At 39.9% G+C, this 288358-nt stretch overlaps 1 pseudogene; it reads right to left on the bottom strand.

Annotated features, from left to right (window-relative positions):
* Positions 1-67503: 67503 nt before the first annotated feature.
* LOC123943650 lies at positions 67504-229933 on the bottom strand (annotated as a pseudogene).
* Positions 229934-288358: the final 58425 nt, after the last annotated feature.

Raw genomic sequence — 288358 nt, 5'->3', positions numbered from 1 at the left:
AAAAAAAGAATGCTAAAAACAAAAAAAGAAAAAAAAAGAAAAGTGTCAGGCTGAAGGTGATTCTTATGTAATTCCTAAAAGTTTTAAACTGTGGCAGGACCACTGTTGAAACAAATAAATTATAATTGTGCTGTGAGCAGAGATTTGCCCCTTGGAGGGGGCCTAAGATGTATAGGTTGCTTAAATATAAACACACTGATGTGTTTGTTAAGGAAGTGTTTCATTCCTTTAGTCTCATTTGTTAGAGAGATTCCACATTGGAGGGAAGATGCTAAAGACAAAACTGTCATCTTTAGACCTTGAGGACTCCTCAAGAGTGGGGACCACACATGTTATTCACATGTAAGCCTAGAACGGTGCCTGAATCTCAGAGTTCTTGGCTGCAAGCGATGTAAACCAACTCTAGCTAATTTAGGTAGGAAAAGAGATTATAAAAAGAATGTTAGATAGCTCACAGAATTCTGGGAGGGAGTAGAGAACCAGGCTTAACAGTAGGTAGTGAGGACAATGCCCCAATCACTCTGAAATTCACTCTAGAGTGAGAAACACTCAAGATGCCTGAGTTGGGACTACTGACACACTCACACTGGACCCTAGATAAAGCTAAAGGCACGTATCACTTTGTTTCCATCCTATTGGCCAGAAATTAGTCACATGATTAACAGGGACCTTACACTGAATGGTCATGTGCCTAACTAAAACTTTGATGCTCTGTTACAATAAGATATGAGGGGAGAATGGATACTGTGGGACAATTAATGGTCTGTCCCACAGAAAAATGATGCAATGCTGAACTCAAATAGAAACTGGCAAAAGACAGATAAACGCCATCTGCATTTGGATACTTGAAGTCTAGTTATTTGGCTTGAGTCAACTTGGATCTATGTTCCTAAGAAGTTTTTTTTTTTTTTTCTGAAAAAAACACAAAGCTATCAAAAAATAAGAAAACCATTATTATTTGTATGTTTTTGAGGTTGATTATTTTCTTGTGGTTTTTGCTAAACTGCCGAGGATGGATCCATGCATAGGCATGTGTGAGTCTGCTGGCAGTTGGAATAAAGGAAGTGATATTATAGTTTTGTTATACGTTTGACAGTTGATTAGATTTGAGCATGGGAGTTTTCCTTTTCGGAGAGCATCAGAACCCATCAGAGAGAATTTCCCAAACTGCAAGACTACCATACTGTTGGTAGGTTAGAAGGGCCCAATTGTCAAGCTCCTTGACCTGTGAAGGTTGCTTTTTTTTTTTTTGAAAGAAGATGGAAGGGGCAGAGGGAGAGTGAGAGAGAGAGCAAGAGAGCAAGAGAGAGAGAGAGAGAGAGAGAGAGAGGCTCTTAAGCAGGCTCCATGCCCAGTGCAGAGCCTGACATCATGACCTGAGCCCTGAATCATGACCTGAGCTGAAATCAGGAGTCCCATGCTTAACCGCCTGAGCCACCCAGGCATCCTCATTGCTGTTTTTCATTAACAAGGAATTGCTGTCTTCTGGGCTATGATAAATCTTCAGGTGATATTCTGGTTCATGTGAGACTCCAAATAGCGGTGTGAATGTGTTTTTCTCTTCCAAGTAATTGTGTTTCCCCCTTTTATTTTCCACTGAAGAAAATGACTGCTGGATAATCTTCAGGTTGTCCAAGAATTTAATAATACATATATATATATTACTTAAGGATTTATTCATTTGAGTCTTCAAGCAGACTCCCCACTGAGCATGGAGCTAATGTTGGACTTGATCCCAGGACTCAGAGATCAAATCCTGAGCTGAAACCATGAGCTGAATGCCCAACCAACTGGGCCACCCAGATGCCCCAAGAATATAATTATATTTTTATTGTTTGAATGTGAGAATTTTTTTGTGGGTGAAATTCTGTGTAATTTGAGAAAAGGGAGTAGTGAATCCAAGAGGATGCTTGAACCCCAGTAGATACTCAGGTCTTTCTGATGCTGAACAGTTTAGTGGTAGAAGCAGTCTGTGCCTGAAGGATGGACATAGATCTATCAAGGATCAAGTTGGAGCATGCCTTTAAATTAGGTAGTTAATCTCCAGAAGAAATTAAAAATGAAGGTTGTAACTTCTCTCAAATTCAGTGGCATGCTTGTTTTGTTTGGTTTAAAAAAGTTCAAACATTTATGCAAATCTAAAAGAGAGGGGGTCTCAAAAATTCCCGTAAGAATAGAACTAAGAAATTAAGCCAATAGTTTTAATACTTTAATGTACTAGCCCTTTAAGAGACATTAGTATTTCCAATGAGAGCTAAACTGTAAATTGTATTCTTAAGCTTCTCAATTTATATCAAATAGGCTAAACAAAAGGGTCTGTTTGATAATATCTAGTGGCTTCTGAGATTTGAATGTTCATGTTCTAAGTATTCACATCCCAAAGGGTGTTGACTCATACTTGTTTTATTTCTTAATTTTTCCCAAAGTACTAAGAAAAATTCTGGTTTTCATAAGTTACCATTCAAAGAACAGTATTAGCCACTGGGTTTTCCTTCTTTGCCATTTTGTCTTATCATCATTCTCCCCTTTGTTTGTTTATTGGGAATGCTGTCTCATGTCTTTCCAAAAAGACTTCTTTCTTGCCATTTCTTTTGCTTATTCCCTGAGCCTGCGGGTGCTTAAGGAATTTGCTTCTGTATCCTGTCATCCAGTCTCTCTTTCCATGGGTGTCACTATGATGATAATTGTGTTGCCTGGTTTGGGTAAATGGATTTTTCTTTGTTTTGGAGGGTAGGCATTGCAATTACTCTTTCAATCTCCTTGCTTGTGTATATCTTTGTGTAGAGAACTGTGATTAAAACAATGGAATATGTACAGTAATTGAACTTCTTTTGGTAAAAGTGACCTTGTGTAGTTCCTACAATTAGCTATAGCAAGGATACAAGTGTGTCTGTAAATGACCAAGCTGAAGGTTAATTAATACAAAGCAGCTGAAAATGGACCAGTTTGTCTTTTAGCCAAGCTAAGACATTTTATGATTCATAGATGGTTCTAAAAATAAAGATGCATAGGGGCACCTGGGTGGCTTAGTGGTTTAGGCCTCTGCCTTCGGCTTGGGTCATGGTCTTGGGTTCCTGGGATTGAGACCCACATCGGGTTCTCTGCTCAGCAGGGAGCCTGCTCCCCTCCCCCCTCCGCCGCCTGCCTCTCTGCCTACTTGTGATCGCCCTCTCTCTGCCAAATAAATAAATAAAATCTTTAAAAAAATAAAGATGCACAGTAGGTAGATAGCAACTGCAAAACCAACCCTTCTCTGTATGTCATTTGACACTTGGCAATACTCTGGACAAGCTTGTCACCTGTCCATATTCACATGTGCGTTTTTCATTTAGAAAAATTTGTAAATAACCCTACAAACATCCAGCTTACCTAGACTTAAGATTTCTAAGTCACTTTGGATCCTCTATTGTTTGTCCTATAATTCTGGTCACTTGTCAGGTCTTGTCCATCTTTCCATTTAAGATCTATCTCATCTTGGCAGGGGACCTGTGCTTTTCTTTCTGTCAAGGCCCAATGGACTATTGCAATAATCTTCTGCTCATCTCCTTGCTTTGGTCCCCATTGCTTCAATCTATTTTGTGCTTGACATTATTAATCGGCTCAGTCCTTCCAACATATTGTTCTCTTCAGAATCTATAAACCCAGCTAAAAAAAGAAAACAAAACCAAAACCCTCCCTGGGTTTTCTCAGAGGAAAAGTTCCAAACTTCTTGACCCAGTTTTTAAGATTTCCTTTAACCTAACTCCAGTTTGTGTCTTTTTACTCCTCTTTTTACTTCTTTCACTTCTGTTTACATTGCCTCCCCAGTGCCCACCTTTCTGCCTCATCCTCTGTGCTGTTATTCAAATTCTACCTGTTCTTCAAGGCAGAACTCAGGTCTTGTCCCTTGATGAAGACTTCCTTGTCCTTTCAGCCCATACTGACCGGGCTCTTCTCTGAGCTCAGAGGATGTGGAATGTTGGATGTTGGAACTGTCAGAGGCCAGAGTGGTTACTGTGTCTATTGGCTCTCTCCCTCTAGTCATGTGGTTCATGTCCCTATTAATGGTCTCCTCTGGTCTCATGGGGCCAGTATTACGATTTCTGTTCTTAGCATGGTGCTGAGCCCATAGTGCTTGGCATAATGATGAAATGAAAATGAGGTCCAGATCATTGGCAACGGACCTAGACCAAGGTTTCAGGAGTTACCCAGTTCATGTTGTTTTTCTCAGTATAGCTCTTGTCTACAGGACTAGGCGAATCTCTCCCTTGTCTGGTTCTTGTTTAATCCCTCAGCGATCTTGAAATACCTCTTAAATGTCCCTTCCTCTTTAAATGTTTGGTAGAATTCCCCTGGGAAGCCGTCTGGCCCTGGGCTTTTGTTTGTTTGGAGATTTTTGATGACTGTTTCAATCTCCTTACTGGTTATGGGCCTGTTCAGGTTTTCTATTTCTTCCTGGTTCAGTTGTGGTAGTTTATATGTCTCTAGGAATGCATCCATTTCTTCCAGATTGGCCAATTTGTTGGCGTAGAGTTGCTCATAGTATGTTCTTATAATTGTCTGTATTTCTTTGGTGTTAGTTGTGATCTCTCCTCTTTCATTCATGATTTTATTGATTTGGGTCCTTTCTCTTTTCTTTTTGATGAGTCTGGCCAGGGGTTTATCAATCCTATTGATTCTTTCAAAGAACCAGCTCCTAGTTTCATTGATTTTTTCTATTGTTTTTTTGGTTTCTATTTCATTGATTTCTGCTCTGATCTTTATGATTTCTCTTCTCCTGCTGGGTTTAGGGTTTCTTTCTTGTTCTTTCTCCAGCTCCTTTACGCGTAGGGTTAGGTTGTGTACTTGAGACCTTTCTTGTTTCTTGAGAAAGGCTTGTACCGCTATATATTTTCCTCTCAGGACTGCCTTTGCTGTGTCCCACAGATTTTGAACTGTTGTGTTTTCATTATCATTTGTTTCCATGAATTTTTTCAATTCTTCTTTAATTTCCTGGTTGACCCATTCATTCTTTAGAAGGATGCTGTTTAGTCTCCATGTATTTGGGTTCTTTCCAGCTTTCGTCTTGTGATTGAGTTCTAGCTTCAGAGCATTGTGGTCTGAAAATATGCAGGGAATAATCCTAATCTTTTGATACCGGTTGAGACCTGATTTGTGACCCAGGATGTGATCTATTCTGGAGAAGGTTCCATGTGCACTAGAGAAGAATGTGTATTCTGTTGCTTTGGGATGAAATGTTCTGAATATATCTGTGATGTCCATCTGGTCCAGTGTGTCATTTAAGGCCTTTATTTCCTTGTTGATCTTTTGCTTGGATGATCTGTCCATTTCAGTGAGGGGAGTGTTAAAGTCCCCTACTATTATGTCTACAATAGCCAGACTATGGAAAGAACCTAGATGTCCATCAACAGATGAATGGATAAAGAAGATGTGGTATATATACACAATGGAATACTATGCAGCCATCAAAAGAAATGAAATCTTGCCATTTGCGACGACGTGGATGGAACTAGAGCGTATCATGCTTAGTGAAATAAGTCAATCGGAGAAAGACAACTATCATATGATCTCCCTGATATGAGGACATGGAGAAGCAACATGGGGGGGTAGGGGGATAGGAGAAGAATCAATGAAACAAGATGGGATTGGGAGGGAGACAAACCATAAATGACTCTTAATCTCACAAAACAAACTGGGGGTTGCTGGGGGGAGGTGGGATTGGGAGAGGGGGAGGGGGCTATGGACATTGGGGAGGGGAGGCGAACCATAAGAGACTATGGACTCTGAAAAACAACCTGAGGGTTTTGAAGGGTCAGGGGTGGGAGGTTGGGGGAACAGGTGGTGGGTGATGGGGAGGGCACGTTTTGCATGGAGCACTGGGTGTTGTGCAAAAAGAATGAATACTGTTATGCTGAAAAAATAAATAAATAAATAAAAAAAAAAAGGATCCAGATATACCATTTAAAAAAAAAAAAAATGTCCCTTCCTCTCCATTTCAACTCTTCAAAGATAAGACTCACCTTTCCCTTTTCATTTGTATCCCCTCAAATCCTAAATCATAATAGACCAACTGTTGTGAACTAAATTAATGGAAAAAATTCTGGAGGCATCTGTACTTAACGTGTTATCTCTCCATGAGAGCACAATCTTGGGGGAGCAAACCTATACTGAATGCACATCATAGCTGAGTGCTGGCATAGGTTTTTTTCCTTCCACTTCTCATTTATAGTACACTTTAATCTCAAGTTTTCAGTTAAAACTGATTTTTTTTCAAGTTTTTATTTAAATTCTAGTTAGTTAACATATGGTTAATATTGGTTTTAGGAGTAGAACTTAGTGATTTTTGAGTCTTGTCTGATTTATGCACTTCTGTTGATAAGATTGACACTCTTCTTTCTCCTCCCCCCAAAAGTGGTTAAATTTCCCTGATTTCTGCTTTGGATAAATATTCAAGGTGGTAATAAGACTCCTCATTCTGACATTTGAACTTCTGGAATTAAAAGTTACCTAAGATTTTGGAAATGTGTCATGTTTCAGGTGGCATGGCTTAGAGTATGTATTTTATATATTTTCCTATAGAAAAGTCATTTTTTCCCCCTGTTGAGCCAGGAGGCAAATCTGTGGGACTCAAGTGTAAAACTTTTAATAGGCAATCACTATCATTCCATATTCAATGCACGACCACAGAGTGCCTGGCGCTGCCAGTGCTGCTGTAAATAATGGGCCCTTTACAATTGTACCTAAAATATACTTAGCTAATTTGCTGGAGTGACAACTCCCATCTGTGTGATATTAGAGCACTGTTAAGTGGCCAAAGTTCTGATTTGTTTGACTTATTAAAAAGGACAGAACAGTTTTCACCCCAAGGAGGTGAAGGGGGCAGGATTTGAATCACTCACAAATCATTTCAAGAATCCATTTCAGAAGGGAGGCAAGTTTTGATCTCATATCCTAAATTAGCACTCTGAGACCTGTAGTTTCCACAGTCACCTTAGAAATGTTTCTTAAATGCCTCTTTCTTTCTGTTCTCACTGCTTTCCCCCTTCCAAACCTCCTAACCAACATGGCTACAAAATCCCTCTGGCTGCCTTTTCTGACACTAGCTCCCCACCCTCCATTTTGTGTAACATCTCCTGGCCACATTCATTGCTCTTAAACACCTCATTCATCATGTCAGTGACACTTCTTTCTTACAGAAAGTCAGAGTTTTCGGCCTGCAAATATGGACAAATTTGGCTGCTCTCCCCACCCTCAGAATCAGGTCTTTGTGAACGTGGTGGGTCTTGTTTCCTACCCAACATCCTTTGCAGCCCGGGGCAAAAAAAAAAAGCAAGAGATTGAGTCGATGACCTTTCCCTAAAATCTATTATACCTCTATGCATTGCCTCCATAAGAGAATTAGAAATCTCCGGTTATTGCATTCTATACCCACATCTTTCTATTTCATAAATGAGTGAACTCAACTCCGGAGTCTGTAGACAATTGCCCAAGTTCACCTAGCTATTAATGGCAAGATGTCTTGACCCCAATCTGTCATTTCTCCTCTTATAACTCTTCGGGGCTGTAAAGGCCCTTCATGATCTGATCTCTCCTGCTAATCTTGAGTTCTTCAACTCTCTAACTCAGGCTGCTGGTCTGATTAGGGCAGATATTTACTGTCATGTGAAAATGAAAATTCTGCCTCTGTAACTATGTTCTTAGCTTTTCTCTTGCCTATAATATTATCCCCTCTTCCTTCCAACTGTCTTAAGTTTTACTCATTTGTGCCATGTATTGGAAAGAATGTAGATTTTAGAATTAGGTGTTTAATCAACTATAGCTTGAATGATGATAGGCAAGTTATTGAATTTATTTCCTCAGAGATTGGTTGGGTTAACTGAGGCAATATGAGAGGCAGAGTTCATTTCCTGGCACATGGTAGACATCAAACTGGGTCTGTTTCCTTTCTTTGTTCCCACTTCAGTGTCCACACAGTCCATGGTGCTTTTCTTGACCATCCTATCACACACTTTCTCAGGATTTCCAAGTGTTTCAGTTCAGGCCATAAATATAGTATGTTTTCTGATGTTTGATCTCTGTGGTGATTATTGGTATGGTCTTCCATTTTCTCCCCCTTCCCTCTCTATCTCACTGATGTTGGGTTTGATCAAACGACTTGCTCCAGCCAATGAAATGTGAACAAATGTGACATAGACTGTGTGCTTCTTAGACAAATTGTGTTTCTGTCGGCTCATTCTCTCATCCCTTCTGCTACAAAAATGGTTTGTTGAGCACAGAATGAATTCAGCATGAATCCTAGAATGAGCAAACATGTGGTGCTGTAGTAGTTGAGCCAAAACACAAGCATGAAATAAATGTTTCTTGTAAGTCTCTGAGATTGTGGGGATTGTTACCCCTGAAGATTCACAAATCAATGCCTGTTTTCTCTCTTTTTATCTTGTTTCCCAAAGTAGAGTTAAGCTTTTTTAGTTCATTAGTTCAGGTGTTCAAAAAATTTAACAGGTTTTATTTCTATAACAACTCTGCCTCAAGCCTCTATTCTGCTGGGTAAGTAAAAACAGAAATAACTTCAGCCTTTCTTGGAATTCCCCTCCCCCAAAATAACTCCCTAGGATTCAGCTACGGTTATTATAAGAGCCCAATACCCCAGGGTCATGGGTTTTTTCAGATGGCTACCATCCCTGTGGACATGACATCTTCAGGTCTGGTGGCTGGCTCTCTATGGCCATGCCCAGGGCACAGGAGTCATCAGCAAGGCAGCTCATGATCCAGATGTGATCCATGACCACTCCTCACTTTCTGACTTCCTGAGAGTGTTGCCAGTAAGCAAGGACTCTGTACTTGGGACACACAGACCCTCTTCCTCTCTTCTCTTTTCTCCTAGTCCAGAAGCACTTGGAGAAATCCTTCCTCTTTCAACTTTCTACCAGGAATCCCATCTTTGCTCTTAAATAATCTTCCCATAAAAATTGGAAAGCCTTGTAAGCTTCTGTTTTTCTGCCCTGCACCTCCTATTTGCCCTGAGGCAAAGTGCAGAGAGCCATCTGTTTAAAACTTAAAAAAACTATTATTATTATTATTTTCAGAGAGATAGAGGGAGAGAGAGAGAGATTGCATGTGAGTAGGAGCAGGGAGGAGGGGCTAAGGAAGAAGGAGAGAAAGAATCCTAAGCGGGCTTGTGGAGCCCAAGGTGGGGCTTGATCCCACAACTGTGAGATCATGACCTGAGCTGAAATTAAGAGATGGATGTTTAACTGACTGAACGAACTGGACACCCTTATACCTATTTAATTTTGGTGGAAGAGAAAGGAAAAAATCAGGGAACAAAAGTAAGTTAGGATTTCAAATTATTATCTAAGGAGCTTTCCAATTTAGTGTAGGGTTTCTCAACCTCAGCACTATTGGTATTTGGAACTGAATAAATTTTTGTTGTGGGGAGTCGTATGTGCATTGTAGGATGTTTAGCAAAATCCCTGGATTCTACCCAATAGATGGGTAATAACCCCTGTCTCTACACCCTCTCCCTCATAAGCCCCCCAGCAGTGACAACCCAAAATGTTTCCAGACATTGCCAAATATCCAGAGGGAGTATACCCAGTTGAGAACCAGTGATTTGGTGCATGAACTGAGTTACATATAACCTTTGCTCTCCCCAAGACTTAGCCGAGTATTTAATCCATAAGGAGGCACTTAATAGATATTTTCTGATAGAAGGAATTAAAGTAGAAAATTTTACTTATATTTTGACTGGGGAGCTACAGTTCCTCTTAAATAGGGATGTAAAGGGTAACAAATGAGTTTGTCTTAAAAATATTTCTTTCCTGCCTTTTTGCAGGTATGCAATCTATATGGGTGAATGCTCAAAGTAATTATTGTTACTGAGGAATTTTAATGAAATTCTGAATTCAGTCACTCAACCAGTGTGGTAATTAACAAAGAGTTGGTTGGGGAAGAACCTTTCTGAAAAGGAACAACAAAATAAATAATTTACATGCCAAAGAATATAATTCCTGGGAGGGCCTGAGTCACTTGTTGAGGTTTGCCAAAGCCACAGTCCCAGAGTTGGCTGTGTGAGGGATATGAGAGAGTGAAGGATGAAAAAATGAATTGAAATCCCATATGCTAATAAAGCTGCATATGTCGTAGTGGTTCCAGTGCCTCAGAAGACCTTTCTACAATAAAAACAGATTTTCCTTTGAATGGTGAAGGCTTTTGACACGCAGTTTCCTTGGCAGGGTGAGGATTCCACAATGGGCAAGAGAAGAGATAACATATTCTTTGAGCAGGAGAGGTGAGTCTTGTATGTGTGTATGTTAGGGTTGAGGAAGGCATTATAGAAAAATTGTTATTTATGTTTTATAGGAAATTAATCTTATCTGCTTTCCAGGACACAACAGTGACCCAATTATGAAGGCAAAAAGACCAGCGAGGGATAAGCGTCACTCGTGTTCCATGCTGTTTATCGCCTGGTGATAACGAACCAGGTGCTTTTATCTTCAGACACACAACAGATAGTCTGTCATCTCGGGCTTTTAGAAATTGATATATGCAAACACTTGGCAGAGCAGGTATCTTTGCAACCTTTCTTAATAATAACAGATGGCTTTTCAGTGCCTGGGGTACAATTTAGTGGGTACATCTCATTTTGGCATATGTGTGAAAAGGAAAACCTTGTGTGGTAGGATTACCTTACAAATATGATATTTCAGAAATAGCTGAGATTTAAATTACCGTGGGGCTGTATTATTAAAGTGAGAGATTTATTTAGTTTACACTACAAATCCCTGGAGAGATAAATGTGCTTATATTACAGGTACAATCAGAAAGGTAAATAACAAGTCTGGACACCATTTTCTTTCAAGTAGTATTTTAGTTGTGTGATGGTTTTTTTAAGGATGAAAGCAGGTAGAGGGGTGTTTAATCAGAATGTGAAATATTAAGCTTTGAGGGAACCAAGAATGGAAAAAAAGCTTATTTTTTAGATGATAAGGTGTAACTACTGATCTTAGAATAGTCTATTTTCCAGCCTGAAACATTAAAAGAACCTCATACCAGATATGGCATATTGCTCATTGGGTGACTTACTTATTCCTCTCCTTCCTGGTCATTTCCACGGAAGTCGTTTCTCAATCCTGAGAGTATTTACCTCATAAATGTTCTCATCCACACAATATGTCTCACACTGTTTCTTCCTTTCTAATTTTTACTGCCAGCTCTAAGAGGTTTCAAACTTACCTTCCCTAGAACTCACTATTGTGGAAGTGCCCGATGCTTTTTCTTTCTCAGTTGTACCCATTACTTACCCCCCCCTTTTTTTTTAAAGATTTATTTGTTTATTTGTGAGAACAAGAGAGCAGGGAGAAGGGCAGAGAGAGAAGGAGAGGAAGAGTTTCTTAAGTAGACTCCCTGCTGAGTAGAGAGCCCAATGTGGGGCACAATGTCATAACCCTGAGATCACGACTGAGCTGAAATCAAGAGCTAGTTGCTTAGTGCACTGAGCCATCCAGGCGCCTCTGTACCTACTGCTTTCTTGAGATTAAGCTGCAGACCCCTCCTTGTTCCCAAAGTCTTCTTTAACTTATACTGATCAGTCTACTGATCACTTCCTTGTTGGTTTTGGCCTCCATACTTCATTTCAAAATTTGCTCCCACAAAGGGTTATATCGATTTATTAAAAAATACATTGCAGGGAACCAGGCTCTATGGGATGTTAACAGACATCACATGACAAAAGGCGCCTATGTTGAAATAAATTTGAAAATCCTGTATAGATGAAATTTTGCCCCCTTCAACCCCTCACCAGAACTTCTCAATGATGTGACTTTTTAACACTTTGCTCACAGAATTTTTTTCTTATAACACTTATTGACATCTCACAGAATTAGCATTACATAGACCAGGACAGATGTTGAGAATGTTAAATTAGACAGCACAACTAGATAGTCTATACGACTAGCTGGCTGTACACATGCTGGGAACAAAGAGGATAACTAAGTTCTGTGGTGGAGAATAAAAGCTTTAAGGGGAAGTCGGTGAGGGAGCTTTCCACAAAAGTTCCAGTCACTGGAGATGAAGACCAAATGGGCAGTAAATCTGATCCAGTTCCAGGTAGGCATTGAGAGTCTAGTGGATAGTTTGACAGATCCAAGGGCTTTGGAATAGAGAAATGGCTTTGAAAGTGCTGTGCTAAAGTTGTCAGAAAACCAAAATTGGAAAAAGATAGAAGCAGTATAATTATTAATAAATTTAACAGTTATACTTATCAGTCATGGATTGCATCTAGATCATGGGCAGCCCTGCTGAAGACTCCTAAGCCCTGAGCATGTTCACAGAGAGCCACCCGATCTGAAGAGGTCATGTCCATAGGGATGGTAGCCGTCTGAAAAAAAACCCATGACCCCAGAGTGTTGGGCCCTCATAATTGTAGCCAAATCATAGGAAGTTATTTTGGGGGAGGGGATTCCAAGAAAGGCTGAAGTTGTTTCTTTTTTTACTTATCCAACGGAATAGAGGCTTGGAAGCAGAGTTATTATAGAAATAAAATCCGTTAAAATTTTTGAACACCTGAACTTATGAACTAAAAAAAGTTAAATGAGGTCACCAAGTATGACCAAGACAGCTAGCTCAAGTTCAGAGTTTGGGGTGGAGAGGAAGAGGAAAGGAGACAACCAGATACTCAAGACATTTATGCAGATGCTGAAAAGCCTGGATGGGGGTGAACTTCCAGAGCGGTATTGCTCAGGAGCATTCTGGGGCCAGGGATTTTCTCTAGATTTCCAAACCCAGTGGCTAAGAGCAGGATGTGGGCTATTGATATACAGCCTGGTGACTTAGTAAGAACAGAAAGAGCTGGGTTGGCTAGGGGCTGACATTGTCCAGACCATAATGGAAACAGAACAAACGCCTTCCTGCTTAATGACTTCTTGGGTTTCAAGAACAGAGAGCCCCATTGTAGTAGATGAACTCTGCTTCCAATTTCTTTTCGTTTGAGGTACACCTATCACATTTCTACAACCATTTGTCTCCTTTATCTCCTTCTTGAATTAACTCCCACTCACATTCTTTCATTTCCAATCACTGTTCAAAGACAGGCAAATTGAAGTAGTTAAAAAAAAAAAAAATAAGGCAACTTGAGCCCTCTGGAACAGTTCCTTATTCTTCCTGCCAAGAATGTCCTATGTCCACAGCAGGAAGTTCAATTAGCAAATCCATGAATCAGGATTTTAATTATACATTTATCTGAAAGGAAAATGCTAGCTTTACTTCTACCTTATACCTTACTTGTGGGAATCACAGCATGACATGGACTGAACCTGAGTCCTTATGGTGAAATGTGAGATGGTGAAATACAAACATGTTGGTGGAAATTCATTCACGTTAGTTCATGGGTGTTTCTGTATTTATCAAGTAGCAGAATTCTTGGTTGTGTGAAAAAAATTAAAATTGACTCTAGAAGGTTAAGAAATATCCTAATTAAGAGATTTGCTAACTGTTATTCCCTGCTGTGTCTATAGACTGTATTTAGTTTTAAGTCATGACTAAGCATCTGAGTGGTATCTTTTACTTCAACATGATCTCTGCTATTATCCTGCCTGGATGATACTCTCATTAGCGCTATGGAATTCCTCCTCCTCTTCTTTCTTTCTCTTTCCCCTTCTTTCTCCTCCCCCCTCCCTGCTGCTGCTTCTTTCCACTGCAGCTTTTAAAACTAGAGGCCCCCAAAGGCTCATTTAGTATCTTCTATAGTATTTTTAAGGGAAAACTGCTTTCAGTGCCTCTAACCCAAACCGAAGGGAAGGACTGGTAAAAGGATTGGCTATTAGGGTAACCAGTTCCATCCTCTCTGTGGCCCACACTGTCCTAGGCGAGGAAAGAGAAACACCATTTGTCTGCCGGTACCTTAGGAGATTTTGTTGACTACACGAGCTCAACCAACTCTCAGACGCTGGAGGTAGTTTAGAGAGAGAGAGTCTTTGAGAAAGATCTAACCACCAGACTTATAATAATTCCTCAAGTCCCCTCCACAAGCCAACAGGTCCATCCTTCTCATGCAATCACTGCCCACATCTCTGTGATTGTATATATGGCGATCTTGACCTCTGGTCCTTTGAGGTCTAATCTTGTTTTGAGTTTGAAACCATAACCAGACTCCTGGGCCTTTGAAACCCATAAAGTACAAAATCATTGATTTTATGTATCAGATGGGGGAAATTGACTTTCTTCTCCTTTCCTTCTTATGCCTGTTTGCAGAGAGAATTTAATTGGGCTCAAGGTTTATATGCATATTTGTTTGACCCAGGGAAGAAAAGAAGGAAAGGAAAGCCATGGAAAGATGTCTGGTCACTCTAAACCACCCTGCCTTGTGTTGTTCCCAGGAGTGAGGAGGGGAGAGGACCTATGAGTGAATGTTTTCTGCTCCCTCTGGATTTACTGCTAATTTTATCTTAATATGACATAAAACATCATACTTCCACACTGGTTAAGCATCTCTGTGATAGTAAAGAACTTGTGGGCCAAGGAGAAATTAGAACTAGCTCTTAAAAAGTATCCATCCGAGATGTTTAAACAGAAAGTAAAGAAAGACGGGAATCACAAAGTAATTCTCCTAGGTGCAGCTCTGGGTGAGGAGTTAATCAAGCCATTGTATGAATTTTTAGGATGTTTGTACTAAAGACAATTCAATTTGGGCTGTAACAATAAATACTAAGAAGAATAAAAAGGGTTTTGGAGTTGGTTCATGGACATCACCTTCTAATTTTTCCCCATGTATTCCCCTAAAGAATTTTGAAAGATGAAATATTTCTTCCCACATTTTTAAGGTAACTTCTGAAGTTTTTAATGTAAATTTAAGTAAATATAAAGATGTAATTTATCACATGGAAATATGGACATTTCACAATAAAACTATTGCATTCCTCTTATTTTATTGCATTTCTGTTAAGTGTATTCAATACATTAAAGAGTCTAAAGACCACAGGGAGTTACATTGAAGTTGGATTTATCTTCATGTATTTCTTTCCCCATAGGTCTCAAAGCATTAATATTTTTTTTCTGTGTAGAGTTATTATGACAAGTTGGGGGTGCTTATTAAATATAAAAAGTTAAACTCATTAGAAATGTATCCCATAATGAGGAAGAAGTTTTGAAAGTTCTTATATTTGTGGATTAATTTTGCTAGAATGAAATATTAAATCTATTTCCCCCCATTTTTGGTATTTGAAAACATGTTCATAAATGAATAAATGGAAAGTTGGTTATTGCAGTGTCAGTCAGTTCTTTGGACTACTGTCAAGTTAAATGCCAAAAAATCAACTAATGCTCTTCCATTAGAATGGGGAATTCTTTTTTTTTTTTTAATCAGTGAATTGTTTCATTTAGTCTTTATTTAACTAGATTGAAAGCAGTGAATTGGAAGCCATCTGAATTAGGAAGGATAGGTAGCCCAGTAGAGAGTCGCTCTTTCTCAGCGGCACTTGGAACTGTTTCTTTGTAGCCTATGGTTTCTCCATTGCAGGGTCATGCCCTGAAGGGAGATCTGGCTTGGGTGAGGTCTGCCTTTCACAGAACAGGAAAAAGGAAAGGGGCTTCTGTGAAAGGGAAGGAGGGAACAGAGAATCGGCTTGGTGCCCTGAGTGTATTTGTTCTCAGGACTTTTAGGAAAGAGAACCTATAGTATTTGAGGATCTTGAAATTGACTCCATCTGGACTGCCTGAGAGCCTAAGAGAAAGTTTTTTTGTATATACACACCCACTTAGAAGAACCACACATTTAGGATTGATGTGGAAATATGCGTATGCTATTGGAAATGGGTCCTTCAAATAAAATCTCAAGCATTTGGAGTTATTTAACCTGTGGGAAAAGCAGGAGAAAGGAAAGAATTATAAAAGGATATAGACTGGGTGGTGGAGTGCTATGCAGTTATTGTGTATTTCATTGAAAACATAGTAAGAATCAATGTAATGAATTTAGACCAGCGTCCAAAAGGGTTCTGCCATTGGAAGGTGACATCAGTTATTTTTTAAGAAAACTGTAACCTGGTTTAATGATAACATTTTCAAACTTTGGGAGAATACTAGTAATATATTTTCTCTGCTTGATCAGGGCAGGGCAAGGAAAAAAAGCACAAATAGAGTGAAAATTATTTTCAATACATTTTACTTGATTTGACTATTTGAGGGAGAAATCACTAATTGATTGCAGTATAGTGAGCTTTATTTGTAGATAAAATTCTGCTTTGGTCACTTACTGACTGTGTAACCCCAAGAGATTATTAATGGCCTCTGAGCCTCAGTTTCTTTATCTGTAAAGCAGGAACCATTTCAAAGGAAAATGAGGATTAAATGAGATAATATGAAGTAATTAAATGTAAACTGTTTTGTATGTTGCTGGTACACACTAATTGCTTAATAAATAATAACTATGAGCCCCAAACTGGATGGTTTAGTGAAAGAGATTCACTCATTAGAGCTTATAAAGTAGTCTGACTTTTGACAGTCTTTGCTAACCTCTAAATTTTCTACTTTTTATTCAGCTGTCAACTATCTGATAACTTTGTGTGTCAGGGTGGATATCAGGGTCCCTGATATGAGAGGCAGTGCTGAAATGCATGGTAACAATTCCGTGACTCTTTCAGTTTTTAACTGTGGCAAATGATAGAGTATAGTGGAGACAATAGTGGATTGGTGGTTGAGAGTCTCTGAATCTAGTCCTTGGTACTGCCAATAAATGGCAAAGGGTCATGGGTAGATTATTGGCCTTCAACACTAATTTGTTAAGAAATGAAGTTATCGAGGAGGAGTCAAGATGGTGGGGAAGTAGGAGGAGGCACCATTTCAACCTGTACCCTAAAGTGAGCTGATTACCTACCAAAGAACTCCGACCACCCATGAAATCAGCCTGAGATCAGAATTATACACGTCTGGATCTCTACAGGAGCAGAAGACGCCAGTGGCAGGTAAAGCAGACTGGGAACGTCCGACTGATATCGGAAGATAAACAAAAGGGGGAGGGAGCCACCAGAGGTGACCGATCGGAAAGTAACACCCCAACACGAGAGTGCTCTGCATCTGGGGACCAGCATTAACTTGGAGTCTGGTTGAAAGCACTCAAAAAACAAACAGCAAAGGATCGCGGGGGGTAATAGTGGGAACCTGGGCGGTTAGGGTCAGGGACCTAAGTCCCCGGACCCAGGACAGCCTCCCCTGGTGCGGAGCCAGAGAGAGTGCGGTGGAGAAATCAGGTCTCCATCCCTGAGCCGCCAGTGCACCTGAATGCCAGCGTGCCCGAGAACGAGTGGGGTCTGGCTCCCGTGAGGGGCTGGGAGCCTGGCCAGACGGCAATCCTGAAACGCGCGCGTCCCACACCCTCCCTTGGGAGAGGTGCTCATAAGTGCTAGCCTGGAACTCTGGCAGCCGGAAAAACCAGACATTCCCAGCCCGGGACAGCGGGAAAATCTCAGTGTGCGATCTCTGCTCGGAACCTCTCTGGCGGTGTGGAGCTACCTAGACAGCCACCGCTGCCCTGGTTTTGGGTACAACGAGGAGCTCCTGCATCCCCAGGGACAGTGACTCAGAACCGACTCTGCCAGCAGCTTTTGCAAAACAGTCTGAGGCTTCTCTCTGAGAGGGAGGTTGGGGTGCTGTTTGCTCTCCTCTAAACCTCCAAAAACCATCAAAAGCTGTCAAGGCGAGAGAAAGCAGATGAAAGAACATAAAAACCCCCAGAGTACAAAAGGCTGAAAAAAACAGTTTCCTGAAAAAAAAAGAGCTCACCCCCTTGAGGGGAGCGGGAGGACCTAACTCAGGGAACATCATTGTCTGAAAACCCACTTGGCAGGCCCCTCCCCCAGAAAACCAACCAGGAAGGAAGGAAAAAAAAAAAAAAGGACTACAAGAGAACAATCACCACTACTTCATAAATACAACTTTTATTTTTAACTCTTTACCAATATTCTGGTTCTTTTTTTTTATACATACAGATAATTTTTTAACCTATTTACCATCATACTGAGATGTCCAGTACATCAAATTCTTTAATAACCTTCTAACCTGAACTTTTTGATACATACATCCGTGTTTTTCTTTTGTTTTTCTATTTTTTAAATTCTTTTTTAATTTTAACTTAGTTTAGTCTAGTTTATTCTTTTTTAATTTTTATTTTCTACTATACATATAGAGTTAAACTTCAAGGTAATCCCCTTTCCCCAATCAATGCTACCCCTATAGGCAAACCAGTTTCTAATCCCCCTGTAACTTAGGAAAGTTGAGTCCCTTAACAAAAACATCAAGATACCTTCAGGAAGAATCAAAATAACCTTCCTCACCCACATTGAGAATCTATAACCATTCTCCCAATTTTTCCTTCTGTCAGTGTTTCTGTGAATTTGTGTTTGTCCTGATAATATATAAACCTTATACTTGGGGTTCTTTCTGATGAGGTTCTTCCCTTTTTTTTTGCTTATATATACATATTTTTTTCTCTTGTCATATACTTTTATCACTCTTTTTGTCTGTCTGTTTTTGTTTGTATACTCCACAAATCTTACCTTGTGGCCCATTTGGGCTGAGCCTTCTCTTTTATCTTCCCTTTTTTTCCTATCTCTCTCTCTCTTTTTTTTTTCCTTTTTTCTTTCCCCCCCTTTTTTTCTTTCTTCTTCTCTATTTCTTTTTCTTTTCTGTTTTCTCTCATTTGGGTGGGGAATCCTGATTGCACAGAAGCGTTCCAGGGTGCACATTGACTGCACCACAATTGATAAGTCCAGCTGCATCTGTTTAGTCATCTCTTACCAAAATGACTAGGAGGAGGAATACCCAACAGAAGAAAAATACAGAGGATGGGCCTTCTGCAACAGAGCTAATGGCTATCGACATAGACAATATGTCATAAAAGGAATTCAGACTAACAATTTTCCAGGCAATAGCTAGGTTGGAGAAAGCCATGGATGACCAAACAGAATTGATTAGGGCAGAACTGAAAGCCACCAGGGATGATGTTCACAATGTTAGGGCAGAACTGAAAGCCACCAGGGATGATGTTCAAAATGCTCTCAATGAGTTCCAATCCAATCTAAATTCTCTAAAAGCTAGGGTAACTGAGACAGAAGATAGAATTAGTGATCTGGAGGACAAACAGATAGAAAGAAAGGATCAGGAGGAAGCCTGGAACAAACAGCTCAGAAGCCACGAAAACAGAATCAGGGAAATAAACGATGCCATGAAATGTTCCAACGTCAGAATTATTGGAATCCCTGAAGGGGAAGAAAAAGAAAGAAGTCTAGAAGATATAGTGGAAGAAGTTGTCTATGAAAATTTTCCCAATCTCACGAATGGAAACAACGTTCATGTACTAGAGGCAGAAAGATTTCCTCCCAAGATTTTAGATTCTCGAAAGTCCTCACGGCACTTTATCATTAGAATGGGGAATTATGTTTCAAGAGAGACCCTCTTAAAAGCAGCTAGGACAAAGAAGCTTCTTACATACAGAGGAAAGCCCATTAGAATAACGTCAGACCTTTCCACAGAGACCTGGAAAGCCAGGAAGGGCTGGCAAAATATATTCAGAGTACTAAATGAGAAGAACATGCAACCAAGAATACTCTATCCAGCAAGACTGACATTTAAAATGGATGGAGAGATAAAGAGTTTCCAAGACCGGCAAGGCTTAAAAGACTATGCAACCACCAAGCCGACACTGCAGGAAATATTAAGGGGGGTCCTATAAAAGAGAAAAAATCCTAAGAATATCATTGAACAGAAATATAGAAACAATCTATAGACAGAAAGACTTCAAAGGCAACACGATGTCAATAAAAACCTATCTCTCAATAATCACTCTCAATGTGAATGGCCTAAATGTGCCCATAAAACGACACAGGGTTGCAGATTGGATAAAACGACAGGACCCATCCATATGTTGTCTACAAGAGACCCATTTTGAACCTAAGGATACACCCAGACTGAAAGTGAAGGGATGGAGAAGCATCTTTCATGCCAATGGGCCTCAAAAGAAGGCCGGAGTAGCGATTCTCATATCAGATAAATTAGATTTTAAACTAAAGACTGTAGTCAGAGATACAGAAGGACACTACATAATTCTTTTTTTTTTAAGATTTTATTTATTTATTTGACAGAGAGAGATCACAAGTAGGCAGAGAGGCAAGCAGAGAGAGTGAGAGGGAAGCAGGCTCCCTGCCGAGCAGAGAGCCTGATGCGGGACTTGATCCCAGGACCCTGAGATCATGACCTGAGCCGAAGGCAGTGGCCTAGACCACTGAGCCACCCAGGCGCCCCGACACTACATAATTCTTAAAGGGACTATCTGCCAAGACGATCTAACAATTGTGAATATCTATGCCCCCAATATGGGAGCACCCAATTACATAAGAAAACTATTAATCAAGATAAAGAGTCATATTGATATGAATACAATAATAGTAGATCTTAATACGCCTCTCTCAGAAATAGACAGATCATCGAAGCAGAAAATTAATAAAGAAATAAGAGCATTGAATGAAACATTGGACCAGATGGACCTCATCGACGTATACAGAACATTCCACCCTAAAACAACAGAATACTCATTCTTCTCAAGTGCACATGGAACCTTCTCCAGAATAGACCACATACTGGGTCACAAAGCAGGACTCAACCGATACCAAAAGACTGACATTATTCCCTGCCTATTCTCCGATCACAATGCTTTGAAACTGGAGCTCAATCACAAGGAAAAGTTCAGAAGGAACTCAAACACCTGGAAGCTAAAGACCACCTTGCTTAAGAATGCTTGGATCAACCAGGAGATCAAAGACGAACTTAAACAATTCATGGAAACCAATGAGAATGAAGACACCTCGGTCCAAAACCTATGGGATACAGCAAAGGCGGTTCTAAGGGGGAAATACATAGCCATCCAAGCCTCCCTCAAAAACATTGAAAAATCCAGAATACACCAGCTGTCTCTACACCTTAAAGAACTGGAGAATCAACAACAAATCAAACCAACTCCACATGCAAGAAGGGAAATAATCAAGATTAGAGCAGAGATCAATGAGGTAGAAACGAGAGATACAGTAGAACGTATCAATGAAACTAGAAGCTGGTTTTTTGAAAGAATCAATAAGATCGATAAACCATTGGCCACACTAATCCAAAAGAAAAGAGAGAAAGCCCAAATTAATAAAATTATGAATGAAAAGGGAGAGATCACAACTAACACCAAGGAAATAGAAACAATCATCAGAAATTATTACCAACAGTTATATGCCAATAAGCTAAGCAACCTAGATGAAATGGATGCATTCCTGGAAAGCTACAAGCTCCCAAAATTGAACCAGGAAGAAATTGACAACCTGAATAGACCGATATCTAGTAATGAGATTGAAGCAGTGATCAAAAACCTCCCAACAAGAGCCCAGGACCTGACGGATTCCCTGGGGAATTCTACCAAACTTTGACAGAAGAAATAACACCAATTCTCCTGAAGCTGTTCCAAAAAATTGAAGCAGAAGAAAAACTTCCAGACTCTTTTTATGAAGCCAGCATTACCCTGATCCCCAAACTAGGCAAAGACCCTACCAAAAAGGAGAATTTCAGACCAATATCACTGATGAATATGGATGCAAAGATTCTCAACAAGATCCTAGCAAACAGGATCCAGCAGCACATTAAAAAGATTATCCACCATGACCAGGTGGGATTCATCCCTGGGTTGCAAGGTTGGTTCAACATTCGCAAATCAATCAGTGTGATAGAACACATCAATAAGAGAAGAGAGAAGAACCACATGGTCCTCTCAATTGATGCAGAAAAAGCATTTGACAAAATCCAGCATCCGTTCCTGATGAAAACGCTTCAAACTATAGGGATAGAGGGAACATTCCTGAACTTCATAAAATCTATCTATGAAAGACCCACAGCAAATATCATCTTCAATGGGAAAAAGCTTGCAGCCTTCCCGTTGAGATCAGGAACACGACAAGGATGCCCACTCTCACCACTCTTGTTCAACATAGTATTAGAAGTTCTAGCAACGGCAATCAGACAACAAAGAGAAATAAAAGGTATCCAAATTGGCAAGGAAGAAGTCAAACTCTCTCTCTTCGCAGATGACATGATTCTTTATATGGAAAACCCCAAAGACTCCACCCCCAAACTACTAGAACTCATACAGCAATTCAGTAACGTGGCAGGATACAAAGTCAATGTACAGAAATCAGTGGCTTTCTTATACACTAACAATGAAAATACAGAAAGGGAAATTAGAGAATCGATTCCATTTACTATAGCACCAAGAACCATAAGATACCTGGGCATAAACCTAACCAAAGAAGTAAAGGACCTGTACTCGAGGAACTACAGAACACTCATGAAAGAAATTGAAGAAGACACAAAAAGATGGAAGACCATTCCATGCTCTTGGATCAGAAGAATAAACATTGTTAAAATGTCTATACTGCCTAGAGCAATCTATACTTTTAATGCCATTCCGATCAAAATTCCACCGATATTTTTCAAAGAGCTGGAGCAAATAATCCTAAAATTTGTATGGAGCCAGAAGAGACCCCGAATTGCTAAGGAAATGTTGAAAAACAAAAACAAAACTGGCGGCATCACGTTACCCGATTTCAAGCTTTACTACAAAGCTGTGATCACCAAGACAGCATGGTACTGGCATAAAAACAGACACATAGACCAGTGGAACAGAGTGGAGAGCCCAGATATGGACCCTCAACTCTATGGTCAAATAATCTTCGACAAAACAGGAAAAAATATTCAATGGAAAAAAGACAGTCTCTTCAATAAATGGTGCTGGGAAAACTGGACAGCGATATGTAGAAGAATGAAACTCGACCATTCTCTTACACCGTACACAAAGATAAACTCGAAATGGATAAAAGACCTCAACGTGAGACAGGAATCTATCAGAATCCTAGAGGAGAACATAGGCAGTAACCTCTTCGATATCAGCCACAGCAACTTCTTTCAAGATATGTCTCCAAAGGCCAAGGAAACAAAAGCAAAAATGAACTTTTGGGACTTCATCAAGATCAAAAGCTTCTGCACAGCAAAGGAAACAGTCAACAAAACAAAGAGGCAACCCACGGAATGGGAGAAGATATTTGCAAATGACAGTACAGACAAAAGGTTGATATCCAGGATCTATAAAGAACTTCTCAAACTCAACACACACAAAACAGATAATCATATCAAAAAATGGGCAGAAGATATGAACAGACACTTCCCCAATGAAGACATACAAATGGCTATCAGACACATGAAAAAGTGTTCATCATCACTAGCCATCAGGGCGATTCAAATTAAAACAACATTGAGATACCACCTAACACCAGTTAGAATGGCCAAAATTAGCAAGCCAGGAAACAACGTGTGTTGGAGAGGATGTGGAGAAAGGGGAACCCTCTTACACTGTTGGTGGGAATGCAAGTTAGTGCAGCCACTTTGGAGAACAGTGTGGAGATTCCTGAAGAAATTAAAAATAGAGCTTCCCTATGACCCTGCAATTGCACTGCTGGGTATTTACCCCAAAGATACAGATGTAGTGAAAAGAAGAGCCATTTGTACCCCAATGTTTATTGCAGCAATGGCTACGGTCGCAAACTGTGGAAAGAACCCAGATGCCCTTCAACGGATGAATGGATAAGGAAGATGTGGTCCATATACACAATGGAGTATTATGCCTCCATCAGAAAGGACGAATACCCAACTTTTGTAGCAACATGGATGGGACTGGAAGAAATTATGCTGAGCGAAATAAGTCAAGCAGAGAGAGTCAAGTACCATATGGTCTCACTTATTTGTGGAGCATAACAAATAACATGGAGGAGATGGGGAGATGGAGAGGAGAGGGAGTTGAGGGAAACTGGAAGGGGAGATGAACCATGAGAGACTATGCACTCTGAAAAACAACCAGAGGGTTATGAAGGGGCGGCGGGGGGGTGGGGGGGGTGGGAGGTTGAGGAACCAGGTGGTGGGTAATAGGGAGGGCACGTACTGCATGGAGCACTGGGTGTGATGCCAAAACAATGAACACTGTTATGCTGTAAATAAACAAATAAAAAAAAAAGAAATGAAGTTATCGATAAAGGGGTAATATCCAAATATATAAAGAACTTAGAAAGCACAACACAAAAAGTCAAATAATCCAATTTAAAAATGGGCAGAAGACACGAACAGATATTTCTCCAAAGATGACATCCAGATGGCTGACAGACACAGGAAAAGATGCTCAACATCACTGATGATCAGGGAAATGCAAATCAAAACACAATGCGATATCAGCTCACACCTGTCAGAATGGCTAAAATCAAAAACACAAGAAACAGCAAGTGTTGATGAAGATACTGCTGGCAGGAATGTAAACTGGTTCAGCCACTGTGGAAAAGAGTATGGCGTTTCCTCAAAAAATTAAAAATAGAGGTGCTTGGGTGGCTCAGTCATTAAGCGTCTTCCTTCGGCTCAGATGTGATCCCAGCGTTCTGTGATCAAACCCCACATCTGGCTCAGCAGGGAGCCAGTTTCTTCCTCTGCCTCTTTCTCTCTCTGTCCCTCTCTCTGTCAAATAATAAATAAATAAATAAATGAATGAATGAATGAATGAATGAATGAATATCTATTTTAAAAACCCCAGAATTACCGCTGAGTCCTGTAATTCCACTATTGGGTATTAATCCAAAAAAATGAAAACACTAATTTGAAAAGATATAGGCACCTCTCTGTTTATTGCAGCATTATTTTTAATAGCCAAATTGTGGAAGCATCCCAAACGTCTTTGCAGAGTGACCAAACAACAGTTCCAGTGAGAGATCCATACTGAGCAGGACTTCCAATATGAACTCTCAGATTAGAAAAATCTCAAAGTTCCCTTTCAGCTCTATAAATCTTATTCCTTGGATATATTTCATCCTTTAAAAAAATAAAGCCAATTGAATTCATTGTCCTCTTGAATTTTATGTTAGTACTTGAAAGAAGACCCTTTCATATAATAGACCAAATAATGCAAAAAAGAAAAATGCAAATATAAGACATAAAAAGACGTGTCAGAGAAAGAATTAAAATTATGTTGACAGCTTTCTTTTTCCTTTTAAGAACAGATAAAACTTTCCCAAAAGATGAAAATGGTTGGTGATATGAAGTCAACATTTAATAAAATGAATATAGGCAGCGGGTGCTTGCAGGATCGTCAGAGTCTGATGAAAATATATTGAAGAATAGATGTGGTTTTTCAGCCTGCAAATTTACATTTGTCAGAGAAGTCCTTCTATAAGGATTCCAGAAGTACTGTGGTCCTGTTGGCCTCCTTTGTCTTTTTATAGCACAGTCCCTCCAATGGAAGTAGGAACTGCTAATTAGCTCAGACACAAATCTTCACCTTGTAACTCTGCTAAAATCTTCTGAAGAATAAACTGGAGTTTGTGAAGTCTGCAGAGCAAAGGTAATTGCCCATTTTTCTTAAATTAAAAAAAAAATGAAAAGTCACTTAAGGTTAACATTCTGTTTCCTGGGAAAACCCTCAGTAGGAGTCTTGAAGCAGGCACATTCCCCTTGAACTGAGAGTTGGAGAAGATTGATGGTCCAGTCATTATCAGGATGTTCCAGTCAATAATTTAGAACACTGAAAAGCATCATTGCTCATCTAAATACCGCTTTAGAAATTTCCAGTTTCCCTCATGAGGGCAAGAGAGGCAAAGATGTGCTCATTATCACTACACATGGCTTCTGAAAATTAGCCATATTCCAGAAGGATCACCAGAAGTCAGGGTAAGCCTTTCTGCAGGGTGAGTCGGAGGTTCCCCATGCCTAATTAGCCAGGATTAAATTATTCAGCATCACATGGGAAACCAGTCAGGACTTCCAATTATAATTCAAAAATGTTTTCTGTTTTACACTGCAATAAAAATAACACTCTGGAGTGAAAGAATCAGATAAGGCATAGTTACAGGAAATGCTGGGGGAACAATTACCAAGAAGTGAAATTAGAAAGCTTTAAACGGATGGCTGAAACCTGACTGGAATAAACATGGCCTTCCTTTCAATAAATTGCTGGGGAAATGGTCCTCATGAAGACCATGGCGTCTTTAGCCTTCTAGGTCGTGAACATTCCTGGAATGATCCAGCTTTTATAAGATCGGTTATAATCGTGAATGGGGCAGGGTTGGGCATTAAATTCTCACTTGATATTACAGTTTGGATCTCCAGTGAAACTTCGCCAGGTAACGTAGGGTAGAATGCTGTTTCTGGCAAAGTGTATTGTATTTTAATGAATGACAGTGATGAGTTTATTAAACTAAGAGGATTTTAGTTTAAGCCAACTAATGATGTAGTTGATAATGAAAATATATCCTTCCTTAATTGGTAAAAATATTAATGAATTTCTTTGCATTCACTCAGGTTATTCATTAATGACAGAAATGCTTAACAATGAATATAAAAATCCTTCCTTTCTAGGGGATGGGAAGGAGGAGGTAAGGAATCCCATGACAATTGAGTTTCAGAACTGGCTTCTGGGATTACTGGATTCTGATCTTCAGAGTCAATTCAGTTGTTTCCTATCCAGATAAAGTACCTTGGGGAAAGAGAAATGATACAGGGACTTAGAAAATGTTTAAGATTGTTGTCTATATCCTAAGCCATAATGTCTAAAACTATATTGACAGCTTGTATTTACAAGATTATATTTGAATATATTCTTTGTAATTTATGTAATCACATAATGAAGTAGTGCTATCCTGAGTGGACTCTGCAGCCAAGGACATTAAACTAGTCAGGCTTCCTTCTCCAACAGGATGTTAGAAAACATATATGAGCAAGTCTGTGTCAAGAACATTCTTAGACACACTGACTCATTTAATCTTCATACTACCTGTATAGGATATTAGTGCATTACTTTTGTTATTTCTGCTATAACAAATTTAGTGACCTAAAATAACATTTATTATTTTATGTCTTTTATTATCTTAGAGTTCTGGACGTTATAAGTCCAAAATGGGTCTACAGGGGTTAAAAACCATGGTGTTGGCAGGGCTGTAGTCTTCCGGAGGCTCTCGCGGAGAATCTCGTTCCTTGCTTTTTCCAGTTTCTAGAGCCGGTCTGCATTCCTCGGCTCATGACCCTTTTCTGATTCTATTTATTTAAAGAGATTTTTTTTATTTACTTGAGAGAGAGAGAGAGAGCGCGATAGCACAGTGCAAAGGCATGTGTGTGAAGGAGCAGATGGGGTGGGGCGGGGAGGGAGGCAAAGGAGAGAATCTCAAGCAGACTCTCCACTCAGCACAGAGCCAGATGCAGGGCTTGATCTCGTGACCCTGAGATTATGACCTGAGCCCAAACCAAGAGCTGGAGGCTTAACTAATTGAGCCACCTGCACGCCGCCCTTTTCTGTTTTTAAAGCCATCAGTTCGTAGAGTCTTTTTTGTACTGTATGGCTTGGAGAATGACTCTTCTACCTCTCTTTCCCAAGTTTGAGGACTCTTTTGATTAGCAAGGGCCCACACAGATACTCCAGGATAATCTCCCTATTTTAAAGTCAGCTGATTAGCCACCTTAATTTCATCTGCAGCCTTAATTCCCCCTTGCCATGTAAGACAGTGTGTTTACAGGTTGCAAGGATTAGGATGTGAGGACATTTGGAAGTCCATTATTCTGCCTTCTTACAGTCAATATTATTATTACTCATTTTACAGTGATAAAACACAGAGATGTTAAGTAATTTGCACAAGGGCGCACAGGTAGGAGGGATCACTGGTAGGATCCTGACACTAAAGTCCATTCTTTTGAACAGCATACCATACTACCTCTTCTGAAATGTTGGCAGCAGGGGATTGGAGGAGCATCCACGATTAACAGTATCAACATACTCCTTAGCTAGAATCTACCATGCTCCCCATAGTTGTCCTGAGGCCCTAGAAGGGTAAGTAGGATGACTCTGTCTCTCTCAAAATGATACTTGCTGGCTTTGTTCTTTCACAATCCTCCCGGTTAAGACCACACAGAACAGACAGTATATCCCTCCAGAGGTGGTTGCATCTTTTTGACCTCATTTACATGTAATTGTCAAATCCTTATTGAGAATTTGTCAGATGATATGGTTGGCTGTGAGGAAGCACAGATTAGTGAAATAGTCAAAAAAGCTCATAGTCATTGGCAGAAAGAGACAAAGGAAGAATTATAGGAAAATGTGATAAGTGCTATCACCAAATTGCGTAGAAGGTTGACTTCTATTAATTCTGCCTCCAAAGCATACCTTGACTCTATTTTTTCTCCATGGCCATCCCATATGTAGCTCAAGCCACCACTGTCTCTGTTACCTGGACCATAGTTTCCTCATTTGTCTTCTCCTCTTGAATCCCTACACTCTTCTCTCCTAAGATCAATTCAAGTGATTTTTTTAAAAGAATATGCAAATTAGATCTTATTGCTCCTGCTTAAAACCCTTCAGGAGCTTCCACTGTACTTAATATACACCCAAAACCTGTAACAAGTTCTGAAACTTCCTATGGGGTCTGGCTCTTACTCATCTCTACAAACTTTTCTCATGTTCCCCTCCCTACTGCTCACTGTTCTCTCACCAACTAAAATGTTTCAAACTGCAAATATACCGAGTTTCTTCCAGCCTTGGGCCCTTGCCCTGGCTGTGTCTTTTGCTTCGTGTGTTCCTCCTTCTGGCTGTTCTTGTGGCTGGTTCCTTCTCATCTTTCAGACCTTAGCTGACCTGGCCACTGAAATAGATTTTCCCTCCTTCATTTCTACCATAGCCCTTTGCTTCTTTTCCCTCCATAATTTGTACTGTCTGTAAGGGTCCTGAAGGCAACAGCCATACCTAGAGCCCAGCACAGTGCCTGGTGTACAGAAGGTACACAAGGAGTATTAAAAAAAAAAATCCCAAGAAGGAGAAAAGGAGCCAGTTGATTCAGTCAAAAGAGATAATACTAGTACTTTCCTCTAGGGCTGTAGTGGGGACTTCAGGGAAACTAGACTGAAGGAGAGATTTTTTTTTTTTTTAAAGATTTTATTTATTTATTCGACAGACAGAAATCACAAGCAGGCAGAGAGGCAGGCAGAGAGAGAGGAGGAAGCAGGCTCCCCGCTGAGCAGAGAGCCCGATGCGGGGCTCGATCTCAGGACCCTGAGATCATGACCTGAGCTGAAGGCAGAGGCTTAACCCACTGAGCCACCCAGGCGCCCCTGAAGGAGAGAATTTATAACACACTTTGTGTTAACTATGGTTACTTTCCTAGTTAAATGTCAAATTTCCTACTTATTCATCTCTTTCCAATACATTTTAATCTTGTATAAGGGAGAGCCCATGGAGAGGTTGTCTCAAAGCTGCCTCTAATCTCTCTTTCAGGCCTTTGTGTTGAAGAGCTCTGTCAAAGGACCTTCTCGCCCTCCGTGCTTCCAGGGCAGTTCTCACGCTGGTTCACGGTTGTCTTTCCCCTGAGAGTTTTCCCCCTAATTGGACACAGACCACTGCTTACTTAGCTTTAATAACAGTTCTGCCCTTCAATAAACAGAATTAATCTTGATTAAGCCAATTTATTCAAATAATATTCTATTCTGATTCCTTGGCTGTCTGTTTCCTTAGGCCTTTAGTCTTCTGTTCTAAATTCATGTTTTTTCCCTCCCTCTCAGAGGGCATTTCCTTTCTTACTTCATCTTCAAAGTAAACATGTTTAAAGTATAAGAGAGAGCTTATGGATGGAAATAAATGGGAGGCAAAATTTTTTCCCTTGAATCTAGCCAGTTGTATTTCTTTTTCCTTGTTGTTTTAACTAAAAGTGTATTAATGACAAAGGCGACTTGTTTCCTTAGTTGGAGATGGTTTGTCAGGTCAGAACAGGCCCAGTTGGTTTGATTTTACTGCCAGATGGCCCTGGATCACCAATGTACAGTCAAAATAGGGCTTGTAAGTCATCATTTCCTGGCTAGAGTCAATGGGGATCAATTTCCCAGCCTCTAGAAACATCCTCCACAAATCTCTGAAAGTACTTTGCAGGATAAAACTCTCTAGCCTGTTTCAATCAGCCTGTTTCCAAAGTTTATCATCTGTGTTGACACCTGAAGTTACTCTTGTTCATAGACTGAGCTGTTCTGTTGGCCCACTGCCTGGAGAACATTCTCCAGAGATGTTCTCTCACTTGGGAGGCTGGAAGGTGGTAATATGTTCACATTCTGTTCCCTGGTTCTCATATAATAAAACACGAGGGTTCCACAGGTACATAGTCTGAGGTTAGTAGTAGATTTTTCTTTTGCCAGACTAATAGATATAGGACTTACACTTAAGGCATTTCTCCATTAAGTATGACCCCTCAGCGGAATCTTTTATTCAGGTCTGTTATTGTGTTTTAACACGTAAGAGGAGATACGTATTTCAGGTGGAGTCTGTTGTACATAGCAGATCTAATGAAAACTCTCTTATCCTCATTTATTTCCTTTTAACCAAGATCCTATAAGGCTTTTAAGTCTTTAAGGCATCCAGAGAATATAATGAATTAACTTCTTGCTTCTGCATCTAGAAGAGTCCTAGCTTTGTACCATACTGGGAAGAATTGAGGAAGAAGTCACACCAATCATTTTCTGTAGGATTCAGTGCTTCAGTGGAACCCTGACTGAGAAAGACTATAGGGCATCTAGTGGCTACTTTAGAATCAGGGTTTTATGGTATTAACTGTTTGTGAAGTACTCAAAGGCTTGTGTTTGAGATAAAGCTTTCAAAGCTTGTACTCAAGGTGATTCCTAATCTGTTAAGAGGCCCATCTATCACACGAACCAGGTGAGGTTGGCTGCTTTCCTTCCGTTTGCTTCTCTTAGGTTCAGGCCTCCCTCTTCTTAGTGTCAATACAGTACACTCATCTGTAAATCTTTGTTCTAGTCTCTGTTCTGGTAGACACTACCTCTCTGACCTTTTCTAGTCTTTCCTCGTCCACATTAGGAATAATAAAATAAGTCCTCCTTTTTCACTGGAGGATAAAATGAGAAAATGTTCTTGAAAGAACTTTAGAAAATACAAAGCCACATATCTGTTGTAATGGTTCAGGTGATTATAATTGTAGGAGCAGACAATGGATCTAGACAGATCCACATAGGAATGGGGTTCAAGTTCAGATGGACACAGCAGATCACTCACCCAATTCAGGCAGCCAGGAAAGTTGGCATGAGGTGTCGGTGATCAGGGTGCTTGGTACCAAAGAATGAGACTACATCAGCCACCTCAGAGGGAGAGTGTCAGAGCTGAGGGACTGCGTCTGAAAGAAGGAGGGTACCAGCACCCAGCAGGAAAGAAGGGGTGGAGAGCTAAAGTGGGGGGAGATTCTATCAGCCTGGGAAAAACAACCTCCTGACCATTATGTGTTTTGTTAGTAAAAATCACTAGTGAAGCAAATGCAAAAGGAGAAAATTGAAAGTATTTAAATTCCCATATGCCTAAGTATATACCAGGAGCCAATGAATCAAGCTATGCACTCAATTTAACTTGCATTTATGGGATGTTTGTGGAAAGCACCCCAAAGACATGACCCCATCTTGTATTAGGGCATATAGGCATTTACTGTCAAGGAGGACAAATGTACATAAAAACTACATATTATAAGTTGGAAATACTAATAGTAATAATAATGATGATAGTAATAATTGTGACTTATTATTGCACATATCTTATGTGCCAGGCAACATTGTAGACACTTTCCTTATTTAACCCCACACCAACTCCATAAGGGAGATACTACTATTATCTTCACATTACGGAAAGTGTAAGTGACTTGCCCAAGGTAACTGCGTGCAGTGATTGGCATGGCCAAGTTTTGACTCCAGAGTGAAACACCCTATCCTCCACTAGGCTGCTTTAAGGCGGATACTGCTAAAGTGCTTATCAGTAAAATGACCTTAAAAGCTGGGATGGCAAAGCCAGATAAGGTCATGAGAAATCATCAGAATTTAATTGAATATCATTTTAATATATTTATGAGTTATAAGGTTCTATCAGATATGAAGAATATGAAAAAATGCAGGATTCTGTCATATTCATAGATATTAGAGTGAGATGAAAGGATATTTAAAATCTTAAGAGCCAAAGAAATTCAAAATTCAAACAGGTAATGTAGCAGCCTGAGTGAACTTAAAATTCACTTCTCTTTTGCTATGAAGCTCCCATTATGGATTGTAAATAGGACTCAGTAGGCCTCATCAGGAATTCAATAGGAACTGGAAAAAAAAGAAATTGAAGATAAAGGGGAAAGAAGGAGATGGAAAACTAGAGATGAGTTGAATAAATGTTGAAAAGATTATGAGTTGGAGATATCTGCTGACATTTTATTTCAGGGAACAGAGTGTAATTAAACTAAATACTTTGAGGGATATGAATAGTCTTTGCTAATCTTAATGTAACTGCATATGCCTTCTGGATGATAATAGGGACTAAAGTGTACATTAATGATTGTATTAAATTCAATAGATTAAATGTATGTTAAATATTCAGGCCAGATGATATTAACAGAAACTACTATTTATGAACCCACACACGACATGTTTTTGTGAGTAGTTGCTGTGTATTTCTCATTCAATACTATTTAATGCTATTATACTAATACTATTAATACTATGTCCTACTGGTACTTCTATCTGACACGTAACAAAATGGGGCTTACAGAAGTTAAGTCATTTATGTAAACTTACATGCCACTTGCTAGTAAGTGACAGATTGTGGGTTGAACCAAAGTCCATCTGATGTCAAAGCCATCCTGGGTATGTCTAACATTTTTAGTAGTGGCATAGCAAGGTGGGTTGCCTATGGGAGTGGTTTGCCCCAACAAGGAGGAGCATTTTTGCTCTGAAATTGTTTAAAATTTTCAATGGTATTAAGCAGACTGACTTTAAGCTGGTTTTGTTATTGTTTTAAAATTCTCTGCATACAACACATCCTTTTATTGTCTGCACCCAGGACAGCAAGAATGTGGGAAAAATGAAAAAAGGAAGAGAGAGAAGCCAATACTTAGTTACTAGTCTGGGCGAGTGGGGTTATTCCTACTGAGGGCATTCTGAGAAATTGCATGGGGCCACCTCAGAACTGTCCCAGAGGGGGACAGGGAGGCTGAGATGGTTATCTACCAATTCCTGTTCTCTATTGGTTGGGGATTTGAGGGTCTATTCCATTTATTTCCAGGGTGAACCTGCTTGATGTCAAACAAGTTCCCCTCTGGAGAAATCCCCCAGGTGGAGAGGTGGAGGCATACAGGTGCATGGGGTCGGAAGCGGTCAGCATATTGTGAGCCACTAACTTCATTAACTTATGGAGGACAAGGGAATCTGGGGTTAGGCATAACAATATTCATCCCACCATAAGTTGCTTTAAGGAACATGCTGTGGATATCTGCCCACCCAAGGTATCATACTGAACGGTTAAGTAGCTTGGTTGTATTTTAATTAGGGGAGCAGGCTGCCTGGATTCACCTTGGTATCCTGGTGTAGCCATTTTGAAACTGATTTAAGCAGGTTAGTCTTTTGCGTTTGGGTTATTGATGGAAAAGAAGATATATTTTCTGAGCAGTGCTCTTTATCTCTTCTGAAATTGTTTCAAAGAACGGCAGTGAATTCCTAATTATTAGTGTCAGTGGCATTTTCTCAGTTCTTAATCTCATTTACCTCCTTATGGATGCTGGCAATGTTGCCCATGCCATCACTTTCTCTTCCTCTTTGTCCTCCTTCAACAACATTTACTGTGTTGTTTCTGTATAAAGGATGTTGTTTGAAATTTGAAATGAGATGGAATTTCAGCCAGAACACAGGCTGCTAGGTGAATCTTTTTATTTCAAGTTTTTATTTAAATTCCCATTAGTTAACATGTATGGCAAAATAAGTTTTAGGTGTAGAATTTGGTCCTTCATCACTTACATATAACACCCAGGTCTCATCACACAGGTGCCCTCCTTAATATCCATCACCCATTTAGCCCATCCCTTGCCCACCTCTCTCCATTAACCCTCAGTTTGTTCTCTGTAGTTGAGTCTCTTATGATTTGTTTCCTTCTCTCTCTTTTCCTCCCTTCCCATATGTTCATCTCTTTTGTTTCTTAAATTCCACATATAAGTGAAATCATATTGATTTGTCTTCCTTTGACTGACTTATTTTGCTTAACATAATAAACTCTAGTCCATCTGTGTTGTAGCAAATGGCAAGATTTTATTCTTTTTGATGGGTGAGTAGTACTTTCTTTACCCATTCATCAGTTGATGGACATTTAGACTCTGTCCATAGTTTGACTATTGTTGATAATGCAACTATAAACACTGGGGTGCATGTATCCCTTTGAATCATCATTTTTCTCTCCTTTCGGTAAATACCTAGTAGTGCAATTGCTAGGACATAGAGTAGTTCTATTTTTAACTTTTTGAGGAATCTCCACACTGTTTGCCTGAGTGGCTGCTCCTGTTTGCATTCCCACCAATAGTGTAAGAGGGTTTCCTTTTGTCCACATCCTTGCCAACATCTGTTGTTTCCTGTGTTGTTAATTTTAGCCATTCTGACAGGTGTGAGGTGATATCTCTTTGTGACTTTGATTTGTATTTTGCTGATGTTGAGTGATATTGAACATCTTTTCATATGTCTGTTAGCCATCTATATGTCTTCTTGGGAAAAATGTCTGTTCATGTCTTCTGCCTATTTCTTAGCTGGATTATTCATTTTTGGGGTGTTGAAATTGATAAGTTCTTTATAGATTTTTGATTCTAACCCTTTATCAGATATGCTGTTTGCAAACATCTTCTCCCACTTAAAGGCTGTCTTTTAGTTTTGTTGATTGTTTCCTTCACTGTGCAGAAGCCTTTTTTCTTGGTGAAGTCCTAATAATTTGTTTTTGTTTTTGTTTTCCTTGCCACTGGAGACATGTCTAGTAAAAAGTTGCTCCAGCTGAGGTTAAAGAGGTTGCTGCCTGTGTTCTCTTCTAAGATTTTGATGGTTTCTTGTCTCATACTTAGGTCTTTAAACCATTTTGAGTTTATTTTTGTGTATGGTATAAGAAAGTGGCCCAGTTTCATTCTTTTGCATGTTGCTGTCCAGTTTTCCCAATACCATTTGTTGAAGAGAATGTCTTTTATCCATTGGATATTCTTTCTTACTTTGTCGAAGAATAGTTGACCATATAGTTGTGGGTCCATTTCTGGGTTTTCTATTCTGTACCATTGTAATATGTGTCTGTTTTTGTACCACTACCATACTGTCTTCATGACTATACCTTTGTAATAAGGCTCAAAGTCAGAATTGTGATGCCTCTGGCTTTGATTTTCTTTTTCAACATTGCTTTGGCTATTTGGGGTCTTTGTGGTTCCATACAAACTTTGTGATTGTTTGTTCTAGTTCTGTGAAAAATGCTGGTGGTATAGGAATTTTATAGGAATTGCATTAAATGTGCAGATTGCTTTGGGTAGTATAGACATTTTAGGACTATTTTTCTTCCAATCCATGAACATGGGATGCTTTTCCATTTCTTTGTGTCTTCTTCAGTTTCTTTCATAAGTGTTTCATAAGAAATGTTTCCATTTCTTTGTGTATTTTTCAATTTCTTTCATAAATGTTCTATAGTTTTAGAGATCTTTAACCTCTCTGGCTAGGTTTACTCCTATGTATCTTATCGTTTTTGGTGCAATTGTAAATGGGATCCATTCCTTGATTTTTCTTTCTGCTGCTTCATTATTGGTATATAGAAATCCAACATATATCTGCATGTTAATTTTATATTCTTTGACTTTGCTGAATTTGTGTGTCAGTTCTAGTAATTTTTTGGTGGAGTTTTTTGGGTTTTCTACATAGAATATCATGTTATCTGTGAATAGGGAAACTTTAACTTCTTCCTTGAGAATTTGGATGCCTTTTATTTTCTTTTGTTGTCTGATTGCTGAGGCTGGGACTTCCAGTACTATGTTAAATAAAAATGGTGAGAGTGGACATCCCTGTCTTGTTGCTATCTGCAGAGGAAAAGCACTCAGTTTTTCCTCGTCGAGGTTGATATTAGCTGTAGGTCTTTTGAATATGACCTTTAAGATGTTGAGCTATGTTCCCTTTGTCCTTACTTTGTTGAGAGTTTTTATCAAGAATAGATGCTGGGGATGCCTGGGTGGCTCAGTGGGTTAAGCCTCTGCCTTCAGCTCAGGTCATGATCTCAGAGTCCTGGGATCGAGCCCCGCATTGGGCTCTCTGCTCAGTGGAGAGCCTGCTTCCCCTCCTTCTCTCTCTGCCTGCCTCTCTGCCTGCTTGTGATCTCTGTCTGTTGAATAAATAAATAAAAATATAAAAAAAAGAATAGATGCTGGTTTTGTCAAATGCTTTTTCTGTGTCTGTTAAGAGGATCATATAGTTCTTATCCTTTCTTTTATAATATGGTGTATTACATTGATTGATTTGTGAATTTTGAACCACCTCTGCAGCCCAGGAATGAATCCCACTTGATTGTGGTGAATAATTCTTTTAATGTACTGTTGGACTTGATTTGTTAGTATCTTGTTGAGAATTTTTGCATCCATGTTTATCAGGGAATAGGATCTTGTAATCTATCTTGAGTTCATTTTGGTTAGTACATATGACAAACCTGGGACAACTTTAGACAGAAAGAAGGGTTATTTTTATTACCATCTGACTCTTTTCCCTGAGAAAACACATTACAGATAATGCAGGTTGGATGAACATTGCTTTCACAGGACCAGAATGGAATTTTACCTGCTTCTGCAGCTCATCAGAGCCTGACCTCAGAAGCAGTGTAATATCATTTGGCAGCAATGAGCAGACACTAGCTGAATGAAGCAGTCTTGCATGGCTATTTTGGAAAGATCATAGGTATATGAAGGAATGGCTACATCCAAAAGAGTAGAAGCTTTTATACAGAAACTTAGCAAGGGATTTGACTATCAAATCAGATGCTTTAAAAATCTTATTAGAGGAAATCTGAATTTGCAAGAAATCCTATTTCCCAAGAAAAGAAACTTTTAAAAGGAAACTTGAACTTTATAGTTCAACAGGCTATTTGCTACCAGAAGTTCTGTAGAATTTTAGCAGCAGCATTAATTTTAGCTGATTATCTTTTCTTTTTCACACTGAGCTTTGATAGTTAGTCTGTCTGCTTTCTGAAAAAAGAATACAGAATACTATGAAAAAAAAAAACAACCCAACATTTTAGGTCTATATTATAGTAGACGGGCTGCTTGGTGGAACAGACCACACACCCAGATGCCTACTGAAATTTCTGATTTATTTAGCCAAGGGTTCATAAAATTCATGGAAGCTTCATGGGCACGCTGAGTAGAGCAGATGCCATTTATTCTGGGCAGCATTCCTGGGACTCTAAAGTCCCAAAGTGAGAGATAATGGTTAGTTGGCCTGGGGTGGCAGCAGCAGGGGAGGAGAGAAAAATAGCTTGGGGATATAATTTGGAGGCAAAATAAGTAGAAGTTGTGGATAGATTAGATGTGAAGATAGAGGGAATGAGAAATCAAGGAGGGCTTTTGGTTTTTGACTTGGGCAACAAAGATAGGGCAGATTAGGGAAGGAGTTTCCCTATTCCTGCCTAATCAGTATTGTATCTGGACATTCAATTCCATGGTATATTCTCAACCTGTTTTCAAGGCTGAATGCCTAGTCCCAGACAAACAGGGTTTTTTTTCTGTTTGTAGAACATGCTTTCAGCATACTTCAGTATACCCCTTCCTCAGCTTAGAATACTTTTTTTCTTCTCATTATCACAAAAATCCTACCTGTACTTTGAATGATGTGTCATACACCAAATACTTTTTGTAAGCAGGAAAGGGTCCTACAAATCTTAACTATTATTGCAGGTAATTTAGTTCATAGACAAATTTTCTTTATTCAGCCATCTCTTATTATACTTGGCTGGAATACTTTATCCCCGTTTTAAAGCACTGAACACTTTGTTAGGATCATGTATCTGATAGTTATTTTAGAGACATTGCTATCTGTGTACATAGTCTTACTCTGTTATTATAAGTTCCTTGAAGATGAGACTTCATGTCTCTAAAAAAAAAATAAAAAAAAGATAAGATATTACAAAAAGGTGTATACAATATAAATGTGTGGCTTAAATTGTTGTAAAATGAACAGCTGTGTAAGTCCCAAACAGGTCAAGAAATAGATGAGTGCAGTTGATAATATAATCAGGTGGCTTTATACAAATAATTTGAATCAGTGTATTTCCTCAAACCTTTAAATTGTTATTTAAATTCCTTTATTTAAATTTTATTCCTTTATTTAAATCCATTTACTTAATTCTCTATGTTTTATATCCTAAAGGTGTTCCTTCTATACTGAATCTGTGTTCTTCAAAAATTTTCTACTGAATAATTTTATCGTACAATTTAATAAAAAAAATTTGATTATAGTTAAGTTAAAGTTAAATTCTGCTTCTGACCAAGATAGAGTTATAGGAATTAGATATATTTACCAGCCAAGACAACTAAAATCAAACTCCAAAAAGATTTCGTGGGAGAAAGATAACGGTTATCATAACTGTACTTCATATGTTCAAGAAGTTAGAGGTAAGATTGAGTATGTTAAGTAGAGACATGGAAGATACTAAAAAAATACCTAAATTGGACTTAAAGGGATAAAAACTTGATAAGACTTACAGCAGAATGAACACTGTAGAAGAAAAGATTAGTGAATTTGAAGACAAAGTAATGTAAATGATCCAAAATGAAATCTAAAAAAGTCTAGAAAAATTAGAGTATTAGTGAACTAGTGGGACAACTTCAGTTGGCCAAATATATGTGTAACTGAAGTTCTTGCAAACAGACAGAAAAATATTTGAAGACCTAAAGAAAAAATGTCAAATTTATGAAGGCCATAAACCTACAAGTCTAAGAAGCTCAATAAACTCCAAACACAAAGAAAACTATATCACAGTATATCAAAACAGATGTCTTAAAACCAGTAATAAAGAGAAAAATCATAAAAGTAGTCAGAGGGGAAAACCTGCATTTCATAAAAATAAATAAATATGAGAGTGGCAGTTGATTCCCTGTAGGAAACAGGACAAGACAGAAAACAGAGGAGCAACATCTTCAAACTGTAGAAAGACAAGCAATAAGAACAAGAAAAAAAAAAGTAAAACAAGACACATTCAAATTAGAAATCCATAATAGCAAAATATCTTTTAAAAATGAAGATGAAATAAAGATTTTTCAGACATACAGCAGTGAATGAAGGAATGATTCGCCAGTGGACCTGCCCTAAGAGACGTTAAAGGAAGTTCTTCAGACAGAAGGAAAATGATTCCAGATGGAAACAGGATCTACATAAAGATATGAAGAACACCATAAATTGTTAACTATGTGATTAGAAATAAAAGACATTTACAAATATTTAATTCTTTTTAAAAGATAATTGTTTAAAGCAAAACATAATGATGTATTCTGGGAATTATAATGTAAATGTGTGATATCAATAACAAAATCTTTCCTCATCTGCTGGTTTCTGCATTTGTTCATGGAATTTAGAGAAATACAACATGACTATTTTGACCCTTTGGAAATATTTTTGAATAACTGAACACTATATGACATTTTACGAAACTGAAAAATGCCATTTACTTATGAAAGGATTTGCTATAAGCAGTAACAGATAACAGGCAAAAATTTTATCATCATGAAATATGTTATATTTGAAAACAGCAAGAAATGGAAATAGCATGGGTTTTATTTTATTTTTTCAATTTTTTTTAGCATGGGTTTTAGAATTAGCCTGGAATGGGAGTCTTAAATGCCACTGTTGATTGTGCATTTTTTGTCAGTAGTTTAAGAAGCTATGTTCTGACCTAAAGACTTGTTTGACATATTATATAATTATATATTTATTTCCTCTAAAATAGAGTTTTCCTTGAGGGCAAGCAGGGGCTTGGTTTTGTTCACTGATATTCTCAAACTTTGAAATTATATTTGGCATGTGGTAGGGACTCAAATATTTGGTGAGTAAATGAATAAATGTAGGTGAATATATAATGACAGGAGAATTTTATTCTAAGCAGTCTTAAACTACTTTTGTGTCAGAAATCTTTTTTTTAAAGATTTGCTTTTATTTATTTATTTGACAGAGAGAGAGAGAGAGAGAGAGAGAGATAGATCACAAGTAGACAGAGAGGGGGAAGCAGGCTCCCTGCAGAGCAGAGAGCCCAATGTGGGGCTCGATCCCAGGACCCTGAGATTATGACCCGAGCCGAAGGCAGAGGCCTAACCCACTGAGCCACCCAGGTGCCCTGATTAATTTGTTTTTTAGAGAGAGAGAGAGGGAAAGAGGGAGAAGGAGAGAGAGATTGCAGGCAGGGAGGAAAGGAAGAGAGAAAGGGAGAGAGAGAATCTGAAGCAGACTCCCTTCTGAGCAGGGAGCTCTACATGGGGCTTGATCTCATGAACCTGACATCACAACCTGAGCTGAAACCAAGAGTCAGAGGCTTAACTGGCTGGGCCACCCAGGAGACCCTGAGTCAGAAATCATTTTGCTTAAAAATGATCTATTTATTTATTTGAGAGAGAGAGAGAGAGAGAGAGAGAGAACAAGAATGCAAGTGATAGGGAGAGGCAGAGAGAGGGAGAGTGAAAATCTCAAGCAGACTCCCCACTGAGCTTGCGTGGAGGCAGGGTTCCACCCCATAACCCGGGAGATCATGACCTGATCAGAAATTATGAGTCAGAGGCTTAACTGACTGAGCCAGCCAGGAAGATTTTTAAAGAAATGATGAAAGATCTAATGGATCCTCTTCTCTACACTTTGAAGAGTTTTGATCAGGATGGGATGCTGTACTTTGTCAAATGCTTTTTCAGCATCTATTTAGAGTATCATATGGTTCTTGGTCTTTCTTTTATTTTTTATTATTTTTTAAAGATTTTATTTATTTATTTGACAGAGAGAGATCATAAGTAGGCAGAGAGGCAGGCAGAGAGAGTGAGAGGGAAGCAGGCTCCCTGCCAAGCAGAGACCCCTGATGTGGGACTCGATCCCAGGACTCTGAGATCATGACCTGAGCTGAAGGCAGCGGCTTAAACCACTGAGCCACCCAGGCCTGCAGGTCTTTCTTTTATTAATGTATTGTATCACATTGATTGATTCGTGGATGTTGAACCAACCTTGCAGCCCTGGAATAAATCCCACTTGATCGTGGTGAATAATCCTTTTAATGTACTGTTGGATCCTATTGGCTAGTATTTTGGTGAGAATTTTCGCATCTGCGTTCATCAGGGATATTGGTCTGTAATTCTCTTTTTTGATGGGATCCTTGTCTGGTTTTGGGATCAAGGTGATGCTGGCCTCATAAAATGAGTTTGGAAGTTTTCCTTCCATTTCTATGTTTTGGAACAGTTTCAGGAGAATAGGAATTAATTCTACTTTAAATGTTTGGTAGAATTCCCCTGGGAAGCCGTCTGGCTCTGGGCTTTTGTTTGTTTGGAGATTTTTGATGACTGTTTCAGTCTCCTTACTGGTTATGGGTCTGTTCAGGGTTTCTATTTCTTCCTGGTTCAGTTGTGGTAGTTTATATGTCTCTAGGAATGCATCCATTTCTTCCAGATTGTCAAATTTGTTGGCGTAGAGTTGCTCATAGTATGTTCTTATAATTGTTTGTATTTCTTTGGTGTTGGTTGTGATCTCTCCTCTCTCATTCATGATTTTATTAATTTGGGTCCTTTCTCTTTTCTTTTTGATAAGTCTGGCCAGGAGTTTATCAATCTTATTAATTCTTTCAAAGAACCAGCTCCTAGCTTTGTTGATTTGTTCTATTGTTTTTTGGGTTACTATTTCATTGATTTCTGCTCTGATCTTTATGATTGCTCTTCTCCTGCTGGGTTTAGGTATCTTTTTTGTTCTTTCTCCAGCTCCTTTAGGTGCAGGGTTAGATTGTGTACTTGAGACCTTTCTTGTTTCTTGAGAAAGGCTTGTATCGCTGTATACTTACCTCTCAGGACTGCCTTTGCTGTGTCCCACAGATTTTGAACAGTTTTGCTTTCATCATCATTTGTTTCCATGAATTTTTTCAATTCTTCTTGAATTTCCTGGTTGACCCATTCATTCTTTAGTAGGATGCTGTTTAGTCTCCATGTATTTGGGTTCTTTCCAAATTTCCTCTTGTGATTGAGTTCTAGCTTCAGAGCATTGTGGTCTGAAAGTATGCAGGGAATGATCCCAATCTTTTGATACTGGTAGAGACCTGATTTAGGACACAGGATGTGATCTATTCTGGAGAATGTTCCATATGCATTAGAGAAGAATGTGTATTCTGTTGCTTTAGGATGAAATGTTCTGAATATATCTGTGATGCCCATCTGGTCCAATGTGTCATTTAAGGCCTTTATTTCCTTGTTGATCTTTTGCTTGGATGATCTGTCCATTTCAGTGAGGGGAGTGTTAAAGTCCCCTACTATTATTGTATTATTGTTGATGTGTTTCTTTGATTTTGTTATTAATTGGTTTATATAGTTGGTTGCTCCCATGTTAGGGGCATAGATATTTAAAATTGTTAGATCTTGTTGTACAGACACTTTGAGTAGGATATAGTGTCCTTCCTCATCTCTTATTATAGTCTTTGGCTTAAAATCTAATTGATCTGATATAAGGTTTGCCACCCCAGCTTTCTTCTGATGTCCATTAGCATGGTAAGTTATTTTCCACCCCCTCACTTTAAATCTGGAGGTGTCTTCGCGTCTAAAATGAGTTTCTTGTAGGCAGTGTATTGATGGGTTTTGTTTTTTTTATCCATTCTGATACCCTGTGTCTTTTGATTGGGGCATTTAGCCCATGAACATTCAGGGTAACTATTGAGAGATATGAATTTAGTGCCATTGTATTGTCTGTAAGGTGACTGTTACTGTATATTGTCTCTGTTCCTTTCTGATCTACTACTTTTAGGCTCTCTCTTTGCTTAGAGGACCCCTTTCAATATTTCCTGTAGAGCTGGTTTGGAGTTTATAAATTCTTTCAGTTTTTGTTTGTCCTGGAAGCTTTTTATCTCTCCTTCTATTTTCAATGATGGCCTAGCTGGATAGAGTATTCTTGGCTGCATGTTTTTCTTGTTTAATGCTTTGAATATATCATGCCAGTTCTTTCTGGCCTGCCAGGTCTCTATGGATAAGTCTGCTGCCAATCTAATATTTTTAACATTGTATGTTACAGACTTCTTTTCCAGGCTACTTTCAGGATTTTCTCTTTGTAGCTAAGGCTTGTAAATTTTACTATTAGGTGATGGGATGTGGACCTATTTTTGTTGATTTTGAGGGGGGTTCTCTGCACCTCCTGGATTTTGATGCTTGTTCCCTTTGCCATATTAGGGAAATTCTCTAAAATAATTCTCTCCAATATACCTTCTGCTCCCCTTTCTCTTTCTTCTTCTGGAATCCCAAGTATTCTAATGTTGTTTCATCTTATGGGGTCACTTATCTCTCGAATTCTCCCCTCTTGGTCCAGTAGCTGTTTGTCTCTCTTTTGTTCAGCTTCTTTATTCTCTGTCATTTGGTCTTCTATATCACTAATTCTTTCTTCTGCCTCATTTATCCTAGCAGTAAGAGCCTCCGTTTTTTATTGCACCTCATTAATAGCTTTTTTGATTTCAACTTGGTTAGATTTTAGTTCTTTTATTTCTGTAGAAAGGGCTTTTATCTCTCCAGAGAGGGTTTCTCTAATATCTTCCATGCCTTTTTCGAGCCCAGCTAGAACCTTGAGAACCGTCATTCTGAACTCTAGATCTGACATATTATCAATGTCCATATTGATCAGGTCCCTAGCCTTTGGTACTGCCTCTTATTCGTTTTTTTGTGGTGAGTTTTTCTGCCTTGTCATTTTGTCCAGATAAGAATATATGAAGGAGCAAATAAAATACTAAAAGGGTGGAAAAAATCCAAGGAAAATGCGCTTTAACCAAATCAGAAGAGATCCCAAATCATGGGGGAGAAAGGGGATAAAAAGAAATTCAGAAAAAAAATTTAAAAAAGAAAAGAAATAAAGAAAAAATATAAAAAAGAAAAAAATATATATTAGACTGGTGACTAGAACAGTATTTTGGTCTGGGAGTATTTTGGTCTCTTAGAAGAAACTACCTCCCAAAATTTTAAAGAATGAAAAACATATATAAGGGTAAACACAGTGAAGGGATGGAATATGCTTATAAAGATGAAAAATTTTTTTTTAATTTCTAAAAAAGGAGTTGATAAAGTAAGTTGGTTGGGAGAATAAAGAAAAAGAAAGTGGAGAGAATTTGCTCAGGCTGGAGACTAGAACAAGCCCGGAGCTGGATTTAAGGTATATTTTGATCTGTTAGAAGAAGTTGTACCTCAACTTTTTTAGAAGAAAATACAAAAAATAAAGTTAGATACAATGTGAAGGATAAAATGTGACTATAATAATGAAGGTTCAAAAAAGATTATTTTTTTTAATGAAAAGTATTGTTAAGATAAACTAGTTAAAAATGTTAAAAAAGGAAAGGGTAAAAGTAATGAAGGTTCAAAAAAGATTATTTTTTTTAATGAAAAGTATTGTTAAGATAAACTAGTTAAAAATGTTAAAAAAGGAAAGGGTAAAAGTTAAAAAAATATTAGCAGAAGAAAAAGAAAAAAAATAAAATTAAAAAAAATTAAATTAACTGGAAGACTAAAGAATCATGGGGAGAAAGCCATGAGTTCCATGCTTTGATTTCTCCTCCTCTGGAATTCTGCTGTTCTCCTTGGTAAGTGAACTTGGTCTTGGCTGGATTTCTTGTTGATCTTCTGGGGGAAGGGCCTGTTGTAGTGATTCTCAAGTGTCTTTGCCCAAGGTAGAATTGCACCGCCCTTACCAGGGGCCAGGCTAAGTAATCTGCTCAGGTTTGCTTTCGGGAGTTTTTGTTCCCTGAGTGCTTTCCCTACAGTTCTGGAGGACGGGAATAAAAATGGCGGCCTCCCAATCTCTAGCCTGGAGGAGCTGAGAGCTTGGGGCCCCACTCCTCAGTTTGCCTTCGGAGAAAAGTGCTCAATCACTCCCATCTCCCTGGCCTCTGACTGCACTTGGAGAAAGCGCTCAATCTCTCCCATCTCTCCAGCCTCCCCCTGTGCTCCGAGCTCACCCAGCCTGTGACCGGTTCAAAGTAACCCCCCAAGCTGAGAGCTCACTCCTCGGCTCTGTCTCTGTAGCCAGCTTCCCCGCTCTAATACCTGCGAGCTCCGTGACACTCAGACGACCCGATCCTTCTGTGACCCTGCGAGACCTGGGGCCACGCTGACCCCGTGTGGGCTTCACCCTGGTTTAGCCTCTGGAGCAATGTCCCTCAGTGGAGCAGACTTTTAGAAGTCCTGATTTGGTGCTCCATTGTTCGGCCGCTTGCTGGGAGCCTGCCGCTCCTCCGTGGTCTATCTTCCCATCACTTTGGATTCACTTCTCCGCTGGTCCTACCTTTCAGAAAGTGGTTGATTTTCTGTTTGTAGAATTGCTGCTCTTCTTCTCTTCTATTTCCCATTGGATTTGTAGGTGTTTGCAATGGTTTGATAAGCTATCGAGCTAATCTCCTGCTACCTGATATAGTCTCAGCCTGCTACTTCTCTGCCATCTTGACTCCTCTATTTTATTTATTTTTTAAAAAAGATTTTTATTTATTTATTTATTTGAGAGAGAGAGAGAGAGAGTGAGCTTGAGAGGGAGAAGCAGACTCCCCCATGGAGCTGGGAGCCCGATGTGGGACTTGATCCCTGGACGCTGGGATCATGACCTGGGCCAAAGGCAGTCGCTTAACCAACTGAGACACCCAGGTGCCCAGAGATTTTATTTTTTAAGATCCATCTCTACTATGACCATTGATGAGTCATTCTGCTTGTATTTGGACCTTTAATTTCAAGGAGACAATAGATAGACATGTTGACAAGATGCTCTAAAAGTTAGCAGAGAGTGATACATTGGGTGTTTAGAAAGCAAGGGCCTATAAGGAAATGTGTAGACATTTAAATTATTTAAGATTAAAACTAGTCTGTTACCTCTTTTCTAAGTCTATAACAAAATTTCCACAAGAGAAATTTAGGGTAGTCATAAGAAGAAACTTCTGATAGCTTTAAAACTCTTGGTTAATATTTAAGAGTAGATTAGGTAAGGTTCACTTACTTTGCCAGTAGAATAAAACTAGTGTCCTCCACAGCCAAAGGTTTTCATTTTGCTTTAGACAGATTAAAATTCCCCTGTGAGGTTCTGAGGTGGGTAGGTGAAGCTATTTGGCTGACTGCTTATTTTACAGGTAGAGGGAGAAGAGTTTTGGCTTGTAATCTTCCCATGTCAGAGCTGGTGACAGGGCCTGCCTTCAAAGATCAGAGTTGCTGTGTGTGAGCACTTAGTCTCCTAGTGAGGCTATCTTAGCTATAATTGAAGTGCTTATGTTATACTGGCCATATATGATTGTAGGAAGGGAAGATGTCCCTAATGTTTTATTCAGAGGGTCATGCTTTGAATAAACCACTTAGAAAAATAATTTAAGTGGATATACATTCCTCAACTCAGCTTAGAAATTCTGCTGTTTCTTAATTAAATATTTAATGTGTTCTATTTTTATTAGTTAGGAAAAAATACAATATCAACTGTGAGATGGTAGAGCATGAATTTTATTTTTTGCAGAATCAATTCAGTATGGTGGTTTCTAGATTGCGTTCCCTGGAAGCAGAACTTGAGATGGGGCCTTAGTGAATCAAATGATTCATTGGGTTGAAGGTGTTCTCTATAGAAAGGGAGGGAAGAAAGTAGGGTAAGGCAGGGGAGAAAAGATAAGCAAAAATGTGATCTCAGGTAGATACTATTGCATTCTGAATCCACAGGGAACCCTGGTATGTCAGTTGTGCTGTATTGTTGATCTCACATTGAGGCACATTCTATCCAGTCATTGGCCAAGATTTGCCTCTTGGTGGTGGTGGGTGAGGTCTCCTGGGGGAGGCATTCTCATTTGAAGGAGGGCTATTCTCCCAGAAGGGAGCAGAATTATTATCGCTCAACACTCCCAGCGTGGGTCAGGTGTGCCGGTTTATAAAGGGCTTTGGGGAGAATTACCAATAGCATCCATTCAACTATCCCCCTTGCACGGCTCAAATCATTTTGCTTCTCATACTAAGTTTGCTGCAGTCACAGTTCAAGATTTTGGGTATTCACAATTTCTGGGATAGCTTACAAGAGGAAAATAGTGGGATGAAGAGCCCTCCACTGCTTGTAAAGGGTGTTTTTGTCTAAAGGGTAGTTTATCCCAATGTCATAACTGATTCTCACAATTTTCCTTCCCTTTCACTCTTACCAGACTCCCCTTCTCTTTGGTGAACACTTCTGCTGGTCCAAGTGGCTTGCTTGGTGAATTAACCCAAACCCCATTCCTTGAGAATCTAAACCCTTGACTCCATGTCCTTATCAGTCTATGGTTGCTGGGATCTGTTCATTTACAGTTTTTTTTTTTTTAAGATTTTATTTATTTGAGGTAGTAAGAGAGCAAGAGAGAGCATAAGCAGGGGGAAGGAGAGGGATAAGCAGACTCCCCACTGAGCAGTGAGCCCAGTGCAGGCTCGATTCCAAGACTCCAGGATCATGACCTGAGCTGAAGACAGATGCTTAATCAACTGAGCCACCCAGGTGCCCCTCCATTTACAGTTCTGACTGGGCATGGGAATAGCCAGATATGTCCACTGGACTAACTCTAATGCCTAGCACACTTTTTTTTTAAAGCCCTTAGTATATTGTTGCCACAGCCCTGCCTCCTGATGAGGGCTATAATAATCTCTCTGCAAGTATAACTCTTCTCCTTGCTGATGGTCTATTGTCTCTGAGTAACATCAAGTGATCAGGCATCAGCTGTAGCTTTCAGTTTAGTGGGACTCTCTCTTTTTCCCCTGGTGGAAGGGTTATAAACCTCTAAAAACCAGGACCTCTTGACTCCCAAAGCCTAAGTCATGTGGGTAGAGAAACAAACATTCCCTCAGTGGGACACTAGGAATGTTCATGAGCAGTCTCTCCTCTGTTCTTTTACTAGGTTACTGAACCTACATATTTTAGCTTCTTTTTTTTTTTTTTAAGATTTCATTTATTTATTTGACAGGCAGAGATCACAAGTAGGCAGAGAGGCAGGCAGATAGAGAGGTGGAAGCAGGCTCCCCGCTGAACAGAGAGCCCGATGTGGGGCTCGATCCCAGGACCCTGGGATCACTACCTTAGCCAAAGGCAGAGACTTTAACCCACTGAGCCACCCAGGTGCCCCCATATTTTAGCTTCTGAGACACAACATGCACAACATGTTAAGGCATGCTGTGTCTTGAGGAATAATGCTCCATCTCTCCAGGGTGTTATCTCCAAGCCGGCACATCAACCTAAAGGCTGAACTACGCTACAAATTTGCTGAGGTGATAAAGGCAGGTGACTGGGTGTCTATAGCGTGCTATCATATCTCATACTATTCAGGAGTTACCAACCTGATGGAGTGATGAAATAGCCTTTTGAGGGCCTAGCTCGTGTGCAAGCTTATTGGTATCCCAAGACACATTATGGGTCGTTGAAGAGCCATGCTGGCTGAGGAACAGTGAACAGTAAAGACCAATCCATCCCTAGAGTTTGTATCACTTCCACTCAGCATGAAACATGGCGGCTTCCAGGATGGAAGGGGTCTGATGTAATCATTTTGCCACCAAGTGACTCACGGAGAAGAATGGTACCATCTTAGGGGCTCAGTGATGGTTTCTATGACTGGTAGGTCAGATGTTTCTCAGCAGCAGTAGCTAGATCAACTTTGGTGAGAGAGTTCCCCACCTGTGGGTCCAAGAGTAGCCTCCAAAGTGATTACTGGTCACATGAGAACCTTGTATACATGTTAGGGTGGTTGAAGACAGAATCTGGCTGACATCCATTGGGTGAGCCATCCTGTCTACTTGGTTGTTTGGTACATTTTCTGAAGTGTGTTCTCTGGTGAGCATTAATGTGTGATTTAGAGAGCCTCACGTTTGTCCCCATTCCTGTGGGTCCATTAACTCACCTCTTCCCCAGACCTCCTTGTCCCCTCTTCCACTCTTACAAGTCCAGAGCCCTGACTAACCATCTGTGTGTCTATGTAGATACTTACCTCAGGCCCCTTCTCTCTCCACACAAAGTAGGCAGCTGGGTGTTGTACCCACTGGGAGAATGTCCCCTTCCCCATCTTTGAGGTCTACCTGAGTGGGGCTGCAGTGTGATGCAGTCCCTGTTTGCTTATGCTCACCTACTGAGCTGACCTGCCTATGATTCAAGTGTGGGAATTTTCATCCTTCATCAGCTGGTCATTGGGGAACCGCACCCCCCCCCCCCCCCAGGAGGTGAGGACAAGACATCAGAACAACCGGTGGTAGGTGACATGGGGTTCTGGGACCCTTAGTGGTGCAGCTTCCTTGTGACCTATGGGTCAGCTTGAGCCCGATCTTCAATGGACCACTTCCCATTATTATGTATTGTTGCTGTGCCCACTGGAACATATGTTAAGTGAATGAAAGTTTGAAAGAAGTGATGGAGGAAGCCGTGTGGATATCTAGGAGAGAATAATTGTACTGTGAAACTCTTTATTCTGATAAGGGAAAGATCCACAAGACAGTTAAGTAACTGCTTAAACGTAAGCAAGGAATAAATAGAAAGTATTTAAAACTGATAAATGAGGAAATAGGCATAATTTACCATTTAGATATGGCTGATAACCACCAAAGGAACTAAAAGCAGAAACTGATAAAAGTAAGTTTATCTGAGAAGAGGGATTTGTAGGTCAGAAAAGGGCCAGGAGCTGCTACTTTTCATTTTGTAAGTTTCTGTCTTATTTTGGTTTTAGTCTCCTCTCTTTTCTTTTTACTGTAGGCATGAGGCAAGAAAAAAGTGTAACATGGACAGAGGGAGAGAGCAGCAGGAAATGAGATAGTTTTGGAGAATGTTCCAGGTCAGAAGCCTATTGGGGTTTTCTGATGCTCATGCTGGATTTCCTGGCCTTGACCCTTGATTTCAGACTGGCTATTCATCCAACTGTCCTGTGATGGCAGTTAGAATCCTTGGTGGCCCCTTGTGTCTCCTTCCCAAATCCAGGCCCCACACAGGAGCGTGGATGTTAGCAGATGCACATCTCAGTGCACACGCTTCCATTGATGTGCTCTGTTGGGGAAAACGTGATCATGTGTTTACGAATGCTTTTGTGGTACCTGGGGAAGTGCAGAAGTATTGCTCACTATAGTAGTCTCCAGGAATGTGGAAGAGGCACCCCAGTTATTCAGATGTAAAGCATTGTCCACATGAAGGTATTTGAGCCTTCTTCTGGCCAGGATGCGTTTTCCTCCAGCTTCCTAGGCTGGCTTCCTCTGAGGCTTCCTTTAGGCCTCAGCCTTCCAGGATACTAAGCAAACATTGGCTGGCCATTTCTCTTCCTTCTGCTTGCTAGGCTCTCTCAGCAACTTACCACCTTCATTACATCTCCATTCATACTTTTTATTTCTTATTTTTTGTCCATGTCCCCCAGTAGAATCTAAGCTTCACTTCACATTTTTCATTTACCGAAACTCTGTTGAACGTTGAACGGGAACTTGAACAAATGGCTTATTTTTTTGGTTCTTCCTTTACTCATCAGTGAAATGCAAGAATTTAAAAGCATTGGAAACATTTGTATTAAATAATTAACTGCTGGACTCTTTCTGCATTACCTGCATGTATATTTGATAAAATTCATCTGTGACAGCTAAAGCTTCAAACAATCCACAATAAATGTGTTCTAAGATGATGTGAAAGAGTGAAACTCAAGCAAATTTAAAGAGTTGGTAGAAGGAACAAATTTCATGTGTGGTTGAAAACATATACATGGACACACTCAGATCAGGTCTGACTGAGAATGAGCGTAAACCCCAGATAACAGCTTGAACAAGATGCAGATTTATTTAATTTTCCTGTGCAAATCTAAAGGTCAGGGCTTCAGGGCCTTTGTTGCGTGGTTTCAGATGTCCAAGCTTCTTACGTCTTGTTTCTTTGCTGTGTCTCTGGCCTCTCTTCTGAAGGCCATCTCATGCTCCAAGACAGAGCTCCTGTTCCAGCCATCACGTTTGTCCTCTGCCAGCAGGAAGGAGGAAGGGTGAGTGGAAAGTCACCTTCATTTCTTTAAGGATACTTCCTGGGAGTTGCATCTAACATTTTCCCTTACATTTTGTCGTTCAGAATTAAAAGGTATTGAAACCCCTTTCTTCCATGGTGTCTGGGAAATGAGGTCCTTATTCTGGACTGCTGGGTATGCAATTAAAAATGATGGTCATTGTTACTATAAAAGAAGTGAGAGTGGTTTTTGAAGGACGACTTGTTGTATGTGCTCTGTGGATGCCTACAGTTATCTTTTTAGCAGTGTCCTTTGCTTTTTAAATTTCCATATGTACCTTGTGGTGTTGCTTTCCTACAAGCCCTGTGGTTTTATTTTACTTTTGTGATTTTATTTTATGGCTTGTTTTACACTGTGTTTGACAATACACACTATAGATGTAATATCCATCAAAGTACAGTTGAAACATTTTTAGCCTTGGCATTTAACATTCTGTAAAAGATTGTTTTTCTGCATATTTGCAAGGTTAGGAATGCTAATCAGGGCAGGCTTACAGTTCCTCCTCAACAATTGTTTTGTTTTTATTATAAAAATCGTATTACTACTTCACTTTCTATAGAAACCTACAGTTGCTATGTTACCTCAAACTCACTCTTCTTGTGCTATTAAAATAAGAATAAAAATAACTTACTTTAATTGTATTTCTCTACAAATTGCTTTATTGTAGCAAGTTAACTATGGCTTCTCACAGTGCACTTCACTATCACTGAAAAAATTTAAACAGTCTGAAGTAATTACAGTGTGCCTTTTAAGGAGAAATGAATGATGTCTTGGTTACTGAGAGCAGCTTACACTTTTTATAATGGTAATCTAAGATAGTCAGTAATTCCCAACTCAAGGTACATGATTCCCAAGGGGCTGTGGCCTAAGGATTCTAAAATGAGGAGTGGAGTTTGTAAAAGTGTATTTATGGGGCACTTGGGTGGTGCAATAGATTAAGCCCTGACTCTTGGTTTCAGCTCAGGTTGTGATCCCAGGGTTATGATTTCAGGGTCGTGAGATCAAGCCCCACATCGGGCTCAGTGCTCAGCATGGAGTCTGCTAAAGTTTGTCTCCCCCTCTCCCTTTGCCTTTCATTCTGTGCTCTCTTTCTCTCTCTCAAATAAGTAAATTAAAAAAAAAAAGCATATTTACCAGGATATAGTTTTCCAGGTATCTATGTGGTTACCCTATTTTTAAAAATATGAACAATGAGAAACAAAACACAGAAAAATATTTCTTTGGTTGGTAAGGATACCTGAGAAGTAGTATCTTTTCTTCCTATTAGTGATTCTCATGGGGAAGTTTGAGCTTTCATATTTGTTAAGGAGTTATGACCTAAGGGCTTAAAAAGGGACTAAACTAGTCTTTGGTTATCTTGGTATTGATTAAAAACTACTCATCCCTGTTTGAGTTTTTCTGTACTATCCAAAAAACCTTTTTTTCCCCTCAAGTTTTAATCTTACCTATATCTTCTAGAGTGGTATTCTTTGTGGTTGCTTACTTATATGTCATTAGCTTTTGGAGTTGACAGTGATAATGATGTAAGTTATGCACTGTCTGTGAAAGAGGGCTCCCCTGTATGAAGAGCTTTTCCTCAGGATGGGGCTTCTAAAACATGCCTTACCTGCCATTTTCATGACCTTCCTGTCACCTGTACTATTATTCACTAACCATTTTCTTTAAATACACTCCCTTTTAAAAAACTTTAAATTCATTTAAAAAAGAAACATTGTATTTTTTTAAAGATTTTTATTTATTTATCTGACACAGAGAGATCACAAGTAGGCAGAGAGGCAGGCAGAGAGAGAGGGGAAAGCAGGCACCCTGCTGAGCAGAGAGCCCGATGCGGGGCTCGATCCCAGGACCCTGAGATCATGACCTGAGCTGAAGGCAGAGGCTTAAGCCACTGAGCCATCCAGGTGCCCCACCATTGCATTTTTACTACAAGTAAAAGCCAGTTTCAAGTGTGTGTCACAAATAAGAGATAATTATAATAATAAATAAAATGGAAAAAATATTCTTTACCCTACACTGTCATTAAATAAAAAAGGAGGACAAACAATAACATCAAGTTAAAATATGGAATTGATTTACAAAACACAATACAAGTTCCTTGAGAAGAATGGAATTTTTTGAGCACTCAATAGTAAGGGAATAGTAGGTTTAACGTCATCTCATTTAAAACAAAGTTGAAGCTTAGTTTACTATTTTTGATTTTGGTGTCACTTATTACTGAGATTATCACTCACAGGTGTATATGGTTAGAAAGAGCCAAGGATAATTAATTTCATTTTCTGAGAAAATTGTGTATGCTAATATGTACAAGAGCTCATGTATGAAAATGTATGGAAATACGGTTCTGTGAGAATCCATGTTAGAGATATAGACCATCATCATCAGAGATGCTTCTGAGCAGTTATGAAATTCAGTTATTAAAGATTTGAAACACTCATGCAAATGCCAGGGCATAGTGCCTTGTTCATTTTGCATAAGACAGATGATTGCAGTCATAACAACTATTTTCTCTTCCTAAGCCACAAGGTCCTTGGGTATGTTGCACAAGTTACATTTTTCTCCTAAGGTACATAAACATAAATACACAACTATAAAAAAATGTCAGGTGTAACTCATCATGTGACAGGTGCCCACCTCATCATATCACCCATGAGGGAAGAGGTCCATGTACATTTAGCTCAGGCAGCGATCTGTTTGTAGAAGGGAGGTAAGGAACTGTTAAAAAAATTTCATTTGCACCAATGTCTTAACTCCCATTTTTTTGCATGAGAAATTGCAGAGAATGGTGTATGTTTTAGAGTATTTCAGGAAAAAAGTGCTGGACCTTTCCCTAATATATTTCTTCTACACCTTATTGATCCTAAATGCAGAGTCAGATATCACATTGATAACTTGATAAGGCAGTGGAAGTAATTCCTGGGAGTATCTGGGAGCATCTATCATTGGCTATTGATTTTTATACAAATTAGTCATTAGTAACCTACAATTAAGAACCTAGCAGATTTCCTAGGGTGCTATCAGTCTTCTGAGGGTACAAAAAAGACTTTGAACCTCTCCAATATTCAGTTCATAGTAGCTCTTAGTATAAAAACAGGAGTTTTGAAACTCTAAAGGTTAGAAATGAGAAACCCTTCCTGAACTCTCTTAACATCTTTTAAGAAATCACTTGGCTTTGTTATTTCTATCAATAAATAACTTTTCAGTGAGCTTGCTTAAAATAGAGAATCAAAATCTTAAAAGTTGGAAGACATTGGCTTAATAGATTTCATGTTTGGAAGTATTTTTGTCTAGAAAGAGTCTCTCTCTCTCTCTCTCTTTTTCAACCAGCAAAATATATACTGGAACCAGTCTCCAAAGATTTCTTTGAGGTCTATAATTCTTAAAATGTTAAGACTTGGAGATGTAATCTATTTCTACTGCCAGTTCCTCCAGTGGATGAGGGACAGAAATGATTAAAGATGCTTGCCTTATACTTACCAGTTAGGGATTTAAAAATGCTTTCTCAAGTGAATTCAACTATTATTTATAGGGGTGATATGTACTAGTAGCACCTGGGCTTTGCTCTGGGATGTTCACTGCCAGGCGGTGAGGCATTTATGTAACGAAAACCAAATTATGGTGAGTGATCTATAGCTATTTTAAATAGGAAATGTGGGAAAGAGAAGGGGGAGATTAATTCTTGGTGAGGGGACAGATTTAGAGAAGTAATACTTAAGAGGAATTTTTAAAAATAAAGAGTTTACCTGATGGAAATTGAGAGTCACTTTGGGTAGAAGGACCTGCTCAAGCAAAAACATGGTGGCTTGATATGTGATGGGTGAGTCATCCTTTGGGGTTGGAGGTGGGTGGTGTTAGAAGTGAGGGTAAGAGGAATCCTGTGTGTCTTGGAATCACTTGGGAAGACTTTTGAATTCCACCCTGGGGACTTTGGATATCATTTCGTAGAAGGTGATAAGCCATCAGGAATTTGAGTGGTGGAATGATACTATTTAAAAAAGAGTATCTGGGAGAAATTTGGAGGGTAGTGAGATTGGAAGCAGAAAAAAATACTAAGGAGCTTCTGCAAATTTTTGAGTGAGAGCTGATAATGACCTAGTGTGGGGAAATGAGAAGGAGACAGACATGAGAGACAAATTGATTACAGGTCAATAGGTTAGCTATTGATGGACATGTGAAGAAGTAATTATAGTTCAATGCTATTAGTCTTATAATAAAGGCGCATACAAGGTACTGTAAAAGGTCAGAGAAAACGTCACAGATCTGAGGACTTTTAAGAAAGTAGAGGTTCAGGGTTCCCTGGTGGCTCATTCGGTTGGGTGTCTGACTTGATTTTGGCTTGGGTCATGATCTCAGGGCTGTGGGATTAAGCCCTGCAACAGGCTCCATGCTCAGCATGGAGTTGGCTTGAGACTCTCTCTCTCCCTCTCTCTTTGTCCCTCCCCCTGTTTATATTCTCTTTCTCAACAAATAAAGAAATAAAATAAATCTTAAAAAAAAAAAGAAAACTAGGGGTTCATTAGGCATTAAGACCTTACAAGCAGAAGAAACAAAATAACTTGATATGGTTGATCTGGCGACGTCAGGGGTTCTCAGTTGGGTTCTACATTAGAGTTACTTAGGAGGCTTTTAAAAATCTATGAATGTTTAAGGGACACCTCCAGAGAGTCAAATTTCATATTTATTTAGTCTGTTATTAAGCCTCACCATATATGGTGATTTTAATGTAGAGCCAACATTGTCATCCACTGGCATAAGCAGTTTGTTGTGATGGGAGTGTAGTGTGTGTAGAGGAGTGGAGGTAGATGAAGTCAGAGGTTGGCTCTCAAATTTCATACTAAGGTGTCATTGTTTTCTAAACTGCGACTCTTGTGATATTAAAGGAAGTGGTTAGCAATAATTACTCTGGGACAATAAGCATATACCAGGACTATCTCAGGGAAATGTGGATATGAGGATGTTTAAGTCGAAACTCCAGAAATGGACCCTTAACTCTGTGGTTAACTAACCTTTGACAAATCAAGAAAAAATATCCAGTGGAAAAAAGACAGTCTCTTTAATAAGTGGTTCTGGGAAAACTGGACAGCTACATATAGAAGAACGAAACTAGACCATTCTCTTACACCATACACAAAGATAAACTCAACTGGATGAAAGACGTCAATGTGAGAGAAGATTCCATCAAAATCCTAGAGAAGAACATAAGCAGTAACCACTTTGAGATTGGCCACAGCAACTTCTCTCAAGACACATCTCCAGAGGCAAGAAAAGCAAAAATGAATTTTTGGGACTTCATTAAGATAAAAAGCTTCTGTACAGCAAAAGACGCAGTCAACAAAACTAAGAGGCAACCCTCACAATGAGAGAAGGTATTTGCAAATGATATTATAAATAAAGGGCTGGTATCCAAGATGTATAAAAAAATTCTCAAATTCAGCACCCAAAAAACAAATAATCAAGTCAAAAAATGGGCAGAAGACATTGACAGATACTTCTCCAAAGAAGACATACACAAATGGCTAACAGGCACATGACAAAATGTTCAATATCACTAGCCATAATGGAAATACAAATCAAAACCACAGTGAGATATCACCTTACACCAGTTAGAATGGCAAAAATTAACAAAACAGGAAACAACAAATGTTGATGAGATGTGGAGAAATGGGAACCCTCTTACACTATTGGTGGGAATGCAAGCTGTTACAACCACTCTGGAAAACAGTATGAAGGTTCCTCAAGATGTTAAAAATAGAGCTACCTGATGACCCAGCATTGCGCTACTGGGTACTTACCCAAAGATACAGATGTAGTGAAAAGAAGGGGCTCATGCACCCCAATGTTCATAGCAGCAATGTCCACAATAGCCAAATTGTGGAAGGAGCTGAGATGCCCTTCAACAGATGAATGGATAAAGAAGATGTAGTGTATATATAAACAATGGAATATTACTTGGCCCTCAGAAAGGATGACTACCCACCATTTGCATCAGTATGGATGGAACTGGAGGGGATTATGTTAAGTGAAATAAGTCAAGCAGAGAAAGAAAATTATCACATGGCTTCACATATATGTGGAACATAAGGAATAGCACAGAGGACCATAGGGGAAAGGAGGGAAAACTGAATGGGAAGTAATGAGAGAGTAATGAGAGACTATGGACTCTGGGAAACAAACTGAGGGTTTCAGAGGGGAGGGGAGGGCATTGGGTAACTGGGTGATGTGTATTAAGGAGGGCACAGATTGTGATAAGCACTGGGTGTTATACACAACTAATGAATTGAACACTACATTAAAAACTAATGATGTAGTATACAGTGGCTAACTGAACATAATAAAAAAAAAATTTAAAAGAAAAGGGAAGAAGCCTGGTTAGTCCAACAGAGGGGAGTGTTAAGGTGGTTCTAGCCATAGATGGGAAGGGAAGAGCTTAGGATGATTCTTTGGTTTCTGGTTTTGGTCCTGGGTGGATGTGGATGACATTTACTACTATAGAGAATAGAGGAAGAATAGAAGTTGGTAAAAAAGATAAATTAAGCTTTGGAGAAACTGAGTTTGTGGTGCTTGTAGGATATCCAAGCTGAATCAGATGTTTGGGTCTTTGACCCAGGAAAGGTGTGGATTGGAAGGTAGGTTTGAGAGTGGTGGACATACAGGACAAGTGGCAGCTTTTTTCTTGGGTCAAAACTCACACTGCACTTCCCTACCCCCAGCTGAGGGAGAATCTATGTGGATTAAATGAAATTTTTGTGATACAGTAAGATGTTCCTACTCAGTATGCTTGGTTAGTTCAATTATGGTAGTCAGCAGGAAGCTAATGTAAGTCGGAATAGGAGAATCAAATGGTCAACCAGTGAGAATTACTATAAAACTTTAATTGTTATTGGGTGGCTGTGACTTCTTAAGGACAAGAGATTATTTACTAGAAATTCAATCAGCAAACAAACAAACAAAAACAAATAAAAAAAAAAGCAAAGACTTAGAGTTCTCCAGACTTCACTTTCTGGTTTTTTGCAACATAGTATTGCAGTCAGTAGAGGATTCAGAATCTCCCTGAGAGCAAGCGGAAAGAAAATCCTCAAGTAAAACCCAAATCCAAAGCTGTTTGTTTTTGGACTTAATAGTGAAAAATGGAAAATCACACCATTCAGTCTGTTCCTTTTGACCCAATTCCTACCTATGTCTCCTAGAGCTTAAAGGTCTGTTTCTTTGTGTGTGTGTGTGTGTGTGTGTGTGTGTGTGTGTGTGTGCGTGTTTAAGTAGGCTCCATGCCCAATGTGGGGCTTGAGCTCATGACCAAGAAGTCAAGAGTCCATGCGCCACTGACTGAGTAAGCCAGGCATCCCAGGGTCTGTTTCTTTGATGGGAAAATATTTAATGATGTAAATGGCGAAAAGGATGCAAGCCTTGATGACATCTTCCCCTGGGTGTTCACCGAGCTCAGCAAGCATGCAGGGAAACTGGAACTGTGACTTCATGGCAGGAATTTCTTTGGAAGATGGAGACCATGGATAGCTTTCCACTTCTTGTGTGATGATTAGACAAGAATAGTAGAGAACTGGCTTTCGCTGTGACAGTCTACTGGTCTCCTTGTTCCAGAAGTAGCTGTTTCTGACATTTAAATGGTAAGGGATGGAAGTGTGTGCATGGTCAAACTCTAACTTGCCCTTGATGGACTTCAGGGGTCAATGATGATGAGGGCATGAATTCTTACTATCTGGAATTTGGCACTGGAATTTGTTTACAGCTAATTAAACTTTCCTGTTATTAAAACTCACGTTGAGATTGGTGTTCCAAGAATTCTCCAAAGGCTGTTCCCATGCATTTTGAAGAGCTCTTTCAACATCAAATGGTTCTCACAAAAGAAGGCTTTTATCACCTGAATGAGAAGGAGAACATGATTCAAAGGGGAAAAAAAAATCCCACTGTAGACTTTTTCTAAGGTAAACCATGGAGAGAGCTCTAGGTTGGAAAATTGCTTTCACTTAAGCTTATTATGGGACAAAGACTGTAGGGTTCTTATCTTCCTTGTATATGTACTGGGGTCCTTGAAAAAGGTATTTTTTTTCCTCCCCGGCTCTGAAAAATTCTTGATGTCCTTTGGATTTTCAGTATATTTTAGTTGCTGTGCCCTTTCTGAAACAAGTGGTTACTGACCAGAAGTTTGTTTTCTTTAGAATCAGTGAACAAACAAATAAAAGCAAAGAGGCAGAATTCTCCAGGGGCCATTTTCTGAATGCTGCAAGCCAATGGTGGATCAGCCAGGAATAGTGTTCTGGAATACACTATTCCAGAACAGGAAAAAACCAAAAATAAAATCCCCAGGAAAGAAAAATGTTTTCCCTGTGGAAGATGCTGACCAATTTCAGTAGGAGAGGAATAACAGCTGGCTTTTAACTGAGGGGGAAAGCAGGTTGAGCTTCATCTCTGTTTGGGGAGAGGCAGTCTGTTAGACTGTCAGATACCAACATGGTGTATGATCCTTTGCAGACAAAACAATACATTTTAAATAAACAATAATCAGTGTGAAGATTCCATATTTTAAGTTGACACATGTAAGCACAAACCTAACAAATAGTTCAGTTGGCCATGCTCCCTGTCTCAGGTGATGATAGAAACCACCAGAATACAGACAAGGGGAGGGAGAAGGGGCGAGGAATGGGGGCATAGGGGAGGGGAGAGAGGCATCGAAGAGATGGTGTTGCTGTTTGATCCCACTACGAGCTCTCCAGGCAGCTGTGGTAGGTGAAGAAACTAATAGTCAAATATCAGGACTTTTTGGAACATAGAGGCTGTTTTAAAACAGTTGACTCAAAGGGGATGGCTTTGATGTTGAGCTAGAGTGTCTGAGCCTGACTTGGAGCTTCAATAGTTGTTTTCTTTTTTCTTTTTTTTTTTTTTTAAAGATTTTATTTATTTATTTGACAGAGAGAGAGATCACAAGTAGATAGAGAGGCAGGCAGAGAGAGGAGGCAGCAGGCTCCCTGCGGAGCAGAGAGCCCGATGCGGGGCTCGATCCCAGGACCCTGAGATCATGACCTGAGCCGAAGGCAGCGGCTTAATCCACTGAGCCACCCAGGCGCCCCCAATAGTTGTTTTCTTCTAAAAGAAAACGATGCAGCTTATTTTATCATCATGCTGAGTAGAAGTCCTGTTAACCGAGGTCTAAGTAAAATTGCTCAAAAAAGGAAAGTCATAAAAAAAAAGAAAAAGAAAAAATGGAAAGCCATTTCCAGGCAGTCTTTCATTTTGCCCCACAGCTGACCCCCATTGATTTTGAGTTCAGTATCATTTTGTTATTAGACTCCAAAATCTGACCTCAAGGGACCCTTTAATGTGTGGGTTTTCTAGATACACCTTACCTCGAGTGGTTGGGTCAATCTCTTCAGAGCCAAGTCTTTGTTCCTTGAGTTTCTAAATACCAGAAATCTGTATACCTCTTTAAGAAAGGTTGACTATATAATTTGGAAGTTCACTGAAAATGATCAATTATACAGAATGGATTCCTAGGGACCTTCCCCCGCCCCCACCTCCCGGTTCTTGACTCATCATTTATTTTCTAATTTGTGTCTTAAGGAATACTAGTATGTGTGGGATAGCAATAGATGTTCCATAAAAGAGAGTTCTATAGACAAATCAGTTTGAGACTGTCTGGCTAAACAAAGCCACATGGTTGTGTGTGTGTGTGTGTACATGTGTGCGTGCACACACGCTTAAACTACAGGACAGGTCAGAGCTTTGTCTTGTCAATATGCGTTGGACTCTTGAGGGACATAGATATGCGGTACTTTCCAATTTGATTTGTCCATGGAACTTCCGAGGAACCCAGTTTGGAAAATTGTATTTTGGATAGATGGATCTATTTTTCTTATGGTTTTTACAGAAAAATTACTATAATAGAACTTCCCATAACCTTAGGTTGTTTGTATTTGTAACATTGCCAATGTTTTGAACAGAAGGAAAGGAATCTGCAAAAATGTTAGAGATTCTTTTTTTCCCAGATAGCTCCAAGGACAGGAAGGAAGTAGACTACTTTTCTAACACTTTATATAAATGTTATGCCTCATATTGCCACTATATAGGTTGGTTTATACTTTATCATTTCCAGACTAAGTTCTTAAATTTGAAATTTCCTCTTATTCTCAGTGGCAATGATAACAACTGCACTGTTAAAAGTTCAATCAAGATGTATTTTTTCATTAAAAAGATTTATTTTTCATTGCAGAAAATATGGAAAAAATGTAAAAAACAAACAAAAAAAGAAATAAAACTTACCTGATTTTGCCACTGTTGACATTGTGTTTAAGTCAGAGCCTCTAATGATGGTTTTATTTCTATTTTTTTGATTACCGCTTCTACATAAAAAAATTAGGCGATTTCTTACAAACACACATATTTCTAGCTTCTTCTGCAGTCTGGAACATTGGCATCATGCGACCTGCATTCTGGCATGTCAGGGCTCAGGGCTGAGAAGGCACTGCTCTCTTTAGGAAAGAAAACCCTGCTTGGTTTATCCACCTGTACCTGAGATATTTGGGTTTGAAACCCCAGTTATAAGGCCTTCTCATCTTTTCCCTCTTGGATAATGTTTAATTTTAGAAAGGGAGTTATCATTTTGTACTCAAGTATAAGCTTTTTCTTCTTAAAATTTCATTAACATTTTCCCATGTCATTAAATGTTATCATTGCTTTTGTCTGCATGATAGTCAATTACGTGGATAGGCCATACTTTGGTTTTTAAAAGATCTTATTTATTTGAGAGAGAGAGAGAGATAGAGAGAGAGAGGGCACAACTGGGGGGGGGTGTGCAGAGGTGCAGGGAGAAGTGGAGGCAGAGGGAGAAGCAGACTCCCTGTTGAGCAGGGCACTGGAGCTGGGGGCTCAATCCCAGGACCCCTGCAGAGTCCTAACCATCTGAGCTGCTCAGGCATCCCTGATATGATATGGGGGTATGACACACCATGCTTTATATAACCAATCCCCTAGTCTACTGGGCTTTTATGCAATTCCTGGTTTATTCTATTAAATAGAATCTCTGTTAGCAAAATCTGTGTGCATTATTTCTTTAGGATAAAGTCCTACACTTGGAATTGCTGAATCAAAAAATATAAGTATTTTAAACACTCTTGAGTCTCATAGCTAAATATGCTCAACTAGCCTTTCACTTCCTTGGCAATGAAGTGATCTCTGCAGAGCTCTAAGAGATTAGTATGTGTTTCCAGGGGTGTGACTCTGGGCAGTGTTTCCCACACTTTAGCATAGACCCTTTTATCATGTACCTACTAATAGCTCATGACAAGGTAGTGTTCCTGAGAGATTCAAGTCGAGTTGTCGGTTGTGAGGAAGCGCTAGAAGGTGAAGGGCTTGGTAACACAAGCTGTGTTTCTCTCGCCGTTCTGTTCAGCTGTCAGCTAGGTTTCATGCTTAACTCTCTTATATTAGGAATCCCTATCCAAAGAATTGTCTTTTAGAAAAGCCTCTGAATTTTGCAGAGTCGGGACTATTCTTACCCACTCTCCTAAGTATCAGCATCCTCTGTCCTTCTTTCTTTCCCAGCGCCCCCCACCCCAGTGTTGCCCTGATCACCCCTGATTGTTTTTCTGCTGATGTGGGAAGAAAAAAGTAGCCACTTCATTTCTTTTTAGAACAAATGGAAACAAACTGACAAACAAATGGACTCCCTACAGAGATTTGAGTGAATTGTGGAGCTAGAAGTAGTGTAGTGTCTGGAGAGCATTGAGGGTGAAGTTGGAGAGGAAGTTAGAAGGTCATTTGAGAAGCTTCAGAAGGGGGCTGACCTATGGCCTTGTGGAGAAGAGATGTAGGAGGATGAGCCTGAAGAAGAGAGGAAGGACTTAGGGCTTCCAGAGTGGCTCGGGTGGAAGACAACGTGACTCTGAGTGGTGAGGTCTTGAACTTGAGCTGCGGTGGTAGAGATGGAGACGGACTTGTGGTAAATTTGGAGATGGAGAGAGCCCTCAGAATGACTTTTCAAGGAGCTTGGTCATTGGCAGGGCGGTGTGAATTTATGTCTGTGTAAAATTTTCTAGACACTTTATATCCAAATACATTTTATATGAAGAGTCAAACAATTCGAAGTAAACGTATTTAGAGTTGAGGGTCTTCAAATTTTTTTCTAAGTTAAAATAGCCTCATTTTAAAAATTGAGGTGTATTTGACATACATTATATTAGTTTTGTACAACATAATGATTCAATGTATATTTTGGGAAATAATCATTACAAAATCTAGTTCAACCCTGTCCCTGTACGTGGCTACAGAATGTTTTTTCTGGTAGTGAGAACTTCTAAGATCTACTCTCTTAACAACTCTCAAACATGTGATACAGTGTTAATAACTATAACTGCCACCCTGAACATTACATCCCTAGGACTTAACTTATTTTGTAACTTAAAATTTGTAGCTTTGACCTCCTTCACCCATTTTATCCACCCCCACCCCCTTCCTCCGGCAACCACCCATCTAAAACAGCTTCGTTGTTAATTAAAAATTTAGCCAGTATTGAAAAAACACAAATAAAAATACTTAAAAAAATCAGCTTTAGTCTCAGCATGTAAGTTATTTTCTACATTTGCGTATATTCTTTCGGGACTTCTGAGCTAATTTCTCGTTAAACTTTGAAGGAGTCCAGGAGTCATCACTTTGGCAGTCATGCCCTGTGATCTCCTTATTTGTTGCAAATAAAGTTTCCTTTGTGTGACAACTGCCCCCCTGACACACACACACACACACACACACACACACAAACCCTATTAATGAGTTCTTTAATTCTTGGTTTTATTTGCTTCATTTATACAATTAGAAATTTCTTTGCATTCTCACTCTTTTTTCTTGAGCTTTAAGGTTCTTTCTATACCTGGAAGAAGATGAGTGGTAAACTCTTGCTTTTGAATGTTATATCCATGCTGCTAACTGGGGCCCTCTCTGCTTTTAACCAGGATGGCTGCTAACCTAGTCACTAAGAACAAATGCAGTAACACTGTCTCTTTCTTCATGTTTTCATCTTATTTTTATTTTTTTAATAGGACTCACTTTTTTTTTAAAGATTTTATTTATTTATTTGACAGAGAGATAGAGAGCACAAGTAAGCAGAGCAGCAGGCAGAGGGAGAGAAAGAAGCAGGCTCTCTGCTAAGCAGGGAACCCGATGCAGGGCTCGATCTCAGGACCCTGGAATCATGACCTGAGCCAAAGGCAGCCGCTTAACCAACTGAGCCACCCAGGCGCCCTCACTTTTTTTTTTTTTTTTAACATTTTACTTATTTATTTGACAGAGAGAGAGATCACAAGTAGGCAGAGAGGCAGCGGAGAGAGGGCAGGGAGCAGGCTTCCTGCTGAGCAGAGAGCTCCATGTGGGGCTTGATCCCAAGACCCTGAGATCATGACCTGAGCTGAAGGCAGAGGCTTAACCATTTGAGCCATCCAGGCACCCCTTTCTTATTTTTTTTAAACAATTTTATTTATTTATTTGAGAGAGAGAGCATGTGGGATGGAGGAGCAGAGGGAGAGGGACAAGGCAGACTCCCCGCTGAGTGCAGAGCTGATTAGTGGGGCTTGAGCCCAGGACCCCGAGATCTTGACCTGAGCCTCAATCAAGAATTGGCTGCTTACCTGACTGAGCCACCCCAGTGTCCCATTTTAGTCTTATTTAAAGTCATCGGAGATGATTGCCATTTCTTCCTCTAGTTTATTCATTGCTACCTATGTGCGAGAGTTACATTTTGCAACTTTGAACCTGAAGATGTGAGTTGGTTTTTCTTGAGAGGAGGGGAGAGGAGGGAAATGAGGAGAGTGGGGAAGGAAGGGGGTGGAGGGTTCTCTAGGAAATTAACCTTAAAATGGAGATTTGCAAATGTTAGGTCCGTGATCAAAGGAGCAAGACTGATACAAAGTGAAGGTCAAGCAAAGCTTTATTTCGCGCCAAGAATCCAGAATCAAACCGACCGTTCGGGGCCCCCTCTTACACAGAGAGCGAGTGACTCCCAGCCTCACAGACTAACTTTCATAGAGCAATGGCCATGGGGTTGAGCCTGGCCACACACAGGTGGCCAATGAGATTGCAACACACAGAGAAAGCTGCACAGTCATGCTAGGTCACACACGGGTAGCCAATTGAATTACAATTCACCCCACAGTAGCTATTTGAACTAGCCTATCACCTTGGTCAGAATTGGTGCCCAAAAGGCGCCCAAAAGGCGGGCCCACACTCCTTGGTAGCCAGGGAGACAGTATGCGCACTCCACTGATTGGATGTCTCCACCTGGCCCGACTCATCCCTTCATTTGGGCTCTGTTATCTCCATCTGACCTGACCCGCCCTTGTATTTGGGCTCTGTTATCAGGGACTGGTCTACCGCATTTTACTGGTTTCCTAGACTTGCTTTTAACTCCCTGGGGGTGGGGGGCGGGGTCAGTTTAAGTTTTACTGCATAAACAACAAAATCACTGTTTAAGTGAGATGAAATTGCTCTGGCTGAATAGGCCCTTACAGCAAACAGATCTGTTTATTGAGGAGTGAGCCTGGGGCTAGCCCCAGTGAAAGAGTAAAAAAAAAAAAAAAAAAAAAAAAGCTTGGGCAGAAGGAGAAGTTGAAATAGCCCCTGCAATGAAAGCCTAAGGGGAAGTAACCGGGGATCTAGGCATCTCCCTTTAGCAGTGGGCAGTTCCTGAAGCCTCAGCCCCCAGCAGCCAGAATGCCTGCCCCCTGGACCAAAATGAGCCTTTTGGTCCAGAACGGGAGATCTGGGTGGTGCGCCAGATTGCCCATTGTTATGCCCGAGTTTTCGCGTCTGAGAGACCACCAAGGAGCTAAGCACCGATGCAATCACACGAGGGTTTATTCAGCAAGCTTAAGCTTGGGCCCAAGTATACTCGATACAGCGGAGTGGGGACTTGGACCCTGAGCTTAGTTAAGGCAGGGGTATTTATGGGTTCCTGTTACTAAAGCAGGGTGGGGGTCTCTGGAACTAAAGCAGGGTGGGGCTTACTAAAGCAAAGTAAGGGAAAGTTCAGCCGTTGGGCACAGGGGTCCGAGATGACTGCTGGAGCTAAGATGGCTGTACTTATGCTAAGGCTAAACCTGAGGTGGGATGGCCTTAATTTCTCCACCTCCACATTTCCCCCTCTCAGAGGAACCTAAGGAAGGACCCAATCATGGGTCCAGGCTGGTCTCAGCAACAAGGTCTGGTGGTTGGTATTACTGTCTGAGCACCATGAGCTGAACTGTACTGACTCCGTCTTTGACAAAAGCAAGCAACATTACTGGGGTAAAGGAAAACGGCACAGTCTTAGCTTTGGGGGATTGTTCTTGTCTGGCTGACTTTTCCATTCTGGGATGAAGTCCTTGAGAACGGCGTGTGGGTCAGCTGGCCGGACGTGGCTGTAGTGGACCCAGGGAGTAATCCCGTCGACCTTGAGAGTGGTGGGAGTGGTCAGGATCACGAGGTAGGGTCCCTTCCAGTGTGGTTGAAGTGTCTGGTGTTGGTATCTCCAGACGTACACCCAGTCACCCGGCTCATATCGATGGGGGTGCAGGGGTGGCCCAGTCTCGTAGAGGGCCCTCAGCTTAGGCCACACCTGTTCATGGGTTTGTTGTAACATTAGGAGGGAGAAAAGGAGTTGGTGATCATCAAACTCAGCAAGTACCTCAGGTTTTAAATTGGGAGTAATAGGTGGAAGAATACCGAACATGATCTTGTAGGGAGTAAGTCCCGTCTTATATGGGGAGTTTTGCACCCTATATAGGGCGAAGGGGAGGAGAGTCACCCAATCCCCACCAGTCTCCTAGGCTAATTTAGTCAAGGTCTCTTTTGATGTTCTGTTCATCCTCTCTATCTGTCCTGAGCTTTGGGGCCGATATGCACAATGTAATTTCCAGTCTGCCCCACGTATCAGTGCCACTCCCCGTGCTACCTTAGAGACGAGTCCTGGTCCGTCTTCTGATCCAGTCCTAACAGGAAAACCATACCTCGGTAAGATGTCTTCCAGTAGCTTCTTGGTCACAGTCTGCGCTATTTCATATTTGGTGGGAATTGCCTCTGTCTATCCTGAGAAAGTATCTACAAACACTAGCAAATACCTGTATCTGTATTTTCCACGTTTTACCTCTGTGAAGTCCACTTCCCAGTAGGCTCCTGAGCGGTCCTCCCAGAGCCAGGTGCCCAGGGTTAGATTCATGGGTGGTGGCATTAGTTAACTGACGTGCATGGCAGCTTGCCACAATCTGTTTGATTTTTGATCGGGAGTCTTTGATGGTGATCTTTGCATGTCGCACCAAGTCTTCCATTTTCTTTGTTCCCACGTGGGTACTTTTATGCATTTTGGACAGGACTCACAGTCCCTTTTCCCATTGCAGATTATGCGCAATCTGCAGCTCTCCACCAGCCATGTAAGCATTGTGTCATGGGCAGACACCTAATCCATTGTAAGTCTGCGTCAGTGTAGTTGGGGCTGTCTGGCACGTCGGTGCTCCCGGATCAGGCAGTGTGGTCACTAAGACATGGTCCACCAAGAGGGCTGCCTCTTTTGCCTTTAAGTTGGCCAGTTGGTTTCCCCTGGCCACTGGCGTGTCTGTTTTTTGGGGTCCCGGAAAATGGAAAATGGCCAGTGCCTTAGGCGGCCAGAGGGCCCTTAGGAGCTCAAGGATTTCTGCCTTGTTTTTAATAGTCTTTCCTTCTGCTGTTAAGAGCCCTCTTTCTCTATAAATGGCTCCGTGGATGTGGGCTGTGGCAAAGGCCAACGTGCTATCAGTATAGACGTTTATCCGCTTGCCTGCTCCCATTGTTAGTGCCTTGGTCAGCGCAATCAGTTCTGCACGTTGGGCAGATGTCCCAGCCACTAGCGGTTCCGCCCAGATGGTCTCTGTCTCTGTGGTTACAGCTGTCCCCGCATACCTGATTCCTTCCCGGATAAAGCTGCTGCCATCTGTATACCAGTTGTCATCTGCATTCGGCAGTGGTCGGTCCTGGGGATCGGCTCTGACTCTGTGCACCTGAGCCAGGATTTCTTGACAATCATGAGGGGGGATTCCCAGTCAGGGTTAGGGAGCAGTGTCACCGGATTTAGGGCTGTTGGTGCCTGGAACAAAATTCTGGTAGAGTTTAAAAGCAAGCCCTGGTAATGGGTCAAGCGGGCATTGCTGATCCATCTGTCCGGGGGTTGTTTGAGTACCCCTTCAATGGCATACGGGGTTGTGATGTATAGTTCCTGCCCCATAGCCAGCTTATCTGCATCCTTGACCATGGTGGCCACTGTAGCAATAATTTTCAAGCATGGAGGCCATCCAGCGACCACGGCATCTAATTTCTTTGAGAGGTATGCCACCAGTCTCTTCCAGGGGCCCATGTATTGAATTAGGACTCCCTTCACCACCCCTTCCTTTTCATCCACGTAAAGGTGGAAGGACTTAGTCAGATCAGACAGCCCAATGCCGGGGCTGAAAGCAAGGCTTGTTTAAGATCATTAAAGGCTTTGTTCATGGCCTCAGTCCATACAAAGTCCTGTTTTTGTTTCGTGGCCTCGTAAAGAGGCCTAGCCATTTCAGCAAAACCAGGGATCCACAATTGGCAGAACCCTGCCGACCCTAGGAATTCACGTACCTGGCGGATGTTTTGAGGCTGTGGGATTCTCACAACGGTCTCCTTCCGTGCATCCGTTAACCATCTTTGTCCATCTCTTAATTTGTACCCCAGGTAGCTCACCTCTGTTCTGCAGATCTGGGCCTTTTTAGCTGAAGCCCGGTATCCCAGAGTTGCTATCACTTGGAGCAGATCCTTGGTGCCTTGTAGGCATGTTTCCTGGTCTTCTGCTGCCAACAGGATATCATCTACATATTGTAATAGAGTCAGATTAGGGTGCTTGGGACGGAACTCACCTAAGTCTTCCTGCAGTGCCTCGTTGAACATGGTGGGTGAATTCTTTTTCTTTTTTTAATTTAAGATTTTGTTTATTTATTTGACAGAGAGAGATCACAAGTAGGCAGATAGGCAGGCAGAGAGAGAGAGGAGAAAGCAGGCTCCCTGCCAAGCAGAGAGCCGGATGCAGGACTTGATTCCAGGATCCTGAGATCATGACCTGAGCCGAAGGCAAAGGCTTAACCCACTGAGCCACCCAGGTGCCTGGTGGGTGAATTCTTGAATCCTTGCGGCAGTCGAGTCCAGGTGAGTTGGTCATTGATGCCCTTCTCCGGGTCTGTCCATTCAAAAGCGAAGAGATCTTGGCTCTTTGGGGTCAAGGGCCCTCCAAAAGGCATCTTTTAGGTCTAGCACTGTGTACCAAGGTTTGTCTGGGGGCAAGGTGGAGAGGAGAGTGTAGGTGTTTGGGACCATAGGGTGCATGTCTGTCACCTGTCGGTTAACTTCCCTCAAGTCCTGGACCGGTCTATAGTCATTAGAGTGTGGCTTTCGCACCGGTAGCAGGGAAGTGTTCTATGCTGACTGACAAGGCCACAGTATGCCTGAGTCTAGCAGCCATCAGATATGTGATCCCCTTCTGAGCTGTGAGAGGCATGGGATATTGGCAGACTCTGATCGGATCTGCTCCTGGCTTTAGTTCAATGTATATAGTTGGCTGATGTTGGGCTAGTCCCATTCCCCCAGTTTCTGCCCATGCTTGGGAAAACTCCTGCAACCAGTGGTCAATATCGATCATTGGTGCTGGGGGCAATTGGTGAAGACGATATTCGTCCTCGAGATTCAAGACAAGCACCTGGATCGGGTGCCCCTCTTTATCCAGCACCTCTGCTGCTTTAGGGTGGAAACAAATTTGGGCTCCCATCTTAGTGAGTAGGTCTCCGCCTAACAAGGGGTATGGGCACTCATGAAAGAATGGGATACCCGGCCCACGCCGAGATCCACTGTTCTTCGGGTAGTCCATGAATATTGTTTAGTGCCCGTAACCCCCTGCACCCATGAGGTCTTATTTGCCAACTTCCCTTGAGGTTGTAGTACGACAGAGTGTTGTGCCCTGGTGTCTACTAGGAATTTAATTAGTTGCCCCTCCACTTGAAGGGTTGGTTACCCTGGGCTCAGGGAGGGGTGCCGCACCCCAACCCCCCTAATCTTCTAAATCTTCAACCTCCAAGGTGGTAGTGGAGGCCTTTGGTTTTTTGTTGGGGCACTCCTTTACCCAGTGGCCTTTTCCCCTGCAATAGGCACACTGGTTTTTATTAGGGCACTCCTTCACCCAGTGGCCTTTTTCCTTGCAAAAAGCACACTGGTCTATATTCAGTTTGGGGCGTTCTCGGTGGGGGCCATCCTCCTTACCTGCTCCTGAAGCCAACTTCTTGAGACGTCTTTGTTTCTCATGTGGGTCATCCATGGTTGCAGTCAGTAGGATCTTAGTCAGGTTCTGGGTCTGATGGTCACTTATCTTAGCCTGTTGCTCCTCCTGAGTCTCTCTGTTATTGTAGACTCTTTCTATCAGATCCTGTAGGCTCTTCTCTCCCAGTCTTTCTATCCTCTGCAGTTTTCTTTTAATGTCCAGAGTGGCTTGATTAACAAAGGCCATAACAAGGGCAGCTTTGGTCTCTGGGGCCTCTGGATTCATAGGGGTATATTGTCTGAATGCCTCTATGATCCTTTCTAGAAATGCCGCCGGACTCTCATCTTTACCCTGTCTTACATCATATACCTTGGCCAGATTGGTAGGCTTGCGTGCTGCAGCCTTGAGACCTGCCATTAGAGTCTGGCGGTAGACCTGGAGCCTCTCCTTACCTTTTGCTGAGTTGTAGTCCCAGGTGGGGTGAGACAAGGGGAAAGCTGCATTTATGAGGTCGGGGGTTCTGGGTTGGCTGTCTGTCGTTACCCAGGATGGACTTTAGGGCTTCCACCTGGATTCACTCTCTTTCCTCCATGGTAAAGAGAACCTGCAAGAGCTGCTGACAGTCATCCCAGGTGGGCTGATGGGTGAAAAGAACAGTATCCAAAAGATCGATAAGATCTTTTGGATTATTGGAGAACTTTGCATTTGGGTTTTCCAGTTGTATAAATCACTGGTAGAAAATGGCCAATATAACTTTGGCTGTCCCCCTGTTTCATCAGGGGGTCCCATGGTGCGGAGAGGAAGGACAGTGGAATCGGCTGGTCCCAGGTTTGGGGCTGGGGCTGCCCGATGGGTCCGTCCACGTGTCCCTGCCGCTGGCCCATGCATGGGGGCCCCTCCATCTGGGAGGGAGGGGCACACTCCCTTGGCAGCCCCTGATGCTTCCGCTGGGGGGGCAGACGAGGGGGAAAGGGGGACCTGGTAGGGTGGTGGAAAAATCAGGTCCTCCGTGGAGGTGTCCTGAAGGACAGGGTAAAGCAGAGTCTTTGGTTCAACCTCCGTCTTTTTGTCGGACCTAGGAGTTGGGTTCCGTAGGGCTAAAGCCTTGGATGTGGGTCCTGCTTTGGGAGGAAGAAAAGGTTTAAGCCGGGAGGGAGGATTTTCGATCCTGTCTTGACAGACCAGGATGTAAGGTATTTGGTCAGGGTGGCCGTGTGGTTTTTCTCTGAAAATGATGGCCTTAACCTCTAAGATAATAGGTAGTTGAAAAGTTCCCTCCCGGGGCCACCCAATATTAAGGGATGGCCATAGATATCAACAGACATTCAGAAAGTCCAAAACTTTCCCTTTCAAACATCAGTGCTCAGGTTATGAGCTCTTTCCCTGACATCCAAGAAGTGGTCAATCATCAGAGACAGAGGAGTTGTCTGCGTCTGTCCCATCGCGTCCTCAGTCCGAGGGAGAATCTGGCCATACCGGCAGCCAGCTCTCTTCACAGATGAGGACCTTGTCCTCTGGGCCCGACCGCAATGCAGCCAAGCCTCCTGATATGGGCCTGACAGCACCAGGAGCCGAGCCTCCAGATGAGGACCTTATCTTCCAGGCCCGACCACAACAGCAGCTGAGCCTCCAGATATGAGCCCAACAGCACCAGCAGCCGAGCCTCCAGATGGGGACCTTGTCCTCTGGGCCTGACCGCAACAGCAGCCCAGCATCCAGATATGGGCCCGACCGCAACAGCAGCCCAGCCTCCAGATGGGGACCTTGTCCTCTGGGCCTGACGGCAACAGCAGCCCAGTCTCCAGATATGGGCCTGACCGCAACAGCGGCTGAGCCTCCAGACAGGGGCAGAGCAATGTCTCCCAAGACACCCTGGTCAACGGCCTGCCATGCATCCGCTTGAGCCAATGTCGACTCCAGATACTCAGATTGGAATTCCTACAGGTTAAAAAAAAAAAAAAATGCAGCATGGAGCTCCCAAAGTATGCGCACAAATGGATAAAAAAACGAGTGCTCTCACCAGCCGGCGCAGGATCCTCCGGGTTGGAGTCCTAGGGGTCTCTCAGATCTTGGTGGGACCTCCAAATGTTATGCCCAAGTTTTCGTGTCCGAGAGACCACCAAGGAGCCAAGCACCGATGCAATCACACAAGGGTTTATTCAGCAAGCTTAAGCTTGGGCCCAAGTATACCCAACACAGCGGAGTAGGGACTTGGACCCTGAGCTTAGTTAAGGCAGGGGTATTTATGTTACCAAAGCAGGGTGGGGATTTCTGGAACCAAAGCAGGGTGGAGGTCTCTGGAATTAAAGCAGGGTGGGGCTTACTAAAGCAAAGTAGGGGAAAGTTCAGCCGTTGGGCACAGGGGTCTGAGATGGCTGCTGGAGCTAAGATGGCTGTACTTATGCTAAAGCTAAACCTCAGGTGGGATGTCCTTAATTTCTTGGCCTCCACACCCATCAGATTCCACATCCCATGCCACTTGCATCCTCTTGCTTCATATAATACATTTTCTCCTTCTAAGCTCAGTTCTTTTGAGATTCTCTGTAGTTTCTTTGGGAAACTGACAAATGAAAGGCCAGTGACATAAGCTACAACCTCTCTTGCTGCCCTGGGTCTCAGGGCGGCTACTGGTACCATCATCTCTGTCTAGCTTCCTCTCATGCTCAATGTTTTTGCTGGTGTAGATGGCTGACCTGGTGGGATGACCCAGACCCAGACCCCTAGGGGGTCTGAGCCCCTGGTCACCAGCCCTTCTCAGGTCATGGTGGCTGTATTTGTTCATTTCCTGTCAAAAATGATTAAGAGAGGACCCAAACACCTCACTGGACCACCTAGGTGCTAAACAAATTTTTCCCTGTCCCTGTTGTCCTCCAGCACCCAGACCTCACTCTGCTCATCTGGTCAAACAAGGGTCAATCACCCCTGTTGGAATGACTGATTCCTTTCCTTGCCTGCTAGTTTTTCAGCAGGAGGAACCTAAAGAAACCGAGTGGCAGCTGTAGCTTACAGGTTAATGTAACTTTTGCTGTGTCCTCTGGTGGAACTATTCTCCCTCAAATCTATGGAAGTCCGAGTTCCTGGCCTGGGAGGCACAATTCACAAAAGGTTCCTGGAAGTTATGGTGAGAGAGTCACTCCTACTTCTTCCCTTTGAGTCTCATACTTTTTACTTTCTACCTCTTGGGGAAATAGCATCATATAATTGTGGTTGATTTGAGTGCTCCTTGAGGATGGCACCCCATGTTATCTCAAAGCTGATACTTCAGCTGTATTTTCTTTTTTTTTTAATTTTTTTTTATTTTTTCTTTAAAGATTTTATTTACTTATTTGACAGAGATCACAAGTAGGCAGAGAGGCAGGCAGAGAGAGTGAGAGGGAAGCAGGCTCCCTGCCGAGCAGAGAGCCTGATGCGGGGCTCGATCCCAGGACCCTGAGATCATGACCTGAGCCGAAGGCAGCGGCTTAAACCACTGAGCCACCCGGGCGCCCTCAGCTGTATTTTCAATGGCCAATTTAATTGTTCTGTAATGCTGGCAGCTTCTAAGACAGCAATATATGAGATACTGTGAAGTAGGCTCTTTGGCTCAATGAGATAGAGTGTGGGATCTCGTCATGTCAGTGACTCACTCTGTGTGTCCCTTATACATGTTACATATGCTCAAACAGGGGTGCTGGTTAAGGTCCTGCTGGTGGCAGTGGGAAACCCATACTTAGATTAATTCCAGTCATGATGGTTCCTTGCCCCCTCTAGGATGGATGGATCCAATGTCATAGACCACTCACTTGTTGCTCATCTGGTAAAATTAACATGCTAGCACTGAATAGTGGACTAATGGGATGTTTTGAACATTGTGCCTAGATGGGAAAGACTCTTTGAGTCTATCATGACCGAGAGTGGGAATTAGCTTAGCTGTGAGGCAAGATGGTAAAGGTATACTATTGTCCACCCCATTTAAATACAAAATGTTTCTGATCCTTCTCAGTAGGGATGGAAAAAATTTGCATTGGCTTGATTCCTGCATACAAGGTACTTGAGGTCTTGTTGATCTGCTCTAATAATGATACTGTGTCTGATGCAACAAGTTGCAACTAGGGCCACAGCTAACTTTGGTTGAGTTTATAGTAGTCCACTATCATCCTCCATGATTCATTCAGTTCTTATAAAGGCTGACTAATGAGTACCTGGGCACGTGAAAGTGATGACTCCTGCTTCTTTTAGGGTACACTAGATCTTCACCATTCTTTCCATACTATGCTACTTATTTTCATTTTACTATCTTAACCAATTTGGGGAGTGTAGCTCAGAAGGTCTCACTTGACCTCCCACATTATGACAGCTCTTACGCCAGAGGCCCCTCTCCCCCAAATAAAAAACAATGTATCTGGGGGTTCTGTCAACCATTATGTTTATGTGTTGGGGGGGACCAGAGAAATGACCACTGGGTAGTTTCCTGCATCCAATGAATTCATTGTGAGGTGGACCTGGAATAAAACCATTGATGATCTGACCCCTTTTCATTGCTGTTCTAACAGTAAGGCCATTATGAAATTTCTAGTCTCTAAGTGTCAATGTCAACTTTGGGCTTGTGTCCAGTAGTCCTCAAAATGTCTTGGTATTTCCTTTTACCCAATGTATGGTTACCCAAGTAAATGATCATTGGTCTATTTGGCAAAAGACTGGGGTAATTATCGCCATATTCATTCACAATAGTGTTTCAGGGTCTTTCCTCCTGGGGACTTAATCTCTCCTTCAGTCAGTGGGTTCTGGGATTGAAAAACAGGCTCATGTCCAGAAATTGGACAAGGAATAGTAACTTTTGAATAGGGAAGTTTCTGTCATCCTCTGTTCTTGATTTAGAAAAAAATTCATAGATGAGAAATACCCTCATTGTCTGTTATCTGCTTTGTGCCTGTGGACACTGTGTTCTATCAGCCATCGTTCTCTGTTCATCTTAATAGTATATCCACTCCTCTGAGTCTTTTGATCCCTTTCCTATCATCTACTATAACAATTATGGCATTTCTGTGTCACTTAGTTTGAGCCATCAATTTTTCCAGCATCCAAGAGCTAGATCAGCAGCAGTCTTGTCCCATCTCCTGGGGCCCTTACAAGGGTGTTAAATCCTATATCCCATTTACAAATTTATGTTTCATCCTCCAATCTCTCCCAGTCAAGTTCCATCTGGATCTGGCCCCATACATGTGCTCCTGGCTCTTGCTGGTAAGTGTTGACTAGTTCCTGTAGCTTCTTCAGGATATGGTGATTTTCATTCTGATAGGCCCAGTATTTTCTGGCTAGGTTATATTTTGACTCGTTCTTAGTTACTGGTCTTAGTTACTGATGAGGAAGGGAGGTGCTACATGTAGATTATGGAGCATGGGCTCATGCTCTCTTGCAAGGTAGAGGTCTCTGCATTGATTACAAGCAAGGGAGAAGTTCTAATCTCCAATACAGGGAAATGGGACACTTGTGTAGGGGATGGTTTGGGTTTTAAGGTTTTAAAGTACATTAGCCTAGCTGTCTACATCCCAGTTTTTATGAATCTTCCCAGCCAGATCTCTAATCTTGACAACTAGACTTGATATGGTTGAGACTTCAACTTGACCTCTTCTCTCCTTATAATTATGTCCTGAGACTAATTCTTAGATTTTTATATCTTTTGGCTCCAGGAGATGAAAATATTTTTATATGCTATCACCCAGGACCTTTGATTTTCATAATTCACATTGAATTAGTGATTGATCATCCTCAGCTTTTCACTGTCTTCCTCTGTTATATTAGTAGCACCCAGCAATAACCATATGATTCAATTGCCCTTAAAATTACTGCTTCTCAAATGAAATGTTACACCTGTCAGTGCATTTCCTTCCACCAGCATCCCATCCTCATTCACTACCAGCGAAGATTTTAACAATTGCTCTCCTACCGAATGCCAGGGGCAGAGATGGAATCTTTATTGGCAGTCAGTCTGCAGGTGGACAAGCTTCAAAGTCCCGTTTTTAGATTTTTGCTTTCTCAGTTGCTCCTGGCACCAAGTGTCTTTGGTCAGGTTTCCTGGGAAACAGATTCTGAGAAAGAGATTTATATGCAGAAAGTTCACTGGGAAGTGGTCTTAGAAACACTACCTGTGAGGGAAGAGAAGGAAGCAAGTCTGGGCGGAGAGAGAAGACAAGCTACAAAGGGCTTGGCCAATCTCAGAGGGGACATCTGGTACAGAATGGCCCTTTGAAATTGTTACAAATGGAGGCAAGGGAGCCAAGTCATTGCACCCCTGTGTCAACCAATCGTTGGATGTGGGCCACTCAAGGAGAAGGTATAAGCTTAGAGGGGACTATTTCCTTGGGCCATGGGCAATGTCCAGAGAGGAACTCAGAACTATGAGCTACCAGCAGCCATCACTCCTGGCAGGTCAGGGAATTCATACCTTGATCTTGACAAGGGAAAAAGGCAGCACACCACAGCGTCCACCTCAGTGTGGTCTGGGATGGCTACTTGGATGTCTAATAGATAGCTTAGCTAAAGCACAGCCTTGCTTTTTTTTTTTTTTTTCTCTCTGAGCCTGTTTCTCAGTCTCTTCTTTATAAATGCTTTTATAATGGATCTGTGAGGTTCAGACTATAGCTTTTGGTTTATTTCTTTCCTGCCTTGACCCCCATCTGTATGCCAGCAAGTCGTCCCAGCAAAAGTTCCAAAAATATGTTTTGAGTCCATTCACCTCTCTGCATCTTTACTGCTGCTATTCTAGTTAAGCTAGTATCATCTCTTCCCTGTTCTACTGCAAGTAAACTGTCCTTGTTGATATTCTTGGCTTCTGTAATTCATTTTCCACGTGGCAACCATAATCCTTTCTTAAAGATATAAATAAGATCATGTCACACTTTTACTTATATATTTCAGGACTTAAAGTTGCAATTAGAAACAATCTAGGCTTTTGCCATGGTTTATAAGACCCAGTGTTATTTGACCCCTTCCAATGACAGTCATTATTATGGCCTACCTAATTTTCCTTTCCTCTCCTTCTTACCAACAGAATTTTTTGATTTTTTTGGGGGTGTCAATATCCCCAGATGATGAAACAAGACTAATCCAAGCCAATTATGACAAGTCCCTCCTTTCCCAGCCTACTTCACTGCTAGATGGATGGGTAGATGGTGTTTATGAGTTACTTCAGGCCAATAATAGTAAATTGAATTTTGTTAGAGAAGGTTTTTTTTTTTTTTCTTTTTTCTTCCCTATTTCTTGTTAAAAGTTGATTGAGGGCACTCACCCTTTCCCATTCTTTCTGCCATGACTGTGGACCCAATGTCTGGAACCACCACAGCCATCTTGTGATCATGAAGAAAAGACCTACAGAATCACAGAAGGTGTCAATTTTTTATTTATTGGTTCCTGAACCAGTTTCTTCTTGCTATCACTCAAATACTAAGCTCTTTCCCACCTCCTGGCCAGGCCTATACACTTGTTCTCCCCATGCATGCAATTCTTTTCTCCCATATCTCCACATGGCTGGCTCATCTTCATCTGAGTCTCAGCTCACCACGTCTGTGAGGTCTTCTCTGACTACCCAATCTCAAGTAGCACCATCCTTGCAACTCCTGCCCATGCAGTCTACCATGGTATATCTATTTAAAAATAGTACTAAGAATGAGAAAATATCTTGTCTATGAATTGACTACTCTTAAATAATGTGTCTGTCTCCACTAGAATGTACGTGTCCTGAGAGGTGGGATGTTTTTTTAGCTCGTTCAATGCTATATATAGAGCTCTTAGACTAGGGCCTGGCATACAGTAGGCATTAATGAATTGTTTGTTGAATAAATGTGTCTGAATGTGAGCTGTATTTGGCCATTCTCTTAACCTTTCTGAGCTTCATAGGTTTTTTTTTTCTTATTTTTAAATATAGATCATGAATAGTATCATTTAGATGTACCGCACACTGCCATGAAAGTCAAATGAGATAATGTGTATGGAGGTCCGTGGAAACAGAAGGCACCAGACAGCACACACTGTGGAACTGTTGAGTGATACCTGCCCATGCTCATTCTTGAGTGTCTTTGCCATAGGCATTGCAAATTTTCCTCTTTTATTAGACTCTTGTATATGCAGAGGAGAGTTATGAGCTTAGGAACCTGGGAAAGTAAAATCAAATGGCTTGATTGCAGTGTTTACTGCAGAGACACCTGGGAGCACTCTGGTTGCTGTGTTTGAATGTGGCATTACTTGGTCTGGGGACTACAGAGTGAATGAATTTGAATTTAGTGTACCAAGGGTAAAGTGAACACACAGGCAGTTGCTGGCAGAGTGGAATGATAAAGGTGTGATTATCTGAGGAAAGGAACTGGGGATTTAAAAATTAGACTAATCATGATAATAAAGTCAGAAATTGGGCTTTATCGAAAGATGGGGAAAAACCAGAAAGAGGCATTAGGGAAAGATGTCATTGACCTGGAAGAACTAGTATATAGAGGTATTTTTGGTGGCTGTTTACAGAGGTGAGGATAGGGGAAAATTAAGAAAACAAGAGAGATTATTTGTTGATAATTTAAAAGTGAAAGTAGACTGGGCAACATCTCTCTCACCATTTTTTGCAACAAAATACAAAAGCTTAATAAGGAGGACAAAAATTTAATTATTAGCCAGAGATGAGCTGATAGAAATTCTAAGATGAAAGAAGGAAACAGAAGAAAAAATGTTCTCTGATAATAGTCCTCACTTATTAGAGAGGTGACATATTGCAGTGGAAGGAATCAGAACTGCATTTGAGTAATGATTAGCTAATTCACTACATTACATTGATTGGTTATCTTTTGCATCTAGACATTACTGCGTGCCAAAAGTACAACATGGTCACTACCATAGGGTGGTTGCCAGAGGAGGCGCTGGGCAAGTCAGCAAACCATTGGGCTAGAGTGTGATGATGCTGAAGTAAGGGAGGACAGGGAGCTTTGACACACATACAGTGTGCTGGGAGTATGTGCTGGAAGAAGCGAAGTCTAGGCTGAGACAGCATAGGTGTCATGTTGGTTTGTGCCACAGGACCTTTGTATCACCTGTTTCCTCTGCCTGGAATGCTATCCCCTCACCTCAGCGTAGTTGACTCCTTGATATTCAGTTAAAAGATCACTTCTTCAGAGAAGTCTTCCTTGACCAGCTAATTTAAAGAAGTCTCACAGATAATTTCTACCCAATCATTCTTTTATTTCATTCAGAGCTTTTGTTATTATATGGTGTTTTCTGGTATTTTTATTGTTTGTCTCCCTATTAGAATATTTGCTCCATGAGAGCCTGAACCTTCTCTGCCTTGTTCATCACTGTATTCTCAGTGCTTAGGATAGGGCCTCCTGCAGAAGAGGTGCTTAACAAATGTTTGTTGAATAAATAATTAAGTGACAGTAACAACTGGAGGAGAGAAGGGGGGTGGGACAAAGAGAGAGGAAGGAATGCTCCAGTAGAGGACTCATAACTCTGGTTCTTGATTCCTAAGTGAGTTCTTGATTCCTAAGTCCCTACCAGAGTTTGTTGAAGAAATTGACTCATTTCTCCTCAGGGGGCCTCCTTTGTCTGTGGAAGGGGTTGGCTCTTCTGTACTGATGGACTTACATCTCAGTCTGATCTATTCTGCTGCATATTCCATTTTACCTCTTTGTCAGCAGACTTCCCTGTGTTCCAGCTCTGCTACAGGGGTTTTAGTTTTCAGATTTCCTTGGCCCCTTTAATGGAATTTAGGGAATGAGAGGTCCATCTGTGAACTCAAGTCACTATCTTGAATTTGGAAGTCTGAAAGTCAACTTTTTTTTCCATATTTAAAATTAAAATTTAGTTAATTAACATATAGTATATTATTGGTTTTAGAGGTAGAGGTCAGTGATAACACTCAGTGTTCATTGTATCATGTGCCTTTCTTAAACTCCATCACCCAGTAACCCCATCCCCCCAACTTCCTCCCCTCAAGCAACTCTCAGTTTGTTTCCTATGATTGAGAATCTTTTATGGTTGGTTTGTCTCCCTCTTTGGTTTTGTCTTGTTTTATTTTTTCCTCTCTTCCCCTGTGATCCTCTGTTTTGTTTCTTAAACAAATACATATCAATGAGATCCTATGATAATTTTCTGTCTCTGATTGACTTATTTCACTTAGCATAATACTCTGTAGTTCCATCCATGTCATTGCAAATGGCAAGATTTCATTCTTTTTGATGACTGAATACTATTCCATTTTGTGTGTGTGTATATATATATATATATATATATATATACACACACACCACATCTTTATCCATTCATCTGTTGATGGACCTCTGAGCTCTTTCCATAGTTTGGCTATTGTGGACATTGCTCCTATAAACATTGGGATGCAGGTGCCCCTTCAGATCATTACATTTGTGTCTTTGGGGTAAATAACCAGTAGTGCAATTGCTGGGTCAGAGGGTAGCCCTATTTTCAACTTTTTGAGGAACCTCCACACTGTTTTCCAGAGTAGTTGCACCAGCTTGCATTCCCACCAACAGTGTAGGAGGGTTCCCATTTCTCCATATCCTTGCCAACATCTGTTGTTTCTTGACCTGTTGATTTTAGCTTTTCTGACTGAGCCATTGTGGTTTTGATTTATATTTCCCCGATGGTGAGTAGGGTTGAGCATTTTTTTCATGTGTCTGTTAGCCATTGTATGTCTTCCTTGGAGAAATGTCTGTTCATGTTTTTTGCCCATTTCTTGATTGGATTAATTGTTCCTTGGGTGTTGAGTTTGATAAGTTCTTTATAGGGTTTGGACACTAGCCCTGAAGGGCAATTTTACTCTTAGATTTGAACTCAGGTAATTTTTCCCCGTGGACTTCCTGGCATGTGTTTGGAAAAGGAAACATACTTTAAACCCCCTTGAGAAATACAGAATTAGGAGGAAAAAAATTGCTCTAAGAGCAGTTAAAATTCATCTCACACATGTTGCATCTAACATACCCAAACGTTTGGGATTAAGCCCATTAATACTGCCTTCTATGATGGTGGGTAATCAAGTCCAAAATATGTGTTGCCACCACGGAGTTGGCCTGATGGGGACTTGGTATTAAGCTCTATTTCAGACCCCATGGTCCCTGATTTCAAAATTTTAGGAACTGCAGTAAAATTAGGCAAGGGGAAAGCTGTTCGTGATTGATTTCTTGGAGCAGCTGCATGTTGGTGGACTCACCAAGCTCTAGAATTGGATTTTCAGGTTCATAAAAGTAATTCTATTGCTTCTTTTTTGGGAGGTAGCCAAGCTTTCATGGTTCTGATTTAACCACCTGAATTTTCTGCTCAGGGTATTATTCCCTTCTGGAAAAAAGGTTTACTTAGGAGATCACATGCTTCATAGAGGAATAGAGCATAATGTAACCTCAATTTTAGAATAAATTTATATGGAAGAATGAATAAAAGTCCAAGAAAAGCAAGGTCTACTTTGAAAAGGAGGAAAATTGGAGAGGGATTCACCCAATTAGAAATGAAAACATATTGCAAAGCCAGAATAATAAAAACAGTAAGATTTTGGTGCATGAACAGAGAATTAGACCTAATGGAACAGGACAGAAAATTTCAAGAAGATCCCGATTTAGATGGAGGCTAGGTTTTTGATGAAGATGTCACTACAAATAAGTGGCAGAAAGAAGGTGTGAAGAGGTTTAAAGTTCTTTCTTCCTTTTTTCTTCTGTTCACTTTCTTTTTTTCTCTTTGCTATTTTCATTCTGCCCTCTGATGAAGTAAGAAGGGTGAGCCTCTGCTCTGGAAGAGGAGCCTCACCCACTTTCCTATGTTAGGAGGCCAGTGGAGAAGCAAAGGAGATAGTATTCAGATGACTGGGATCTATTTCTGATCTAATCCAGAGTTACAGGAGACTAGAGAAGGACTTATGGGTAAAATCCTAATTGGAATAACCCAAATGTAACTGAGCCTCTTTGGGGGAGCCCATGCCTTGCTCTATATCCTTTCTGAGGCATTTCAACAACAGAAACAATCCAAATCAATACTCAGAAGATCAGGCAGTAAGGTGGGTTTACTGAAGGCTTTAGGGGGACAGGGAAGAGGATTTTCCCGGCCTTGAAATTCCTCATTAACATCTATGGTTCTCAGTTTTTGCCTTGTTTCACCTCTCTTCTGATTCCTACTCCATCTCCTGAATCTTTTTATCCCTGTAACTACTTTGGCTCCCCTTTTTGCTTGCACACTTTTCTCAGAAAATCCAAAGAAAGCTCCCTCCTTGGAGGGCAAAAGGGAATAACCCGTAGCTAGTAATTTATTTTCCCTTTGCCTAGTATTTACTCAGTGGGTATTCCATCCTTTCTTTCTTTAGGAAAATTATAGGTGGCTGTCCCAGATTAATGGCTAGCACTTTCGGGGGGCTGGGGCACAGCTACAATTAATTTGGTTATCAAGACTGGTGTGGGTCCCTTCCTAGATGTTATAGTATGGCTCCTATCTTGGGCTTTTAATTTTACCATGCACACTCCTCAAGGACTATTTCTGGCGTTAATGATCTTCACTAGAGGGTCTTCTGTTACTTTTTCGGAGAACAGGCTTATTCAAAACCCAGGTAGGAGAAGAGAATAGAATTATGACTTTTTCTTGCTTCATCTGCTTTTAAATATTCACTTCGTATTTGTTTGATGGAGATGGCAGGTACTCTCCCTTTTGTGAGCTTAAGATAGAAACAAAGTTTCAGCAGAAGACAGAAAAAAACTTTATGTGGGAGGTACAGGAATGGGTAGGAGTGTATTTTTGATTCCAAGTCTTATTACCCAGCAAAAACAATGCCTATGTCGCTTATGGACATCAAGTGGGTATTCTATACAGGAAGTCTCCATTCTAGTCCTGTTCTTTATCTGACTGTCACTGACATGGGAGTCATTGTCAATACATTAGTGCTTGAAAATAATCTGTGGATGGAGAACTAGGTTTTGAGATGGGGAAGAAGGAGCAGTGGAGGGGAAGTGGCCAACTGTTCCCCAACCCAGGCTAGTTCCCAGGCAGGAATTTTCTAGTTAATGTTAGTTATCCTTCACCCCCATTGTTTTACCTGGTAATTCAGCCTGAAATCCTACCAGTCAGAACTCATCTGGGTAAATAAACACCTTAAAAACATGCAATATCTGGGGAATGCAAGCTGGTGCAACCACTCTGGAAAGCAGCACGGAGGTTCCTCAAAATGTTGAAAATAGAACTACCCTATTACCCAGCAATTGCACTACTGGGTATATACCCTAAAGATACAAACGTAGTGATCCAAAGGGGCACGTACACCTGCATGTTTATAGCAGCAATGTCTACAATAGCCAAACTATGGAAAGAACCTAGATGTCCATCAACAGATGAATGGGTAAAGAAGATGTGGTATATATACACAATGGAATACTATGCAGCCATCAAAAGAAATGAAATCTTGCCATTTGCGGTGACGTGGATGGAACTAGAGGGTATCATGCTTAGTGAAATAAGTCAATCGGAGAAAGACAGCTATCATATGATCTCCCTGGTATGAGGACATAGAGATGCAACATGGGGGGTTAGGGGATAGGAGAAGAATAAATGAAATGAGATGGGATTGGGAAGGAGACAAACCATAAGTGACTCTTAATCTCACAAAACAAACTGAGGGTTGCTGGGGGGAGGGAGGGTTGGGAGAGGGGGAATGGGCTTATGGACATTGGGGAGGGTATGTGCTATGGTGAGTGCTGTGAAGTGTGTAAACCTGGCGATTCACAGACCTGTACCCCTGGGGATAAAAATACATTATATGTTTATAAAAAAATAAGAAATAAATAAAAAATTAAAAAAAAAACATGCAATATCTGTGGAAAGCATAAGTAATGTTCTCACAGGTGGAATTAACCTCTTTTTGCTCTATAGTTCTGTATTAGTTAGTTCTACTGTGTAACAAAATACCCTGAATTTAGTGGTTTAAGAGCACCAGTCATTTTAATTGCTCATGATTCTATGTGCTAGTAATTTGGGCTGGTACCAGATGGTTGGTTCTCCTGCTTGTCTGTCTTGCAGTCACCCGGGTCTCTGTGGTTATCTGGGGGTTTCAGTTGGAATGACTCATCTCTGCTGTATGTAGATGTACCTTCCAGCAGGCTAGTCTGAGCTTCCTTGCAGGGTAACACTGCCTTCTAAGACACTAGAGCTGAATCTTCAAGGTCTCTTGACACAATGGCTCAGATATCACACCATGTCATTTCTGTTGCATTCTTTTGGTCAGAGGAAGTCACAGGTCAGCCAACATCCAAGGGGTGGAATCATAGACTCCACCTCTTGATGAGAGGATCTATAAGGTCTCATTCCAAAGGAGGCATACCTACAGGAAGGGGAAAAATCGTTGCAGCCATCTTTGCAAAGAATCTATCACAGCTTCTATGGCATACTGACTTTGTCTCTTAAGTTTCCAGAAGCAGGAATTCTTGCTTAATCATTTGGCACTATAGGAACTTGGGTCTTTAGTCATTGGTTGAATTGAATTCACATGTAGAGGGAAGCCAAAAGCTGTGTGTCTGGGCATAAGGCCCAGTCAGGGCACTTGAAGGGTAGGTTCAGAGGCCAGAAGCCTAAATCTTACTGGGACATCTGCTGAGACAAGAGTGCCTGGATGTCCATGAGTGGAGTTCAGTGGCGAAGCCTGGGATCAGTAGTGCCATCTGGGAGTGCCTATGGAGCTCAGGACTGTGGACCCCAGGGGTCTTCAGCAGTGGTTTGAAGAGGGGTGGGCAGATAAAAGCCTGGTTGCATTTACAATTCCCAGAATGGGGCAGGGTTCTGCTGACCTTTACAGTGGAAGTGAGGTCCTTGAAAGAGCCCTGAAGCTCTGCTACTCCCCTGCTTTGTAAATCCCTTCACTCTTCACCTCCGTAGTTCTGGCTCAAACAGTTAAAACCCACCTCCTCTAAAAAATCTCCCTGACCTCACTTCTGCAGGCAGTGACTACACACTCCCTTCTCTCTCTCTCTCTTTTTTAAAGCATCCAGTGTCTATTCAACTGGTAACATGCTTCTCTTTTTACCATGTATTGTTAATTTTCTTTCAGATATTTTTTCTAAATGTGAATGGCTAGTTTTTTGAGAATAGAGATTACCTCTGTCGTTTCCTTAAAACCATGACCTCCATAGAGTAAAGGCTCGATAAGCATTGCTTGTTTGGTGAATGAATTCGTATCTGTTGCACAATAACTCTTCAAAATTATTGGTCTAGTAACCCATATTTGTTAGCTCACAATGCAGTGGATGGACACAAGGACTGAGCTCAGTCAGGCAGTTCTTTTGCAATCAGCTGTTGGAGGAGCTGGTGGCTGGGTATTCTAAGTTAGCTCCACTCATGTGTCTGTCAGTTGTCAGGTTTTCAGCTGGTCTGACTAGCTGTACTTCTCTGCCATGTGGCTCCTAATCCTCTAGAAGGCTTTCGTGGGTTTATTCACATGCCGGACTCAGGATTCAAAGTGCGGCAAGCAAAAGGAAAACCCCAGTGAGCAATGCTTTTTGTCTCTGTTGTGTCATGTTTGTTAATGTCCTATGTGCCCTGGCGAGTCACATGGCCAAGCCCAGGTTTGCAGAGTGGACAAGAAGAGTCGGTCTCTTAATGGGAATACCCATACAGTTACATTGCAAAGCAACATACTGAGCTGGATAGAATTCGTGGCCACTGTTACAATCAGTCCATAGCCTGCCTTTTGGCTATCAGTTATTCACATTTCTCTTAAATGGAAAATATTCCCAACTCAGGACCCCGGAAGTCTCATGGTAATTAGGGCACCAAGCTTGAAGTCTAGGGTCTTGTGATCTATGTCAAGTCCCGATGAGGGTTCTTGTGTGGGGAGCTTCTTGGTCTAAGGACCTATGAACTGAAAAGACAAGGTTATCTAGCCCCTTGTGAGACAGAGCCAGGAAAGCCGCATTAAAATGTCAGTTCAAAAAGGCAAAAACCAGGCATCATAGAGAACTTGCTAGTGCACAGCAGTTCTGACATCCAGCTAAACACATGTGCCATACATGATTCTCTTTGGGATCAGGGGATGGTCCATGATAAGTGCTGAGCTCTGCCCCCCAAGAGTGGCTCCCTAGTCCACAAGGTAGTCTAGTCTATAAGGAATGACTGGCATTTGCAGGTGAGTAAATTTTCCACCTTGCTTTTTTCTTCTAGGAAGCTGGAGGCCCAGAGACTTCCCTTCATTTTTACGTGTCTCAGTCTATTTTAGTCCAAGCTGGCATTACTTTTATCAGATACCAACTATCTGTGAGTTTTTTTTTTAAGAATCTGATTCAGATCTACTCCATTCAATAGACATCTCACTTACGTACTGAGCTAAGCCTTTTTCTTCTAAGGGAGACTTGCCAGGCTGCAGTGGGACAATAACTTTAATGAAAGCACTTGGCATAGCTGAGAGAGCCCACTAGTCACTGCCTGCAGTCTTTCTGAGATATTAACAAGTGGGCTTGCAAGGTCTTCTTAGTTTGATCCTTGTCCTGAGGTTATGTCTTACTTTGAGAATCTTTGAGGGTCTGGAAATGCATCGTCGAGTCCAGCAAGTTTTGGCTTCTTTCTGTAGCTCTGAATTCTGCTTGCAAATGGCACAGCTCTTCCTTTAGTTCTGCTCTTTTTTCTCATATCTTATCATAATCAGATAAAATGAGTCAGTTGGCACTTAAAAAAAGTATTTATTTTAGAGAGGTGGGGAAGGACAGAGGGAGAGGAAGAAATTCCCAAGCAAACTCTGTGCTGAGCAGACAGAGCCTGACAGAGCCACCCAGGTGCCCCCACCCCGCCCTGCCCATGAACACTTTTGACATTTTGCCTGGAAATCATTGTGCTAAGTTCTACACTTTCATTATGTTTATTTCCTATCTTCTAAGTTACCATATGTGATAGTTTTGCCAATTGTTTCTTTATGAAATAACATGGGGTGCCATTTTTCCAGCCTGTGATACAGCAGGTTCTCCATTGCTTTGTTCTGCTGTTTGCTTGCTATTTTTTAGAGTTGCCTGAACTTTTTTTTTTTTTTTTTTTTGGTTGCTTTTCTAGGCTCTGCTTGCTACCTGGCTGAAAAGGCAATGCTACCTATTTTAGATTTCGTTATTTTAGCACTCTAATTCTGGGATCATTTCTCTTTCAGTTGGCTTTTGTTTTGTAACAAGTCACCCACAAACTTAGGGGCGTAAAACAAGAAACATTGATCATTTCCCACAATCTGTGGGTAAGTTGGGTGGTTCTGATTTGGGCTAGTCAGGCTAGGCTGGAAGCCCTAGGATGGCCTCACTCACATGTCTGACAGTTGCCTAGATATCTGTGGGGTGAGGGGAGCTGACTTGGCTAAGTGTCTTTCATCATCCACAGACTGGCCTGAGCGTCTTGTATTGTGGTGGTTGCAGTTTCCTAAAAGTAGCCAAGAAAGGAAACTCATTTTGATTCTCTGCTTGTACCATGTTTGCTATTATCCTGTTGATGAAAGCATGTCAAATGGCCAAGCCACATCAGTGTGGAATGGGAATCCCCAGGGCATAGGTAGGGAGGGGAGCTATTGCAGCCACATTTGCAAACAATCTATTGTATTTGGTATGGAGGGTATCTCTTTGAGGATTTTAATTTTTGTTCTTGGGTGTTCCATTCCACAGAAGGAAGTTCCCAAGAAACAGCATATGGTGTTTTAGATTTATATTTTCTAGTCAATGTGTGCATACAGTATTCATGGACAATAGAGAGAAATTTCTTATCTACACAGGTCATGAGATAAACTATGAGATTAAATAAATATTTCTTTCCCCAAATTTCATAAAGATCTTACTAGTGAGGAATTGTACATATTTAAAAAGGTATTTATTTATTTTTAAAATTCAAGTATAGTTAACATAGTGTTACTAGTTTCAGGTGTACAGTATAGCAATTCAACAATTGTAAACAGTACTCTGCTCTTTGTGATAAGTATACTTAGTGCCCTTCTTTCACCTATCCTCCTACTTCCTGTTTTGTAACCATCAGTTGTTTCTCTATATTTAAATATGTTTTTTTTTTCTTTTTTGGGGGAGTCTCTTTTCTCTTTGTTCATTTGTTTCTTGATTTCCACATGAGTGAAATCATATGATATTTGTCTTTATCTGACTGACTTATTTCAGTTAGTATTATACTCTCTAGCTCTATCCATATTGTTGCAAATAGCAAGATTTCATTCTCTTTTATGGCTGAGTAATATCCCATTTGTGTATATCTATCTATCTCACATCTTCTTTATCCATTCCTTTATTAATGGGCTCTTAGGCTACTTCCATATCTTGGCTATGCTGCAATAATTATAGAGGTCCCTATACCTTTTTGAATTAGTGTTTTCATTTTCTTTGGATAAATATCCAGTAGTGGAATTACAGGATCTTATGGTAATTCTATTTTTAATTTCTTGGGGAACCTCTATACTGTTTTCCACAGTGGCCGTACTAGCTTACATTCCCATCAACTGTGTATAGGATTCCTTTTTCTCCACTTCCTCACCAACACTTGTTGTTTCTTGTGTTTTTGATTTTGGCCATTTTGACAAGTATAAGGTGAAATCTCATTGTGGTTTTGATTTGCATTTCTCTGATGATTAATGATGTTGAGCATCTTTTCATTGTCTGTTGGCCATGTGTATGCCTTCTTTGGAAAAATGTCTATTCATGTCTTTTCATTTTTAATGGGTCTTTTTTTTTTTTTTTGGTGTTGAGTTAGAGAAGTTCTTTATGTAAAAGTTCTTTATACTTTTTGGATATTAACCACTTATCTGATATATCACTTGCAAATATCTTCTCCCATTTAGTGGGAGGCAACCCATTTAGTGGGTTGTCTTTTTGTTTTGTGTTGGTTTCCTTCATTGGAATTATACACAATTCTTTGAAAACACCAATGATATTTAGTTAACATGAACATTTTCTTTTTTTTTTTTTGGTTTAATACCAAAAAAATTTAAAATATGCTTTCACATCTACTGCTTTGTGGTATTAACAATTATAGCCCTGACTAGTTACAAAACCAAAAGAACTTGAGGTCTTCCAAGTTATATATTGACAGTGCCCCATTAAGAATCTGCAAAGAAGAAACTCCTAATGGTGACATCTAAATGGAAAACAGAAAACCAACAGCTTAAGGTGGCTGAAGAGAAATGGAAAACAATATGAAAGCAATTATGTAAAAAATATAGTCTAGTAAGGAGAAAGTAAATCAAAAGAGTTACTTAAAAAAAAAAATCAGCCTTGGGCAATGTGGTGGATCATTTTATGTGTCAAGTTGATAGGGCCAGAGGTACTCAGACATTGGTCATGCATGATTTTGGGTGTGTCTGAGACGTGTTTCTGGATGAGATTAACATTTGACTCAGTAAAGGTAGTAAAGCTTAGTGCCCTCTTTAAGTGGGTGGGCCTCATCCACTCAAAGGTCTGAAGAGAAGAGCAGGCTGTGGTGGAGCCCAGGGGATGACGGTGGGGAGGTGGCTGCAGGGCAAACATACATTATATTCAGGATCAGCTTCTGTGTAAATGGGAGTTGGCAGGATGGTAAAAACCCCTAAATTTTTCAAACACAATATTAACTACTCTGGAAGCCAGGCTAATACTTGGGCTTGAAGAAATTAGTAGATAAGGCAAGAGTAGAATTAGGAGTTCTCTTTTAAAGGTGCTTTAGGGGTGTATATTAGCTCAAAAATAGTAGCTTAAATGTTTCAGTGTCACTAATGTTCAAATTAGAAAGTGCCTTGAAAAATAGGAAATAATTACAAAGCCCATTAGAGTTTTACAGTGGTTGTGGGAAAAATAGTAGAAATAACCTTTCCAGATTTAATGAGGGAGTCCATTTAAAGGCAAGTTTTGATACAGTGAGCATGCATTTATGGCAAAGGGATATTTTGCTTAATTATCCTGTTCATGGAGAGTATTTGTGCTTCATATATAAGATGAATACAGGCGGGCTATATGGATTACTTCCTTTTATAAGATGTTCAAATAAAAAACTTGGAGCACAAAGATAATGAGAATTTTAAAAGAATTTATAAAGCAGAATGGAGCTTGGGATTCTTATAACTAAAAATTACATAAGACATTCATAAATATTATAGAAGACTTGGAAATTAAGGGAAAAAAATCACTGATAGTCTCAAAACCTCAACCACAATCGCTGTTACTGTTTTGGTGTGTTTTCTTTCTTGTGTTAAAATGTATTTTAAACATAGTTTTAGTTGTAGTCAATGAACATTTTTCAACTGGATCTTGTCATTCAACATTCTATTATAAAGATGTAACAAAAACTGTAATTTAAAAATGTTTAGCATCCTTTTTTCTTTTTTGCTTTCATGGGTACCTAACTTTTGTCCCTAACTTCCCCAGACCCATAGAAGTCTGAGGTTACTACAGAATAAATGGCAAGCTCCAAGCCAGAGGCCAGATGCTTGCTGGCTGCTTGTTCTGTATCTGTTTCACTGGTCTCCTTTGCTAACAGAATCCTGATTTTATCCCAGCGTTTTCATCCCCTACATGGTTTGGGAGAATGGCCCAATCTATGCTTTAGAGTCAGTCATTGGTCTGGCTGATAAGATGTGAGGATGGAGATTTCCCTGCTCTTAAGAAAACACCAGAAGAGATGGTTCTTTTACACCATATCCAGGCTTGTGCCTGTGGATGGAAGAACCAAGTTATGAAAGGAACCTAGGATAATATTGATGAGCCACTAACTCAACTAAGTCTGAAACCTCTGGGCTTCTCTACTCTTTTGAGCGCATTTGAGTTGTTTTTTTTTCTATTTAAGGATAAGGGATGCTAACTGAAAGACCAAGGTCTTATTTTGTTTTGACATTCAAAATAGGATCATGCAATGAGGTCAGGAATGTTACAAGTCAGACTGAGAGATTTCATAAGTCTCCACGTCCCCTCCCTCTCTCTGTTGTCCCCCTTCTCTTCCCCTCCCCCGCCAGCGTATTCACCACTGATTCTGGAAGCTGTAACTCAACGGTGTTCTCCAGTTGTGTAGTGGAGATTCCCTGCCAATCCTGAAGATGTACGATGTACCTGGGAATTAGAGAAAGAAGGTATATTCTAGGGACAGTAAAACAAAATCCCAGCCTTTCTGGGCTCAGGGGATTGTGGGGTAGTGGGAGGGCTGAGCAAGGGAGAAGAGGGGTCTAAAGGCTAAAGAGAGAGAGCAGGGGGAGAGAGAGAGAGAAAGGGCGTGTGAGAACAGAGCACTCAGATATGAATTCCCTGAACTTCTTTTTCTAGTCTAAACTCAGGGGTGAGTTTATTCTTCAGGGTAATTCTGAACAGAAAGAAAGGGATGATTGCCTCATTTCTCGTTGACCGCAGCTAGAGAGAAAAGTAATTCAAGATGTGCCAGCCAAAGGAAGGGAGCTGAGATTCATTTTTTTGGGTGAGCATTTCCTGTGCAGCACAGATGCTACAACAGGAGCTAGTGGGCTTGCTCCAGCCCCACTCAAGGCAGAGGTGGGGACGGATGGGGGCCAGTGGTCTGGGTGGGGACCTGGCTGAGGCTCAGAGTTCATTAGGAGTGACCTCCAAAATGAGGCCTGGTTATCTAGGGAGCCTAACAAACCTGAACAAAAGACCAGACCATATGTTACAGCAGCTGTGGTTCTCATCTGTGAATGCAAATGGGGCCCTCTGTAGATCAGAGGATGCTAACCAGAAAATAGTTAAGATCCAGCCAAGGCTAGGGGCCCCATTCTCTCCCCTCAATATACCTTATAGCCTGTTCATTCTCTTATAAAGAGAAACATTCTCTTATAAAGAGAAACAGACTTGCCAGTGACTAAGCGATTTTATCCAAGGAAGCCTGAATAAAGCCCAAAGGGAATATTATTACTATTATTAAAGTATTAGGTTGGACAAAATCTCAAATTGGGCAGAACTGAGTTATCTTTTCCCCCCATTTAACCTATGAAGGGGCTCAGCAGGATGGCCAGATTCATGACACACAATAAGGATGTTGCATTTTCTTTGTATTTCAAAACCAAAGTGTGAGTTAAATTATAAATTTTTTTGTGTTTCAGTGTAGTCTTTATAATTACAGCTTATAACAGTGGACAATTGCTCATTGATAAACAGTTTATGATTTAGTTTAATGATTCCCAAGCATTGTACATTTAGCTTAATATAAATAATACCGTGACAAACATCTCTGAGCATAGAGAATCCTCTGCATTTTGGATTATTTCTTGAATTAGATTTCTGCATTGGGCTTACTAGTTCCAATAAAATGACCATTTAATTTTAATGCCAAATTATTCTCCAAAAAAGCATTTTTTTTTTCAGAGAATGAGAGAAAGAAAGAGAGTGCACGTGTGTGCGTGTACAAGTAGGGGAGGGGTGGGGGAGGGGCAGAGGGCGAGGAAGAGCGAATCCCAAGCAGGCTCTTCGCCCATAGTCGAACCCCACGAGGGGCTCAGTCGCATGACCCTGAGATCATGACCTAAGCTGAAATCAGGAGTCAGATACTTAACAGACTGAGCCCCCCAGGCACCCTCAAAAAAGCAATTCTGATTTTCATGGCCACTAGCACCAACATCAGCTACAATTTCACTTTGGCATTTAATATTATTAACTATTTTTTCCTACAGCAGTAAGTGAAAAACATTTGTATTGTTTTCAATTTGTATTTCTTCGGTTATTAGGTCAATGGTGTAATTTTTAAAAAAAATTCATTTTTAGCCATAATGATTATGTACTGGTTATAATTTATTTCCTTATATACAGTATCAAAAATTTCTTACCTTTGGAAAGCCAAAAAGAAAAAAAAAGTCCACTACTAAGTAAGCAGTTTGGTAGATTCACACTCAGTACTCTGTGCTAGTTAGAGGACATTAAGAATGGCAAATGGACGGAGCTGTCCTGAAGCTCATGGCATAGCTGTTTCAGCAGCGCTCACTTGGTGCTAAACCCAACCACAAACTTTAGAACCTTTCTGCCTTGTGCTATGCTCATAGCCTGCCACCATATTCTCATGTACAAGTTTCTGGCTACAACCTAGACCAAGGAAGTTTCATAAAACAAACAAACAGTATAGCCTCCCACTCTTGAAAATCATCCAACAGCCAATATTGTAAAGTTTCATGGCTTTGATCTCTTTTCCTTTGCCCGTTTGCCCTCCTTGAATGTGTCCCAGCAGGCGTGTGCTGCTTAATCTGACCTGCTTGGTGGGTGTGCGGCTTCCTGCTCCTCTCATCACGCTGCCCCATGCTGCGTGTGAGGTTGCTTTTTGCCATCTTCCAGAGTCTCACCGCCCTGCTTTGGAAGTCAGCATCTGAGGAGACTGCAGAAGGGTCAGAAGGATGACAGAGACCTTACCCCACCATCCTTCTCAGCTTTCCACAAAATAGTGTAACGTGACCTGTCCCTGCTTATCTCGGTGAGCCTTAGTTCACTCTCATTGGACATTTTGGAAGAAAGGAAAATTGCCATCAGTGCTCCCCATCTGAAGAGCCTGCCTCCAGTCTCTCCTGGACCAGACCTGCCTTGGGGAGGGGCATCTGTTTCCCCAGGTAGTTGGTTCTGAAAGCTGAGATTAGAGGTCAAAGTTTCTGTCTAATCAAGCTGAGCTATGTATATGAATATGAAAGTTCATCTGATATTTTTTTAAATTGAGGTATAGCTGACAATAACATTATATTAGTTTTAGGTATACAATATAATGGTTTGACAGTTGCATGCATTGTGAAATGATCACCACAATAAATCTAGTTACCATATGTCGTTAGAAATTTTTATCTTGTGATGCGAAATTGTAAGATCTACTCTCTTAGCAGTTTTCAAATTTGCCAGGCAATATTATTAATGATAATTTCTACAGTGTATATTATATCCCTATGATATATTTATTTTATGACTGGAAGTTTGTACTTTTTGACCCCTTCACCCATTTTTGCCCCCCCCCCGGCCATGCCTCACCTCTGAGCAACCATCAATCTGTTCTCTATATCTATGAGCTTGGTTTTTTGTTGTTGTTGTTGTTGTAGAATTCCACATATAAGCAAGATTATATGGCATTTGTCTTTCTTTGTCTGACTTATTTCATTTAACAAAGTACATCTAATTTTTTAAAAAATTATAATACAATCTTACAATATTAAGGAAGAATTCAACAACAGAGGAAAAACAGCTCTTATCCCACTGAACAAAGCTATTTTATTTTATTTTTTAAGATTTTATTTATATATTTGAGAGAGAGCATGAAAGAGTGAGCACACGAGGAATGGGGTGGGGCAGAGGGAGAAGCAGACTCCCTACTGAGCAGGGAGCCCAACTCAGGGCTCAATCCCAGGACGCTGAGATCATGACCTGAGCCAAAGGAAGACACTTAACCAATTAAGCTACTCAGGTGCCCCTTTGACCAACTTTTAAGAAGTTGAATTACAATGTACACACAAACTTGCAGTTTGCATTTTCCCTTAGATGTCTCTAGAAATAAGCTTCTGGATTGTTACATAGTGTCACATAGATGTTGACTTAAGGAAATAAGAATGGTGACTCCGTGTGCCTTGCCAGTGATTGGCCTGGAGGTGCTCAGGTGACCCAGCTGTGGCCAATGTGTTGTGAGAGGGAGCTTCTGGTTGTTCTTCCAGGGAAGATGAGATGCAGAGGAAGAACCAGCCCTTCGGCTGCACACTGTTGTGTTGAAAGTGTTATGACCAAGAGCCCAATTATAAAACTGGAGAAAAATGCACTGAGGATGGCAGATATTTATTAAGCACTGCTATGTGCAAGATTTCTTGTTGTGAGTAAAATGAGCACCCCATAGTCCCTGCTTTCCAGAATGCTATGATCCCTGGGGAAGACAAAGAGACCCCAATAATTATAATATAAAGCCATTGTGATGCTTCCTCTAGCACTGTAATTATTGACCCATGTATGTAAACAAAATCTCCAATGCTTTACCAGTTGGCAGTTCTAGGTTTGAGCCACCTTTCCATGACCTGATCTAGTTACCACAATGAGGAGCTTGGACTATGTGGGTTCTAAAGCTCTTCTAATTATTAATAAAATTATATTTTATCTCTCTCCCAGACTGAGTAAAATAACCTGCCATTTGAACAATTGAATGAACGGCTCCCTAAAGGCTCCTTGTTGTTGTTGTTGTTTGTATTTTGGAGGTGTCAAAAAATCATGTGAATGTAAAACAACATGAAAAGAGAAAAACAACACGCATAGATATAGGGTAGGCAGGAGAAAGGTGGAAGTGAATAGCAGGGAATTAGATATACTTTGCAAACTGGTAAAACAAAAACAAGCCAGTTTTATTTTGGATTGTAAAAAGAAAATGGAAAAATTACAGGACAGAAAAATTATGTATCCAGGAATAGATATGAATGGGAGGGTGGCCTGACTGACAACGTTAGGCCTCTGAAATGCACAGACCTAATTGATCATTTTCTTCTTCGTGTTGTGTTTGTTCCCTGCCTTCCGTTTAGCAGGTCATTGGCACTGATTGGGTGGTGAGTCAGAACAAATAAAAGGAAATCTCTTTTTACTCTGTGTTCTCAGCACATAGATTTATTGCCCCTGTATTTCAGCGACAATATAGAACCCAGACTGAAAATGACAAGTTTACAAGCAAAGCAGGATCTGCAGTTGAATACGTACTCCAGAATAATGAAATTTCCTCCTTGGAAACCAGCTGTTACCCTGGAGGTTAAGACAGAGAACTCTTCCTGGGCACCATGTTTGGCTGGCCAGATCCACACTTTAGATGTATAAACACGGTTATATTGATGTTGACATGCTGGGATTTCAGATCTTTTGATGTGTTCCTTGTTGAAAGATGACCACAAGTTGCCTGACCTTGCTTGGAAAACATGGCGTTCCTCTAATTAGTTATTGGTAATTTATGAGAAGAAACTAAGCTAATCAGACTCTCGCTATAAAAGTAGACACAGAAGGAAGATAATTTAAACTTATGTTGGAAGACAGTCTCCCATCTGTGGCACTTCTCAAGTCAGATACTACTCTGTGCTAAACTGTATTTCTTCCGTGGAAAGTTTGGAAGTTGATGTCTGACTTTTGGAAGCTTTCCCTTCGAGGATGTTTTATGATGAGCCCTAAGCACAACCCTGCTGTTGGTCTCTGGCAAATTGGAGGCTCTTTCCCTCTGCAGAGCTGTGGGAATGTTTAAGCCCTCCCAGGAAACATTTTATGGACCAGTTATATCGGGGTTTCTGCTATCATGGGGGTACGGGCAAGTCTGAGCACTCATCTGGACTGGGAACACGAAGACAGACTGAATTTAAGTCATTGCAAGTGTTGCAATGGACGTGTATTTTCAAACTGCCCTGAAAAAGTTATTCTTTTTTTCATTTAAAGAAAGAAAATGCAAAAGTATGTGAAGTAAAACAAAAAAAGCCAAAAAAATGGCTACTCAGAAAAATAATGCTTCAAGGCCTCCCAAAAAATAGCCCTCTAAATTGTGGCTGCTTTTTGTGACACAATATTTTGTTTGGTCCTTGTGTTCACTAAAAACCAAAACAATGCAAACCAAAACGTATTTTTCTCTAACTATAAAAACAATTCATGCCTGTATAAAATTTGTGTGATACAAGTACATAATGGAAGAAAGAAAAAGCTTCACAATAGATAATCACTATTATTCTGCTGTGTATTCCTTCATGACTTACTATTATGTGTTCCTTTAACACATTGTTTTTCAACATATATGTTTATTTACTTAGTTTCATCTTTTCAGCCTTTAACTTATTTCCATTTTACTATTCTTTTTAATGGTTGAAACTATTTCATTGTAGGTGGTCTGCAAATTTTTGTAACACCTGAAAATGTGTGTGTGTGTGTTTCTGTGGCTGTGTGTATATCAGGATTGTGTGTGTGTGTTTTAGAATAAAACAGATGAGAGAATTTATAGAAATAATGAAGGTAAATTAATATTTCTTGAAAGAGCAATATTCATTTTCTTACCGCCCTTTATGTTCCATTCTGGGTTCTTGCTGGCTTTGCCTGCCAAGGACTGTTGGCAAAGCCAATAAAAAGTTTTTCTGTCTTCTTACTTGCCCTCCACGTAAGTTGCTTGCACCTTCTTTCTTGTAACATTCTCCTCTATTGGTTTCTCTGACACCATCATCCTCTCCTGATTCTCTTCTTTCCTAATTAGGCTCTCTCTCTAGACAACCTCTATGGGAGTTCCTCAGGGCTGAATCCTGGACCCTCTTCACGTCTGTACTCTCTCCCTCCATTGATCTGATCCTTCCCATGATTTTAAGTACTATCTCTATACTGATGATTCTAAGTTTTTATCTGTCATTAGACATTTCTTCTGGGTTCAGTACTCCTATCTAACTGCCTTCTGAACATCTCCCATTGGGTGTTTCACATGCATCTTAAACTTAGCATCACAATTGAGCTCTTGAGTGTTCTCTTCAAACTTGGCCCTCTTCAGTCTTCTCCATTCTGGCAGCTGGTTCGTCTATCCACCTAGTCACTAGAGAAGGAAGCTAGTGGTCAGTTTTGACTCCTCCCTCAACAAAAAAAAGTGTCTCAGATCCCTCCAGTTCTCTCTTCCTGTGCCAACTCCACCCTGGTGCCAGCCACCATCATCTCTCTCCTGGAATGTTGCTATGACACTCTTTTTGTCCTTTATGTTCCACTTGGACTCTATTCTATTCAAACTGCAGCAGTCAGAGTTAAAGCATGAATCAAGTCATTGTGCTGCCAACAGTCCATCAGAAGCTTCTCAATGTTATGACGAATACAGTCAAGGTCTTTACCATGAGCTGGGGTATACAGGTGCTGGGGCATATATTCTTTCACACTTGAATTGTGGTGTTGGCGTCATAAATCTACGTTGTGAAAACACACTTCTTTAGCCTAAACTGTGATGTCAAGAGGTAACCTATTTCCATGTTAGCGTTCTGTGCTCATGTATACATATATCATAATGGCTAGTGGTTTTGGCTTGTGCATTTTTAAGAAGTTTGCATTGGGGAGAGGTGCATTTTCTACTCATCTTCAAAGGGACGTCTTGATCCTGGGCTTCACAGTCATCAACTTATCATTATCATGCTGGAAAAGGAAATGAACCATGGCATAAAGAGCAGGTCAAAATCATATGGAAAATGATGATATTTTACAATGTAGAATTTTGGTATACTATAAATACAATAATTATATATTTAAGTCTTATCAGTTGCCGACATGTCATCTAATAATGTCCAACAATTGGTTCCCAGCAGGTGCTCTCCAAAGGTAATAATGTTCTTGAAGCTTTCTTTATAGAAAAATTTCTTAAATGGGTACAAATTGCCTTGTGCAGATATGGAGAGTTCTTTTAACAACTCGACTCAGGTTTCAGAGGAAGACTCGTTAGATTATGATCTTTTCGGAAAAATTCCCTTGCTGACAGGGAAAACTGCTGACACAGCTGAGATGATATTAAAGTTCAAACCTTGAGAATGAATTTGTATGCATGTGTGTGTGTGGGGGAGGGAGGGGGGGAGAGAGACAGAGATGTAGAGAGATAGAGAGAGAGAGATCCCTTTGAAGCCAAAAGCTTCATTCCCAAATTTATAATGTTTCACTTTTGTTGATGTTGTGTCTGTGTCTCCAACCAGATTGAAAAAATCTTGAGGACAGGTTAATATCAGAGTGTATTATTTTTTCTTCTTCCCTCTCTTCCTCCCTCCCTGATCTACTTCACCCACTGTCCTCCTTGAGATCCACCTTCAGATCAGGAGAACTCAAAGGATGTGGATGGGGAAACCTTCTTGACCACATGTTGAAATGGCAGGATGCAGAAATATGCAGATGGGGTTCATTTTAATGAGGCACTGTTATATAACAATCACATACACAAGAAAGAATCATAAAGTTGATGTATGATTCCTATGGACATAGGACTTATTTTGTATGTTATTTCCATTCTGTAAAGCTATTTGCGACACTGAAGAAATGCACTCTGTCATAGTTCACACATTCTAGATAAATAATGTATTATTCACCCTTATATTGGGGGCGATAGGGCAGTATTTCACTCACCTTCAGAAGATGAAACAGATTGATAGTAGTGAGATAATTTTTGAGTGAGAAGAACTTCATATGTAAGGATCACAGCCATGAATCTCTTCGGTTGAAGGACCATACGGTTGCCCAAATCCTCACGCCAACTTTCCTTTTGTCCTGGAACATGGACAAGAAGCTGTTACTATGATAGTGCGGAAACGGGAGAGAATTCTAACTCTAAGTGTCATTGACTTCTCATGCACTTAACATTTTCATAACAATTTCTCCAAAGTCCACAGAAAAAAATGCTGAAATGTGAATACTCTGAATGAGTCATGCTGTACTCAAGAGAATGAAGTTATCTTACTTTTGTGGGCTATTGAATCCAGCACTTGATTTATTTCCTGTCATCTGTTTCGTAGACTGTATATTGGAGTGAGTGAATTTTCATAACACCCCAGAGTTGGGAAGAACATTAGGAATTGTCTCCAATACCAGAAACCCCAGGATACTATTCCTGACAGGTGAACTTGAGTTGCATTTTGCACAGTTTCAGCAATGAATCGACTCATCACTTTGGCCTATCAGTTTTCAAAGAGTTTGAACTCTTAGAGGTTCTTTTCCTTCTTTTGCTCCTTCTCTTTCTCGGTCTCTTCCTCTTCCTGTTGTAAATGAAAATCCGACTTATACTTTCACCCTCTATTCCTCCAAAGCTATATGGAATGATCCAGATCTTTCTTCCACACATTAGCCCTTTTTGTGATTGACACCAGCTCTCTTGCTAGCCTCAGGGAGCCTGGCGCCAGGGCTGATAACTCCAGTTTCATCACTTTGAACCTTCAATCTCTTGGGAGCCCCTCTCTGAATAAGCTTTGGTTTCTAACTGTTAGTCATAACTCTTGGAATCCAACCACAAGGCAGTGCTGTAGACAGTGGGCTATGCCTTCCAGATCCTAAGCACTATCTTCTACTAACTAGTAACTGAGCTATTCGATGTTCTACTTCCACCGAATTTACATTTGCATCACTCACACCATATTATGCATTCATATTGTGAAGGTAACTGAAACCCATTGGTCTTTTTCTTAAAAATAACTCTATCCTTACAGTAGATATAGACTAATGTTATTGCAGGGACTTAAAAAAATACAGAGAAGGAATCAGAAAAAAAAAAATCACCGAAGTAAATCCTTCTTATTTAAAAAATGTATGTATTTAAGTACATGCACACACACAAATTTGTACGTTTTCTAAAAGTGAATACTAGACATATCACTTTATAATCTGCTTTTTCAACTTTTTTGTATCTTAAAAAATCTTAACATGCTAGTATACATGAAATTACTTGATTATATTTAGTACCTTTATAGTGCTCCATTGTGCAGATAGACCATGGTTTATTGAACAATTTCCCCACTGATGGTTATTTAAGTTGTTAATTTTTCCATAACAAACAATGCTGTGACGAATACTCTTACATACATATTTGCATATTTATTTGATAGATTCCTGGCCAGGGAATTGCAAAATCAGAATATGCACCTCTCCAGAAAATGTTGCCAATCTGTCATCCTCTAGCAGCACCCAGATCCGGCTCCTTCTGATTGATTCTGATGATAATGTGGGTGGCTGGGAGCCAAATGTACTATAGGAACTTGGAAATATGGAAATTGAGAGACTATGCTGGACAAATGCCTAGGTAAGTTTTTGTTGTTGTTGTTGTGTGTGTATATGTCTGGCAGATTTCCAAGCACATGGAAATAGGCAAACACCCACTTACACAATTGCAACTGAGGGAAGGTTATGTACCAGAGTTTAGGGGAGGATGGAGAAAGAGGACAGAATTGGTGATGCTGTGTGAGCTACATGGATAGAAATCACTTTGAGGGGATTCTTTTAGGTGCGGGCAAGAGTCCTGTGGGATCTAGTTCGTGCACCCGGAGTCCTTGGTCAGTTTTGCACTACAGGGAAAAAGAGCATTTCTGGTGCTGACATCTCTGCTCGCTTCCTTGTGTTGTTCCCATGGCTTTGACACCGCAGCTACTGGAGATCCACTTGCCACGCCCTGCAAGAACACTTACTGGCCTGCCTCGCGGGACTTCCTGCTGAAACCTGGTATCCTATTTTCCCGTTTACCCTCCTGGAGTTCTGTAGGTGACCTTACTGTCTTTGTGTGAAGTTTCACTCCCATGTCCTTTTTAAACTTAGATTTATGTCTCTGGGAATAAGAACCATCTTTCTATTGTCATTTTCCAGAAATTAACATGGTGTCTGCCTCACAGATTTCCTGGGATAGCCCTAACGGTTTGAGAAACAAACAGATGTGACTTACTAAATTTCTTCTTTTTGTAAATATTTTTGTGTCAGTTGATTAAAAAAAAAAAAAGAGGAAACACCCTTTATCAAGTTTTCTAGAAGGCAGTCATTTGTCAGATGGAGGAAAACACAATCAGAGCTTGTCCTTCTTTAGTCCGACAGCCTCAGTAACATCCCATCACTCTCAGGGCCAAGTGTACACTGCTCAGTGCACTTCAGTCCCCCATTCCAGCAAAGCCTGCCTTGCTCCTTATGCCCAGTCAGCCCACACCCTCTTTATCTCAGATATGCACCTTGTCATTCTTCTCTCTGCACCTCTGCTCCTTTCCTTTGTCTGGAATCTCTGCTCCTCTTTCTTTACCTGTGAACAATTACTTGACTTTCAAGATTGGGTTCAAGCATCACCTCCTCCAGGAAGGCTTTCCTGGTTTTTCCCTTACTGCATGGACAAATGGACCTAATGGACCAGGGCATTTGGTGAGATGGAAATGAGCACACACTACTCTGGTTTGCTTTGTCTATAAGGTCTCTCTCTCTCCACCATAATAATAAAACCGTGGTCTGAAAAACCACCAGTAGGTAAAGTGAATATTAATTAGAAGAAGAGCCACCCATGATTTCGTGAGCTCCATTCAGAAGTAAGGTCTGGGAAGGAATTTTGGAGGGGCTGGAGTAGTGGACAAATGAAATCCTGAGGTAAGGAGTTTGGTTTGATGTATAAAAACGGATAAAACGACCCTGCTGGATTTAGTTGTGGTCAGTGTAGCCAATAAGCTGAATATGTGTCTGTCCTGTTGCCTCCCCTGTCCTGTCTGCTGCCCCTGAGCCTGGTGGGGAAACCTGAGGGAGAGGGGCAGTGGGTCAGCAACACTGAGGCTGCCAGTGGGGGGTATACCAGACCCTCCCAGAGGACTGGGGATCCTGGAGGGCCAGCTCAGAACAGAATGGAAACCACGTCATGTGGATTCCCAATATCTCTGTTCCTACATATGTCACTATCACTGGCCATACAGGCATTCTTTCTCAGGACTCCTTCCCTGGGCTCTACCAGTTTGCTGGACCCCATGCCCATTTTCTCTCCTTTTATTCTCTACATCTGGACATACACCTGTCAACTAATAGAACACGGTATGTTAAGTATACTGGAATTTTAAAAAAATCAAAAAAATTAAAAATTTTAAAAAAGCCTCAAAATTCCTTGCAGTTGTTACTTCAGACTAGAGGCCTACCTTTGCATCACCAGAAGAGTTCATTAAAAAGCTTTCCCAAATGAAAGAGTTTTTTTCCTGTTAACCTATGTAGCCACTTCAGAAGCAATTATAGTAATTTATTTCTGAAAGCAAACTTTTTTATTGGGCCTGCTTTGTATGGAGAGAAATGGAAGAGGACCCTGGAGAAAGAAACTTGGTCCCTGAGTCAGAAGATGGGTTTAAAAATGCCCATTTAGGGCACCTGGTTGGCTCAGTTGGTTAAGCATCTGCCTTTGGCTCAGGTCACGATCCCAGGGTCCTGGGATCAAGCCCCAGGTTGGCCTCTCTGCTCAGTGGGGAGCCTGCTTCTCCTTCTCTCTCTGCCTGCCTCTCCTCCCTCCCCCCGACGCCGTGTCAAATAAATAAATAAATCTTAAAAAAAAATGCCTATTTAAATGTTTACACCTGGGAACTGAGGCGTGCCTCTGAATTGTTCTAAGCTCTAGTTTCCTTGTGCTGGTTATAAAATAAGGGTATTAATAACTAGTGTTACAAAGACTAAAGAAGAGAATATATGTTAAGGTGACCTTGACAGGAACTGGCTCAGAACAGGTGTTCAAAACTATAGTCTGTCTGTCTTTCTTGCTTGCTTTCTTTCTTTCTTTCTTTTCTAAGACACTTCTAATTTCTATGATATTGCCACTGTTGTGGCAATGGCCTCATTTAACTTTCTCCTCCTTAGGGACTCATGTGTTACACCCCAGCCAACACTTGGCATTATCCAACTTTCTAAATTTTGGCAGCTTAACTATTGTAAAGCTACATTTCATTTTGCTTAAGTTTTCATTTCTTTGCTTATTCATGGATTTGAATGCCTTTTCATGTGGTTGCTAGTCAGCTGAGGTTTCCTTTAATGTAGATTGCATTTTGTAATCTTTTGCCCGTTTTCCCCTTGAGATTGTTGTCTTCTTATTTTGGATTTAGGAGTTATTAATCCAAAACTGGTAAGGCTTTGTAAATATTTTCTCCCACTCTGCCAGTGCTCTGTTAATCTTGTTTGGAGTATCTGTTGTTGAAGTATCTGTTGATCAAGTTGAAAAGCTTGATTTTGAGGAAGCCTAGTTAGTCAATATTTTGCCTGTTCGTTTGTACTTTTGTAGTTTGTTGAAGAAGTCCTTTCCCATCCTTAGATCATGAAGTTAGTCTATATTTTCTTCTACTAGTGTTTTTAAAGCATTATTTATTTATTTGAGAGAGAAAGAGAGAAAGAGCACAAGCAGGGGAAGGAGCAGAGGGGGAGGGAGAAAAAGGCTCCTCACTGAGCAGAGAGCCCAACTTGGGGCATGATCCCAGGACCCTGAGATCATGACCTGAGCTTACTGAGCCACCCAGATGCCTCCTCTACTAGCCTTTATAATATTTAGGTAATTGTTATGGAATGAATATTTGTGTTCTCCTCTCCCCCATTTATAAATTGAAATCCTCACCCCTAATGTGATTATATTTGGAAGTGAGGCCTTTGGGAGGTAATTAGGCCATGAGGCTGGAGTCCTGATTAATGGGATGGGCGCCTTTGTAAGAAGAGACCAGAGAGAGTTTGCTCTCTCTCTTCTTTACCCCTTGAGAATACAACAAAAAGATGGCCTTCTGCAAACCAGGAGACAAGTCCTTACCAAACACTGGATCCACCACCATTTTGGTCTTAGACTTCCCAGCCTCCAGAAATGTGAGAAATACATGTTTGTTGCTTAAGTCACCAAGTCTGTGGCACTCTGTTATAGCAGCTTGAACTAAGACAATAATCCATTAAGGTAGACTTCATTTCGGGCTTTGTATATAGTACTGGGCTGGGATCCAGTTTTATTTTCCTCCTTATTATCTTTGTTTTTCTAGAACTTAATTGGTACTCAGCAGTGTTCAGTAAAATGTTGAATGAAGAAGTGGGGTTTTTCTCAGGAAAAAGAAGTGTGTGTTGTGAGGTATGTGTGTAGTGCATGAGTTATGTGGGCACACATGTGCGCACATGTGTGTGTGTGTGTGTGTGTAAATCTTGTGAAGGATATTTCTCTTCTACTAAGGGAAAGCATGGTTAGAACTGATGGCAGAATCCTTCCTCCCACACATCAAGTGTTGACCTATGGTGTGTGTGTGGGAGGGTGGAGAGAAATAGGAGAATAGATTTAAGAAAACACTGATCCATTGATTGCGACTTACTCAAAAATTTCTCTTTTCAATTTAGTTTAATCTGAATCAGGGTGTGACAGAGTTGAGGGTGGTTTTAAAAATATCTAACAGCTGGTGTGGTACAGTCGCTGACCGATCAGAATGAATGCTTTTAGTGTGTCATACTGGGGTGTTCTGGCTGAATATTAACCACGGAAACAGTAGCTGGTAGATATTATTAAATGATAACATATATGAAAGTGCTTTGTGAGCTAAAGATTTCCAAAATGCTAGGCAATGCTATTATTAGCTCTACTTAGCCCCTTAGAAATGCAATTTAAAAATCCTTATTTTTCTATATAATATAGATTCTGATTGCTACATGTCTGTGAACCAGTAGTATAAAGAAGTCAGTTAATTAAAAAAAAAAGTCCCTTTGACTTTCCTGAAAAATTCTCTGCCTTTAAGAGTGACCTGACATCAGGGTCAATCAGTGCCAAAGAATGTTACCTGTTTTTTTGACCTTCTTGAAGTTTTAGTTTTGGAAAGTTTGAGGGCACCTCTGTGGTTTTCCAGGGTGATTTATGAATGTTTTTCCTGTTTGCAGCTAGATTTAGGGAAACCAATTCCAGTAGATGGAGCTCTTTCTCAATGTTTGTTCCTTTTTTACCAAGGTGGGGACATGCTTTTTACCTTTCCTTTCTGCAGTGGCTTAGTCTTAACTTAGTACAGATACTTACAATAGCGTCTGAAATCGGCATGAAATGTAGGTTATGTGTTTCTGTAAAATGAGCTTTGTCATAAGATGTTTACTGGAACATGGTTTACTGGAACACGGTTAATTTCTTTCTGAGATCTGATCAAACACTATAGTTCCCCCACTTTGATTATCTTCATCAAAGACCTCAAATACCCACCTTTTTATTGTGAAGCTGTGTCCAGTTCCAAGATCAAATACTACATCTTTTGATGTGAATTTCCAGTCATGCATATCAATGACCTGGCTTTTGCATTGTATGATCTTCGTGGCTGCACACCTTCTGTATATTAACAATTTTGAATGTAGGCCTTGAAAGCTACAGACGTATTTAATCATAAATATGCAGAGAGCAAGAGAGTTCTTTCTGGTCTGGATAATCCATTTAGTGTCATGTTTACAGGTCTCTCTATCAACTTGGAATTATGCATGGGAAACAATTAAAAAGAAGTGTCTAGAGATCGTCTCTTTAGAGGCAATAGTCTGAGTTGTAAAATGGACATCCTTGAAATAATGAGTCAATTCCAGAGCTTAGCAGGATTTTAAGTTTTTGAAAAAGTTAGCAATGTATTTACTTTGGGGAATAGCATCCGATTCCTATATTATGGAGTATAGATAGCTTGGACTAATTCATTAGTAAACACTGAAGAAATTCTAAGCCTCCATATGGAAATCTGTAGAAAAGCTATGGCACTGTTCCTTCAGTGAGGTTGCAGGGGTTTTATGCAAGAATAAAATAAAAATGTAGCTGGAGTGTTCAGCAGCTGTGCCCATCGGTGTGAAAGCGGAAAACACAAGACATTCTTTTTTCTTTTTTTTTTTTCAACAAATTTAATTAATTTATTTTTTTCAGCGTAACAGTATTCATTGTTTTTGCACAACACCCAGTGCTCCATGCAAAACGTGCCCTCCCTATTACCCACCACCTGTTCCCCCCAACCTCCCACCCCTGACCCTTCAAAACCCTCAGGTTGTTTTTCAGAGTCCATAGTCTCTTATGGTTCGCCTCCCCTTCCAATTTTTTTTTTTATAAACATATAATGTATTTTTATCCCCAGGGGTACAGGTCTGTGAATCGCCAGGTTTACACACTTCACAGCACTCACCATAGCACATACCCTCCCCAATGTCCATAACCCCCTCCCCCTCTCCCAACCCCAACTCCCCCCAGCAACCCCCAGTTTGTTTTGTGAGATTAAGAGTCATTTATGGTTTAAGACATTCTTTTTTCATTTGTCTTGTCCTCTCCACATCCTCCACCTCCGACCCCTCTTTTCTGTTGTTTGCCTTATGGGCAATACTGAGAGCCCATCTAAACTATGTGGTATTTTTCTACTATATTCTTGAAGCATGAGGAATAGACAGGAGTAAAAGCAATAGTGGGGTGTAGTGGACCAGGTACATCAAGTTGTCTGCCATTTAAGATGGCAGAGATGTTTAAGGAGACTGGGGAGAAGGAGGAATAGCTCCTGTCCTGATCCATTGAAATTTCTTGGTATTAGGCAGGAAGACTGGAGACCACCCCCATTTCATTGCTATATCCACTCTTCATTCTTCAAGGCTAATAGTAGGAAATATTAATAAACTTAATGAAACAGACAGTTACTCAGCTCTCAGTAAACAACATTAGTAACAGGGCACAGGCATCTAAATAGACATGAATTTTGCTTTTATGAAGGCTTCACATAAATGAATAATTATAATTGTGACATGTGATATGCTATAAGAAATCTATATATACACATATATGTATATGTATATATGTATGTATGTGTGTGTATAATGGAAATCATTCATTCTCCTAACTCTTGGTTTTCTCACATGCTTTCCCCCTACTTAACAAGCATCTACTACATTCCAATCAATACATCAGAGACTTTTCACATGTTTTTCAAAAAATTTAATCTCCACAATAAACTATGAAGAAGATATTGTTATCCATAATTTGTAGATGAGGTTTGGAACAGTTAGAAAATAATGTCCTGTTGACCACATTTTGTTACCTGGAAGATTCTTTTCCAATGTCCCATATTGGGACCTAGAGAGTCAGAGGCTTGAGTTAATATAATCAAGATACAGCAGGAACTGCCCCAAATTTTGGGTCTCTAATCCTCATGAAATTACTTAATTTAAAATTATCCTTTTCCTTCAGTAAATTTTTCAGAATCTGATTAATTTGATTCTTCAGAATTTTCAGAATTTGATTAACATATCAAAAGACCAGTGATCTCCAAATTTCCTCTTGGGTATTGCAAGGATGTCATAGCATTGGGGTGGAGGGGAGGACTGCAAAAATCCCTCAGGAAAAATTTCTCCTCCTTTTCTGCTTAGCCTGAAACTGCTTCATGCAGGGACAGCACTGTGTGGGAGTCCCAGCTGAGCGTCCTGCCCCATGATTCGCTGGGCTCGTTCTAGGGCCAGCAGCTCAGAGGCCAGTGCCTGTGGCCCTCTGTGATCATGGCTCCTTTGGAAACCTCTGTGGATGAGAACAGCAGCTATTCCTCATTATCCCCCATGTCTTTCAGCATCACATTGATGGCTTGTCAGGCAGCCTTCCTATTTTCGTGGAGGGCATATTTCACCAGTGGAGGATAGTTCACTCTATCCTCAGTGTTGAGTTCCTCGGGGGCAGATCTACGAAGAAAGGTGGACTCACGAGGGAGGGAAGCCTGGGTAGCAGATCCACCCTGAGGCTTCTGTCCATCCGTTTTGAACCTCTGAGCTAGGGCATGGACTCCTTGGTTCAGAGAGAGCTCATATGCTCCCTGTGGGCTGCTATGAAGTGCCAATGATTACCTCCAGGCAATGCCTGAAGGACAGTTTCTCTTCATATGCCTCCTCAGCTGGTCATAAAACCTGGAAACAGCTCTAGGAAATTCTCATTTCTCCAAACTGGGTCCATAGAACTAAGCTTCAGTAGAGTTGCTGGGTTGGGTGGATGGAATGGTCACTTTCTGATTCCTGGGGTGAGTTCTGAGGTGGCTGCTTTCACTCACTTAAGGAATAAGAATGGAAACTAGCTTTCTTCTGGCACAACTCTGGTTTTTCCTCCCATCTCTCCTCTCCCTTACCAACCAGCTTGATGGCTTCTTCTTAGGGATTTACTTGTAGCGCCTTTGTTCAGCCCTCCTCCTCCTCTTCATTCCTGGGGAGGGTCTTCCTTTTCTGTCTCCGTTTAGCTGAGGAAGTTCATTTTCATGTCGTTCTCTTTTCTTATGTAGTATGGCTAGAACCCACTGAGTGGATAGTAGGTAACTATTTAACCATTTCACATTGAGAACTATTTAATTATAGGGGAGCCTAGGTGGCACAGTTGGTTGAGCATGGGACTCTTGGTTTTGGCTTAGATCATGATTTAGGGTTCTGAGGTTGAGCCCAATGCTGGGCTCTCTGCTCAGCACGAGTCTTCTTAGGTTTCTCTCTCCCTCCGCCCTGCCCCACACCCCCAAAGAATAAATAAATCTTAAAAAAAAAAAAAAAGAACTATTTAACTCTATAACTATTTCACATTTGGAAGCCCCACAAAGTGAAAATTGGCAGTTTCACACTGTTAGCTGTAATCCCTATGTAATTAGACTTTGTATATCCCAAATGAACAGGTAGTTGTGTGTGGTGTTGCAAAAGAATAGCAGGTAATACTACGTAGGTAATACTACGGCTCAACTTCTACAGGCCATTAAAGCCTGGGACGATTTATGAGGCAGAGAGAGAGAGTTCTCACGCACACGCTCTTTCAATGAGCCTCATGAGCGTAAGGCTCTGTGGTTCCAGAACCTGCTACCCAAATTTAATTTTAAATTAACATTCAAATCAACGAAGTATGTGCCTCTGTCATAAGGCAAGAGACAGACTATAAGAGAGGAGGGGTTGTTTATTTGAATTTTGATTGAAAAAAGGTAACTCCAGTGGGTTCAACTATATTCACACACTTGGTCAATCTTACAATTAAGTTCCCTTATTGGTTAGGTAGAAAAAATTAGTATGCCTTGGGAGCATTGGGAAGAACCTAAGGCAGACCTCCCCTCTGTTGGTGCCAGTGTCTAAAGCCCCACATTTTATTAAAAATTAATGGGATTTTGGCATTTTGCTGCGTAATATATCCTGGATTATTTTTAAAATAAAAATAGTGTTTAAGTTACCCACTTAGGACAGTTGATACTTCACGTGTTACATTTATCGTTGAGGTTTATGTTGTGACCTTGAGAGCCTTATGTTAGTGAAATAAATCAGACAGAGACAAATACTGTATGATCTCACTTATATGTGGAATAAAGAAAAAGATCTGAGCTCATACATACAGAGAATATATTGGTGGTTGCCAGGGGCATGGTGGTGGGGGGTGGAAAAAAATGGGTGCAGGGGGTCAAAGGATAAAATCTTCCAGTTAAAATAAAAGTCATGGGGATGTCATGTAGAGCCTGGTGACTATAGTTGATAACACTACATTGCAAATTTGAAAGTTGCTAAGAGAGTAGATCTCAAAAGTTCTCATCCCAAGAAAAAATTTTTCATAACTATTACACTGTTGGTGGGAATGCAAATTGGGCAGCCACTTTGGAAAACAGTGTGGAGGTTCCTCAAAAAATAAAAAATAGAGCTATCCTATGACCTGGCAATTGCACTACTGGGTATTTACCCCAAAGATACAGATATAGTGGAAAGAAGGGCCACATGCACCCCAATGGTCATAGCAGCAATGTCCGCAATAGCCAAACTGTGGAAAGAGCTGAGATGCCCTTCAGCAGATGAATGGATAAAGAAGATATGGTCCATATATACAATGGAGTATTGTGCCTCCATCAGAAAGGATGAATACCCAACTTGTGTATCAACATGGATGGGACTGGAGGAGATTATGCTGAGTGAAATCAGTCAAGCGAAGAAAGTCAATTATCATATGGTTTCACTTACTTGTGAAACATAAGGAATAGCATAGTAATGGATGTTAACTAGACTTATTTCGTAATCATTTCACAGTATATACAAATATTGAATCATTACATTTTATATCTGAAACTAGTATAAAATTATATGTCAGTTCTTCTTCTATTAAGAAAGTGGACTGGGCTGAGCAGAGAAGCAGAGCTAGGTAGCATTTTTTGCTCCTTTGCACTTGTCTTGCTGTATTCATTCACCTACTGGCACGTAGCACTAGTCCCAAACACGACACAACATAGTCGCAAATATAGTTAGCTTTGCTTGCGAGATCCTAGAGTAGTGGATTTGAGGATTAGTTTGTATTTGTTACCTTTCCCAGAGCCAAAATCAGAGGCACAATTAATAAATGTTTCCTGGTAACTGTTGAGAAACAGATTATGCCTCACACGGGATATGTTTTATTAAAAAAAAAAAGAGTGCTTTTCATGTATTCAGTCTTCACTTATGAGCAAATGACCAAGTTGTCTACGGGCTCATGTTCCCTAATAGTGGTAAAAATCCTCTGTCATCGGATGCAAGTCAAAGATGAGGATGCTCAGAGCAGGAAATGTTTAAAATGCATTACGTCCATTTCCACAATTAAATCATTAGTGGATATCAGAAGCCTCTAATAAAATAAACATTCCATCATTGCTTTAAGGTCAATGAAAATAAAAAATCAATGGGAATTTTGAGTTCCTTTGCATAATATATCTTGGACTGTTTTAAAATAAAAAATAGTATTTGTTTCCACCTATGACAATCTATACATCATGTGTACATGTTCATCTTGGGGTTTTGCACATTGCTTGGCACACCAGGCACACAAACACAACCTGAGGGTATAACTCTGGGCCAGTCCCAGGCTGCAGCTTTTGGTCTAACCCTCTGGATGAGTATTCTTCATGGTTTCTAGGACCCACTCAGCTCGCCTTCTTACCTGCAGTTGGACTATATGAAAACAGTATCTCTGTGGTTCCTGAGCGTAGTTATGAATCCTCTAGTCTGGTCCTTCTCAAAACTTACTCATTGACTTGCTTTCATTGCTGCTGCCTTTTGTTAGTTCTTTGTCTCCCTGGTTAGGTCCTTGCCTCTGTCTACCTTCCTGCGATTACGCCCGCTTCCCAAGCTTAGTCTTTCCAATATCTCTCCGTACCATTCCTTGGCCCCCTAAGCAGGCCATCCCTGCCCCCACTCCTGGGAACAACTCTTCCAGATTGGTTAATGTCCCATAATCAGGGCCCAGGGTGGGTCCTGCTCTCTCAGCAAGGAAGTGGCCATAGAGGATAAGAATGTGTAATTGTGTAATGCTTTTTAGCCACATATGTCCTGGAGCAGTGCACTAGACCTGCTTTTCTATCATTTTTCCAATTAGAATACTGTTCTCAACCAAACATTAGTCTGCAATAGTTTTAAATTACCATGCCTGATTCACAGTGATTTAATATGCACAAAATTCCTGCCATCTTAATATAATCTGGAATAGGAAGTTGATTGGGAGTCATTTCATGAGTGGAGAAGAGCAATTTAAAATTGTTAGAACATTTCACATATCTTAACACTTAGTTTGGAATGGTTTGGTGCTTGCTTAATATAGAAGAATTTGAAGTTGCTGGGCAATGAAATTTCAGTCAGGGGCTCTGTATCTGAGGGGAACTCTCCAACAGATAGATAGTGAGTTTCCTCACCGCTCTCTCCTTTAGGAAATCTCTGGCCTTCCCTTTCACCTTGTTTGGGTGTTTTTGCACGTTTCCAGCTAACATTTAACTAGGCTTAGACATGCAAAAAACTCCGACGTGCTCTAGTCTCCCAATTTCATACCTCAATTCCCTCTGTATTTTCAGTTCTTCCAGAAACAGAAAAGGTCACAGCCTACAATAGTTGATGAAAACAAACTCCACTTCCCAAACTATAGAATAATTATTTATTTCTCTGAAAATATAAGTCTTCTTTTGGTAGTATGTCAAGGACCAGTAGTATGAGATTGTTTACCTGATACCTGGGAGTCCAAGTGTGGGCAAGTAGGGGAGATTGTCTTCAGGTTGCACATCACTAAACATTTTGATCTCAGTTTATTTTAAGTTTATCTCATTGAGTTGAAGATTTCCACTTAGCTCTAAGCTGCGTGAAAGGTAGATTCCTGTAGACTTGAAAACTAAGGGGTTTACTTGTTTCTCAGTGGCCTTTGAGAAACAAATCCTGACTGAAAAATAAAGTTAGTCTTGTTGGTGGCTTCTTTCTCTCTGGTGTGTTAAGATATACAGGAGTCCCTGGTGGAGGTATTAGTACCTTGGTGAAATGGTAAAATAGGTACGGATACTTTCTGTATCCATTTCTGTCCCCTCTTCTTTTTCTTCCTTTCCAATTTAATGATCCCTTTCAAACTGTTCCCACTATGCCAAAGTAACATCCTTGTTTTCCAAATGACACATTTCCCATCTTCTCTGTCCTTTGAAATGTCATCTCAGTCTTTCTTTTTAAACACAGGGGTGTCCTCCTTCATCTCTGTTGAAGTATTTGGTTCAACACTCACCTTTTGGGGATTTTGATTCCTGTTAATGGATGGATAGTAGTAATGAGTTCATTGATAGCCATGCTTATTTCACTTTTTAAAGAGTATTAAAAATTATTTTTATTTTATTTTTACTTTTTTTAATTAACATATAATGTATTATTTGCTTCAGGGGTACAGGTCTGTGAATCATCAGCCTTACACAATTCATAGCACTCACCATAGCACATACCCTCCCCAATGTCCATAACCCAGCCACCCTATCCCTCCCCACCCACCAACCAGCAACCCTCAGTTTGTTTCCTGAGATTAAGAGTCTCTTATGGTTTGTCTCTATCCCCGGTCCCATTTTCTTTCATTTTTTCCCTCCCTACCCCCCACGACCTCCCACACTGCCTCTCAAATTCATCATATCAGAGATTGTATGATAATTGTCTTTCTCTGATTGACTTATTTCACTTGGCAAAATACCCCCTACTTCCATCCACGTCATTGCAAATAGCAAGATTTTTTTGATGGCTGCATTGTATTCCATTATATATATATATCACCTCTTCTTTATCCATTCATCTGTTGATGGACCTCTAGGTTCTTTCTGTAGTTTGGCTATTGTGGACATTGCTTCCATAAACATTGGGTGCACCTGCCCCTTTGGATCACTACGTTTGTATCTTTGGGGTAAATACCCAGTAGTGCAATTGCTGGGTCCTAGGGTAGCTCTATTTTCAACTTTTTAAGGAACCTCCATGCTGTTTTCCAGAGTGGCTGCACCAGATTGTATTCCCACCAACAGTGTAGGAGGGTTCCCCTTTCTCCGCATCCTCACCAACATCTGTCATTTCCTGACTTGTTAATTTTAGCCATTCTAATGTGAGGTGGTATCTCATTGTGGTTTTGATTTGTATTTCGCTGATGCCGAGTGATGTGGAGCACTTTTTCATGTGTCTGTTGACAATTTGGATGTTTCTTTGCATAAATGTCTGTTCATGTCCTTTGCCCATTTCTTGATTGGATTGTTTGTTCTTTGGGTGTTGAGTTTATAAGTTCTTTATAGATTTTGGATACTAGCCCTTTATATGATATGTCATTTGCAAATATCTTCTCCCATTCTGTCAGCTGTCTTTTGGTTTTGTTGACTGTTTCCTTTGCTGTGCAAAAGCTTTTGATCTTGATGAAATCCCAATAGTTCATTTTTGCCCTTGCTTCCCTTGCCTTTGGTGATGTTTCTAGGAAGAAGTTGCTGCAGCTGAGGTCAAAGACGTTGCTGCCTGCATTCTCCTCAAGGATTTTGATGGATTCCCATCTCACACTGAGGTCTTTCAACCATTTTGAATCTATTTTTGTGTGTGGTGTAGGGAAATGGTCCAGTTTCATTCTTCTGCATGTGGCTGTCCCATTTTCCCAGCACCATTTATTGAAGAGGCTCTCTTTTTTCCATTGGACATTCTTTCCTGCTTTGTCAAAGATTAGTTGACCATAGAGTTGAGGGCCCATTTCTGGGCTCTGTATTTTGTTCCATTGATCTATGTGTCAAGCCAGTACCATACTGTCTTTTTTTTTTTTTTTAATATTTTATTTATTTATTTGACAGAGAGAGAGGTCACAAGTAGGCAGAGAGGCAGGCAGAGAGAGAGGGAGAAACAGGCTCCCCACTGAGCAGAGAGCCTGATGCGGGGCTCGATCCCAGGACCCTGAGATCATGACCTGAGCCGAAGGCAGAGGCTTAAACCACTGAGCCACCCAGGTGCCCCTACCATACTGTCTTGATGATGACAGCTTGGTAATAGAGATTGAAGTCTGGAATTGTGATGTCAGCAACTTTGGCTTTCTTTTTCAACATTCCTCTGGCTATTCAGGGTCCTTTCTGGTTCCATATAAATGTTAGGATTATTTGTTCCATTTCTTTGAAAAAGATTGATGGTATTTCAATAGGGATTGCGTTAAATGTGTAGATTGCTTTAGGTAGCATAAATATTTTCACAATATTTGTGCTTCCAATCCATAAGCATGGAACATTTTTCCATTTCTTTGTGTCTTCCTCAATTTCTTTTGTGAGTACTCTATAGTTTTCTGAGTATAGATTCTTTGCCTCTTTAGTTAGGTTTATTCTTAGGTGTCTTATGGTTTTGGTGCAGTTGTAAATGGGATCAACTTCTTAATTTCTCTTTCTTCTGTCTTGCTGTTGGTGTATAGAAATGCAACTGATTTCTGTGCATTGATTTTATATCCTGACACTTTACTGAATTCTAGAGGACCCCTTTTACTATTTCCTGTAGGGCTGATTTGGTGTTTGCAAATTCTTTTAGTTTTTTTTTTTTTTTTTATCCTGGAAGGTTTTTATCTCTCCTTCTATTTTTAATGACAGCTTATCTGGATATGGTATTCTTGGGTGCATTTTTCTTGTCTAGTAGTCTGAATATATCATGCCAGTCCTGGCCTGCCAGGTCTTTGTGGATAGGTCTACTGCCAATCTAATATTTCTACCATTGTTTGTTACAGATCTCTTGTCCTGAGTAGCTTTCAGGATTTTCTCTTTGTCACTAAGACTTGTAAGTTTTACTATTAGATGATGGGATGTGGACCTATTTTTACTGACTTTGAGAGAGGTTCTCTGTGCCTCCTGGATTTCGATACATGTTCTCTTTGTCATATTAGGGAAATTCTTTGCTGTAGTTTTCTCCAATATACCTTCTGCCCCTTCTTTCTTTTTCTTCTGGGATCCCAATTATTCTAATGTTCTTTTGTCTATGGTATCACTTTTCTCTCAAATTCTCCCCTCGTGTTCCAGTACTTGTTGAACTCTACTTTTCTCGGCTTTTTTCTTCTCCTTCATTTGGTCTTCTATATCACTAATTCTCTCTTCTGCCTCATTTATCCTGGCAGTAAGAGCCTCCATTTTTGATTGCATCTCATTAATAGCTTTTTTAATTTCAACTTTGTTAGATTTTAGTTCTTTTATTTCTCCAGAAAGGGATTCTCTAGTGTCTTCCATGTTTTTTTCGAGCCCAGCTAGCACCTTGATAATCGTCATCCTGAACTCTAGTTCTGACATCTTACTGATGTCTGTATTGATTAGGTCCCTAGTCTTTGATACTGCATCTTGTCCTTTTTTTTTTGAGGTGAGTTTTTCCACCTTGTCATTTTATCCAGATAAGAATAGATGAATTAGAGAATAAAATACTAAAAGGGTAGCAATGACCCCAGAAAAATAATATAGTAATCAAATCAGAATAGACCTGAAACTGGAGGGGAGGAGGGGAGAAGAAAGGAGGGAAAAAAATATAATATAAAAGATAAAAATATATAAAAAATTATATAATATATATTAAATATTACATAATATTATATAAAATATATATTATATAATATGCGATATATTATACAATATTACTTATGTATTATGTATTATATATTATAAAATAATATATAATAAATATTATCTATAAATATATTAAATATATATATTAGATATATATATTAGACTGGTGAATAGAACAGAGCCACACACTTGATTTTGGGTGTATTTTGGTCTGTTAGAAGAAACTGTCTCCCAAAATTTTGAAGAAACAAAATCTTATATATATACAAAAAAAAGGGTAAACGCAATGAAGGGTTGGAACATGACTGTAAAGATGAAAACTTAAAAAGATTCTAAAAAAGAAATTGAGAAGAAGTTAGTTGAAAAAAGAAAAAGAAAGGAAAGAATGTGATCAGGCTGGAGACTAGAACAAAGCCATGTGCTAGATTTAGGATATATTTTGATCTATTAGAAGAAATTGTATCCCAAAATTTTAAAGAATGAAAAAACTATATGTATACAAAAAATGAGGTTAAGTACAATGAAGGGATAGAATATGACTATAACAATGAAAATTAAAAAATATTTTAAAAAGGGTGTTGATAAGATAGAATAGTTAAAAACTAAAAAATAGTTAAAAATTAAAAAAATTTTTTAAAAAAAATTTTAAAAATTTAAAAAATAAAATAAGAAAAAAACAAAATTAAAAAAATTTAACTTTAAAAGACTAAACGGTCATGGGGAAAAAAGTCATGAATTCCATGTGCTGTACACCCATATTTCTGAAGTTTTGCAGTTCTTATTGATCAGTGAACTTGGTCTTGGGTGGGTGTTCTTGCTGATCTTCTGGAGGCGGGCCTATTGCAGTGATTCTCAAATGTCTTGCTGGAGGTGGAAATGCACCACCCTTGCCAGGGGCCAAGCTAAGCAGTCTGCTTGGTTTTGCTCTCCGGAACTTTTGTTCCCTGAATGCTTTCTGTAGAGCTTTGGAGGAGAATGAAAATGGCAGCCTCCCAGTCTCTGGCCCAGAGATGCCAAAAACTCGGGGCCCCACTCCTCATTGCGCCCTCAGAGAAAAGTAGTCAATCCCTCCCAACTCCCTGGTCTCTGGCCGCACTCTGAGCTCACCCTGCCTGTGACTGAGCATTTCTATCTTTGGCACACAGCCCCATTTGGAGTCTCCAAACCCAGCCAATTCCTGCAGTGTTCTCCTGCGCTGCTCCTCCTGAAGGAGAAAGGAGGGGGTCTCCCTGAATCTGCCACTTGTGGGGTCCCTGCCTGAAGAACAGTGGCCTGACTGTATTGGGAATCATGGTTTAAGGTAAGCCTGAGCTAAGAACCCACTTCTCGACTCCATCTCTGCAGCTAGCTTCCCTGCTCTGATGCCTGGGAGCTCTGCTACAGTCAGGCACCCCCGGTCTTTCTCTGACCCTGCGTGCCCTGAGACCACTGTCCCTGTGAGGGCTCCACACCCCCCATTTAGCCTCTGGAGCAATGTCTCTCAGTGGAGCAGACTTCTAAAAGTTCCAATTTTGTGCTCTGCTACTCTACTGCTTGCTGGGAGCTGGCCCTTCCCCCTGTGGTCTTGCTTCCCGTATGTCACCTGGATTCACTTCTCCACATGTCTTACCTTCTGGAAAGTGGTTGATTTTCTGTTTCTAGAACTACTGTTCTTCTTCACTTCAATCTCCTCTTTGTAGGTGTTCAGAGTGCTCTAGTAACTATCCAGCCAAACTCCAGAGACCGGATGATATTAGGTCTCCTACTGTCTCTGCCATCTTGTTCCTCCCACTAAAAATTCTTTTTAAAACGTGTACTATTGTATGATGATTTAATATACCTATACATTATGAAATAATTAGCACAATCAAGGTAATTAATGAATTCATCACCTCACATAGTTATTTTTTACGTAGTGAAAATACTTAAGATAGTCTGTCTTAGCAAATTTCAAGTATGCAATACAGTATTATTAACCATAGTCACCATGTTGTATATTAGAACTTATTGATCTTATAACTGAAGGTTTGTACCTGTTGCCTAACATCTCTTTCCATGTGCACCCTCCCCCCACCCCACCCCCCAGCCCCTGGTAACTCTTGTTCTACTTTCAGGTTTGAGTTCAATTTCTTTAGATTTCATGTATCAGTGAGATCATGCAGTATTTGCCTTTTGGTGTCTGTTTTATTTCACTAAGCATGATACCTTCCAGCTTCTTCCACGTTGATATAGCCATTATGAGAAACAGTGTGAAGGTTCCTCAAAACATTCATATGAGTCAGCAATCCTACTTACGGGTATGTATCCAAAGGAAGTGAAATCAGTATCACAAAGAGATATTGAGATATCTGTACTCCCAAGTTCATTGCAGCATTATTCACAATAGCCAAGATATGGAAGGAGTCTCAATGTCCATTGACAGATGAATGCATAATGAAAATGTGATACATATATCTCATCTATAATATATATGGAATATTATTCGGTCACAAAAAAGGAAATCCCTGTTTGCCACATGTTTATTTTTAGCAGCCCTTTGGAGATAAGGGGTTAATTTCTAGGAGTGAGTCTGACTCTGGCAGTGAATATTTCAGCCTCAGAGTAGTTAGACAGCGGGATATTTTTGAGTCAGTAATCTTTTCCTGTGCCTTCCAAGGCCTTTGAGAATGCTTTTATCTTTTACCATTGACCTGAAATAAAGCCTGCAGGGACAACTGATGTTTCTCCTATGTTTAATGAAGGACAAATCTCTGAGTACATTTTACTTGTATGAAATGCATAATAGGGAAGGCATGCATTGTTTATTAACTTGGTTCAAAGGCAATTTAAGAAAGCTCAAGTCTGGTTAAATGATACAGAAATTATGTTTCTGGAGAAAAGATCTCAGTTCATTAATTTTTAAAATCTTTGCCCCCTCCCCCATCTTTTAAGCCATAATGTTTTTTGTTATTCTATTATTTATTTATTTTTCCAAAAAGCTGTTTTGAAGTCTCTGAATTTTCCTCTTGGGTACATTTCATTCCTATTTCAGTCTCTCAACACTATTATTCAAATGTTCAGCATTTAGAAGTGCTCAATGTCTTCCCTGGGATTATAACTTTTATTCCTGATTATCTGATAAATGCAAATCAAATATTTATCATGTGATTGTGATTAAAATATATAACCCCCGAAAGATCTTTATATTAAAGCAACTCTTCCTGAAAAATATGTTTTTTAACTGTTATTGGATAATAATGAAATACATTCTCTTTCTCCCTTTCTCCCTTTATCTCTCTCTCTCTCTCTATATATATATACACACATATGTGTGTGTGTGTATATATATATATAAACTTTTTAAATGATTTTCCGTTAAATCTAAGGAAGCTATTTATATACATCAAGGTTTTCTCATTTTAGTGTTAAAGAGATTTTTAAAGAATTTGAGGCGAATTAACCTGCCTGGGTCTCACTGTGAATTAGGAGGGTTCTGTGTCCCTGATGATATTTCTCATTTTGAGCTGTATGCAGAGACTGCACTGAAGGTCCTCGAAATGAACTCACATGGGCACTAGCAATGGCTACACAGTTAAAGTGAAGGGAAATGTTTGTAATTTTTCAAGTTAAAAGACATTCCATCAATGAGAAAGAATTTTAGAGATGTATCTGTTCAGATTAGTTATAACATGTTTATCTGGTATTCGAGAAGCTGCTCTGGGAGGATGGGGTGACCCAGAGGTTCAGCTGTTTTGAGGGTGTGATACCAGGGGCTGCCTTGGCTTTATGTGGGAGAGGAAGCCTTCTGGGGACTCTTGGAAGAAGCAGAGGTGAGTGTGTTCAAGTTCAGGTGAAGCTGTGGAGAAAACCAAGAATGAGAACAAATGTTAAAAGGAAGGGATTTAGGAGCAAGTGTAGTGCATGATTGCTTGAACGAAGGGAAGAGAAGTGTGCTTGGAGTCAAGCAGGAGGTCAAGGCTCTGAGGCACAGGGAGGACCCTATTTCTGGGCACTGTGCTAGGCATTCCACATCAAGCTTCCACTTAATCTCACAGCATCTCTTCAAAGCCCATGTTATTGCCCCAGTTTACATGTGGGAATACTGGGATATGAGGAGAGGTTATAAGCTGCTCAAGGTTACACAGTGAGGATATCTCAGAGCTAGAATTCTGGCCCAGGTTTTAAAGGTCCTGCTCTGTAACCCATTATTTCAAATCCATGATTCTGCTGATTCATAGTGCAAAGGTACGGGAGAGGTTTCTTTTCTTTAATTTGATCACTTCTCTGAAGGATGTGTTTCTCCTTACCAAATTATCCCTTGGAATGTTCACACATAGTGACCAGGTCTCTTTATCTATAGGCTGTTCATGGAGGCTCTTTCCTGATTTCTTTTAATTAAAATGCAGGTTTTAGCCCTCCTGACCAGTGTTCCTCCTTATTTAGATTTGAGGGGAGGAGTCACCAGGCTGGTGTGGCTTCCAGAGAGAGAGGACCCCAGCAATGACAGCCACCATTTTCCCAGAGGTCCAGGGAAGTTGGAGTGAGAAGGTCCAGAATGTGCTATCCTGTGACCAGCTGTGACTTCTCCTGGAGCTGCTGCTTCCTGCTTGGGATCAGAGCTATGGAAAGCCAGCTTGCACCTGCAGTCCTTGATGGGAGGAGGCTCTCTGTGAGGTGGTGGTAGCCAGGGCAGTGTCTGCCAATCTGGCTCCAGACCAGAAGGGTGCAGAACTGTGGGCTCTCCACTGCCACTGGTGTCCTGCTGTTGGAGTTCCCCAGAGAGGGAAGGATGGGAAGAGAGCAACTGCTGTCCTAACCAACCTGGTATTCTAGTTTCTCTGCTTGGGAGACCATTTGGAAAAGGTCACTAGGGGATGGGCACGTTTAGAGCTGGATGTGTGCTCGCATGGGGGATGGTTACGGTGCTGCAGCTGCTACCATATTATCGTGGGCAGCTGCTCTCTCCAATTGCTAACTCAGTGAACTTTGGTCTTTGTGATTGTAGGGCTCTCAGGGTGGGGGTGGGGGGGTGACAGGGGACTCAGAGACTGACCCTTTCTGTATCCATAGTGTCTGGGTCATTGTCAGGGAGACTAGTAAATATTTGCAAAATGAATGAATTAGTAGCAAATAGCAAACACCATTCATTGGGATATATTAAGAAGTGTTCTTTTTTAAAAAAGATTTTATTTATTTGAGAGTGAGAGAGAGAGAGAGAGCACAAGCAAGTGAGCAGACAAGCATGGGGCGGGAGAAGCAGACTCCCCGCTGAGCATGGAGTCTGACTTGGGGCTCCATCCCAGGACCTTGGGATCATGACCTGAGCGGAAGGCAGATGCTTAACTGATTAAGTTCCTGCAGATGCCTCAATTAGGAAGTGTTCTTGAAAAAAGAAATCTGGTAAGACAATGGAGGGGAAATTGGACAAGGAAAAGAAGGAAACAAGTTTTATAAAAGTATGCAAAGTCCCCCAGAGGCTGACTTTGGCTCAATCCCCCAGAAGAGCTCTCCAGATAGTATGGGTCATACCACAGAGCTGCCCAGATCAGGGGTGAGGTCACTGGGGTGTTTATCGTCCAGCACGGATTGAGAGCCGCCTCCAGGACATAAATCCCCGTGTTCTCCTGCTCTCGTGGTGGAGTGTATGACGGTAGAGCCTGGTGCAGTCTGTTGATAGAGAGACACAGGTGATGGTTACTGGGAGTGAGTTCACTAGGACATGGGGTACAAGAAAGCTTCCATACTTCAAGTGTGGATCATGGATTAGCAGCTCTAGTACCAGCACCACCCAGGAGCCCGTTTAAAATGCAGAGCTTCAAGCCCCACCCTGGACATATGAAATCTTGGGATACAATATAACAAGGTCTCTAGGCAAAGTGTAAAAGCCCAGTGAAATTTGAGAAGTGCTGTGACAAAGGGGGTCTGAGAGATTGGGTGGAGTGCTGATGTTGCCTGTTACATGGCAAGATAGCAAGTCTCTGAATTTTGAGAAACTCCCTACTTCTTTCTTCCTAGGGGGGAAAAATGGGCTCAACATGTAGTTCCTACCAGGGGTACTACTTGTAGAAAAGGGGTTGATGGCTTAAAAACGAGGAGACAGACAAACAAATATGTAAACAACAGTAAGAACAAAATTCGTATCCTTGAATTTCAGTTACCAGGAAATCAGTGTTTGAGTCTTCAGGAAACTGAGTGGTAATGTAACAACTTTCCCAGCAGTAACTCTACAAAGGCGAACCCATTTAAACTTTACAATAACCCTGAGGCCGATACTTTTATAATGACTACTTCCATTTTACAGATAAGAAGATAAAAATGCCAAGAAGTAACTTATTCTTGTTACCTACCACGTGGTGATGCTTGGAATCAAATTTAGGTCTTTGGCCCTAAAGTCTGGTTCTTGGCCACTATTCCATACCGCCCCTAGGAGGAGGGTGGGGGGCTGACAAGGACTTCTAAGAATCCTTAAAGTCATATACACTAGTAACCTTGACTGCCAGTGCACAAAGTCTGTCTTGAATTTTCCTATATATTCCCTTCAAATGGCTTAATTTCAGGAGGTATTTCTGTACCTTTAAATATTCTCAGAGTTTCTGAGAGGCCAACTCATTTGAGGCTAAGGCGGCCCTAATGTAGTTGCTGCCTCAGACTCGTTGTTTTAGACCTGGAGTTCAGGTTCACATTTCATCCGATTAGATGTTTGCAGTGGCTGATGAAGACACCAGTGACTTGGTCCAAGCCTTGGAGGCTCCCAGGGGCAGAGAGGTGCTCTCTCCTTCCCCGCTCCTTCCAGAACTCAGACACAGCTTCCCCATCTTGACCCCCACAGACATAGCCTGCTGTGCTGAGGCTCTTCCAAACACCATGGGTAAGGGTCTCTGAGTGTGTTGGCATGAGTGATTGCCACATGGGCCAAACTGGCTTGCAGCTGCTGGCCTGTGTGGCTGTGAGTCTAACATGAAAAGTAAAGGTAAGGGGAATGAGGCCCTGCAGTGAGGGTGTCTCTCTTGTCACCATGGTTTAATTAAGGGTAGCTAGAGGAGGACTTTCTTCAAAAACATGCCATGAGTGTCTAAGGAATTTTTGAAGTAGGCAGTTCATTTGCAGCATAAGGAAGAATGATTTCATTCCATTGAGCAAATAGGCAGGGAGATAAAGAGCATTGGTGACTTTTAATTTCACTCTTAGAAGATTATGGAAAGCAGTATGGTAATGATTCCTGAGAAGCTGCAGGAACCAGCAGACTCATTGTTAATGTCAGAGACTTTTGCTTATATTTAAACCTTATTATTTGTCTCTGTTCTTCCACTGATGGTTGTGTAGTTTTGATCCATTGCCTCCAGGTCCTCCATGAGGATGATGGAATGATTTCATTTCTTGGGAATCTGGTGATTCATGGAGGTTCATCTAGGGAAGAAACTAGAGAGCGTTCCTTCATCAATATCTTCTGAGCCCTTGCCAAGATGGCGGGATGTGGCTGTTGGTCTTGAGGCACTCCCAGCTCGGGCTTGCTGGGCTGTGTGAAGAAAGACAGCAAACTTTCTCTCTCTCTCTCTTGTTTTTTCAAGGAACATACCATCCAGGCCTAGAGGTTTCTTTACTGACAAACAGTGGGAGAGTGGGCAGGAGATTGTAACAAATACCTTCTTTCACACATAAGAGATTCCATCATTGGGTCATTCTTCCTTCTCCAAGAATCCTACTAGACTCCTAGAGCCCACATCCCCTCCCAGTACTGTTTTTTAGAGGCGAAGTCATCCCCAGTACATCAGTGATATGTCTTGATGTTCTCCCCATAGCAAAAATAGTTACACCTCAGACTTCTTACCTTGTCAAGCAGCTTGATACTATGATTGCTTATTTCCTTTTTTATTATTTTTATTTTTATTTATTTTTTTCATTGTAAGTGTACTCTTTAATCACCCATTTTACCCGTCATCCCATTCACTTCCCCTCTGGTAACCATCAGAGTGTTCTCTATAGTTAAGAGTCTGTCCTTAGTTTCTCTCTCTCTTTCTCTCTTCCTTTGAGAGCAAACTAACTTTAATTGTTTATTTAAGAAAATATTTTCTTTCAGTTAGGTTTTTGCTGCTTGGCTGAAGGGTCCACACTGTTGCTGGAAATCACTGTTTTCTTTTCTCAGGGTGCTGCTCTGTGTTCATCTCTTTAGATGCCATGAACATCCCTGTGGTACTTCCAACCCCTCTCTTTGGATGGGGAAGGGAGCTTCTACTGCCTACTTGTCTTTCTGTCAGTTGGACAGCTTTCTTTCAGTCATTTTTTCCCATCTCCTGGAAGGGAAGAGAAGAGTAAAGACTTTGATTTCACAGCTGTTTTCTTTCCCAAGGACGTGACCTGGAAGGGTATTTCTCCTAGTTTTCCTTAACTCCCAGGTTGCTTGATGGAGAATGACTTCATATGTGCTCGGGTGCTTGACTTTGTAGGCATTTTCTTGTAATAAATGATGTCCCTCACCACCCCCCTTTCCACTCCCATTTGTTGGTAAGAGTGAGTGGACCTGTCCTGCAAATTCCTGAGACCTTTTGACTGTGGCTTCTCCATCTCTTCTTTCCTGTTTCACTCAAAGTCCAACCCGGAAAACAGAAACCATTCTAAATATTTAAAATAAAGTGAATTTAATACTAGGAAATGATTATTATGGGTTAAGGAAGAGATAGGTAGTCAAGTATAGTATGTACTCTAGAGATGAGAAATAACAAGAAGCTGTACTACTCCTACCCAGGTGGACAGAAGGTCATGTTATTTGAGCCCGTGGGTTTGGGTCACCCACAGCTCTATGTAGCTGTACGTATAGCATGAGCTGGGGCCAAGAAGGAAGCATGGCCTCTGCTGGAGGTGCTTCCTAAGATATACAGAAAGTGGGAGAGATACTCTGGCTTCTCCATTCCTCCTGCCTTCCAGTGTCTTATTAGAGCTCTTGTTGGACGAATCCAGTTTGAAGCCTGTTAATGAGAAAACATGGGAAACAGCCTTCAGGGGCTGGTCCCTGTGCATGAGGGTAGAGCAGGGAAAGGCTGGAAAGTATTTAGGAGCAAAAGGGCTCAGAGCTCACACCCCCTATGGTAAATACCAGCATGGGTCTTATCATAGGGTCTATCCAAAGTTCCTTAGCAGTTCTCGCTCTTTGGATTAGGTGCATGTTTGGTTGTATGTGTTTGGGAACCCAACATAAATTTTTGTGTGAGATCCTCCTTGTTGCTTGTTTTGAGAAGTTTCCGAGTCTCTCACCCCAACACTACCCCCTGTCCCCGCCCCGTCACCTTTCATCACCTTCATGTTTTAGTTCCTATTTAATCTGTCTCCCAATGCTACTTCCATACCTTCTGCTAATTCTGGCCAACCATTTCCTACCAACTAGCTCAGATCTGCTCTGCCAATCTGCAGACGGTTCAGTTTCATCCCAACTAATTTGGCCCTGATTTCTCTCTGTACTCCCATATCCCCTCCTTGGTCATTAGGAATCATTTTCTTTGATAAGGTAATTAAGATGCTGAGCATAATTTATCAGCTAACATGGCTATATAAGGATTTCACATTAATGAAGACACAGTGGTAAGGCTGTGATTCCAATTCCTGTTAAATACAAACTCATCCACTGCATTGACACTGACTGGCAGTAAACTACTATTCATTAAACTCACCAAGCTTATATTATTCTCTGTAGAGACAGCTGGAAAATTATCCTTGGGTGCTACAACACTAATTTTAATTTTAAAGAAATGAGCCATGAACTGCTGAAAATAATAATTCTCAATGATGACACCTGAGAGGCTGTTGTGGGTATCAACCAATATATTAATTTTATCTCTGGTTCCCAAGCTTCAGAAATCTTCTTGCTTGCTATACAAGAATTGTGTTAGGGTGTGGCCCATACAGCCCTAAATACAAAAAAGTTTTTTTTTTTTTTTTTAATGGCTCTCCATTCTGTGGAACAGGTCTCTGCTGCTTATCCTTCACAGGATCTTCCCATTTGGAATGGTAGGAGTTGACCCGATATCTGTCTTTCCGATAAGCATGTCACCATAACAGTGTGAATATTCTTATTTTAGGAGAAGCATATTTTAAAAAGATGACATTCCTATTTAGAAAACTGTGGGTTTTAAAAATTTTTTTGGCGGGGGTTGACTCGAGTAGTTATGTTCTTTGAGACAGAAAGAAACTCTTTTGCAACCAAAGCAAGAATTCTACAATATACTACTACTAAGTGATACCCATGGTGAGTCTCTGAAATAGTTTGAGATACAAAAGCTTAAAAGAAAATCACCTCTGAATTCTGAAGATGAGTCCACGTTACATTTTAATTCTTCATCACCGTGACCATCAAAATTTGTTTGCCTCTCTTTATAAATTTTATCAGAATTTGCCTTTTTTCACCCTCAATGTGTTTGAGAGTTTTCTCCAAGGATCTTCCCAGTGATAAACCCTTATTCCGATTCCTATAGGTCCTTGTTCAAGGGTACCGTGAACTACAATGCCGGATCTTATTAGGGAGTCTGTAAGCCCTGAGCAGTGAGGGTCTGGTCCTGAATTGTTGCAGTTTTGGTGTGCACCGTTTGGCTGCTTCAGAGTCAGAGAGGTTGAAAATCTAATAACCGAATTCCCTGGTGCTGAAGGAGAAGAGGCTGCAGTTGATTATTCTCCTAATTATTTAAATTTCTCTCCTTTCACATATTGGAAGCACTCTCCATGGGACTAACAGTCGAACCACCAAGGAGAAGTTTTATTTCTCTTCACGAAGATCAGGTGGTTTGCTGAGAAGCAAGTAGCCACTGGAGATTTGGCTGAGTTTGGTAAGAAGCTCTCCTTTGAAATCAGTGCTTTGCTCTTCCTGCCTCCCTGCAAGGTTGCAGCGCTTTCCTTGAGGAGATGAGATTTTGCATGGGAAGTGTGATTTGCTTCAGAAATTACGACTTTGCAGCTGTAATCTTATAAGAGTTCCTTTGATTGCCCTTTCGTCAGCCCTGCAAATAGTTCTAGAAACATCATTAGTTTTCCCATATCAGAAGACCAATATCTGAACCAATGCCCAAGACAACCATTCTTAAAAATTTCTTCCAGAACACAATTTCTATATATTTGTTTGAAAACCCACCTTTTCAAAGAAACCAGACAAAAAAGGAAATGTATTATTAGCATACTCAGTTCCAATCTCTCAGCTCTGTTTCTTCTAGATTCTATAGGTCAGGCTTAAAAAACTATTTTACATGTTTCTTGAGGACACAGGGAATCTAACAATTACTAATACCACCTATCGCACTCAGAACAGGCCTGGAAATAGAGTGGACACTTGAAAAATGTGGATGAACTAGTTGGTTGTGATTTCATTGTGATGATGCAGGTTAAAGAGAGTGCCTCATTCTTGGAGATCAGGATTCTGCTGGTTAAGGTGCTGCATTTTGTAAACAAGAGAAGACCCGACATGAGTTAGCTTGAGGAATAATGAGGCTTTTATTAGCTTGTGAAGCCGAAAAGTACAGAGTCAGTGCAGGACTCTAACTCTGAGATTCTGTCAGTTGTGTTTCCAGTTGGTTTGGTAAGATGGTTGCCAACCTCTGTGACGGCAATGAAGGAGAGAGAAAGCACTGCTTCCCATAATTTAAATAGAGTCTTGAGTTCACCTAAGCCTTCACCCCCAGAGATTCAGTTTCTATTGATCATAAATGAGGCTCAGGAGTTGGTGTGCTTTAAAAATTCCCCAGGGTATTCTAATGTGCAGCCAGGGCTGAGGACTGCGGTGCTGGGAGAGGTCTCTACCTGAGCCAAAGTGGCCTGATAAGATTTTTTCTCCCTTTGGAATTTGAAATCTGGAATGGAAATGCCCAGGAACTGAATGTTTCTGGGGCTGAGTCATGTTGATGATAGTGGCCTTAGAGGGGACCTCTAAATTATCCCTCTGAGGTCTCTAATTACTCTGGTCTCTATACTTCCCATGAGCACGGTTATTCAATTCTCCCCTTGATTCTATGAGGTACTCTCATTTTCTTCTACCCATCCATCTATCCATCTATCTGTCCATCCATCCATCCATCCATCCATTCTTCCACTCATTTAATCACCAAATATTTATTCAGTACCATCTAGTTGTCTCTAGTCATCTAGTTGTACCATCTAGTATTGTCTCTTTCCTGCATTTCATGGAAGGAATCTATGAAACTACTTTAAAAGTTTAGTTTGGGGCACCTGGGTGGTTCAGTGGGTTAAGCCTCTGCCTTTGGCTCAGGTCATGATCTCAGGGTCCTGGGATTGAGCCCTGCATCGGGCTCTCTGCTCAGCAGGGAGCCTGCTTCCCTCTCTCTCTCTCTGCCTGCCTCTCTGCCTACTTGTGCTCTCTCTCTTTGTCAAATAAATAAATAAAAAAAATCTTTAAAAGTGTAGCTTGGATAAACTTTTACAGCCTGCTATCCCAACTCTTGTGTTAATTAAGGCAAATCTTTTCTCATTTTTTTGGTGCTACTCTCTTCAATCTACAAAAAAAAAAAAAAAAAAAAAAAGACATTCCTTGTTCTGTTTTCACAATGTCCTACTGTTCAGTTCCTTGCCTGCTGAACATCAGCCTCCCCAAATCCAGAAATAATTTGGAAAAGAGATGACTAGCATGGGCTTTCAAGCCAGTCTGTCTGGGTTTGACTTCTGGTTCCATCCTCCCATTCCTTCCTCCCCTCCCGCTGTTCCCTCTTCCCTCCCTCCCTCTCTCCCTATTTTCCTTCCTTCCTTCCTTCCTTCCTCCCTTCCTTCCTTCTGTATCAGCTTTACTGTGCTATAATTCACATTTAAATTTGTAAGATATTTGACATTGTAGTGACTTGATATCCAAATACATTGTGCTTAGTTTCTTTTTAAAAATGGTGATAATAGGGGTGCTTGGGTGTCTCAGTCAGTTAGGCATCTTCCTTTGGCTGGAGTCATGATCCCAAGGTCCTGGGATTGGGCTCCACATCGGGCTCCCTGCTCAGTGGGGAGTCTGTTTCTCTCTCTCTCCTTCTGCTTCCCGCTCTGCTTGCTTGTGTTTTCTCTCTCATCCTTTGTCAAATAAATAAAATATTTAGGAAAAAAAAGTGGTGATAATAAAAATGCTGGGTTCATAGGTTGTTGTGACAATTAAATAAGAAAATCCATGCCAAACATGTAGCGTTTTCTCATGGTAAACACTCAGTGAGTGATAGCAATTATTGGCGTGATGATCATTAAGTCTGCTGTTGCTTGAAGTAGGTATATCCATTGTTTCTGTAACGGGTCATACATTTCCTTTAGCAGCTAGTCAACCCTGCCACTGCAGGGCAAAAGCAATCACAGACAATCCTTAAGCAAGTGGGCATGGCTGTGTCCCCATAACATTTTTACAAAAACTGGTGGTGGGCTGGAGACGGTCCATGAGTCACCATTTGCCATATGATATAATGCAGTTATGCAGGGAGGCTCTCATTCTTGATAGTGGTGCCTTATTGAAACCTGTAAGGAAACTTCCATTATTTTTGAGAACTAATAAAAATTCTGGGAAGAGAGAGGACGGGTCAGGACTCGAGTCTAGGCAGAACTTTAGGCTGTAAAACATAGGCTTCATCATTACCAGTACACATTTATGGCTTATACTGTGCCAGCCAATGGGGATAGAAAGGGCTGTGGGACTCAGGGCTCACTGGGAAGAACTTCTCATTTCCCCTCAATATGCTTCTTATCCCAGGTGTGGCTTCTAATGGTGGGCATGTAACTGGGATTCTTGGGGAAGGTAGTTGTAGGACCAAATTTTCTTGTGGGAAATCATTTTAGGGGGATAAATATTTTTCCTTTGAAGTGCTTATTTAGCCATGTGGAAGCTACTCCGGGGCTATGCCTCGAAAGGAATTCTTTAAGGGCCTTCCAGCATGTAGTTATAGTTTCATTTTTCAGTGCAGTGGAGCAGGGCTGTGAAAGTGTACTCTGCGTTTAGAGGGGAAAAATGTGACACCTCGCTGTCCCATTTATCAGGAGCTTGGCACTTTTGTGGGCAGCAAGGAGACTTGTAAAGAAGACAAATAAAACCACTGGGAACAATAGTGATTCACTCCCCGAGAACCCCTTGCCCAGTTGTATTCTCTCATTTCCTGGAGTGTAAAATCAGTCCCGGGCCCTGCAAAACAAGAAAGCCCAATTGAAACACCAAAGCGAGACAGGGAGAGAGGCAAAGAGACTTAAGGGATGGAAATAGGGGAGGAGATGTGGATGGAGAAAGCTAGGAGTCTTCCCCATTGCCCCAGCCCTCTTCCTACTCGAATGGAGACAGGGTAGGAGGCAGAGGCAAAGTGCTCTTGAAAGGAAGAAAGGAAGGAAAGATGGAAGGAAGGAAGAAAAAAGGAAAAGAAGAAAGAAAAAACATGTGAAGAGGCTGCCAGTCTTCAGGGGTGAGATAGGACAGGACATAGCTCACTGTGACACCTGAAGCTAATTTTCACTGTGGACGGCCTCACCCTGCTGAGCTGCCGTTTATTCTGCTACCTGTTGTCTCAGCGGAGATGCACAGACAGTCACCGGCTGTGGGATGGCATCTTGAATGGACCCACATGTGCATCTATCCTGTTTAAAAAGCTAGCTCGTTGGTAAAATAATGGTCCCCCAGGGGCCCTAAAGTTCATAAAATGATATTTATTGGCTATTTACAGCTAATTCTTCTTGCTGGTCAGTAGGTATCATTTCTTAAGGAAAATGCATAGGATTGAAGCTGAAAATACCTTTTGCTTTTCTGGCAGCAGGTGAGAAGCATGGCCATGTGCTGCTTATAAATCATGGGCTTTCAACAAAAACCTTGACTGAGGGATGGGAGGGCTATTTTGTGGGGTTAATTTTCTTTTTTTCTTTTCTGTAACTTCCTTTATGGAAGAAAATGTTTGTGCTGTTAGGCTTTAGCCAATAGAAATTTATTGAGTTTTCCCCCCTTAGAGATCTTAAAATTTAATATGAGCTAGCCTTTGGTTTTTACATAGGGAAAGGGCAGGTGATTTGGGGTGGTGACAAGAAAGTATTTTCTGCAAGGGAAATGTAGAGGAACCCGAGATAATAAGCATTGCAGTGTTCCTCAGGTGTCCTTTTAGAGTTCTCAAAAGCTTTTGCTGAAAATTTTTGGATAGGTGATTTTGAAGGTCAGAAAGTTTTGTTTTCCTGTGGAGTAGATCAGCCTTACTGGTAGCTCGAGTTCATAGGCCATAGGACTTGAATGACATTCACCTAAACCTAAAGGAAGCTAGACTTAAGTCAATAAAGGACTTCAATAAAAATTGATGGTGGTATTTCCTTGGGCTACAGACATCAATTTTATTATAGCTATGTCCCACATTTGATTCTAAACTTTGGCTGAGGTCTGCTTTTCAGAACAGAATGAATTACATAAGCACTACTGAATAACTCACTTCTGTCTGTGGGCTGCAGTTCCAGGGGCCCGTGCACTGGGATGTGTCTAGCCCATATGTATGAGGTGGCAAGAGGATCCAGAGGGTAATGGTGGAAACAGGTTTTCATGAACACTGTTTGTGGACAGAAGCCAATTGTGGATGCTTGTCTGGGGTTAGAATGACTGTTCCCATCTGGAACTCTTATGATCCCTGGGTAACATGCACCGTCGAAAAGGAGTGGCAGGGGAGGCTCGAGGAGCATTCTCATATTTGGAGAGATGGCATAAAAGCTCTTGGAAATGAGAAAATAAACAGAAGCAGGTTTGAATCTCTTCTCCTATAGCAACTCAGAATATTTCAAATTTCCGCTGTGAGGCGTGTTGTCTCATTAGACTGCCACAGAATAGCCATTCAGGATATTCACTTCATCAACAGTGAAACAGAGATCAGATCTTCCTTCTGCCTTCCATTATCCCCGTGCACTGCTGGGGAGATGTCTATCTCCTCTTGGAAATGAAATGTACACTACCTGCTTAGTAATTAACCTTGGGTGTCTTGTAAACTGTGAGAATTAACTCCTTGGCTCTGGAAATCAGAGTTTATTCAAAGGACATCCTGCCCTGTACAATAAACTGTTCATTGATTCTGAATCAACAAGAAAATACAAACAAGAACCTAATTACAAAAATGGTTGGCAAAATTATGGTCAACTAATCTTCGACAAAGCAGGAAAGAATGTCCAATGGAAAAAAGACAGCCTCTTCAATAAATGGTGTTGGGAAAATTGGACAGCCACATGCAGAAAAATGAAATTGGATCACTTCCTTACACCACACACGAAAATAGACTCAAAATGGATGAAGGACCTCAATGTGAGAAAGAATAGTGATCTGAAGGGGCACGTGTACCCGAATGTTTATAGCAGCAATGTCTACAATAACCAAACTATGGAAAGAACCTAGATGTCCATCAACAGATGAATGGATAAAGAAGATGTGGTATATATACACAATGGAATACTATGCAGCCATCAAAAGAAATGAAATCTTGCCATTTGCGGTGACGTGGATGGAACTAGAGGGTATCATGCTTAGTGAAATAAGTCAATCGGAGAAAGACAGCTATCATATGATCTCCCTGGTATGAGGACATAGAGATGCAACATGGGGGGTTAGGGGATAGGAGAAGAATAAATGAAACAAGATGGGATTTGGAGAGAGACAAACCATAAATGACTCTTGATCTCACAAAACAAACTGGAGGTTACTGGGGGGAGTTGGGGTTGGGAGAGGGGGAGGGGGTTATGGACATTGGAGAGGGTATGTGCTATCATGAGTGCAGTGAAGTGTGTAAACCTGGCGATTCACAGACCTGTACCCCTGGGATAAAAATACATTATATGTTTATTAAAAAAAAATTGGAAGGGGAGGCAAACCATAAGAGACTATGGACTCTGAAAAACAACCAGAGGGTTTTGAAGGGTCGGGGGTGGGAGGTTGGGGGAACAGGTGGTGGGTAATAGGGAGGGCACGTATTGCATGGAGCACTGGGTGTTGTGCAAAAACAGTGAATACTGTTACACTGAAAAAAATAAATAAATTAAAATGGAAAAAAAATGGTTGGCAAAACAAATGAATTGTTTTCGAGCTCTGTAGTGGTCTGTATAGACCCTATCTACCCCTCTTCTTCTGAAGGACATTTATATATAAGTGACATTCATGACTGCTGATAAAGATCCTTGTCATCTAATCAAAGCATTACCCCTAAGATATTTTCCTTCATTTATTTGCATATTCTAATTACTTAAGAAAATGATTCAAGCAGGAGATATGATTTTATACTTGATTAAGAGCTATGGATGTTTATTTATAATGGGACAAGTTTCCTACCTTGAACAGTTTTGTGTTCATAGCCATTTCAGACTTTTATTTAGAAATAAAATATTTGTATGGGGTCTTCTATTCATCCTAATCTCTAGGTAATATGGAAATAATGCTGGAGTTCTCTATTCTTGGAACCTACTCATCTTCAGTAGGGCTACTGCTTCATCCCAGTAGGGCTCCTGGGAGTCCTTTTTTGATGCTGTGTGTGGTATAAACCATCAACAATGAGGAACATACTCCATTTATAGCCTCAAAGAGTTTATGGGTTGCCATCGTCTCTGCCACTGGCCCACCATTACCCCATGGCTGAAAGGTTATGCATTTCTTACAGCATGGAAGGTATTTTTGCTCTTCTCTTTAAACAGAAGTCTCTTCTGTCCAGCTGCCTATTTTAGTTCAGCAACTAAATAGTTGCAAGAGCTCTTACACCTGGTCTTTTGGTGCTTCGGACCCAGCAGGTGCTATGATCACAGATATATAAGAGTAGAATGTGATAAAAATGCTAGCAAGTATAAATCTGGTAATCTTGGATTTGTATCTCTGCATCCCACTTGACATAAAGGATTTGAGTACTTGTTGGGGGGAAGGGGAATCTTGATCTGATGTCTTGATCTTTGAAATGAGATTAAATTAAAGATTTGTAGAGTTTCATGGGACTTTGACTTCTCCTTGTTATCCTCTCTACATGGCAAAATGACATAATAAGAAGTATAATCCTCCTATGAATGTGGCATTTGCTGGAAGAAGCTATTGGTGTTAAAAGTCAAACAAACACACCATCTTCCCCCATTCAGACCAGTGTACATCCCAGTCATTTTAGCTCACATTTATTCTCCTCTGATGTGACATTGTCCCCTTGCTATGGTGTGTCAAATTTCTCTATGGGATAGGGAGGGATTTCTGAATTTAAAAAGCTTTGTTAAAATTCTAATAATTCCCAGACTTATAAGAAGCTCTAGGCTTCTTGAGGGCAAATACATGTATAAATTTGTTTTGTTTACCTCTCTGTGTAGTGCAAAAAGGGAGAAACTAAAAATAACCTTACAGAAAAATGAATCCTATTATATAATGTGACTGGTTTAAAGTTATAAACAAAATTTTACCTTTGAGAGGTAGTTAGAATATTTTCTGCTCTGAGGTCCTTACAGAGAGTTCATGTCCCTTTTTCTTTCCCGACAGTCAGAGGTGGGTCCTCTCTTTCCCACACTCCTCCTGTCAACAACTTCTCAGTGGTGCTGATGTCCATAGCCTGTCAGGTATTACAATTACTTGTGTTTGTACTTCATATTGGATCATAAACTTATTGAGGGAATTTTGTTCTGTTCATCTTTGTATTTGCCCCAACAAATAAGAAACAGTGACTTATACATAGTAAATGCACAATAAATTAATGGTTTTCTCCTTTTGAGAATTTTGAAACAATTCTTCAATAATTCATCTTAAGATGAATGCTTATTCAAAGGTGTTTGTTTACTATACTATGTGCCTGGTGGTGTCCAAGTTGCTGGGGATACAGCAGCGAATAAAACACAAAGATTTTCCCTTGTGACTCAATAAGGAAGAGCAAGTAAGTATATACCTTATTTGAGATGGGTGATCAGAGTTAAGGAGAAAAATAAATCAAGGGAGGGAAATGGGTTGCAGGAGGGTTTTTAGGGAAAGCCTTTCTGGTGGGGTGACAATCAAGGAGAGATTGGTGGTTGGTGATGGAGATGCCAAAGGGGAGAAAAGTCTCCTAGGTTAAGGGAATGGCAAGTGTAGCTTGAGGTGGGAGTGGGCCTGGAATGCTCAAAAAAGAACAGTGGATCAGTGTGTAGCTATATCCTGGGGATTGAGGGCAGAAGGAGTGGGAGCTAAGGGCAGAGAAGTAGCAAGGGCTGACATCTGTGCTGGTGGTCAGGTCTAATAATTTGAGCTGGAGACTGCTGGACACTGTTGAATGTTGGAGTGGCATGATTTGACATACAAAATTAAGGAAAATTTGTCCATGATGAAAGTTGTGTTTTGATTATCAGAAATTTCACTCTAAGGTGGAAGGCAGTTAAATGGGTTTAGCAATCTCTGAAGTGAAAGTGTGAAAATTAATTAAGAGAAATCTCACTAACATGGAGTCGGGGGGATTGGCAGGGGGAGTTCTCATGCCCTACAACTTTTGGTCAATTACAAATGCAATAGGAAGAGATGTACCTCGCACATGCGTACTATGGCTACCACCTTACTATCCAAGGAGGTAGGAAATCTTCCTCCTCCCCCCTGGCAACAGCCCAGCCAATGAGGGACAGTCAAAATCCAGCCAATGAAAAGCCACTATACTTCAATCTTCAAGTTTACTCCAGTGCACTTTTTGTTTATAATGACCTTCCCAGCTTCCCACCTTCTTCCTGCAATTCTTTGTTATTCTGGAATAAATCCATCTTTTGCTGGTGAAATAACTGGCAGTTTTATTTTTAAGGTTAACAAATGCATGCCTTAATTATGCCCAGCATACTGAATACATTTAAAGCAGAGTACTGCGAACACCGTGGGCATGCGGTTGTGATTCTGAGGTGAATATGAACACTTAAAGCCTCTATTTTGTGACCTATATTTTAGTGCATCTTACATTTCTTACTTCAAGCTTTGTTGATACACTATTCTGAATATGTTTTTATTGCTCCCTTACTTATCTACCAAGGATTTTCTGCTACTTGATGTACATAGAAGACACCAACTGTAATAGCTGGAAGTAAATTCTCACTAGGCCAGAAGACACTGTAGACCAGTGGTCACAAACTTTTCGGATCTTGCATCTCTCTCAGTAAAATATTTTTAAACCTTCACTCACAATTTATGTTTATTTTTCATTTATATACATGTACTCCAATGACCATATTTGTTTATTATAAAATGTATTCTTTTTTTTTTTAAAGATTTTATTTATTTGGCAGAGAGAGAGATCACAAGTAGGCAGAGAAGCAGGCAGAGAGAGTGAGAGGGAAGCAGGCTCCCTTCGAGCAGAGAGCTGGACGTGGGACTCGATCCGAGAACCCTGAGATCATGACCTGAGCCAAAGGCAGCGGCTTAAACCACTGAGCCACCCAGGCGCCCTATAAAATGTATTCTTAAAGGGATTAAAAAGGGTGACATAAATACAAACACCTTGGGGCGCCTGGGTGGCTCAGTGGATTGGGCCGCTGCCTTCGGCTCGGGTCATGATCTCAGGGTCTTGGGATCGAGCCCCGCGTCGGGCTCTCTGCTCCGCAGGGAGCCTGCTTCCTCCTCTCTCTCTGCCTGCCTCTCTGCCTACTTGTGATCTCTCTGTCAAATAAATAAATAAAATCTTTAAAAAAAAAAAAAAGAAAAAAAAAGAATAAAAAAAATACAAACACCTTAAAATAATATTTTATTGTTTGATATTAGAGTATTTTTGCTCTCATTAAAATATTATCACAATTTTAAAATGAGAGCAATGTACTTGCATGTACTTTATCACTTTGTAGACTATTAGTTTAAAACTTCGCAGTGAAGCAATTAGCAGGTATGTTTCAAATTCAATTTATTTCGAGACTTGGTTTTCAATTATTGTCGTAGTTGAAAAATATTCCTCAAAAATATCCAAGTGGAAGAAATCCATCATGGACCTCACTTACTTAATCATGTAAGTTAATTTTCAACCCCAAATTCATCTTGCAATGGCTTTTGTTGAAATATGGTTAGCAAATTTCCATCCTATGATCTTAATCAGATGTTTTTGCAAAACTAATTTGAAGGTAATGCATTTAATGTTTCAAACAAAGGCCTTCGGAACCCACTGAAACTCTCCATTTGGAAGCTTTAAAAACAGTTGTCAGACAGAAGAGTGTTTATGGTGATATACCCACAGTGTTTTCTTCAACAGAATCATATAATGATATAATATATAATATTAATGATAATAATATATAATATAATGATAATAATATATAATGATATAATGATGGAAAGATTTCCAAACGTTCATTTTTCACAATGCTCTTTCCATACACAGATTCCTTCTGTAAAGCAGTTGCATTTTCGCTTGGTGGTGAGACATCTAACTCACCTTGAAGAAATGGACTTAGTGTGGAGTAGAAAAAGAGCTGGTACTGGAAGTAGGAGAAGAGTGAGCGTTGCCATTGCTATCTTCTTTTATTTCTACTTGCAGCATTATTAGCATACTGGTTTTTTTGCAGAAATATCTTAAAGCCATCAAAGCATGTAGTGAAGATTTGTTTGATGAAAACTAGGTACCCCCATGTGCGAATCTGCTTATTTGGGGATACGTAAACCGCAACATAGAGCAAGATGTCAACCACCAAAGCAGCAGCAAGGGTGGGGCTGTCTGTCAGCGCCTCCCACGACCCTTTTCAGACAGACTTAAGACCCACACATCTCCTAGATAGATGAGATCTGACTATTTGGCAATGGGACATCTTTGCTGAGTGCCAGAGCTGATCCATAGATTAGATATTAGAAGAACGTTATTTCTTTCTCTTTTTACCTTAAAAATACCTTAAAAAATAGAAGTCTTAATATTTTGTTCAGCATTCCTGAGGATTGTGTTACACATTGTCGGGGCTTTGTGCACCCCACTTTAGCGACTACTGTATTAGATGCTGGCATTTTCAGTTGGGGTTCTTGAAGATCCTGATGAGCTGTAAAGAGTTAAAAAGTCTTGCTGCTCCATCCTTTGTTAGATCCCATCAACAAAAGATCAACCAAAAAAAAAAAAAATGGTTTGGGGGACAGAGATAATTAATTACATCACAGTAGTAATTGAAAGCAAAGTTAATTAAACTTCCTTTAGGCTGGTCATTGCTTATGTTCAAATGCAAATGAGTGTCTACAGCTGTCCCCAAAGTATCCTGTTACTGATGCTTTCTAATAGCTAACTGTGATTGGGATGGCTTTCAGTACAGATTCTTCCTTTTAAAAATTCCATTTTCCAGCTACCTTCTGTCTCGCCTCTCCTTTTACTTTTCCCAGGTTGGGTATGCCATTGCTGGGGTTCCTTTATTCCTTCCTTGCTTTTGATAGCAAGTTAGTGTGATCTCAGAAAGGAAAGTGGTTGGAGCCCAATGTACTACCCATCTTGAATTAATGAAATGTTTTTAGTGACATCTATTTGTGATGCCTTTGTTTTTCCTCTTTTTTTTTTAAGTTATTTTCAAAAATGGGCTCTGGGAAAACAAAGCTTTTCTTGTTTGTTTGCTAGCTTAATGGTGTGAATGCACCTCTCAGAGTTTAAAATTCCCAGGGCTGCTTCAGAGCAAAATTTTTCTTAAGCTTTTCTTCTTTCCCTTTCCTGCAAAATATCTTGAGAGAAGAGTCAGCTGTTAAGAGGAATTACAAAAGACGTGCGGCTGTGGTGTTGAGGGGTCTTGCCACAGCTCAATAATGTTGTAATCCAGGAACATGAAAAGGCAGTAGAAGGAAAAGGGTTTAGTTTTATGAGCAAGCAGAGAGAGGTGTGTGGGCAGAGGTGAGTGGGCAGTGTCCCTGGACATTTCCTTCCTACCCCTTTCCCTCCCTCTACTACCTTCCTTTCTCCCTCCCTACTTAGCTTCCTATCATCCATCCTTCCTTCCATCTTTCCCTTTTTCCTCCCTCCCTTCCTTCCTGTTTTCTCCCTATAGACCATAGAAACACTTATAGCAAATTCTGTTGGGAGCAAAAAGAGAGATAAACTACTTATTCCAGTTGTGTGGAGTTTAAAGAAACCCAAGAACCTAAGAGATTTCAGAGCCTGAGTGAGGTAAGAAGGGTGACCTCATGAGAGACTAGCTCAATGTGGGGTATTGGGGCCAGGGAAAGTTTAGCTGGGCATCTATACATGTGGGGGACTGATGGCCTGACGTGGGGTGTCAGAGCCTGATGGGGGGCTGTTGTGTGTAAGCAATCAGCATAGGATATCAGTGCCCTAGGCAGGCTAAGGAAGGTACAGACAGAGTGTGACACCCTTTTGCAAAACTTGATTTTCTACTTTTATGCCTCATAAGGGACAGTAAACATTTCTCCACCTCTGTAAGCCAAGGGAAGCATTGCTAAATCAATAAAAGGTTGACCTGCTGTATCTTCACTTTAGACTATCACAAAAGGGGATATGAAAGATTAGGAGGGAAGCACTGGACGCATAAAGCATATTCCCAGGAAAGAATAGGAAATTGGTGTTTCAACAAGTTTGGATAAAAATGTTTATACACAGTCGGACTCCCAGCAAGTCTGTGTTCATGCTTACAAAGCATGAGGAAAAATAAAAAAATCTCTTACCTTGAATATCACCTTCAGAATGGGAAGCAAGAAACTGCTTTTTTCTCCCCCTCCTCAAGATGACTTTGGTATGACAGAGAGGAAAAGCTTTGGAATCAAATTTTGTATTTATATTTCACAAAGAGCATCATATATTTCATGAAGGCATCATCGTGGGCCTATGGAAAGGGAAGACATTCTAACTTGTGAAACTGAGTAGATCTGATGTAGAGGGTGTCTGGTCCTTCTTAGGAACACTGTGTCTGGTCTTCCCAACCTGATTTATATAAGCCATGATGTGGAGATGGTACAGTTAGAGAGGGCCAGAGGCCTGGGTGCCTCTCTTCCATTGTATAGCTTTATTCCCACACCTGCTCTTTAAAGGGGGATCTATTTTGAACTAAGATACAGGGAGGTTGCCATTTTTTTTCTTCATATTCTTTCACTGCAGTAGAAAAAATTTTGCCATCTCTGTTTTTTTGCCTATTTCATAATGGCTGTCCTCGAGATGCTTATTCTTCTGATCCAGAATTCACTTAAAAAAATGTATCTGACTCTTAATATGTTCAAGGTAAGTGAGCTAGAATAAGTGGTGTGCTGGTAAGGGTTTAACAACCAGCTTTCAAAAAAAGAGGACTCACCCTCCCCCATTTCTAGCTCTTGCCCATCACTGTGGCCCATAGTCCCATCCTGCCTAAGTTCAAGCTGCCATTGTGACCCCACCAGCTCACAAAATTCAGCAGTCAGTCATTGCAAGCTAGTACACACCAGCTCCAGGACACTCCTGAAACCCTAATCTGGAAATGGTTCCTGTTTAAACTGAGCTAATTTTAGAAAAGACCCAATTATGTAAGAAGTACAACCTATGTGATTGGTCTCTTGAAGTTGTGGTATAAAGTGGTAACAACTCTCGCCATTTTTTTTTTTTTTTAAAAAATCCACTTCTCTGTAAGAAGTAACAGGAGAACTAGAACTTAACTATTGTTAGATACCTTTAAGCCTGATGTGGTGATATTATTCATTGTTTTTGAACCCTTGGATGAAATGAAAATAGAGATAAAAGTTGAGCTGTTTAGTCTCTCTGATTAGATTTAAAAATAAAATGAAACGTTAATGAGCCTCTGATTACCTTTTCTGGAGAATTATAAACATAATAGATTTAAACCTTTCCAAAATTGACGTTGTCAGGTCTTCCTGTTGGCTAAGAATATTCCAGAATGAATGCTGAAAGTTTCTTCTAGTTCTTTTTTGATGTTTGGTTTTATTGAAAGAGAGGACTGTATTTTATTTTCTTATATATTTCTGAGATGACGTTTATTCTTCACTGCTTTTTTTCTATGTCTTATTCAGTACCCCTTGACCTATCAGTTTGCCAATTGTATTATTATTATTATTTTTTTTGGACAGGGACACGAAATCATTTTTATTTTTATTTCTATTATTTTATTTTATTTCTTTTCAGTGTTTCAGAATTCATTATTTATGCACCACACCCAGTGCACCATGCAATATGTGCCCTCCATAATACCCACCACCAGGCTCACCACACCCACCACCCCGCTCCAAAATCCTTAGTTTGTTTTTCAGAGTCCACAGTCTCCTATGGTTTGTCTTCCCCTCTGATTTCCCCCAACTCACTTCTCTTCTCCATCTCCCAATGTCCTCTGTGTTATTCCTTATGCTCCTCAAATAAGGGAAACCATATGATAATTGACTCTCTCTGCTTTACTTATTTCATTCAGCATAATCTCTTCCAGTCCCATCCATGTTGGGTTGAGTAGTTGAGTATTCATCCTTTCTGATGGAGGCATAATACTCCATTGTATATGTGGACCATATCTTCTTTATCCATTTGTCCGTTGAAGGGCATTTTTTTCTTTCCACAGTTTGGTGACTGTCGCAGTTGCTGCTATGAACATTGGGGTACAGATGGCTCTTCTTTTCACTACATCTGTATCTTTGGGGTAAATACCCAGTAATGCAATTGTAGGGTCATAGGGTAGCTCTATTTTTTTTTTTTTTTATTTTTGTTTATTTGACAGCGAGAAATCACAACTAGGCAGAGAGGCAGGCAGAGAGAGAGGAGGAAGCAGGCTCCCTGCGGAGCAGAGAGCCCGATGCGGGGCTCGATCCCAGGACCCTGGGATCATGACCCGAGCTGAAGGCAGAGGCTTTAACCCACTGAGCCACTCAGGCGCCCCAGGGTAGCTCTATTTTTAATTTCTTGAGGAATCTCCACACTGCTCTCCAAAGTGGCTGTACCAACTTGCATTCCCACCAACAGTGTAAGAGGGTTCCCTTTCTCCACATCCTCTCCAACACTTGTTTACTGTCTTGTTAATTTTGGCCATTCTGACTGGTGTAAGGTGGTATCTCAATGTGGTCTTGATTTGAATCTCCCTGATTGCTAATGATGATGAACATTTATATTATTTTTATTTTTGATTTTCTTCAGTGAATTACCTGAGAGAGAGACAGATTTATTCATAGTATAATTAGCATAAATTCCAAAATGAAAGCAAATTAATAGTCAAGTAACTTCCTTTACTTAGACATACTCTGGGCTTTACACTGATCATTGATCTTGAATTATTTAGGAGCTTTCAGTAGTTCTGAATCAGCTCATCTGCCCCAATTTTTAAGATTCAGATATAAAATGTTTTCTGAAGTGATACATGAAGAGATATGCTTTTTAGAATCATGTGTGGAAGTTTCTGTCTTTGTTCTCTTAACATTACATATTTATCTGGAGCAGATAAGTATCAAATTTTCTTACAAATGCTAAAGTTCAAAGTTATAATATATAGTATAAAGTCTGCAAATTTATTCTCCTGTACTGCTTTTTCATCTACTCCTTCATTTTCTTGCTGTTTCCCTTCGTCCCCTCCTCTTTCTGCCTTGGTTGTTATAGTACTAGCAGACTCTGAACACTCTGAATGTAAGCTTCTCTTCTCATTCATCTTTGAGCCACAACATTTGAAACTGTGCTTGGCATATAGTAGGTTTTTAATAAATATTCACTGAAATCCATTTTTTTATTTGTTTATTTCAGCGTAACAGTGTTCATTGTTTTTGCACCACACCCAGTGCTCCATGCAGTACATGCCCTCCCTATTACCCACCACCTGGTTCCTCAACCTCCCACCCCCCGCCCCTTCAAAACCCTCTGGTTGTTTTTCAGAGTCCATAGTCTCTCATGGTTCATCTCCCCTTCCAGTTTCCCTCAACTCCCTCTCCTCTCCATCTCCACCGTGTTCTTTGTTATGCTCCACAAATAAGTGAGACCATATGGTACTTGACTCTCTCTGCTTGACTTGTTTCGCTCAGCATAATCTCTTCCAGTCCCGTCCATGTTGCTACAAAAGTTGGGTATTCATCCTTTCTGATGGAGGCATAATACTCCATCGTGTATATGGACCACATCTTCCTTATCCATTCATCCGTTGAAGGGCATCTTCGTTCTTTCCACAGTTTGGCGACCATGGCCATTGCTGCAATAAACACTGGAGTACAGATGGCTCTTCTTTTCACTACATCTGTATCTTTGGGGTAAATACCCAGCAGTGCAATTGCAGGGTCATAGGGAAGCTCTATTCTTAATTTCTTGAGGAATCTCCACACTGTTCTCCAAAGTGGCTTCACTAACTTGCATTCCCACAAACAGTGTAAGAGGGTTCCCCTTTCTCCACATCCTCTCCAACACACGTTGTTTCCTGGCTTGCTAATTTTGGCCATTCTAACTGGTGTCAGGTGGTATCTCAATGTAGTTTTAAATTGAATCTTCCTGATGGCTAGTGATGATGAACATTTTTTCATGTGTCTGATAGCCATTTGTGTGTCTTCATTGGAGAAGTGTCTGTTCATATCTTCTGCCCATTTTTTGATATGATCATCTGTTTTGTGTGTGTTGAGTTTGAGGAGTTCTTTATAGATCCTGGATATCAACCTTTTGTCTGTACTGTCATTTGCAAATATCTTCTCTCATTCCGTGGGTTGCGTCTTTGTTTTGTTGACTGTTTCCTTTGCTGTGCAGAAGCTTTTGATCTTAATGAAGTCCCAAAAGTTCATTTTCGCTTTTGTTTTCTTGGCCTTTGAGACATATCTTGAAAGAAGTTGCTATGGCTGATATTGAAGAAGTTACTGCCTATGTTCTCCTGTAGTATTCTGATGGATTCCTGTGTCACATTGAGGTCTTTTATCCAACTGAAATCCATTTTTAACTTTTTCAGGTAATTCCCTGCTTATGATTCAATTTCTCTTGGGTCTTAGACATTTTCCCCTAAGTCCTTTGGATGGGCAATGAGATGCAAAATAAAGAGGCTGTATGGAGTAGGTGAGAAATAGAGGATTTTGATTTGAGATGGTTGTCAATGGCAAGTGTAAGAAGAATAAAAAGAACATGCTTTTTGGTGGGTTGAAACCTAATTATTGAAAAAATTGTGTCTAGCACTAGACTGATCAACTGTCCTGGTTTGTTTGGGACTGAAAATGTTCTGGGAGATGGGACTTTCAGTGTTTAAACTGAGAAAGGCAAACGTGGATGAGTTATTCATCTAAGAACTGAACTCTTACAGTAAGATGGAAAGATACTCTGAGTACACTTTGGAATCACCTAAGAAAGACTTGAAAAGCCATGACGCAGCCCCAGAATTCTGATTCAGTCAAGATGCTGCCTGGCATCTGGATTTTAAGAGACCTCTGGGTGAGCCTAATGTGTAGCCAGGGTAGAGACCCACTCATGTCAGGCAACACTTGGTGTAGGACATAGTTGTCCTCATGGCTTTGGCAATGTACAAGTTGTCTTGACTTGGATGAGGCAGTTTGGTTTGGGATTGGAGATTTGGTGAGAATGGTGACTTGGACTATGTTAAGGCTTGCTTTGGTTTTTGCTGCTGTTTATTGATGAAGTAACATACAAGCAATCAGAAGTTATACTCCAGATTGGGAAACAGGAGAGTGGATAAAATTCACCAGTTCCTCACATGCCTCTCTTCAAGGCATCTTGACATGGTCCTCGTGGCCCTGGTGACTGGGAAATTCTCCTGATGAGAGTTCAGAGCTGAGGATTAGAAGCTTGGATGCCATGAGTGAGGATGAATACGTCACTTCCGCCTGAAAAGTCACCTACTGCATCAGGGTATCACCGCTCACTCTCAGTAACAAACTCCTGCTTTCTTCTTATCAAATCATTGTCTCTACCAGGCTTGGTCAGGCTCATAGAGCAACAAAAATACAGCTGTGGTTTCCATTTGTACCTTTTCCTTACAGTATACCCCAGCGTCATTAACTCTGACAAAGACTCTTCTGGAGATAGCTTGGCGGCAGCAGTGTTCCTGTTTTACATCTTCAGAAATGGAAGTGTGTGGAGGTTAAATTTACCAAACCTGGCCAATGAAGATGAGGTTAGACTGCTTTCCCTGAAGCCCTGGGAAATCCTACCCAGCTCTTTCTTGATGAAAGCTTGATATAAACTTTAGCCACTCTGCACTATGTTTATAAAGGGGCCAATCCCTTCCTAATGAGAGACGGGTGGAGATAACAAACTCATTATCCATAGGCTACCAGAGAGTCATTATGTGGAAATGACTTTGGCTCATTTTGATCTGGGTGGTATGGGGATATATAAATCTAGTAATAAAAGGCCTTAGTTCTTGCAGATAAGCTCTGAGGTGCTCAGTCCCCTAACGGCTTACCCTTTTAAATTAAATTAGAATGATCCCTTTATCATTTAGGCAGCAACATTGCATTCTGGTCAAGCTCTGTGAATTTTTCTAGAGGTACGGGGCACAAAAACCTGTACAAACTGTGTCCTCTTTCAATTTATTGTAGAATAATGGAACAGCAAAAGAGTTCAAAGGGAGTAGCGGTGCTTTGGGACACTTTAAATTGTCCTGCTTGGAGGGTCTCGTCATGAAAAGTGGCAGGGAAGGGGGACAGGATCATATCTGTGCGGTGTGCCTCCTTTCCAGCGGTTTGCCTTCTACCCAGTGTGGCTTTGCTGCTGTGGCATTGGTAAGTGGGGCTGTTAGAACACAGCAGTGTGGGTGCTGCTTTCCTGTAAACACAATAATCTTGGCTTCAAAACATCATTAAAATTTGAACCTGAATGCTACTTATGCTTTGTCTATATTTTATGTTCTTGTAAGGACCTAGTCCTTCCAGTCTGCCATCAATCTTATTTTTTTTTTTTTAATTCGTAATACAGATTTTCCAAATGGTAGGATTTAACTGAAAATCTGTTGTTTGTGAACTTGGACATTTTGGGGGGGGGTCCCTTTCCCTAGAATCTGTCCAACAACAGCAACTGCATTTTTCTACAGCAAAGCTCCTTAGTAGAGACCTAAGCTGTCTCCCTCTGCATATCATCTGCTTTTACACAAGCCAGTTGGGGCTCTGCCTCTGATGTGAAGGGTGAGCTGTCAGAAGAATCCCGGAAAATGATCTGACTGGCTTCAGTTCTTCTAGAGAGAGGTTCAGAGTCCTTTCCTCTCTTAAAAGTAGCAAACCCTTCAAATAGTGATACACAATGAGAGCATTTTGTTTAATAATCTTCAAAAGTGATAGAGGAAAGTGTCTTAGACAGGAAGAAAAATCTCTTACATGGTGAATGTGACATAGGTTCAAACCGAGAAATGATTATAAATCGTGCCAGTCTTCAAGTTATTAAAATCCTGCCCTCCTCAGTGAGTGGGTTTTGGAATTCTTCTTTAAATAGGGTCACAGAAAGCAGCCACCATCCCAATAATGAACTCTGTCTTTCTGATGGTAGCAGGCAATGGGCTCTGCAATTTCTGTATGTAGTACATAGAAGGAAGGATGTTTTCTGCTATGATGAAAATATTTATTTTATTGTCACAATAAAAATGTCAAGACCTAAAGGACCAGCCTATAGGCTGAAAAACGAATTTTCATTCTAATCTAGAATCCTTATTATACAGTACAATGAATATGTTCTGATGACTGGAAGTAAGTGATAAGTGGTGCAGAGTTTGGAAACCAGTTAAAAGGACCTTGGCTTTGCCCATTGTTTTGCATAGTCCTTGATTGTTAGGCAAATTGGAAATGGAGAAATAAGTGATGAGTGATGTAGAGCATTTACTAAGACTTTTTAAACAAAGATTATTATGTATTTGAACACTTATTATCTGTATGGCACTTGTTATTTGTTAAGAATTATTTTAACATTTACGCATAATTTTGTTATCAAGAAACTTACAGGCTGGTAGGACAGATGGATTGTATCACCACATAAGGATAGTTAAATACGGTATGTGCAAAGCACCATGGAGCGGGTAGTGTCGGAGTTGCTGTGGCCATTCAGCAGAGAGAGGACTCATTTCTGGCTGCACAGATCTGGAAACTTCATGGGGGGAGGCGACGTTTGAACTGGTCCTTAAATAGGTGGAGGTGGCAGAAAGCCAGGCCAGACAAAGGTGGCAGAATTTATAAAGTACAGGATGTGAGAGAGTGATGGGTATTTTGGGTAATGGCTAGTAGCTAAAGTCAATGAAATTGTCCAGTTTCTGTGAAGGAGATGTGGAAGATGAGATGGGCCAGTTGGTGAGAAACCTTGATTTCAACATGTGAGAATTTATTTGTAATTCAGTTGTTGTCATTGGGATTTCCAGCTGGTGTAGATCATGACAAAAGTGGCCTTCAGGAGGGCACATCCCTCCTTGCTCTTTGTTCTGAGTACGATTGGTTGAGGAGAGTCAAAGGTAATTTGTAAAGTATATTGAGCTACTAACCGAATTATTTTAAAAAAAAGACATTAGATTTGATGAACATTTAACTCTGAAACAATGTCTTTCTCATTCACAGGGGGAGATTGAAAGGGTTTCGAGATCTTGGATAAGCCCAGCGACTCTCACTGCGTACGCAGAGAACAAGGAGGAGGAGCATTGCCTTAGAAAATGCCTCCTCCAAAGATCTGAGAGATTTCTTTCAGACCATTCCAGCTGACCTTGATATTTAGAATGATCTGCAGTTTAAAATCTAGGATAATGGATGAGGAAGGAATACATGGATAGTGGATAAGGAAGTAGAATATAGGCCCACTAATCTCTAAAACACTGAATGAAATAAAAGAAATGTGTCATGTACTGTTAAGTACTATTTTCTTTAATCAATCATTTAACTGTGGTTCTGAAGTGGACATGCAGGAGTGGGAAAATCACATTGGTTCTTCCTGTGTGAAGAAGGATATTAATGATGAAGTCTCCTTGTGTAGGGAGGGACCTATGATAGAGGCTATGGTACCTCATTCTTTTGGGGAAAGACTGAAATGATAGTGTCATGGACCGTCCATTTTATTTATCTATCTGTCAGATAATAATCATTGGTGTGATTTCAGGATTTTCCTAAGTTCTTCAGAACATGTTGACGTAGGAACTTGTTTTGTTATTGCCTGTCTTCTAGTTTTCACATAGATTCTTTTGCTGAGATGTTAAGCACAGCACGCATGTCCTTTTCATGCTATCTAATGCACAGTTAAAGATTATATTTACTTATTCGAGGGAGAGAGAGAGAGAGAGGAGGTGCAGAGGGAGACAGACAAGCAGACTCCCTGCTGAGCATGGAGCCTGACACGGGGGGTTGATCCTAGGACCCTGAGGTCATGACTTGAACTGAAATCTAGAGCCAGGTGCTTAACTGACTGAGCCACCCAGGTGCCCCCATTTAATGCACATTTAAAGGGCATTTTGATCAAAAAGTCAGAAGGATAAAAAGCCTCTTGTGGGAAGAAATGGACATTTTATTAACTATCTTCACTACTAAATGCCAGAGAGTCCTTTGAGCACATTCTATCCTAAACATTGTCCCATTTAATTTTTCCACAAAACTAAGGGAGATATTATCAGACACCCCCCCCTCCCCACTTTTTGAATAAAGAAATGGAGGCTCAGCCTGTGGAAGTGATTGCCTAAGCACAGAGTAAGAACAGCAGGGTTTAAATCTGGGCAGATCTGAGATCCAGCTCCTTTTCCCCACCATGCTGTCTTTTGAGGTTTTGAAATCCATGAAAACTATAGCTTTTCTGACCACAGACAGTCTGCTGAGAATCTTAGAAATGAGTTGACAGGTTGCTCTTTGGTTCTCAAATGTGGTAATTATTTTATTCGTCTCTCTTTTGCCATCATCTTTGCCTCCTGTCGGCTGCCCATGGACATTTTTCTCTCCTGCGGTTCTGAATGTAGGAAAATAGAGAGTAATGACTATCACCACAGGCTGGGAGTGGATTCACCTGGGTGGAGTCATGTAGACTGGAAGTCCCTTAGCAGCTGAAGGATGATGTTTTAGGAAAATCTTTTGACCACAGGGCCAGTTGTTTTTCACTTGGGAGTTCCTCAAGAGGAGGAATCTTTTGATGATAAACAGCCATTTATCATTTAACATTTAGTGTCCTTAAACACTATGAGTATTACGTTTGCTTGGCTTTAGCTACAGACCTTTCACGTGTAGCTAAAAGCATGCATGTGTCAGAGCTGATTCTGTGGTGGTTCAGACTTTGATAGAAGCGGGCTAACGGAGAATGGAGGACAGAGGTGATGTTACAGCCTGTCTCTCACCTTCTGGTTTTAACCGGATTGTTGAATGTGTTCATAGGTACTGTTTCCGCTTCCAGATCAGTTGCACCCACCACTCCATTTAAACTGTTCTTACAAGGTCATCTTGTGAATTGCCCACTGGGCTTCTTACTGGACTTTTTAAGAGCTTTCTACATATTTACCATTCACTCCTTCTTCCTAGAAAACATTCTTCTTGGCTTCCCTGTCCTGTCATTCTTGGGTATTTTTGTCTCCTGACTTCCCTGACCACTTATCAGCCATTTTGGGGGCTTTCTTTCTCTACTTAATTTCTCCATGATAGAGACTCTCAAGACTCAGCCATCTGTTCTTTCCTCTTGACATTTGGGTACTGGGTGATTTCATCTGTTCCTGTGGCTCTAGATTTTTCTGCCAATGAATCTTAAAGTTAGACCCTTCTCCAAGTCCAGGTCCATGTTTCTGTCTAAATGATAGTCCTTCTTGACTATAGACACCTCAAAATGAATATGTTCAAAACAGAATTCATGTTCCTATTCCCCAAACCTGCTCTTTCATGATCTCTCCGGCTTATCAAATGGCTTTACCCTTTACCTGGTTGCTCACGTCAGAAACCTAGTTGGCATCCCTCCCCCTCATTACTCGCATCCAACTGAGTCATTGATATCAGATGCCACTGAATCTACATCCTAGAGATTTCTTCCATCTCTTTCTACCCTTCTAATTTTGAACCAGTGCCATCTTTCTCCTGGGCTGCAGCTGAAGCCTCCTACATGATCTCCAAACATTCACTCTATATAACCTCAAATACGTTTTCCTTTTGGCAGCCAGATTTATCTTCTCAACATGCAATCTGATCATATCACACCTCTGTCTAACATTATCTCCAAGCTGCCATTTGCTGTTATTATGAAAGCTCACATTCTTTTTTTTTTTTAAAGATTTTATTTATTTATTTGTCAGAGAGAGAGAGAGACAGAGAGAGAGAGAGAGAGAGAGATCACAAGCAGGCAGAGGCAGAGGGAGAAGCAGGCTCCCTGCTGAGCAAGAAGCCCGATATGGGACTTGATCCCAGGATGCTAGGATCATGACCTAAGCCGAAGGCAGCCGCTTAACCAACTGAGCCACCCAGGCATCCCAAAAGCTCACATTCTTGATTGGACTTGGTTTCTGTTTACCTCTTTAATCTCATTTTTTGGCTGTTCTCTCCCTTGTGCATTAAGCTCTCAGCTCATGGGCTTCCTTTTAATGTTTTTTTTTTTTTTTAAATTATTATTATTTTTGTCCCCCTGAGGTTTTCAAGTGTTCCTGGACCACTCTTCTCCCCATCTCTCCCTTCTTCCAGTCCCCAAGCTTGATCAACTTCTATTCATCTTTCCAATCTGAGATTAGATGTCCCTTTCTTCATGAATATTCCTTCAGTTGCTCCTTCCTCACTGTTAGGCTCACATGATTATATACTCTTGCAGTACTTTATACGTTTCCTTTATCACACTTTATAAATATTTGGATAATTATTTGCTTAATGTCTATGTTTCTGCTGAGATGACAAGCTCCGAGTTCTATTAGAGCAGAGATGTATAATTTCTTTTCACTGCTGTATACCTAATGCCTTGCACAGTGTTTGGCAAAGAGTAGGCACTCATTATATATTAGTTGAATGAATGGGTGCATGAATATTTCTAGGGTGCCTATAGAGCTATAATGTCTAACATAGTAGCCACCAGCCACATGTGGCTATTGAGCCCTTGACATGTGACTAGCCCAAATTGAGAAGTACTGTACGTGTAAAATACAAACTGGATTTCAAACACTTCATTTGAAAACAATATAAATGTTAATGTTAAATGATAATATGTTGGATGTATTGGGTTAAATAAAATATAATGTTAAATGATAATATGTTGGATATATTGGGTTAAATAAAATGTAATATTAAAATTAATTTAATCTGTTTCTTTTTACCTCTTTAAATGTGGTTTCTAGAAAATTTAAATTACATGTGTGGCTTGCATTCTATTTCTGTCAGACAGTGCTGTTATAGAGTATAACTTTGAACTGAAATCGAACATCAAAGCTTTTAAACTCCCTTGTATTAAAATGTTAAAAGCCTCCATTTTAAGACCTTTTGCATTGTTCATACTGCAACCTCATTCTTTCCCTTTCCAGTGTGCTTGGCTACTAGGCTCGTGGGGTCATCAATCTCCCTGTCTTGCACCTCCCAACTCAGTTGCTAATTTCTTTGCGGTCACAAGGGTGCCTGAGAAAGATCTGTAATTGGCAGTCCCCTTAACAGTGACCGTGGGGAAAATTTGCCCTTGGTGCAGTGATAGTGCCCACTTGTCAAGGGATCTCTCTACTCACAAGTCTAAAAACTACGTAATTGGTAGGTGAGTGAGAAAAAAAGAGTGGTGTTTGTCCTTGAAAACACCTCTTCCTCTGAGTTTGTCTTAGCCATGTAGGAATGGTTTTGTCATCTGGTAATGAATACACCCCCTCCTCCACGTCCTTCCCGTAGCTTAGATTTTAAAAGGATTATTTAGAAATATCTCTTTCATTTTCACTACTTTCCCTTAAAAATGTGAAAAAAATCTTCGTTGGGATGCTTTTAAATATATTAAACCCATCATATTGTTTTTGCCTTTGCTGCATTTATGCTAGTAATCTATTCTGATTATTTTCCATCTTTTTTCATAATGAAGCAGTCCAGTGAATTGACTTAATTTGAACATTGCAGGGAAAAAGCAGTTTTCCAGTTATTAGCTCGGTGTTATTTAATATATTTGAAACTATGTATATTAGCCGGGGTTCTCCAGAGAAGAAGAACCAATATATGTAGATATATAGATATGTATGAGGACATTTATAGTAGGAATTGGCTCATGTGATTCTGGAGGCTGAGAACCTTCTATGTGCAAGCTGGAGAAAACTGGTGTTGTAATTCAGTCCAGGTCCAGAGGCCTCAGAACCAAGGGAGCTGATGGTGTAAGTCCTATTCTGAATCTGAGACCCGAGAACCATGGACGTTCCATCTCAAGTGAAGAGAGCAAATTTCCCCCTCCTCTTCCATTTTGTTCTAGTTAGGCCCTCAGCAGATTGGATGATGTCCACCCACTTCATGAGGATGATCTTTACCTAATCAAATGCTCATCTCTTCCAGAAACACCCTCACAGATACACCCAGAAATAATGTTTTACCAGCTATCTGGGCGTCCCTTAGCCCAGCTGAGTTGACACATTTAATTAGCCACCACACTATAGATGCTTTATACCATTTACAAAATAGGAAAGAAATTCTTTGGCTTCTGTCTTTAAGGAATTTATACTCGGATTCATTGGCCTCTCAGTCTTGGACATCATGTGCAGTCTTGCACTGGCTCTACCTGAGATGAGAGGCATTGCATGAGAGAGGTCATCTCAACTACAATTATCTGCATTTTGCCTGCCTTTCTGTTCCTGTTCAGCAATTTCCCATTAGGCTCCCTGTTAATGTTTGCATTTTAACTCTGACCACGTTCAGAAAAATCATCCTTACTCCCTACTAGTTGCCCTGTTTTTTCAATCTTCATGAGATCACCATCCAGGGCATAATGAAGCTGTCTCCTTTCCATGACTATTATGAGCTTGAGACCATCAGAGTGGACTATGGGTAGTGTGCCTTCTGAACCCCAAATGACATAGAAGAGTCCCCTGGGTCTCTGGGTCGTATATCTATGAGAAACATTTGAGGGTTTTTTTTTTTTTTTTTTTAACTTTGTGGATGTTGTTTTGACTGGGTGGGCTGACTCACCGAGGAGTCTTATGGTCCATGTCCTCTGAGCGGAGCACAAGTGAGGCACTAGTCAGTGCTTCAAGCTTATTGACTTTTCTTGTTATGTCCCAGAATCACTGGCCCCTCTGGTTGTCATAGTGGGAAACTCCAACCAAAGAGGGCTCTCGAAAGCCCCACGTGACACATCCCACTTGTCACCGAGATGTCAAGGAAATAAATGACTTGTGGGTATTTAGGGTTTAGTGGCACCCATCCAGGATTCACTGGGCTATAGTGTTCCACATGCCAGGCTGGAGAAGGAACCCTATAGTGACTTTTTGTGGGTTGAGATGTCAGTAGGTGAGTAGCACCCAGCTTTTGAGGAAATAAGAATGACTTCAGAGAAAAGAATTTCTTTTAATAAAAGTAAAAATTTTTGTCTTGCTACCAATTTCTCAAATACTTCAAAGACACAATGTTGTAAGTCATATACATGCACGCACACACACATATATTTTAAAGCTTTGAAGTATAGTGTATTTCTTCTTCAAAGATCTATGTGGTGTTAAGTGAGTTTGAGGAGAATGTATTACCATCTAGATATCATTAGTGATAGAGAATTGATTAAAAAATATATGGAGGTGTATGTAATGAATGATTAAAAGTGAAGGCATAGAAAATCAATATAGGTATAGTTAACAAGTGAATGAGGAGAGATTTTATCTATCCGAATGTATTCTCTGAGTATTATTTAAGAGAGAATGTATCAAGTGTTTCTAGTTACAGAGATTTTTCTTATATATTTATTTAGCTGGCTTCAGAAGAAAGAGAGTGAGAGAGAGAGAGAGAGAATTTTTTTTCCAGGTTTTGACCAAGTTGTTCTCATTGTCTATAGCTCTGCAGATCCCATTGTTTGGTTAGATGATCTTTTTTGGATTTCATGAGTTGGTCTGCTTAACCTGGCTTGATTTTTTTTTTTCTTTTGCAACCAAGAAACCTCTGAAGTATACACAGTCTTGAAGGCTATTTTTCAGAAGATAGTAGGGATTTGACAGCATACCTTTCAAATTGCTTGTAGATCAACAGGATAGGCTTGCTAATTTAGCTTTTTTTGGGAATAATTTCCAGTTCTAGGTACTCATGGTCTCACTTTAACATAACTCGTTGTAACAAATATTCTCTTGTTTATGTTTACTTCTGTTAAACAATCTCTTTCCTATAAAGTCCAGTTTTAAGACTGGCTTTAGACATTAAATTAAATTTAAACATTAAGTCATCAAGCCATTGCATCATTAAATCATATGGATTCCATCTTTTCTTTTGAAATGGGAGTTTTTGTTTCCTGAAGCTTTCTGTTGCAGCTGATGTAACAGGTGAAGAATGTTCTAGCACTACTGTAGATCAGGGTAGCTGGTGGAGAAGGATGCCCAAGTAAAGCTGTAGAGATGAAGAGAGTTCCAGAAGAGGTTGTGTTTCTGGTTCCCAAAGCCTTACTAAAAGGTAAGATTGGTCCCATTGTCCTGATGGAGTGTCCCAGGTTACATGAATGATGACCTGCAGACGTTAGTGGAGAGTTAATGTCTGGTTTGTTTCTAGATTTTATTTCTTCTGAAAGTAAATGGCTCTGATTCTAAATTTAAAAAGATGTCTTTACTTCAGTTGAAGCAAACACGATTAGTTTGACTGAGATCAAGACGAGCAATATATAATTTATACCATCTGAAGCAAATTTTCTCCTGTCCCTTCCTGAGGGTGGAGGACAGTTGCTATTTAAAGATACATGTTTTATGAGCATTTTTTTTTTACCAGAATATGAATTATAAGCATAGATCTGTCATATGTCACCAGCACATTAAACCAGTGTCAAAAGACTTTGCTCAATGTTAAATACTTCTGTACTGATTGGTTTTTCATTTATACCTACAGTTTATTTGCTGGAAGTTATTTTCTAAGTGTAAGTGGTAGCACACTTAGATGAAATTCAGTCTGGCTAAGCCCATGCTCATTGAGGCTTCTTCCTGACTGGGTTTGCCCAGCTTTGAGATATAATGGTGCACAGGCTCACACACTATTCGAGGCTGTGGATCATTTTATCTGGAAGGGTTCCTTAAATCAGATAATAAGATTTAGAGATTGAGATTGACTGAATTAATGTGATTATAAACATTCTACCACAGACATTTATGTGTGACACAGCATAAGGTTAGGTAGTATTTTTGAAACAAATTTCCAGCTCCTTCTTTGTAAAGAGGAAGTGATAATTCTGAACCATAGTTAAAATACAGTTTCTTCCATGTTGTTCAGATCCTTTTCTTTGTACCCCAGTGCTATGCCCTGTACTGTCTGCCTTTCCATCTACCTCTTGCTTCAGGCCCCTTATCACTGTGCCTGGGCTTTCCTTAAACACTAGTGAATCAATTACCAATCAGGTGATTCCTCTAGAAGATTTTATATCCACTAAACAGGCTATGGAAAAAACGACTGCTTTACTTGTTAATGACAACGCCTCAGTGAGACTCCATATGTTGTGACTGGATTCTTTCTGAGGTCTTTGTTCTCTTTGTGGAAAGTAAGAGTTTTCTGTGCTGAGGGACTGAGAGAGACAAAAATATTTATTGGTATAAATAAATGACAAGAGTCATTTTCTTTTTTGAGTTCTGGCCAGAAACAGATTTGTCCCATTTTGTATTCTGATATGTTTTATAAAGCACAGAAAGCCTTCTTCAAAGAACATCTCAAAATCATTGCTTAATTACTTCATGCCCCATATTGGGTGGGCTTTAATTTTCAACTTTTTTACTCCCTATGGAAAAAAGCAGAACCCAGCATTTTTTCTACGTAGTATACAATGACATTTGGTTTACACTGGTTATTTTCAGGCATTCAAAGGAAGTTAAATTTTTGATTTCTTACTCCTTAGGAGCCAAATATGTCTTTTTATAGAATTTTATTTATCCATAATTTTTTGGGGGGTGGGGGAACGCCTCAGGAAGCTTCCAGAAGGCTTGACTGAAGTGTAGCAGTCATGATGGTGGTCAAGGAGGTTTTATAGCACATACAAGCATGCAAATTAATGCAGCCATTATGGAAAACAATATGGAGTTTTGTCAAAAAGTTAAAAACGCCACAACCATATCATCTAGCAATCCACTCTGGGCATATATCCAAAGGAAATTAAACCAGTACTTTGAAGAGATATCTGTACTGTCATGTTCACTGCAGCATTATTCCTAATACCTAGGATATGAAAACAACCTAAATGTCCAATGATAGATGAGTGAATAAAGAAAAATTTTTAAAAGATTTTATTTATTTATATGAGAGAGAGCGAGAGCATGCAGGAGCAGGGGGAGGGGCAGAGGGAGACAGGAAAGCAGATCCCTAGTCAAGCACAGACCCCAATGCAGGGCTTGACTGCAGGATTTTGGGATCATGACCTAAGCTGAAGGCAGAGCTTAACCATTTGAGCCAATGAGGTGCCCCTACCACAATTTCGTTATATACACACACAATGGACTATTACTCAGTTATTAAAACTAGAAGGATGGGCACCTGGGTGGCTCAGTGGGTTAAAGCCTCTGCCTTCGGCTCCGGTCATGATTCCAGGGTCCTGGGATCGAGCCCCACATTGGGCTCTCTGCTCAGCAGAGAGCCTGCTTCCTCCTCTCTCTCTGCCTGCTTGTGATCTCTGTCTGTCAAATAAATAAATAAATAAAATCTTTAAAAACAAAACAAAACAAAACAAAAACTAGAAGGAAATCTGGTCATTTGTGACAAGATGGATGAAACCAGAGGACATTATGCTAAGTGAAAAAGTCAAACACAGCAAGACAAATACTTGATATATGATCTCACTTATATGCAGAATCTAAAAATGTTGAGCTCATAGAATCAGAGAGTAGAATGGTGGTTGCCAGAAGTTGGGGTGTAGCGTTTGGTCAAATGCTTCAAATTTACAGTTATGAGATAAATAAATTCAGGTGATCTAATGTACAACATGGTGACTATAATTAACAATACTGTATTCTATGCTTGAAATCCACTAACAGAATAGATCTTAAGTGTTCTTACCACATAGCAAAAAAGGTAATTATGTGAGGTGATGGATGTGTTCATCAATTTGATTGTGATAGTCATTTCATAATATATACATAAATCATCCTATTGTATACCTTAAACACATACAATTTTTATTTATCCATCATACCTGGATAGGGCTGGAAAAACTCCAAATACAGTTATTGTACTGCAGGTTCAGGTGTTTCAAAGTTAGCAACAGTGGGTGCTGGTAGCATTCTTAACTACGTGATGTGTGCAGGTAGTGATGTGGGATAAATGATCCTTTCTGAGGTCAGTGGCATGTGATGATGTCCTCAGGGCACCGAAAAAGGATGTAGAAGTAAGGCTGAGTGGCTTCCTGCATCTTTTTGAATTTGTTTAAGCAATAAAATAGCCTGTCTTAGATGTCTTGTAGACTGAAGAGTATGACAGTTGGAGGGCTGAGGGAAATGGGAAAATTCAGAGGAGTGTGATGGACCTAATTTAGATGGTAATAGGTGACAACTTTGGTCAGTGTCCATGTATGAGAGCAGATGACCAGGACTTTGTGGATAGGTTGATGGGAAGTTCAATGGACAGTCTGTTAGAGTGATCTTGGAGAGTGTTTCCAAAGTGTACTAAGTTAGGATTCTGTTAGTTGAGAAATGGATTTTTAAAATATTCATTATTTAGGAAGAAGATAGTACCAATGGGGAGGATAGAAAGTAATGAAGGTAAATAAGAGATATTGAGATGTAACTGAGGATAATACCACGGAGGGTCATTACTATGTTTCCTATAGAATGGTTCTGGAAAGTGTAAAGATTAGATACCAGGATGATGGGTCCATTGGACTGACCTCATATGGAGGCTGGTTCTTCAGTACTTGAGTGTTTCTGTCTTGTTTAGTCTGAGGTAACCTAGTGACCTGCCCTTTCCTTATAATACTTATAGGGATTCTCTTATCTGGAACTCCATATTAATCAATTAAAACTGATTATTAGGATATTGGTAATTTTGAGTCTCCTGTTGAGAGTTACTCTTATGTACATTGTGGGAGAGGGGGTTAGTTAAATGACACAATCTGTTAGGATTCAGGTAGAAAATACTAGAACTTCCACTCACATTTATTATGTTTTACATATGTGAGAAAGAAATTAAGCTTTAGTAATATTTAATATACAGATTGGCACTGTATTTTTTCGTTAGTGTGTATATATCAGCTGTCATAGGTCACCAAGTAGATGAGATGGCAGCATTGCGGTTCCATGGTTCAGTGCCCTCATTCTCATGTCCTCTCTAGAATGTTGTAGTATTTTGCAGTTCAGATGCACCTGGTTAAGTGGATCTATGGATTAAATGGATTAATTAGATGCAAATAAGAACTCTCATAAAGATTCTGAGCAAGAAGTTTAGATTAGAGATAAACCACTAATACCAGGAAACTACCAAAAATTGCAGTTGATGCTCCTATAATCTTAATTTTAACTCATCAGTCATACCACAAAACAGTCACAGTTTAAAACCATCAAGATGAGTTTAAAAAACAGACCATTGTTAATAATCAGTCTTATCCAAAGTACATATTATGCCAAATAATAGTAGTGAAGGAGAGTAGTACATGTATGTATTTACAAATAAATAAATATACACCTATTGGAAGTGAGTATTCAAAATTTTTTCCCCAAGGGGCTGGATATGTGATCAAAAAGTTTGGACATGCGGGGCGCCTGGGTAGCTCAGTGGGTTAAAGCCTCTGCCTTCAGCTCAGGTCATGATCCCAGGGTCCTGGGATCGAGCCCCACATCGGGCTCTCTGCTTGGCAGGGAGCCTGCTTCCTCCTGTCTCTCCCTGCCTGCCTCTCTACTAGTTGCAATCTCTATCAAATAAATAAATAAAATCTTAAAAAAAAAAGTTTGGACACTGCTGCTCTTGATGATTTCTGTAGCATGAGTATTACAAGCATGCTTTTCAATCTTCTAATACCTAAGGTTGTTAAGATACTTAGATCTACAACTTTCAGTTCTGCTAGAGAAAGTTCCACATACGTTCTGAAGACTTTACTACAGTGAAGCTAATGTGATTTCACTTCTTTGAGCTTCTAGGCACTGGATCACTTCCATTTTACTTTTCGGCCAGCTTGTACTGTTCTGGTCTTCCCAACAGCCCCTCTCTTTAATGCTCTCATTAGGAAGACTGCATTTTTCAGTCTAAAAAGCAGACAAGGCATGTCATTGTGGAACATGGAAAACGAGACATATCTTGAAAATCTGGGATGTATGATTGGAATGGCTGAAAGTATTTGCTATAATGAATGCTAGGCAAATAAAAGCTCCAGGTTATTTTGTTGATTGTCTAAGACAAGACTCTTCTCAAATACTAGGTTATGTGGAAGGATGGTCTCCCTGTGTTGCCTCTTTAAACATGGCATGCACTTAAATTTCAGTGCGGTGACTACCCAGTTTTCCAGGCTTGTGTTCGGTTGGAATATGACTCACAATATGTAAATGAGGCAGTAATCGTGTCTGCACTTTAAAAGGTGCTGGATCTGAGATCAAGACAAATTTGGCATGTTTTACATCCTGTGTTCTTAATTATTTGATTAGAGTTGATTACTCTTCAGTTCCACTAGGAAATGTAATTGGCTAGGCATCTGTAATTTGGTTTTGTGTGTTTGTTTTAGTGCATGTGTTTTTATGTGGATGTTTGTGTGTTTTCAGTTTTCTTTACAAGACTCCCTGTGTAAGCAGACACTAAAAAGGAAGATAACTTCCATCTTACCATGACGGCTCTGGGTGTGGATGTAAGTAGTTTCTCTAACTTGGATTACTGCCCTTTCTCAGCTGATTTATTGTATCATTTCAATAGTTTTTGGTTGCTTATTTCATGACCAGTCTTCCACATCTGCTTTTTAGATTATACTTAGCTTTTAGGATGTCTTAGAAAGAATATTATTTAAAAAAAAAACCATTTTCTCCAGAGATTGTTTTATACAGTAGAAGTTTCTTTGTTAAACAAATTTTGTATCACTTAATCAGTTCTATAGTAGAAAAATATAATGAATTATACCAGACAGGTAATAAGCCTGAGGCACAGAATCCATCGTTCAAAGAGCAGTGTCAATTTTAATTTCATGAAGACTTTCTGACTTATAACCAGCAGGTTGTCTTTTTCATTTTATTTGTTTTGAATGATGTTATGGATTCACTAAATAGGTTTCCTTTCCTTTTCTTTTTTCCTTACAAATAGAAACTAACTGAATTAATAAATGTCAATTGTAGTAGGTTCAGATTGACCAGACACAGATAACATTTGGATAAATCCAACAAGGTTTATTTATCTAGAGGTTATAGAAAGAGGGCATAACAACATTATCCAGGTCACCTAAAAAGGACCTCCCCAGCAGACACACTAATGTGGATGAGAAGTCCAAGTGACTGTTGGTTACGTGAAAATTTCTGGAAGCTCAGTGCTTCCTTCTCTGCCCAGACTTTTATACCCACGGATGGAGCAATTCTGCATTTGCACTTTGGTTGTGAACTGGGACCACTCATCTGAGCCAAGTGCATCTTACCTGTGCTGGTGTTAAAAAATATATGGAAGGAAACATACACACACAGAAGGTCTCCTGTGTGTGGTTTGGTAAAACACAGTTAGGCTTGAACATAATGTTCATTTATCATCCTCAGGATCTCTAGGCCCTCACAGCCTGGACTTCTGACTTTCCTGAACTGAGAGCTGCAAATCAAGGATGGGGTCATTTATCCAGACAATTCTAGACTCAGGCTAACAGCTCTTTGAGACAAGTAGTAGGGTTATCATGCACATGTCCATCATGAAGCAAGAAGAGAATTCATACTACCTGTAGTCACTCCACTAAGAGATACCCAGCATTTACATTTTGGGGGTAATTTTCCAGGCATTTCCTAAACAAAATCGTACTAGGAAACTATTTAGTAATTTGTTTTTACCCTAGCAAAATACTGTAGATACCTTTCCATATTAATAAACATTGAGCTATAATTATATAGTTATTTTAATCACTATTTTAATATTCTATCATATAGTTTTGGATTACCACTTAGCCAATCAGCTATTGATCAACATTATGTTGTTTTTATCTTCTTGTTATTATAAAAATGCTATATTGAATCTCCTTGTAGTTATATCTTTATCTAGCTCTGTTGTCAAATTAATTTCTTTGTTCTCTCTTGTCAAATTCTCTTACACTTTTTGTGTGAACAAGCAATTCAAGACATAATGACATTGTTGGATGCTTCATGAAGGATAAATTTAACTCTAGATAGCTGTTAAGCAACTAATGTCTAAAAATTGGCTACTGGTAGAGAATAGTCTAAAATAAAGCTGATTTAACCAAGAAAAATCATGTTTAGAGCAGGGAGGATTCTTTCTGTCTTTTAGGTCAATTACAGATTAAGTACAGAAATCTACTTAGCTCTTTTGGGTACATGGTTCAATGAATATCAATAAGTGTACATAGTCGGGTAACTTCCTTATTGAACCTTTTGCTCATCCTAAAAGATTCCCTCATGTGCCCTTGTAGCCATGCCTCTTTTACAACCCCAGCTTCTGGCAACCACTACCTAATTTTCTTGTGATACAGTTTCTTTTTTAATATTTTATTTATTTGACAGAGAGAGATCACAAGTAGATAGAGAGGCAGGCAGAGAGGGGGGGGGGAAGCAGGCTCCCTGCTGAGCAGAGAGCCCGATGCGGGACTCGATCCCAGGACCCTGAGATCATGACCTGAGCCGAAGGCAGCGGCTTAACCCACTGAGCCACCCAGGCGCCCCCAGTTTTGTTTTTTTCTGAAATGTCATGTAAAAGGGATCATCCAGCATGAAAGTATCTTAGTCTGGCTCCTTTTCATAGCCATCTTTTCAGCTACATCATGGTATGTTTCCGTAGTTTGTTCCTTTGTGCCTTACTCATCAGTTGATAGATGTTGGGTTATTTCCAGGTTTGTTTTTTTTTTTGGCATGATCATTAATAAGGCTGTTAAAAATATTTGCATATAAGTTCTCATATGGACATATATTTTTATTTTCTATTTAAAAAATCCAGTAGGGTTACTGGGTTGTATGGTAAGAGTATTTTTAACTTTATAAGACACTGCCCAACTTTTCACAGTGTCTGTACCATTCTGCATGACCACTAGCAATTAATGAGTGTTTCAGGTGCTCTGCATCTAACCAGAACTTAGCATTGTCAATATTTTTCTTTCATTCTTTTAAAATTTTAGGTATTGTAGTAGGTGTGGATTGAATTTCATTGTGGTTTAAATGTGCATTTCTCTAATGACTAAAGATGTTGAGCATCTTTTTATGCACTTTTTTGCCCTCCAGATATCTGTCTTGATGGAGCATTTGTTCAAACTTCTCCCCATTTTTAAAAATGATATTTTTTTATTATTGAGTTTTTAAATGCTCTTTAGTAAGTTTTATTTGATTTAGCCCTTTTTTGTTTTTGTTTTTTATTATTGAGTTTTGAAAGTTATTTGAGATAGGTCATTTCAAACACCACTCTCTGAAAAGGCTGTTAGAGAGAAGCACTTTGGGAATAGTGTAGTAAGACCTCCAAAAATCTTCTCTTCCATAGAAGCAGCAAAAGCACAGGCAGCAGTTGTGAAAATCAGCATCTTTAGAACTCTGAAAATGAACCAAAGGCTTGCAACAATGTAGGGCCATTTATTTAAGAAAAATGGCTGGATTTCTGTAAGAACAGCAAGCTCTGAGGCATTTTGACTTGTTTTATTCCCATCCCCTTTCCAAGCTCTGCAGTAGCCCTGAAAACCAGCAGCCTCACAAGCATGGCAGTTAGGGGAAAGCAGCCTAATGCACTGAAGAGGAAGAATGAAAGCCCATCTCCAGAGAATTGTCAGAATTTGACTTGTCTAGCAGCTCCTTGTAAAAGACCCCTTCACAGAGGTCGGTCTCTATTTGATTTAACTTTGAGCTCACTTAGTGGAAAAAATCCTTTCTCTGGGATGTTTGTCAAAAACAAAATAATCAGTAGCTATTGTTTAATGCTCAGCTGCATAAGCTAATAATATCAGTTGGGCAAACTAGAGGCTGGATGAGAAACTTAATAGTAAAATATGGGGAATGAGATGTATAGGGGTGTTTTGGAAAGCTCTGATATATTCCTGGAGTTGTAGAAGGCTATGCCTATGTGCAGAGCTGTGAGGCACCCGGAAAAGACGTGGGAACATCCTGATTTTTCACCCCTGGCTGGCATTGACCCTCTGCACAAGCAGGAAGCAAAGTTTGAGGTAGATTTCAGGCTGCCAGAATGTTGAAGTCATGCCCCAGCAGACACTCAGGTCCCTCTACAAAGGCTGTGAGGCTTATTGGTTCAAAGCATTCAATGAAATTTCTGTTCAATCCTTAGCTGACCACTAAGCTAACTGAGCAGAGACTCCAGTAGCTGCACCTGACAAAGAATACAGGCTTTACAGAATTGACAGTCCAGGGAAGTCACTAAACAAACAGATAGCAGCAGCAATAACAGCAACAGGCAGCAAAAGCAAAACTCCCTGTGTGTGTGTGCATGTGTGCGTGTGTGTATGTGTGTGTGTTGTGGGGTGGAAGATCTTATTTTCAGAGTTGCCACATTATATTATTTAAAATGTCCAGTATTCAACAAAAAATTTATGAGACACGCAAGGAACAGGATACTATGGCCTAATCATAGGAAAAAAGAAGTCATTGGAAACTGTTTCTGAGGAAGACTTCAACAACACTATTTATACACCAACTAGAGACATCTATGGAACACTTCACCCCAAAATAGCAGAATACAAATTCTTCTCAAGTGCACAGGAACATTTCCAGATCGACCATATGTTAGGCCATAAAACATGTTTTAATAAGACCCAGAAGTTTTCACTGGTGAATTCTATGAATGTTAAGGAAGAATTAATACAAATTCTTCACAGTCTCTTCCAAAAAAAGAAATAGAAGAGGATCACTTCCCAACTCATGCTATGAGGTCAGTGTTACCTTGTTACCAAAATCAGACAAAGACATCAAAAGGAAAGAAAACCGATCAATATTCCTTATGAATAAAATGTAAAAATCAACAAAATACTAGCAAACCAAATCTAATAGCATATAAACAGGATACTATACCATGACCAACTGGGACTCACCCCAGGATTGCCAAGTTGTTAACATATGAAAATGAATCAAAGGAAACAATAAAGAGGCAACCTATGAAATGAAGAAAATATTTGCAAACCATGTATCTCATGAGGAGTTAATTTCCAAAATATGTAAGAAACTTTTAAAAGTCAATAGCAAAAACACCACCACCACCACCACCAAAAAACAAACAAAAACCAAACCAAATAAAAAAAACAAATAAACCCAAAGGCAAAAGACTTGAATAGATGGTCCTCCAAAGAAGATATACAAATGGTCAACAGGTATATAAAAAGGTGTTCAACATCACTAATCATCAAGGAATGGAAATCAAAACGATGAGATACTACCTCACACACGTTAGGATGGCTATTATGGGGGTAAAAAAACCAAAGAGCACAAGTGTGGGAAGGTTGTGGTGAAATTGAAATCCTTATACACAAGTGATGGGAATGTAAAATGGTGGAGGCTCTGTGGAAAATGTCAGGGAGGTCTCTAAAACACTAAAAAAGCACAAAATATATAATGAAATGTTATTCAGTCTTAAAAAAGGAAATACTATCATTTGCAAAAGCATAAATAGACCTAGAAAACATTACACTAAGTGGAATCAATTTAGTTACTCAAGATTGCCAGTACATGCACTAATACAAGGTATTCAAAATGTTCAAACTTACAGAATCAGAAGATAGCATAGAAGTTTCTAGGTGATAGGGGCAGAGGGAAATATAAAGTTGGTTACTGGGAATAAAGTTATAGTTATAAAAGGTGAATAAGTTCTAGAGATATGCTCTACAGTGTAGTGTCTCTAGTTAACAATGTGGTATTGTGCACTTGAAAATTTATTAAGGGAGTAGATGTCAAGTTAAGTTTGTTACCACAAACAATAATAGCAGCCTCCCAAAATAAAAACAATGAACCTCAGAAAAAGAAAAAGAGACTCAAGGATGGATAAGTTTATTGCCTTGATTATGGTGATGATGTCACAGGTACATGCATATATCCAACCATACAAATTATGTACATTAAACACATACAGTTTTTATATGTCAATTGCACCTCAATAAAATTGTAAAAAGGGAAAATCAACTAATGTCATTTATTAGTAGAATAAAGGACAAAAACCCCACTGTAGCATCTTTAGATACAGAAAGTTTAACAAAATCCAACAGTTTCTCATGATGAAGACACTCAATAAACTAGGAATAGAAGGAAATTTCCTTGGTCTTATAAAGACAATCTATGAAAAACCCACAGAAAACATCAGAGTCAATGACAAAAAAACTAAAAGCCTTCCCCCTAAGATCAGGAAAGATTTAAGGATGTTCACTCTCACCATGTGTATTTCACATTTTCCTGGAGGTTCTAGTCAGGTCACTTATGCAAGTAAAAGGAATAAAAGACTTGCAGATTGAAAGGAAGAAGTAAAACTATCTCTATTTGCAGATGACATAGATGACATAATCTTATGCATAGAAAATTCCAAAGAATACACACACACACACACACACACACACACACACACACACACACAGAATTTAGCACTAATAGTTCAGCAAGATTGCAGGATATAAGAACAATATACACAAATGAATTGTTTTTTTACGTATTCAAGAGCAACAAACAACCCAAAAATGAAACTGGGAAAGCAATTCCATTTACAGTAGCATCAAAAAGATTAAAATGATTAGTAATAAATTAAACAAAATGCGTGTAAAATTTATATACAAAAAACCATAAAACGTCATTTGAAGAAATTAAATCCTAAATAAATGGGATAACATCCTATGTTCATTGATTGGAAAAGTATATAAAGATACAAATTTAATTTATTTATGTATTCATATTATTTATTTATTTACAAACCTAGCTGCCTTTAGAGCAGAAATTGATAGGCTGATCTGAAAAATCATATGGAAATGCAAGCAACCTAGAATAGCCAAACTAATCTTGAAAAAGAAGAACAAATTCAGAACCCAGAAATGAACCCTTACTTTTATGGTGAACTGTTTTTTGACAAGTAGTCAAGACAATGTAATGGGTTTGGATATATGATGCTGGGACAACTGGGGATTCACGCGCACAATACTGAGGTTAGATCCCTAATAGCCACTGACAAAAATTAACTTAAAATGAGTCATAAAGCTAAATATAAAAGATAAAAATATAAAACTCTCAGAATAAAACATGGAGTGGGGCACCTGGGTGACTCAGTCATTAAGCATCTGCCTTTGGCTCTGGCCCTGATAGCAGGGTCCTGCGATCGAGCCCCACAAGGGACTCCCTGCTCAGCGGGAAGCCTGCTTCTCCCTCTCCCACTCTCCCTGTGTGTGTTCCCTCTCTTGCTGTGTCTCTCTCTGTCACATAAATAAATAAAATCTAAAAAAAGAAGAAAACATGGAACAAATCTTTGTGATCGTAAGTTAGACAATGATTAGATGTGAGAGATGACAAAAGAAAAAAATAGATATATTGGACTTCATCAAGACCTTCTTTGACACCCTCAAGAAAATCAAAAGACAACCCACAGAACTGATGAAATATTTGGAAATCTTAAAAATTATTAGGCGCTTTTATTAAGAATAATAGGGAGGGCACATACTGCATGGAGCACTGGGTGTGATGCCAAAACAATGAACACTGTTATGCTGTAAATAAACAAATTAAAAAAAAAAAAGAATATCAAGAGGATGTAACAATATGAGTGTATATAATGCCACTGAGCTGTGGTTAAAATGATAAATTTTAGCTGGTGGCTCAGTCTTTTCAGCGTCCAACTATTGATTTTAGCTTGGGTCTTGATCTCAGGGTTGTGAGTTCAAGCCCTGCACTGGGCTCCACATTGGGCATGGAGCCTACTTAAAAAAATTCTCCCCTGCAAAAGATACTGCACATTTGCTCTGAGTTCTACCTTCTTTTTTATGTCAACTATTTTCACATATTAAACAAGGATAACATTTTTTTCAAGATTTGTAACTGATAACACTCAATGTAAATACTACAGTGACAAGATTTGTAACTTGTGATGTTCAATGTAAATATTAAAGTGTTTCATTATACACCAAAAAAAAAAAGAATATATAAATAACTCTCAAAACCCCCAAGTAAAAAAAAGACAAAGAACCTTATTAAAATATGACCAAAGATTTGAACATTTTCCCAAGGGTTATACACAAAATGACCAATAAACATGTGAAAAGATGCTCAACTTCATTGTGCATATGCATACGAGGCATATGCAGATCAAAACCACAATGAGATAGAACTTCACATTCACCAGGATAGCTATTAAAAAAAGAAAGAAAAAGAAATGTTGGTGATGATGTAGAGAAATTGGAACCTTCACTGCTGGCAGAACTGTAAGATGGTACATCAACTTTGGAAATCAGTTTTGCAGTTTCTCAAAGTGTTAAACAGAGATTACCATAGGATCCAGCAATTCTACTGCTAGCCAGATACCCAGGAAAAATAAAAGCATACCATACAGAAACTTGCACACACATAGTCATAGTAGCAGCATTATTTACAATATCCAAAAAGTGGAAACTACCCAAATGTTCAACTCATGAATGGATAAACAAAATCTGCTATATTCATACAATGCAATATTATTCGATGATAGAAGAAATAAAATACTGAAACATCCTATAATGTGGGTGAACTTTGAAAACATGCTAAGTGAAAGATGTCAGTCCTGGGAGACCACATGCTATATATTCCCATTTGTCCGAAATGTCCAGACTAGGCAAACTCATGTAGACAGGTATTAAATTAGTGGTTTAGAGGCTGGTGTGGGGGAATGGAAAATGAGTGTTAATGAGTATAGACTTTCTTTTTGGAGTGATGAAAATGTTCCAAAGTTAGATAGTGATCCTTGCACAACTCTGAATATATTAAAAAGACTCAATTGCACATGTTAGAAAGGTGAGTCTAAAAAAAAAGAAGGGTGAATTTTATTATATGGGAATTATATCTCAATAAAGCTGTTATCAACAAGACAATTAGAATTGGAAGAATTTAAAAAACACTCACAGAAAAGAAAACTTGTCCTTTAAATGTACAGAAAAAAATTTCACTTCTGAGAATGAATTATAAGATAACATAATACCTTGGTTTTTGGTTGTCTTTTAATACAGAACGTTGTGTGAGTTATACACAACAAGCACTGGTCCCCGGAGAACATTGGCCAGTGAGTAAGCTGTGACCTAAAATATGGACTAGACTGTTTTGGACAAAAAACACTTGACAAATGATTATAGAAAAATCATAGAGCCTTAAGGCCCATGTGAGAGAGTAATGGAATTTACTTTACCTCTTTCATTGTTCCTCAAGAAGATAAAAAACTGTGCTAGGAAAGGTAACTCCCACTGGACTTTTTCATGAAAGCTCATGAAAGGACCTGTTAAATCTTTCAGAGAATATATCTTCTTGAACATTTTCTGCAGTTGAAAAATAGTTGAGATGATGAGAGAAGAAAGAAACAATGAAGTCGGGTGAGAGGTGAGGTTGTCTAGACCCCTGAAAAGAAGCATCAGTCAAAATGCTGCAGTATTGTCACCAGGGACTGGCTACTAAGCTCCGAACCAGCTGCAATAATCCAGTTTCTGGCCCTGCTTATAGGTGCTGCCTGTCACCAGAAATTAAGACCGGATTCCAGAAGCTGCACACTCCAAGCAAAGCCTCCTGACCCAGTTTTCCACCAGTCTGATATAGTTCTGATGCCATGCTAACCCTCCAGATGACCTTGAGATCGTTACCATCTACTTGTAATAACCAAAAACACACCAACTAATCCATCGATAGATTGCACTGCATCCATTCAAGGGAAGAAAAGAGGTGACACTTTGATTCTGAGGAGCCTCCTGCCCTCTCCTGGAAAAACCCCGAGGTCAGTTTGCTTACCAGCTCCCTTAATTACCCTAACCCCATAAAACCCTGACCATGAGACCTAATGGGGAGAAATGTGCCTTTACAGCATAAACTCCACTTGTTCATTCTCTGGCCACTAAATAAATTACCTCCTTGCCATCAAATACTGTTTAGTTATTTGACAAATGGTGTTGAGTAGAAAAAAATGAAAAAAAAAATGCTGCCACAGGGTAACAGGAGAGGAATCACTAGCTGAGAAGTTACTATTCCTCTACTGGGACAATGACAAGCCCCACCATGAGATTAGCTGGTGAACTCTCTAAACAGAGGTATCATCTCAATTCTTGACCCTTGTCATGGGTTAGATAGGAATTGCCCTGAATCGTTTAGGTCTAGAACCACCAGGTAGATCGTGCTTCCTGGAATAAGGCTTTGAATGTTAGAGTTGTGTATGAAGATTCATTCCTGGATGCTTCTAAATTTGGGGCCTCTCTTCTGTGTCTAATAGTATTTTGTCCATTATTCCATGTGCAAGATAACTGTAGACTGAGAGGAAAACAGAAAAGACAAAGAGCCCTCGAAGAGTTGATGATTAGTCTTTTTTAGTTTTGTGCCATACTTGTCCAGGTACAATAAAAGGGCTTTTTGGACAGTAATAATCGTGCAGTAGTAATAACGACTACTATTTTTTGAGGTACTCGTACTGCCCGTGAATTGTCCCATGTAATCATTACAACAGTTCTATGATATGGGTAGCATCATGATTCCACTTCTTAGATAGGAAATGGAGGGATGGAGGGGTTAATGAACTAGCCCAAGGTCATGTTGTCAGTTAACTGCTACACCTGGGATATGAATGGAGGCAGGTGGATTCCAGGAGCATACTCTTTGCTATTAATCTGTATGTGTTTTATATGACATCTTTTCTATGGTGTTTAAGATCCACACCTCACACAGATCACAATGACTTGATAGCTTACAAAATGAAATAAAATCGTAAGCCATAGTAAACAAGGTCACAAGAAGCAGCATAACCTCAAACCTGTAGTAAGCTCTCAAACTGTTAGGTTTTCTGGGAGGAGTGGGTCTGGAACCAGGTTTGAAAACAGGTTCTCAATATCCTTGCACCAAAGAATTACTTGGTGGTGTTGGTGAGAAATTTAGATCTTTGGGCTCCTTATCCCAAAGATTGTAATTGAGGTCTGAAGGTAGTAACTTGGGAAGTCACCTTTAAAAAACAACCCAGGTCTGTTGTTTTGGCCCATAATGGCTGGTGGCCCACACTTAGAGAGATAGTGTCTTAAAGTCTGTGGGACTTGATGAGTAAAAAGGAAGAATAAGCAGGGCATTCGAGCAGTGATAGAGTCATAATGTGGTCCATGTAGGCGGATAGGGGGAATAAGGGGCAGACCGATTGGCCCCAAGTAGTCAGATCTGATGGTTGTTTCATTTACTCACTTCTCCAACCATGTGAGCACCACGTGTATGCTGCTTCCTACAGGCACTCTGGAAATACAAAGATGGATAATGGCATAGTCATCTTTCTCAGGGAGTTCATCTATAGAGGAGGGGAGGACACACACACACACACACACACACCCACACAGCCGAACAACAGCACAGTGGTGGATGCATCTGCATGCTCTGGGGAGGCTACAGAAAAGGGTACAAATAAAATCGGGACCAACTTTGAAGGATGGCTGGGGTTTGAACAGAGAGACATGGGTAGAGGATAGCCCAGATTCAGGGAACTATGTGTTGAAAAACATGATAATGGAAAAATGCAGAGAAAGTTCCGGCATGCCCGAGTGTGGATTGGGCATGAAGCACATGAGAAGTGATAGTGGGGGAGCTGACTGGAAGGACGTGTGTAGACTGGATGGTGGGAGGCCTTAAATGTGAAGGTGGGAATTTGGACTTATTTTACCAGCAATAGGGGCCATGGGAAGTTTTTGGTCAGGCGCTGTGAATTCAGTCAGTCAGGAGTAGTGAGTAAACTTCATTTGTCTGATTAGAGGAATCATCCAGGAATTCTTAAGAAAATGTAAATTTGCAAGCTCCTCTGTGGTAGATCCTGATTTAGTGGTCTTGGGCAAGGCCTGGAAACCATTATTTACAAAAAAGAAAAAAGAAAAAAGAAAAAAAAAAACCCTCATGTTTCTCATGTTCAGGAGTGTGTGGGCAAGACTGAAATTAGGAAAGCCTGAATGGCAGGGAGGGAGGTTGGGAGCCCATCGCTGTAGTTTAGATGAGAAGTAGTGTACACGTTACACGTGTGGGGGTGCCCGTATTGATTGTACTGGAGCAGAGAGACCCAGTAGCTATGGCAGAGGTAGAATTAGGAGGGCTTAGTGCCGGGATATGAGAGAGAAGGAAGAGACAATGACTAAGATGTTTTGCCTGAATTTCTGGAAGATGTTGGTGCCGTTAACTTCATTAGGGAAATGGTCTTTAAGCTTGAATATAGAAGGGCTGATTTTGAGATACCATTAGGAGACTTCTTCATGCAGTTGGGCCATGGGTCTGCATCTCTGGACAGGTTTTGGGAGCGGACGTGTAGCTCTGGGAGTCATCAGGTAAGAGATGACAGTTGAGGACATGTGATGGATCCAAAGGGATGAGACCCAGCTGCAAAACATCAGAGCAACCAGGAGAAGGAGAGAACCAATGTGAAAACAGAGAAGGGTGTAAACAAGTGCAGTGTCAGGAAATCAAGAGAGAGAAAGTTTTAGGGGCAAGAATGGTCTGCAGTGTTAAATGTTGAAGGCAAACACTTCTGTTTAGTGATGTTAGCCTTATAATTTCGCTGTAGCTTAATTCTTAGGGTTGTGATAGACGTGGAAATTTTTAACATGAAAGCAACTGGATTGGTCTGATTGACAGGTAACCTTACAGAGGCACCAGAATTGTAATTCCCCCTCTTTCTTATAGTCTCCTGAGGATGAAAATTGTATATGTACCTTTAATTGTCTGATTAATTCAAGATGGTTTATTTGTGTGATATACTTCATTCTTTCAATTGGCCAGTCATTTTTATATATGTAGTTTTCAATGGTTTCTTGTAATACTTCAAATTTATGTAATTTTAAAAGCTTGTCCTATGAATTGCTATGCCATTTTATATCTTGCTGTTGTCATAGCAACTGGTTATAGTCACCTCCTTTTCACCTGAATCTCTCAGTCTGGTCACTGAAAATTACATGCAAATGTGAGCTTCCACATCTTACAGGAAGGGTAGGATGAATGGGAGACTTCTGATTTGCTTCTTCTCTGATAAGAGGGTTTAAATTTGGAGGATGTGAGACTAGCTTCTGTTTTGCAGAAGGTTAGGGAACAGAAGAATCTTGATAGGAAGTGTCAAATAATGGCAGTGGAAAAGGGAGGACGAGATAGGCCTGGGGCCTGAGGAGGAAACTAAGAGGGTGACAGGGGACTGTCCCAGACTGAGGAGTGACCTGGGGCTTTAATGTGGCAGGAGGGTGTGGGTTCCCAGGCTTACCCACTCAGAGCCTGGAAGGTGTCCATCCCTAACTCTGCCTCAGCTTGTGAAAGCGGCCAGCACAGTCTTGGAGCTGAAGGAGCCCTCTTTCTGTCCTGGAGGTAGGAAACCCTGATGGGCTGGGAGACGCTCTGCCCTCATCCCCTGTGGAAGGGAGAGGAGTGATTGTGGCCCCAACTGCAACTTGGAATACATTTGCCTATCGGACCATTTCTGAAAGTTGTGGGTACAACAACAATATTGTATTCAGCTACATTCTGAGTTTACTAGGCTTTTGTAGACTAGTCTGACAGGTGTCGTACAAAAATTTAAAAAATGGCCTTTGGAACCTTGTGGATCTGAGTTTCAATTCCTGTAGGACCACACATTGTTTGTGGGACCTTGGGCAATTTACTTAACCTTTTAATGCCTCATTATCTTACATCTAAAATGGATATAATTATATGTTCCTCATGGTATTTTAATAACTTGCCGAGATTCCATATATAAAACACAAAGCATTGTGTCTGTCATATAATAAATGGTTAAAATGGTAGTTAATGATAAAATGTTTTCCAAATTCCAACAAATGACTGACGAGAACTTCCCTTGCAAGATACAAGTGTGATGTGATGGTGAAAGGCCAGATTGAGACACGTCTCTTTGCTGGACTGGCTCACCCTTTGACAACAATTTACATGGGCATTTTTTATTATTTAACATTTATTTAGTAGTGACAGAAAAAAACTGACTTTTAGCAGAAGCAGACTTCCTCTTAGCAAAAATTTTATACCTTGTTCTTTCTGTTCAAAATAAGAGGATTATTTGTACATGACATTTAAATTTATTTAAAATGGTCTTACTTTGCAGTGTTCCAACATTTCTAAGTAGAGAGCATTATCCATATTCACCAGGACAGAGATGACTTACATGGGTTTAGTTACAAAATCTTCATAAAAATGTGTACAGCCAGTCAAAATGATTTTTCATTACACATCTCTCTGGGCTATGTGGACAAAAGTGTATGCCTTTATTTTGTCTTTAAGTCATCTGGTGTCACTAACAGTTAAAAAATTAACTGCTAACTCTATTTGATTTTCAACTGTCTGCCCTCATGATTTACATTGTTTAGTTAAAACTCAATTTCTAGAGGTGAAAATGGTCAATATCTTAGATTCTGAGTCCCTTTTCCCTTCCTTGTCTCCTTTTGAGATTGTTTCTGGGTATTTGGGGAGAGGGAAGAGAGGTGTGGCCATGTGTGGTGGGGGGTGTCTATGGCTCCCATGGTCTCTGGGATGATGACCACCATCATTACCTGGCTTGCTGTCTGCCCCACATGACTCACAGTTTGCTCTTTTCCTCTACTGGGTAGAGGGAGTTCCACGCTAGTTTTTCTGGTGTGAAGGACAGACCTGAGGGTGTCCCCAATAATTCTACTGTTCACATCTTTATGTAGTCCCCTTTTGCTGGGGTGAGACCTGTCAGTTTCTTCAAATCAACAGAATGTAGCAAAGGTGATGGAATGTCACATTCATGTATAAGTTACATTATATGGCAGAGGGGAAAGGATTTTACAGATATAATCAAAGTCTCAAGTCAGTTGATTTTGAGTAAATCAAAAGGAAGATTATCCTGGGTGGGCCTGATTTAATAGGTGAAGGTCCTTAAAAGGACTGGCCCTTGAGAGATCAGGGATCCAAGCAGTAGAAACTCTCCTTGTGGATCTGACAAAGTAAGCAGCTATGTTGAGAATGCCCACGTGGCATGGGACTGTGGGTGGTCTCTGGGCCTGAAGGTCACCTCAACCTGAGAGCCAGTAAAAAATTTAGGGCTTTCTATTCTGTGGCTACAATAAAATGAATCCTGCCAACAGTTTAAGTGAGGTTGGAAGCAGATTCTTTGAGCCTTCCAATGAGAATGCTGCCTGCAGACACCTTAATTTTAGTCTTATGTGGCCCCAGTGGGGGGACCCAGTGAAGCTATGCTTGGACTCCTGACCACAAAAGCTGTGTAACAAAAAACATGTGGTGCTTTCAGTGGCTAAGTTTGTGGTAATTTATTATGCAGCAATAGGAAACTAATACACCTGCAAGGATCTACCCTCCCACCAGCAGTTTCATGCCTCTGAGGTTAGCTTCTCCTTCCCTACGACCTAACCTTCTTCCCTAGGCCTAACCTAGGCCTTACTTTAGGACCCTTTACCCCCAAATGGTGCCATTCTGCCAGTCATCTTGGTTGGTCTTTCAGTCTTCCGGATCTCAGCTGTGCCACATGCGAAGCAGGCAGAGACTGCTCAGAAATGCTAAACGTCAGGACTGTCTTTATCTGACCAAACGGCACTAACAAATTGGTGGGGCAATTCCCCAGGTTGGTTTCAGAGCCACTTAGGATGGGTCTTCTTCAGAAGTCCTAAACAGAAAATGGGGTAAACTTTTTTCTTCTGTCTTTCTGTGTTATCTTTCCTTACTCATCTAATGCATAGAAATCAGGGCACAAGCTTCTGGTTGTCTTTCTCCCTCTTTTCTTCTTCCACAATCTCCTTGGGGAGCTGATGGCGAAACTCCCCTCCAGCAGTCCCAGCTGTGCATCCTCTTCCTTTGATAGAACAGTGAGATACAAGCCTTCATTATCACAGAAAGTTGTTATTTTCTACCCTAGGGGAAAATGCCGTGAGTTAGCTGACTCCAGGCTAAATTGGAAACTATAGGTTTGGCTGCTGATATACTAAAGGAAGAGATAAAAGAATTTATGAACTCTTCATTCATTCACTCATTCACTAAATATTTGCTGGATGTCTAATATATGCCAGGCTCTGTTCAGAGGGGGTGCAGCAGTGGGCAAAACACAGAAAATACTTTCTGGGATCAGAATGAAAGCCTGATGTTCAAGGTTATTTCTTGCTGCATAATCTTATTTTGCATATTAGAAGCTGCATATTACTTCATTCTTTCTGTTTGCATTCTTTCAGTGAAAAAAATCCTTCTCTGTCTGTCCCCAGTCAAATGCCCACTAAGGTGATGGTTACATACTCAAAAAGACAGAAGAAAAACCATATTGATAATCTTCAAAATATTACCATAATTGAAAATGTTTAAAAATGATTTTTTTTCTGGATTTGGTGTTAGAATGTGTTTTCTTCTTTTTTTCTGTAATTCTTTTTTTTTTTTTTTAACTTTACAGGGTTATTATTTTTTTTTGTAATTTTTCAAATAAGACAAGGTATTGGGAGACATATTAAAATATTTAGAACTTGGATAATAAAATGAGTGATGTGTTTCTGGGAAACTGCACTATGCTACTGAGTGTTTGCTCAAAGTTTTAGATGATTGAAAGCATTGAACCTAAGTAACTATCAGCTGATAGTTGCTGGTATACCTGTAGTTGTACTGGGGATAGTGTACATGTATGCTTGAAAAATACGCGGGGCACCTGGGTGGCTCAGTGGGTTGAAACCTCTGCCTTCGGCTCAGGTCATGATTCCAGGGTCCTGGGATTGAGCACTGCATTGGGCTCTGCTCAGCGGGGAGCCTGCTTTCCCCCCTCTCTCTGCCTGCCTCTGTGCCTACTTGTGATCTCTGTCAAATAAATAAATAAAATATTTTTTAAAAAAGAGAAATACTCAATAGAGGTCAGCTGGTGCTGTTGACAAGTGTTTTTTTTTAAATTAATTTTATTAAAAAATTCCATGTAAAGTCATTATTTTGGCAGGAGTAAGACCTATTTCCATTTCATTAATTTTTATTTTTTAAGAAGATTTTATTTATTTATTTATTTATTTGTCAGAGAGAGAGAGAGAGAGAGCACGCACAAGCAGGCAGAGGTGGAGAGAGAAGCAGGCTCCCTGCTGAGCAAAGAGCCCGATGTGGGACTCAATCCCAGAACCCTGGGATCATGACCTGAGCCAAAGACAGTGGCTTAACCAACTGAGCCACCCAGATGTCCCATCCATTTCATTATTAACATAGGCGTTATATGTGGAGATTGATAGTTGGTATAATATTTTTAATTCATTCCAGTGATGTCTTTATGTATCGAATTTTTGTGTGCTCCCCCAATTCAAATGAAACGCTAATTGCTAATGTGATAGTATTTAGAGATAGGTTTTGGGGAGGTAATGAGATAAGGACAGTGGAGTCCCCCTCATGGGATCAGGGTCCTCACAAGGAAAGACTTAAGAGAACTTGTTTTCTGACACTCTCTGTCTGCCAAATGAGGACACAGCAGGGCAGAAGCCAGCTGCAAACCAGGAAGAGAGCTCTCATCAGAATCAACCGTGGTGGCACCCGATCTCAGACTTCCCAGTCCATAGAACCAGGAGAAATAAATTTTTTGTTGTTTAAGATCCCAATATGTGGTAACGTATTGTAGCAGCCTGGGTTGACTGAGGCATACGCCTTAAAGATGGGGGCTTTGACTGAGCCATCCTTGAATTTTCCTTTGTGTGTGTTGTGTGGCTACTGTCATCAGAGAAGCTTATGAGAGAGCTGTGGGTAGAGGTGTTTGGGAATCCCTGCGGTGATTCCATTACTCTATTTCCTTTAGTCAGGGGTTAAACTAGGACATGGTTTCCCTATGTATTTATGGTTTTATTCCTAGCATCTACTGGATACTATGTTATTTTAAACAAAATACATGCCTTTAGAACTAGTGTAGTACAACAGGTTAGATTAAGATATGCTTAATAAGAAAAAAAGATGCCAAAAGAAGAAATTGATGAAGATTCTAGGAAATGAATGTCCTTTCTTTATACCGCAAGATATATACTGAGTACTTTTTAATTACAAAGACATTGGTATGGCAGATTCAGGTCAGAGTAATAGGGAAGGAAGGAAGAAAGGAAAGAAAGATGGAAGGAAGGAAGGAAGGAACAAAGCAAAACCCAGTGCCACTCAGAAAATCTGGAAGACTAATTCAATTATATTGTCTGCCCTTGGTGGAAAGTTCCAATTTTCATATTCCTCACTGGCACAGCAACTATGAACAGAAGGTAACCAAGAAGGCTTATGTGATATGCCAGTGTGTATTTCCATCTGGAGTAATATGGCAGATAAAAAAGAGACCTAAAATGTATCCCACCACTTGGGTGCTATTAAATAGAAATAAACATCTAGGGCACAGATGGAATGGGGGAAAATAACTGAATAAATAAAACATAGGCAAGAGAGCTTGGTCTTTTAGGTCTTTTTTTTTTTTTAACTAAATTTTCAGTTGTAACCCAATATTCAAAATTGTAATTGCAAATAACTAGAGTCTTCCCAATTTGAATCTTCTCCAAGCTCATAGTTTACCAGATAAAGAGGTATTAGAAGTCCAAATAGTGGTAAGTATGAGAAATAGGTAATAACATAACACCTCGAAGTTACGTGATATAAATTTCCTTCCTTTGTGTTATTTGATGTCTAGGGAGGTTGGTCTGTAGTTCTTACTGTATATTGTCTAGAGAGGTGTTGAAATCCTGCCTGAGTAGGGGAGACTTTGAAGATCAAGCAATGAGAAGGTGGATCCTGGGCCAACGTGGGTAAACTGATTGTGACACAATGAGAGCCAAGATGGCTTCTACCAACAGAAGGAACAGTTTCCCTATTCCTGATAGGGAAGGGGGTTTGGTTATTGATGTAGCTCAGGTGGAGAGCAGACGCTAGTTCCAGTATAGCCTGTGGTTTTCCATAAGGGGAGGCATTACAGGCCAAGTTTTCATGGAGGAGAGCCAGCAACAAAAGAAAGAAGAAATAGCTGTTTGAAGAAGAGCCGAAAGAGAATTTCTGGCTATTTTTTTTTTTTTTTAAGACTTGGCATATACAGTGGAGTCCTGGCAAAGCTGGGAGAAAGAACACAGAAGCAAATCTTGCAAAAATGTTAGGGGGAAAAAAGCATGTGGTCAAGGACAAAGCTAAAGGTTTTTGGAGATTGAGGTCTATTGAATTCGCAAGGCTGAGAAGCAGTGTATGCACTAAATGTATGATACGTTGATATAGAGCATTTTCACTATTTAAGTACTCATAATGCTCTAATCCCTTGGCCTACTTTATTATATCTTTTAAATGTGGCATTTATTACCACCATAGTATGCATCTATCTGTTTACTGTTGGTCTCCTCCTACTAGGTTCTGAAGGCGCAGGGACATTCTTGGTTTCATTTATTTATGTGTGTAGGATGGCACCACAAATGGATATCAAAATAAATGTATTTATTTATTTGAGAGCTAGAGAGAGTGAGAGAACCCAAGCCGGGGGCGGGGTAGTGGTGGAAGGAGAAGGAGAAGCAGGCTCTCTGCTGAGCTGGGAGCCCTGTGTGGGGCTTGATCCCAGGACCCTGGAGTCATGCCCTGAGCCAAAGGCAGATGCTTAACCAACTGAGCCACCCAGGCATCCCCCAAATAAATGCATTTATGCATAATTATGGTTAATGCTTGCCCTGGAAGTCCAACATTTGCAGGAGTCTGGGAAGGACTGGCCCACAAATGATTTGACATTCCTCCTTTCAGAATGTGGAACCTCGCTCTTCTCCTGGGAGCATGGGCTGCACTTAGTGACTGACTTCTAGTAAACTGACAAGGCAGAACTGTTGGGTGTAACTTCTGAGGCTATGCTATGAAAGCCACTGTGGCTTTTTCCTTGTTCTTTCTCTGGTTCACTCATGCTCTGTTTGCTCATCCTGGGGAAAGCCCCCTGCCAGGTCCTGAATGCAGTCAAGCAGCTCTGTGGAGAGCCCTCAGCGGGCATGAGCTCAGGCTCCGCCAGCAAGCATGAGTGAGCTTAGCAGTGGGTCCTCCAGCCCCATCAAGCCTTCCGCCCACCTCAGCCCTTGCTAATGTCCTTTTTTGCAGCTTTGTGAAAGACCCGGAGTCAGAGCCACCCAGTTAGGCACTTCTTCAGAATTACCTTCAGAATAGGTAATTCTTCAGAAGAATTCCTGGTCCACAAATCTGAGATACTAAATGTTTGTTGCTTTAAGCCATTACATTTGGAGGTAATTTCTTATACAGCAACAGATAACTACATCAGGAGGAATCTGCCACTCAGAAATAGTTCATAAAAATGTTACCTGGGAGATTAAAGAAATACTGCACGAACGGAAATGTGTACCTCTATTCCTACGTATTTTTATTATTTCTGTTTCCCTTTGGTCTCTTTTTTAAGACCGTATTTTCACGTTTTTACAACTTCTTGCGATGGCTACTATCCTGCACGTTATCAATGGCTAATAAATGATGATGACAAGTTTACATTTTTATGATAAAGTTCTCTGACAGGATAGAGGGTAGTTTTGACATCAAGATGTCCTTCCCTTTTTCTATTCAGTTTCACTTATATAGATCCCGATTTGTCATATCTGGGGAATGAAGAAACATGGCTCTGTGTGTGTGTGTGTGTGTGTGTGTGTGTGTTTGACAGAAAACAACCTCTAACAACCATGTTGTAGCTTCTTTTAAAACTCACAGAAGAGCTTGAAAACATGTACAAAAGCATATTTTAACTGCTGCATGATTAATTAATATTTTTTCTTAAACATTGGTTGAAAATGTGGTCCTTTCACAAAGGGGATTTAATGAACTCTGGGCCAGAAGCATTTGGCACAGAATATATTTTCTTTTAACTCACAAATATCTAAATTAGAATGAGGAATAGCAAATGATATTAAATCCAGATGTCTCTTGGAATCTTCAAGGAAAAGTGTGTAATTTCTTTTTGAGAGCTTGTTTTGCCATGATCTCTTTCCTCGTATTCAGAAATGGAAAACACTGATGAATTCATCTGTTTTAACACCGGCAGTGATGTTGGCTTTGGGGTCAGAGTAGGGTCGCACCATTTGTAAGTTATGTGGTCTTGGGCAAGTGATTTAGCTTCACTGACAGTTGGCGTTCCCAGCTGTGGAAACTCTCCCATTCATCTGCTCCAACATTCCAGTGGACGAGGATGATAGTGATGATATAAACACTGTATCTGAAACCAATTCACAGAGATGGGTTGTTAGCTTGGTACTTAAAATAACCTTCAAATTGGAAAAATGATTCTATTTCAAACTCCCCCTCCCTGCTGTGAGATGAACTATAGGGGTAAAAGATCATGGTTTTGTTACAGGCCAATAATTCAATAATACAAACACAATATGGAGAAAGACTAAGTGGACCTACTGCATTTTTGTGTAAGAGTTGGCTCTTATCCAGGCGCGTCAGCAGTGGTGTGGTATAAAAGGGCACAGCAGTATTCCTTCCAGCACTCTGCATGTGTCAGCCCTGTTGAAGGGTGTGAAACCAATCTAGGTTTAGTCGTAGAATTTTGAAGCTGTGGAGAAATGTGAATGATCCAGTAAAGGGATATATGTGTGTGTATGTGGGCCGGGATGGTGTGGCTCCGTGGAAGTTAGGTGGATGACAGTTATGTCTTGACAAACCTGGCGAAGCTATATTTTTCAGGTGGAAGTGTCTTCTATGCTTGAGATGTTCTCATTAGTGAGGAGATGAGGATTTCTCTGTCATCTGCAGGATGAGCCTGTGACCGGATGGTAATATGATGTGGACTCAGGAATGATGAAGTTGTCTTAGCACTCAGTGGCTCTGGACCAGAGCATTGTGAAAATATACAAAGTAGCACTAACTAATGATTACTTGTTACTTAACTCTGTGCCAGGCAGCATTGTTTTTTGTTTGTTTGTGGATTTTGTTCTTTTTTTATTCTTATTTTTAATTTTTTTTCAGTGATCATGTAGCATTGATCATGTGGCTTGATACCTTGCATCTCTCTACCCTCTGCTTTGTGGTCATCTTAAGAGACTGGTGGTATCTGGAGCTACCATTAGCCCAATGGTAATTACTTTGTGGTTCATCATTTGACCTTACTTATCCCAATTACCTCACTTTCCACTACTTGTTAGCATTCTAGAAATCCCTCTTTTGAGTTTCCACCACTATTCACTCTGGAGTATTCCCATCATTTATTTTTTCTTCTGCTTCCTTCCACACTCCCTCCCTGCAATAACTCACTGTCAATGAAAAAAGTCACTTAATTCTGATAACTCTATCTCGTAAATGGGTTGTTATTCATTCAATGTGCTTTGTTCTAGGCACTAGAAAGAGAGTGGTGTGTAAACAGGCAAAAATCCCTTCCCTAGCTTGCATTTTGGTGGAGGAAGATAGATAATTAGACAATAAAGTAAAATATAGCACAACAGAGAGTATAAGTACTAAGGAGAAGAATGAAGCAGGGAGCTAGGATAACAGGTAGAGATGGGTAAGGAAGGACATGCTGCTTTAGATTGTCCAGGGAAGACCTTACTAACTGTTGAATCAGTTTGAAGGAGGTGAAGAGCAGATTATTGCTATGACTTCAGTTGGGCACCATTAGTGGCCATTACTTTATCCATCTCATTTTGACTTGGTGTCTCATACTACAGAGCTTCTTCAAATCCCTCTTTAAGCTCCTTCCAAATCCTTTCCTTTGGGAGTTCAAGATGCCTCTTTCTTTACCTGGAAGGTGTGAGAGAACAGAATTTATTCTGCTGATATTTATTGAAAGTCAGTCAAGCAGAATGATCAAATAATCCTGATCTCCTGGATCTTCTATTTTAGTGGCCTTATATTCTAACTTCATTAACTCTTCCCCTCTCCTTTCTTCTTGAAAATGTCTTCATCTTTCTCTATTCTTCCCCCCTCACCCTGATTTATTGAGGTATAATTGATAAGTAAAATTGTAAGATGTTAAAAGCATACCATGTAATGATATGATATACCTATACATTGTGAAAATGTTATCCCATCAAGTTAATTAACACATCCACCACCTAATATTTTAATCTATTCTTTTACCTGTTACTACTTAAAAGAGCCAAATCACCTTTTCCCATCCACCTGTGCTATTGATCCCAACTTCTTCTGTCTTCCTCTGAAATTTAATGCTGTCAGTAATTGCCATTTTGTTTGTCAAAGCTTTGTTCCCTGCTTCACTAGTTACTTGCTTTCCTCCTGCTTGCAAATGAGTTGAGGACTCCCCTACTCCTAAAACACATCTTGATTCTTCTTCCAAGCTTACCTGCTCAACTTCCTTTCACTGACAAGTATCTTGAAAGCTTTACTGGCATTTTTCCTACCTTTTTAGCACAATGTTACCATAGTTTCAAATGGAAAAATCAAAACACGTGGTTTATAACAAGATAAATAAATTGAAATTGGGAGTTTTCCAGAAAATCTATGGTTTCAGTTTCCTACATGATTCCCATCTATGAAATAAGCCTGCCCACAATTTTACCGAAAATGCTTCCTAAGTAGTCCTCGAAAGTCTTCTGGCATCAAATCCAAAATAATTTTCTTATCTTACTGCCCTTGAACTCTTTGCAGAGTAATAAAATTGTTGATGTTATGTTTTTATATCCTTTCTCTTAGTATGTGGCAGAGAACTATTTCAGTTATCCCTCTCTTCCTCTTTTTTTATGGCTTCTTCATCTTTCACTGATTTCTACTCTTATCCCTCAAGAGTGCACATTCTTTAATGTTCTGTTCATGGACACTTTCTCCCTATCTATTTTCCAGCTTGATGAGAAAATATAACTTAATATTTTTTAACTGCTTGTTTGACACCCATATTTGCATCCACAGCTTCCCAATTTGTATCCAAAGTCCTGATTCTTCTCTAAACTCAGGCCAGCATTTCTTTTTCTTTTCTTTCTTCCTTTCTTTTTTAAAAAAATTATTTATTTATTTATATATTTATTTTTAAAAAGATTTTATCTATTTATTTGATAGAGAGAAAGAACATAAGAAGAGGGAATGGGAGAGGGAGAAGCATGGTCCCCACTGAGCAGGGAGCCTGATGCAGGACTCCATCCCACGGTGCTGGGATCATGCCCTGAACCGAAGGCAGACACTAAACCAACTGAGCCACCTAGATGCCTTGGGGCCAGAATTTTTAATTGGACATTTGTACAACTTAAGTATCTTCATCCTAACACATCTGAGGCTCAAGCCCTCTCCTTGGTTGTGTCCTCCATCAAATCAGCTCACCTTATTTTTTGTTGATGTTGCCACCCTTTTTCAGTCATCCAGGCTTGAATATTCAGTGGAATTTTTGATTCTGTTCTTTGTTTTTCTCTCCACAACTTATCTATTGCTCTGACCATCTTAGTGCCCCTCCCTGATGTTCTTTCAGTATCTTGGTTTTTTTTTTTCACAATTTGTAAATATCTTATTTATTTGTTATCTATATACTTATGTATTCTCTTGTGAAATGTGACTTTTGTGATGAGGAACAAGATCTACCCTACTCACCATCATATCTCCAGCTCCTAGTGCAATGCCTGGCATTTAGTAGCTCTTAATGAATGTCTATTGAGTGAAAGAATGAATGGAATCTTGTTAATTATTTCCCTGGGATGTCTCCAATTCCACCATTCTCTTTGGTTGCCAGTCCCATAACTTTAGTTCAGCTCTTGTTGCTGATTGCTGAGATTTTTGCAATAGCATCCCAAGTGGTCTCTGTTCTTTTTTCTCTTCCTGAGCTATGGATATCTATCCATAGGGATAGCTATCCCTATTCTGCTATGGATAGCTACTAGAATTCCTGTCCTTTAAAACGTTTTTAAAAATTTTATTTATTTATTTATAAATATTTTTGTATTTGAGAGAGATCGAGTGTGTACATGCATGAGTGAGGGTGAGGGAGAGGGACAGAGGGAGATGGAGAAACAGACTCCAGCAGAGCAGGGAGACCCCTCATCCCGCTACACTCGGGGCTCAATCCCAAGACCCTGGAATCATGACGTAAGCCTGAGCCAAAGGCAGATGCTTAACCAACTGAGCCACAAGGTGCCCCTCCCTTCCTTTTTTTTTTTTTTTTTTTAAAAAAAAGAAAGCTTCTCAAAAGATGGCCCTGTGTGGGGGGATAAACTATTCTGTCCCCCTTAGCTGATCATTAAAGGTCTTCTCCACTTATCCCCAAATTACTTTTTCTATCACTGTCCCCATTAGGCTCCACTCATACCTCTGTAGGTCAAGAGCTTCATGCACAGGACCAGGTATGAAACTTGTAGCTATCCTTGATAAAACAGTGTTATTCCTGGGAAAGGGACATTGACAAATATAGCCTGAAGGCTAACTGATCATTACCAACTCCATAGTTATGAGGAATTCATAATGTAAGGTAGAGCTTCGCCTTTATATTCAGACTCTTCTCCAGGATCTATCTTAATAAGAATGGGAAAGGGAGGTATTGGAGGAGTACATATACTTAACTCCATGCAGTAACAGATGAGAAGGGGATCTGTGTGTTTGGGGAGGTTGGTTGCAACAAGTAGATTCTGGGCTAAACTTAATGTGCACTGAGATGATTCTTTTCCTTTCTAAAGTTATAACTGTGAAACCCCATTTAATTTTGTTTAAAGTCATCTGAATCTCGATGAATTAATGATTTGGCATATTGCTGATTAAACAGAGTGGGTCCCAGTGGAAAAAGAATAAATATTTGTTGAATGAATAGATAAGTTGCCTGTCTAGGCACGTTTGACATAGCAAATGTAGAAAGATAATGTAATTGGAGAGCAGTTAACTTGCAATTTTAGGAGGGGTGGATTAAAAACTTCCAAGTAATATGGGGACTTATTTTATTTTATTTTTTATGAACATATAATGTATTATTTGTTTCGGGGTACAGGGCTGTGATTCATCAGCCTTACACAATTCACAGTGCTCAGCATACCACATACCCACCCCAATGTCCATCATCAAACTCCCCCATCCCTCCCATCCCCCTCCACTCCAGCAGCCCTCAGTTTGTTTCCTGAGATTGAGTCTCTTATGGTTTGTCTCCCTCTCTAGTTGCATCTTGTTTTATTTTTCTCTCCCTTACCCTATGATCCTCTGTCTTGTTTCTCAAATTCCTCATATCAGTGAGATCATATGATAATTGTCTTTCTCTGATTGACTTATTTCACTTAGCATAATACCCTCTAGTTCCATCCACATCATTGCAAATGGCAAGATTTCGGTTTTTGATGACTGCATAATATTCCATTGTGTGTTGTATATATACGTGTGTGTGTGTGTGTGTGTGTGTGTGTGTGTGTGTATCACATCTTCTTTATCCATTCATCTGTTAATGGACATCTAGGCTCTTTCCGAAGTTTGGTTATTGTGGACATTGCTGCTATAAACATTGGGGTGCATGTGCCCCTTTTGATCACTACATTTGTATCTTTGGGTTAAATACCCAGTAGTGCAATTGATGGGTCGTAGGGTAGCTCTATTTTCAACTTTTTGAGGAACCTCCATAGTGTTTTCCAGAGTGGCTGCACCAGTTTGCATTCCCGCCAACAGTGTAGGAGGGTTGAATATGGGGATTTTATAACTGATACTTACAGACTTAGTATTTACTGAATGAAGGAAATGTAGGGAAGGACTGGTTGGGTAGCAAGACTTTGAAAGCATATAGTGCTGGTTGGAATTCTGATCTGCTATTCACTTTCTCTTTGGTCTTGGATTTCTGTTTCTCAGCTTTCTCATCTGCAACATGGGGAATATCTACCTGTAGGATTATTATAAGTTTGAGATGAAGAAGTAAAACACCCAATTTAGTGCCTAGCACTGTTCATGTCACCTTATATTGGGTCAGAAAGTGATAATTATTATCTCTAGTATTTAGTGGATTCTAGAGAACATTCCCCTGGAAATATTCAAGAATATAAATAATTCGTGATACAGGTAGTTTAGATTTCCTTACTTCCCTAGACGTTGTCCAGTTAATTTAGGTAATCCTTTCTGGTCCATCACAATTATGAAATAGCATTTTACATGAAATACACAAGCCAATTACAAATAACATGCCATAATTACTGTTTTGGTGACTTTTAAATTTGGAGACATGGAATTAATGTTGCCTACTAATTTGCACATAACTGAGTGAAACAGCATTGTCATGATGGAAATGGTCAGGATACTACTACTGTTCTCCCAGAAAAGCAGTAGGATGTGGATAAGAGGAGGCCACCCAGATGACATCCTACGAGATGACTTTTCAACAGCTGTGGTTCATTTGTAGAAAGCTGGTATTAGTGACTGATTTTCTTTATTTCTCTCTCCATCCTAGTAGATTGTTGGAAGTATTTGCTTTCCCTTCATTACAAAGAGTGTTTGCTAAATAAAGCTAAGGAATCTTGTGATATACAATTTGAGCTGTCTCAGAGACATTTTGAAATATCTTTATTGAGTGTTTATTCCTAAAGCATCTAATGTGCTTTAATGGTTAATAAATCACATTCACCTGAGAGTATGTACAGAGCCAGCATTCCCTCTACAAAGGCTCAAAATTTGCTTTACTTGTCTATATCAACCACTTTTCACTAAAAAGTTAATGGTATTTCATTGACTTCCCAGTAGAGGTACTCTCTATAGATCATGCCTACATCAACAATATAATTTTATATGTCTTATAGCTGAAACATATCAAGACTAATAGTTTTTTCTTTTACTGAAACATATTTGAAATCACAAAATGTTTTAAAGATTCATGTACTATGAAGAATATTTAATATTATGCAAGGAAACTTACATATTTCTATAGCATTCAAGATGTGTGGAAGGGTATCTACCTTTCTCTCACAACACATATCTGTTCTCTTTGTACTATTGTTTGAGGTTTGGAAAGCAAGTCCTGATTAATGATTATGATTTTGATGAAGAAATTTTATTTTAAAAATATGAACTCATAAACTAGATACATTTTTTTTAACCAAAGAATTTACCATAAATTATATGATGTGATTCTGGGAGTTGTAAGTCATTGATTCTGGTCCTGCTTCTATTATATATTAGTTGCCTTAATTTAAAAAAATTACCTAATTTATTTGTGTCTTAATTTTCTAATCCATTCAATTGGGATAATGTTAAATTTGCTTATTTACCTTATAAAGCTAGTATGTGAATCACATTAGAAATAATCTGGAGAGAGTCAAGTATCATATGGTTTCACTTATTTGTGGAGCATAACAAATGACATGGAGGACTTTGGGAGATGGAGAGGAGAAGGAAGTTGAGGGAAATTGAAAGGGGAGGCGAACCATAAGAGACTATGGACTCTGAAAGACAACCTGGGGGTTTTGAAGGGGCGGGGGGAACCAGGTGGTGGGTAATAGGGAGGGCATGTATTGCATGGAGCAGTGGGTGTTGTGCAAAAACAATGAATACTGTTATGCTGAAAAAAATAAATTAATTAAATAAATAAAAAAAATAAAATAAAAAGAAAAAAAAAGAAATAATCTGGAAATGTTGTGTAAAGTTTAGGTATAACTAAATTAATGGTGTCATTATTATTTGTCTTTAATTAAATTACCCCCAGCTTCACTGAGATATAATTGACATTTAAGATTGTGTAATTTTAAGTTGTGCAATGTGATGATATATGTGTATAGTATAAAATGATTACCACAGTAAGGCAAGTTACCACATCATCACTTCAGATAATTGCCTTTTTTTGTTTCTGTGGTGAGAACAAACATTTAAGATCTACACTTTTAGCAACTTTCAAGTATGCAATACGTATCGTTAACTGTAGTCACCATGCTGCACATTAGGTCCCCAAACTTATTCAGCTTATAACTGGAACGTTGTGCCCTTTGACTAACATTTCCCTGCTTCCTCCACAGAACTGACCCTGGCAACCACTCTCTAATATGAGTTTGGCTTCAGTGAACTCTGGACCACTGAAAAGAAATAAAATAAAACAAAGAAACAAAAAAACACCCCCCCAAAAGAAAAAAAATAATATGAGTTTGGCCTTTTTTGGATTCCACATATAAATGAACATACACTAATCTTCTTCCTTTGACCTATTTCACTTAGCACAATTCCCTGACTAATATTCATATATATGTCTGCCTCTCTCTCTCTATATATATTTAAATATAGATTTCATGTATATATATATATCTCATTTATATAATCTCACATATATCTGTATCTATCTCACATTTTCTATATATATTCATCATTCATGGATACTTGTATTGATTCCATGTCTTGGCTATTGTGAATATGCTGCAGTGAGAATAGGAGTGCAGGTATCTCTTTGAGGTAATGATTTCATTTCCTTTTTCCATTTTCTGGAAGTGGGATTGCTGGATCATATGGTAATTCTATTTGTAATTTTTTGGGGGGAACTTCCATGCTATTTTCCTTAGTGGCTGTACCAATGTACATTCTCACAACAGTGGGAAAGTTCCCTTATTTCCACATCAGCACTTGTTATCTCTTGTTTTTGTTTTATTTATTTATTTATTTATTTTGATACTAGCCATTCTGATAGGTGTAAAGTAATATTTCATTGTGGTTTTGATTTGCATTTCCCTGATGAGTAGTGATGTTGAGCATCTTTTCATGTACTTGTTGCATCTGTATGTACTTTTTGGAAAAATGTCTTTTCAGTTCCTCTGCCCATTCTTTTTTTTTATTATATTTATTTTTTCAGTGTAACAGTATTCATTCTTTTTGCACAACACCCAGTGCTCCATGCAAAACGTGCCCTCCCCATTACCCACCACCTGTTCCCCCAACCTCCCACCCCTGACCCTTCAAAACCCTCAGGTTGCCCCAACCTCCCACCCCTGACCCTTCAAAACCCTCAGGTTGTTTTTCAGAGTACATAGTCTCTTATGGTTCGCCTCCCCTCCCCAATGTCCATAGCCCGCTCCCCCTCTCCCAATCCCACCTCCCCCCATCAACCCCCAGTTTGTTTTGTGAGATTAAGAGTCATTTATGGTTTGTCTCCCTCCCAATCCCATCTTGTTTCATTTACTCTTCTCCTATCCCCCTACCCCCCCATGTTGCTTCTCCATGTCCTCATATCAGGGAGATCATATGATAGTTGTCTTTCTCCGATTGACTTATTTCACTAAGCATGATACGCTCTAGTTCCATCCACGTCGTCGCAAATGGCATGATTTCATTTCTTTTGATGGCTGCATAGTATTCCATTGTGTATATATACCACATCTTCTTTATCCATTCATCTGTTGATGGACATCTAGGTTCTTTCCATAGTCTGGCTATTGTAGACATTGCTGCTATAAACATTCGGGTACACGTGCCCCTTCGGATCACTATGTTTGTATCTTTAGGGTAAATACCCAGTAGTGCAATTGCTGGGTCATAGGGTAGTTCTATTTTCAACATTTTGAGGAACCTCCATGCTGTTTTCCAGAGTGATTGCACCAGCTTGCATTCCTACCAACAGTGGAGGAGGGTTCCCCTTTCTCCACATCCTCGCCAGCATCTGTCATTTCCTGACTTGTTAATTTTAGCCATTCTGACTGGTGTGAGGTGATATCTCATTGTGGTTTTGATTTGTATTTCCCTGATGCCGAGTGACGTGGAGCACTTTTTCATGTGTCTGTTGGCCATCTGGATGTCTTCTTTGCAGAAATGTCTGTTCATGTCCTCTGCCCATTTCTTGATTGGATTGTTTGTTCTTTGGGTGTTGAGTTTGCTAAGTTCCTTATAGATTTTGGATACTAGCCCTTTATCTGATATGTCGTTTGCAAATATCTTCTCCCATTCTGTCAGTTGTCTTTTGGTTTTGTTAACTGTTTCCTTTGCTGTGCAAAAGCTTTTGATCTTGATGAAATCCCAATAGTTCATTTTTGCCCTTGCTTCCCTTGCCTTTGCCGTTGTTCCTAGGAAGATGTTGCTACGGCTGAGGTCGAAGAGGTTGCTGCCTGCATTCTCCTCAAGGATTTTGATGGATTCCTTTCTCACATTGAGGTCCTTCATCCATTTGGAGTCTATTTTCGTGTGTGGTGTAAGGAAGTGGTCCAATTTCATTTTTCTGCATGTGGCTGTCCAATTTTCCCAGCACCATTTATTGAAGAGGCTGTCTTTTTTCCATTGGACATTCTTTCCTGCTTTGTCGAAGATTAGTTGACCATAGAGTTGAGGGTCGATTTCTGGGCTCTCTATTCTGTTCCACTGATCTATGTGTCTGTTTTTGTGTCAGTACCATGCTGTCTTGATGATGACAGCTTTGTAATAGAGCTTGAAGTCCGGAATTGTGATGCCACCAACTTTGGCTTTGTTCTTCAATATTCCTTTGGCTATTCGAGGTCTTTTCTGGTTCCATATAAATTTTAGGATTATTTGTTCCATTTCTTTGAAAAAAATGGATGGTATTTTGATAGGGATTGCATTAAATGTGTAGATTGCTTTAGGTAGCATAGACATTTTCACAATATTTATTCTTCCAATCCAGGAGCATGGAACATTTTTCCATTTTTTTGTATCTTCCTCAATTTCTTTCATGAGTACTTTATAATTTTCTGTGTATAGATTCTTAGTCTCTTTGGTTAGGTTTATTCCTAGGTATCTTATAGTTTTGGGTACAATTGTAAATGGGATTGACTCCTTAATTTCTCTTTCTTCAGTCTTGTTGTTGGTGTACAGAAATGCAACTGATTTCTGTGCATTGATTTTATATCCTGACACTTTACTGAATTCCTGTACAAGTTCTAGCAGTTTTGGAGTGGAGTCTTTTGGGTTTTTCACATATAGTATCATATCATCTGTGAAGAATGATAGTTTGACTTCTTCTTTACCAATTTGGATGCCTTTAATTTCTTTTTGTTGTCTGAATGCTGAGGCTACGACTTCTAGTACTATGTTGAATAGCAGTGGTGATAATGGACATCCCTGCTGTGTTCCTGACCTTAACGGAAAAGCTTTCAGTTTTTCTCCATTGAGAATGATATTTGCGGTGGGTTTTTCATAGATGGCTTTGATAATATTGAGGTATGTGCCCTCTATCCCCACACTTTGAAGAGTTTTGATCAGGAAGGGATGCTGTACTTTGTCAAATGCTTTTTCAGCATCTATTGAGAGTATCATATGGTTCTTGTTCTTTCTTTTATTAATGTGTTCTATCACATTGATTGATTTGCGGATGTTGAACCAACCCTGCAGCCCTGGAATAAATCCCACTTGATCGTGGTGAATAATCCTTTTAATGTACTGTTGAATCCCATTGGCTAGTATTTTGGCGAGAATTTTTGCATCTGTGTTCATCAAGGATATTGGTCTGTAGTTCTCTTTTTTGGTGGGATCCTTGTCTGGTTTTGGGATCAAGGTGATGCTGGCCTCATAAAATGAGTTTGGAAGTTTTCCTTCCGTTTCTATTTTTTGGAACAGTTTCAAGAGAATAGGAATTAGTTCTTCTTTTTTTTTTTTTTAAGATTTTATTTATATATTTGGCAGATAGAGATCACAAGTAGGGAGCGAGGCAGGCAGAGAGAGAGAGGAGGAAGCAGGCTCCCTGCCAAGCAGAGAGCCCGATGCGGGGCTCGATCCCAGGACCCTGGGATCATGACCCGAGCGAAAGGCAGAGGCTTTAACCAACTGAGCCACCCAGGCGCCCCCCTTCTTTAAATGTTTGGTAGAATTCCCCTGGGAAGCCGTCTGGCCCTGGGCTTTTGTTTGTTTGGAGATTTTTGATGACTGTTTCAATCTCCTTACTGGTTATGGGCCTGTTTAGGTTTTCTATTTCTTCCTGGTTCAGTTGTGGTAGTTTATATGTCTCTAGGAATGCATCCATTTCTTCCAGATTGTCCAATTTGTTGGCATAGAGTTGCTCATAGTATGTTCTTATAATTGTCTGTATTTCTTTGGTGTTAGTTGTGATCTCTCCTCTTTCATTCATGATTTTATTGATTTGGGTCCTTTCTCTTTTCTTTTTGATGAGTCTGGCCAGGGGTTTATCAATCTTATTGATTCTTTCAAAGAACCAGCTCCTAGTTTCATTGATTTTTTCTATTGTTTTTTTGGTTTCTATTTCATTGATTTCTGCTCTGATCTTTATGATTTCTCTTCTCCTGCTGGGTTTAGGGTTTCTTTCTTGTTCTTTCTCCAGCTCCTTTACGTGTAGGGTTAGGTTGTGTACTTGAGACCTTTCTTGTTTCTTGAGAAAGGCTTGTACTGCTATATATTTTCCTCTCAGGACTGCCTTTGCTGTGTCCCACAGATTTTGAACTGTTGTGTTTTCATTATCATTTGTTTCCATGAATTTTTTCAATTCTTCTTTAATTTCCTGGTTAACCCATTCATTCTTTAGAAGGATGCTGTTTAGTCTCCATGTATTTGGGTTCTTTCCAGCTTTCCTCTTGTGATTGAGTTCTAGCTTCAGAGCATTGTGGTCTGAAAATATGCAGGGAATAATCCTAATCTTTTGATACCGGTTGAGACCTGATTTGTGACCCAGGATGTGATCTATTCTGGAGAAGGTTCCATGTGCACTAGAGAAGAATGTGTATTCTGTTGCTTTAGGATGAAATGTTCTGAATATATCTGTGATGTCCATCTGGTCCAGTGTGTCATTTAAGGCCTTTATTTCCTTGTTGATCTTTTGCTTGGATGATCTGTCCATTTCAGTGAGGGGAGTGTTCAAGTCCCCTACTATTATTGTATTATTATTGATGTGTTTCTTTGATTTTGTTATTAATTGGTTGATATAGTTGGCTGCTCCCACGTTAGGGGCATAGATATTTAAAATTGTTAGATCTTCTTGTTGGACAGACCCTTTGAGTAGGATATAGTGTCCTTCCTCATCTCTTATTATAGTCTTTGGCTTAAAATCTAATTGATCTGATATAAGGATTGCTACCCCAGCTTTCTTCTGATGCCCATTAGCATGGTAAATTGTTTTCCACCCCCTCACTTTAAATCTGGAGGTGTCTTCGCGTCTAAAATGAGTTTCTTGTAGGCAACATACTGATGGGTTTTGTTTTTTTATCCATTCTGATACCCTGTGTCTTTTGATTGGGGCATTTAGCCCATTAACATTCAGGGTAACTATTGAGAGATATGAATTTAGTGCCATTATTAGCCTGTAAGGTGACTGTTACTGTATATTGTCTCTGTACCTTTCTGATCTACTACTTTTAGGCTCTCTCTTTGCTTAGAGGACCCCTTTCAATATTTCCTGGAGAGCTGGTTTGGTGTTTGCAAATTCTTTCAGTTTTTGTTTGTCCTGGAAGCTTTTGATCTCTCCTTCTATTTTCAATGATAGCCTAGCTGGATAGAGTATTCTTGGCTGCATGTTTTTCTCGTTGAGTGCTCTGAATATATCATGCCAGCTCTTTCTGGCCTGCCAGGTCTCTGTGGATAAGTCTGCCGCCAATCTAATATTTTTACCAGTGTATGTTACAGACTTCTTTTCTCGGGCTGCTTTCAGGATTTTCTCTTTGTCACTAAGACTTGTAAATTTTACTATTAGGTGACGGGGTGTGGACCTATTCTTGTTGACTTTGAGGGGGGTTCTCTGCATCTCCTGGATTTTGATGCTTGTTCCCTTTGCCATATTAGGGAAATTCTCTCCAATGATTCTCTCCAATAGACCTTCTGCTCCCCTCTCTGTTTCTTCTTCTTCTGGAATCCCAATTATTCTAATGTTGTTTCGTCTTATGGTGTCACTTATCTCTCGAATTCTCCCCTCATGGTCCAGTAGCTGTTTGTCCCTCTTTTGCTCGGCTTCCTTATTCTCTGTCATTTGGTCTTCTATATCACTAATTCTTTCTTCTGCCTCATTGATCCTAGCAGTGAGAGCCTCCATTTTTGATTGCACCTCATTAATAGCTTTTTTGATTTCAACTTGGTTAGATTTTAGTTCTTTAATTTCTCCAGAAAGGGCTTTAATATCTCCAGAGAGGGTTTCTCTAATATCTTCCATGCCTTTTTCGAGCCCGGCTAGAATGTTCAGAATCGTCATTCTGAACTCTTGATCTGACATATTACCCATGTCTGTGTTGATTAGGTCCCTAGCCTTCGGTACTGTCTCTTGTTCTTTTGTTTGTGGTGGTTTTTTCCGCCTTGTCATTTTGTTCAGATAAGAGAATATGAAGGAGCAAATAAACTACTAAAAGGGTGGCAAAGACCCCGGAAAAATGCGCTGTAACCAAATCAGAAGAGACCCCAAATTGTGGGGGGGAGAAAGGGGATAAAAACAGCTTCTGAAAAAAAAAAGAAAAAAAAAAAGAAAGAAAGAAAAAAATTTAAAAAATTAAACAAATAAAAAATATAAAAAAGAAAGAAAAAATATATGTATTTAGATGAACTAGTCAAAAAATGTTAAAAAAGAAAAAGGTAAAAGTTTAAAAAAAATTTAGCAGAAGAAGAAAAAAGAAAAAAGAAAAAAAAATTGAAAAAAGAAAAAAAAATTGAAGTAGCCGCAAGACTAAAGAATCATGGGGAGAAAGCCATGAGTTCCGTGCTTTGCTTTCTCCTCCTCTGGAATTGTTCTGCTGTCTTAGGAATTGAATCTGCTTTCTCCTTGATAGATGAACTTCGTCCTGGCTGGATATTTTGTTGATCTTCTGGGGGAGGGGCCTGTTGTAGTGACTCTCAAGTGTCTTTGCCTGAGGCGGGATTGCACGGCCCTTACCGGCGGCTGGACTAAGTAATCGGCTCGGGTTCGCTTTTGGGAGCTTCTGTTCCCTGAACGCTTTCCGTAGAGTTCCGGAGGACGGGAATGAAAATGGCGGCCTCCTAGTCTCCAGCCCGGAGGAGCCGAGAGCCTGGGGCCCCACTCCTCAGTGCGCCCCCAGAGGACAGCACCCAATCACTCCCGCATCCCCAGCCTCCAGCCGCGCTCCAAGCTCACCCAGCCCGCGGCCAGTTCAAGGTAACCCCGAGCTGAGAGTTTAGTCTTCGGCTCTGTCTCTCCAGCCGGCTTCTCCGTTCTAATACCCGCGAGCTCTCCGACACTCTGACACCCCCGATCCTTCTGTGACCCTGCGGGGCCTGGGGCCACGCTGGCTCCGTGTGGGCTTCACCCCGGTTTAGCCCCTGGAGCAATGTCCCTCAGTGGAACAGACTTTTAAAAGTCCTGATTTGTGCTCCGTTCCTCTGCCGCTTGCCGGGAGCCGGCCCCTCCCCCCGCGGTCTATCTTCCCGTTGTTTTAGATTCACTTCTCCGCCAGTCCTACCTTTCAGAAAGTGGTTGATTTTCTGTTTCTAGAGTTGCTGTTCTTCTTCTCTTCGCTCTCCCGTTGGATTTGTAGGTGTTTGCAATGTTTAGATAAGCTATCGAGCTGATCTCCTGCTACCTGATGTAGTCTCAGGCTGCTACTTCTCCGCCATCTTGACTCCCTCTGCCCATTCTTTAATTGAATTATCATCATCGTCATCATCATCATTATTATTATTGAGTTGCATGAGTTCCTTAAATATTTTGAAAGTTAATCCTTTATCTGATAAATGGTTTGCAAATATTTTCTCTTCTGTAGATTGACTTCATTTTGTTTATGGTTTCCTTCCGTGTGCAGAAGTTTTTCAGTTTCATGTAGTCCCACTTGTTTATTTTTGCTTTTGTTGCTTGTGCTTTTTCTGTAATAGCCAAAAAATCATTGCCAGAATCAATGCAAAGGAGATTTTTCCCCCGAGTTTTACTTTAGGAGTTTTATCTTTTCAGGTCTTACATTTAAGTCTTTAATCCATTTGGAATTTTTTAATTAAAAGGGGTTCAGTTTCATTCTTTTGCATATGATTATCCAGTTTTTCCAATACTGTTTATTGAAGAGACTATCCTTTCCCCATTGAGTACTCTTGATGCCCTTGTCAAATGTTAGTTCATTGTCTATGCATGAAGTTATGTCTTGGCACTTCATTCTGTTCCATTTGCCTATATGTCTGTTTTTATGCTAGTACCATACTGTTTTGATTACTGTAGATTTGTTGTGCAATTTGAAACCAGGAAGTATGATGTTTCCACTCTTGTTTCTACTAGATAGTTTTAGGTATTTAGGGTCTTTTGTGGTTCCATATGAGTTTTAAGATTGTTTTTCTATTTCTGTGAAAAATATTATTGGAATTTTGATAGAAATTGCATTCAATCTGTATATGGCTTGGAGCAGTATGGACATTTTAATAAATCTAATTCTTCTAATCCATGAGCACAGACATTTTCCCAATAGCTTGTATCTACATCAGTTTCTTTCATCTATGTCTTTTAATTTCAAGTGTACAGATATTTTACTTCCTTGGTTAAATATATTACTAAATGTCTTATTGTTTTTGATGTTATTATAAATGGAATTGTTTTATTTCATTTTCGGGTACTTCATTGCTACTGTACAGAAATGCATTCAATTATTGTATTTTGATTTTGTCTTGCAACTTTACTGAATTAATAATTTTAACTTTTTTTGGGGTGAAATCATTAGGATTTTCTATATACAAGATCATATCATTCAGAAATAGCGATAATTTTACTTCTTCCTTTCCAGTTTGAGCACCTCTTATTTCTTTTCCTTGACTAATTTCTCTGGTTAGGATTCCAGTACTATACTGAATTGTTCTATACCGAATAGAATGGGTGAAAGTAAATACCTTTGCCTTGTTCCTGATCTTAGAGGAAAAACTTTCAACTTTTCACCAATGAGTATGTTAGCTGTGGGCTTGTTATGTACGGATTTTATTATGTTGAGGTGTGTTCCTTCTCTGCCCAATTTCTTGAGATGTTTATTATGAAAGAATATTAATAATGCATTTTCTGTACCTATTGAGATGATTATCTGATTTTTTATGTTTCATTTTATTAATGTGATGTAATACATTTATTTGTTTATGTATGTTGAACAAATTTTGCATTTCTGGGGATAAATTCCATTTCATCATGGTGGTATATAAACTTTTTATTGTGTTATTCAGTTTGCTAGGTTTTTTTTTTTTTTAAAGGATTTTTGCATCTATATTCATCTGGGATATTAGCCTGTAGTTTTCTTTTCTTATAGTGTCCTCATCTGGCTTTAGGGTAATGGCCTTATTAAACAAATTTGAGGGTGTTCCCTCTCTAATTTTGGAGTTTGAGAAGGACTGGTGTTAATTTTTCCTCCAACATTTGGTAGAATTCACAATTGAAACAATTGTTGGGAAGTTTTTGATTACTAAAAAAATTCTCTTATTTTTTAATGATCTTTACAAATTTTCTATATCTTTATGATTCAGTCTTTGTAGGTTTGTTTCTAGGAATTTATCCATTTTTTCTAGGTTATCCAATTTACTGGTGTATAATTGGTAATAGTATGTTTTAATGATTGTATTTTTGTGGTATCAATTGTAATGTCTCATCTTTCATTAGTGATTTCATCTATTGGAACCTTCTCTCTTTTCTTCGTTTCTCTAGCTAAAGATTTATTTATCTTTTTGAAAAGCCAGCCAATTACATTGATATCTTCTGTTGTCTTTCTGTTCTCTATATCATTTATTTCTGTTCTGATCTTGTTATTTCCTTCCTTCTGCTAACTTTTGGATTAATTTGTTCCTCTTTTTGTAGTACTTGAAATGTTTATTTGAGTTTTTTTTTCTTTCTTTTTAAAAATTATTAACATATAAAGTATTATTTGCCCCAAGGGTGCAGGTCTGTGAATCATCAGGATTACACATTTCACAGCATTCACCATAGCACACACCCTCCCCAATGTCCATAACCCAGCCACCCTTTCCCTACACCCCACCCCCCAGGAACCCTCAGTTTATTTTGTGAGATTAAGAGTCTCTTATGGTTTGTCTCTATCCCAATCCCATCTTGTTTCATTTTTCTTTTTTTTCATTTTTCATTTTTCTTCCCTAGCCCCCATGACCCCTCACCCTGCTTCTCAAATTCCTCATATCAGAGAGATCATATGATAATTGTCTTTCTCTGATTGACTTATTTTGCTCAGCATAATACCTTTTAGGTCCATCCATGTTGTTGCAATTGGCAAGATTTCATTCCTTTTGATGGCTGCATAATATTCCATTGTGTATATACCACATCTTCTCTATCCATTCATCTGTTGATGGACATCTAGGTTCTTCCCATAGTTTGGCTGTTGTGGACATTGCTGCTATAAACATTTGGGTTCATGTGCTTCTTCGGATCACCACATTTGTATCTTTAGGGTAAGTACCCAGTAGTGCAATTGCAATTGCTGGGTCATAGGGTAGCTCTATTTTTAACTTTTTAAGGCACCTCTATACTCTTTTCCAGAGTGGCTGCACCAGCTTGCATTCCCACCAATAGTGTAGGAGGTTTCTCTTTTCTCTGTATTCTTGCCAACATCTGTCATTTCCTGACTTGTTAATTTTAGCCATTCTGAGGTGGTGAGGTGGTAGCTCATTGTGGTTTTGATTTGTATTTCCCTGATGTCGAGTGATGTGGAGCACTTTGGTCATGTGTCTGCTGGCCATTTGGATGTCTTCTTTGCAGAAATGTCTGTTCATGTATTCTGCTCATTTCTTGATTGGATTATTTGTTCTTTGGGTGTTGAGTTTGATAAGTTCTTTAGAGAATTTTGGTTATTAACCCTTTATCTGACATGTCATTTGCGAATATCTTCTCCCATTCTGTCAATTGTACTTTGGTTTTGTTGACTGTTTCCTTTGCTGCGCAAAAGCTTTTTATCTTGATGAAATCTCAATAGTTTATTTTTCCCTTGCTTCCCTTGCCTTTGGTGATGTTTCTAGGAAGAAGTTACTGCAGCTGAGGTCAAAGACGTTGCTGCCTGTGTTCACCTCAAGGATTTTGATGGATTCTCATCTCACACTGAGGTTTTTCTTTTTCTTTCTTTCTTTTTTTTTTAAAGATTATTTATTTATTTATTTGACAGATTGAGTTCACAAGCAGGCAGAGAAGCAGGCAGAGAGAGAGAGGAGGAAGCAGGCTCCCTGCTAAGCAGAGAGCCTGATGTGGGGCTTGACCCCAGGACCCTGGGATCATGACCCAAGCCGAAGGCAGAGGCTTTAACCCACTGAGCCACCCAGGCGCCTCTCACACTGAGGTTTTTCATCCATTTTGAGTCTATTTTTGTGTGTGGTGTAAGGGAATGGCCCAGTTTCATTCTTCTGCATGTGGCTGTCCAATTTTCTCATCACCATTTGTTGAAGAGGCTGTCTTTTTCCATTGGACATTCTTTCCTGCTTTGTCAAAGATTAGTTGACCATAGAGTTGAGGGTCCATTTCTGGGCTCTCTATTCTGTTCCATTGATCTATGTGTCTGTTTTTTTGCCGGTACCATACTGTCTTGATGATTATAGCTTTGTAATGGAGTTTGAAGTCTGGAATTGTGATGTCACCAACTTTGCTTTCTTTTTCAACATTCCTCTGGTTATTCAGGGTCTTTTTTGGTTCCATATAAATGTTAGGATTATTTGTTCCATTTCTTTGAAAAAGATTGATGGTATTTTGATAGAGATTGCATTAAATGTTTAGATTGCTTTAGGTAGGATAAATATTTTCACAATATTTGTGCTTCCAATCTATAAGCATGGAATGTTTTCCATTTCTTTGTGTCTTCCTCCATTTCTTTCATGAGTACTTTATAGTTTTCTCAGTACAGATTCTTTGCCTCTTTAGTTAGGTTTATTCCTAGGTATCTTATGGTTTTGGGTGCAATTGTAAGTGGGAACGACTTCTTAATTTCTCTTTCTTCTGTTTTGTTGTTGGTGTATAGAAATGCAACTGACTTCTGTGCATTAATTTTATATCCTGACACTTTATTGAATTCCTGTATGAGTTCTAGTAATTTTGGAGTGGAGTCTTTTGGGTTTTCCATGTAAAGTATCATATCATCTGCAAAGAGTGAGAATTTGACTTCTTTGCTGGTTTGGATACCTTTTATTTCTTTTTGTTGTCTGATTGCTGAACTAGGACTTCTAGTACTATGTTGAATAACAGTGGTGGTAGTGGACATCCCTGCCATGTTCCTGACCTTAAAGGAAAAGCTCTCAGTTTTTCACCATTGAAAAATGGTTTTTCATAGATGGCTTTAATGATATTGAAGTATTGAAGTATGTACACTCTATTCCTACACTTTGAAGAGTTTTGATCAAGAAAGGATGGTGTACTTTGTCAAATGCTTTTTCAGCATCTATTGAGAGTATCAAATAGTTCTTGTTCTTTCTTTTATTAATGTGTTGTATCACATTTATTGATTTTCAGATGTTGAACCAATCTTGCAGCCCAGGAATAAATCCTACTTGATCATGGTGAATAATTGTTGGATCCTATTGGCTAGTATTTTAGTGAGAATTTTCACATCCGTGTTCATCAAGAATATTGGTCTGTAATTCTCCTTTTTGATGGAGTCTTTGGTTTTGGAATCAAGGTAATTATGGCCTCATAAAATGAATTTGGAAGTTTTCCCTCCATTTCAATGTTTTGGAACAGTTTCAGGACAATAGGAATTAGTTCTTCTTTAAATGTTTGGTAGAATTCCACTGGGAAGCCATCTGGGCCTGTGCTCTTGTTTGTTGGGAGATTTTTGATGACTTCTTCAATCTCCTTACTGGTTATGGGTCTGTTTAGGTTTTCTATTTCTTCCTGGCTCAGTTTTGGTAGTTTATAGGTCTCTAGGAATACATCCATTTCTTCCAGATTTTCAAATTTGCTGGTGTATAGTTGCTCATATGTTCTTATAATTGTTTGTATTTCTTTCATGTTGGTTGTGATCTGTTCTCTTTCATTCATTTTAAATTTGGGTCCTTTCTCTTTTGGTTTTGATAAGTCTGGCCAGGGTTTATCAATCTTACTAATTCTTTCAAAGAACCACCTCCTAGTTTCGGTGATTTGTTCTACTGTTCTTTTGGTTTCTATTTCATTGATTTCTGCTCTGATCTTTATTATTTCTCTTCTCCTGCTGGGTTTAGGCTTTCTTTGCTGTTCTTTCTCCAGCTCCTTTAGGTGTAGGTTAGAGTGTGTACCTGAGACCTTTCTTGTTTCTTGAGAAAGGTTTGTATTGCTATATACTTTCCTCTCAGGACCACCTTTGCTGTGTCCCAAAGATTTTGAAGAGTTGTTTTCATCTTCTTTTTAAATTTTTTAAATTTTCTTTTCAGTGTTCCAGAATTCGTTGTTTAAGCACTATACCCAGTGCTCCATACAGTATGTGCCCTCCATAATACCCACCACCAGGCTAACCCAACCTCCACCCACTCCCCTCCAGAACCCTCAGTTTGTTTCTCAGAGTCCATAGTCTCTCATAGTTTGTCTCTCCCTCTGATTTCCCCTACCTCACTTCTCCTCTCCATCTCTCATGTCCTCTGTGTTATTCCTTATGCTCCACAAGTAAGTGAAACCATGTGATAATTAAATCTCTCTGCTTGACTTATTTCACTCAGCATTATCTCTTCATTTTCAATTATTTCCACAAATTTTTAAAATTCTTCCTTAATTTCATGGATGATGCATTCATTCTTTAGTAGGATGCTCTTTAGCCTCCATGTATTTGAGTTCTTTGCAACTTTCCTCTTGTGATTGAGTTCTAGCTTCAGAGCATTGTGGTCTGAAAATATTCAGGGAATGATCCCAGTCTTTTGGTACTAGTTGAGACCTGATTCTTGTCCCAGGATGTGATCAATTCTGAAGAATGTTCCATGTGCACTGAAAAGTGTGTATTCTGTTGCTTTGGGATGGAATATTCTGAATATATCTGTGATGTCCATCTGGTCCAGTGTGGCATTTAAAGCCTTCATTTCCTTGTTGATGTTTTGTTTAGATGATCTGTCTATTTCAGTAAGATGGTATGTTATAGTCCCCTACTATTATTGTATTATTGTCAATGTGTTTCTTTGATTTTGTTATTAGTTGGTTTATATAATTGGCTACTCCCATGTTAGGGGCATAGATATTTAAAATTGTTAGATCTTCTTGTTGGACAGGCCCTTTAAGTATGATATAGTGCCCCTTCTCATCTCTTATTATAGTCTTTGGCTTAAAATCTAATTTATCTGATATAAGGATTGCCACCCCAGCTTTCTTTTGATGTCCATTAGCATGGTAAATTGTTTTTCACCCCCTCACTTTAAATATGGAGGTATTTTGGGTCTAAAATGAGTTTCTTGCAGACAGCATATTGATGGGTCTTGTTTTTTAATCCATTCTGATACCCTGTGTCTTTTGACTGGGGGCATTTAGCCCGTTTACATTCAGGGTAACTATTGAAAGATATGAATTTGGTGCCACTGTATTGCTTGTAAGGTGAGTGTTACTGTATATTGTCTCTGTTCCTTTCTGGTTTGTTACTTTTAGGCTCTTTCTTTGCTTATGGGACCCATTTCAATATTTCCTGTAGGGCTGGCTTGGTGTTTGCAAAAATTCTTTTAATTTTTGTTTGTCCTGGAAGCTTTTTATTTTTTTAAATTTCTTTTCAGTGTTCCAGAATTGATTATTTATGAACCACTCACAGTGCTCCATGCAATACATGTCCTCCATAATACCCACCACCAGGCTCACCCAACCTCTACCTCCCTGCCCTCCAAAACCTTCAGTTTGTTTCTCAGAGTCCACCATCTCTCATGGTTCATCTGCCCCTTCAATTTCCCCCTGCCCCTTCAATTTCCCCCAACTCACTTCTCTCCATCTCCCCATGTCCTCCATGTTATTCCTTATGCTCCACAAATAAGCAAAACCATAGGTAATTGACTCTCTCTGCTTGACTTATTTCACTCAGCATAATCTCTTCCAGTCCTGTCCATGTTGATACAAAAGTTGAGTATTCATCCTTTCTGATGGAAGCATAATACTCCATAGTATATATGGACCATATATTTTTTATCCCTGTTGAAGGGCATCTTGGTTCTTTCCACAGTTTGGTGACCGTGGCCATTGCTGTTATGAACATTGGGGTACAGATGGCCCTTATTTTCACTACATCTGTATCTTTGGGGTAAATACCCAGTAGTGCAATTACAGGATCATAAGAAAGCTCTATTTTTTAATTTCTTAAGGAATCTCTACACTGTTTTCCAAAGTGACTGCACCAACTTGCATTACCACCAACAGTGTAAGAGGGTTCCCCTTTCTCCACATCCTTTCCAACACATGTTGTTTACTGTCTTGTTAATTTTGGCCATTGTAACTGGTGTAAGGTGGTATCTCAATGTGGTTTTGATTTGAATCTCCCTGATTGATAATGATGATGAACATTTTTTCATGTGTCTGTTAGCCATTTGTATGTCTTCTTTGGAGAAGTTCTGTTCATGTCTTCTGCCCATTTTTTGACATGATTATCTGTTTTGTGTGTGTTGAGTTTGAGGAGTTCTTTATAGATCTTAGATATCAGCACTTTCTCTGTACTGTCATTTGCAAATATCTTCTCCCATTCTATGGGTTGCCTCTTTGGTTTGTTGACTTTTTCCTTTGCTGTGCAGAACATTATGATCTTGATGAAGTGCCAAAAATTCATCTTGGCTTTTGTTTCCTTTGCCTTTGGAGACATATCTTGAAAGAAGTTGCTGTGGCTGATATCAAAGAGGTTACTGCCTATGTTCTTCTCTAGGATTTTGATAGATTCCTTTCTCACATTGAGGTCTTTTATCCATTTTGAGTTTATCTTTGTGTATGGCATAGGAGAATGGTCGAGCTCATTCTTCCATATGTAGCTGTCCAATTTCCCCACCACCATTTATTGAAGAGACTGTCTTTTTTCCAGTGTATATTTTTTCCTGCTTTGTCCTGGGAGCTTTTTGTCTCTCCTTTTTTTTTAATGACATCCTTGCTGGATATAGTATTCTTGGCTGCATATTTTTCTTATTTAGTGCTCTGAATATATCATGCCAGTCCTTTCTGGCCTGCCAGGTCTCTGTGGATAGGTCTGATGCCAATCTAATATTTCTACCATTGTATGTTACAGACCTCTCATCCCAAGCTGCTTTCAGGATATTCTCTTTGTTACTAAGACTTGTAAATTTTGCTATTAGATGATGGGGCATGGACCCATTTTTGTTGATTTCAAGGGGGGGTTTCTGTGCCTCCTGTATTTTGATGCTTGTTCCCTTTGCCATATTAGGGAAATTCTCTGCTATAATTTCTCCAATGTACCTTCTGCCTCTCTCTCTCTTTCTTCTTCTTTTGCGATCCCAATTATTCTAATATTATTTCATCTTATGGTATCACTTATCTCTCGAATTCTCCCCTTGTGGTCCACTAGTTGTTTGTCTCTCTTGCTCAGCTTCTTTGTTCTCTGTCATTTGGTCTTCTATATCATTAATTTTCTCTTCTGCCTCATTTATCTTAGTAGTAAGAGTCTCCATTCTTTATTGCACCTCATGAGTCTCCATTCTTTATTGCACCTCATTAGTAGCTTTTTTTTAAGAGTTCAACTTGGCTAGATTTTAGTTTTTTTATCTCTCCAAAATGGGACTTTATTTATCCAGAAAGGGGTTGTTTAGTATCTTCCATGCTTCGTTTGAGCCCAGCTAGCACCTTGATAATCATCATTCTGAACTCTAGTTCTGACATGTTACTAATGCCCATACTGACTAGGTCCCTAGGCTTTGGTACTGCCTCTTGTTCTATTTTTTTTGTAGTGAGTTTTTCCACCTTGTCATTTTATCCAGATAAGAAGAGATGAATGAAAGAACAAAATATTAAAAGGGAAGCAAAGACTCCAGATAAATGTACCCTAATCAAATCTGAAGAGACCCAAAACTGTGGGAAGAAGAAAGGAGGAAAAAAAAAAGTATATATGTATATGTGTGTGTATATATATATATATATATATATATATATATATATAAATAATATGTGTGTGTGTGTATATGTATATATATATATATATATTTTTTTTTTTTTCCCCCTCCTTTCTTCTCCCCACAGTTTTGGATCTCTTCAGATTTGGTATATTTGGGTATATTCTGGTCTCTTAGGAGAAACTACCTCCTAAAATTTTAAAGAAAGAAAAACATATATATGAAAGTAAGGGTAAACACAATGGAGGGATGGAATATGACTGTAAAGATGAAAATTAAAAAATATTCTAAGAAAGGAATTGATAAGAAATTGGTTGGAAAAATGGAAAAAAAAAAAAGATGAGAGAATGTGCTCAGGCTGGAGACTAGAACAAAGCCATGCACTAGATTTAGGGTATATTTTGATCTAGTAGAGGAAATTGTATCCCAAAATTTTAAAGGAAAAAACCCTATATGTAATACAAAAAACAAGGTTAAATATGATGAAGAGATAAAATATGACTAAAACAATGAAAATTTAAAAAGATATTTTAAAAAAGGTATTGATAAAATACTTTAAAAATTTTAAAATGGGAAAGAGGAAAAGTTATAAAAATAGAATAAGAAAATAATAAAATTAAGAAAATTTGCCTTTGGAAGACTAAAGGATCATGAGAAAAAAGCCATGAATTCTATGTGTTGCTTTCTCCTAGCTCTGGAGTTCTGCAGTTCTCATTGATTGGTGAACTTGGTCTTGGCTGGATGTTCTTGCTGATCTTCTGGGGGGAGCCTGTTGCAGTGATTCTCAAATGTCTTTGCCTGAGGCGGAATTGCACTGCTCTTGCCAGGGGCCAGGCTAAGTAATCTGCTTGGGTTTGCTTTCAATAGCTTTTATTACCTGAATACTTTCTGTATAGCTTGGAGGAGGAGAATGAAGAAGGTGGCTTCCCAATCTTTGGCCCTGGAGATGCTGAAAACTCAGGGCCCCTCTCCTCAGTGCACCCTCAGAGAAAAGCAGTCAATCACTCCCATCTCCCTAGTCTCTGGCTGCACTCCTTGCTCACTTGGCCTGTGACTGAGTGTTTCTATCTCTGGCGCATGGCCCCATTTGGAGTCTCCAAACCCAGCTGATTCCTGCAGTGCGTTCCTGTGCCACTTCTCTTCGGGGGGGGGGGGGGTCTCTCTGGATCTTCCACTTGTGGGGTCTCTGTTTGAAAAGCAGTAACTGGACTGTTCCTCAGATCACAGTTTAAGGTAACCCTGAGCTGAGAGCGTACTCATTGACTCCATCTATATAGCCAGGTTCTCCCTCTGATACCTGGCAGCTCTGCCACACTCAGGCACCCCTGGTCTTTCTGTGACCCTGTGGGTCCTGAGACCACTGTCCCCGGGAGGGCTCCACACTTGCTTAGTCTCTGGAGCGACATCCCTCAGTGGAGAAGACTTCTAAAAGTTCTGATTTTGTTCTCTGTTACTCTCCAGCTTGACAGGAGTCAGCCCCTCCCTCTGTGGTCTATCTTCCCATTACTTCAGGCTCACTTCTCTGCATGTCCTACCTTCCAGAAAGTGGTCACTTTTCTGTTCCTAGAATTGCTGCTCTTCTCTATCTCTTGTTGAGTTTGTAGGTATTCAGAATGGTTTGATAACTATCTAACTGAACTCCTGGGACCTTATTGTATTTCAGTCTCCTACTCCTCCACCATCTTTTCTTTTTTCTTAATTTAGGTGTTTATCACCATAAACTTTCCTAGTGGAACTGCTTTTGCAGCATCCCATAAATTTTATTATGTTGTATTTTCATTTGTCTCAAGACAGTTTCTAGTTTTCCTTTTAATTTCTTCTTTGACCCAATGGGGTTGTTCAGGAGTGGATTTAATTCCCACATTAGTTTTCCTTTTGTTACTGATTTCTTTATTTCTTTTTCTTTTTAGATTTTAAATTTTTATTTATTTATTTGAGAGAGAGAACATGAGCAGTGGGGAGAGGCCAAGGGAGAGGAAGAAGCAGACTTCCTACTGAGCAGGAAGCTTGATGCAGGGCTTGATCTTAGGACCCTGGGATCAGGACCTGAGCTGAAGGCAGAAACTTAACTGACTAAGCCACCCAGGTGCCCTGATTTCTACTATCATACCATCAGGGTCTGAAAAATACTTGCTACGATTTTAATCTTAAATTTGCCAAGATTCATTTTTGACCTAATATATGATCTATTCTGGAGAATGGTCTGTGTGGATTTGAGAAGTATGTGTATTTTGCTGTTGGATGTGGAATGTTCTATTTGTCTGTTAGTTCCATTTGACCTATAGTGTTAAATACTTATAGGGAGCATATAGGTGGGTCTTTTGTTTTTGTTTTTGTTTAAATTCAGCCACTCTATGCCTTTTAATTGGAGAATTTAATCCATTTACACTTAAAATAATTATTGATTGGCAAGTACTTACCAATACCATCTTATTAGTTTTTTTTCTTACTGTATGTAGTTTCCTTGTCCTTTGTTCCTTTGGGAATTGATGATTTTCTGTAGTGGTATGCTTTCTTTTTTTTTTCTTTATTCTTTGTGTATCTACTGTAAGTGTTTGCTTTGTAACTACCATGATGTTTTCATAGAACATCTTTAGATTCAACAACATATCTGAATTTGACTACATAGTTATCTTTACTATTTTATTTTTTATACTATTATATTACTATTAATGTTCTTTCATTTCAGCTTGAAAAACCCCTTTCAACATTTATTGTAAGGAATATCTACTGTTGATGAACCCTTTTAGCTTTGGTTTGTTTGGAAAAATCCTTATATCTCCTTCATTTCTGGGGGAAAACCTTGCTGGGTATTTTTGGTAGGTAGTTTTTCTCTTTCAGTTCTTTGAATTTGTAATCCCATTCTCTCCTAATTTGTAAGGTTGCTGCAGAGAAATCCACAGATAGCCTTATAGGGTTCCCTTGTCTGTAACCTTGTTTCTCTTGCTGCTTTAAAAAATTCTCTTTTGGTCTTTGGTTTTAAACAGTTTTATTATAATGTGTTTTGGAGAAGATCATTTGGGCAGGGAGAGTGGCAAACAGAGGGAGAAGCAGGCTCCCTGCTAGGCAAGGAGCCCAATGTGGGGCTTAATCTCGGAACCCAGAGACCATGACCTGAACTGAAGGCAGACACTTAACCAACTGAGCCACCTGGCACCCCTTGTGCATAATTCTTAAGCTTGTATATCTTCTCTTCATTCTACAAAGTTAGGCTGGGGTGCTGACAGCATCCCATTTGCTTTCCCTAGAGTGGGTGTGAATGCTCAAGTTTGTGTGATTTTCTTTCTCCCAGGTCTGTAGGGGTAGGTTTTTGCACCTGCTTATTAGTTGTCTGCAAAAGTTTGCTCTCACCACTACTGGGAGTGCACACAGGGAGCCAGACACAAGGTTGGGATTTGTACAGGCTTGGTGCATGAAGCCCTGAGGGTTCGTGTAGTCTGGGTAGGGGAATCTGCAGGTGAAGTATTTCCAGTGGCTTGTGGGTAGGCTTCCTGTTGGAAGATGTGAAGCACTCAGTAGGATCTATGCACCTTTGATACATTCTGTTCTTTTTCTTTTTCTTTCTTTTTTTAAAAAAATATTGTTTATTTATTTGTCAGAGGGAGAGAGAGCACAAGCCGGCAGAGTGGCAGGCAGAGGCAGAGGGAGAAGCAGACTCCCCACTGAGCAAGGAGTCCAATGTGGGACTCGATCCCAGGGGATCATACCAACTCAGTTGGTGGCTAAACCAACTGAGCCACCAGGTATCCTGATACATTCTGTTTTGATCCCTGGATGCTATTCTCCCAGCCTCTCTCGCCCTGCCCCTCCCCTCAGTCTTGTAGTTCTGAATGGGATTCAGTATTCTGGATAGGATGAGAAACAAGTTGGTCTGTTGGACAGTGTGCTGCACTGCTGGAGTGCTCGCTTACATGTTTTCACTTTCTGCTACGGGAGAAGTTATGGACCAAGAAGGTGCCTCTTAGCACTAAACTGCTGCTTTGGGAGAAAGGTAATAATGCAGGTAAAGTAAACTGTTCCTTTTACCCTCTTCAGTATTTCCAGTCTCAGATTTTTTGGATCCAGTGGTGTGCTGGAACTTCTCTACTGCGCCCCTGGACTTCCACAAAGACTTTCTTATCTGTGGGTGATTTTCTGAGTCAGTGTTCTTTTGAGGGGAAGACCGTAGAAAACCCTTATTCTGCCACAATGATGACATCACTCCTTTAAGTCTTAATTTAAATGCAATTTCTAGCTTTCTGTATATTAAAGCATGAGGAATATTATAATATTATTAGTTAACAAAGCCATTTTAATTCCAATTGAAAGCGACATGGGACTTTGACTCTAAACTCTAATTCAGTTTTAATTTCCATTAATAGTGAATGATATGAAATTACATGAAATGACTTGGATTTATTGGAATCAGACTTATTGGAATCAGATTTAGGTTTGCAAAATTGCATAGGGACTAAAGATACTCCTTTTGAGATTCAAAATTATTAAAATACATGTGATGGATGTAAGTAGCCCCAAGTAAGGTCAACTGTAAAATGTTATCAGCTCCTGAGAAAAACTCACTATAATGCAAAGGCTGTTCTAGACTAGATCCTTTTTAGACTTACTAGACTTGGGATCCTTTTTAGGTCCTTGGGTGTTAAGGAGGAAGAATGGTTTTAGCTATGATGAGGCTACCAATGCAAAGCTTTTTTCTTACCAAACTCCATCTTACTATGAGCACCCCCTGAGAAAATTGTGCATATTTTCAAGGAAGGGTGATAACTCCTAGGAAAGGAACTGCCTCCTTCTGCAACTTGGGGGAATTTGCTAGGGAAGAGAGTCTGGAGCAGTGGCAGTTTGTAATGACCAGAGAAAGAATCTTAGTTCCAGCTGCAACTCTTCAACTTTCCTGGTTTTGTTAAGTGAAGATGCTGAACAATTGGCATTAGCAGGGACTAATGCCTTCTGACTACCCAAATTTTGACTGCTTCTAACTTGTTTAGTGATAGCAACAGTATCTGACAGTGTGTTTTAGACCTGTAGATGTTTATTGCTCCTCAGACTTAAATGTATATATGAGTCATCCGAGGATCTGGTTAAAGTGTAGGTTCTGACTCATTGGGTATGGGTGAATCTTGAGATTCTACATTTCTCACAAGATCCTGAGTGAATTTAATGCTGCTGGTCCAAGGACCACATTTTGTGTAGCAGAGTGTGGTAGGCAGATTTATAGCCCTTAAGAAGATTGTGTACCCTAATCCCTGGGACTCTGAGAATGTTACCTTACATGGAAAAAGGGACTTTGCAGATGTAATTAAGTTTACTAATTCATTGACCTTAAAATAGGGCGATTATCCTGGATTATCTGTGTGGGTGCAGTATACTTACATGAACTCTTAAAAGCAGAAAGCAGAGAAGAGGAGGTCAGGGAGATTGCATATGTGAGAAAAATTTGGCATACTATTGCTGGCTTGAAGATGAAAAAGCCATGTAAAAAGTATAAGAAGGAACTGAATTCTGCCAGCATCTTGAGCCAGCATCTTTCAAAAATGTGCTTGAAAGTGGATTCTTTCCCAGAGCATCTAGTAAGAAATGCAGCCCTGCCAATCCCTTAATTTTAGTCTTGTGAGCCCTAAACAGAAAGTCCAATCAAGCTATTCTGTGCCCAGAATTATAAGCCACAGAAACTACAAGGCAATAAATGGGTATTAGTTTAGCTGCTAAATTTGAGATAATTTGTTATGTCAGAAAAGGAAAATTAATATGTAAGGTAATCTAGAACATCTAACATCTAAAGGGAGCATGAAATCATCTAGCATTAGCAGGGTGAATATGAGTTCCATATCTAAGAAAGATGTGAGAACAACCACAACTAACCTTTGCATCAGTTAGACTCCTAGGGACCTCAGAATTATTAAGAAAGGCATGACTCCAGGAGACTAAAGTTATTCTTAAACCTGGAGTTATACTAAAATATATTTAAAGAGATAGGAGGGTATATAAATAGATAAATACATCAAATAATCTCTATCTATTGGAGACAATTCTTCATGGGTCTCTTGTATTTCTGCATTCTCACAAGCAATAATATTGACAATCTTGCAGGATGCTTGTATAGTGAATGGACTTGGAATATGGAAACAGTGATGTCTTCCTCTGGGGCAGAGGGCGTGTTTATTTACCGTCCAGTATAATAAATATAATAGTTCCCTCTGGGGCAAAAGTAGGACATGTTTGCTTGCTTCCTATTATAAAATATTGGGTTTCCTTTAGCTTGTTTCTTAGCTGTGATGAAAACCCACTGTGGGCACAGCATTCACCTGGGCTGCTCAGGATCACCCCCATGGGACTTGGGGGTTGGTAAAGGAAACATAAAGGTGAAACTCATGTTTGCTGGGCAGTGAGTAATAACATCCCTTGTCTCTAACCTAGGAGGCTTTTCTCTTCTGTCACCAGCCACGAAGCTGTGGCAGGCTAACTTGTTAGCTTGCAAGTAGGTTAAACCTCAAATTTTCACAGTTCTTAACTACATGAGTAAATCTTATGTGTTTGTGTATATGTGTGTGTGTGTGTTCATGTATGTTTCAAATTCAGATGTTTTTATCTGTTGACAATGAAATAAGTTGAAGAAGATTGACGTGTTACGGAGTGATCTGAAGTTTCCTAGTACCACGAATTCAATAGGTTTTTGGCTCTAGTGTTCTCTTCTTAAGCCATGAAATTTATATTGAATCTCCTGCCATTAAAGAAATATTACATTCAATCAGCAAGAAGTCCAAAAGTTTTACTGAAATAAACAGCTATGCTTAACTTTTTTGATATTATTTTATTACCATAGTCAACACTGTTAATTAACATATATTCTTCTCCAATATTATTTTGGTTTTCTTACATCCAACCCAGAGTTTCTTTTGTTGTTGGAAATACTGCTTGATTTAAGTAATAATGGTAGTAATGATGGTGAGCTACCTTCTTGATTAAAAATTTTTCTAAAATGACGTATTCTAAATTTTGGGATTGAAATGAGCCTTTGGTAAACATTGTAAGAGATAATAATTATTCTCAATAATTTTTAGGATGTCGATTTTGTAGGAGGGTCTCATTAGAAAAGTATCTCACTGGAAAAAATATCAAAATTTAGCACATATTCATGGTTTTTCTTAGGCAGACTGGAAAATGTATGCTATCCTTTTTCTTTTAGACCATAAGGAAGAATATAGATGTGAGTGTGCCCCAAACAAAACTCAAGTTTCATTAAAAAAAAAAAAAAATGTGTTACTTGAGGGCCTGGGAAGGCTCAGGCATTCAAAGTTTAGCTTGTTTGGTATCAGATGTCACTTGATATTCTTTTATATCAAGGGGTGTCTTTTTCTTCAATGTGTCTGTTGAATATTTATTGTGTCTACCAAGAGAGATTAAATATTTGTATGCAGAACAGTTCCAATTTTATAAAAAGACTATAAAAGATTATATGTGTATTGTTTTTTGTTTTTAACCACCACTATTTCTCCATCTGCTTTCATAGATTTCTGCCAAGAGGAAGAACATGAAATATAATCTGGGCTCAATCCTACCATTTTTTGAAATTCTGTGGAAAAGCAATAACAAGCAATTGTATAATAAGGCATTGTTCCTGTTTACTGAGTGGGACACTGCCTGGCAGACCTGGTTAAAATTAGGGGCGGGAAGGGTGAAGAAGATGATAAAGGAAAGTAATTCCATCTAAAAGATCTGTCTTTGCTATAGAGGCCTGGCTGACCCGATAAATCAGTTTCTTTTTATCTTAAAATTTCACGGTTAAAAATTAATTAATTCATTTGCTGTTTGCTTTTTCTGAGCACCTTCTCTATACAAAGAACTTTTAGCAAAGCAATGCATTTCTTTTCTTGTAAAAACAGCAAGTCTTGCCAAGTGCTGTCTTTATTCAACAAAGGAAAGAAAAACCTGTGCTTTCTTTGCTTGCAGTGGTGCAGATTTGTTTTTAGTGTTTGGAGTCCAACCTTTGAATAAGATATTTTTTTCTTTTCCAACAGATCATTGTCAACATGTAGTTTTTTTTGGCTATTATCTAATATCTTCCTAGAGAACTCTTCATTCACTCTTTCCAGATTAGAAAAGATTAATTTAGGAGACTAATAAAAAGTCACCAAAATGATCTGAAAGGGGAAAAAAAAAGCAACTCTCAGAAGGGTAGTTCTTGTTTCAATGGAATCTTAGAACCATTAACTTTCTCTTCAATGATTCTCTCTCCCCGCTCTGATTCTCACTGGATTAGTAAAGTGCCACGATTTGAGACGGGACATTTTTTCAGCTGGTAATGTGACACCATTTGAATATTATGAGTCCCGCTTTCTCTTTTTCTTTGTTGTGATGTTTATGCTTGATATATTTTTTATAAACTATTTTTTAATGTCGGAGGTATAAATTCGGCAATGTTACTGAAAATGTAGCAGTGATGTTGCCGTTAGTTTGACACCCACAGGAATCTGACAGGGATGCTTTTATTCTGTGAATTATAAAGATTGTGTTATATTTATAGAAATGATAAGTCTTACAAAATCATGAAAATAAGCCTTGAACAATCTGAGGTGTGGAGTTTTGTGCCTTTGTTGGTCTCTGGTCTCTCTTACAGCCTTCACTCAGTGTAAGCCAGGTTATCTTATTTGTACTGTCATTTCTACCCATAATGTAATTTGTAAATATCAGTAAAAGGAATATTTTTTTTCATATGGAAACGAATGTTCTCTTTTTATGATAGTTTATAGAAGGATAGTTGATTAAAAGTCCTTAGTGCTATTTGTGGAGCATAACAAATGACATGGAGGACATTGGGAGATGGAGAGGAGAAGGAAGTTGAGGGAAATTGGAAGGGGAGGCGAACCATAAGAGAATATGGACTCTGAAAAACAACCTGAGGGTTTTGAAGGGGCGGGGGTGGGAGGTTGGGGGTGGGAGGTGGTGGGTAGTAGGGAGGGCACGTATTGCATGGAGCACTGGGTGTTGTGCAAAAACAATGAATACTGTTTTGCTGAAAAAATAAATAAATTAATTAAAAAAAAAGTCCTAAGTGCTTCTGCTTTTATAAAATAATAGCATGAGAGTTGATAATGTCTCTGGTCTCCCCTTTTAAGGAAAGTAATATTTCTATCCCAAGAGTTGTCCCATGAATAAATTTTCATGCTCCTTTCCCCCGTCCTAAGGATATTTTCTGTATTTTCTTAGTTTGAGGAGAGTATCTTCAGCAGTTTCTTTGATTAAAGTGGGGAAAATTCTAGACAGCCTTCAAAATGCTGTGTAAATTTTTAACTTAGTACCTGGCTCTTGTGTTTTCTTCTCTTGAGATGCAATCCCAATCTTTTTTTTTTTTTTTTAAAGATTTTATTTATTTATTTATTTGACAGAGAGAGAGGTCACAAGTAAGCAGAGAGGCAGGCAGAGAGAGAGGAGGAAGCAGGCTCCCTGCAGAGCAGAGGGCCCGATGCGGGGCTCGATCCCAGGACCCTGAGATCATGACCTGAGCCGAAGGCAGCGGCTTAATCCACTGAGCCACCCAGGTGCCCCAATGCAATCCCAATCTTAACTGTAACAGACAGTGCACTCAGAGCCAGTGACAGGTCTTCTGGACTTTCTACATCTTGTCTGATTTAGCCTGCGTTGAAGTACCCCTTCTCCTTTCGTAAACCCTTATCTGCCTTGAAAGAAGCCCTTCGCTGGCTCGTACTATTTCTTTAGTTCTTTGTTTATGTGTTTGGATTTTCTGACTGCTCTGTAGACTGTGAGAGTAGAAACGATATTTTAATAGTTCCCATAAATTTGTGATTCTGGCAACAGAGTAGATACTCAGGAAATATTCTTTATCCCAAAGACTAGCCGGTTCTGGCCCCTGTCTGAGCAGTACTGTTAGGTTCCTTACACCTTTGGCTTCTGTCTTAGCTTGGCTGCTACAACAAAAATATCATAGACTGAAAAAAAAATAGTACAGACTGGGTGGCTTATAAAGAATAAAAAGTTATTTCTGAAAGTTCTGGGGCTGGGAAGTCTAAGATCTGGCAGTACTGGCAGATTGGGTGTCTGGGGAGGACCTGTTTCCTGCTTCATGGACAGCTGTCTTGTCACTTTGTCCTCACATGGTGGATGGGGCAAGGATCTCTCTGAAGTCTCATTTTCGAGGGCACTAATCCCATTCACGAGGGCTCCACCCTTATGATCTAGTTATCTTCCAAAAGCCCCATCTTCAAATACCATTATATTGGAGATTAGGTTTTGACATATGAATTTCAGGGGACCCAAACATTCAGTCTACGGTAACTTCCTTTCTAGGAAGGCTCAGAGTCTGTATTCAAAAGGAGTTTAAAATTGCATAAATGAATGAGATAATGAATGGGATGTGATCAGTCTTTGTTTGTTTATTGGATTAGGTGAGATAGTATCTTAAAGAAGGTGAAAATTTATAGAAAGGCATAAATCCTGTCTGAAATAGAGTGAGCCTTGCAGATGAACAGGTCAAGTGTGGGGGGGAGACAAATGTGTAGGGCACTAGAATTTAGGGGGAAAGTAAGATGGTAAAAAGTTTCTGCTCACAGGAGCAAGTTGACTTGCTCAGACCCATATTGTGTGGGAAATAAAAGCACTGATTGAGAATCTTGGCTGTCTCATCCCATACCTGAAACTGGACCATGGTTGTTGTTGTTGTTGTTGTTGTTTTTGAAGAATTTATTTCTTTATTTGACACAGGGAGAGAGAGAGCACAAGCAGGGGGAGTGGCAGGCAGGATCCCCACTGAGCAGGGAGACTGATGTGGGGCTCAATCCCAGGGTCCCAGAATCATGACCTGAGCCAAACGGAGACACTTAACTGACTGAGCCACCATGCTTTTAAAATTCGTTTTTAAGAGTCTGATCTGTTTGGATAAAAACAAACATTTGTAAACATTGTTGGAGAAAGTGACTGGGGATAGAACCTAAAGCTGCTCACCTAGCGGTTTCAGCCAAGGGCAGTATTGCGTTGACGGGTTGTGTCTAAGGGAGAACAGCTCTCTCTGGAATGTGGTGCTGTGGAGTGCTTCTATGTGAGTTTTCATAGCATGTTCCAGGCCAGGAGATTGTGTTGCTTCCTTGGAGCACATTTTTCTGCAAGGTGGTCTTTGCCATCAAAATCTGTCAACATTACAGGCTTTTCTTGACTCCAGAAGTGGAGTGGTAAGTGTCAGTGGTCCCTGTGCATCTTTATTGTTTGAGGCAGATGTCTGTGTAAAGGTTTCCCAATATTCCTTCATTTGTGCAGCGTTTTGGCTGTCATCTTGTTACTACTGACTTCAGTAGGGATTTCTGTTAAGTTCAGTGTATTTTGCTTGTGAAAAATACATTTAAGAGAATATAACTGAGGTACTGTGACCTATACATCAAGGTATAGGAACTCTGGCTTTGACTTGGCCTAATAGAGATTTGTTATGGGCTGTGTTAGCAGAACTTGAATTGGTTGGAAATATACTTTTTTTTTTCTTTCTGGTAGAAGGAAGCTCCTGAAAATACTCAGATGCTTTCCTGACTTGGAAAAGAATCTGATGACCTCAGAAATTCATAAGAGCTAATAGCTATTTGATCTATTATTAAAATTATGCAGAAAGATTTTGGAGAAAGATAATATAGGGGACTACATAAACATAAAGCCTTAAAATAGAAAAATAGAATTAAGTCCTTAACCTTGTGGAAGGATACATTTTTATTTTTCACATCTGTATATTAATCTTTTACTAAATTAATATCTGTGTATTACTCCCTTTCTTTTTGCTTATTAGAGGGAAAATTATTTCCTCCTTTTCAAGGATAGTTCCTCTATTTTTGTCAATGATCTCATTTATTTGGACTACTTTCAGGCTAGTAAAATAAATTTCTCTCTCCTTTTACATTTGTATATTTAATCTCTCTTTCTTTAGTGGCTCCTTTTTCATTTATCTACAATAAATTAAGATTTTTTCATCATCCTGGAATCCCCTTCTTTTAACCTTCCTTCCCTCTTGGTTCTATTTTTATTTTTACTGTCAGCAGTGTTCTATTTGCCTTTATGAGGTTGGCACTGTGTTAGGTACTGGGGACACAGAAATTAATCAGCACAGGGTCTGTTTTCAAGTAGCTGATGGTCTGGTGGAAGGTACAGATAGGCAGCCAACATGGTAGATTGTAATAAATACAAAGCCATGTTATGTAAAAGAGGCTGGAAGGACACAGAGTGTGAAGACATGTGATCGCATCTTAATGACCAGGAAAGTTTCTCAAAGGAGGTCCTGTTTTAGTGGACTCATGAGGGATGAATAGAGAAGGAAGAAAGCCCTGACTAGACAGAGGCACAGAACCATGAGAAAATAAATACTTGGTTTGGCTGAAGAATAGCAACCTTAGAAGGCATGCTCATAGACTGATTCTGTCGAACAAAGTAGAAAATAAGGAAGGATGTACCAGAAGATTGGGATGACAAAAGATTTGACTTCAGTTTTGACTGTGTTGAGTTTGAATGGGGAGAAGCAGGGCATTAGGGAGAGGTAGGGCACTATTTGTGAATGGCCCTGTATGCGGTACGAAGGTGTACTCATTTCCTATTGCTTTTACAATAAATTACCACAGACTTAGTTAGCTTAAAACAACACAGACTTATTAGTCTATAGTCAAATGTCCAAGATGGGTTTTATGGGGCTAAAATTATTGACAGAGTTGTGTTCTTTCTGGAGGCTCTAGGGGAGAACCCATTCTTTGCCTTTTTCAGCTTCTAGAGGCTACCTGCATTCCTTGGCTTGTGACTACATCACTAGTTCTGGGGATTGGGACAAGGAAAACTTTGGAGGGTCACTATTTTGCTTACTAGTCAATGTGTTTGAACTCATCCCAAAGGCAAAGAGGAGCTATTGCTACATATTTAGTCAGGGAATATTGTTTAGGATTTATGTTTCAGAATTATTCAAAATTAGATATTTGAGTCAGGGTGAAAAAAGTAGAAGGATATTGCAATTTTTCAAGCAAGAATTAAGGGGTCCTGAAACAAGGCAGTGGCAATGTGGTTGGAAGGGGAGAGGGCAGACTTAGCTAGAAAATGGATGTGGGACTGATGGGGTGTTTAGGATAAGTCAACCTGGATGACTTTCAAGCTTCACACTCAGGGAGCCTAGGAAGATGGTATTTCTGTTAGTCAAGATAGACAGTAAGGAATGAGGTGCCAGGGAAGTTGGGGGTCACAAAAGATTTAACTTCAGTTTTGGTTGTGTTGAGTTTGAGCTGAGAGGCATGGTATCCAGCTGAAGAAGATCTAGAGCCCACAAGAGAAGACTGTTTTTGAAATCACTGGACAACAATTGCATGGGAGATGGTCTAAGGGTGGTGTATAAAATGGGAAGACTTGAGATTACTTCTCTGGGTAATTGCAAAGTCTTCATTGATGACTGGTCATACAGAGCCCTTGATATACTTCAACAAGTGCAACTGGACATAACCGCATGTATGTCCTGTGTGTTGTTCAAATACACAAAAAACAAGAGTGGGTTTTCCTCAAGAATGGGGTTAAACCAGGGTGCCTGGGTGGCTCAGTGGGTTAAAGCCTCTGCCTTCGGCTCAGGTCATGATCCCAGGGTCCTGGGATTGAGCCCCGCATCAGGCTCTCTGCTCTGCGGGGAGCCTGTTTCCTCCTCTCTCTCTGCCTGCCTCTCTGCCTACTTGTGATCTCTGTCTGTCAAATAAATAAATAAAATCTTAAAAAAAAAAGAATGGGGTTAAACCTTTCCTTATCCTTGAATGTCTTCCTGTTTCCTCCCATTGACTGAATAAATACCTATATACACCGAGACAAAAATCTAGTTTGGAGTTATATTTTACCTCTTTGTGTTAAAATAGAAATACAGAATCATTAAAATCAATTATTTGTCGGGGTGCCTGGGTGGCTCAGTGGGTTAAGCCACTGCCTTCGGCTCAGGTCATGATCTCAGGGTCCTGGGATCGAGTCCTGCATCGGGCTCTCTGCTCAGCAGCGAGCCTGCTTCCCTCTCTCTCTCTCTGCCTGCCTCTCTGTTTACTTGTGATCTCTCTCTGTCAAATCAATAAATAAAATCTTTAAAAAAAATCAATTATTTGTCTTTGGTTTGTTGACACCTAATATAGCTTACAAGAAGAAATACTTGGCATTTTTCCCATTTGAAAATTGTCTTTCAAAGCCACAATAATTATCTGTATTACAATTAGGTTATAAATAGGTATTTCCCAGGGAAGCATTTGAAATGTGTGTATTGTCAATGCTGAACACTTAAAAAAAGTTTCTTTTCCTTACCCTAAGTTAGTGGATAGGGTTTTTATCACAAAGTTTTATGACCACTCCATACAACTTCATGATCCTGTTAGTGTCAGAAAAATGCTATGAGAGACAAACTGGAAGCTCCCCAAGGATTACCTGCTCTCCCTGGGTTTATTTTCTCAGTGAATAACATCACCCTCTCTGTCTTTTATTTGACCTTAGGGCTTCAGGGTCATCTTTGGTCCCACTTTCCTTCCCTTTGTTCATCTGGTCACCAAGATTTGTCAGTTACCTTTCTGAAATGACTCATCAGTACCTCTTATTTCTCCCAAACTCCTGAAATAACCTTTTTAATAAGTCTGGTTGTGTCCAGCCTATCTCCAGCTCTAGTTTATTTTGAACACCATCACTAAACAAGCTTTCTGAAACATGGAACTGATCATATCCCATATAAACTCTCAGTAGCTGTCCACTGGCCGTAAAATAAAACTCCAGACTACTGATGTCCAAGGCGGGGTCTGCTCTCCTCCAGACACTTGCCATTGGGGACCTCCTGCTCTATGCTTTGTGATTTTTCTTCCTTCTCTTCTGGCTGAAAGGGTCTTTCTTCATTGGCTTGGTGAACACGACTAATTTTCAAAGGCCCAGCTCAATGGCCACTTCCTTTGTGTGCCTTTAACTCTCATTACTGCTTCTTCAAGTGTTCTTACCATACTAACTCTCTCTACATGAGTTCTTTAGGTGACTCTTTCCCCATTCTTTGCCCCCCCCTCAGTGCTCTTACCTTTATATCCTTAGCACATAACTGGTGCTTGATAATGATTGAATGGATTGAGTGGCTTGGGGGAAAATCCAGTTGGAGTCTAGTTTCAGTTTCTTCCCTGATTAACTATGGGTCTCTGGGCTTCTTTTCTTTGCCTCTAAAAGGAGGGGGAATTCAAGTACAGATAGATCAGTCCATAATATCCTGAGACCTCTACTATGAGTGTTGTTAATTTATATCATGAGGTTTTAAGATGAAGAATGTGAACCTGGCTTAGTTTCAGAAGCAGTCATTCTTATTTCCTTCCAGGCATGCTTGGTCAAATAATTCCCCAGAAATCTTTATTTTGACTTTCTGCAGTTTTCAAGTTTCTCAGGATATTTGCTCATGTTTTCCAGGTCTCTCTTATACTGTTGACCAGGGTTAAAATCAGGTGGGGGTGCAAGTAATCCTTGTTAGTCAATCCTGGCTTCAGCTTGGAAACATGAAAGCTAACCTGTCCCAGACTTTTAGAGGCCATGGTTATCCAGCCCTTTCCCTTGCCTTGCCTTGCCTTGCCTTCATTTCCCTACCTTTGTTTCTCAAATACCTACTAGCTTGTAAAGCCTGAACTTTCTTTTTATTTATTTATTTGACACAAGTAGGCGGAGCAGCAGGCAGAGAGAGAGGAGGAAGCAGGCTCCCGGCTGAGCAGAGAGCCCGATGTGGGGCTCAATCCCAGGACACTGGGATCATGACCTAAGCCGAAGACAGAGGCTTTTACCCACTGAGCCACCCAGGTGCCCCAAAGGCTGAACTTTCAACTGGGTTGTGAGGATGTACTCAGAGAGGTGGAGAACAATTTTGCTATTATCTTCCCAAGATCTCAGAAAAACCATGGTTATGTTTTATGAAAAGGCCAGGAATGGACAGTACCTCCTGCAGAGGTACAGTCAGAAGTGGTGTATTATTTTTGCTAGGGTTGTCATAACAAAGTATCACAAAATGGGATGGCTTAAACAACACATATTTATTGTCTTACAGTTCTGGAGGCTAGAAGTCTAAGATCAGGGTGTCCATAGAGTTGGTTCCTTCTGATGGATGAGAGGGGAGAATATGGTCCATGCCTCTCTTCTCAGTGCTGGTGGTTTCCTATCAATCTTTGGAGTTCCTTGACTTATAGACACATCATGGAAATCTGAGCCTTCATCTTCATGTGCATTCTCCCTAACGTGTATCTCTCTTTGTGTTGAAATTTCCCCTTTTTATGAGGATATCAGTCCTATTGGATTAAAGTCAACCAAAATGACCTCATTGCAAAATAACTACTTCTGGAAAGACTCTATTTTCAAATAAGATACTGGTGGTGAGGTCTTCAGCATATCATTTTTGGGGGATCCAATTCAACCCACACAAGTGGTATGTGCTATTATGCATGCTGGCTGCAGCCTTGGAGTAAGGTTTTAGAGGCTCCTGGTTGAATTTATGTCAGGGCTTAGCTTTTTGGTGCTGGTGAAGTTGTTTGGGGGAGCCCTTAGTGAAGTGGCCTGGGAATGTACACGACATCAGAGACTATTTACCAACTGGTAGGAAAGCATTTTAATATCTTACTGTCTTTTCCAGCTAATGATCATCCCTGCATAGAGACTGACTCCCTCTGCAATATACTTTAGAAATTCTGGGAGGGCCATTGCCTCTTAAATTTCTATTTGTTGGTTGACACCTAAATTTATAGTTCCAGTAACTCATGCTAACTTAAAATATTTGAGCACTGATAAAATGTGAATTCCTCTGTTATCATTTTAATTTGAAACTTCAGCTATCAAGCAGAGACTTGATATGTTCGAATGTCCAGTGCATATTTTCCTTTCCTCTGTTCATGGTCCTGTTGTAAAAGTCAAAGTGGCCATTAGCCTGCCTGATGGCTGTTTAGTTTTCCTTAAATGATAAAAGTTGTTACTATTTACCAAGTGTTCTGTTGGCACCAGGCACTATTCTTCCCCATGACAACTCTATGAGGAAGATGTTTTATTGTTTCCTGAAAGGTAAGACAACAGAGCTACAGCAACTTGTCCAAAGCCACAACTAGTAAGATTCGTAAGACTTTTAGACTCTGTGCTGCTGAGCATTGTACTATTGTGCCTCTATGTAAATAACATATGTATTAAATAGTAAACAAAAGAGACCATTTTCCATTAAATAGTACGCAAAAGAGACCATTTTCATTAAATAGTAAACAAAAGAGGCCATTTTCATCATTCCTGAGTTGGCTTTGTGGTATGTTTTAAAACAATTTTAGCATAATCTATTTCAGATTCATATGGTGGTAATGAGGAGCATAACAGAAAATGTTCCCTTTCTCCAGCAAAGGTCATGGTGTTCAGCTCCAGACATCGCCATGTTAAGGGTAGCTGTTGTGTGATCTGCCTGGCCTCAGCTTTTGTTTTTGTCTGAAAAGTTAATCTTGGGAATTCATTATATTCATGGAAGCACTCAGGTGCTTCGAAAGTTATCGATTTATCCTGGAATATTAAAATTTGAATGCCTACTCCCTGTTATGAGCATTTTTATAAAATCTGAGATGCCTTTTTCAGGATAACTAGTGTGATAAGGTGTTCAAGGATGGAGTCGATATTTCATTGGTGGTATAGAACTTGGCTGCTGGTGGCCAAGGACTCCACAAATGAGATCAACCAATTAATTAATCAATTAGTCAATGCTATATGTATTCATTGATCACTTCCACTGGGCCAGACATTGTGCTATGTGCTGGGATAGAGCCAGTCACTACTATAGATAAAAAGACAAGCTGAAAGAAACATATAGGGGTCTGACAAAATCATTACGTTGGGAGTTTGGCCTCAAGTTAGCTTGGACTTATCAAATACAATATTTATTACCAATGGATAAAGTTCAAGACAAGACTTTTCCAGAGGAATGATGGGTGGTGATTTTTAGAATCCTGCTGTTTTGCTTCCCTACTTCGGTCTAACTTTTATTTCTGTCACAGTCTACATTCCCTACACTGGCAGTAGAAGAGGCAAGGGAGGATGGGAAATCCCACTAACACTGGCAGATCTGGGAAAGAAAATTCGTCAGTCATCAGGTTGTAACTTTGTCTCAAATCAGGTTTTGGAATTATCTGTGATTAGAATTTTCTGTGTTCCCACTCATTACCTTTCCTGTTAATGCTGTGTGACAGAGTAAGCCCTAGGTAAAGGTTAACTGATTTACAGTTGAGTTAAATATCACTTCTGGACACAGGAAAACTATAACAACAGTTGTCTCTGGAAAGGGAACTGGGTGATGGGGGAAGGAGAGAAGAGGTCTATTTTTTATTCTACCTCTTTTTGTATTTCTTTTCTATCTCTTTTTGTATTTGTATTTGTATTTTTGTATTTGTGGTAATTAAAAATTTAACATTAACAATGTTCAATTCTATATAAATCCATAGTTTTCTAGGTTTCTCAGCATTTCTTCTTCATGCAACTGGCTTCCTGCCCATCTTGGCTTGGCTCCTTTTGGAGGGATTCTTGGAGGGAGTCTAAGCCAAATTTGACTTCTTCTTCTTCTTCTTTTTTTTTTTTTAAACATCACACATTGAAATGTTCCTGTCCTGTTTATTTCAGGCTGGAGCCCAACTCCCAGGTGATGAATCGTAGCCCTAACATTTAAGTGTGAACCTGAAGAAAAGGCAGGAGGGTGGGTGTGTCCCTCCACTGTCTTAGGACCCTAAGCCCTCCAGTATTGCTCCCTGGCAGGATCTGTGGCAATGAGCACATTCCAATGTCCCAACATTGCTCCACCATCCCTGCTTCTGGTGACTCGCCAGGAGGTATGTATATAAATACACAAATGTGCACATACAAATGCACACACACGGAAATATACACACATGCAAATGTACACACAAATATACACAAATACATGTATATAAAACACACACACACACACACACACACACACACACACACACACAGAAATAGCACTCCTGTTTGGGCAGGTAATAATTCCCTTTCTTTTTCAAGGATTCCTGAGTTTTGACTATGGAACTCGAGGATCTGCGAAAATCAGAGAAGTTAAAAAATACATGAATGAATGGAAAAGGCAGGTATCTTATTTTAACATTCACAGGGTGGGTGGAGTAGAGATAGGGCCACAGTGAATATCAATTTACTAAGCTAAGGCTCTCAGACAAGACTTTTCCAGAAGACTGACTAACTCTGAATTTCAGTGTGGGAATGCAATAGTAATAAACTTTGGTTCTTTCCTGCTAGTACCTTTACGAATTACCTGCTTGAAGTTTCTGTCCCAATTTTCTTATTTAAGAATTTTCAAGTAAGAGAGCTGTGGAGGCACAGTCTGGTTGAACACGACCAGAAGCAGAGTAGATGTCAGAACCTGGATGATGAATTTGGCTTCTTCTGCACTGCTGAGTTGATGAATGGGAACTGCTGATAAATCCATACAAATGAGAACTTTCTGGAAGGTAGGGCAGTGATGAAAGACAGCTGTTTTCTTTTTTATTGTTGTTGTTTGTTTGCTTGTTTTTTTTGTTGTTGTTTTGTTTTTAATTCTTTTTCTTTTGTTTTTTTGCCTGATAGTTCCGAACTGTCCTTTTTTTACTACACTTTTGGCCCAGCTTGGTGTGTACAAATCCCTTCCTGCGCGCTAATGGTTGATTTCTTTCTGAGACTGCTGGTTTCTAAAAGGATGTTCCAGAGGGGAATTTGAGGGTTAAATGGTTGTAACTCAGAGCTAGCCTTAATATTTTTGGCTCACTTGCTACTTACCCTTATATAATGGTTTAAAAAAGAGTTCTCCATACATCACATTTTTTAATGAGTAGGCAACCATGCCAGTTTAAAGAAAAACCTGTATATCCTGTGCTGCCTGTAGCATAATTATTATTCTCTCTAGCAGTTGATTCTATCAATAATGTTCATTAATAGAAATTTTATATATATATATTTTTACTTTTATTAAGAATCACTAGTTTTCTTGCTTTATGGATATTTAGAATATAATTATAACGATTGCTTTATTTCTCTTCCTTGAGAGAGCTGTTTTTCTCTCCCTTGATTGTCCTATTTCTATGGCATTTTATAGTGCTAAGCTGCCTCTTATGCTGTCTTATTACCAACCCTTAAGCTCATTAATAATTCATGCTCCAGCTGTGTGAATTGGTAGCTTTAATTAGCTATTACTATTTTCCAGAGAAGACAGTTTCATTTATGAGTGTTATTTCATGGAACAAATACTTAAGAAACGCATGCATTTGAAAATGAAATACTTTATTTGAACTGTGTTTCAAGCTCCAAATTTATTCTTCACTGTATTTCCATTTTATTTTAGATTTGAAAGCTTATTTATAAAATACTGGGTTTGTAGATGAGCATATTATCTGCTTTCAATGCTTCCAATATTTTGGGAATGCTTTTGCGTCACCTTTCACCAGTATCCCATTCCCATTGCCATGTCTTCTCTCAAGTGGTTAGTTTTATATTCTTTTATGGACTGTAAATTCATGGGCCATATAAAGAGGTGCTTATGGTCTTGTGTAATATTTCATAAGCTTTTGTACTTAGTCTAAACTCAATTAAGTATTTCTTAAGGACATGAAATGACTACATTCAGCCATCATGTTTTGAGTTAGTTGACTCCAAGGGGATTGGATCCTCAATCACGTGGAAGCTGGCCCCAACAGCAGGAGAGCCCAGGTGTTTCTACAGAAGCACAGTTAGGGCTGCTTTGGGAAGCCTCTGCGTATGTTGATCTTCTGATCAGAGGACACGGCTGTCCAATTATCCTAAAAGCTGTCATAAAAAAGGTTTTAAAATTAAATTACTTTGAATTCAATTTAAATGCTTCAGAATTCCCAGGAAATGGGAAGAGCAAGGATGTTGCAAAATCCTTACCATAGTTTGTTCAATCTTTGGGCTTAGAGCCATTGGACCTGACTAATATAACTCTGAGCTATTTTTTTTGTTTAAATATTTATTTATTTATTTGAAGTGGGGGGGTCCAGAGGGAGAGGGAGAGAGAAAATCTCAAGCAGACTTCCTGTTGAGAGCAGAGTCTGATGTGGGGCTCTATCTTGTGATCCTGAGGTCATGACTTGAGCTGAAGTCAAGAGTCAGATTCTTGGGGCGCCTGGGTGGCTCAGTGGTTTAAGCCGCTGCCTTTGGCTCAGGTCATGATCTCAGGGTCCTGGGATCGAGTCCCGCATCGGGCTCTCTGCTTGGCAGGGAGCCTGCTTCCCTCTCACTCTCTCTGCCTGCCTCTCTGCCTACTTGTGATCTCTCTCTGTCAAATAAATAAATAAAATCTTAAAAAAAAAAAGAGTCAGATTCTTAATCAACTGAGCCACCCAGGTGCCCCCTGAGCTACTCTTTTTAAAGGGATAGTGAGATGATTTTATGAAGCAAAAGTTGTGCAAGTAAGTGTGGTACAAAAGAAAATCCTTAGAACTGGAGAATTTAAAAAACCTGTTTGAGTTGAATTTAGTTGGGTGGATTAACTCTTTATTTCATCTGAAAAAGTGTCTCTAGGCAAACTTGAGAGAACCCAAGAACACAGTCAATGGATGCATTTTTATTTACTTTCACAATGAGAGTATATAAATCAATCTGGGAAAATGTTCCAACTAAGACAAATTCTTAGACATTTGGAGGTTTGCATATATTTACTTTCTTGTGTGCTATTATGTTCAGGCTGAAGGCATCTAGCAAAGATTGTCTGCTATAAATAGACTTCAAGTCTTCAGAGATCAAAGTTTGGTTTTTGGTCACTTGCTAATTGCCATTTGAATTATAATTTCACAAATTATAAACAGAGGCTTAGGTCTCCAGGTATAAAACCCATTTCTTTCCTCCTGAAAAAATTAATTTATTTCTGTGAAAAAGGTGTCATTACCTTTCACACTGATTTTAGCTTCTTGGGATAAATGAAACTGGAAGGAGGTCTGTTTCCTCATTATGCTATAATACCCCCTGTTCAAAAACCGTGGCCATATTACATTTTACATTCCTTTTGCTGCTTTGCCTTGTTAAGGTTTCTGTGAAATGATTTCAAGAGCTGATTGCATTTGAGAGCAAGGTTTAAATGGAAATATGGGTCCTTAAGGGAATTTGTGTTATCTTGGAGGTACTTTAGAAGAGGTAAGAGGAAACAAAGATTCACATGAGGAGGAAGCACACATTTAGGGGCTAGGGGAAAGCCATATTAAGAGGTAGAGTTATATTTTGTGGGGATGCTACATGATAACTGTTAACCCGGAGCTTTGCATTTTCGCCTACTATTTTCATCAGAATTATTTTAGTTGCAAGTAACCGGCAACCAGCCCAGAGTGGCTTGGGTTGTTTATAGGAGGGGGTTTACTGGTGCATCTGAGTGAGGTGGGAATAAAGCTTCAAGTGTGCTTTGATTCATGGCACAAGCTACATAACCAAAACCTGAGCTTCTCGTATCCATTTCTTGGATCTGCATTTTGGCGTTGGCTTTATTTTGCGAACACACATGGAAACAAGGTGCCTGTCAGCAACTCAGAGCTTTCAGTCTATGGTGAAAAGCAAGGATCTATGACTTGGGGTTCCCAGGAAATGTCCAGCATGTCACCAAGACTATACTGGATTAGGTTACTTGCCTAGCTTACACCAATGGTTGTGGCCAGGGAAGATCTTGACTCTGACCGAAGTCCTGGAACTTTGTGGGAGCCACAGAAGGGGCTCACCCAGGTCACAGTATTTGAGAACAGGAAGGGCAGATCCCCAAACAAAAATGGAGGCAGTTGCCAGTTGGGCAAGGAGCTTGAGGAGATCAAGGGCAAATGTCTACTATCCATGCCTTACGGATCCCTTAATAAATAAGCATTACATGATGTTTCCATTCCCAGGACTACTCCAAAAAACTCTAAAACCTGGATTCCAGCTGAAGTAGAATCATTTAGGAGGAGGAATATTTATTATTTTACATTCAGCTGTTCAACAGAGCAAGATTAATACTAGTCCCACCTTTAAATGTTAATCCTTTTTGAGTATTTCCCGATATCCAAGTATTTGATGTCAAATGGGCAAATAGAATTTGAAGATGCCTTGAAGTTGAATTGAAATGGGTTTGCAACCTTGTAATTTGATAAAAGCTGTTAACTCTCCCTCCAGATGAAAGTAACTGGGTATGTATGCACACAGCATGACATACAATTTGAGGGTTTAGCAATTCCAGCTGAACCCCGATGCAATCCCTCTGCTCACCCAGAGTCTGAACACCTTCTGTGATACCCTGTAAGAAGTTATCCAGTTTAGATTTGAAGTCTCCACAACATGGCTGAACTTTGGCTCTGGGAACCCCGGACAAGATGGCTGCCCCAGTCTGCCAGTCACCCCAGAAGCTTCCTCAAGGCTTCCCTTCTCATCCTTCACGTTGAAGCTTGACTTTTGCTTTTCATCCTTTGTCTTTGAATATGGATTCTCTCCCCCATACCCGTTTCTTTTGTATGTGTTTGTTTTCCTTTCTTCTTTGGACAATTTAATGAACTTCCTGGTGGAGATTCCTCTTAGGGTGTTACCTCCGAAAGTATTTCCTCTGGAGGAGGGATGCTAGATGTTTGCCCCCCATCCAGTTTTCCTTGAGAACTTAGCGGTTCTTCACTCACAAGCACTTGGACATCCCCTGGCCTGGAGCACATGGCCACTAGAGGGTGCCAATGCCATCTTTAGGTTCCTCTGTTTTTGCTTCTGTGGAATCCAACTGTGTCCTTGGGTAGCTTCTGCCCTTTTGTTTTAATCCTACCTTTTAAGGACAGATGGAGCAAACACCAGACTACAGACCCGTGTGGAGTGGGGACTCATTTACTTAGGCTGTGTGAACCTGGCAGTCAGTCTCACCTCCAGAACTGAGCAGTGGCCCCAACCAAGTCATACCTGAGAGTTACCCCATCGAGTATGAAAATACTCGAGCCTGTGGTGCAGGAGAAATAGGACTCTTTCTAGCTGCTGCACCTGCGGTTCCCTTTTTTGGTTTATTCAAACCAATGATTCTGGATGAGAGCTCGCTTGGAAGCTGGTCTTAATTCCTAGTAATTTACCTGCAGCTTTCATTGGTGGGTGTAGGAAAGTGGTGCTCTCATCCGATGGTATCTCATCCAGTATTACGTGGCTGCCCAACATGAAGAGGTTTCATTTTCACTTGAATGGGTGGATCAAATAGACTTTTCGGTGTGTGTTGTCTTTTGAGCCCTCATTTGTTCTGCACTCAGTAGATAAGTGAAGGGCTCTGGTGCTGTCGGCATTATCTCAGCCTCTTGCTCTTTGTTTCCCAGAAAGATTGTCTTTGTGCCAGTGGCTTGAGCTTTTTCGAGCATCTAAAATGTGGCGTTGCTTCGCTACACTGGCAGGGAAGCCACTGGTGGTAGCTTTTCAAGTGGTCCTCGGAACTGGGCAGGGGAAAGCACTCAGGGGCAGCTGAAGCCAGAGTGTGACTTGGACACTCTTTTCAGTATGTGCCCAACACAGGCTGGCAGCGTTTGGGCTGTCACTAACCTGCTGCAGGAATCCTCTGAACACAGGAGCAGGACTGACATGACGCAGACGTGGCAGCCTGGAGGCTTGTTATGCCCAGTGCATGAGTCAGCGTTCCTAAAATCGGCATCGGGTGCCAACATAACAGAGAAAGGGGTGTAAGCTGGAAAGCAACTCAGGGGGAGTTAGAAGTGAAGCTAGATGAGGTCGGCTCATAGCCGACTCCCCAGGAAATAATGGAAAGGGAAAGGTAATACTGCAGGGAGAAATTAGAAGTCGGGAATGAAACACTGTGTAACCATCTGGGTGATGCACAAACACAGAAAATAATAATGTTGAACAGCTGAATGGGAAAAAGCAGCCCAACGCTCACTGGACCACGGACTTTGTAGTAACCTTGCTTGGACAGATTGGGGAACACTTACGTAAATGTGGTTGGAGTTTTAGGTCAATGCGAGGTATTAATGTTTTCTCAGATCCTGCCCACTCTCTGATTTTGCCTCAAAGAAAAGTAGGACAAATGCCAGAAGAAATCCCATTAGGGAGATACTGGCTTACAAAAAGCGGTCTTAAAAGTGGCCAAGCAAGTCAATTCCCAGGGAGCATGGGGCAGATTTGTTGGCAGCCCCTCTCAAAACCAGTTCCTCTTGCTCTTAGTAGCCAGGCTGACTAAGCCCTCATCCTTCTCTCCCCCTCCCCCTGCCAGTTCCCAAGCCAGTCCCCAGCCCTAGGAGGCAAATTAGAAGTCTTTATGTTGTTTTTTCTGTCCTGCCCCTTTTCCTTCTGTTATTCTTTGCTTCTGTCACCTGCAAATATTTACAGAGTGCCTACTGAGAGTCAGGAATTGTGTTTGGTATTAGGGATTCAGAGAAAGAATACAGATGCTGTCCCTGCCATCATAGACCTTTCAACTGAGTCAAGGAGAGACTCAAATAACCATATAAATACACGTATCATATAAACCTTGGTAAGTGCCAGGAAGGGAAGGTACAAGATGCTATGTGAGTGTCTAACAAAAAGTCATGTCTCTGGGTGCCTGGGTGGCTCAGTGAATTAAGCATCTGCTTTCTGCTCTGGTCATGGTCCCAGGGTCCTGGGACTGAGCCCTGTATCTGGCTCCCCGCTCATCAGGGAGTCTGCTTCTTCTTTTCCCTCTACCTTTCCCCTCAGCTTATTCTCTCTCACTCTCAAATAAATAAATAAAATCATAAAAAAAGAGGGCAAGTCTTAGTTTGGGGGTATTTAAACTGAGGTTTGAAGGACAGATAGGAGTTTCTAATTAGTTGGGAGTGGGGATGTTTTGAGTGATTCGCGGTGTCTGTAAACGTCTTATGAAAGGAGGAAGCTTGGAATATTTGAAGAACTATAAGTATCTGGAACACACAGAGAGAAGGAAAATAATCTTATATGAATCTGGAGAGACAACCCATGCATGGCTATGCTAAGATCTGGTTCGCCATCTTATTTAGTAACAATGGGAAACCATTGGTTATGTTTCATTTTTATTTTAAAAATTTATTTATTTATTTGAGAGAGAGCACAGGAGAGGGGATGGAGGGCAGGGAGGGAGAGGGAGAAGCAGACTGCCCACTGAGCAGGGAGCCTGCTGGGGCTCGATCCCAGAACCCTGAGATGGTGACCTGAGCTGGAGGCAGATGCCACCCAGGCACCCCAGCCTTTGGTATGTTTAAAGAACTGGGGAAGGAAGGATAGTGGAGTGGGGATGTGATCATGTATACATTTCTATAAGAATATTCTGGTTACAGTATACAGAGCAGAAGGGGCTATGAGGCTGTGGTTGATATGGGAAGAGAGTGGGAAGCTGCTGTTATCCAGGGCAGGAGATAGTAGCCTGGATTAGAGTGGCCGTGGCAGACGAGTGGCAGCCGCAGACATAGAGAGAAGTGATAGTTCTGACAGATATTTAGAAAGGAGAGCTGGCAGTCTTTGGCAATGGACTGGGTCTGTGGTACATGTGTGTGTGTGTCTCCAGGGGATGGAAAGGTCCAAAATGATTTCCTCGTCCTGGGCTGGCAGAACTCACTGAGCGTGGGAACCACTCACTGAGAAAGGAAACAGGAGGGGGACAGATTTTGTTGGAAGTGGGAAGTGGAAAGTCATGAGTTGTTCTTGGACACGTTGAACTTAAGGGACTTCTATAGTATTTTTCTTCCTTTTTCAAGATGGGATTTGAAGTTAATTTATAGTAAGGATGAGAATCTTTGACTCAGCCACAACGCTTGGAACTTGTGGGGTCCCCACCCTGGATGCTCAGCTTGAGTTCAGATCTGAGAGGTGCTGTTTCAGGGCTTTGGGGAATGGCCATACCTAACTTCAAGGCTATTTTATGACATGGGCAATTTGCATGTATAAACCTTGATTTTTCTCTCCTATCAAGTGGAAGACTCTGGGAGATAATATATGTGTTGATACCTATGGCAGGAATCTTGCCTTATCTATGAACTAGTGATTCCATAGGCAGAACAGTTTGGATGTCTGGCTTAGGAAAAGATAGGGGGATTTGTATCCACCCACTTAGGTCAAGGTTACTACAGAGAAACATGCCTGTGGGCTATTTCTCTATCCTCTTCCCTGGTACTCAGGGAGATATGACTCATGCTGCTCAGGAAAATTCCATGCCAGGATATAGCAGAACCTGTCAGCCTGCCCACCCAGCACTTTCTCCAAGACAGACAGGAGTGTAGTCCAGAAGGAACTGTTAGGGGCCACCAACTGATTACATTCTATTTCTTAAGCTGGGTGGTGCAGTCGTTAAGTATTCATCATTATGCCCTCTAACTAACTGAACTATTATACAGATTATTTTGCGTGGATCAAATGAGTCAAAGTAAAAAAGGAAAAGGAAAATAAAAGAGAAGAAGAAAAAAGAGCTTAGTCCCAATAGGGCCGGCCCCTCTTTGTCTAAGTTTTCTTTAGTTTATCTTTTTTTTCTCGCAAAGCTGTGTCACACAAATATATACTTTGATTTTGCTGTTCACTTTACCCTCATTTTGTTTTGTCAATTCCAACATTCATCTTTTCTAATCTTTTTTTTTTTAAAGATTTTAAAAATTTATTTGACAGAGAGAGCACAAGCAGGGGGAGGAGCAGCAGAGGGAGAGGGAGAGGGAGAAACAGGCTCCCTGCTGAGCATGAAGCCTGATGAACTCCATCCCAGGACCCTGGGATCATGATCTGAGCTGAAGACAGAAGCCACCATGGCGCCCCTCATCTTTTCTAATCTTTACCCACAGTGCATGAGTCACCTTGCACAACATGTGGCAAGTAGAAGCTACTCAAAAATCATTAGTTCTTTTCTCAGCAGAAGCTGGGTGCCCTGCATTGACAATGACTTTCTCTGAGGCCCTACTTGCTCAGACCTGAATAAGCAGTTAAGGGAGAGCAGACCTTGGGGAGCAGAGCTTTCATCCCCCAGTTGGTCTGACATTCATGTGAGATCCTTTACAAATGGCAGAAGATCTTTTTTTTTTTTTAAGATTTTATTTATTTATTTGACAGAGAGAGAAATTGCAAGTAGGCAGAAAGGCAGGCAGAGAGAGAAGGAGAAGCAGGCTCCCCGCTGAGCCGAGAGCCTGATGCGGGGCTCAATCCCAGAACCCTGGGATCATGACTTGAGCTGAAGACAGAGGGCTAACCCACTGAGCCACCCAGGTGTCCCCAAATGGTAGAAGACCTTGAGCCCCAGTAATATTCTGCTTGGAAGTTGGGATCCCTCCATCTGTTAGACCAATTACTAGGCTTCAGAAATGTCACTGGATTTCAAGACTTCCACAGGTACAACATGACTGAGGGATTCTAATGTGCTTCCCCTTGGAACACGGCTTTGGCTATTCTCTATGGAGCATGTGGTCCAGATCAGTCTTTGACTAGAGAAAATTTCTCTGAAGTCTTTATGGAACTGATAATAATGAATGCTGAACTCACCTCTGTTCACTCAGTAAATGCTCCTGATGTCAAATTTAGTTCCGCTTTTTACGTATCTTACTGGTATGGGGAATGGGACATGGCTGCAGCTTTCTTATTCTTACCAATGGGAAGGTACTAAATTATAAATTTTTATGTAAATCATGCTAATTGGACACCATGTGCAGAGCATTTGCATGTTTTCTCTGGTATTAGGCCATGGGAGATTGTTCTTGCTTTTTAATTTTGGAGAGTAGGGCTTTAGTTGGGAAATATAAGATACACAATTCAAACATGTTTAGCAAATGATTTACTAAAGATTCGTTTCTTTCTTTTTTTAAAAAATTTTTAATTTTTTTTATTAACATATAATGTATTATTAGTCCCAGGGGTACAGGTTTCTGAATCTCCAGGTTTACACACTTCACAGCACTCACCATAGCACATACCCTCTCCAATGTCCATAACCCCCCCACCCTCTCCCTAGCCCCTCCCCCCGGCAACCCTCAGTTTGTTTTGTGAGACTAAGAGTCTCTTATGGTTTGTCTCCCTCCCGATCCCACCTTGTTTCATTTATTTAAGGATGCATTTCTTGACCCTACCTACCCTTGCCCTTTTCAATTAATGTGAGAAAATATGTTATTCTATAGGAAATTTTAATGTAATTCTTGTCGTTTAGTCTCAAAGCAAATAGAAAATCTGCTTGTAGCTTGGTGCTTCTCACTGGAATTATTTTTTCCACCAGAAGGATATTCTGAAATCAGAGTTTGGCCTTTTGAATACTGTGTGATGTGCCGGGAGAAGACCCCTCTGGGTGTTTTCCCAAATCCTTCCCCAATGGCTGGGCCTCACACGGCACCCATCTGCTGACATATTTCAGAGCGAGGGCTTTACAAAACCGCGGCTGCAGAAGTTTTCTTTTTATACCAATCTAAACACCAGGTTCTACCAGATGCAAATGGGATGCACATGATTGGAGTGATATCATTTTATTAAAACTCTTCTCATGGCCTAGCTCTAAAAGGCCTTCTGTTTCTATTATAGCTAGGTTATTGATGCTAAACAGTTCAGCAAATTGGGTTGTTGAAACGCATCTGCCATGCATTATTCATTAAGTGTCTCTTTCACAAATCAGAGCTGTCTGTTGCCTCCTCCTGGAGTCCCAGCAGCTCCACTTCTCAGGGAGTGAGCTTCCTTTGTGAGCCAAGAAATGGAGGCCCAGGCACATCCGTCAGGCCAGCACTTGGTTCCACTGTTGTCCTCGAAATGCAGTGCATAATGGGGAAAAGGTTTAATTAATGTTCTACAGTAATGTGTCTGTTTATAAAGAAATAATGTACTATAAAATTAAGCAACGTATAGTGAATGTACCTCCTAATGGCAAGGCTGGCATTTCAAGTGATCAGTAAATCACTTAAATATTAAGACTTTCTTGAACAAGGGTAATAAAAGGAGACATTTGGAAATGGTAGATACCGGTACATACAATTATCCACTAAATAAAACATTTTTATTGTGATCACAGTGTTAATCACATTGTAGAACAGCCTGATCAGGAAACGTGAGAAATGGTGTCTGAATTTTTTCATTTCTGACGTGATTCACTTCCACGTTAGGCTGTCAGTCCCAAATATTTAAACCAGCGCGTGACTTTCCACAGAAGACAGCCGCGCTTTGGTCTCCGGGGGCTGAGAGATCATTTGTAAAACTGCTGACATTGCTGCTGCCCATGGTTAAACCCTTCTTTCCTTGGACCTTGCTGTCTAGGCTTGGGACAATTTTTCAGCTCCCTCCCTCTGGGCTTGTCTTTCCAGCTCTTGGGAACAGAACTGTATTCTCGGATGCTTCGTACTTCCCTCACGGGGAAGGGGGGGTTCTCCCACTTTTGGCTTCTGCAGGCATGATCAGTCCTACTGGTCTTCTCAGCCCAGTTCTTTGGAAGATGTTGTCCCATTGCTTATAAGGAAGAAGCCCGAGGGCTGACCTATACAGCTTACTGTTGCTCAGCTGTCCTTGGAGCTTTTCACACTCCCTTTTGACTGGACTCCTTTGATCCTAAAGGTCATATCGGGAGAAACTGAATGAGCTATGGGGTTTCTCTCCAAGGATTCAGTTTTTTTCACTTAACTCCTCCTTTCTGGCATAATATGATTTGGTCATCAAAATCTTCTGCTTTCAAGACCTTTAAGCAACATGCTCCCAAAGCATCGTGTGTGTGTGTGTGTGTGTGTGTGTGTGTGTGTGTGTGTGTTCCCCATTCTCACTAATTAAAAATTAAGAAAAGGAAGTGAACAAAAGGTTACTTTAAACAGTTGTAATTAGAAATAAACAAGGACTTGGAGTCTCTTCTCTTTGCTTATTATATATGATTAAGAATATTCTGCAAAATGGAAATAGTTTGTAAAGTGTGAAGCCAATAATAATGCACTGAAAATGCTTTAGAAAGCATTCATTTGTACTTAATCTTTTGCTAGGCAAATATATGTGAGATAGACCGTCTGGAGAGGGCTTTGTAAAACAAAATTGTCAATTCCAAGATGTTGTGCTTAATGGGTTGTGGTGTCTGAATCCCAGATCTCAACTGATGAAAATTTGGCAGGTTGGGAAGTGAGATGAGGGTTTAATGAACAAAATCTAATCGAAGAGTTGGAAATGCTGTTCCTCTTAAATACAGAGAAATTAACAGGCTGGAAAAGGCACAAACAGTTTCCGCAGCGGCACACGGTGATTTCTGGAATGGGGCTGACTGAAGCCGGCTGGTTGGGCTGTGTGTCCATGTCAGTGGCTGCCCGTGGCTGGACCTGGCCGGCGGGAATTACGCATGCCTGGTTGTTCCCGCGGCAGGTCCCTTGCTTTGGTTCCTATCGGTGCACGTATTGGTGTTCCGGGACCCCCTGCAAGGTGGCATTTTTGATTGGTTTAAAGGCCAGTGGATGTTTGTTTCTTTCATTTGGTAGAACAGCATGTAGTCGGGACCTTTCTTACAGTAACCTTGAGTCACGAGGACACAACCACTGTGGGAAGATGTAGAGTTAGAGATTTTAATCAGTGGGAAAAGGTTTCTCTGACAACCAGTTAGTTTTCTGCTCTAAATTCCAATGAAATTTATCTTCTAGTATAAGTTAACAAAATCTCTAAGAACTATCTGTAGTTGGGATTCAGTGATGCGCCAAGCCAGTTGCTAAGGGCAACTGGGGCAGAGGCAGTTAATTAATTATCTTCTGTCACTGCGGACAGATTAAGCCACTCGGTCCTGGCTGGGAAGCAGGTGGGTAGGTGGGGTTGCTTTGGGGCCCTTGGGAGTGGCGGAGAACAGCCTGGCCTCGACCTCACACTCACACTGCACCTCCTTTCCCTGGCAGGAAGCTAGTACCTCGTCCAGGAATCTGTAATGGAAGAGGATGAAGAGGCAAGGCTCTCAGGGTGAACTGAGGATGAACTCTGGACACTTATGGAGGCAAGATCCTTCAAAGGGAATAAAGCAAGGCCAGGAGACGGGTACCTAGAGGTGGCCACAGGTCCGTATAAACTGTGTGTCTGTGTGTTGGGGGGTGGTGGATGGATGGCTAAGAGTTAATTCCAGCGCTGGTAGCGGAGAGCACACAGCACTGCGGGGTCCAGGTGAGTGGTAGGGAGTGGGGGGCCCTCTACCTGCAGTGCTAATTGCCATCAGAACAGTATGGCAGGACGGCAGGTGAATTTGCTCTTGACAGGAATAAAGTAGAAACACTGGGGGCTTTGAAGTCTTAACTTAAACCAAGGAAAAAGCTAGAGCAGAGCATAATGGCTTGCTTCCAAGTTAAAATTTAGAGTTAATTAATATGAATTATAAATAAGATGATGACCAGCAGTCCTGGGACTGCATCTTAGACTTCGTGGATTTACTTTTTAAAGTGTTCCTCCAGAGAAGAGTTATTTTTATATTTGAAGTTTGCTTTAATTTTGCTAAGGATTTCTTGTTTTAAAACAAGTAGAAATTCTTGATATTTTGTATTTTTCTTGATATCTTGTATTTTGCGGCTGTTACTGTTAAAGTAAAACTGTTGCATTGCTTTGGCTCCCTTTGAGCTATGAGACTCAGGATCAGCTATGTTCAGAGCAAAATGGGGGGCAGGCAATTTTATTTCCCATAGAATCTGGTCTTGCTTCCTCTACTGACTGGAGAATAATTATAAAATGGCTGGAAGATTAGGAAAGGGGTAAGAGATGGAAGTGGGGAGAGAGAGAGAGACAGACAGAGAATGTGTGTGTGTGTGTGTGTGTGTGTGTGTGTATCAACTAGAAAGCAAGGAATGTGTGGTCTAGTCAACTGCCCTATCCTCAGTGCCTGGCTTATAGCAGATTGACAAATAATTCTTTACACCCACCTACAAGGCCCTGTGTGATCTGTCCACCCCTCAGCATGCTACCTCTTTGTCCTCATTTACCCTAATTTTCCTGCTTCTCACTCGGCATTAGTCACATTTTCCTTCATATTCCTTATAACCCCTAAGTCTACTCTTATTGCAGGCCCTTTGCACCTTCCATTATTTTAGACTAGAATCTTCCTCCTGGATTTAGAAATGGCTCTTTTTTCACTTTTAGGTTTCTGTTCAAATTTCTCCTCATCAGGGAAGCTTCCCAGACCTTCTGTTTAAAATGGTGACCCCATTCCCACAGCCTTCCCTGTTCCTCATCTCAGTTTTATTTTTCTCCTTTGCATTTATTAACTCTGGCATAAACATACATATGTCTGGTTTGTTGATTGGTTTGTATTTCCTCACCAGGGCATAAACATAAGGTTTTGTCTATTTTTTCACTGCTGCTTTTTGGGACCTACAACAATGGCCGACACAGAATAGTCACCCCCTAAAATTTGTGGAACGAATGAATTTCACATATTATTTTGACTATACCTACACATATTAATAGTATAGCAATTGTAGCTCATTGTTTTTCTACTTCATTCACATATATAAGTTAAAACAAACGATTTTACTGGGGTTTATTCCACAAACACATTTGACAAGCTGGAATGGTTATTTACATGAATTTTGCAAAATGGATAATTACTTTGAGAATTAAAAAGAAAAAGTGATGCAACTTAAGATACAGAAGAAAGTTCAGGGTCAAAATTTAACTTCCCATTTGCTAGTACAGGGTCAGAATCAATTAAAAAGCATGACTGCCTCTGTCTCCCCCCCCCCCCCCCCCATGACTTTGCTCGCAGTAGGGTTCCCAGCAGACTTTCCTTTTTACTGCACTGGTTATAACCCTCAGACCTTAGCGTGGAATCAGAGACCTGCTATCTCGACTCTTCAGCAAAACACTGCATTTTAGATCTCAGGTATGGGAGACTTTCTTTCTCTCTTTCTTTTTTTTTTTTTTAAGATTTTGTTTATTTATTTGACAGAGAGAGAAATCACAAGTAGGCAGAAAGGCAGGCAGAGAAAAAGGGGAGGCAGGCTCCCTGCTGAGCAAAGAGCACTATGCGGGCCTTGATCCCAGGACCCTGAGATCATGAGCTGAGCTGGAGGCAGAGGCTTAACCCACTGAGCCACCCAGGCACCCTGGGAGACTTGCCAATACTACCTAGTGACACCACACTCAAATTTTAGATGATAATGCTGTGAGGGCTGAAATTGAAAAATAAAAATCAACCAAGAAGTGATTTTTTTGTGTGTGTGTGATATGGAATTTCCTGAAAATATCCGGAATTAGAGGGAATAAAACTGCTAACTGCTACTTCCAATTCCTTTTAAACAAAATCTCCCTTTTAAAAAATGTGGGCGATTGCTTTTGTTTGCTTAATCTTGAGAGCGTTTTTCCCTAATATAATTCTTCTAGGAAGTGCATGGATTAAAAGACTTAGTGACATGTTCTCCCACAAAATAATCTGCCTCCCAGTAAGTCACTGCTGGGAACAGTGATGGATAATAGAATCAACATTTGAGGGCAGGGTGACAGGCTAGCAGGCACCGTGTAGGTAGACATCAAGATGCTTTAGCTCTGAGCAGTGATTTTGAAGTAAACTTCTCTGCATCTCATCTGATATTCTGCTCTTGGCGGCATTAGCCAGGCGAAAGTAGTGACTGACCCCCCCCACCCCCGCCAAAAGCTGACAAAGGAACATTTCAGAGGGGAAACTAATTTATTCTGACTGCTTGTCAAGCATCAGCCTAACTAGCCTCATCTTTTTGCCCTAAAAGGTGCAAGATTCTAACCTTTGCTGCTGTGGCGTTGGCATTAAATAACAAAATGGCAAAGTACTTTCTCTCGGGAGGAATATGCATTGGTACAGCACCATTAAGAGCAGGGAGGACTTAAAAGCGTGATCTTTCAAAATCGGGGGCCAGATGGTCAGCTATGTTGACCTTAATTTCTCTCCTATTAGCGAAAGACATTTTTTTCTTTTTAATTCAAAATAACTTATAAGGAAAGTGACAGAATTTTTGAAACTTTTATATATGTGACACAGCCCTCTTGAGCACGTTGCCACTTGAAGGATGTTTGGAGCCAATAATGTCTAGTTGAACTTCCCAGGACTTTCTTCACAGAGGTCTTAACAAATATGTTTTTTGATGTGGCAGGGGGAGTATGTGTGGTGAGCTACAGATTTGGGAAGTTCTCTGTTAGCCATAGGAAAATTCTTAGATCATTCAGTTTTTCTTCTTTCTTTCTTTCTTTCTTTTTTCTTTCTTCCTTCCTTCCTTTCTTCTTCTTCTTCTTCTTCTTCTTCTTCTTCTTCTTCTTCTTCTTCTTCTTCTTCTTCTTCTTCTCCTTCTCCTTCTCCTTCTCCTTCTTCTTCTTCTTCTTCTTCCTTTTTTTTCCTGAAGTTTACTCTAACTAGACTTCCTATGCTGTCATAGGCTGTCACTCAGCCATCTCAGAGGGCTGGTTATGGGTCCCATGTACTGTTAGGTCTTGGGATGGGGGGGCACAGAATCTAAAGGCAGCCAGACTTTTCCAAGGACATTTCAGAAAAGGGTACTTTCATGAGCAGGTGACCGCTGTGGGGAATTGAGGCTCATGGCCATGGGGAGTCTGAGTGACAGTGTAGAAAAGTCTGCTTCAAAGGTATCCCACCTGAGAGGTGAGGAACCTGCTGTGATTGTCCACTGACTGTCCACCTGTCATTGGTTGAAGGCTGTTCCCCGGGGCTATCAAGTCTCCAGGGCTTTCTGCCTGACCTCCGTGAGGACCAGGCAGGGCAGAACAAGTTTTGGGAGGCACAGGTGCTTCTGGTAGGAAGCTGTTGGACTGGCCTGTGTGAGAGTAGTGAGCACTGAGGCAGAGCCCTCTCATTTGTCATGTGTGTCCCAGATTCTTGACTGTTCCACACCTCTGGAAGAAAGGTCCAAGACAGCATGCGGACTGTTTTGTGTTCCCCACATGGTGCCTGCGGCAGAGACCCAGAGTTTCACTGGAAAACAGATAGTCTTTTACATTTACTTTACTCTAAAGTATATAACACAGATGTGGCAGAAAAGGAGAGCTAACACAGGAAACTAGGAAATGGCCCAAAACATTGAGGGCTGTCTGGGTGGGGACGGAGGGGTTCTGAAGGCAGGTGAAGGATCAGGATCTGCATGGTGCACTGGAAAGACTATCCGGGTGGGGTCTAGATCAAGACGTGGTCTTGGTGGCAACACTCTCCTTGTATGAGGCCACAGTCAAATCCTTCATTCTCAGGGCACCTGGGTGGCTCAGTGGGTTAGGCCGCTGCCTTTGTCTCGGGTCATGATCTCAGGGTCCTGGGATCGAGTCCTGCATCGGGCTCCCTGCTGAGCAGAGAGCCTGCTTCCCCCCCCCCCCCCCCCGCCTGCCTCTCTGCCTACTTGTGATCTCTCTCTGTCAAATAAATAAATAAAATCTTAAAAAAAAAATCCTTCATTTTCTTCCCGGGATTCTGTTTTTTCAACTACTTTACCTGCTTCCCAGAGATGTTTAAGATAATAAAAGGAGATAATAGATTTGAAAAAGAAGCACTCTTATGGAGAAAGCTACTATTTAACTGTTGAAAATATTTACGTTCAAGTTAAAATTGTCCTTAAGTACTTGGTCCCTTTAAAAAGTGATTGCTGCCGGCCATAGCCATTTTGATGGACAGTTAATGCCTCCCAGCTGAATGGAGTGGAATCATCAATTTCCACGGTGTGTCCGATGACTTATGGCTGGAAGGAGAACCTTGGGGGTGACTGGGTGACTCTTATCTCAGAGAAAGCTGGCAGCCTGGGAATGAGGGGCCCCGAGAGGAATGTGCTCAGATGATAATGGGAATTCATATCTCTGGCGGATCTGTAAATCCATTTTGGTAAAGTGAATAAGCCAAGCAAGCCGGGAAGTAGAACTGCAGAGCGAAACAGCTTCTTGTTGCCTTTGACCGGGTGGAGAGGAGAGTTCTCACTCCTACTTCTAGCAGGAGAATTTTAGTTTTCTAGTTGATCATTCGAACACTGTGATACTTCATCCACCGGGCACTTGAAGGGCGGGAGCTGGATGTGATAGGGTGCTGGTCCTAGCCCCCTCTAGCCCATCCACATCTCAGGGGCCTCCAGGCAATGCATAACCACCACCCCCCAACCCCAGCCTGAAAGACCAAACTCTGTCCCTCTTGTAAATAGCTGCCACCAGGCCACCCTTCAGCGAGGAGTTTCCACAGCAGGGGAACACGGCCTGGCTACCAGGAGAAGAGAGCTGCACAGGCCCTGGGGATGAGAACCTCCTGTTTGGGCAGAAAGTTCCTGGGAATTAGAGTGTTGTCTAGAAGGAGGGAGGCAGGCCTGGGTGAGAAACTCCCTTGACTTCTAAGACTCTTGACCCTGTGGGGAGAGACACAACCAGGACAGGGCTGGACAAGGGGAGGATCTCCAATGCATGGGACCCAGGACAGGGGTCGAGCTGATCTGATTTGCTATTAGACTAACTTTGCCCTTGGGAGTTAAAATTAAAAATAAAGAGCAGGCAGATTAACTATGAAAGACCCTAACTGTCCAGTGAGGGATAGGATGGCAAACCCAGGAAGCTGCTTATAGGAAGAGAAAGTTTACTCAAGGAAAACTCTCCAAAGGGTCACCATGTGACACAGAGTAAAATTGTGGTCTTTGCAGTGGCTATAAGGCCATGCCTGATCGGCTGCCCATCTGTCCCATGACCTCCTTGACTTCGCCTACCTCTTCTCTACTCCTTCCATCACACTGGGCTTCATCCACACTGCCCTTCTTGCTGCCCTTCAAGGATGCTGGCCATGTTCGCATCAGCTTTCCCTTCTGTGTGAAATACTCCCTGAGAACTGCCTATGGACTCTGGTCAAAAGTCACCCTCTACATCACCTCACCCAACCAGCCTATTTAAAATTGAACTAGGCACTCTGATTCTCCCATCCCTTCTGTCTTCCCTTTACCTATGCATCGGGTAATAATTTGCTTACTGATTTTTTTTTTTTTTTTGCCTGTCTCTCCCTTTGGGAATGTAAACTTTGAGAAGGCTGGTTCCAGCCCATTGCAGAATGCTTGGCACATAGTAGGTGCTCAATAAATCCTTGTCAAATGAATGAAGTAACTCAGTTAATGTAAATAGCAAACAGTGATGGAATTCAGGAACAAAGATATCAGTTTCTTAAAATGTATGGGATTTATAATTTCTTAAAATGCTTGCTGGATGTAGAGGGACATGCTTGAGATATTTAAATGAAGGCTTTTCTCTCTCACCATTTTTCTTGTGGCTTCATTGGTCTCGCTTGTTGGGCAACAGCATTGTCTCTGAGAGCACAGGCCCAGACTAGAACAAAATGCCCAAGAATCCCAGAGAAGGCTCTTGAAATCAAAACCAAAGTCATCTGAGAAGAGAACCTTGAACCATTTCATGGGGATTGGATTGTGCACCTTCTGCCTCTTTTCTTTCCATCCCTTTTTATTTGCTCCTTTCCTCTTTTCTCTGCTTTCTGTTCTCTTTCCTTTCCTTCTCCTTCAAGCTTGGAGCAAGGCACTGTGTTAGGATAATGGGACTCAGAGAGGGATTAAGGGCAGTTCTCAGGAGCTGATGGGTGGATGAGGAAGATTTCTGTGGGAGGAAGGAGCCATTGTAGCAGGACATAGAAAGTGGAATCATGGAGGTATGCACAGATATCACAAAAACAAGCTCTGGAAGGGTAACTAGAGTAGCCTGATGGGGGAGTGATGGGCAGCAGGGAGCACTGGGGTACATGGATAGAATTCTGTGCATTAGAGCTCTGCAAGAATGTATAGTTATCATAGAGAAATTCTAAAATGATTTTATGTCTGAAAGATAGTCCTTGGCTATTTCAAACATTTAGCATCTTTTGGCCCCAACTTCCTCCTACCCATTCCAGATAGATTGTCTGTCTCTCTTTCTAAATACACAAATATATTGATATATACATATCCGTTATACAGTTGGTAAAGATATTATAAACATTATCAGCACCACCAATAATAGTAATGATAGCTGAGAGTCTATGGACTCTGAAAAACAACCTGAGGGTTTTGAAGGGGTGGGGGGTGGGAGGTTGGGGAACCAGGTGGAGGGTAATAGAGAGGGCACCTATTGCATGGAGCACTGGGTGTGGTACAAAAACAATGAGTACTGTTATGCTGAAAATAAATAAATAAATAAATTTAATTAAAAAAATAGTAATGATAGCAACTACCATGCCAGGCATAGTGCCAAGCCCTTGGCATGGGTTATCTCACTTACTCCTGTAACATGTGGAGGCAGAAGACTCTGCCATTATTCTCATTAGTTGAGGAAACCAAAGCATCCTGAATGAAATAGCACATAGAGACATCATTATTTGAATTTTTCTGATTTGGATTGTCCAAGGGTCCTTCCCACATCACCAGTATGTGTCATAAATAAATTTATACCCTAAGATGTAGGAGAGACATATGTGTCAAAATATGCTGCTGGAAAAGTGACAGAATCAACAAGGAGCAAATGTATGCATTTAAGAAACTCCCAAGACTGAAGAGCATTTAATGACTACCGCTTGTATCTGAAGTACCATGTAGAACTTTCCTATGACTTCCTTTCATGAACAGAAACATCTGTTTTATAATAGCGCCCACTTGCCTTACAATATTTAATAAAATTGTCAACATTTTATTTGATGGTTTTAGAGAATTTTGATGATCGGGGAGTTAAAGAAATGGAGCGTGCTGGCCTGGTGTGGTGGGGATTTCATTGTGGCACTTTATCAATGAGATTTAATCCTGTTATCTAAGTATATCAGGTTTGTGGTTCTTATATCTTATTCCTATTGAATTGTGGTAATGGGTAGTGGTTTCAAATACTTTCCAATTATTCCCATGGTACTTTGTGCTAGCCAACAAAGCTTGAAGAGGCACATACTCTTTTCAGTTAATGGTTCCCAAAGCCTTGTAATTCACATAGCACTTTGATAACCAGATAGTGAATTCCAGTCATGGAGTTTTGAGACATTTTAGATGACCTCCCATTACCTGCAGGGATGCAACGAATTTAAATTTCTCTAACAAAATGTACTAGAATTTGTTTATTATTATCTTTAACATGGAGTGGATTATCTGTATCTGGCTGAAAATGGTAATGGGGGAATGGTGGCCCTTTTTGCTCTGACTATAAGTAGTTGTGGTTACTATTCAATGTGCCCACTGCTGCTTACATCACTGTATACCTGAGCTATGTAAATATTTTCAATAAGAACTTGAAATATGGACTTCACTCAATGGGTTTTATTATATGTGTCCTTGTACTTCTGGTTTCTATTATTCATACTGTTGCTCTCTTAATAGTAATTTGCAACCCACTGATGGAATTGAGATGTGTACATTAGCTCTGTTATAGAACTTTCTTCAATTCCATCTTATTCAGTTCTGTTCAGTTCTCTGCTTTGATCTGCATATATGGGTGTCTTTAATTGTTCCTGTTCCTATATTATTTCACCCGTAACAGTGATATGCTCATCGAAGATTGTGTAATAAAGAGGTTCTGTAGCGGCAACATAGGTCCATCCAATAGGCATGATCCTAGAGAAAATAGAATTTTCAAAAGCAAGCCCAACTGTCTTAAGAGTAGATCAAGACATAAAGTGGAAGTTCCTTGAAAACAGGGGCTTTTTCTGTCTCACAATTGGATCCGATGGAGTGACAAGTGGTAGGTACTCAAAGTGTTTGAATGATGAGATACTTATGAAAGCTGTGTTTAGCCTGATTCAGAAATTAGTTACTATCTAGACATGAACCTGGACCCTCACATGGGGAAAGGAAGCCAGTGAAACTGGACTAACTTCTGAAGGAATGGATAGCGGACACGGCCAATGCGGATCTGGGTTAGGTTAGACTAGGTTTTCACTCACTCTTTTCTTCCTCTCCCTCTATCCACTTCCTTCCTCCATTCATTATCATTCTGCTCTTGCAGTGGGCTAATCCGGAATCATTTGTGATTCAGTACCATAGGCAATTCTGTCTCAGAGTTTCTCCTTACAGTAAAACCTTGAACTTCCTCTCGTTTTTTTAAATTTACATCTCAAAACTCACTGTGAAGTGACTGCTTCACTTCTGGACTCTGCCCAGTGCCCAAAATAGTGTAAAATAGTGCGAGTGCTAAAAATACCTGTACTCTGCTGAAAAGAGTTTACAACATTTTCAGTAGAAGCTTTAAACTTTTGCTTAAAGGTTAGAGAAAGTTGGCTCGATGGCAAAAACAAGTTTATTTAAATACCATTTTTACACTCATTTCATAATAGTAACATTTTATCTTTTTTACAATGATTTATAGGCACTGGAGCAGAACAGGGGAGTCAAGGGAAAAAAGCAATTAACGAATAAAGAAAAAACTACCAATAGTGAAGGGGGAAAAAAATCTTTGGAAAGCTAAAAGAAGAGAGAATAATTGATGGTTCCATTTTAGCTTAATGTTATTTCTGGATCTCTTTTATAATGTGTTATTTACTGCATAGTTTATAGTTGACAGAAAATAAACAGCATTTGCAACATAATGTCTTTGGCTTTGCTATCTACTTGCTCATCCCAGTTGCCTGTCACGTTAGAACTTCAACCAACATCCGTCAAAGTCTTCTGTGATGGAGTCTGTTTTTAATAAGCCCAGCACTATAATTACCTTATTGCAAAGTTAAAGCCAAATGACACTTATGATGAAGGTTTCATGGCTAAACAGTAAAGTCAGTGAAGCATATGCATACCAACTGTCAGATAGGAAATAGCTGTTTGAGGATTTGTTTCTTTATTGCCTGACGAGGGTCACTTCATTTGTACTTGGAAACTTTGCCACAGCTATAACAGGTAGCAGAGAAGGAAAATGAATGAGTCTCATGGAGGATAACTTAGAAAGATATCATTATTAATAGATTTTTGAGAAGATTAATTAGGGAGCATTTGTGCTCGGGAACATCTGTGCTAGGTGTTTGCAGAAGTATTATCTAACTTAAAACTCCCTAAAAAACCAAAGAGTTAAAGCATTGTTCAAATTTCACATGCAAAGACACTGAGGCTGGGAGGCCACCCAGCTGGTAAGTGACAAAACCAGACTGTGAACCTGATCTAGATTATTCAAAGTCCCATGTGGTTTTCCCTGGTGTTGCAGCTGCCATAATGTAAAGTGTCAGGGCTCCTGTGGTCCAGACTGTGATCTGGATGGAAACGGAATGTGGTTTAGACATGTCCACATACTGCTTTACTGAAAGTGGGAAGGCAGAGACACACTCAGATGAGTGATCCTCTTCTGCGTCTTTTGGAAGTTTTACATTTTTGTGACAATCACAGTCAATTGTGAATTGTTGTATCAGCAAATACCACATACACGTCACAGCATCTTTCATCAAAGAAGCTCTGGAAATAAACGGAGTCTTGCACTCATCTTAGCATGTGTGGATGACACAGTGGTACTGTGTCTGTAGCCTGAAGAGCATCATTTGAATGCAATGGATGGTGCAAAATGAATTTTTGAATCATTCGGCTCATTCAGAGTTATCAGGCTACTAAAGCTGGGCTACTTTTTTTCATCATTCAATATCTCACAGCAGAAATTTGGGGCTTCTTTCCTGCTCTTCTCTTGAATTACTTCTGGGCAATAGTAAAAGCAGCAGACTCTTTTTCCAGTTCAGCTGAGGGTTAACATTGCATCAACCTCCAGAACTGCTCTGCTGGCACATCTGGGAAGAAGAGTGCCCTGCAGGGTCTCTGTTTCTCAAAGGAGTGCTTCCCCTTGGCGGCCAGACCTGAAATTAATTCACTAAGCAAGTAGGGTATTTTGGTATTTAGGACTGACCCCTACCAAGACAGGATTGCGTTTTGTTTCTGTTTTTGTTAAGAATCAATAAAGAGTATAAATAACTTTCACATGTTCAACTCACAGTCACGGCATTACAGAATCTGTGTAAAAGAAAGTTGTGTTTCAGGCTAGGGGAGACAGCATTCAGTCACTCCCGTACTGTCTTGGCAAAGATGGAAGCTCTGTTGAAATTGAACTGTTGGCTCTTAGGTGGCACCTTTGTACACTGCCTGGAAATGTCCTCCACTGAGTCAAGTACCATGCAGTATACAAAAGGCAATTAAGAAGTCAATTAGCAAGTGGGTTGTTTGAAACTAACAACCCAGTTGCTAAGGGCTCCTCCTCCTAGTGAGGAGCCCTTCCTCACTTGGCAGGAGCTTACTTCTCCTCCTCTCCTTAGTGTGTTGCTTCTAAGATTGGGTTGTGGAAAGGGTCTGGGCACTGGAGTGATCACTGGCCTGGGGAGAGTTGTAGGACTGGTTTGGCTTTCTCCTAGTAAGCATGGAGGGGGTGTCTGGCCCTCAATTTTCTACAGACTTCTTTAAAAGGTGGAGTATCTGATGCCTCTATTATTAGCTTTATCTTGTGCTACTGTTTCTGAGGCAACAGTGTAACTTCTCAATCAACATTTTATTATATGCACTTGTCCTACCCAGGGGCTCTGAGGTTTCCTCTCATTTCTATTAAGAATATTAGTATTGTATCTACAATTTCAGACCTGGTCGCTTTTCATGTTCTACTACTTCCTCTTGTCACGTATGATTCCTTCTCAATATTAAACTTGCTCCCATCCAGACCAGATGCACACTCAATGGGAATAGGATCAATTTAGTTAGCAGAGGGAGAAACATCAATGAGGAGATCATGGGGATGCACTCTGGCCCAGTGTCAGAGGGAGGCTGGATTCACTTCTATTTGTGCCCAACAATCATTTGGATATAAAAATTATCAAATAATTTTGCATGTTATTTCTAATATCCCTGTGAGGCACAAAAATAAAACAACAATAAAATAACATTTATGCAAATATGTTATTATGTGGAATAATCTACATGACTACACCAAGGACCAGAGATGAGCTGGATAAGGAAAAGCTATGATGAGTGTGGATTATTTGGGACAGGCTTCTTGGAAGGGTTAAGTGTATTTAGGATGCAGAGCACAGAGCAGGCCAGAGTCCTGGCCTTGGTTGGGGACAGAGGGAGGCATGGGTAAAGCAATGGGCCTAAGCAGACCCGATTCTGCAATGTTGTGGGTTGAATTTTATTTATTTTATTTTTTTATTTTTTAAAGATTTATTTTTTTAAAGATTTTATTTATTTATTTGACAGACAGAGATCACAAGTAGGCAGAGAGGCAGGCAGAGAGAGAGGAGGAAGCAGGCTCCCCGTGGAGCAGAGAGCCTGATGTGGGGCTCGATCCCAGGACCCCAAGATCATGACCTGAGCTGAAGGCAGAGCCTTTAACCCACTGAGCCACCCAGGCATCCCGTGAGTTGAATTTTAAAACTGTAATAGTAATGACTCTGTAATTACTATTAAAAATAAGATTATGGAGGTCACTTAATACTTCTACATTAATGCATATACCTTAAATTTAAGGAAACCATTTTTAGTGTCAATATTAAAGAAAGTTTCTTAAAATGTAGTCTTGGATGCAACCCACATCAGAATCACCCAGAGTACTTGAAAAAAAAAAAAAAAAGAAGTGTATTTCTGGACCGTCTCTCAGACTTCTGGTTCTGAGTTTCTTAGGGTGGGGCCCAGGAATTGACATTTAAAATAATCTCCCCAGGGGATTCTTATACTCATCGAAGTCTGGGAATCACTTGCATAGAATAAGCTGAACGTCTGTGTACTTTTATAATGTAGGGAGATGTTATTGTAGAATAGAAGTCCTGGTTCATGGGGGCTAAGTGTTGCTGATAAATGGTTTTTCCTGTATCTAAGAGTTGCCCAAAATGTATCAGTTGGCTGCTTCAGACAGAGCCTCATGAGCTAGAGCCTTTATGGTTTTGTGGCCTGGACCTCAGCTTTGCTTTTAAATTAAATTAAATTGGATACGTTTGCCTACAAAGAGCCTGACTTGTGCTAATAAATTCATAAAAGACCTGCTGATAAACCAGAACATTGCCTTATTGGTTTGTGGCAGACTCAATCACCATACTATAGTGGTAGGCTGTTAGGGAGGGGCACATACATCAACAGGGAGCTCAGTGAACAAAGAGTGCTCTAACCACTTTGTAATTGTTGACACACGAACCTCCTCCTTTCTCCAGACTGGCATCTCCTTGAGGATCTTGTTCCTGGAACCCGCTTTATGTACTGCGGTGCCTGCCACAAACTCAGCACTTAACATAGAGCTGTTGAATGAATGGATGATTCTAGACCAAGGGGATCAGATGATGGTAAGGCATATCTACAATGATTCATCCAGAAAGGTGGATTGCTTTTCTACAAACCAGGGTTACTTTTGTCTATTAAAAGAGTGCTCTCTGTCCCAAGCATCTGTGGAAACTGACAAATTCTTACTTCAGGGATCTTTCTTTCTCCCCATGCAAGACCCCTCTTCTATGTTTTGCGTAGCTCTATCTCACATTGTCACGGTCAAGTCCCAGCGAGTAGATAATCCTTCCTTGATTTGTTTAATAAGTTACATGTCCATTATTTGCATATGTCAACCCTGACCACCTTATTAAATATGAAAAATTTTCTAATATAATTTAAATAAGTATTCTTTTTAGGGTATTCTTTTATTCTCATTTCAGAGAATAAAAAAAAAATTCTGGTCTTGTTTTCCTAGTCTGAGATATGTTTTATTTGCACTTTTATAGTACTTGCAACAGATTGTCTTTAGTGTTTTTGAGGAACAATTATTTATGCAGAGGTTCTTTTGGTTCTTTTTTTTTTTTTTCAAAGATTTTATTGACTTATTTGAGGGAGAGTCAGAGAGATCCCAGAGGGAGAGGGAGAGGTAGAAGCAGATTCCCTGCTGAGCAGGGAGCCCAGTGCAGAGCTCAATCCCAGAACCCTGTGACCTGACCTGAGTCTAAGGCAGATGCTTAACTGACTGACCCATCCAGGTGCCCCTATGCAGGAGTTCTTTAACAGGATTCACCAATGGTGATGCACAGAGACTGTATTATGGGAATTTTAACGTAGAGCAAAAGGATAATGCCTTTTCCCTATCAAATATATGAAAGTGTATTTACACATAGGGAGAGGCCAAGGGAAGAGAGATTTCAAAATGAATGTTTATGAGATAGTAAGTAAATGAAGACGGAGAACTAGTCTTTGGATTTAATGATGTGAAGATCACTGGTACCCTGAAGTGAGCATTGTCTTGGTGAAACAAGGCTGGAGCCAAAATTAATGGGTCAAAAGGAAAGGTATAAAACAAATATGGATAACACTAGAAATTTGGCTGAGAAATGAATATGAGATAAAACGTCTATAGGGGTGTGAGGGAGGATTTTTTTTTTTTTTTAATGAGAGCAACTTGAGGATGTATGAATTTTTATGGAAGAAGCTTCGAGACAGCTAGAAAGAGACGTTGAACCTACTGCAGAGAGAAGCCATCCATTAGGTCAACATTCACCAACAGTCATTGCTTCCTGGAAACTTTCTGTTCTCTAGAAGAACTCTGAGGGTAAGAATCTGAGAACTTTGAAGCAATAGCAAAAGTGATTGGAATTTGGCTGGAGCAGAAAAAAAAAAACCATCAAGGAGAAGGAGTGACAGCTCTGATCATTGAAGGACCGATTTAGAATTCAAACCTCCATTATTTGCAACTGCAGCAGAGCTTGTGATTCTGTTGAGGGGGTTGTGACTTATACAGAGCAATTTCATAGCGTCTTTCATTCCTTGGGATCCCCGGAACAGTGCTACTGTAAGTATCTGTGCTGGTTTCTGAAGCTTGACTTACTCCATTGAAACCACAGGAAGAATGTTATTTGATTTATGAAAGGAGTTAGCCAGCCATTCACCTAATTTTGAAACAGTGACAGGAATAGGAGGTAAGAAAGGATATTGAACCAGAACTGTACAAATTGCAAGCTCTTGAGATGTCCAAGGAAGACAAAGATTTTTTAATATTTAGAGTCATAATTCATTCAAATGAAGTTAAGAAATCAGTTTTTAAGACAATACAAACTCATTAATGCCGACAAGGTTTAAGAAGTGGATATCTTTTAGAAAGTTTCAACTATACACTATATGCAAAGCTGTGTTAGCTACTTTAAATATTTTCTGGAATGAGAAAGGATATGAAAAAGATAAAGTATATGTTTCTTATAAGGTGAAATGACTCCAATTCTTAAAGCAAAGTGTTAGCATTTCTATTTAGTAAACGGGTGTGACATAACTGTGTGACAGTGGTATAAATCCAATTAACTTAAGTTTACTGTAGAATAGATGCCTGTGTCTGAGTTAGCTAGTCTGTTGCTCAGTGTCTCACAAAACTGGAATCAAGGAGTTAGACATCTGGGATCTTCCTCCAAGCTTCTTCCAGTTGTGGCTGCTGGACTGAGGTCCCCATTTCTTGTTGGCTGTTAGCCAGGGCCACTCAGCTCCTCAAGGCTGCCTGCCATTCCCTGCCAGATGACCTTCTCCACAATATGGCAGTTTGCTCTTTCAGGACCTTCAGGGGAATATCTGCTACAGCTTTGAATCTCTCTGACTTCTTTATCTCTGACCCCTAAACCTTCTTCTTAAGAGCATGCCCGATTAGGCTAGACTCACTACACCCAAGAGGAGGGACACATGGGGAGCCTCTCAGAAGTATGCCTACCACAAATGGTTCAGATTAATAGATGTTCATGAGGAGGCTGTGTACAGAGATATGGGCAGGGTAAAAAGAACAAAGGAGGGATGATGAAGCAGCCAGAGACTTCCAGAACACTACCAGTCATTACCAGAACCTGGGGAGAGTTCAGATTGTGGAGGAAAGATGTGTCCTGGAATAAGGCAGCCACAGCAGAGTCTTACACTGAGGCAGGAGGGGAACAGAAAAGAAATCCCCCCCTCTCTCCTCCTGCCTCTGATTTGTAATGGCTCCCAGGGGCCAAGCTGAACTGGAAACCAAAGGCTTGGAGCCTGAGTCATACAGTCCATAGAGATCAGACTCACAGAGCCTAGAAGGGCAGGGCAGAGAAGTTTACTGAATTGAACATTGCAATGCTCAAGAAATGGCTGTTGCTGTTGTCAAGAGATCTTTGGCTTATGAACATATTTACAAGTCCAGAAGTATGAAGGGCTGGGCTTCTCTGTCAACGTTCTATGTGGTTCTGATAGGTGAGCGATGATATAAATGTGGGAAAAAGGAACTGGCCAATGTATTCTGGGAGAACTACAATAATGAGAGAACTCTAGTATATTTCCTTGCATGCAGGAGGTAGTCAACATATTGTTGTAGCAACTGGCAATGTAACAATGAAATTATAAATGTTCATAATGAATAGAAACTTATTCCATAAATATGTGCTAAAAATGAGGAAAGTGGAATATTAATTTAATGTACTTAAAAAAAACACATTCATATAAAAAAAAGACAAATTCGGTGGGTTCTATTGATAGATTTTGTGTCAGAAAAGAATGTGATCTTGGTCAAAGGAGGGAAGCAAGAGAGTGTTTCCCTTTTGGATTTTACTGATCAAAATATATGGTGATGATGATTATATTCATAAACAATAGCTTACTGAACCTTTGAGCAAACTTTGGAATCAAATTTATAACCCCTACAGTATTCACATTGAATCCACAGCTATTCAGGGAAGACTCTCAAAGTTAGGATTAAGGTCTTTTATGAATTCTTTTAGTTGCAATAGTGCAAGAAGCAATATCTATAATAAAACTTTTTAGAACTAGAACTTTAAAACTTAAACTAATCCTTAGTTTATTTTTCATCTTAATGTGTGAATTTATTTTTCATCTTAATGTGTGAAGAACAAAGCATTTCTGTTTTCTTTTAAAAGTCTAATTTTTAAACTCTGCTGAATCCGTATGTGGGGAATAGAGCAGGGGGAGGGGAAGGGGTCATGGCTTGTCAGTTTCTACCACACTGACAACTGAACCTGGAAATTTAGTTATTTACATTGGACAGGACAGGGGATATTCAGATTCTGATTTTTGTGGCTAGCCTATTTTCCTATACATGTTAGAAATTGATAATAGAAATTAGAAAACTTTTATTATGGGACTGCTTCTTATTCAGTATTTCCAGTGGCTTTTGATTATTCATTGGAGATCAATGAATTTAGATTTTTATTTGAATTAATAATGCATCTAGTGTAGTTAGAAATAAAGGAAATAACCCATATTTCACATTTCTCTCCAAATGTGCAAAGTCATTTAAGAACTTTCAATATTCCAGAGCCTATAATGCTTATTCTTATGTTCATTTTGCATTGAATAAATTGCCTTAATGTTCTAATTAGCATTTCCATCATATTTGCTAACACACTTTCACACTTATCTTACGCAGTAGAAAACTACCATCAAACATTCCCCTAGGAAAATGAAAAGATTCTTCATCTGGATATATTTTCCTGATAAATCTTGTAGCAGGGACCTCAGAAGGAACACTGGTTAGGTATTTGGAAAACAGAATAGGAAGTCTGAAGCTTAGAGAGAATGTAATACTATACTAATTTCATTTTTAATATTGGACTTGGAAATTTCTCTGATCTACTCTGTACTTTGACTACATGTATCCATTTATATAACTTAAATTGGCCAAGTGAGTATAAAAGTTCCTTGAAATGTATGTGGAAGGAAGGTTTGTACCAATGAAGGCCATCTGGTATTGTTTGAGTACCAGTGGAAAGGTTGCTCTATTTTTATTAAAAAGAATTATTTTACTTCCTTAAATTTTATGAATAGTTCAAACTAATCTAAACCTTTCCTTTTCTCTTCAAATTTTCATTATTCTTGGATATCTAGTGTGAATAACAAGAATATAATTTTATTTCATGATTAATGCTACTGTAGTTCAAACTTTCCCTCGACTTAATGCTGATTTGTCTAGAAACAATGATCATACCTAGCTCGTTAGAATATCCATCATTTTATGGCAATAGAACCCACCACTTCATAACTTAAAAGACTTATTTTAGCATATTTTTAAGGATGAAAACTATAAAAATGATAAATGTTACACTTTTGTTAACTTGAAAATAGTCCAGTATAAGAAACTCTGTGCTTTTTAATTTGTTTTGTGTTTCCTTCACTGGATTTCAAGTTCTCACTAGAAAAACCTTCATCAGTGTACCTTAGACTATCTCCAGAAGGAAGTACTATGTTAGTATAATTGGGTAGTTCTTTGTGACTTGGAAGGGAAGGCAATAGAAACTAGTGTAATTTCTTGACCTTGGAAACATTGTTTAACTTGCTGCTCTTTTGGGACATTTCTGCCTTATTTTGTGCAAGTCAAGTGGCCATAAATCTAGGTGGAAACCTTGTTTTGCATACATGTTTCCATCATAAAATGGGAGGGTTCACATCTCTTTTGAAGGTGGGATTTATAATGCTCGGGTCCTGAGATCCCATCCCCATTATTTACAATGTAATTTGTCTTTTGCCCTCTGGTGAAAGAAATGTGAACATGTCATAAACTGAGAAAATTGAAGGGAAACTGGGTAGCTAGATTATGGAAAATCCATTTTTTTTTTTCAGGCTGTTTAACTTCAACAGAAGTAGTCTATCTTTGGGTGTTAATAAATTGTAGTCAGCCAGGATTTAACACCAATATGTATTGTGCAGATTTAGATTCCTTTAATGTTCGCCTAACTTGTTGTTCTTGGCACCAGAATTTCAGCATTCTGGATGTGATGGGAATGTGAACATTCTCAACTCTTATGACCAGGGCTTGACAATGAACTTCAGTGTTTTCCTGTAGTTCTGATTTCTGGAGAAACATTAAGCTTAATTGTTTCAGGAATAGGATTAAGTGCCTGATATTTATACGTTTGTAAGTGTGAAGTTTCGATAGACAATTGAATTGCCTAGCCCTGTATTTATTCAGTAAATTTATCTAGGATAAGTTTATTTTGATTGGTGGGCTAAAGCTGTTTTATCTTTACGCCCTTGTTGTTTCTGGCATAAATTCCTGGTCAAGGTAACTCTCAAACTGCTAAATGAGTATTTTTCAGTGGAGTCTTGTAAGTTGGGGACAGTGCTCTTAAATCTTCTTGGCTGAGTTGCCATCCATTGAATTACTTGGCTGAGATAGGATCAAAGTCATTTTTTAAACCTAAAAAAAGTTCAGTTTTTATTTTTTTAAAAAAGAGACTCACTCCAGAGAGTATTTTCAGTCACTGAAAGAGAAGGTCACTATGTATTTTTCATTTTTGTAAATGTATTAGCATTGACGCATTTGTAACAATTCTAGGGAAAAAGAAATTCACATTTTTTACTATGAGAAATTATAGCTCTTGGTAAAACATTCTAATGATTTGTGTTTTTAATCAGTTTATTGTTATTATAGTTAATCCACCTACTATCTCTGAGAAGTAGGTTAAAATTATTAACCCTGTTTTACAGATTGGGGAATAGAGACACAGTGAGGTTAAGTGGGGCCACAAGCATCCCATAGTAAGTCACTGACACAGGGAGGATTAGTCTGATATTCATGTGTTTTGTTCAGTCCAAAGTGCCTTTGATTTTACTTGTAATGAATCACACTATTGTACCCTCAGTTCCTATTTGAAAAGGAAGCACTGACATTTGACCATTTTTCTTTTCTCTTTTCAGTGATCCTTGTGAGCCACTGAAGATAAACTTTCATGGTTGTTGAAAGACTACAGCTTCTCTTAATCCTTTGTAAGATGTGCATATATTACCCTTTTAACCAACTTTCACTTTCAGGTTAATGTTTAAAATCTTAGACAAGTCTGGAAATTAAATTAAAATTTAACCCATAGTATATTTTAATTGCTATTTTCTTTATTTCTATGTACGTGGAGACAATGAACCGACTAACCAACCAAGTAATATTAAGCATCTACAGACTAAAATTGCCTTGTGCTGGATGATTTTTGGCCATAGACTTTCCCAGGTAACTGTCGTGATATCTTCCTCTCAGGTAAGATACTGACTTACACCTGAGGCAAATTATTGGCAGTAGCCTAGCTTTCTTCCATTGGTACTGGATGACTTAACTAGGATAGGATCATGTTATAAAACCTTAGGATTGGAGGGCTTCAAAGTCTTTAGTTCTCACATCATATAGCTTTTTCTCCCTCCCCCTTGGAAGCCCAGCTTATTACTCAGATAAAATTTTTTCCACTTGACCCTTCAACCCTTAAGCTCCAGCCATCCGGGAGAAGAGACTTGAGGATGCTGTGCTCTTTCTTCTCACTGTCAGCTTCTGTACATGAGCTTCTTCATGGAGTCACCTCCCTGCTGTCACCTCCCCACACTCCATCCTTTGTACCCATCTTTTTTTTTTTTTTAAGATTTTATTTATTTATTTGACAGAGAGAGAGATCACGAGTAGGCAGAGAGGCAGGCAGAGAGAGAGGAGGAAGCAGGCTCCCCGCCAAGCAGAGAGCCCGATGCGGGGCTTGATCCCAGGACCCCGAGATCATGACCTGAGCTGAAGGCAGAGGCTTAACCCACTGAGCCACCCAGGTGCCCCTGTACCATCTTTAAGTCTCAACTCCCATTCAGTGTTCAAGTATCAGCCTGAGTGCCACCTCTTAAGGGGTTTTCCTACCATCTAACCTAGATCAAGTCCCTTGCCATGTGAGCTCCCATAGCACACATGCTTTTCAGTGAAATTTACTACTCTTCACCTTGCTTGCTGCTGGATAGTGAATTCCATGGAAGCCAGGATCTTGTTTTTCTCATTTCTTATCAAGTGACAAACTAGCACAGTTCCTAAGACATAGTAGATGCTCAACATGTACTATTTGGTTGGTGGGTTGGTTGATTGTCTCTAGCCACCCAGGAGTGAAAAAATTAGCAATTCATGAAACTTTGGTAGCACTTCCAAGTAGAAAAAGAATGAGAACCTCTTCCTCATCCTAAGAGAGAGGTTGAAGGAAACATAGCACTATTACAGAAATGAAAACAAAAGCCGAGATTGTGATTTCAATAACAAAGGAAAATCTCAGTCAAATACTGTTATCAAATACTAATATTATTATGAAGTAAAGCTGTTTCTTTTTAATGCTGAAAGTTGGAATTCACAAGGGATATTAATTAATAATAATTGCATCAAGTAATAGAAATGTTTCCAGTTAGTGACAAATTGTGACCTTGATATGGGACACAAACTGGAGGAATACATCATAATACGAGGAAAAGAATAAAGAGAGAAACACGGTAAAAGATAAAAACGATATGGAATTTCAAGTACTTTTTATTATGTATTATAAATACATATATATTCTTGAAGAATAATACAAAAAAATTAATATGGAGCAAAGAATCTAAGAAATAGCAGTAGAAACTTGTGAACTAGAAGATCTGAGTTTGGGAATAAAGTTTCATCATAATCTATGTGTAGTTAAGGAAAAGAAAGCTGTATTTAGATTTATTCCAGTAAAAAAAATCAATTTTCTTCACATATCTAAGCACATAAACTGAAGGAAGAAAAATGAAGGAATAAAATAAAATAAAACTGAAGGAATAAAAATGAGTTTGACATCACATTTCTCCCCCCCCACCGAACACCAAATATCATATGATGATATTCATTTTCGGGCTAAAAGTGTGGCTTCAGAATTGTGTCTCTCAAAGTTGGAGTTCAGGGTTAAGGGCAGCAGGAAGACTTTCTCTGACAGGCAAAGTTTCAGAACATAGAGCTCATAGGAGAAGTTCTACCAGTAAAAATGTTTGTGATTCTCCTAAGAAAATTACCATTTCTATCTTATATTCACCATGAATTATACAACTATAGTGGTTTTCCTTTTTATGTTGATTATAAGACTATTAAGAGTCAAATAGATTTGAGGCCCACTGATAAGGCCTTAGTGATCAGGTAAAAACAACCAGTTGTCCCTTATACCTGTTTTTCTTTGACTTCTTACACAGTGATAGAACTTTTGACTGAGTACATGATTGCCTACATAAAAGTTATGATCCCCAATTTTCCTTGTCTTGTGTGGCCATGTATGTGAATACATTCTGGCCAATGAGACAGAGTGAAATTGAGGTGTGCAGTTGGAATGCAGGTACAATGAGGAGTCAGCTATCTTGAACCATGTGAATATGGACTATGTGTGAGAGGCAATAAGACCACAAGATAGCTTGGGCTTCTGAAGATTATGTAGAACAGACCCATTTTTCCTGTCTTCTGAAATTTTCTGTGACAGAGAAATTATTTTCTATCTTATAAATTCATTGCTATTTTATTCTCTGGCACATCAGTTGAATTTTAAAACAGATAAAAAGCATGTATACAATGCATTTAAATGTCTCAGGGCTGATTTCAGTTTATATCTTCATCATTGCTTTTCTTCCTCTATTTTTATTTTTAATATTTCATCTTATTTTTTGTATCTGTATATACTTGCTTAAATGTTTTAAATATAAATAAATATGCCTACTCCCTAGGTATACTTCCTAATAAAGTTACTTGAAAACATTGTAGATAACCAAAAGATAAATCAAAATTTAGATTCAGGGAAGTTAGCATATTAGGATAGGATTAGTATTGAATATGGAAATAGAGTAAATAACAATTGTAAATATAGCCAGATTATTATTTTTTTTCCGTTTCTCCTCCCCTTCTTGGGCATGGGACATATGAGGTGAAGGGAAGAGAAGGTTTTGCTAATACAGCTCAAGACTTCCTGGGTGCCTGGGTGGCTCAGTGGGTTAAGCCACTGCCTTTGGCTCAGGTCATGATCTCAGGGTCCTGGGATCGAGTCCCGCATCGGGCTCTCTGCTCAGCAGGGAGCCTGCTTCCCTCTCTCTCTCTCTCTCTCTCTGCCTGTCTCTCTATCTACTTGTGATCTCTCTCTGTCAAATAAATAAATAAAATCTTAAAAAAAAAAAAAGACTTCCTCTCTGCCTGGCCTTGTCATATAAAGAATAAAACACAGGCTTGGCCTTCAAACATCTACTTGTAAGGAAGAGAACAGTGCTCCCATAAAAATCCCTCACTTTCAGAAACTCATGACCTTGATGCCTAGCTTGTATCTCATCATCTTAATTCCTAGAGAAATCTATAAACTAGCTAAGAATTTTTGTGTTTAAAAAAATTTTCAGTATAACATATCCCCTGTGAAAACAATTCAATTGTATAAAACAAAGACCAGATTTTAAAATCAGATGCTAGATAGTGTAAACAAAAATTTAAGTGTGCTTTCTTTTATAATCCCAAACTGAATCTTTCCTTTTTCTTTCTATCATATTTTCTTAAGAAGCAATTAACCCCAAACCTCAAAATCCTTTCTCTAGCAGTTGCTGCTAAAAAACTGGATCTCTATATCCCATGTCTAAAAAAGATGCACAAATGACTTATTGTCCACTCTGTCTGATACTAATATTATCTCTTTACAGTATTTGTTTGCATTTGCTTGATTTGCCTTCCTGTCTGTTTATTTTTGTAATTTTGTTCTAAAGAGGTTGACCTTGGCTTTTTATTTTGAGAAATGTTGTCTTTTACTTTTTTTTTTTTAAGATTTTATTTATTTGACAGAGAGAAATCATAAGTAGGCAGAGAGGCAAGCAGAGAGAGAGGAAGGGAAGCAGACTCCCTGCTGAGCAGAGAATCCAATGTGGGGCTCCATCCAGGACCCTGAGATCATGACCTGAGCCGAAGGCAGAGGCTTAACCCACTGAGCCACCCAGGCGCCCCAGAGAAATGTTGTCTTTTAATTGAATTAACTGCTTAAGACTAATAGCCAACATCACATTTAATGGGAAAATATGAGTGACTGTCTTAAGAAATAAAACAAGACTCTAAAATCACCATTATTATTTGACCATATTCTTGAGTTTGGGGCCATGTAATAAATTATAAAATAGAAATAGGAGATAGAAATACTTGAAAATAAAAGAAGAACATATCATCATATCCAGATGATAAGATTTTTGGTCAGAAAAAGCCTTAGAGAACCCAGTTGGAACTATTATGACTACTAGGTAATTCTTAGTTGGTAATTACTAGTAGGCAAACTAGTTAGAAACAAGATAGGAGAATAATATAAAGTTAATAGTTTTCATATAAACCAGTAATAACTAATTGAAATACAATAGGTAAAAAGTACAGTAAAATTTCTTTTTTTTTGTTAAATATTTTATTTATTTATTTGACAGAGAGAGAGAAGTCACAAGTAGTCAGAGAGGCAGGCAGAGAGAGAGGGAGAAACAGGCTCCTCACTGAACCGAGAGCCCGATGCGGGGCTCGATCCCAGGACCCTGAGATCATGACCTGAGCCGAAGGCAGAGGCTTAAACCACTGAGCCACCCAGGCGCCCCCAGTAAAATTTCTACTAAGAGGGGTGCCTGGGTAGCTCAATGGGTTAAGCCTCTGCCTTTCGCTCAGGTCATGATCCCGGTGTCCTGGGATCGAGCCCCGCATCGGGCTCTCTGCTTGGCGGGGAGCCTGCTTCCTCCTCTCTCTCTCTCTCTATGCCTGCCTCTCTCCCTACTTGTGATCTCTATCTGTCAAATAAATAAATAAAAATCTAAAAAAAAAAAATTTCTACTAAGAACAGCCATATCCATTACATCACAAAAACCTTCTGAGAGCCTCCTATGGACCACATTGAACTATAACATCCCTGCCCTGGAGGGCTTCTATTCTAGTGGGCAAGACTAAAATGCACACTAGTAATCACAACAGGATGTATTCAGTGCTAGGATAGGGGTACCATGCAGGGTGAAGAGGCTCTGGCTGGATTCTAAATGAAAAGTGTGAATTTGGTGAGTTTTAATAGGGATATATTCAGGTAAAGAGTGTGATGATGGGTAATAGTATCAATGTGTGAGAGAGAAACTCATTTGTCCAATAAGGCACGGTTGTAGAGTGCAGGGGAGGGACTGGGCCTGGTGAAGGTGGTGAGACAATGGGTAGTCAGTTCACTAAAAGCTCTGTAGGCTGTGTTGAAGCCTATGGGGAAATCCCATTTGTGACCCTTAGAATCTCCTCTCACCTTCTTTAGGCATTTTGAGGGTGGCAGTCACTTGGATGATAATCCTTCAGGTTCTGTCATTCTGCTCTGAAGATGTTTGATGTGAGGCTGATTGTAGAGTCTCCCCTGCTTGTTGACTCTGCATGTATCACCAGGATAATGTATTTGAAGTATCCCTGATTGACTGGGGTGCAGAGCAGGGGGTGTCTACTGCCTCAGACTCCTTCTCAGAGATGGTTACATATTGATAAGCCTAACAATGAGCCTTGGACCTTGAAGCAAGGTCTCAAGATGGTCTTTATAGTCAAGGAAGTAACCCATTGTGGTGGATCTGAGATCGTCTGAAGTCCACCAAAAACCTAGAAGAGAACTTCATGCAGACCATGTGGTCCCACTGGGGTAAGGAGACTGTGAGTGTCTGGATCTGCCTGATGGCTATGCTCTGGAGAAAAGCATGTATAGGTTTTTTTATTAGAAAGGTTCTATTCAGATCTGACACTGGGTTTTCACAAAGATTAGTGAGGTCTGTTGAGAAACTGGTGTAGTTCATTGCTTCTGCCAGTTGGAAGATAATGAAATTCTGGCTACGTAGGTAGATCATGAGTTTATGTGCATGGTTCTGCTGTGGTCGGATATGCTGTTTAGGTCTTGTGGCTTGTGAGATTTATAAGTTAAATTTCACAAGGGAGTTATCCATCTTACTTGGCATTGAATGAACCATTGGATAACAAATTAACAATAGCAGGTAACATTTATAGAATACTTAAGATTACTCAGAGTCCTATTCTAAGTACTTTTCTTGAATTGTCACACCCCTTTGAGGTAGATATTATTATCGCCATTCTATCCAATGAGTCAGTTTAGGCTGGGGAGATAGTGTCTTGCTCATGGTCATACAGGTAAGGCTTCATGGGAGTATGTTACAAATCCATGCCTGTCAGAATCCTAAATGCATCTTCTTTTTTTTTAAATATTTTATTTATTTGACAGAGAGAAATCACAACTAGGCAGAGAGGCAGGCAGAGAGAGGGGGGAAGCAGGCTCCCCACTGAGCAGAGAGCCCGACATGGGGCTCGATCCCAGGACCCCGGGATCATGACCTGAGCCGAAGGCAGAGGCTTTAACCCACTGAGCCACCCAGGTACCCCTAAATGCATCTTCTTAATTAGAAAGCTCTACTGCCCCAGGGGGGATTAGAATTTTGAGAAGTAGAATTTTGAATTTGAGTGGTTGATCAAGTTGCTGTTTCCTATTCTACAGAACTTGAATGAAACTTTGTTGAAAGTTTTTCTCTATCCAAGAAATCTCTTTTTTGGGCTACTTTTTAATAAAAAAAAAGCATGCACATAGAGGCCTTGGGATAGGATAGAACTGATGATTGTTTTGGATACATTTGTCTCCATTCTAAATGGCTTACATCAATTGGTCTGGGATAGAAATGTGGAGTGGGAAGTACAGATACAGATAAACAAGGAGTGCAGATGTGCAGAACAGGATCCAAGATGCCAATGAGGTGTGGCTGGCAAGGTTCACAAAGGGGAGCTCATGGGAGAGCTAACAGCCTCTCTCGGGAACAAGAATGTGTATTCCTGCGAGCAGACATTCTCCCTGTAAAATCCATGTCCATGAAGCCCTCCTTGAATCTTGCCATATTTATCAGGTAGAAGAAATCAAAGAATGCACTCATTCAATAGAATCTCAGTGGTATCTGAAGTTCTAAAAACCTATGAACAAAGTGTTGAAACACTATAGTCTTGGGTGAGAGTTAAACTTGGAAGCTGGTGATTGCAGTAAAGTAATATACTAGGTACAGAAATATAACTTGGTAGATCACCGAACAGTTTGGCAACTTTACCCAGTGCACACTTTTATTAGGTCACCTGTGTCTGTTGTAGATTTTGCCTTGTCATGACTGGAAGCCTGCTGATGTCTCTATCAGGATGAGCCCTAAAAATGTAGGAAGACTATTTTACCATACATCACCTTTTTATTTTAGCACAATATTTTTTTGGGCACAGTGTCTTGCTAACTTTCAAATGTTTATCTTTTGAAATAAAATAATAATATTAAGTTTGGTTATTAGTAAGAGAAAATGAATGCCACTTTATTTTACTTGGCATTAATGAAAACCAAAGTATTGTATTAAAAAAGCTATCACATCAATATTATTTCTTTGCCTATTTTAAGTGGAATTGTAAAATCATTTCAATACATATATTTTTTTTTCTAAAGTGTAATACTTTAAGTATACTACTTGGTGAGGATAAACGAAACTTAGAGTGTCCTGTGTTTTTATGATCTGAAAAAGATGTTTTGGGGTCTGCAGGCAGATATTCTGAGAATAACAGCCCATGCTTTTTGAGCTATGACGAGAATACACAGTGGCTGGCATAGCTGGAAATGATGGTGGTTTAACTCCTACTATTAAGTTTAAGACACCGTCCAGGGTTAGATCTCACTCCAAATGGTGGCAATATCTCACATTTATAAGACCCTTTCATCATAAAGGGTCCCAAAGTGCCTTCTGAGCAGATGTCTCCAGCAATGACTCTTCTCTGTGTTGCAGCCATTTCTTAGGAAAGCAGCAACACCCATGAGGTCATTTCTCCCACCAACAAGAAGGGTGATGATAACACTCAATCAGACCAGACCTTAATTTTAAAGCAACATAATCTATTTGCCCAATTTGACTGGCACACCAATATTAATGTCCTTCAAAAGATTTCAGCAAGAGTGTGATGATTATGAAGTCAGTACTTGACTTTTATATGGCCCCTGACAGATCACCGTCTCTTAACGTCTTGCCAACTTAGTATTTTTTATTTTCAGAAGTAAAAGTCCTCTCCTCTGACTTAATAAAAATAGATGTTATGTGTCCCCTGTAGTTCCCATATGTTCTTTGGAAATTTCTAATGCCTTATTGCCTTTGTTTATGTTTATGTGGGTTTCCTCATTAGGAAATAATTGACACTTCTGGGAAGGATACCAGAGAGATTTTTTTAATTCCTCCCAGATATCTGCTTTTGTAAAGGCAAATGCAAATTAAAAAACAAGAGGCTTAATTCTCCCAGTTGAATAAAAGAGACTCTTCTCCCTCTTCTTAGAGGATTTGTTTTAGAAAACTTGTAATTTTAGGTTCCTTCTCTGTTTCTTTGAAATGCATGTAAACTTTTTGAAAAGCTTAGTAAATCTCTTTCCATTTATATGACCCAAGGCTGTCTTAAGGATTTGGGAATCAGTTCTTGTAAATATAATCAAGATGATAGCACCCCATCTCCCAGTTTCTATGGGAAGGTAGAGGCTCACTCCAGAGGGTGCCTGCCTCCAAAACCACCAGCCCTCCTAAAAATACGAGAAATTCATTCTTCCTTTGGTTAAACCCTTCTAGCTAACACAACTGGTCACCTCAATTCCAGGGTGAAACTAGGATGAACTGTGTGTGACAAATGGTGTTGTCAAGTCTTCCTACTTGACTGATTATTGTTTATTTTGAGAACATGTATGTAATGGGTTGTATCTAGTGCCTATAGAAAAAGGTGAGATTTTTCTTTGTCTTTGTCATCTTTTAGCAAATTACCAGTGATGCACATCTTTTTCTGGTTTATTGCTTGTTTAGTAATAAAAGTGTTTTCTTTCTTTTCCACCTTTGTGGAGTTTTTTTTTTTTTAGGTTGACAGGAGACTTTGTTTTCAATTCTGTTATCCCAGCATCTTCTATTGTGTTAGTTGCCATTGGGCGATTAGTAAATTTTTATTAAAACAGCCTGGGCACAGTTGTTTGCATCACCTGGGTGATGGAAAATTAGAACAGCAAACCTGTACTGAGGACTCCTGATGAACTAGGCACGGTTCTATGAGCTTTGATATATTTTTCTTCTAATCCTCTGAGAAAACCTGAAGAGAGGTTGGTTTACTTTTCTTGTCCATTTTAAAAGATAAAAGAGGTAACTACTTAAACAATAGATGTCAGTTATCATTATGTTCAACTTAACAATTTTATAATATACCATGTGAGGTGAATGTCAGTACTTCCTAAATTTTTCTTCTGAGAATCTTTGATTGGGCTTTTCATTTTTTCTCCAGTCTTCTGCCTCCAAGCCTTAACACTTGCTCAGAATTCTTCATTCCTGTCCCTCGTCCTTATTGTTCTTGGGGAAAGTCTGCCTAGATGGGGAGGGTAGGAGTAGGGGCAGAAGATACACACCCATAGGCTCTGCCATTGCTTGAGGGCAACTCACTGCGTGATAGTGTTAAACAGAGGTGAGGCAAAAGGCTACTTAAGGGAGGTTCCTGTTGCTCCGATTCCATTAGCAATTAGCTAGAGTAAGTATACCTCCCTTTTTAAAAAAGATTATATTTATTTATTTATGAGAGAGAGAGAGCATGCATGCAGGAGTGGGGTGGCAGAGGAACACTCCGCTGAGCCGGGAGCCCCACATGGGGCTGGGTCCTAGGAAATGAGATCGTGACCTGAGCCTAAGTCAGACACTTAACCAACTGAATCACCCAGGTTCCTAGAATAACTCTTTTTGTTTATTTTTTTTTCTTTTGGCATATGGAGATTCTTAAACTTATTTTTCAAAACTTTTTCTCAATAACTTTCAGACTCCTATTTTTTGTTAACATTTACTAGAATTAAATACAATAATCTCTATGATATAGTCAGCACAGAGCACATGGAAGGGGCTCAATTATCATTCACTGTTATTAGATGTTATAGGCCAAACAATGGGGAGGCGACAGCAGGGAGGCAAATGGAGAGGCATACGGGGCGGGGTGGGGGGGTGACTTTGAGTGCTGCTAGTGTTATTATTTAGCTTTTATATGAACTTAAGAAAATTCTATAATCCTTTGTTGAGTCTACCCCTCATTTTCTGGGCGGGGATAAGGCCAGATGATATATTAACATCTAAAACAGTTCTGAGGGACAAGTCAGAAGGTAGAATGGAAGAGTGGAGTTCCCGAAGGGGGCTTCAGTGTTCTGTCCTCCAGCATTTGGGATAAATCTGAGGTACAAAGGCCCAGGGAAGCACATGATTCAAGCTTCCTCCTGGGCCACTTCTGCGGACTCATGCAGAGCTTGTCCATAACCAGTGTCCAGGAGACACTTAATATTACAGCTCAGCACTGGTCCACAAGTGAACTTCATCAGAAGGGTGCAAACACCCAGTTCGAGATGAAAAAGTTCTGGGCATCCAATAGAGAGCACGGTGACTGTAGTTAGCAATACTATACTGTGTACTTGCAAGTTGTTAAGAGATCTTAAATGTTCCACACACATACAAACACACAGTAACTTTGTAAGGCAGTGGATTTATTAATTGCCTTTACTGTGCTAATCAGTTCTCAGTGTTTAGGTAGATCAAATTATTATATTATACGCCTTAAATACACACAGTGTTATATGTCAAGTGTATCTCAATAAAGCTGGGCAAAAGACTACCTGAAGGGAGGTTGCCAAGCCTGTGGAATCAGAATCAGCAAGGCTGGGGCTGGGATAGTTGCATTTGAAAACTGTCCAGGTGATTCTTATGTACATTGTATTTGAATAATCACTTTTTTTTTCAGTTGAAGAAGGCAGCTAAGGTGAGCCAGCTGTCTGTATTAATCCGTCTGATTTCCTTCTCCTGTTCACTATACTTTTTTTTTTTTTTTGCCAGTAATTGGCATTTGTATTTTAAAAATGTGGACTCTTTCTAAAACTAGCTTAAGGTAAACACTTGTGCTGCTGAAAATCACATAGGATTCATCGTTACATCAAAAGTCTGCCTTACATTTGGATTAGACGCTCCTTTCTGTTAGTCTGCAGTTTTGAACATGGCTCATCTGGTGAGATCTCCATCCCACTTTACACCAGGACAGGCTTTGCTGGCTGCCCTCCCCACCGGCCAGGCAGCCAGCCCTATGTGAAGCTGGATGAGTGCCCAGGAGGCCGCCTCCCTGGTTGGCTGCTGTGCCCACCCCTTCCCGCCCCCCTCCCCAATCAGGCCCGTCAGCTGGTTTCAGGTGCGGAACAGGAATCCGCATTTCTGGAACCTGTCCCTCCAGGTATATTTGTTGCTCTGCAGTGGTAGCAGTAGCATGAGGCTAAACGTTAAAAATGGAATTTTCTCGGTGAACCAAGCAGAGAATTTTTCATTTTATCCATCAGTCTCCTCCAAAGGCAGCAGCTTCTCACAATCCTTCCCTAATTTTTAACACAAAAGATGGAGCCTGGGAAGTGTGTGGGTATTGATGCCATGGTTAGAGAGTTCAATGCATTGAACAGAAGCAGAGAAATTTCATTTTCCAAACAGCAGCAGAAAACAGCCCTGACCAAATGGCCATACTTCTTTGGTGGCAAATGGAGAGTCTGCCTAGTTCCCAAGGTGACTTCAATAGAAGGAACCTGGAGAACACATTGGCATGGTCTGTGTGTGTTCTGACACTCTGAGGAAAACATTATTCCACAAAGTAAGTTTATTTCTGATGTCATTTTTTTTTGCTCAAGATCATTCCTTCGCTCCATGCCTGAAGACAGAAGAACACTACTGGGGACAGTAATAATTATTACCACCCTCTTTGGAACTGCTGTATTGTGCCAGGGGCTGAACACAGAGCAATAGGACATAGCATAGTGATAATTCTCGCTGTACCTACCTCATGGGATTGTTTTAAACATGGAATGAGGTAATGCAAGTGAGATTCTTAACACAGTACCCGACACAAAGAAAGTGCTTGATGAAAGCTAGTTATCATTGATTTTATTGTTGATGCTTGGAGAGACAACCTAGTGGAGTCTATGTTAAGAGCCACAAGCTCTGACTTCAGACTGCCTGGGCCTAAATCCTGCTCTGTGACTATGGGTGAGTGAACATCTCTGGGTCTCAGTTTCCTCATCTGCAAAATGGGAATAATAACCTTGTCTACATCATGTGGATTAAATGTATTTCAATGTGTTTTAAACAATGCCTGGCATATAATACAACATAAATGGTTGTAATTTTTAAAATGCTTTAAATGCGCTATTGTTAATCCCCAGAAAAACAGGTGGGTGTTATTCCCATTTTGTAAGGCAGGATAAAGTGACTTGCCCAGACCTGTGGCTTCCAAGTGCTAGAACCACAACTTGACCTACAGTCTTCCTGTTTTCTAAAGCCCATTCTCTCCCCATAGGAGGACGGTCATTCTAGCAAAAAGTATGTTTTTGAATTTCATTAGTGGTATTTTTTTCTTTCATTTCACATTTGGTTTCTTTGACTTATCAGCCTAAAAAATTCTTATATTACTTTCATAAGAGAGGTTTTGTCCTTAACATTTTTACTTGATGTATTTGAGGCTGAGTCTGAGTTTTTATTATTATTGTTGTGGTTATTATTACTACTTTTAGAACATGGTTGTATTGGCTCCTAAAAACAAAAATTTTTTACTGCTAAACAGTCTTTTGAGGGGGCAGATTGAAAATTAATGAGGTAATTTTAGTGGTATTTATTTTTCTTATTTTCATAATTTACTTTTACTTTTTTCTAAGCATATTTATGACAATAGTACATTATTTAATATGTTGTATTTCCATTTTTTATATATACTTTGTAAATTTGTAATTTACAGAGTATATACATTGTATACATATGTATACATATATGTATATATACATTGTATACATATGTATACATATATATGTATATATACATAGTATATATATTACTTTTGTAATACTTTGTAAAATTCCAGAATTTTAGGACTAAGAGAGGAGACTCCCTTCTTTTGTCAGTTTCTACTCGATGCAGGGATTGGACAGGAGACATTTATGGCTTTGAGGACAAGTTAGGTTATAATAAACTCACATTGTAAGTTAGAAAACTGGAAAGAGTAATTATACACCAAGGGTTGGGGTGTTCTCAAATTGTGGGTGCTAAGCTTGGTGAGGGCCAAATGATCAAGGCATGGCTCTGTCCTTAGGAAAGCTGAGGGAGGAAAGTTTATTTGAAGCAATACATACACATTAGGGATTATTAGCCCTACTCAGAACTAAGTCTGAGTTATTATTATATTATATATATCTGAGAAAATTATTCATTGGTTCCTCTCATCCTAAGTACCTAAAACCTGGGCATCAGACAGAAGTGAGTCTTTTTTTTTTTTTTTTTTCTCATGTGAAGGTCAAGAGGTGGCTTTGGCTATCACCTCCCTCTGCAGTATCCCATTCTTTAAAACAAATAATGTTTTCTTTATTCTTAGGTAAAGTCTAGGCAAACACGACTTAAAACAAGTATCTTACTTCTCTCCCATCCCATCATTCTCCCAAGTTCCCTCTACAATGGAATTCCTGAGCTCCTACTGTTTCTCTCCATCAGAGCAACTCTGTTGGAGTCCACCTCCCAGAAGGGACCTAACTTTGGTCTCTATTGCTTAAGACACTATAATCTGATCTCTTATTGTGTTATTTTAGTGTATATTTTGTAAGCTAAATTTTCCCTTCTCAGGTACTGTGAAAAAAGTAGGTATTGATGAATTTGTTGCTGCTATGTTGCTTTATTACAAAGCTCTGGGTTTCCCTGCTTTTGTCAGCTTTTGGGTGAGCCCTGGTGATATAGTTATGTTAATGGAATGAACTACTGTAACTCTGCTAATGAGCAAAGTAAATTTCAGTGGTAGAGCAATTAAAAGATGTATTAATTGTTGTGAATTTTACTTTAGTCTTTTCTCCCTAATATTAAGAGATTGTGTAAATTCTAAAATACATAGGTTATCAAAAATTTACTTTCCACTTTCCATAGATTTTTATTTCCATCCCTTGTCACCCCCGTCCTAGGCTTTTGGACAAATTTGGCCTTCTAACTTAAAATTCCTGTGTAATCTATTTTACTTGCAGAATTGGAGACAGGATACTCATATAATTTTTTCTATCTCTATGACAGTTTTTTTTTTTTGAGACTAAAATTCAGCCTCATTTATCACTTATAAAGACACTTTGAATAAAAGGGACATATAGTATTAAACACCAACAGTGTGTCCTTTTACTGCATCTGTAATAAAGCTATTGTTAATGGTCCTATCTATCTATCTATCTAGTCTATCCATCCAACCTGAAAAAGATGCAAGAAATTTATAAGAAGTCTTTTTTTTTCCCTCAGAATTCTCTCTCATCATAGAGTCTTACAAGAGGTTGATATCGCTTAGAACCACTGAAACATCATGGAGGATGTTATATTAATGAACATAGAGACAACGAAATTGAGGTGTCTGAGGTATAAATTGGTTCATTTTGGTGGTGCATAAATTCTGTCAGGCCATTGGACGCAATTTAATAAATTTTGTTTCATTGCGTGGAATGTTTTCCCACTAGCTGGAGAGAGTGGTGGTATCTCTGGGAAAAAAGAAAGAACTCTAAGACTAAGTTACAAAAAGTGCAGACCAAATTTAAGCCACCAATTCGAGAGTTAGTAAGATTTTGAGAAAGAGGCACCAGGGAGTAGAAAGCGAGGTACTGCTGGTGAAATCTGGTACAGAGCTGGTATATCTATCCTGGTTTGGCATCTCCAAATAATAGGACCCAAAGTCTTATTATTCTAGGTTTGGTTAGTGTATTAGTTTTTTATTGCAATGTAGCAAATTTAGTGGCTTAAGACAGCATGCACTTATCATTGCCATTTCTGTGGGTTGGGAATCTAGGCAAGACTTAGCAGATCCTCAGAAATGAGACAGTCAACGTGCTGGCCGGGGCCCTGGATCAGGTTCCAAGCTCAGTCAGGTTATTGAGAAACCTCATTTCTTTGCAACTGTAAGACTGAGAGTCCTGAATTCTTGCAGGCTGTTGTTCAGAAGCTGACCATAGCTCCTAGATGTTGCCCACAGTTCTTGCCACATGTGCCTCCTTATAGGGTTTTCCACAGCATGGCAGTTTGTGTCTTCAAAGCCAGCAAGAGAGAAAGGAAGTGTGTCTGTAAGAGCAAGTCTGTTAGAAAGATGCAGTTTGATATAACACAATCCCAGGAGTGATATCAGTCTCCTCTGCCATCGTCTTGACGAGAAGCAGTCATGGGAGGGGATCACACAAGCACAGGCAAATCTTGAGACAGGAGCACAGGACCACCTTAGAGCCTGTTCCCAACATTTAGTCAGAGAAATAGAAATCACCCCCATAGAGGGCATGAACGTGTTCCTAATATAGTGCTCTCTCTGCAGGGCCACCTAGGTGGATTTTTAGTGAGTCCTTTTTGGGTGGTGGAGCAGGCATTTAGTCTTTAGCATTTTTGGTTTAAAATCTGACTTGTCATTGTTGATTGCTGTGTTTATCTTTAGAGTTTTTGTTGGGTGAAGGAGTTGTAATGAACTAAACACTGGCACAGATTGCTTCCATCTATTTGAGATTTCTCTTAGAGGCGGGAGAACGGGTCTTCTTTTAAAGCTCTGTCAAAGGGACTTTGGTACTCTCTGCATGCAGTGTAGTCCTTCCTCAGCTACCAAGATCTGATGTACACTGATTTCCTCAGATGTATCTGCTGCCACACAGCTAGTGTCTTGTGTAAAACCTACTGTATTTTGTATTCTTCTTGCTTAAAAAGAGGTAATTAGTTGGGATCAAACATATGAAATTCACTGCCCTAGGAACAAAGAGGTTTTTACCGAAAGCTGTTTAGCACTGGTGTTGATTTATAGTCCAGAGGATGATGATTTTGCTACTGAAGGATCTGAGAGTGGCTCATTGCCCACTGAGGGGCTGGCTCATGGAATGCTGCTCTCAACTTTATTTTGATGGCTTTTCTCTCATTCTCCCCATTCTTATTTGCCCCATTCTCAGTCTATGGTGTTGATTTATAGCCCAGAGGATGATGATTTTGCTACTGAAGGATCTGAGAGTGGCTCATTGCCCACTGAGGGGCTGGCTCATGGAATGCTGCTCTCAACTTTATTTTGATGGCTTTTCTCTCATTCTCCCCATTCTTATTTGCCCCATTCTCAGTCATTTATTCTCCAAATTGCTTTTGGGCACCCCTTAATGCTTGCGTTACTACATCTACTGACCTAATATGAATAGTATTCTTTGCCTTGAAAGCGAGAGCTAATTGAATTTGCTTGCACTCAGTGATTTTAATGGGGCTCTGGAGTGTTGTTTAGTGACAACTTTTATGTGGAAGACACTGAAAAAATTAACATGTTACATTTAGTAAATTAGCAATTACTTAGCTCCATTATATCAAAAGCAGTCACCTACATTTATAACCTACAAATATTATAATCATAAAGCATGTCTTGTATGCCAGGCTCTGGGGCTTCTTTTTTTCCATGGGACAACAACACAAAATTAGTGAATGAATTCTTAGGTGAGAAAACCCTAAATTGTAACAACTACTGATATTCATTTCATCTTTCTTATTTCCTGACTCAACCTCCCAAAATGGTCTCAGTGAAAGCTGATCTGTCCCCAGCTATAAAATTAACTATGGACATTGGGGAGGGGAAGCGAACCATAAGAGACTATGGACTCTGAAAAACAACCTGAGGGTTTTGAAGGGTCAGGGGTGGGAGGTTGGGGGAACAGGTGGTGGGTAATGGAGAGGGCACGTTTTGCATGGAGCACTGGGTGTTGTGCAAAAAGAATGAATACTGTTACGCTGAAAAAAATAAAATGAGAAAAAAAAAAAAGAAAAAAAAAATTAAACATCTCAGCTCGTCTTTGGACCACATTCTTCTTACCAGAATGTTTGGGCAAAGGCAGCGGGATGTGAGATGAAGTCTGCATGCGGGCTTTTGGACAAATTTATTTTGCTATTACAAAGAAGCACAAGAAGAAATAGTCCTTCTTTTTCTTTTTGAGTTTGTGTTTACAAATGACATCTGGAACTCTGGCAGCTATCTTGAGGCGATGAGGGGTGTTGCCATGTGGAAGATGGCAGGGTAGAAAGAGAAAAGAAAATCCATCTCAGATCGTTTAGCTTCTGAATTAACTTATCCTCGAGGTGTCCACTCTGGTATTTCTTAATATCTAAGATAATGAAATGTTCTCTTTATTTAGGTCAGTTCAATCATTCTTTCCTTCCTCCTTCCCTCCCTCCCTACCTTTCTTCTTTCCTCTTTTTTTTTCTTGTTCCATCTGTCACTTGATTCAGAAAGATATCTGGGAATCAGACCATAAAATTAAGTATCTTATCAAATTTTCTACCTTCCTTTTGCCACCTAGGAACTGGAAATTCCTACTCATCATTTATTTTTAGGTCAACTGTCAAAGGTCCTAAAACACTTCTTAAAGTGTGAATAAGACTAAGAGGCAAAAGACAAAACCATTGCCTGTATCTGCAACGCAGTATTCATCTACTAAATAGAATAAGAATCCAGCTCTTTAAAAAACAAATACAAAAATTAAGAAACAAACAAACAAACAAACAGTGTTCCACGGAGGTTTTTGAACTCTGGTATATGCTTGCTTTGTTATGAAAGCTGAAGTTAGAGCCAGCAAGACTGGGATCCCGACCCATTTCTTCTCTTGCTTACAGTTCAGAGGCAGGTCCCTTTCTAAACTCCCGGTCTTGGATTCCTGTCTAGAAAATGAAGAAAGCTACATCAGCATTTCCATACTTCCCTGATGATAAAAATTACTTTTCCAATATGAGCCAGTGGTGGAAATCTAGTGTCTAGCTTTTCTACTTAGAAACTGTGTGATCCTGGGCATGTTAGCTAACCTCTTTGAGTTTTAGAGTCCTTATTTCTAAAATGGAAATTATGTCTCATAACACTGTGATGCGTATCAGCTATCACGTGTATGTGAAAATGCCTTGGTAAATAACAAAGTGCTATATAAATATGAGGTGAGAGTGTATTGTGATGATTATCACCACAGACCATCTTTTGTAGCTCCTTGTGAAGCCTGTATAGTCTTTCTAGCTCCTTTTGTTCCTATCCTTGGTCCACTCTAGCAGGGTCCCCAAGGTGCTTTCAGATGGTCTGCAAGGTCAAGCCTGTTTTCATAATGATACTAACATGTTATTTGCTATTTTTATGCATTCTCTCACAGCTGGAGTTTTCTAGAGGCTATATGATTTGTGATATCACAACAGATTGAATATATAGAAGGAAATATGACACTTCTAATAAGCCAGATTTACAAAAATATAAAGCAGTGCCACTCTTCACACTACATTTTTAAAAGAAAAATATAATTATTTTTCATAAAATATGCCATTTATATTAACATGTAACAGATTTATTTTAATTATTTTTAAGTGAATTAATATAATTTTCAAAATTTCTGTTTAATTTCCAACATGGCAAGTAAACACATAACAAAACATATAATAAGATCTCATTAAAGTTTTCAATAATCTTTAAGATTAAAAAAGAATTCTAAGACCAGCACATTTAGAATACTACCTGGATTAAGCTTCTCTCCTCTGGCTCCGCCAGCACTGTGCTCCCCATTTTTACTACCTTCTAGGCTGAATTTCTTTGCTACACTGAGAGTTACTACCTAGGGGACAGCTTCTGGCTTCCTTGTCTTTTTCTCTTTCTTCCACTTTCTCCTTGAGCACTTGTGTCTTGGGTTGATCTCTGTTTTCTGGCTCTCACGGTCATTCTTTCTTTCTTTCTTTTTTTTTAAGATTTTATTTCTTTATTTGACACAGAGAGAGAGACAGAGAGGGAACACAAGCACGGGGAGTGGGAGGGGAGAAGCAGGCTTCCTGCTGAGCAGAAAGCCTGTTGCAGGGCTCCATCCCAGGACCTTGGGATCACCACCTGAGTCAAAGGCAGCCACTTAACGACTGAGCCACCCAGGCACCCTCATGCTCATTCTACTTTTTCTTCCTTAATGGGTCAGGCATCTTGGGTAAGACTGGACAACTTAACATGAAAGTAGCCTTCTGTTCTGTATTTTTCCCCAACCCCCAACTCCTTTCCCATTTTGCAAGATCCCTTATTGTTGAATCTTGGAAGAAGACACAATTGGACCTCTCATTTCAGGAGCTGAAGGGACCAGATACTCTTTCTTCCCTCTTGTGGTTGGTAGGATATGGCTGGTGACCTAGACTTGACTACTGAATACCCTTTGTGGGCTTTGACTCTGAATAGGTAATGGAAAGAAGGGCCTAGAACTTATCTGAGGCACCATCAGTTGTCCCATTCTAATGGGGCCATGCATGGTACCAGGGTATCAGCTTCTCCTGGAGATGGGGGCAGGGCTGGTGCATCCTGATGCAGAGATGCCTTTGCTCCTGACCATTTTTGTGCTTTCTCTAGCTCTCCTGTCATTTCTGCAAGTTATCTTATTTCCTTTTAATGTATTCCTCTTCTGCCCAAGTTGGCCAAAAACCGTCATTTCTATTTAAAATCAATAATAGCCATCACTTGAATGGTGGTTCCTGTGTACCAACCACTGTTGTAAGTACTTTGCATATATTAACTCATTTAATTGTCACAACAACGCTGTGAGAAAGATACTATTATAATCCTCTTTTTACTTACGGGGAAAATATGATAGAATGAGGTTTTAAACGATGTTCTCCAAATCACATGGAGAGTAATTGGCCATGCCAGGATGCTCACCCGGGCAGCCTGGCTCTAAGCCCAGCTTTTAAGCTCCCTGTACCACTTCTGACCAATGCACACGTACACGACTGAGACAAAGATAGAAGTCTAAACCACTGCTGTGCATACAACAGGGGCTGGTGCTGCATGGAACCTGGGCCTTTCCTCAACTCTTCCAGCTATCGTCCTTTTGACACACAGACATATGCCTTAATTTGCATATAAAGTCAAATTAAAAAAAAATAGAAGGGTAATTAATAGTAGGCTATTATGGTATTTAAATAAATTTTGCTTTTAATTTTCCTTTCTGGCTGTAATTTTATATGGATTATAATGAGAGTCTATTTAGGATCTCTGAAATAGGAGTGATAACAGCCATTCTATCTTTTAAATATATGTGTGTACCCACACCTACATATATGCCGAATGCATTTTGCATACAGTTGTATTAGTGCTTATGGGTTGCTGGCAGTAGCAATGGAGAAATGACCAATGTGTAATGTGGTACCACTTCCATGTGGGCTGTCTTATAACTCAGAATGATCTAGAGTCACTTATATTTTCTCTACCTCCATTCTCACACTTCTCCATTCTCCAGGGGCTAAGCAAACAAATATGGATGCCACAGTTTATTTTATTTAAACCATACAATGCACATCAGGCAGGGGAATTAATTAGAAGGAAGAAAAAAAGGCAAACAATAAATAGATTGCAGGGCATTAGCTCAGTTCCATACACTGCATTGTGTAATTACCAACCACATGGCTTCCCAGCAATTACATCATCATGAGCAGTGAAATTACATTTCAGTGATAATTTTAAAACCACAGCGGTAGTAATCCAGTATTAATAACTCTGAGCATGATTACGGAAAACTAGTGCCTGTGGTTCTGTAAATGCTAGTACTTCGAGTTGGAGTTAAATTTTCATTTACTGTAGATCTAAACCTGTGACCTCTTTAACCTTCATCAGTATGCTCCTTGTTCTCCAAGTCTCATGATCCCATTAAGACCAAGGCAAAAAGTGGTGCCATGGACCCCTGACAGGTAACTGCTTGACTTTGAGAGCCATGGAAGAATGCAGGGAACCTGTTTTGCAGTGTTCTGGGGGGACGTTGGGGGTGATTGTGCCATAGCAAAAGCTGATCACTTGGTGAGAAGGAGTCATGAATTCTGACATGATGGAAAGAGCTATGTTTTTAATACAGGCAGTGCCCTGAATCAGCAGGCCAGTGTCCTCTCACTCCTGTAAAAATGACAGCACACCATGCCCTCTTTTGGAAGGCAGAGAAACATGACTTCTATTCTCTGGGGCTTTTATTATTTTCCCCAGAATTATCAGATATTTGGCAGCCTAAGATTTGTATTCTGAACCTCAAGAGTGGCCAAACTAAGGACTTCAGGCAAAATTTTGCTCTAGGGCTATTGAACCATGGGAAAGTTCAGTTTAGATTCTTTTTTTTTTTTTTAAAGCTTTTATTTATTCATGAGAGACAGAGAGAGAGAGGGAGAGAGAGGGAGAGAGAAGCAGAGCTCCCCACTGAGCAGGGAGCCCGCAGTTTAGATTCTTGTGTTTGGTCCAGTTTTACGAGAGCACCATTCTTTGATCAACATTGTGGTCAAGGCCGTGTAATTCTGAGCCTTTCAAGTGCTGCTTGTCAAACGCCCTAGCTCTGCTAGGAAAACTGGGTCAAGCAGGGCTTATGTTCCTTCTGGAGGGAATGTCATAGAAGTATTTTTTCCTTTCTGTCCTGACTATGAAAAATCAGGAAAAGTACTTGAAACAATATAGTATTCTGCTAGCACTTCTGGATACGGCAAACTAATCATATTTCTCTACTAGCCACAGAGCAATCAAATGTTCCTTCTCTTCCTTACTGTACTTGGCCACTACTCTCCACGATGTACACACACGTTTCTCTTAAAGGTTCTCTCTGCTTTATAGTTTGTGTCCTTTTTTAAAAATCTCTGACCCTGTGTCAGGCACATCTTCAGTATTTTAAGAGGAATGGAAGATGGATGTTGCCTAATTTTTCTTTTTCCCTCCTACTGCATTTCGAAAAGTACCTTGGGACTCCTGGTTGTCCTTCAAGTGTTCCTTCTGTTGACTTTTCAAGAAGGTGGGTCACCAGGTTGTACCAGGGTAGATAAGAGGAAACTGAATTGGCTTCTTGGAGAATGAATCAGGATGATGAATTGGACTATCAGCATCTATAGGACTGGGAATTGCTTTTGATTTGTCTTATGTAGCTTATTTATCTGAGCATACCCTTTACACCAAGAATATACTTTGCAACACTCATGTAAGACATATGTAGTGTTGAAATACAAGGAAAGAGATCAGATTAAGTTCAAACATTTTGAAATGGAATTGATGGAACTCCCAGAAGATCCAGATTAATACAAGCTATAAAATGAAAAAAGTCTCATGACACAGGGTTAAGAGAATTAATGTCTTAATTTTAAGACTCCATAGGCCTTGGACCTTGATAGTGATGACAAAATACAGCAACCTATCCTGACCATGTGCGGGACCATGGCTTCATCAGAGTCCTGGGTGAATTGGTGTGGTTGAACATTAAAGCAGCTGAAAAAATGGAAAGAAGATGAATAATTTTCCAGCTTTGTCCATGGCAAGCTTTGACAGACGGAGTTGCTGTCTGCTGGCTCTTGGAAGGAACTATCAGACTGATGGTAAATGATGAAAGATTTGCCAGCAATTTACAGTTCAGCCTACCTGACCTGAAATGAAATACAAAGTGAGAAAGTATCCACAAGTAGAAATTCCAAGCACAAAGGAATAAATACAGGTGGTTTGTCCTGGCAGACACCAATGGGAGTGAGCAAAGAAATGGCCATTCATTCAGTTAACAAATAGTGAGTACCTAAAAATAGGGCAAGCACTCTTCTAGACACTAGGGTCTAGGAATGAACAGCATAGTGAAAATCTTTACCCTTGTGGAGCTTACAGTCAAATAGGGAGACAAAGATAATGAGCAATGTGAGTAAAATTTTCAAGAAGTTAGATAAGTACAATAAAAAAATAAAGCAGGCTAAGTTGGTTTAAGGGTCACTGGGGATGGGGTTGTAATTGTAATTGTAATTGTAAATTGGGTGGTTACAGAACACAGCCTTAACTAAGAGGAACAGACAACACAGGAAGCATAATAAAGTATACTTACCTTTTGGTTTCCTGACTTGAGGAGAAAGTGAAAAATACTCCATAATAAGTTCTCTACTTTCTGGCTTATTATGTAGAAAAAAGATAACTTAGGAAATCATTTTTAAAAAGCCAGGAAGGGGTGCCTGGGTGGCTCAGTGGGTTAAAGCCTCTGCGTTTAGCTCAGGTCATGATCGCAGGGTCCTGGGATAGAGTCCTGCATCCGGCTCTCTGCGCAGCGGGGAGCTTGCTTCCCTTCCTCTCTCTCTGCCTGCCTCTCTGCCTACTTGTGATCTCAGTCTGTCAAATAAATAAATAAAATCTTTAAAAAAATAAATAAAATAAAAAGCCAGGAAATTGAAGATCTTGAGGCTAGAGAGGAGAATGAGAACTAAGACTGAGAGGGAGGGAAGAGACTGAGTCAGAGAAAACCATGAACCAGGGTTTCAAACATGATGTGATGTTTTCCAACTGCAGAGAGACCAGAATCTTCTGGAAGAGATGCATATTTAGAATGTTGGGCTTAATATGTAAGGGAAGAGGATCTTGCCTCCTGTTCTCTCCATCCCCTCAGGGTGCCTGCCTGAGCAGCACCTCCAACTCAACCTCAGATGCATAAAATAATAGGCAGATTAAAAGAGCAATCTGTGATTTTCTTATCATATTGTTCTTACTACATCTGCAGTATTTTATCCACTTTTGGGTGTTTCATTTCAAGAAAGACAATGGCAAACTGGTATATATTCAGAACAGTATCATCACTGAGATGAGAGGGACGGAAACCAGATCACAAGAGGGGTCATTGAAAGAATTGGGGATGTTTAATCTCTTGAGTAGAGTTAGATGGCTGACCTATTAGCTATGTTCAGGTATTTCCAAGTTTTGTGGGGTAGATGGTTTTAATTTGTCTTACGTGACCTCAGAGAAGAAAACCAGGATCAGCGAGTAAGATTTCTGAGTTCTCGATTTCAACTTAATGTCAGGAAGTACTCTACCAACTAGATCTCTCAAAATTGGAACAAAGTATCTTAGGAGAGATTTTTGCTACCTGAGGTGGCATCATGACAGAGGTGGAATGCCCAGTTGGGGGGTTCTTCTGGGGGTGGGCAGGGGAAGTAACCTCTATTGTTTTTCCAGTCTCTAATTCATTTATTTATGCCTTGATCTTTGTTATTTCTTTTCTTCTGTGAACACCGAGTTTAGTTTATTCTTTTTCCAGCTCCTGGAAAAATTCTGATTAAGATCATTGTTTTCTCTTATTATAGGGATTTATCGCCATAAACTTCCCTTTTAGAACTGCTTTTGCCATATCCTTTAGGTGCTATTATGTTGTATCTCTATTTTTATTTATTCAAAATGTTTTTGATTTCCTTTTTGATTTCTTCTTTGACCTATTGACTGTTCAGGAGTGTATTAATTTGTTCTTATTTGTAAAATTTACCTCTTTCCTTTTTTATTAACTTCTCGTTTCATACCATGGTTACCAAAAAAACCCCAAAACAAAACAAAACAAAAAAAAAACCACTTGGTTTGATTTCATTCTTCTCAAATTTGCTAAGACTTGTTGTGGCCTGTCATATGACATATCTTGAAGAATGTTCCATGGGTGCTTGAGAAGAATGTGTATTACTCTGTTGTTGGATGACTGTTCTATATACGCATACCTCATTCTAATGTGCTTCACTTTATTGCATTTTGCAGACATTGTGATTTTTACAAATTGAAGGTTTGTGGCAACCTTGCATTGAGCAATTCTGGCAGCACCATTTTCCCAACAGCGTTTGTTGACTTCAAGTCTCTGCATCACTTTTCAGTAATTCTTTCAATATCTCAATGTTTTCAGTGTTACTATATTTGTGAAGATCTATGATTAGTGATTATGACTCACTGAAATCTCAGATGATGGTTTGCATTTTTTAGCAATAATGTATTTTTTGATTAAAGTATGTACTTTTTTCTATAACACTATTAATTATACACTTAGTAGATTACTGTAAACATAACTTTATATTCACTGAGTAACCAAAAAAAATCATTTGACTCACTTCTTGCATTATTTGCTTTATTGTTGTGGTCTGGCACCAAATCCACAATATCTCTGATGTATGCCTCTATGTGTCTGTTAGATCCATTTGATCTGAAGTATGGTTCAAGTCCAGTGTTTCATTGTTGATTTTCTGTTGAGGTAATTTAATCATTGTTGAAGGTAGAATCCTTTCCTATTATACTTTTTCTACTTCTCTCCTCACATATAGTAGTATTTGGTCTATAAATTTAGGTGCTCTGATGTTGTGTGTATATATTTATAAATGTTATATCATCTTAATGACTTGATCTCGTCACCATAATATAATGATCTTCCTTGTGTCTTGTTACCATTGTTTTGACTTAAAGTCTGTTTCGTCTTATATAAGTGTAGTTACTTCTGCCCTCTGTTGGTTTCTACTTTCATGGAATATATTTTTCCATCTTTTCTCTTTGAGTCTTCAGGGTGACATGTGTCTCTTGTATGCAATATATAGGTAAGTCTTTTTTTTAATCCATCCTCCATTCTATGCCTTTTGATTGGGGAATTTAATCCATTTACATTTAGAGTTAATTATTGATACGTAAGGTCTTCCTAATGTTATCTTAATAACTGTCTTCTGGCTGTTCGTGCTTCCATTGTTTCTTTCTCTTTTGCTGCCTTCTTTTTGAATTGGTGATTTTTTTGTGGTGGCATGCTCTGATTCCCTTCTCTTTATCTTTTGTGAATCTACTCTGGTTTCTGCTTTGTGGTACCATGAGGCTTATAGAAAACATTTTATAGGTATAATCATCTGTTTTTTGCAAATAACAACTTAACTTTGGCCACATACAAAAACTCATTCTCCTACTCTTCTGTCTTGTTTTTAATGTTATAATTTTCCTTTTGTTAATGTGGTATTTGTTAACAAATTGTAGTAGCTATTGTTATTTTAATACTCCTGTTTTAGCCTGTGTACTATATATGAGTGGTTAGTATAGCACCATATTACACTATTAGACTATTTTGAGTTTGATTATATACTTACCTTTACTGGCATGATGTCTATATTCATGTTATGTTCATGTTACTAATTAGCATCCTTTCACTTCAGCATTTCTTGTAAGGCAGACCTAGTGGTGAACTTCTTCAATTTTTATTTGTCTGGGAAAATCTTCATTTCTCCTTCATTTCTGAAGGATAATTTAATCAGATAGAGTATTTTGGGCTGGTGTGTTTTTTCATTCAGCACTTTGAATATGTCATTCTGCTCCCTCCTTTTAAACTTTCTGCTGAGAGATGCACTGATATCATGGAGGGGATTCCTTTGCAGATTATGGTCTTTTCTCTTATTGCCTTTTGGATTCTTTGTCTTTGATTTTTGACAGTTTTATTATAATGGTTCTTCCAGAAGAATGCTTTGGATTGCAATTACTGGTGACCTATTAGCTTCATGAACTTGAATGTCCAAATCTCTCCCCACACTTGTGGTACCACATTATTTCTTTAATAAGCTTTCTGCCCACATTCTTCCCCTCTTCTCCTAGAACTCCAGTATTTCACACATTGGCTCTTTTTTTTTTTTTTTAAGATTTTATTTGTTTGACAGACAGAGATCACAAGTAGGTAGAGAGGCAGGCGGGGTGGGGGTGGGGAGCAGGCTCCCCACTGAGCAGAGAGCCTGATGCAGGGCTCCATCCGAGGACCCTGGGATCATGATCTGAGCCAAAAGCAGAGGCTTTAACCCACTGAGCCACCCAGGCGCCCCACACATTGGCTCTTTTGATGGTGTTCCATAGATCTCGTTCTTTTTCTTTTTTTTTCTTTTTGTTTTTTTTTCCTCTGACTAGGAAATTTCAAAGTGTCTATCTTCCATCTCACACACTCATTCTTGTGTTTGGTATATTCTGCTGTTCATACTTTCTTTTGCATTTTTCAATTCATTCATTTTTTCCTTCATCTCCAGAATTTCTGCTTTTTCTTTTCTTTTCTTTTTTTTTTTTTTTAATAGTCTCTGTGTCTTTGGTAATTTTCTCATTTGTTTCTGTACTGTTTTCCTGATTTATTGGATTGTCTTTCTGTGTTTTCTTGTAGCTCATTTATTTTCCTTAAAACAGCTATTTCGAAAATCCTTTATTGGGGAAATCATAGCTCTCCATGTCTTTGAGTTTGGATATCTTAAGATTATTGTGATCCTTTAATGATGTCATGTTTCCTTGATTTTTCATGTTCCTTGGAGTTTTGTATTGCCATCTTTGCATTTGAAGTAGCCACTTCCTCCAATCTTTCCTAACTTCCTTCAGGGTAGGAAAACCCATCACTGCTGTTAGAGGTTCTGAGGCCTTTTGAGACCTTCTATGGATACATCTGTTCCATGCTTTTTGTGCCTTCTTGTGGCTGAATTGTTGAGATTGTATGTCTTTTCTCAGTCCTACCACACATCAAGCAGGCTGCTGATAACCTCTCTTTTGTTCCCTGAAGTTAGTGCTGTAGCTCATATGTAGTTTTTTTTTGTTTTGTTTTGTTTTTTTTGTTTTTTTTGTTTTGTTTTTTTCTGGCCCACACACTCTGGACTGCTTTCTGTGCATGCTACCTAGCCATCTATCAAAACTTACTATTACTAACATGCTCAGGAGTATGCCCAGGGTGTTGGTCACAGAGTGGAGGGAAATGTAGGTGGGGCCCACAGGGGACTGGGTGATGCTGTGGGCCAGTCAGGGGAAATCTTTCGGTGATGCTTTTTGAGTGCCTTGTGGGCAGTCTTCCTGATGGAATCCATAATGCAGTCAGTAAGAACTATGCCCTTTCAATGCCCTCTGAATATGTTTTCTGCCCTCTCCTAATCTCCCTTCCTCCCAGCATGGAACTTTTGATTTAGTACTCTGGATGCTGTAAGAGAAAAATGAATCTCTCTGGCTGCAAGCTGAGCAGCTTGGTAATCTAGGACCTAGGAAGCTGAGTGCTCATTCACTCACTCTTTCTTTTCCCGGTGGGAGAAGAAATTTTCCCCAAGGGAGAAGAGGTTTTCATTTTGCCCTAAGTTATTCTGCCTTGGAGGAGGGGTAATGTGGGTTAAGTCAAACTATTCCTCTTATACAATCTAGTGCATTAAAATTCATAGTAATTTTTTTTTCCTTCCCTGGAGTTCTGGAACATTTCTGGAAACCTGGATTTCTACAAAAACTTATCTGTGGGTGACTATCCATGTCAGTATTTTCCAGGTACTCTTAGACTGCAGCTGAGAGGGTCTGAAACCAGGTCACAGGCTACTGTGGTGACCACGGCTGGTGCAGAGGCCTCTCAGTATATGACCCAATGCATAGATGGACAAGACTCCTTTCAGTCCCTTGGCATATGGTGCTGAGTCCTACATCTTCCACAGGGCACTTTTGTTTATGAATTGATGTCAAATTTTTGTTGTTGGAGGGGAGATAAAAATGTGTAATGTATTATACTCTCATAATTCTGATGTCACTCCAAAAATCTTTTAAGATTTCATCTGATAATTTGTAGTAGAGTGGATATCTGAACAATATTGAGATTCCTAATCCTTGGACATGGTTTAGGTCTCCATTTTTGAGATCACCACACTTTTCAAAGTTCCAGCCTTATTTTATATGCTCCCATATCTGCCCAATTACTCCATTTATGCAATCTTGATGCTAGGCAAAAAAGAGAATTGTATCTGATCTAGAGAATTTTTCTCCTTTAATATTTCAAGGATTTCTAACACCAATAATAAATTAGATAATGGGTTTTGAAGGTCCTAGGTTACCAAAATTTTACCCTTCAGGGAACTGAGTTCCCTTTAAAGGGTTTCTAGAAATAGCAGAAATATTCTATAGCAATGAATAGAGAAAGAACAAAAAGAACAGGGGAAAGTCATTATGCAAATATATGGACAGTCGAGGGTGTGCTGCCTTGAGGACATGATATCAAATACCTTGCCAATGATCTGAGTGAGCAGATATAAAAATTTTTTTTGCACTTCTTGTCCACTTCAGTTCTTGTTTGAATGTTGAGCTGCGCTATGGTTTCCAAAGGGCCGCAGTACATCAAACTTTACAACCATAACTCTCTAACAGACCTCAATATTTCTGTTCCAATCAGGCAGTTCTTGGTGACTGCTGCTTTTCTTAAACTTCTTAAATCCAAACTTCCTTCTTTACCTACATCTAAAGAATTTGGGGTGCTTCTCTGCACCTTAAATTTTCAGTTTTTATTCAGGAAAAATCTTGTTAGGAGAGATTGTACACAAATTAGCTGATGGGGCTCTACAGCTGTGATTTTTCAGGAACTGCACAATAGAAAGAGGCAGTTTTTTTTCAGCATTAGGTTTAGTGGTTTTTAATGTAAGTTTATTAGGTGGTAATGGGACTATAGATTGGTTTAGCTGCTTGTTCCTATTGAGGCTATAAAACAGACTCACCGTCTTTTTAAGCACAGAGATTGTTTGTTGCTTTTATGCAAGGCTAGGATGGAAAAACTTTGTATACTGCCCAGAATTTTCAGGCTCAATAGATTTACTCGTATTATTATACTTCAGCGGGGCAATTCAGAAGAAATGTTTTGAGATATTTGCTGTGTCCTTTACACATGAAAATTAAAAAGAGACCTAGTACACTTTTCCAGTTGAGAAGCAGCCATGTTTTATATCTCTAATGTGAAATATTTGTCTTGATTTTCACTAGTATTAATCCAAGGTAGACTGGAGGAGCCAGGCCTGAGTGAGACTGGGTTCCTCAGTCCTCAATAGCCTCTTCTTGGTAAATTATGTTCCTCAGACTAAAGTAAAACATCTTATGGGATTTGCCAAGTCAGATGGTATTTTTAGGCTTGTGTTCATTGGGAGATGATAGTGGTTTGAACTGTGTATTGGGCAAAAGCCATTCTAAGAAGAAGTTTTTGAGTAACAAAGATGAGAAAGTCAGAAACTGGGGAGATTTAGTATAAAAGCTAAACGACATTTGCAATATCAAAGAAGGATTTTAAGAAACAATAGAGCCAGTGCAGGCATTCTAATGCACTGAAGTGTGAGAGCTCATTTTCTGGTTATTTAGGAAAGAAGCACAGTGGACTGTTTCAGACATGAGACTTTCTCTCTCTGTCTGAACTCACTTATCATACTGGTATTCTAGGAGTTTATTGCTCTCATTCTTCACTTTACTCATTCCTTCTTTTAAATATAATGTAATTAAAATTTAACCCAATCGGATAATTATCTAATTTTGTGTATTCTGATTTTTCAATATTTTGGAAAGTTTAATACTTCTTGTGTAAGAATAAAATACAAAATATCAAAATTATGTTATTAGACACTCAAAAGTGCATTTTACTTGTATCAGCTTGAATCTATGTGCTCCTGAAAGATTTTCTAATGATGTAATCATTTCAGGGAATATCATAAAGTTTTCACTGAGTGACTTTTTCATATGGCAACTTTTATCTCCTGAGTAATGCACTTGGCATCAAGGAAGGATAATTGTGTTTTACTCTTTTCTAATAAAGGAAGTGTTAACTTACATATTAAAAAAGGTAAAAATTGTATCTTATGTAAACTTTATGTTTGTTTAAAGAATTGTGAAGTACCATGGAATTTAGGTTTGATTCCAGGACGCTGGCTTCAAGGAACCACTTATCAATAGACCCTTGAGTATATCTATTTCTGTTTGGACAGCACAAAATATTTAGCTCTGCTAAATATTCAGGGGACAACTTCCTCCAGCTATCTCTTTCAGTCACTTCTGTGCTGGGGGTTTAGAAGGGGCTCACTCTTAGGGCTCATGATTTCCTAGGACTTCAGTAACTCAGAAATGCTGTCATGCTGATGGTTTATTACAGGGAAAAGATATAGATCCAAATCAACATGAGTTAAAAAGGCCAGTGGGTTGGGGTGCCTGCGTGGCTCAGTCAGTTAAGCTTCGAATTCTTGGTTTTGGCTTAGATCATGATCTCAGGATTGTGAGATCAGGACCCTTGTCTGGCTCTGTGCTCAGTGCAGATTCTGCTTGAGATTCTATCTCTCCCTCTCCCTCTGTCCCTACACCCACTCATGCTCTCTCTCTCTCTCTCTCTCAAATAAATAAATAAATAAATAAATAAAATCTTAAAAGAAAAAAAAGACAATGGATGAAGTCCAGAGAAACCAGATGTAAGCTTCCGGGTGTCCCCTCCTGGGGACACTGTGCAACAGTGGAGTTGCACAGAGATGTGCTAAATTCTCTCAGAAGCAGTGTGCAACAATGTGTGTTAATATTGTCATCCAGAGAAGTTCACATGGAGCCCTGGTTTTTTATCTGGGGTCAGCCACATAGGAAAGGAGCACCTGTGTGACAGACTTTAGCTATTCAGAGTCTAGCTCCTTCCCCCTGACCTAGAGGTCAAACTAATACAGAAGGAGAGAAGGGAGTTGAGGGAAATTGGAAGGGGAGATGAACCATGAGAGACTATGGACTCTGAAAAACAACCTGAGGGTTTTGAAGGGGCAGGGGTTGGGAGGTTGGGGAACCAGGTGGGGGGTAATAGGGAGGGCACGTACTGCATGGAGCACTGGGTGTGGTGCAAAAACAACCGAATACTGTTATGCTGAAAAGAAATTAAAAAAAAAAAAAGCGA

Source organism: Meles meles, chromosome 6, assembly GCF_922984935.1.
Source record: "Meles meles chromosome 6, mMelMel3.1 paternal haplotype, whole genome shotgun sequence".
Lineage (NCBI taxonomy): Eukaryota > Metazoa > Chordata > Mammalia > Carnivora > Mustelidae > Meles > Meles meles.
The sequence above is the reverse complement of the archived record's forward strand: the minus strand, read 5'-3'. Positions and strand labels throughout refer to the sequence as shown.